Here is a 281,825-nt window from a genome sequence, read left to right as displayed (position 1 = left end):
GTCTAAATTTGAATGTAATTCTCCCAACTATTATACCTGTATTATTTCTTCTAAATTCTAATTATTTTGCTAATATTCTGTAATAAAGTTGGAGCTTTTTTCTATTTTTTTCTTTCCTTTTTTTTTTTTTGTTGTTGTTGTTGTTGTTGCAGTACTTGGGATTGAACCAGAGTCTCACACATGCTAGGCAAACTCTATATCACTGACCACTGAGCATGTCTCCCAGTCCTATTAATTTTGTTTGTTTGTTTGTTTTTTTGTTTTTTTTTTTTGGAGACATGGTCTTGCTAAATTGCCCGGGCTCCTGAGTAGCTGAGATTATAGGTGTGCACCATCAAACAAGGCTATAAACCAAGTTTTGATGTGTCTAATATACAAACTTTTCTTTAAAATTTCAGAATGAAGACAATATAGACCTAAGGCAGACCTACACTCCACTTTCTTCATCCACAGAATATGCAAGTTCTATAGAATCTTCACTTTTCTATGCACCATGGTCTACTTATGGAGATGATATTAAACAACCTTCTAATTCTCAGATGAATGTAAAGAACAGGTAAATTAATAAGTTAGATTTCTCAAGCTAAATGAGGTTTTTATGTATTTATTGTGGTTCTGGGGATTAAACCTGGGGCCTTGTGCATGCAAGGCAAGCAGCCTACCAACTGAGCTATATCCTCAACCCCTATTTTGTTTTGTTTTGTTATTACACAGGAACTAAGGTCTAATTAGCTTTCTGTTCCATACATAAGCATTTTAATGTTGTGACATTAAACTTTTATGTTTATCAAACTTTTAGAAAAGCCTAAACTCCTTGTATTTGTGTATAATTTTTAGTTTATTACTTTTAAAGTTTATTAGAACCTTTAGTAAATAAATTTTAAATTCCTCTTTCTAAAGATAGTTAAACTAGCCTCAGCAATGGTGAAGCATTAAGCAATTTAGTGAGACCCTGTCTCTAAATAAAATACAAAATAGGGCCAGGGATGTGGCTCAGTGGTTTAGTGCCCCTGAGTTAAATCCCCAGTACCAAAAAAAAAAAAGAGTTAAAATTTTTAGATTGTTTTTATCCACTTCTACGTTTTCAGTAATTATTTTCTTTCATCAATGTCCAACAAACAGGGTTTTGCCAAACAAAATTTTAAGATTATTTTGCTATTCTACAAATAATAAAGAACTACTATATGTGACAGACTCTCCTACTAGAGATACTATAATTAACATGCAAGTATTTTACCTGACTTTATAATCTTACAGTCATAATGATGATGATGATGATGTGACATACCAGGCACTGCTATAATAATGAGGGTTAAAAAAAAAAAAAAGGATGGGCTGGGGATATAGCTCAGTTGGTAAAGTGCTTGTCTCCCATGCACAGGGCCCTGGGTTCAATCCCCAGCACCAAAGAGAAAAAAAAAAATGAGGTTGTATAGGATACTGTGGGAGCCTCTTGAAAAGAGAAGCTTAAAGGAATGACATCCAACTTTAATTTAATTATAAGGCAGCTGTTGTAGTTTAAGAAAAAAAATAGTTACTTAGCCAGGTGTGGTGGTGCACACCTGTAATCCCAGTGACTCGGGAGACTGAGGCAGGAGGATCGCAATTTCAAAGCCAGCCTCAGCAATGGTGAGGCGCTAAGCAACTCAGTGAAACCCTGTTCTAAATAAAATACAAAATAGTTCTGGGGATGTGGCTCAGTGGTCAAGTGCCCCTAAGTTCAGTTCCCAGTACCAAAAAAAAAAAAAAAAAAATTGTTGAATCCTGTTAATGAAAAAAATGTTAAAAATTAAAAATTTGTGCTGGGCACAGTAGCACACACTTGTAATCCCAGCAACTTGGGAGACTGAGGCAGGAGGATATTGGTTCAAAGCCAACCTCAGCAGATTAGTGAGGCCCTTAGCAACTCAGTGAGACCTTGTCTCAAAGTAAAATATAAAAAAGGACTGGGGATGTGACTCAGTGGTTAAGTACACCTGTGTTCAATCCCTGGTACCAAAAAAAAAAAACAAATTGTGGTAAATTCTCTAAATGATTTTACTAAAAGAGTGTACATTATGTGATAATTAATTCTACCTAATATGTGTGTGTGTATAATATATACTTTTTTTTGTACTGAGGCTTTGATATGTGCTATTAAGGAATTCAAACTTAAACACAAATATATATAAGGAAAAGTGAAAGTCCACCTTAATCCTATCCTTACCCCAATAACAACTTTTAACAATTTGATATGTATTGCATGGAATATTTTCTTAGATATATACTAATACATTATTATTCAAAAAAACTTCTATGTTGTATTTTTGTGAAATAACAATTTAGTAGAAAAAAGTATTAGACTTGGTGGCAAACAGTTTGTTTAGCACGTGTATAGTTTGGCAAGTAACAGACCCTTACAAAATGCAGGTTTCTTAATATCTCCAAATGATCATCTATTCAACCAATAATAAGTAAATGATTACTAATGCCTACCCTTCTGATGAAGATCAATTAAATATTTGAGTGTAAGGTATTTTTATTTCTAAAACATCCCAACTTTGAAATGTTGGAAATAAAATATGAGGAGCAAGAAGTAACATTTTAAAACAAGAAAGTATTATTTCAAGGAAGGAATTATCCAAAAACCATAAGAAGTAAAATATACCAATTTTCTATGTGCTTATTATGGTTTTTATATTTTGAATTAGAGTATTAGTTACTAGGTGGGATTTCAAGGGACACAGGACTCCAACCAGTCACTACTTCGGCAAAGATTTAAGGATAATCCTAAAATCTGTTATATGTAAGGGACAGCTGCAAAATCACCCTGGAATCTAGGATGACCATATGTCTCACTTTTTAATCTAATATATAGTATAAAGAATCACAAAAATAGAGCAGCAGGTTCATATGATTTTTCAAATCACAAATTAAGAAACTAAGCAACTGTTGATGGAATGAGGTATAATAGGACCAGACATGCTTTCAGGAGTAGCTGTGGTACTATGTCTGCATACTATAAGTCAGAGAATTGCATGTGTTATGGAGAAATAAGAGGTAAGCATACATTGTGACTAAATATAGAATTTGAAATGAAGGAGGAATATTTATGTAGGATAGACACCATGCCTAAGTAGAATATATTCTTGAGCTCTGGTCCCCCTTTATTTGAAATGATGATGTAGAGTCAGTCCAAATATCTTATAAAAATTATGATAGAATATGTCTGGAAGGAGAAATCAATATGCTGTATTTTAACATGAATAAAACAGTTTACATATGATTTTATTTTTAGGATTCAAACTGAAAGAAATGACTATGGCAGTGAAACTGACTTATATGGACTTGTGTCTAACATTCTGGAAGAACAAGATAAGTCACAGCCATATTTTGCTGAAGGGTTAGTATGTTATATAACCTTTGTACTGCACAATAATTTTTAAAATTCACATATACGAGGTTACTCTGTTACTAACTTTAATTTTTATTTAATAATCATCTGACTGCAGACTAATTATTTGTTTCTAGAAGCCTTGATTTTGCTGGGGCTGGGGTTGTAGCTCAGTAGCGGAGTGCTTGCCTAGCACGTGCAAGGCACTGGGTTTGATCCTTAGCACCACATAAAAATAAACAAATACAATAAAGGCATGCTGTCCATCTGCAACTAACAAAAATTAAAAAAAAAAAAGAGACTTGATTTTGCTAAAGTACTTGCCATACAATTGAAAGTTCAGTTTACAGTTCAATTTGCTTAAGAACTTTCACATGAAAAATTATTTCTTTAAAATTATTTTTGTATATATTTTTAGTTATTGATGGACCTTTATTTTATTCATTTATTTATATGTGGTGCTGAGAATCGAACCCAGTGCCTCACACATGCTAGGTAAGTGCTCTACCACTGAGCCACAACCCCAGACCCTGAAAAATTATTCTTTATAATTCAGAGCTATTTCCCTTGAATTCATGAGCAAAAGTTTGACTTAAAGAATATAAATTCCAGCTAGGCATAGTGGTATATGCCTGTAATCCCAGCAGCTTGGGAGGCTTGTGAATCACAAGTTCACATCTAGCTAGCCTCAGCAACTTAGTAGGGCCCTAAGCAACTTAGTGAGACCCTCTCTCAAAATGAAATATAAAAAAGGCTGGGGATATGGCTCAGTGGTTAAGCACCCTTGGTCTCAAACCATGCCCCCAGACAAAAAAAAAAAACAAAAAGAAAAAGAATGTTTGAGTGTGTGTGTGTGTATTGCAAAGAATAAAACTCATTTCTCATTGAAGAAATACATATGGATTTTATGTATGAGGTAGATGTGGTAGAAGCCTTTTAAATATGTTATAATTGTTTTATTTGGGTGTGGAAGCCATATTACCCAATTTATTCATAAATAGGAAAGTATGCCACACACACGTAATCAACTAAAATGTTTTAATTTCAAAAATAATTATAGCAAAACACATCTTTTTTCTTTATAAAATTTGGATCAACAACACTAGATTACTATAGATAAACAGTTCATCTAAGACACTGAAGTTGTCAGCTGTAGGCCTCTTGGAAAAGTACAGTGAAGACATTAAGATTAAAATACATACAGTCACTGTTGCTTAAGGATAGGGACAGGTTCTGAGAAATACATTGCTATTTCACCTTCATGTAAATAAACATCATAGAGTGTGCCTACACACACTCTAGATGATTTGGGTTTTTCACTCAACATGGCCTTTTGATGCAATCAATAGACATGATAACCGCAAGATACAGAGAGTGCTGCTGGTGTAACACTTAAACAATAAAAGGTATAGTAGTAGAATGAACCCATAAATCAGTTAAAGACACTATCTAGTATTATATAATGTACATGATTAGATGTGCTAATCTTTTATGTGACTTGTGGTGCAGTTGGTTTGTTTCTACCAGTGCCACAAACGTGAGTAATGTGCTATGGGGATGTTATAATGACTGTGACATATAACTGAGCAACAGGAACTTTTTAGCTCCATTATAATCTTAGACATCTGACATATGTGGTCTGCTGTTGTCTGAAATACCTTTATTTGGGGCATGTCTATTTATAGAGCATATAGCACATTTCACATAATTATCTGGAGTTAATGATAACTTTTAAGGCAGGGTTGGAAAATATTTGAAAATGGTGAGGTGGGGGAAGATAAATGTTTTTGAAAGTTTTTCCTGCCTTTTCCCCTGAGAAAATAAAGTCTTTAAAACTTAAGTTGTAATTAAATATATTTACTTGTTCTAGGACCTGCTCCACCAATTTAAAGTCAGTTTGGCCAATGAACACAAGCAGATTTGTAGATCACCATGACCTCTTGACAGAAACCAAAAGGCCAATAGATACAGCTATCTCTCAGCAAGCTTTTTATAGTGGTGAATCTGTGTCAGCAGTGGAAAAGCAATACTTGCATAATAGTAATCTCACACCACAACAAAAAATAGATGAACTTTATCATGGATTTACTGGATTAGACCTTGAAGAACAATGGATATACCCCTCACGAAGTGATCATTCTAACTGTTACAATATTCAGACAAATGATACAGCTAAGGCAACATTCCAAGAATATCCATTTATCAAAAACTGTTTTACACCACAAACTGGTCTGTCTGATATCATGAAAGAATCAGGAATTGATACTTACCCTTATGGAAGAGAGAAAATATGTGCTAAAGGTCTTGAAGCACCATTACAACAAAAAAGGGCAGAGATGTTTCTTTCCCAATTTAGTAGATACAATGAAAATGCAGATTATTGTAGATACCCAGAATATGCTCATCCTAACAAGGCTAAGCTTAATAAATGTTCAAACTTTAGTGTCCAGGATGGTAAAAAATTAGCCAATGGCACACCTGAAACACCAACTGTAGAAGCAGATGCCTATACAAAGTTATTTCAGGTTAAACCAGCAAATCAGAAAAAAATGGAGGAAACATTACCTGACCAGCAGAATTTCACATTTCCAAAAACCACACCACATTTGACTGAAAAACAGTTTGCAAAGGAAGCAGCATTCACTGCTGATTTTGGCTTAAAATCAGAATATGGACTAAAACCTCACACAACTTGTCCAGCTAATAATGATTTTGCTAATGTCACAGAAAAGCAACAGTTTGCTAAACCTGATCCCCCAAATTCTGAGTATTTTAAATCAGTGAATTTATTATCAAACTCAGCAACATCTTCAGGAGGTGTCAATTTAAACAGACCAACTTGGATGAATATTCAAACAAAAAATAACACTCCTATTCCTTATAGAAATCAAGGTAACTTGATGAAATTAAATAGTCATTTAAGTGCAGCTTCAAAAGGTTCTAACCATTCTTCAGATTTCCCCCAACTATCATCCACAAATTTAACCCCAAATAGCAATTTATTTCAGAAGTATTGCCAAGAAAACCCTTCAGCATTTTCTAGTTTTGATTTCAGTTACAATGGTGCAGAAAGAATTCAATCTATCAATCACATGGAAGGACTGACAAAGACTGGAGAAGAAAATCTCTTTGAATCGGTTACAGATAAAAAAATAAAGCAGCCAAATGGATTTTGTGATAATTATTCAGCTCAGCAGTATGGGATCATTGAAAATGTAAACAAACATAATTTTCAAGCCAAGCCCCAGAGTGGACATTATGATCCTGAGGAAGGTCCAAAGCATTTAGATGGCTTATCTCAAAATACATATCAAGATCTATTGGAGTCACAGGGTCATTTTAATAGCCACCGACAAGGAAGTGGAGACAGCAATATTAATAGCCGTGTGAATCGCACACAGGCATCATGCTTTTCTAATAATTATATGATGGGAGATTTAAGGCATAATCAGGGTTTTCAACAACTTGGTTCAAATGGATTTCCCCTAAGATCTACCCACCCATTTGGCCATTCAGTTGTTCCACTGTTGGATTCCTATGATTTGTTTTCTTATGATGACTTAAGCCATTTATACCCTTATTTTAATGATATGATGTATGGTGATAATTCCTTTTCTGGTTTCGTGCCAACTTTTGGATTTCAAAGACCAATTAAAACTAGAAGTGGACCAGCCAGTGAACTTCATATTCGTCTAGAAGAGTGCTATGAACAATGGAGAGCATTAGAAAAGGAGAGAAAAAAGGTAACAGTTATCCATTTAGGAGTAATGTTCCCTCTCCCAGTTTTTACTTTGTTTACCTTACTATAGTTTAAAGAGTATTTAGCCTTGCCGGGCATGATGGCACATGCCTATAATCACAATGACTCTGGAGATTAAGACAGGAGGATCTCAAATCAAGGCCAGTCTCAGCAACTTTGGGAGAACCTGTTTCAAAATAAGAAAGGATTGGGGATGTGGCTCAGTGGTTCAGCACCCCCTGGGTTCAATCTCCAGTAATTCTTTTTTAGTTGTAGGTGGACACAATGTCTTTTTATTTTTATGTGGTACTGAGGATTGAATCTGCAGGCGCCCTACCACTGAACTGCAACCACAGCCCATTGCCTTCTTTTAAAGCTGAATTATTCTATAATGTATAGTATTTAAGTTCATAACTATAAGAATTAACTAGATTATTTAAAGACTAAAGCTTAAGTTTCAAAAATAACTTATCCATATTCTAATTTTAAAAGTTTATATCTGAAGTAGATTTGTTTTCTTGTTAGGTTAAAAGTTTCTTTGAATTTTTATTATTATTATTTTGGTATTGGGGTTGAGTCCAGGGGGGTACTTAATTATTGAGCCACATTCCTAGCCCTTTTTATTTATTTAGGACCTCACTAAGTTGCTAAGACTGGTTTTCAACTTGTGATCCTCCGGCCTCAGCCTCCCAAGTTTCTGGGATTACAGGTGTGCACTGCCACGCTTGGTATGAATTCTATTAATATTAAACTGTTGGAGTATTCAAGTATTTTGTATGTATTGGGACAGAAAAATACTTTAGTATGTGGTTTATATTTATTGCCTTTTGATACCAAATCAGAATTTTTATTTAAAGGAGTAAGTTTCTATTTATTTCTTAGGACTATGAAAAATATTCACAGTTGAATTCTACTTAGGAAATTCAGCATCTAATGATTATACAATTTTTTACAGACTGAATTAGCTCTTGCCAAGAATTATCCAGGGAAAAAAGTATCCAGTACTAACAATACTCCAATTCCAAGGCTGACCTCCAACCCATCTAGAGTTGATCGCTTAATTGTGGATGAACTTCGAGAACAAGCCAGAGTAAGCTATAAAAACTTACAATAGTCGAGTTTTAAATTGCTCAATAAAATTTTGAAATTTTCAGCAAGTAAGAGTTCTGAAGGATTTTTATTTTTTTTAAAGTTTTTTAGTTACAGATGGACACAATACCTTTATTTATTTTTATGTGGTGCTGAGGATTGAACCCAGTGCCTCACACGTGCTAGGCAAGCACTCTACCACTGAGCTACAACCTCCAGCCCCTAAAGGATTTTTAAATAACAATTGTGTTGGTTAACTCTGAAATATTCTTTTCTTGTTTGTTTCTAAAACTCTGATTAATATTTAGGAAAAGGAAAACAGTCCCATTTAAGTAATTTAAAAGTAACTTGAGTAATTTAATTACAAATCCACATTGGCAATTGAACTAACCCTCACAGAATTAAAGGTACCAGGGATTAAACTCAGAGGCACTTTACCACTGAGCTACATCCCTAGCCCTTCTTATTTTCCATTTTGAGGCAGAGTTTCACTAAGTTGTCCAGGCTGTCCTTGAACTTGCCTCACCTTCCAGAGTAGCGAGGATTATAGGCCTGTGCCCCTATAACTGGCAGAAAATATGTTTTTTAAAAGTAAAAGCCAGCCAGATGTGGTGTCGCATGCCTGTAATCCCAGCAGCTCAGAAAACTGAGGTCCATAGGACAGCCTTAGCAATTTAGGGAGGCCCTAAGCAACTCAGCAGTCTCTGTCTCAAAATGAGAAATAAAAAGGGCTGGGGGTATAGCATAGCAGTAGAGACCATGGGTTCAATTCCTGTTATCACAAAAAGAAGAAAAATTAAAATATATATTTGTTTTTTAGCTTAGTTATGATAGTAAATTGACAGGGAATTACCATATTTGATTTCATTTTCAGTTTTTAATTTTTATTCCATTTTCTTGAGTTATTCAACACACATTAAGTATATCCATTAAGGGGCTCTGGTTGTAGCTCTGTGGTAGACTGTTTGCCTAGCATGTGTGAGGCACTGGGTTTGCTCTTCAGTACCACGTAACAAATAAATAAAGGCATTGTGTCCATCTATAACTGAAAAAAATTTTTTTAAAGTTTATTCATCAGGGCTGGGGATATAGCTCAGCTGGTAGAGTGCTTGCCTCACAAGCACATAGGCCCTGGGTTCAAATCCCTGGCACCACAAAAAAAAAAAAAAAGTATATTCAGCAGGGGCTGTGGTTGTGGCTTAGTGGTAGAGCGCTCATCAAGCATGTGAGACACTGGGTTCGATTCTCAGCACCACATAGAAATAAAAATAAAGGTCCATCAACAACTAAAAAAATACTAAAAAGTATATCCATCAGTGTACTAAATACTGATAAACTAGTTAAGTAGATATAGATAATTTTACAAAATACCTTTGTTTTGGAAGAGTATTATGTCATTTCAAACAAATATAAAGAATCCTGATGTTGTCATGTTGTAATTTTTTAAAAATAATTTTTAGTTGTCAGTGGACCTTTATTTTATTCATTTATTTATATGTGGTGCTGAGAATGGAACCCAGTGCATCACACATGCTAGGCAAGCATTCTACCACTGAGCTACAACCCCAGCCCCTCATATTATAATTTAATGAGCAATCTTCCTATTATTTTTAATTTCCGAATTTTCTGAGCAACTTAAGAGTAGCTATCCATTTTTTCTTCTTTAAGTTTGCTCTTTTAAAGACAAATTGTTTTTCAAATAAAATTTGACAAAAGATACACATGCTAGGCAAACACTCTACCACTGAGCTACAACCCCAGCCCCTTAATAGATACACTTAATGTGTGTTGAATAACTCAAGAATGCAGGATCAAAAAAAAAATGCACTTCAAAAAAAAAAAAAAAAAGAAAAAAAAAGAATGCAGGATCGAAAAAATGGAATAAAACTTAAAAATTGAAAATGAAATCAAATATGGTAATTCCCTGTTAATTTACTTTCTTTTACCATGAACTCTTTTTTTAATATATATATTTTTAGTCATAGATGGACACAATACCTTTCTTTCTATTTTTATGTGATGCTGAGATTGAACCCAGTGCCTCACAAGTGCTAGGCAAGCACTCTACCACTGAGCCACAACCCCAGCCCTACCATGAACTCTTATTTAGAAATATATAATTAGTAGTTTTCTGGAGTTTGTTTTGTTTTTTGTTACTCCCTTTGGTTTTTGATACCCCCTTTTAACTCAAATTCTTTTCCTTTACATAATACCCCCTAACAATACTAACAATATTCTTATTTGCAGGCTGTTGTTTTATCTGCCAAAAACAGTATCAGATTTTATATTTACATTCTTTTTTTATTATTTTTTTAGTTGTCAATGGACCTTTATTTTATTTATTTATTTATAAGCAGTGCTGAGGATGGAACCCAGGGCCTCACACATGCCAGGCAAGCACTCTACCACTGAGCCATAACCTAAGCCCCTTATATTTGCATTCTTAATGACGTGGACATGTTTGAATATTTGACTCTCATTTTTGCTTATTCTCAGTAATCGACTATGAAGTTCTTGGAATTAACATACACAAATAATTATAAATTACTTACTTTCCATTTTTGTTTCTCCTAGCATGGTGCCAGGACACAGTTAACATTCATTTTCATTTATTTGTTTATCGAATGGTTTATTTTTGTTTTTGTTTTTTTTCTTTCTTTTTTTTTTTTTTCTCTCTATTCTGCTTCACTGAAGTTTTGTTTTTATTAAGTTTGTCGGGCCAAGGTGGTCACATGCCTTATCAAAATTGAAAATGTTTCTCTCAGGTTGTGACTTTACTAGGCAAAATGGAACGTCTTCGAAGCTCTCCACTTCATGCCAATATCTCTACTGCTCTTGATAGACACTTGGAGTCCATTCACATTGTACAGTCACGTAGAAAAGATGAAATTGTTAATGCTTCAAATCGGCAAAGGCAAGGAGTGCCTAGATGCCAAGATGAAAGAGGTACAAATATTAATGCAGATTCTTTTTACAAGGCTATGTGATAATTTCAATATTAATAAAATCAGATTCTGGGATTAAAAGGTTGGATTTCTAAAATTAATACTTATCTAAAGAACAAATTGGTGCTGGTGCTGGGCTCAGTGGCACACGCTAGTAATTCCTGCCTTTTGGGAGGCTAAGGCAGGATTGCAAGTCCCGAGGCCAGCCTGAGCAATCTTGTTAGACTGTATCTCAAAATAAGGAATGAAAAGGGTCAGGGATGTAATTCAGTGGTAGAATGCCCCTGGGTTCCAATACTGATAAAAAGGTGGGTGATAAATGACCTCCATACTTATTTATTCCAAAAGTACTTTGTTCTAGTTTAATTTCATCTATTAAATTGTAATACCTATCTTAAGATAGTCTGTTTTACCTAAAGTGTAGTCATTGTCATACAAGCCAGAAAAAAAAGTATAATTACTTTTTAAAGTATTTTAAAAACAGAGTACTTTAGTTAGCTCAATCAATAGCCATTCTTTTTATAAAAATAATGCTTGAAGACTGGTGTGGTGGCACATACCTGTTATCCCAGCAACCTGGGAGGCTGAGGCAACAGGATCCCAGGTTCGAGACCAGCCTCATCAATTTAGTGAGGGCCTGAGCAACCTAGTGAGACCCTGTCTTTAAAATATAAAAAGACTGAGGATGTATCTCAGTGATAGAGTGCCCCCCGGATTCAATTCCCAGTACCATTTTAAAAAAAAAGGAAGAGTTAAGGGATATTTAAATGGTATCTAATATGAAATGACTGTTTCTTTTACAGATGTTTTTGCCCTTGCTTCAGCAATTAAAGAGATGTGTGTGGCTACTCGGAAAGCACGCACTACTCTATGGTGTGCACTGCAGATGACCTTGCCCAAAACAGCAAGTACAGCTGGTCAAGCAGATGTGGAAAAGGCTTTCCAAGATATAGTAAACTGTGAAGAAAAAGTCCATGAAAGCATAAATAGTAGCAATCCAATGAACCAGAGAGGTGAAACAAACAAACATTAAGGAAATGCCAGCAGAAGGAAGAATTAAAAAGCTGATAAGTAAATGTATCAAGACATGCTAAAATTTTTAATGAACTTGTCAAACTTTCAGTACGTTAATTTTCTTTCAGATTTAAAGTTAATACCTTAATGAAGTCTAACTTCTATTTAAAAAACTACTTGGAATGAATGAGATACAGTTTAAGGAAAACTCAAAGGTAAAGTTGACTATTCTAGGAGTTCTGAGTAGTCAAAGATAACAAGTTTATTTAAGTAAATTATTTCCTAACAGCTAAAATATTGCTTAATCCCATTCTGCAGTGCAGGTAAATGCAAATATGAATTTCTTCTAGGAGATAAGTTTCATTTAGTTCTGTCTTAGTAAGTATAATTCCAAATAATGAATCTTTAAGTGACTGTAACCCAATTAAGGCTACAGTCTAGTAACCAAAACAAGTTTTGATTGTGATATAAAAGTGTTTTCCTTACAAAACTGGATAATACCTAGGACACAAAGGAAAACAGGGACAAACCCAATATTCATGTAAATTTAAAATAACTACCATATTTATAAATTTGAAATCTTAGTGTCTAAGTATATGGAGGGAAATGCATCTGATTCTCCTAAATTAGTGATAAAATGCCAGTGTAAAAACCATGCAAGTTACTGAATATAAAACCTGTTCAAATCATTTGTGTATATTCTTTAAAATTTAATTTTACTATCAATTATTAAATATTTCCAATTTTAAAGTATTTAAATTGAATCAAAACAAAACATTTCCTTTATCTGGATCTTTTAGACTTGATGCACAGTAACTAAAATAATGACTTGTTTTAATACCCTTAGTTTGCTGTCTTTTATGAGGGTATCACGAAGTTCTAAAATGTATTTTTTTAAGGTTAATCTTTAACTAGTTTAGTTTGCAATTGGTTAGTGTATATTTTGTGTAGTTGTGTTCTTTAGTTTGCTTCTGTATTTTTTTAAAAAAGAGCACTTGAAAGGTTGGCTTTTTCTGTTTCTCATCACTTAATATCTTTATATGGAACCCAAGTAATTTATTCATTAATATGAATTGTTGGTATTATGTGACTCAGAAGATCTTGGGTTTTAACATTTCTACATGAGTTAAACTATAATATAATGTACTGATGAAATTTAATTGAAATATCCTTGACTAGAAACACTAATGTTTAAAATGTTGGTGTTTTTCTTAGTTTTAGAAATCCTGATGTTAAAAAAAAAAAAAGAGTGTAATCACACCACATAAATTTTCTTTAGATGATGTGCGGAAGAAACTGATTGAGAATGCAGGAGTAACTGTAGGGAGAAACATTTTGATCACTGATATGCCTTAGAACTACCCAAATCAATTACATTGAAGGCAGTAAAATAAAACAGATCACCCCACCACAGTCACTGCACAGAAAGTGGTTAAGTTTGACATTAAGACACGTTGGATGTTCTGAAAACAAATATTGTACTGAATTTAGTCTCTCACGAAGAAATAAATTACTTTGTTGAAAATATTTGGTTTCTTTTTTTTACATTTGTATTAGTTTTTAACCTAAAGAGTTGCTTATGTTGTTGGGCGTAGTGGCTCATGCCTGTAATCCCAGCAGCTCAGGAGACTGAGACAGGAGAATTGCAAGTTTGAGATCAACCTCAGTGACTCAGTGAGGCCCTACGGACTTAAGACCCTGTCTCAAAATAAAACAAAAAAAGGAAAGGGCTCAGTGGTTAAGTGACCTTGGGTTCAATTCCCAGACTAAAAAAAAAATTACTCATGCCAAATTGAGCATAGTGGCACACACCTGTAATCCCAGTTACTCAGGAGGCCAAGGCAGGAGAATCACAAATTTGGCAATTTAGAGAGACTGTCTCAAAATAAAATCAGAGGGCTAGGGATGTAGCTCAGTGCCCCAGGTTTAATTAAACCACACATATACACAATTACTCATGTCGAAAAATCAACTGAATTTCATTTAACTGATAAGAACTTATGCTAAATTTTAAATTTAATTATTTAACATTTAAGTAATAATGTTGGTAGACTAATCCCATGCATATACTTGGATCTTGCCTGACCCTTCAAATATAAATTTTCTCTGCCCATTAATCCATTCAAAACAGAATAAAAATTCTCCTGGGTAAACTTTAAATGACAGTGGTCAGATAAATGTAACACCAATCCATTAACAAAACCAAACACTTCAAAAACGTTTCTTTGAAATTTTGTTAAATCATGTCACCCAAGAATAGATAATTCTTATATTGTTCCTTTCAATTGTATACCCTCTAGTGGATGGTTCTTATGCATTGCACTTCTAAATTCTGACCTATGAAGGCTTAACAAAAAATTATTATGAAATCAGAAGTGACTATAAAGCTGATATTCCCACCATTTATAATCCAAAGGAATTTGGTATGCTCATAATTTTTAAGTGTAATCTTTTTTTTAAAAACATATTGTTTAGTTGTTGATGGACCTTTACTTATTTACTTATATGTGGTGCTGAGAGCCACATCCCCAGCCCTGTGCCTATTTTTTAATGGAAAAAGTTTAAAGGAAGATGATATTATATCAGTATTCCTCCTACTTGAATAATCTGCTACTATAAAATTTTAGAGGGTTAGGAATGTTATGACTAAAACCCAAATTTGACCTAAAACTCAGTTTTACCTAGAAGATATGGTTGTTTAAAGTTTGCCCTTTGTGATATCAGTCATTTCAGATTTAGATGTAAAGGATTTATTAGCACCCAAGTTAAGTGAATAACCTTACTCAAAACCTGCTGAACTGATTTTTTTTTTTCTGTTTTAAGCATTAGAATTGTACACTTAACTGTGACATACAAAAAGAGTCCCAGAAGAAAGAACTATTAAATTAAAACAAGTACCCTTCAGGAGTCCATGGATATAATGACAGACTTCATTTCCATGGGTAGCTGGAAAGAATCAGAATAAGACAGAAGATGGTGACTTAAATAAAGTTTATTTTTTAAAAATGTGGTTATTTTTGCAATGCCATGGTTATAGGACTTTATGAAGAAGTAACATTTCCTTTCCTTTAACCATGCTTTTTTATTTTCAACCTTCTGCACAAAGATAAAAGTTTTTGTTAATCTCATAGTTAATGATACAAAATAAAGGTCAGCAAACTTTCTCCAAAGGGCTAGATAGTAAATATTTCAGGTTTTACAGGCCACAATATGGTCTTTAACATGTGTTCTTTATCTTATAACCTCTCAAAAATGTAAAAACCATTTTTAGTTTGTACCATACAAAAAAAGATGGCCAAATTTGCCCTGCAGTTGGTAGTTTGCTGACTCATGGTATAAAATATCTACTTTTTCTTATCAGAGAAAATGCTTTCTTTCGCCTTCTGGACAGTCTACTATTGCCTGAAGTCAAGTAGAGAAGAGCCTTGTTTATAACTGAATGTGGCTTATGAAAAAGGTAGAAATGGAGACTTCCTGCTCACCTTTGACTCTCCCAGGCAGTTTTCCCATTCATTCACTCATTCAATACATTTGTTAAGCACTTATATGTACACTCTTAAATATTTTTTGTGTTAGCAAGATTTCCAGTGTTTCTTTTCTTTAAAAGGGCAATTCCTCCAGTTTCTCTAAATCAGGAATTACCAGGTCTTAATACTCAGGTTTTAGGGAAAATCAGGATTAAAATTTCTACTGACACTCAAGAGAATTCATGATTACTAAAAAAAAAATGAATCTAGCTTAACAATGATTTGTTGCAGTCAATATTGATACATCCTTCTTAATGTCACAGCCTAAATGAGGAAAAATATGTAACTATCTTTACTTAAAAAGATACTTTTTTCTCCCATTGGTTGAAACTTTCTTTAAAAAAGATCTCAGATCTTTAATACATTCCAAATAATTTCTTCCCACTTTCCTAGTTTGCTGTCATGTGATATAAAATCTGGATCCAGGTAGGGTTTCTCATTAGGTTTTTTGCTTTTTGGTTTTTTTTTTTTTTTTTTTTTGGCAGCACTGGGTATTGAACCCAGTGTGTTCTACCACAGAGGTAAGTCCCTAGGCTTTTTTTTTTTTTTTTTTTTTTTTTTTTTTTGAGACTGGTCTTGCTAAGTTGCCCAAACTGGTCTCAAACTTGTGATCTTCCTGCCTCAGTCTCCCCAAGAGCTGGGATTACAGGTGTGCATCACCCCACCTGGCTTCCTTATTAGTTTTATATATCAGCCATAAAACTGTACATTTAGGAGTAAATATTGCCTCTGAAGCAATCTGTACTTGCACTTTTCATCTCAGAAGAATGGTCATGTTTCTTCTCCCAGATGAAAGCTGTTAACAGCTTTCTGAGTCCTGCTATTTATCCAAGATGAGGGAAGACATTTTATAAAAACAGGAGCCAAAAGGAGCACAGGACTTCAGTATTAAAATATAAAGATTGCCCCAATTGCAGCTCTTTGGTACAGACATCGACTATAATAATCTGATCACCCATATCACCAAAACATTTTGTAATTAGAAGTGATTGTGATTTTCCTTTTTACCATGTAAACGAAAGGGGAAATGCCTTGGGAAATCACTATGCAATGTTCTCTCGTTTCTCTTAAATACACATATGCACAACCAGTTTTCCCTTTCATCAAGTTCTGGAAGCAGAGGAAGAATTGAACAGGCCAGGGTTATCGCTTTCGCTCCCCTCTCTGTGTCCTTTTCTTTTCCTTTTCCTTGCGCTCCTGCTTGGCTAGTTTGTCTCTCTCCCTCTGTAGCTTGTCCTGTTCCTTCTTCCTTTGGGACTCATCCCGAAGTGAGTCTCTCTCCAATTTCCGAGCATTGAGAACATCTTCTACGTTGGTGTTTCGAAACAGAGCTACAGGTGAGTTAAGGGATAAAGGCACAGATCACAATTACAGCTTTCCTCATTTTTGCTGTCCTCTCTCCACATTCTTACTGAGTTCTGAATATTCTGATCTGTTCCTAGTCTTAAAAAGCCATCTTTGTGTTTATCGTTGGTCTAGTGGAAATCCTAAGGCTATCAATTACGGAAGATCTAAAATGTCCTCAGAATAAAAATCTCGTTCAGACTTAACTAAATCTGCTTTTTAAAATATGAGGGCTCAAGAACTGGGGATATGGTTCAGTGTTAGAGCGCTTGCCTCACACAATGCCCTGGGTTCAATTGCTAGCAACCAAAAAAATAATAATAATAATATATATATATATACATATATATATATACACACATATATACCAAGTGAAAGTTCATTCAGGAATAGGTACTTAATAGAATACTGCTGGACTGCTGGAATATCTAGTTTTAGTTAAGAGAGCATTAATGTAACAAAAATGTTTATGTACTTTAAAATGCTTAAAAAGAGTTAAAAGTTTTAAACTTACTAAATTTTATCAATTTGATTTTTTTCCCTAGGCCACTAAAGCTTAAGTGAAATCCATGTTCTAATAACCACAAACACTAAATTATAAGAAACATGAAATGTTTTGGTCAGAACATCACTGGCCAAAAATTCTATTGCTCATTTCTTTTAACTTTGAAAACAAAACTTGTTAGATAAGCCTCTCTCCATTCTTAAATTACGACCTTTTTTAATTTAAGTGCTTTAAAATAAATGAGTCTCAAGCTCAATAGTAGATCCCTGGGTTCAATCCCCAGCACCAAAAATTAAAAAATGGGTCTCTGAATTAACCTCCCCTTCTCTGATAATCTACACTATACTCTTCATCTTTAAAGTGAATTTTCAGCCAGGTGCGGTGGTGCACCCCTATAATCCCAGCAGCTTGGGAGGCTGAGGCAGGAGGATTTCAAGTTCAAAGCCAGCCTCAGCAATTTAGCAAAGCCCTAAGCAACAAAGGGCTGGAGATGTGGTTCAGTGGTTAAGTGTTCCTGGATTTAATCCCCGCTACAAAATAAAGTGAATTTTCTGTGTGTGTGTGTCGGGGAGGGCATTGGGAAATTGAGCTCAGTGGCATTCTACCACCAAACTATACCCCCAATTATATGCCCCACCTTTTTTTTGGGGGGGTCACATTCTTTTTTATGGCATTAGGGACTGAACCCAGGGCTTCTCACTTGCTACCTACCACTCATGTACTCTACCACCAAGTGACATTCCCAGCCTCCCACATCCCTTTTTCAAAATTTTATTTTGACACAAGGTCTCACTAAATTGTCCAGTCTAGCCTCAAACTTGTGATCCTTCTGCCTCAATCTCCAGAGTAGCTGTAATTACAGGCAAGTACCATCACACCCAGCTTAAAGTCGTTTTTTTTTTTTTTTGTGGGGGGGGGGCGGGCATTGGGGATTGAATTCAAGGGCACTTTACCTCTCAGCTACATCCCCAGTCCTTTTTTATCTTTGTTTTGGGGGGAATAGAGGTGGGGGTGCAAGAGATTGAAAATAGAAGCACCAGAGCTACATCCCCAGCTGGTTTTATGTTTTGGGATAGGCTCTCATTAAGTTGCTTAGGGCCTTGCTAAGTTGCTGAGACTGGCTTTGAACTTGTGATCCTCCTGCCTTAGCCTCCCAACTCACTGATTACAGGTGTACCCAGCCTTTTTGAGTTGCTGAGGCTGGCCTCAAACTTGTGGTCCTCCTGTCTCAGCCTCCTGAGTTGCTAAGATTACAAGTGTGCACCCACCCACCTGGCTTAAGGAATATTTCTAAACCCATCTTCTCTAGGAAGCTTCTAAGAAAGTGATTCTGTTGGTCAGGACCTTCCTCCTCACATTTCAATATGTCTATATTTTTAGCTTGAAGTATTCAGTCTATAACAGACTGACTGAAGCTATAAAGTTTTTGGGAATAAACACAAAACTTCAATATTATTTTAATTATTTCCATAGTGGTAGACAACCCAGAGTTGCACACAGAGCATATCGATGCTTATTTTTCCTTAGAAATCCTTCTTGTCGGGGTTGAAGTTCAGTGGCAGAGCACTTGCCTAGAACCTATGAGGCACTAGAGTCAATGCTCAGAACCACATAAAAATAAAAGATATTGTGTCTATCAACAACTAAAAAAAAAAAAAAAAATAAGGAATAGGACACCAATAGATGGAGAACAAATTCTAAAGTAAATTCTTTCTTCAACCTTATCCCTTGACAGTACTTATTAACTTGTTTTCTTTGGGGAACATGCTTGCTAAATTGACTATCTGTACTCCCAATGCTGGCATGAGTACCTGGAGGTAAAAGGAACTACTAGCAATGACAAAATAAAAATTGATGCCCAAAAGAATTCCGTGGAGAAACATGGGACTGGTCACAAAGAAGGATACATTTATCAGAACCAATGTTCATCGTAGTGGCACCTGAATCATCCTTCTCATCTGCTTCAGTGAGTGATGTTAAGGAAAATTGGATGGAAAACAAAGGTTACCACAACCCAATTTAGATTAAAAAACACTCTGTAGATTGGTGGGTAGGAAAAGCTGGATGAATGAAGAGAGAACTTGGTCAGGAATGTGTTAGTAGACCCAGAGATTCATCTTTGGAAATCTCAACTTAAGAAGATTGTTCTAAGCTGCTCTTACAAACTATTTGTTATCTATCTATCTATCTATCTAGTTGGACTAGGGATTTAACCCAGGGACACTTAACCACTGAGCTATATCCCAGCCCTTTTTATTTTATTGACACAGGGGCTCACCAAATTGCTGAGACTGGCCTTGGACTTAAGATCCTCCTGTCTCAGCCTCCCCAGTTGCTGGGATTACAGGCATATGGCACTGCATGCAGCAAGAGCCTTTTCTTGCAGGCTAAAAAGAAACTTAAGTTGGTCTGGATGGACTGTCACATTATCTGAAAGCCAGGTGACTGTGAGATGACCTCTAAAACAATGGCTCTCAAAGTGCTGTTTTCAGAGCCTCCTGGGAACTTATTTGAAATGCACATTCTTGGGCTCCCATCTGAACCAACTTAAACTCCAGTGGGGGTATAAAGCCCAGAAATTCGTGTTTAAACACATTCTCCAGGGGAATCAATGCTTTAAAAAGTTCCTTTTTATGTGGCAGGGGAGAGTTACTGGGGCTTTAACCCAGAGGTGCTTTTCTCTTGAGCTATATCCCCAGCCCTATTTTTGGAGGATGCGGGGGCATACTGGGGATTTAACCCAGGAGAAATTTCCCACTGAGCTACCTCCTCAGCACTTTTTATTTTTTATTTTGAGACAGGGTCTCACTAAATGCTAAGGCTGTCCTCCAACTTGCTATCCTCCTGCCTCAGCCTCCCAAATCGCTGGGAACACAGGCGTGAGCCACTGCACCCAGCTTGAGTTTTTTTTCCAATAGAAAAATAAAATAAAGTTCTATTCTAACCCAAGAACTGAGATTTTATCATTGGAACCACAGCTCTGCCAACCCTGGTAAGAAAAATCATGAGGAAAAACCACAAGAGAAACTGTCTCCAAAGCACCCAAGTACATCCTAAACTACCGATTAGCCAGCTGATATTTCTGGGATGATGTCCACTGTATAAGGAGCCACATACTTCACTCAAGTCAGCTCTGTAAGCTAAGTATTTCCTAAACAAATTTCAGTTTTACAGGGAACTAAATCCACTCCTACTTATACTACTTTTTGTACAGTTCCTACGCAGATTCAAAATTTATTTTGGTGGTGTTTAGGGATCAGCTTGACTTTTAGCTACGGTCACATTAAAAAGATTTGAGTTATTTGGCTCCTAACTTAGGACATCCTTCACACAAAGGCATCCAGGTTCTAGTTCTGATTTTGCCACTGGTTTTCTGAATGCCTACGATCACCCATTCATCTCTTAGCGTATCAGTTTCTCTGATGACTGGAAAAGAAAATAAAGAGGAGTGTGATACTACACTCCTTATACATATTTATCTCCAGTACTGACTATTCCCACATCATTTCTCAATTCATAAAAGGCCATATATCATTGCCATTTTAGAGAAGAAAATTAAACTATGGCAGCAACTGACAACTTCCTAAAAGCACTGCAAACCATCAAACATTTCTGGCATCAGCCTCAGAGAATGGTGCTGAGATTCCAGAAAGGATATTCCTCTTCATCTGTTACATCAGCATACTGGGCCAGCAGGGCAGCTTTTCTCTGTTTTTCCTCTTCTGACACCATCCTGGGCTTCACCACAATCTGTGCCTGCTTCTCAATGAGCGTGGCAATGGCCTGTACCTCATCTGGAAGGTAGTGGAAGAGAGGGAAAACAAGTTTGTATGAGAGAAAACAAGCTCATCCAACCACCAGTTCACCGAGGCAGTGCTTGTAATAAAGACACTGGCATCTGCTGACTCAGGGTCCTAGGGCTCAAAGAACATGCCTCAGGGGCATGTGAGAAAGAAAAGGAAAGACCATGCAGGCAAGGTTTTAGGTCTCATATCCATCTTCAATCACAGCAGCCCTGATTTTACTTGATTTATATACTGAAGTTCTGCTGCTTAAAAAAAAAAAAAAAAAAAAAAAAAAAGTTGAAACGCACTACATTTGAATCACAGAAAAGCTTCTTCCAAACATGCAATTTTCTCCTAATGCCAGAAAGAAACGAGAAGGAATCCAGAATCAACTAAGGCTGATTCCTTTCATGTTTATAATTACGCCAAGTACAATGCTTAGACTAAGAATATTTTGCCATATTTTAAAATCAGATCAACTACTAAGTTATCCATTCTCAAGGAAAGGAAGCTATGGTGCAAAGTAGTGGTTCTCACACCTGGCTGTACATTAGAACCTTCTAGGGGAGTTTTTAAAACACACCAATGCCTGGAGTCCCACCCAAGTATATCAAGTGATGCTATGTATAATAAAGACTGAAAACCAATGTGTAGTTTAGATTATATTCTCTCAAGTTTGATTTTTATGATTTGAGTTTTCTGCAACTAATTTACCATCCTCATGGTAAGCATATTAGCCCATTTATCTTGCAGTTTAAAGGGTAAAGGATTTAGCTGAATAAACCAAAATCCCAACCATAATTTGTGTTATGGAAAGAGAACATGAAAAAGATGGAGGTGAGAAAAACATATACCCCTATATGCTGTAGAAATAGGATAAAAGGAAGGCAAAAAACAAAAAGAAGATAACTGTGGTCAGGCTAAAATGGCAAATGCAAAAGGAAAAAGGAAATCAAGCTTCTCAGTGTTTGCCAGTGTAAATCATCTTAGGAAGAACGAGTATCCAAAGGAGAAAATGGAACACTCTTTCCCAAAAAGCTGAAGAGTAAGGCTTTTGGAAAGGACCCTTGAGGTCACACATAGAAATACCACATAGAAACACCAACTCTACCTTCTTTTTTTACTTTGGTGACAACATTCTGAGTTTCAGACCATCGTTCCACAATCTCCTTGCAGATATTAAGAAGGGAATCTTCTTCCTAGTGGGAAAAGTAGACTGATTAATTTTCTAAGACAGTTCTCAAAAACAACAGCAATCTAAAAACGACCTATGCAGAGGGCACAGCTCTGCCTACTGGAGTCAAGAAAAAATTCTGGGAAGGTTTTGGGAGCCACAGAATGTCTCTCTTTTGATGCTCTGGGCACAGGAGGAATCCTGTGTCTGTGTCCCAGAATCCACACCAGCTAGATCAAGAGCACCCACTCCATCCTGCCAAGCTCCAGGGAAAAAGATTCCCACCAGTCAGGGTAGCCCTCATTCTCTCGTTAAAAAATAAATAAATAAATTTTATTATACAATGTGATGTTTTGATATATTTTTACATTGTTGCATGATACTATGAACTAATAGGTTCATAATCTTAAATATTTGTCAGTTTCTTATAGTGAAACATTTAAAATTTACTCTCAGCAATTCTGAAACACACATTATGTTTTAGCCACCATTCTGTGCCATGGATAACTAAGGCTTACTTCTTGTCTCAGTGAAATTTTCTACCTTTAATCAGCATCTCTCCTTTTCCCTTCCCCACTCTCTCCTTATTTTTTATTATTATTATTATTATTATTTTTTTTTTTTTTTTTTTTGATACCAGGGATTGAACCCAGAGGTACTTAACTACTGAGCTACAGTCACAGCCCTTTTTATATGTTATTTAAAGACAGAATCTTGCTAAGTTGCTTAGGGCCTCACTAAGTTTTTGAGCTGGCTTTGAACTTGCGATCCTCCTGCCTCAGCCTCCCAGGCTGCTGGGATTAAGTGTACACCACCATGCCCAGTTATTCTTTATTCTTTTGGAATATAAACCTATGACCTAAGTCAAAACTTTCCTTGAAATCTTCTTGACTGATATACTTAGAACATTCTCCACGGTTTATTAGCTTTCATCCTGCAACATATCCATGAGCTTTCTGAAAAATGATAATGAGGAGACAAATGACAAATGAGTAGACATCCACCTGTCCTTTTATATCAATATTCATATTCTGCATGCCAACTAATCTTCCCCTTCAGCATGCTAGAAAAAAATAATGCTGGCTATAGGGTTAAATGTACTTAAGTTCAAATCTCATATCGATGAGAAAGTTTATTTTTGGTTCAGAAAAAGTTGAACTAAAGGGTGCTTTACCACTGAGGATCATCCCTAGACCTTTTTTTATTTTTGAGACAAGGGTTTGCTAAGTTGCTGAGGCTAGCCTGGAACCTGTGACTCATTTGCCTCGCCTCCTGAGTCTCTGGGATTAGAGGCATGTGCCAACCTGTCTGATCTATGAGCAAGTTTCTTAACTTTCTGAACTTTACATCTTCCCAGGATTTTAGTGAGGATAAATGAAAATGTGTATAAAGTGCCTACTCTACGTGGCAAAACACAAGCATTCCATGTTCATTGTATCTGCCTTCACCAGCTTCATGTTCTATTTCACAGGGCAAGGTATCAGAGTTCACATTTATTAGATGCTTACCCCATGTGCTATGCACTGTACTAAAAACTTTACATAAAAACTCTCAATTCACTAAGTGTGGTGGCCCACACCTATAATCCCAATGACTCAGGAGAGTGAGGTAAGAGGATCACAGGTTGGAGGCCAGCCTCAGCAACTTAGTGAGGCCCTAAGCAACCTAGCAAGACCCTGTTTTAAAATAGAAAATAAATGTGGCTGGGGATGTGGCTCAGTGGTTGAGTGCTCCTGGGTTCAATCCCTGGTACAAAAAAAAAAACCTCAATTCACAGCTGGGTACAGTGGTGCATGCCTGAATCCTGGTGGCTCCAGAGGCTGAAGCAGGAGGATCACAACTTCAAGACCAGTCCCAGCAATTTAGCAAGGCCCTAAGCAACTTAGTAAGATCCTGTCTCAAAATAGAAAATAAAAAGGATGTATGTAGCTCAGCGGTAAACTGCCCCTGGGTTAGATTCCCAGTACAAAAAAAAAAAAAAGAATTCTCAATTTTTAAAACAATCACATACAGTATTACTACTACTACTATTCAATTTATATATGAGGAAACCAAAGTACAGAGGTTAAGTAACTTACCCAAGGTCATACAAGTAATAATGAATTAAAGAGGACTTGAGCTGGGCACACATGCCTATAATCCTATTGGCTTGGGAGACTGAGGCAAGAGGATCACAAGTCAGCCTTAGCAACTCAGTGAGGCCCTAAGCAACTTGGCAAGATCCTGTCTCACCAATGAAATGTAAAAAAGGGATGGAGACGTGGCTCAGTGGTTTAGCACTTGTGGGTTCAATCCCTGGTACCAAAAAATAAAAATAGAGGACTTGAACCCAAGAAATCTGGCTAAGAGCCCATGTTCTTAGCCACTGTATTATGCTATCCCAAAGAAAAGTGTAAAGTTAGAACACAGACTTATTGTGCATATCCTTGTTTTGTATCAACAAAGGATTCTTTCCTATATCATTCATCATTTTACTGCATGAAACACAGACACACAGAACCTCTTTGGGCCAGAGTTCCTAGACCCTCTGGCAGGAAAAGCAAAGGAACAGGAAAAGAAAAAAGGATTAAAAAAGAAGTGGAGAGTCAAATAAAAAGTGTCCTCTTGGAGGACAAACTGGTTTATTCCCCCAGTTTCTAAACCGAAGCAGTTTATTCATCCATTCCTTCATTTATTCATTCAGAAAGTGCCTGCTTTGTTCAAGACACTAAGATGTGAGCCAGGAGATGATAGAGGTCTTTTCATTTACTGTTATTTGTTCCAGATCACACATCACTATTCTTGAATTTTACCTCAAATTATTGCTAACAAACTCCATCATTCCTAATATTGAATCCTAGCCCAATCTGGCAACTTGGTTTGGCCATGCTTTTTGTTTGTCCTAGAAAGAAAAGTGATATAAAAGTCAGGTGCCTGTGGCATTATATGCTACCAGACTGACTGACTGACAGCAGCACTCTGAATTACGTGCTTAATATAAACCATATTTCTTGGTCCTTTTTGTTCTATAAAGATGCTCCTCATGCTTCATAGACAAGAACCCTGCCTCACTTTATGATTCCTGGTCTATTCTTCCCAGAGTCAGTTTCTATACAGAGTGGGTTGGGAAAACTGTAAGAAAATTACACTGGTATATGAATTGGAGGGAGCAATGAAGTCAACCTTAAAAATGACTTTTCTGGGCTGGGTATGTAGTTTAGTGGTAGAGTGTCTGCCCAATGTGTGCAAGGCTGTGGGTTCAATAACCAGAACTGGAAAAAAAAATTTTTTTTGTTTTGTTTTCTGCAGGTTATATAACAACAGGAAGATATAAAGAACCAAATCTATTTCTAAATTACTTTGTCTTTTCTATCAAGTGTTTGTTAAAAAAAAAAAGTATGAGGCAAACACTTTTCCCTTTATCAAAAGATCCATAGCTTCAAATAATGATACCATGAGAAAGACTGGTGCAAAGAAGCACCAAAGTTTTTTTGTTTTGGGGGATTTTTTTCGTACTAGGGACTGAACCCAGGGCGCTCAACCACTGAGCCACATCTCCAGTCCTTTTTATTTTTTATTTTGAGATTGAGTCTCACGAAGTTGCTAAATTGCTGAGGCTGGCTTTGAACTTGCAATCCTCCTGCTTCAGCCTCCCGAGCTGCTGGGATTACAGGTGTGTGCCACTTCTTCTGGCCCAAGTTATTTTAACGGCTTTTTCATGGAGTCTTTAGAAACTTCTCAGTTGGAAATAACAATTAAAATTCCTTACCTCTTGTTCTTGTCTCCTATAATCTCCTATAAGCAATGTCAGGGTACAAGAAAAGAGTTTATTCAGTCAGGCATGGTCACCTATGACCCCAGTGACTCAGGAGGCTGACAGAAGAAGAGTGTAAGTTCAAGGCCAGCCTCAGCAAATTAGTGAGGCCCTCAGTGTAAAGAAAAAACCAAATGAAGGAAATAGAGGAAAAGCAGCTCAACAGCAACACAGGTTTATATAGGATAAATCTGAGGAGGGGGGCCCACTGGAGACTGAACCCAGCTTCCATTTACAGGTTGGAATAGATGTAGGGGTATGAGGCAGTGGGGGAATTCTGGGGGTTAATCTGTTGCTAGGGGGTTGTCAGGGAAGGGTCCTGTGGTCCTCAACTCTGTTCTTTGAGGTGATCACTGTTCTTGTCGAACCTAATACTTTTTCAGGATTTCAGTCCCAGATAATCATTTCCTTTCTTTGTATGATCATGAAATATTGTTTGCATGATAATGGAATATTGTCTGGTGTGACTCTTATTCTAAGAGGGAGGATATGTTTCAAAATGGCAATGCCTGTGTCAAATTCTTCCTAACAGTCGGCAACTTAGTGAGACCCTGTCTCAAAAAAAGGGTTGAGGATGTGGCTCAGTGGTAAAGCACCCCTGGGTTCAATCCCGAGTACAAAAAAAAAAAAAAAAACCGACTATCTTGTATTTCCACTGAACGATCAAGCTGCCTCACAAGTTGTGCAATGCTTTCTCCTTTATAGGCCAATCCTGCCAGAACAGGTTCTGGGACTCAAAGAGGTTCTTGCCAGAGGTATCTCTATTGTTATATTTCAACCACACGCCCAATGAAAGAACTGCACTTTCATCAAGTGTAAGTCATTTTTTTCCTTGCATGTGTCACCTCCAAAAATACTTTGGATTTGAAAAAAAAAAAAGTTTCCTGCCTTCTATACCTCTCTACAAAGTACATATACACATGTTTATATCTATATATACGTAAATTCATAGTACATCTTGATTCTGGTTTTTTTTTTTGTTTATTAATATTTTTAGTTGTAGATGGACACAATGCCTTTATTTTATTTATTTATTTTTATGTGGTGCTGAGGATTGAACCCAATGTCTCACATGTGTGAGGCAAGCGCTCTACTACTGAGCTAAAACCCCAGTCCATTTTGGGTTTTTTGGTCTTAATGTGTGGTGCTGGGGATTGAACCCAGGGACCCTCTACTACTGAGCTACACTCCTAGCCCTTTTAGTTTTTGTTTTCCAGACAGGGACTTGCCAAGTTGCTGAGGTTGGCCTCTTTCTATCTTACAATCTTCTCACCTCAGCCTCCTCAGTAGCTGGGATTACAAGCATGGGCCACTTTTATTCACTTTTTAAATGGTCCCTAAAAATTTGCTTTACGGATAACAAATGAATTCATTCTCCAAACCTGTACAAACCTGAGCCCTAACCAAGAAAAGAATAATGCCATTGATGAACTGGCAGCTTTCACAGTAGCAGTCTGGTTTCCAACATCCCTACTAAACCATGAAGATACTAGAGAAAATTCTAGTGTCTACATACAGTATTCAGTGATAATACAAACTTTATTCTTGAGACTTTTGTAGTTTAAAAGAATTGGACAGTCACAGACAGCATCTGTAGCCAATCTGCTCTATAGTCACCATCTTATAATTGGGTGCTGGAGGTGGGGGAAATGGGGATGAATGAGGCAGAAATGATCAGGTTGGAAAAGTGGACATTTTAGTCATTTGCTACAGGTAAACAGTTTAAAAGTAGACATTTCTGAATCAATTTGCTTCCAAGAGGCTAAATACCAATTTATCTTTTTTTTTTAATTTTTTAATCACTCACCCCAAACACACACCGATTACTGAATTCTAAATATTGTAAAGGCCCAAGCACAACATTTGCTTCAGTTCCACCTGCCATGAAAAGATCTTCACCATGAGCTTACCTTTTGGCCTCCTCCTCCAGAAGAACTCAGAGAGAACTTCCTGCAGGCTTTTGTCATGGGGCAGCCCTAGGAACTGCCTCCCATTGGAAATAAACATCCCAAGAACATTTTATCCCCCACTCAGAACACTAAATGGATGGAAATGGAATTGGGTTTTGGACGTTTTAGATAAAACTCTCATTTTAGACATCCCAACGCCTTCACAAGAACATTCCGCAACTTACCCAGGCATCCGAAAGGGCCTCCTTCCCAGAAATAAGAGAAAGACATTCCTCTCTAAGCACCTGCAACCTTCAAGCTTCCCAAAACCTGGTTTGGGAGCAACACCCTTCTTCCGCAGTCCCGAGCTCGAAATGTACTTCTCCCAGATGACACCACTAAGCCTTCGTGACACCGGGTAGGGGAAGAGGGATGCGGAGTACTGACTGGGATTCGCAGGTGCCGGCCTGAGGTTGAAGGATGTGTCCAGGCTACTCACCAGAAAAGCAGATAGGATACCCTGCAGAGCGTCCAACTTCTCTTCTTCCTCCTCCTCCTGCAGGACACCAAGGATGTAGGAACCGTAAACGGTTTGGTCCACTCCCAGTGCCTCCAACCGTCCCTCCAGCCAGGATCCAAATCCCCCGCCCCCGCCATCACTTTCGCCGGAGACAGCCGCGGCCACTTCGCAGGGCGCCGCCATCTTGGGGTCAGGGTCCTGCCGGCCCCCGGGGTGCCTACCGCAGTGCCTGACGGGCCGCGCCGCGGGCCCAGCGCGCATGCCCGGAGAGGAAGCCCACAACCCTGCGCGCAGGGCGTGGAGTTGGCCGACTTGTGTGACCTGCTTGGGTGTTTTGTACCTTTCTAGCAAAGCGTGTCTTCGGTTACACACTGTCACTCAGTCGCACAGGAACTCTGACCGGTGCGTATCCTTAACAGACTCTTTGCAACTGCGGACGTTCAGAGAGGTTCAGTAACTTGACCAAAATCATCCGGCTAATCACAGGACTGGACCTGAACTTCTATTCCTACGCTTCCGCCCACCTCACCGAGCTGCCCTTCCACCAGCACTCATGGGTGGGATGTTAAGTCACCCACTCTCGCACGGCTTTTAAACCCTGACCTGCTGCTTCTACAGGGAATATCCACCATCGCTGCCGACTCCTGCCACCTTCTCCATTCCAAGCCCCACTCCCTCAAAACGCAAGCTCCAGAAAAACGTCCTTAATTCCCTTCAGACCGAGTTAAGAACACTGCAGTGTGCTGCATTTGTTTCTGTGCAGCCATCGTGCTGTACTTATTGCAGTACCGGACAAATACTTAGGTGCTCAATCAATGTACAGGCACCTTCATGTTATTTCTTTCACTCACTGGTTCCATGTTTACACAGGAATATCTTTAGAGTCTACTGCCAGGCATTGTGCTAAGATGTTTTCATGCATTGTCTCTTCTAATCCTCCCTACAACCCTGTGAGAACATGCTTTTATTATCCGCACTTTGGGTCCCCCCCGCAACACACACCTTTTTTTTGTTTTTTGGAGGCCGGGTGACTGCGATTGAAACCAGGGGTGCCTAACCACTGAGCAACATCCCCAGACGTTTTTATTTTTTATTTTGACACAGGATCCCACTCAATTGCTTAGGGCCTCACTAAGTCGCTGAGGCTGGCAGACAAGCTCAGAATGTCAAATTCTGAACCCCTTAAGGTCAAGGACTTTCTTTTAGCGTTTTACCTGTGAAAGAGGAGGTCTCAGTTAACATAAAGGAGGATTATTTATGACATTTTCTTGGCGAAGGGGTGGGCACTTTATGGAAATGGAATCCACCTTCTTTTTCTTATATGAACTGGTTATGGTCTGGGTAGAAAGCAGGTCTGACCAAAATGGTGCCGACAGGTAGTAATGTGGTAGTGCATTAGAGAAGAATGGAAATGAGTTGGGTGAGAGGATGGAAACTAGTCTTGCCTGGTTCCAGTTTGTTCTGTTTTGGAACTAGGTAGGTGGATATTCAACTTGCTAATCTCTAGGACACAAAAAGCATGGTATGTATATTGTATGAGCCCATGAAAAAAGATATGGTTGAAATTCTGAAGACAAGCAACGTGGTTCTTATTTTGAGAGGAGTAGGTTCTTGGAGAGAAAGAAAAAGAGACCCTTAGGTGAGGAGCCAGATCTTCAAGCATGACTGTCATGCTTGTCCTTTTAATTAGATGAACAAAACCTTCAGCTTGTAACAGATCAACTAGAACAAAAAACATATTATCTATTTAAATGTCATCAGATTCAAAGATTTACACAATGTGCCCACAAATGATTTATGGGTAGACTGTTGACTAAAGAGGAATATTCTGAATCCCAAATATGGAAAAATTATCATGGAATTTGATTTTCAAGAAGTTTGGCTGAGGGCTGGGGAGACAGCTCAGCTGGTAGAGTGCTTACCTTGCAAGCACAAGGCCCTGAGTTCGATCCCCAGTACCGCAAAAAAGAAGTTTGGCTGAGACCCTGCACATTTCTTCCCTGAAAAATCATATGTATATTACCAGCTCCACCCTAAGCATGTAACTTGTCTTGTCTTCTCTGAGAGGAATGGAGTGCCCCCATTCTTTGTCACGGCCTTCAGAAAAATCTTTGCTCGTGGGGCACTAGAGTGTTTGCCTAGCACATGTGAGACCCTGGTTGGATCCCCAGCACCACCACCAAAAAAAAAAAAAAAAATCTTTGCTTGTGCTTCACTTTTTTTTTTTTTTCTGGTGCTGGGGATCAAACCCAGGGCTTTGTGCTTGCAAGGCAAACACTCTACCAACTGAGCTATCTCCCCAGCCCTCATGCTTCACCTTTTGATGTGTCCTGAAATTCTTCTCCAGAGACTATCAAGAACCTGTCTAGACCCAGCTGAGGTCCCCTTCCCTTTGGAGGGACTTCCTTGGACACCTGTCAGGTGAGAGTTTTACCTCAGTTGCATACGAACAGATACTAAGTGAATATCACCAATACAAGTGTTGAAATACAGGATAGTCACATTCTATAAAACTGAACACACAATAAAGTATACTGGAAAGTTAAAAGGTTTGGATAAATGAATTCACAAAGCAACTTGTGTTTGGTTGTAACATGGAATTAGTTGTATTGGAATAAATTCATTTTTTAAAATTATGTTAGAACTTGACATGAAGTTATTCAGCTGGCAATAAAGGCATAACTTTAGAGATATTTACATCTAAAAAAAAAAAGAAATACAGGACAGTGTGAACTTTAGTCCTATGGCTTCTGTGTTTCACTAAATAACAATGCAACATTAATAAGTCAGAGGACAGAAGCAACCCCCAAAGACTTGCCTCTTTGTCACATTCACAGATGTGCCTATTTATTTACTTGTTTATTTTGGTGCTGGTCATGGAACCCAAGACCTGGTGCATGCAAAGCGCATTCTCTACCACTGAGTTATATAGCCTCAACTCCAGATAGCCCAGTGGCTGTCTTGCAGGTGTTGCTTATCAGTTTACAGACTTGGGAGCCATTATGGCTCAAGGATCAGTTTAAGCTACAAAAGGCTGAGGCAGGAGAATCGAAAGTTGAAGGCCAGCATGGGCAATTTAGCAATACTCTGTCACAAAATTAAAAAAAAAAAAAAATTAAAAAGGATGAGGGTATAGCTCAGTGGTAAACCCCCTGTGTTCAATCCCCAGTACCAAAGGGAAAAAAAAAAAAAAAACACACTGAGAGATGCTCAGACTGTCTTCCTCTGAAGATGGCCCTGCACTCTTCCTTGAACATGTTTTCCTTGCCTTATCCCCAAAGCTGCTTTTCACCATCAAGATGTCCAGCATTCTCCTTTGAACGTGCCTTTCTTACTTGATCCAAAAGATTTTCTCTCTCTCTCTCTCTCTCTTTCCTCATTCTCCCTTGAATGTGTATCTCCTTTCCAAATAAATCTGTCTCTGAAAAATAAAATATGCTCAGACTGTGGAAATTAAAATTTAAATGAAATACCATTTCTGCTAAGATCAAAAGTCTGATAATAGGGCTGGGAATGTAGCTCAGTGATAGAGCACTTTCCTCCCGTGCACAAAGCCGTGACTTCGGTCCCCTGCACCACACACACAAAAAAAGCCTAATTGTACACTACATGTTGACCTGTGATAGGGTAACAGACTCTGGTAAATGTTGGAGCAGGAAGTAAATTGGTACTCTTTTTGAGGAGTTATTTTTAAAGACCCAGCATTTCTATTTTGAGTAATGTATTATAAGACATACATATGTGCAGAATGACATAAGGGTATTCATTGCAGTGAAGCTTTTTGTGGTAAAAGGATCAAAATAGTCTATGTTCTATATATAGGAGATTGGTTCAGAAGCCTGGTATGGCCATGCAAAGGGTTATGCAGCTATAAAAATAAATGAGGGTCAGACATAGAGGTGCACATCTGTAATCCCAGCAGCTCTGGAGGCTGAGGCAGGAGAACTGAAAGTTCAAAGCCAACCTCAGCAAAGGTGAGGCGCTAAGCAACTCAGTGAGACCCAGTGTCTAAGTAAAATAAAAAATAGGGCTGGGGATGTGGCTCAGTGATTGAGTGCCCCTGAGTTCAATCCCCGGTCCAAAAAAAAGAGCAGGATGGAGATGTAGCTGGGTAGTAGAGGGTGTGCTAAGTGTGTGTGAGGTCCTGAATTCAATTCCCAGCACCACAGAAAAGAAAAACAACGACAAGAAACGAGTTAATGTAGTCATGTGTAGTGGTGGGCGCCTATAGTCCCAGCACTCAGGAGGTTGCAGTCAGAGGATCATCACTTGAATCTTGGAGTTCAAGGTCAACCTAGGCAGCAACAGCAACACCTTGTCTCAAAAAACAAACAGCTTTTTATGTATTGACACGTAAGAAAATTCAAGAAATAGTGTTAGAAAAGTGAAGCGCAGGGGCTGGGGATACAGCTCAGTTGGTAGAGTGCTTGCCTAGCATGCACAAGGCCCTGGGTCCAATCCCCAGCATCACAAAAAAAAAAAAAAAAAGAAAGAAAAAAAAAGAAAAGTGAAGCTCACAACAGTGTATAATGATGCTACCACCATTTGTGTTTCAAAGAAAGGTGGAAGAGGGAATGCATTTATTTTCTTACCCTTGCAGTTGCATAGAGTATGTGTGAAAAGATACACAAGAGATACAAGGATGTCACTGAGGAGAACTAGTTTTGAGCTATTTGTTACATTTAGTTATATCTGGGTTTTTTTGTTTTTTTTTTTTTCTAGTAAAACCTATTTGAAGGGTTGTGGTTGTAGTTCAGTGGGAAAGCGTGTACTTAGCATACACAAGGTCCTGAATTTACTCCCTAGGACCAAAAACAACAAAAACACCTGTTTGAGCTGGACTCAGTGGCACAGGCTTGCAATCCCAGTGATTTGGGAGCCTGAGACAGGAAGACCATAACTTCAAGGCCAGCCTCAGCAAATTAGTGAGACCCTGTCTCAAAAAGTAAAAGGGCTGGGGATGTTGCCCAGTGGTTAAGGACCTTTGGGTTCAATGCACAGTACTAAAATAAAACACCTATTTGAAACCCTCCAATATTCCTAAATTTGCTATTTATCTTCCTCTCAAAAGTTTTTAAACATAGTACATATTACTTCATTTGTGTGTATCCATAAACAATATATCACATTGTCTTAACATTGTACTTTTCATTCAGCATTGTGCTTTCTTAAGGTTGTTTAAAATAAGCAGGCACTGTGGCCTATAATCCTCAGCCGCTCAGCTAGGGAGGCTGAGGCAGGAGAATTGAAAGTTCAAAGCTCAACCTCAGTAAGGCAGTAAACAACTCAGTGAGACCCTATCTCTAAATAAAATACAAAATAGGGCGGGGGATGTGGCTCAGTGATCGAGTAACCCTGAGTTTAATCCCCAGGAACACCCCTGCTCCCGCCAACCTGAAGCAAAGAAAAAGAAAAAGGTCGTTTAAAATATTTACCCACATTGATGCCTGTAACTCTAATCAGTCACTTAAACCACTATATTCTGTTGCTTGAATTTAACCTAGTTTATCCATTCTTTTGATAAACATTTAGGTTATTCCCAGCTTTCCAAACAGTGCTTAAATTGACATTCTTATATATGTCTCCTTGCCCATCTGTAGAGAGTTTCTTAGACAAATGAGCATCAAGCCTATTTTTGCCATATACTCTCTCCAGTAAAGATATTTTCTGCATATGCCCCTAATATATGAATATGTAGTTACTTAGGAATTATTTATATGAGTTGCTCTACCAAATTAATATGTTCATCATAAAATACACACACACACAAAAAAAAAAAAAAAAAAAAAAAAAGAACTCTAAGAGTGACTCACTGGGCATGATGGTACATGCCTGTTATCCAGCTACTTGAGGGGGGTTGAGGCAAGAGGATTGAAAGACTGAGACAAACTTGGGCAATTTTGTGAGACCCTATCTCAAAATAAACTTTTAAAATGGGAGTTAGTCAGGCATGGTAGCACACACCTGTAATCCCAGCAGTTTAGGAGGCTGAGGCAGGAGGATCACAAGTTCAAAGCCAGCCTCAGCAACTTAGCGAGACCCTAAGCATTTTAGTGAGACCCTGTCTCAAAATAAAAAAAGGGAAGGGGATGTGACTCAGTTGTTAAGTGTTCCTGGGTTCAATTCCTGGTAACAAAAATACAATTAATTAATTAAAAATGGGGTTGAATGGGCAACTGATGATGTGGCTTAGTGGTAGACCTCTTACCTAATGTGAAGATGATCCTGGGTTTAATCCCTAGCACCACAAAAAAAAAAAAGTAAGTAATAACATGTTACAAAAATTTATTTATTATTTATGGAACCAAAAAAAAAAAAAAAAATCCTTAGTAAAAAATATGTGGTGGACACCCAGATGGCACTAAAAGTGAAGAAGGAAGTTCCTGCCCTGCCCAAAGCCAAAGCAAAGGTGGTGAAGGGCAAGAATCATTGCTGAAAGGCATCCCTAGCTACAAAAAGATCTGTGCATCATCCACCTCCCAGCAGCATAAGACACTGCTGCACCTACGGAGGCAGCTCAGTCTCAGAAGAGCACCCACAGGAGAAACAAGCTTGACCAGCATGTCATCATCAAGTTCCCCCTGACCATTGAGTTGTCCACAAAGATACATGACAACTGCTGGACTCAGAAAGTATACCAGTAATCCCAGTTACTGGGGAGGCTGAGGCAGGAGGATTGCAAATTCAAGACCAGCCTCAGTAATTTAGCAAGACCCTGTCCTAAAAAATAAAAAGGTCTGGGGAGGTAACTCAGTGGTAAAGCACCCCTGGGTTCAATCCCCAATATCACACACAAAAAAGGAAAAAGAAAGAGAAGACGACATCAACATACTTGTGTTCATTGTGGATGTCAGGGTCAACAAGCACCAGATCAAACAGGCTGAGAAGAAGCTTTGTGACATCGATGTGGCCAAGGTCAACACCCTGATCAAACCTGATGGAGAGAGAAAGGCATGCTCAACTGTGTTCTGATTATGATGCATTGAATGTTGCCAACAAAATTGAGATCATCTAAACAGCCCAGCTGGCCAATTCTAAATATACTTTTTTTAACCGTAAAAAAAAAAAAATGTGGTTAAAGATGCTTCATTACTTCCTTCCTATTTATTTATATTTTTAATTTTGGTGAAAGCAAGAATTACCATTGCTAACCATTTTTGTGCAGTTCAGTAGTGTTAAATATTAATTATTTCTTAAAATTTTGGTTTAATACTTTGTATAACACTCATTCAGTCCTTGGTTTCAAGTTGTATTTACTTCGGTCATTGGGTTTCATGAGTCATGACCATCAATGGTTCAATGGACGAAGATGTGAATAGCACTGGATGATAGACACACACGGGTTTAGTATAAATATTTGTTGTTCTCCATTTTTAAAATCTACATCATTGCACTTAATAAAATTAGATAGTTATTTTTCAGTCCTATCTAGGCTTTTATTGAAATTGGTGGAATATGTGTCTTCCCTGATGTTTCTCAATTGTTGCTGCAAACTTAGCAGTACGTTTTGCATTCTATTTATCGTTTTTTTTTTTTTTTTTTTTTTTTCTTTTAGTACTGGGGATTGAACCTAGGGACACTTTCCCAGAGCTACAGTCCTGGTTTTCATTTTTGATTTTGAGGTAGGCTGTCACTAAGTTTCTGAGGGTCTTGATAAGTTACCAGGGCTGCCCTTGAATTTACAATCCTCCTGCTCCAGCCTCCCAAATCACTGGGAATACAGATATGCATGACTGGCGAATTTTATGTATTTTTCCACATTTTTTATTGGTGTATTATAGTTGTACATATTGATGGGGTTCCTCATTACATAATTATTCATGCACACACCATGACAATACAATTTGGCAACATCGCTCACTCCCCAGCACTTCCCCCCTCCCTCCCCGCCTCCACCCCAGGTTCCTTTGCTGTACTGATCTCCCTGTGATTTTGAGGAGATCCACCTCCACCTCTGTTTTCCTTTCTCCTCTGGCTTCCACATATGAGACAAAACACTGGAACCTTGACCTTCTGAGTTGACTTATTTCACTTAACATGATGGTCTCTAGTTCCATCCATTTTCCTGCAAATGCCACAATTTCATTCTCTATGGCTGAATATAACTCCATTGTGTATTTATACCACATATTCTTTATCCATTCATTGTATTTTATATTTTTGACAGAAACCCACTGAGATGCTGTTTGCATATTTTTAAATGGATTAGAAAATTCTATTTCCTTAGATTTTAAAATGTGCAGATAAGGAAATTTTGAAAGTATTTTTTTTAGTTGTAGATGGACACAGTATCCTTATGTGTTCATTTGTTGTTGCTATGTGGTGCTGAGGATCAAACCCGGTGCCTCATGTGTGAGGGGCAAGTGCTCTACCATGGAGCCACAACCCCAACCCAGAGACTTTTTTTTTTTTTTTTTTTTTTTTTCCTTTTGAGGTGCTGGGGATTGAACCCAAGGCCTTGTGCTTGCAAAGCAAACACTCTACCAACTGAGCTATATCCCCAGCCTGAGATTTATTTTTAAAGATGGAACACATATACATTAGAAACAAAGTCACTTAAGTATCAAAATATTCAAAATATTTCCAGATATCTGTCTTCAAAATGGGCTCTTTGCTGGGTGCAGTGGTGCACACCTGCAATCCCAGTTATTCAGGAGGCTGAGGCAGGAGAATTGCAAGTCTGAGGCCAACCTGGGCAACTTAGCAGGACCCTTTCTCAAAATAAAAATAAAGAGGTCTGGGGATGTAGCTCAGTGGTAGAGCCTCCCTGGGTTCCATCCCCAGTACCACACAGGCATACAAAGCTCTTGGTGGCAACAGCTTCTCTTAAAAAGTGATGATTTTTCTCATACTCTGACTAGCTAACTCCTCTACACTGAACAGATTTTCCCTGAACCAAAGAGTTTGTGCCTGGAGTGTTCACTTGTATGTGATTCATTAGGATTTTAGATATTGTAATCTGTTGCTTCTTAAGCCCCTTGTCCACTTTGGGAGAATAGGAAAATTGAAGCCAAAGAGCATAATGTATAAATCCATTTACCTACACATAATGTAAACTCCGTAGAACCCTGAAAAACAAACATACCATAAGACACTGAACAAACAACCACAATAGCAGGGCATGGTGGTGCATGTTTATAATCCCAGCAGCTTGGGAGGCTGAGGCAGGAGGATCACAAATTCCAGGCCAGCCTCAACAATTTAGCAAGATCCTAAGCAACTTGGCGAGACCCTGTCTCAAAATAAAAAATAGAAGGGGCTGAGGATGTGACTCAGTGGTTAAGTGCCCCTGGGTTCCATCTCTGATACCAAAAAAAAAAAAAAAAAAAAAAGCACAGTCCCTCCAGTTAGGAAACTCCCTTATCCCTTACCCAGACACCTCATCTGACCTGTATAACCCAGGATGAGTGTGACTTAGAGGCCCAGAGAGGGCACCAATGTCAATCTGTTTACCAAATATTAGTAAAATTTACTTATCTATTTCTCTCTCTCTCTCTCTCTCTCTTTCTCTCTCTCTCTTTCTCTCTCTTTTCTTTTTTGGTACTGGGGAGTGAATCCTGGGGCACTTAACTACTGAGCCACATCCCCAGCCCCTCCCAAACCCTTTTATTTTTTATTTTGAGAGACAGGGTCTCACAAAATTGCTTAGGGCCTTGATAAATTGCTAAAGCTGGCTTTGAATTTGCACTCCTTCTGCCTCACCCGACCCGCCCTCCACACTCCCTCCAGCCACTGGGATTACAGGCATGCACCACCCTGCCTAGCTTGTACAACTTTTTAGAGATTGTAAAATCATTTCTTGTTCTGTGATATGAACTGAAATTTAATGTCCTGTGGAATTTTTGTTTGTTCATTTGTTTGGGCAGTTTTAGGAATTTATCCAGGGCTAGTTCTGTGTGTGTATTTTTTAATCTAAGTCCTTTCCCCTAAGAAATTGAGAAAAATGGTGAGAAAAAAAATTTGGATTATCATACCAGGTGTGGTGGCCTATACACACCTATAATTCAGCTGCTTGGGAGGCTGAGGTAGAAGGATCCAAGATTGAAACTAGTCTGGGCAATTTAGTGAGATCCTGCCTCAAAATAAAAATCAAAGGGCTGGGGATTTAGCTCAGTGGTAAAGCACCCGTAGGTTCAATCCCCACTACCAAAAAATAAATAATTTTAAAAATTCCACTACCAAATTAAAAAGGGCAAAGGACATAGCTCAGTATTAGAGTGCCCCTGTGTTCAATCACCAGTACCACAAGCAAACAAAGCAACTGACTTATCTCAATATTTTATCTTTTACCAAGTAAAAAACATTATTTTTGGTCACTGATTATGTACTAAACACATATTTACTCTTAAAATCTCACTGCCTGGTAGATAATATTATCCTCATTTTACAAATGAAAACTGAAATCAGATTCATTCACCCATCAAAAATTCACGAAGCACCTATCTTCCAAGTAGGATTTTTACTTTTGGGATATAGCAGTGACTAAAACAGACTCGATCCTTCTTAAGGGCTTACATTCTAGGGTATGAAGAAATAGTTAAGTCAGTAAAACAAGATTCTTCCCGATAATGGTAAAACTAAAGAGAAAACAAAGGAAGGTAGTGTGTATGCCTAGCATCGAATGGGTGGGGTACTATTGGATTAGACGGTCTGGGAAGGCCTATCCGAAAGGGTGAGATTTGGGCTAGGGATACAGCTCAGTTGGTAGAGTGCTTGCCGCACAAGGCCCTGGGTTCAATCCCCAGCACCTCAAGAGTGAGATTTGATCCCTGAAAGAAGATCTGGAAATGAAATCATCAAAGCAAATGCCCTAAGGAGAGTGCGCTTGGCTTGTCAAGACAGAAAGAGAGAGGTATGCGGACGAAGCCACTGGGAGTTTTTGAAAAGGAGGGTGATTTGATTTGTATCAGAATATGCTAGATTAGTCAATCTTAAAGAATTTTGTTGGGGGGGGTCCTTTTACATGTTAATTAATTGAGGATTCCAGGCAAATTTTTTATGATTATTTTTCTATTGCTCTAAACAAACCACTCCCAAAGTTTAGTGGTTATGTTAGTCAGCTTTCTATCACCATAATAAATACCTGAGATAGTTTGTAAAAAGAAAACATGTATTTTGATTCACAGTTTTGAAGTTTTAGTTCATAATAATTCACCCAAGTGCTTTTAGGCCTGTGGTGAGCAGGGTTGTGGCAGGAATGGAAGGGGTCGCTGAGCTACTGGCCAGGGAGTGAAAGAGCAATGAAGAGACTGGGGTTCCATAATCCACTTCAGGGCACACCCTCAGAGACCTGAAGACCTCCCACTAAGCCCCACCTCTTAAAGGTATCACCACCTCCCAACAGTGCCAAACTGGGAACGCAGCCTCTAACACCTGGCCCTTTGGAGGGGCATCCAAGATCCAAACTATAGCAGTTAGTTAAAATAGGACTCATCATTTCTTTTCTCTGGGTTTCTGTGGGTCTAGGATTTGGAAGCAGTTTAGCTGGAATTTTCTGGCTTAGGTTCTTTCCTGAAGTTGCAGTCAGCTGAAGGCTACACCAGGACTGAAGGATCTGCTTGCAAGATGACTCAATCATGAGTGGCAAATTGGTGCTTCCTGGCTGTCAGCAGGAAGCCTCAGTTCCTCTCCACGTTAGTCTCACCACAAGCATGCTCGTGAGTCCTCGTGTCATGACTGCTGACTTCCCCAGGAGCAGGATCCAAGAAATAGCAATACAAGATGTCAAAATGTCTTTTATGACCTAGCCTCATAAGTCACACATTGTCATTCCCTCCATATTTTATTGTTTACATGGCTCTCTTTAACATGGATGTTAGCCGGCACGTGCCTATAATTCCAGTGACTTGAAAGGCTGAGGCAGGAGGATTGAAAGTCCAGCCTTAGCAACTCAGTGAGACCCTGTATCAAACTTTAAAAAGATCTGGGGATGTAGCTCAGAGGTAAAGTGCCCCTGGGTTCACTCTGTGGTAACAAAAGAAAAAAGATCTAGGAAACTTGAAAATCACCATCATGAATGGAAATTGTCTAGATATCAACCAAAATGTAAAAACCCAAGTAAATGGGCTGGGGTTGTGGCTCAGTAGTAGAGCACTTACCTAGCATGCACAAGGCACTGGGTTCAATGCCCAGTACCACATTAAAAAAATAAATAAATAAATAAAATAAAGGTACCGTGTCCATCTACAAATATTCATATATATATATATATTTTAAAGTATATTATTATATACTTTATATATATATATATATATTTTTTTTTAAAGTATATTATTTAAAAAATCCAAGTAAACCACCTTATGTAATGGAAAGACAAGAGGGTATATATGGTAAGATAGATTCTGAAGGGCTCCATCCACTGGGATATATTTGCATACAAATGGAGTGAGAATCTTCCAGATACAATGAGTTCTGCATATGTGCTTGTATATAAGTCTATGTTGAAGGCCTCTGTGAATTAGGCAGGTCAACATGTTAGTGAAAAAGAGGGAGGATATTATACTAACAAGTTGAAACCAGCTATTTGGAAACTCTCCTATGTTGCCATAAAATTACTATAACCTCTCAATTTTAGCAGGAACAATGAAACAGTAGAGATACTTAGCCATGGTAATGACTGGACAATGACCTTAATTTCTCAGTACACTTGATTCTTTAAAACTGTGGAGAATTCATCAATGAATGATCATACGCAAAATATTAGTTTGATGTTGCACATAAGAGATAAAGGATATTGAAGGGTTATGGAAAATAATATTCCTGCAAGACAGCGCCGGAAGAAAAATGGAGCGAGGTGCAGCTCAGGAGGAGGGAGGGGAAACTAGCCAAGACTTAACCTCCCAGCAAATCCTTTCCTGATAACAATGGGCCCTAAAGGAAAGGGGCAGATACTGAATGTGGGGCCCTGAAACTTGACCTTCCCCCACAGCAAATTAGTCTTACCCTATAAAACCAAAATCCCCTCTGTAACTGTTGGCCATTTTCACATCTGGAAAGTGAGCCCCGACAGTGACCAAGTCCACAAATGAATAAAGCCTTCTCTGAATCCATTGAGGTCTGCTTCTCATCCTTTCGCACTTACAGATATAAGCACTATGATTTGTTAAAATAAGGAAACTAATAGTTCGTCTGAAGATGTCAACTCTGTCAATGTGGCTGGATAATGTATGATGTTAAAAAAACAATCATAATCTGTAACACTGAGAACAAAGTCCATCTTAATCCCAGCAAGCAAAACAGTGCCCCAAGACACATGAAGAACCTCAGTTATTCAGAGTCAGGATTGTCATCAGCTACGTTTGAGTGCCAAACCTGGAGAGGGTCTCCTGTAGCTCCTCCATATCCCACTTCTTACAGGTTGATAGGATGGGCCTGCATTCCAAAATAAAAATAATAAGAAGAATGGCATTGCTTAACTTTTGCAAATATCTGTATTTTATTAAAATTTTTATATACATATATTTTAATTGTAGGTGGACACGATACCTTTATTTCATTTTTTTGTGGTGCTAAGGATCAAACTCAGGGCCTCATGCGTACTAGGTGAGTGCTCTAACACTGATCCACAACCCCAGACCCCTGCAAATCTCTTTAATACCTGGTTAAGAGAATACAATTGGATTCTCATTTCTGCTTCTGCACATTCTACCAAACATTCATCAGGAAATGAGGGTGAATATGGAAAATAATTTCTCAGTATTACTCTAAAAATTAGTTTTGACCTTTACCCGGCAAGGTAATACATAACAAATCTCAGTGACTTGGAAGGCTAAGGCAGGAGGATCACAAGTTCAAAGCTAACCTGGGTAACATAGTGAAATGTTGTCTCCAAATAAAATATAAAATAGACTGGAGGTGTAACTTCGTGGTCAATTGCTTCTGGGTTCAATCCCCAGGACAGAGAAGAAAAGTTTTGACCTGGTGGAATCCTCTTGGGGGAGAGGGACCCTGAACTACACTTTGAGAAACTTGAATTAGATTATGATATAGTAACAAATGGTCCCAAAATCTCAATAGTTGACAACAAAGGTTTATTTTTGCCCAGCGTTCTGTTCCATGTCTTCACTAAGGAACCCAAGTTTTGACATTGACATTTAGCTGGGACATTTCTAGTTATGTTGATCGGGAAAAGAGAACATGGCCAACCCTCCTGACTTTTAAAACTTTAAATCTCTACTTGGAAATAATGTGGGGTTTGTTGTTGTTGTTGTTGTTGTTGTTGTTGTTGTTGATTGTTTTTGTTTTGTTTTTTCTTTTTTCAAGAACCAAAGCAATTCACTTGGCCACACTGTTGTTTGTCAGGGCTGGAATGTGCACTCTACCTGAAGGGAGGGCCCCACTGGAAGGGATACCATGTGTATGTGCTATAAACACATCTATAAGGGGGTTTGAAAAATATCGTTCTGGTTGTCGAATGGACAATGGATTATGTTGGAGACAGTAGGAAGCTACTCAGGAGTAGAAGCAATGTTAGGAATTGACTGCAGTACTCTAGGCAAGAAATGTGACTTGAACTAGGGTGGCTGCAGTGGTTTGATTCAAAATGTACTTAGGAGGCAGGGTTAGTAGGGCTTTTTTATGGAGTAAGGATGAACTTAAGGGAAAGTACTAGAAGATAACCTCCAAGTTTTTGGTTTGACCAACTTGGTGAATGACAATGACATTTACTGAGAAGGGAAAGGCTGGGAAAAGAATAGTTGTTTTTTTATTTTGAGAAGGGGAATGAAACAAATGTTTTATTTTGAACATGTGAAGCATAAGGTACCTGTCAGACATCCAAATTTTGAAATTCCATAGACTCCTGAATATGTAAGTCTGGGTGTATTGCGGAATTAAGGGTCCAGTTTATGTTTTGAGTACAAAACGTGTTGCTTGACCTCAGGTAGCTTATTTTAAACCTGACATTTTGTCTTCTTTCTTTTTTCCCCTTCTCCCCCTCCCTGAAAGCAGGGAAACAAACTTAACATTTTTTCTGTTCCAGGTTAAGTTATGGTGTCCTTCAGTACACAGAAGAATGTCACTACCCACAAGAATAAAGAAACTCCAAATCTGGGAAATGGAGCAATAGCTTTTTCACAGACACCTAGTGGACACTAATTAATCAGATCTACTGTTAATATTTGGATCCCAGTCCTTGTATTATTCTTTTAAAAGCCCTGTGTCCCTCTGACCAGGAAGTTCTATAACAGGAGTCCTGTGGTTTTCCTTTGCTAGCAAATCAATAATTTTTTACTTTTTCTCAAAAGCTTGTCCCTGTTACTGGATTGGCAAGAGAGACAAGGATCGATCCTTCTGTATCATGGAGCTGGGGAGAGGTCAGAGCTAGAAGCATAAATTCTGGGGACATTAGCATAGACTGAATTGAAGATGTCTCAGGGAGATAAGGAAGAGGACTAAAGGATAATGCTTTGGAGCACTACAAGTATAAATGATCAGTGACTTTGAATCCAACAAAGGGAGCTTGAGGAGGAGCCTTAAGTAAGGTGAAAACCACAAGAGTGCTGAATCTCCAAAATAAAGAGAGGAAAGTGTTTCAAGGAGGGAATAGTCTATGTTCTAGAAGTTAGACACAATGAAGATAGAAGTGTGATCATAGTATTTGGGAATGTAGAATTCAGTTGACCAACTTGAACAGTTTGAGTAGCCAGGTGAGGATTAATGTGTAATTTTTAAAATGATGACTGGTGACGCACGTCTGTAATCCCAGTAACTCCAAAGGCTGAGGCAGGAGGATCACAAGTTCAAGGCCAGCCTCAAAAACTTGGGGAGATGCTCTCTCAAAAAACAAAAATAAGGGATGCAAGGTTGGTTCAACATCAGGAAATCAATAAATGTAATTCACCATATCAATAGACTTAAAGTCAAGAATCACATGATTATTTCAATAGATGCAGAAAAAGCATTTGATAAAATACAGCACCCCTTCATGCTCAAAACACTAGAAAAAATAGGGATAGTGGGAACATTCCTTAACATTGTAAAGGCCATCTATGCTAAGCCCATGGCCAATATCATTCTAAATGGTGAAAAACTGAAAGCATTCCCCCTAAAAACTGGAACAAGGCAGGGATGCCCTCTTTCACCACTTCTATTCAACATCATCCTTGAAACTCTAGCCAGAGCAATTAGACAGACCAAAGAAATTAAAGGGATACGAATAGGAAAAGAAGAACTCAAACTATCCCTATTTGCTGATGATATGATTATATTCTTAGAGGAACCAGGAAATTCCACCAGAAAACTTTTAGAACTCATAAGTTCAGTAGAGTAGCAGGATATAAGATCAATGCACATAAATCTAATGCATTTTTATACATAAGTGATGAATCTTCAGAAAGAGAAATTAGGAAAACTACCCCATTCACAATAGCATCGAAAAAAATAAAATACTTGGGAATCAATCTCGAAAGAGATGAAAGACCTCTACAATGAGAACTACAGAACACTAAAGAAAGAAATTAAAGAAAACCTTAGAAGATGGAAAGATCTCCCATGTTCTCGGATAGGAAGAATTAATATTGTCAAAATGGGCCATACTACCAAAAGTTCTATACAGATTCAGTGCAATTCCAATTAAAATCCCAATGATGTACCTTACAGAAATAGAGCAAGCAATTATGAAATTCATCTGGAAGAATAAAAAACCCAGAATAGCTAAAACGATCCTCGGCAGAAAGAGTGAAGCAGGGGGTATCGCAATACCAGATCTTCAACTCTACTACAAAGCAATAGTAACAAAAATGGCATGGTATTGGTACCAAAATAGAAAGGTGGATCAATGGTACAGAATAGAGGAAACGGACACAAACCCAAATAAATACAATTTTCTCATACTAGACAAAAGGGCCAAAAATATGCAATGGAGAAAAGATAGCCTCTTCAACAAATGGTGCTGGGAGAATTGGAAATCCATATGCAACAGAATAAAACTAAACTCATATCTCTCACCATGCACGAAACTAAACTCAAAATGGATTAAGGACCTCAGAATCAGACCAGAGACCTTGCATCTTATAGAAGAAAAAGTAGGTCCAGAGCTTCAACATGTTGGCTTAGGACCAGACTTCCTCAACAGGACTCCCATAGCACAAGAAATAAAAGCAAGAATCATAACTGGGATAGATTCAAACTAAAAAGCTTTCTCTCAGCAAAGGAAACTATCAGCAATGCAAAGAAAGAGCCTACAGAGTGGGAGAAAATCTTTGCCAATCATACTTCAGATAAAGCACTAATCTCCAGAATCTATAAAGAACTCAAAAAACTCTACACCAAGAATGCAAATAATCCAGTCGACAAATGGGCTAAGGAAATGAATAGACACTTCACAGAAGAAGATCTACAAGCAATCAACAAACATATGGAAAAATGTTCAACATCTCTAGTAATAAGAGAAATGCAAATCAAAACCACCCTAAGATTCCATCTCACCCCAATTAGAATGGCGATTATCAAGAATACAAGCAACAACAGGTGTTGGAGAGGATGTGGGGAGAAAGGTACACTCATACATTGCTGGTAGGGCTACAAATTAGTGCAGTCACTCTGGAAAGCAGTGTGGAGACTCCTTAGAAAACTTGGAATGGAACCACCATTTGACCCAGCTATCCCACTCCTTGGCCTATACCCAAAGGACTTAAAATCTGCATACTGCAGAGATACAGCCACATCAATGTTCATAGCTGCTCAGTTCATAATAGCCAGATTGTGGAACCAACCTAGATGTCCTTCAATTGATGAATGGATGGGGAAACTGTGGTATATATATATACAATGGAATATTACTCAGCCATAAATAACATTCCATTGTCTGCATATGCTACATTTTCCTTATCCATGCACACAGGTTGAAGGGCATCTAGACTGGTTCCCTGTTCTGAACTGAGCTGCTATGGGCAGTGATGTGGCTGAGTCACTGTGGTATGCTGGTTTTAAATCCTTCGTGTTTAAACCAAGGGGTGGGATAACTAGGTCAAATGGTGGTTTCATTCTGAATTTTCTGAGAAATCTCAATAAAATTTCCAGAACGGTTAAATCAAAAAAATAAAATAAAATAAAATAAAAAACAAAAATAAAAAGGGCTGAAGGGCTGGGGATATAGGTTAGTGATAGAACATCCCTGGATTGTTCAATCCCCGGTGTCCAAAAAATGAAAAGGAAAAGGAAAAAGAAAAGAAAAAGGAAAAAAGAAAAATTGGGGGTGGGGGTGGGGACTAGGTGTGTTGAACAACAAATGAGAAATGGAGATAACCTGTTTGAAAAGTTTTTATCAAGTAGGTAATGGAGAAAAGGAGGGGGACAAAGATGTGAAGATGAAAAGCTGTGTATATGAAACTTGTACGTAAACTGCAAAGAGTCTATTAATCTTAGGCTTATTTTGTTATTTATTATTCTAACTCCTAGAAATTTCAAACCAGGCAGTGTGAAGAATCAGTAGAATACTACCATTAGTTCCCAGCTGGCCGGTCAATAAGGCGCAAAGCCCTCCAGCCAATGAAACTTCGAGAAATGAAAAGCTAGCTACAGAGGGTGGGGCCGAAGGCGAAGTGGATGTAGGGGTGGAGAGGGAAGGAGAGGCCGAATTAATATTGTCCGCCCAGGGACACCATAGGACAGATTTGTGGCTTTTACACTGAAGGGCGGAGCCGGCAGGAAATTTAAACCGAAGCCGCGGCGAAGGGCGCCTGGAGAATATTGCAGTTGCACAGAAACAACCGGACTTAGAAATCTCGGAGAGCCAGAGGAGCCCGCGAATGCAAACCAGAGACCTTGAGGACGGAATACGGAGGCCGAGAAGGAGCCGAGATTTGATGAGTGAGCGGGGAAAGGGTACGGATGCCGGGAAGGGGAGAGAGGGGTAAGAAGGAAGGCGGCAGGGGTCAGAAGAGTTGAAAAGATACGGGATCGGGAAGTGGGTTTAGGAATTGAGTGGATACGTGCAGAAGCTGAGGAGGGCAGAGGCGCCCAGGAGGGGTTGCAGGAGTTGAGAGACTAAACAGGTCACTGGCGTTGAGGCGACAGACGTCTCAAAGGGGGCTGAGAGACCGCCGGGAAAGAGCCGAGAGGGAGGTACGGGAAGTGAGATGTACAAGCGATGACCGAGAGGTCCCGGGAATTGAGGGAGCGGAATCTGAAGGGCGGGGGGCGGAGGGCCTGAGGGACCAGCCTGGAAGGAGGCGTGAGAGTTGATATGGAATGTGGGTCCGAACGAGTCGTGCTGTTCCAGGAAGTCGCGATGGCGAATTGTGTGGAGTTTGGGAGGCGGAGGCGGGGGCGGGGGTGCGAGAAGGAAGGATGGAAGGTCGAGGTCAGGGGAAGATGTTTGAGCTGCTGTTCTCTCCTTTCTCAGGCAACAGTCACTTCGGGCTGGAGAGTTTCATGGCTGAGAGTGGACTCCGAGTTCCAGACCCAGGTGGGAAACCTGGTCAAAACTAAGGATGCGAGGTCCCAGTTGCCACCCCTGCCTCAGGGCCTTTTGGAAAGCAGAGAAGTTTGAACCCTGTTGGAGTCTTCTAATTGTGTGTGTGTGTGTGTGTGTGTGTGTGTGTGTGTGTGTGATGTGTGTGTTGATGGTGTCATAGGTCATTTAGGAATTTATGGTAAAATTTATGGAGTAATTTATTAAACCCATATTCATGGTTATTTTATCAGTAAACTTAAACATGGATACCCAATTAGATCAGTATTTTAACACATGATTACTCCTATATGCCTTTCCTCGCGTTTCTTTAGCATCATCTAGTTTTCGTTCTGGATTGTTACATTTTAAATAATAATACACTTCAATAAGTTACTTATTCATCCTTCTTGTATCTTGTTACTTACTTCTGGATCTCATTCTCTTTTTGTTGGAGATTTTTCTTCAAGAGTGTTTTCAAAACAGAACTCTGTGTCATAAACTTTCTGAAGCTTATATGCCTGAGAATATCTTTATGTCACCCTTGTATTAAAATGCTTAAATATGGGCTGGGGTGTCGTCCAGTGGTCGAGCACTTGCCTATCATGTGTGAGGTACTGGGTTCAATCCTCAGCACCACATAAAAATAAATAAAATAAGGTATTGTACCCATCTACAACTAAAAATATTTTTTAAAAAATAGAATGATCTTGTGATCCTCCTTCTTCAGCCTCCTGAGTTGCCAGGATTACAGGCAGCTGCACTGCTCACCTTCCCTCAGATGTATAAATTTCTTAGAGCTTTCTCTTCTGTGTGTTTTCTTTCTTATAGTGTCCTGTTGTGTTTAATGGATCCAAAGCGTTCTCTTGTCTCCCAGAATATTAATGGTATTTTTATTCCTGTTGAGTTTTCTTCTGCTTCTTGCACTATCTCTACCCCCCCCCCCATTTGTTAGCCAGATTTCTTGTTGGAAGCTTTCTTTAAATGTCTAATGATCTTTGGTTATCTTTTCATATTAAAGAGTAAGGCAATAAGATGTAAATTGAGCTGGGGTGATAGACCTGTAATTCCAGTAATCTTTGCAACTCAGGAGGCTGAGATAGGAGGATTACAAATTTGAGGCCAAGTTGGACAATTTAGAGAGACCCTGTCTCAAAGTACAGTAAAAAGGACTGGGGACATAGCTCAGTGGTAGAGCATTCCAGTGTTCAGTCCCTAATTACACACACACACACACACACACACACACACACACACACAGTGAAATGAAAGTTCCTGGCAGAAGGAGTTGTTAGCTAGTGACTTCATTATAGGTGATCAGGTTAGATCCTGGCAATCTTGAGGGGGAGGGACCTGCAGTGTCACTAATTTGTTTTTGTTTGTTTGTTTGTTTGTTTGTTTGTCATGGGACAGTTAGTTCCATAAAAAGGAATCCTCCAATCCTCTATTTAGTAATTATAAGCTTAATTGTCAGTATTTGGGATCCCATTGAGGGGAGAGATCTGCACATCTCACAGTTCAGTATAGAAATTCTTTTTAAACCCCTAGGTTTTCATGAGGTCCTTATGCCTGCTCTCACTGTTGCAGTATCCCTCCAGTCAAGGGTTTCTTCAGTCCTGATACAATGGACATTTTGGGCCAGATAATTCTTTCTTGCAGGAGTTATCCTGTGCTTTGTAAGATGTTAATCAGCATCCGTGTCTACTCACTAGATGCCAGTAGCACACCCACTTCCCAATTGTGACAACCAAAAAGTCTCCAGTCATTTTCAAATTTCCCCTAGTGGCAAAATTTCTCCCAATTAAAACCAGAGCTGTAGCCTTCTGCTGGGGCATGAGAAGATTCTGAGAAGCTAACTGTTCCTCTTAAAAGCTTTCAAATAATACTCTCTTTAGCTCACTGTTCATTTTAGCATTCTGCCGTATCTGGTCCTCCTAATTTCAGGACCTTTCATCCCTAATTAGCTGCTTTTTATTGGCTTAGTATGGGTTCTCGATGGCCTTCCTGTGTGTTGTTAATCACCCATCTACTTTCCAATTTCCAAAATTTCAGAGAATCTCCTCTTGCCTATTGTCAGCTTCTTGCCAGTGCCTTTATACTTTGTGTGTGTGTGATTTTAGGGAGATTTGGAATGAGAACAGAAGTTCTTCATTCACCCTCTACACTTATTCAGAAGTCTGGACCATTATTTCTTCAAGTATTTTCCACCCTTCATCATTTATTTCCCCTTTATAACTCCTCTGCTACTGTTGGCTCTTCTTTCCCTATCCTCTGCATTTCTTTTTGTGTGTTTGTGTTGCTGAGGGTCAAACCCAGGGCCTCAAGCATTCTAAGCCAGCTCTCTACCACTGAACTGCACCCCACCCCCTTATTCACATTTTACCAGTTGTCCCCCAATGTCCTTTTTCTAGTTTAAGATCCAATCCAAGATCATACATTGTTTTAGCTGTCATATCTCTTAGTGTCTTGAGAGGAATTTGTCCTTCTTTCTTTGTCTTTAATGACCTCAGTACCTTTGAAAAACAGAATGACCCTCAGTTTGGATTTTGTTTGACATGTCCTATGAATTCAGGTTATGCATTTTGGCATTTGATGTTGTGCCCTTCCCAGTACATGGTTCAGGAGGCACATGATGAGCATGAGTCTCATTTTTCATCACATTAACTTTAATCACATGACCAAAGTGGTATCTGTCAGATTTCTCCACTGTAGTTACTGTTAACTATTTTAAGAGATACTTTGAGACTATGAAAATATACAGGTTTAAATTTTTTCATAGTTTTATTGAGATATGGTCCACATGTCACACATTTCATCCTTTATAAAGTGTACAACTCAGCAGCTTTTAGCATATTCATAGAGTTGTGCAGCCATCTCCAAAGTCCAATTTTAGAACACTTTGTATCACCCCAAAAGGGAGCCCATATCTTCTAAAAATCACTCCCAATTTTCCCCTAATCTCCCAGACCTAGATATCTACTAATCTACTTTCTGTCCCTATAAGTTTGCTTCTGGGCTGGGAATATAGCTCAGTTGGTAGAGTGCTTGCCTTGCAAGTACAAAGCCCTGAGTTCAATCCCCAGCACTGCAAAAAAAAAAGTTTGCTTCTTCTGGGCATTTTATATAGATGAACTCACATAATATATACTCTTTTGTGACTAATTTCTTTCATATAGCATAATATTTTCACAGTTCATCCAGTTGCACCATGAATCATTTTTTCCTTTAAATTCTGGGCATCAACCAACCCAGGGCCATCTGTATATTAAGCATGTGCTCCACCACTGAGTCACACTTTCAGCCTCACATAATTCCTTTTTGTGGTTAAATAACATTCCCTTTTACAGATATAACTGCATTTTATTTATCTATTCATCTGTTGATGGGTATATTTGACTACTTTGAATAATAATGTTTATTTACAAGTTATAATGTAAAATAACATCAAAAATATACCAAGTCAGGAAGCTTTTTAAAAATTGTCGAAGCCTGGTTGTGGCGGTATGCACCTATATTCCCAACTACTCAGGAGAATGAGGCAGGAAGATCACTTGAGTTTGGGACCAGCCTAGGCAACATAATAAGACCCCCATCTCAAAAGTAGCAAATGATATTCAAGGACATGACGTGTCCTTTCAATATGTAGTTTCAGATATGCATTTTTTCCAGGTGCAGTACTGCATGCCTATGATCCCAGTGACTCAGAGGGCTGAGACAGGGCCAGGGGAGGTGGCACACCCCTGTAATCCCAGTGGCTTGGGAGGCTAAGACAAGAGGATCACAAGTTCAAGGCTAGCCTCAGCAACTGAGCAAGGCCCTAAGCAACTCAATGAGATTCTGTATCTAAATAAAATATAAAATAGGGCTAAGGAGGTGGCTCAGTGGTTGAGTGCCCTTGAGTTCAATCCCTGGTACCCGCCCTGCCCACAAAAAAAAAAAAAAAAAAAAAAAAAAAAGTGCTGGAGATACTGCTCAGTGTTAGAGGACCCGTGTGTGTGTGTGTGTGTGTGTGTGTGTGTGTGTGTGTGTTTCTTTTGGTACTGGGGATTAAACCCAGATGCAGTTAACCACTGAGCTATATCCCCAGCCCTATCTAGGTATTTAAATATATTTTGCTACTACTACTACTATCTTATTACTGAAGATTTTCCTGAGACTTGAGTGTCTAATGTAATAATTTGAGGAATTTTATTATTAGAATTTTTAATGGAATTAATAACAGTGGTGTTTAGCTATGAAGGGATAGAAATCATTGTTAATTCTAAGAATATAAAGAAATGGTTGATATTTCAGGGTAAGGAAATTGGTTTAATATGTGAGGCTTCTATAGATTAAATGCTTTATATAGTTAATGGAATGTTTTTAAAATTCTTTAAGTTTTAACTTTTTATTATGAAAATTTTCAACCTGCAACAATCTATAGAGTTTTACAAGGAACCCTTATAGACACACAGCTTAGACTTTATCATTGCCATTTTTTTTAAATTGTGTTTTAGTTGTAGATGGATACAATACTTTTTATTTATTTTCATGTGGTGCTGAGGATCAAACTCAGTGCCTCATACTTGCTAGGCAAGTGCTCTACCATTGAGCCACAACCCAGCCCCCTCATTGCCATTTTAATATACTTGTTTTATCACATAGGCATCCATCTTATCTTCCCTCTGTTCACCTTGGTGGTGGCATGCTGGGGGTGGAACCTAGGGCCTCGCACTATGCCACAAGTTAAGCCCCCAGCTCCTATCCAGTTTTTTTTTTTTTTTTTTTTTTTTTTAATGCATTTCAAGTAACTTTTAGACCTTAGTACATGTTCCTCTAAATGGCTAAGCATGCATTTAATTGATTAGAATTCCATATTTGTATATAGTTTGTTTCTTTTGATAAAAATGTATATGCAATAAAATGCACAATTCTTTTTAAAAATATTTTTAATTGTTATGGACCTTTATTTTATTCATTCATTTATATGTCGTGCTGAGAATTGAACCCAGTGCCTCACACACGGGAGGCAAGCTCTCTACCACTGAGCCACAACCCCAGCCCCAAAATGCACAATTCTTAAGGGTATTTCTCTGTTTTTTTTTTTTTTTTAACTTTGTTGAGGTATAAATCAAATTCATTTGTCTTAAGTGTATACTTTCAGTGACTTTTTGTTACTTTTCAGAGTTGTGTAGTTAGCACTAAAATTTAGTTTGAGAACATTTTCATCATCCCAAAAAGAACTTCATGCCTTTGTGCAGTCATTCCTTATTTCTACCCCCAGGCCTGAGTAATTGCTAATCTACCTGTGTCTCTATATATTTGCCTTTTATGAACATTTCATATCATTGGAATTATACAATATTTGTGTCTGTCTTCCCTCACTTAACATGTTTTTGAGGTTCATCCATGTTGTAGCATGTATCAGTACTTCATTCTTTTTTATCATTTAAAATATCATTTAAATAGTATCATTTCCACTTTTTGGCTCTCGTGAATAATATAATGCTCCTGTGAACTTTTGTGCATAAGTTTTATTGGGATATGTTCCTCTCCTGAACACATATCTAGGAGTAGAGTTACTTGGTTACATGTTAACTCTATGTTTAACATTTGGGGAAACTGTCAGACTCTCTTTCACAGTGATGCACCATTTTACATTTCCACCAGCAGAGTGTAAGTGTGTTTTTCCACATCTAAGTTTCTTGAGGAGAGGTACACTAGCTTTGAAGTTCTTTGTGTGCCCAGAGCCTAGCGCAAGACATAACACAAGAGACTGAGCTGTCACTGAGAGTTGCATGACTTCAGGACTCCTTCTTACTCCAAACTTCTTACTGTGCTCCTCTTTGTTGTTTTTCTAGGGGCTCGTCTAGGAGTTTCCAGTTGTCTGGGAAAATACCAGAAAAACTCGCGAGGTGCTAGGAAACAGCCTTTTTCCGGAAAGTCCTTTTATTTGGATCTGCCTGCTGGCAAGAATCTCCAGTTTTTGACAGGAGCCATCCAACAGCTGGGTGGGGTATGTAATTTTTCTCTCCTGTGATGCCATATTCTTTTGTGGGTTGCCAGTCAGGAGCTGGTGAGGGATTTTTATTCTTCCTTTCCCTCTTCCATAATGGCTTTATTGAGATATAATTCACATACCATAAAATTCACTCATTTAAAGTTCACAGTTTAGTCATGTGCATGCCTGTAATCCCAGTTACTTGGGAGGCTCAGACAGGAGGATCACAAATCCAAGGCCAACCTGAATAATTTAGCAAGGCCCTAAGTAACTTAGTGAAAACTTGTCTTAAAATAAAAAATAAAAAGAGCTGGGCAAGAGGCCCAGTGGTTAAGTGCCCCTGGGTTCAATTCCTAGTATCGAAAAAATAAAAATAAGGCACACAGTTAGTGGTATTTAGTATAGTCAGTCCTGCATATTCACAGGTTCCTCATCCATGGATTCAACCAACTACACATTGATATTTTTTTAAAAGTTGTGTCTACACAGACCTTTTTTTCTTGCTGTTATTCCCTAAATGATATACTAACAACTATATGGCATTTACAGAACATTAGGTTTTATGAATAACCTAGAGATAATTTGAAGTATATGGAATACGTACACAGGTTATATGCAAAATCTGTGCCATTTTATATCAGGGGTCCTGGTACCAAATCCCCATAGATACCTGGGGATACCTGTATTCACAGAAATGTTCAAATTGTGTGATCACATAGTCAATTTTAGAACATTTTCATCACTCCTTAAGAGAAGCCCCACATTCATCATCAATCAGTCTTTCTGTATTCCTGGAATACCCCTTGTCCTTGTCCCTGGGTAAATGCTCATCTACTTTCTGTCCTTATTCTGCCTTTTTTTTCTTTCAAATATTCTTTTTTAAAAAGTGTATATATTTAGGGCTGGGGATATAGCTCAGTTGGTAGAGTGTTTGCCTTGCAAGCACAAGGCCCTGGGTTCAATCCCCAGCACCGCAAAAAAAAAATATATATATATATATTTTTATTTATATATATATATATATTTTTATTTATATATATATATATTTTTTTTTTTTTTTTTTTTTTTTTAGTTGTCCTCGGATCTTTTATTTTTTATTTATTTACATATGGCACTGAATATCGAACCCGGGGCCTTGCACATGCCAGGCAAGCACTTTACCACTGAGGCAAAACTCCAGCCCTTCTGCCTTTGTTATCTTATGCTCATTTTCTATATAGCTATGATCATGATTATGTGTGTGTGTGTGTGTGTACACAGGCGTGTTTTGCAGGGGATACTGAGATTGAACCTATGGGCACTTAACCACTGAGCCACATCCCCAACCCTTTTTATTTTTAATTTTGAGACAGGGTCTTACTCAGTTGCTTAGTGCCTTCCTAAGCTGCTGAAGCTGACTTTGAACTTTCTTTTTTTTGTGGTGCTGGGGATTGAACCCAGGGCCTTGTGTATGCTAGGCAAGCACTCTACCAACTGAGCTATATCCCCAGCCCGTGACTTTGAATTTTCAATCCTCCTACCTCAGCCTCAAGTTGCTGGTTTTATAGGTGTGTGCCACCGATTATGTTTATATTTCTTATTACTAACTTAAGACATTGACATTTTCATGTCTTTATTGCCCTTCATATACATTATTTGTAATGGGAATACAGTATAATATTTTTGAGTAGATTATTGATTTACTTAATAGTTACCTAATAGACATTTAGATTATTTCTAATTTTGAGCCCTTAGAAATGACACTGGTAAACAATTTTGGTGAATCAATTAAAATATTTTTAAAATGTATGTCATATGGTAATTTTTTTTAAATTTTAATTTATTTTTATTGTAAACATATGGGATACATGTTGTTTCTGTGTGTACATGGAGTAACACCATACCATTTGCGTAATCATACATTCACATAGGGTAATAATGTTTGATTCATCCTGTTATTTTTTCCTTCCACCCCACCCCTCCCACCCCTCTTTTCCCTCTATACAGTCCCTCCTTCCTCCATTCTTGCCCCCTCCCACCCCCCATTATGTGTCATCATCCGCTTATCAGTGAGATCATTTGCCTTTTGGATTTTTGAGATTGGCTTATCTCACTTAGCATGATATTCTCCAATTTCATCCATTTGCCTGCAAATGCCATAATTTTATTATTCTTTATACCTGAGTAATATTCCATTGTATATATATACCACAGTTTCTTTATCTATTCATCAATTGAAGGGCATCTAGGTTGGTTCCACACTCTGGCTATTGTGAATTTAGCAGCTATGAACATTGATGTGGCGTATCTCTGTAGTATGCTGATTTTAAGTCCTTTGGGTATAGGCCGAGGAGTGGGATAGCTGGGTCAAATGGTGGGTCCATTCCAAGTTTTCTAAGGAGTCTCCACACTGCTTTCCAGAGTGGCTGCACTAATTTGCAGCCCCACCAGCAATGTATGACTGTACCTTTTTCCCCACATCCTCTCCAATACCTATTGTTGCTTGTATTCTTGATAATTGCCATTCTACTCAGAGTGAGATGGAATCTTAGTGTAGTTTTGATTTGGATTTCTCTTATTACTACAGATGGTGAACATTTTTTCATATGTTTCTTGATTGCTTGTAGATCCTCTTCTGTGAAGTGTCTGTTCATATCTTTAGCCCATTTGTTGATTGGGTTATTTGTATTCTTGGTGTAGAGTTTTTTGAGTTCTTTATATACTCTGGAAATTAGTGCTCTATCTGAAGTATGAGTGGCAAAGATATTCTCCCACTCTGTAGGCTCTCTCTTTGCATTGCTGATAGTTTCCTTTGCTGAGAGAAAGCTTTTTAGTTTGAATCTCTCCCAGTTATTGATTCTTGCTTTTATTTCTTGTGCTATGGGAGTCCTGTTAAGGAAGTCTGATCCTAAGCCAACAAGGTGAAGATTTGGACCTACTTTTTCTTCTATAAGATGCAGGGTCTCTGGTCTGATTTCAAGGTCCTTGATCCATTGTGAGTTGATTTTTTTGCAGGGTGAGAGATAGGGGTTTAATTTCATTCTGTTGCATATGGATTTCCAGTTTTCCCAGCACCATTTGTTGAAGAGGCTATCTTTTCTCCATTGCATATTTTTGGCACCTTTGTCTAGTATGAGAAAATTGTATTTATTTGGGTTTGTGTCTGTGTCCTCTATTCTGTACCATTGATCCACCTTTCTATTTTGGTGCCAATACCATGCTGTTTTTGTTACTATTGCTTTGTAGTATAGTTGAAGTTCTGGTATTGCGATACCCCCTGTTTCATTCTTCCTGCTAAGGATTGCTTTAGCTATTCTGGGTTTCTTATTCTTCCAGATGAATTTCATAATTGCTTGCTCTATTTCTGTAAGGTACATCATTTTGATTTTAATTGGAATTGCATTTTGGTAGTATGGCCATTTTGACAATATTAATTCTCCCTATCCAAGAACATGGGAGATCTTTCCATCTTCTAAGGTCTTCCTCAATTTCTTTCTTCAATGTTTTATAGTTTTTATTGTAGAGATCTTTTACTTCTTTGGTTAGGTTGATTCCCAAGTATTTTATTTTTTTTGAGGCTATTGCAAATGGAGTTGTTTTCCTCATTTCCCTTTCAGCTGTTTCGTCGCTTGCATATACAAATGCTTTAGATTTATGCGTGTTGATTTTATAGCCTGCTATTTTGCTGAATTCATTGATGATGTCTAGAAGTTTTCTGGAGGAGGTTTTTGGATCCTCTAAATATAGAATCATGTCATCCGCAAATAGTGACAGTTTAAGTTCCTCTTTTCCTATTCGTATCCCTTTAATTTCTTTGGTCTGCCTAATTGCTCTGGCTAGAGTTTCGAGGACAATGTTGAATAGAAGTGGTGAAAGAGAACATCCCTGTCTTGTTCCCGTTTTTAAAGGGAATGGTTTCAGTTTTTCTCCATTAAGAATGATGTTGGTCATGAGCTTAGCATAAATAACCTTTACAATGTTCAGGTATGTTCCTACTATCCCTATTTTTTCTAGTGTTTTGAGCATGAAGGGGTGTTGTATTTTGTTGAACGCTTTTTCTGCGTCAGTTGAAATAACCATATGATTCTTATCCTTAAGTCTATTGACATGATGGATTACGTTTATTGATTTACCGATGTTAAACCATCCTTGCATTCCAGGGATGAACCCCACTTCATCGTGGTGCACGATTTTCTTAATATGCTTTTGGATACAGTTTGCCAATATTTTGTTAAGGATCTTTGCATCTATATTCATCAAGGATATTGGTCTAAAATTTTCTTTCCTTGATGTGTCTTTTCCTGGTTTGGGTATGAGGGTGATATTAGCTTCATAGAATGAGTTTGGTAGGGTACCCTCCTTTTCTATTTCCTGGAATACTTTGAGAAGTATTGGAATGAGATCTTCTTTGGAGGTCTTGTAGAACTCGGCTGAGAATCCGTCTGGTCCTGGGCTTTTCTTGGATGGTAGGTTTTTAATGGCTTCTTCTATTTCATTGCTTGATATTGATCTGTTTAAATTGTGTATGTCCTCCTGGTTCAGTTTGGGAGGAGCATATGTCTCTAGAAATTTGTCAATGTCTTTGGTAGTTTCTATTTTGTTGGAATACAGATTTTCAAAGTAGCTTCTAATTATGTTCTGTATCTCAGTGGTGTCTGTCGTGATATTTCCTTTTTCATCATGAATTTTAGTAATTTGAGTTTTCTCTCTCCTTCTCTTTGTTAGTGTGGCTAAGGGTTTGTGTATTTTGTTTACTTTCTCAAAGAACCAACTTTTTGTTTTGTCAATTTTTTGAATTGTTTCTTTTGTTTCAATTTCATTGATTTGAGCTCTGATTTTAATTATTTCCTGTCTTCTATTACTTTTTGCTGTTATTCTGTTCTTCTTTTTCTAGGGATTTGAACTGTAATGTTAGGCCATTTAGTTGTTGACTTTTCATTTTTTTCTGGAATGCACTCCATGCAATGACTTTTCCTCTTAGTACCGCTTTCATAGTGTCCCAGAGATTTTGATATGTTATATCATTGTTCTCATTGACCTCTAAGAATTTTTTAATCTCCTCCCTGATGTTTTTTGTTATCCATGTTTCATTCAATAGCATATTATTTAGTCTCCAGGTGTTGGAGTAATTTCCCTTTTTTGTTTTGTCATTGATTTCTACTCTCAGTCCATTATGATCTGGTGGAACACAAGGCAGTATCTCTATTTTTTTGCATTTCCTAAGGGCTGCTTTGTGGCATAACATATGGTCTATTTTCGAGAAGGTTCCATGTGCTGCTGAGAAGAAAGTGAATCCGCTCATTGATGGATGGAATATTCTATATATGTCTATTAAGTCTAGGTTATTGATTGTGTTATTGAGTTCTATGGTTTCTTTGTTCGGTTTTTGTTTGGAAGATCTATCTAGTGGTGACAGCGGTGCATTAAAGTCACCCAGAATTATGTGTTGTGGTCTGTGTGATTCCTGAAATTGAGAAGGATTTGTTTGATGTACAGGGATGCACCATTGTTTGGGGCATAAATATTTACTATCATTATGTCTTCCTGATTTATGGTTCCCTTAAGCAGTATGAAATGTCCTTCTTTATCCCTTCTGACTAGCTTTGGCTTGAAGTCCACTTTATCTGATATAAGGATGGAAACCCCCGCTTTTTTACTGAGTCCATGTGCGTGGTACGTTTTTTCCCATCCTTTCACCTTTAGTCTGTGGATGTCTTTTTCTATGAGATGAGTCTCTTGCAGGCAGCATATTGTTGGGTCTTTCTTTTTAATCCATTCTGCCAGTCTATGTCTTTTGATTGATGAGTTTAGGCCATTAATGTTCAGGGTTATTATTGAGATATGATTTGTATTCCCAGTCATTTGGCTTATTTTTGGTTTTTAAGTGGCTTGGTTTCTCCTTTGAGTGGTTTTTCTCTAAGGTAGTTCCTCCCTTTGCTGACCTCCATTGTTGTTTTTCATTCCCTCCTCATGGAATATTTTGTTGAGAACATTCTGTAGTGCAGGCTTTCTATTTGTAAATTCTTTTAACTTTTGTTTATCATGGAAGGATTCTATTTCATCTTCAAATCTGAAGGTTAGTTTTGCTGGGTATAGGATTCTTGGTTGGCAACCATGTTCTTTCAGAGCTTGAAATATGTTGTTCCAGGTCCTTCTAGCTTTTAGAGTCTGGGTTGAGAAGTTGCTATCTGTATTGGTCTCCCCCTATATGTAATCTGATGCTTTTCTCTCACGGCCTTCAAGATCCTATCTTTATTTTGAATGTTAGGCATTTTCATTATAATGTGCCTTGGTGTGGATCTGTTGTGATTTTGTGCATTTGGTGTTCTGTAAGCCTCTTGTATTTGATTTTCCATTTCATTCTTCAGGCTTGGGAAGTTTTCTGATATTATTTCATTGAATAAGTTGTTTATTCCTTTGGTTTGTATCTCTGTGCCTTCCTTAATCCCAATAATTCTTAAATTTGGTCTTTTCATGATGTCCCATAGTTCTTGGAGATTCTGTTCATGATTTCTTACCATCTTCTCTGTTTGGGCAACTTTATTTTCAAGATTAAATATTTTGTCTTCATTGTCTGAGGTTCTGTCTTCCGAGTGGTCTAGTCTTTTGGTGATGCTTTCGATTGAGTTTTTTATTTTTTATTGTTTCCTTCATTTCAAGGATTTCCATTTGGGTTTTTTCTGAGAATCTCTATCTCTTTGTTGAAATGATCTTTTGCTTCCTGCAGGTGCTCTTTCAGCTTATTGGCATTATCATTCATTGCCTGCATTTGCTCTCTTATCTCATCCTTTGCTTCGCGAATCATCTTAATCATGTATAATCGGAAGTTCTTTTCTGACATTTCTTCTAACATACTGTCATTGGATTCTATTAATATAGAATCTAGATTTGTTTGGATCATTTTCTTCCCTTGTTTTTTCATGTTGTTCATGTATCTTCTCCTCTAGCAGTGCAGATCTGGGGTATTGCAGATTTCCCCCTATAGGCTTATAGTGGCCCTATAGGTTTCCAAAACCCTTTCTTTAAGGGGAGATCAATATTAGCAGTGCCCAATTCAGACACTATGCAATCCTAGACCAAATTGCCCCTATGAGGACAATAACAAAATTGTCATAATAAGCAGAATGAGTTAAAATATTATCTTCAATAAAACAAACAGATTTGCAATATGGTCTGCAATTTCTAATGGAGGACAAAGAGGATGCAGAGGGATGTAGAATGTGACTGTTAATGGGATAAGAAAAGATTATACATAAGTTCTAGATAATAGAAAGTGTGAGAGTGTAATCAAAAGAAATTGGATGTTAGCATGCAAAAAAGGGAGCAAGAGACTCTGAGGGAACAGGTAAACAAAAGGAAAAGAGAGCAAGAAAAGTAAAGAAATAAAAACTTAAATTTTTTTCTATAAGGAGAAGAAAGAAAATCTACAGTATAACAACCATATAGTAATGAAACCTCCCAGTGTTCAGTAGCCTGATACATGAGAGGTACCTGACAATGAGCTTCAAGCCTCCAGCAGGCGTCTCAGGTTGGGGTTTGCCCCACCTAAAGATCGGACCTAAGGCTTCCAGGATTATCCAAGATGGCCGCTCTGGCTTCGAAATGTGTTGGCAAATGGGGAGCTGCAGCTCAGGGTGTGGACGTGGTCAGCTGGAGGTCCTGGAGACGGGCTGCAGTTGGTCCGGCAGGGGTTCTGGAGGTCTGGTGTGTTTGGTGTGGTTGTGGGATCCTGGGTGCCGGGTGCAATCAATCAGTCTGAGGTCCCGGTGATAGGGCGCAGTCAGTTGGTCTGGGGGTCCTGGCAGCAGGGAGCAGTTATTCGATGTGAGGGCCCCAGAGGCAGGGAGTGATGGGTCAGGCTGAGGGATCCTGGAGACGGGGCTCAGTCAGTCCGGCCAGGGGTCCTATGGGGCCTGGCTGTTGTCTCAAAATGGCGGCAGCCACGTGTAATCAAACCTGCAGGTACTGTGACAGTGAACTTCCAGGCAACAGCAGGCAGCTGTTGCTCCACTGGCGGTCGGCGATCAGTTTGCTGACTGTTGTCGGAGGATCAGGAGGTGAATCTCCTGCGTTGGGTGATGGATAGGTGTAAGGCAGGCGATGGACAGGTGAGAGGCAGGCAAATGGCGGATGATAGGCGCCTGACAGTGAGCAATCTGCACTCAAAAAAGGCATCGATATGCTGGCAGACTGCAGGTCATCACAGCAGACAAATGGGGTAAACACCAGAGAATCGATATGCAGCAAAAACTGCCTCACCAAGAAACAGATATCCGGGCTGGGGAGATAGCTCAGTCGGCAGAGTGCTTGCCTTGCAAGCACAAGGCCCTGGGTTTGATCCCCAGCACCGCAAAAAAAAAAAAAGAAACAGATATCCTCTGCTTGAAACCGGAGTTATGGAGCGACAAGGAACGCAGCCTCCCTCTAGTCCGCCATCTTGGATCCCCCTCATATGGTAATTTTAGTAAGAGATTAACACTAGATATCTCTTATGTCTAGGAAATAGTGTGATAATGCTCAACCCAAAAGAAAATGATAACTAGGGAAAATGCATGAATATGTTTTGAATCCAGAGGTTCTTTGCTGTCAAACAAGTTAGAAACTTAGCAATTAGAAACTAAGTGCAGATGATAGAATGAGGATCATGCCCATTTGGCCCATAATTATATTTTGAACTTTTAGACCAGGTGCGGTGGTGCGCACCTGTAATCCCAGCAGTTCGGGAGGCTGAGGCAGAAGGATCTGGAGTTCAAAGCCAACCTCAGCAATTTAGCAAGGCCCTAAGCAACTCAGCGAGACCTTATCTCTAAATAAAATATAAAAAAGGACTGGAGATGTGGCTTAGTGGTTAAGTGCCCCAGGGTTCAATTCCTAGTACCTTAAAAAAAAAAAAAGCAGTGAACTTCTAGTCTCTTTGTCATTTAGCTTCTGCTGTATAAAAAAAAAAAAAAACAACTTGGGCTTAAAACAGTACTTTAGTATTTGCATTGTTGTGTGGGTGGGTGGCTGGCTGAGTAGTTTAATGGTTTCACTGGGGCTCACTCCCATAGCCGCAGTCAACTGCAGTGTCAGCTGGGCTGGAAATACCACAGTGGCCTCAATCACACATCTGGCACTTTATAGCTTCTTCTTTTTTTTTTTTGGCAGTTCTAGGAATTGAACCCAGGGCCTTGTGCTTGTGAGGCAAGCACTCTACCACCTGAGCTATATCCCCAGCCCTAGCTTCTTAAACAGTATATGAGAAGCTACTTACCTAGGTTGTACACACATATAGCATTGTGTGTATTTCTAGAAAGCTAGACCAGCTGATTTACATAGCGAATACCTGGCATCCTTCCCAGAAGGTGAAGTGGGGGGCTGCAAGGCCTTTTTGTTGGTACCTGGGATTGAACTTGGGGGCATTTAACCACTGAGTCATGTTCCCAGCCCTTTTTATATTTTATTTAGAAACAGGGTCTCACTGAGTTGCTTAGGTTCTCACTAAGTTGCCGAGGCTGGCTTTGAACTCATGATCCTCCTGCCTCAGCCTCCGGAGCCGCTGGGATTACAGGCATGTGCCACTGCGCCTGGCCTTGCAAGGCCTCTTAAGCCTATGCCCTAAAATTTTCACATATTACTTTAGCCACATTTTATTGGTCAAAATGAGCAGATTCAAGAGATTAAAAAAAGTAGACTCCAGTTGAGCGCGGTGGCACAGCTTAGGAGGCTGTCGGGAGGATCATGAGTTCAAAGTCAGTCTCAGCAATTTATGGAGACCCTGAACAACTTGGTGAGTCCTGTCTCTAAATAAAAAATTTTAAAAGGTGGTTAAGCGCCCCTGGGTTCAATCCCTGGTACCAAAAAAAAAAAGTAGTTTCCATCTCCTGATGAAAGGAACATAGTCACATTCAAGGTAGTGAGTGGGTATGCTGAAGTAGGAGGAATGCGTGGCTGTTGAGCAGTCATGGAACATTGTGCGCTCCTACCCGGTCAACACTTCTTTTGCCATATTGAAGAAGGTAGATGTACTCTTTCAAGGCATAAAAATTTTTTAAATTGTGGCAAATGTATTAACAAAATATGCCATTTTAACCTTTTTGTTTTTGTTTTTGCTTTTGCTGGGGATTGAACCCAGAAGCACTCTACCACTGACTTATGTTCCTGTCTGCCACCCCCAACCCCCACTCGCACTGCCACCTGTTTTGATTTTGAGAAAGAATCTCTTAAGTTGCCAAAATTGGCTTTGAACTTTCGATCTTGTAGCCTCCCATGTTGCTGGGATTACAGGTGTACCCTATATTCTCGGCATGTTAGCGTGTAGAGTTCATTGCATTGTTACCCTTACACTTTTTTTTTTTTTTTTTTTTTTGGGTGCTGGGGATCGAACCCAGGGCCTTGTGCTTACAAAGCAAGCACTCTACCGTCTGAGCTATCTCCCCAGCCCCCACCCTTACACTTTTATGTAACCATTGCCACTACCTGTTTCCAAACTTTATTTCTTCCCAGCTCCTCATTTGGAGGAATTTTGTTGGTAGCTTGAAATCTGCCTTAGTGATTAGCCCAGAAATCAACAACTGTGTAGAGCAGTTTTTTTATTCCCCAGAGTGTTGGTCATTTAGAATCTGCCCATTCACTGTTTGTTTCTGTCTTCTTCCCACAAAGGTGAGTTAAGTGTCATTATGCTTCAGGCACTGTGCTGGGTTCCTGGAATACAAAGATAAGTCAGAACTTCTCAGTGCCCACAAGAGGCTTATAATCTGGTTGTGAGCAGACACCTATATTGTAGCTGAGTGTTCGTCAAACCCTTTTCTGTTTCATTTTTTAGGCTCCTTTTTGTATTATGGTCAAGATCACAGATGCAATGTTTGGATGTCCCCTGTGTATCTTATACAGAAAAATCACAGCCAAATCATGCTACTCTTAATCCTTCACAGCAGCACCTCCAATGTGTGCATGCAAACTCAGTCCAGTGAAAGAACTCCAAGTCTATGGCCTGAGTCAGGAGCAGCAGTTCCTGGAGGGATATATAATATATATATATTACATTTCAGAATGATGTTTTCTTGGGGACTCAGTGCAGAGCTGCATTTAGTCTATTTAAAGACATTGATTCTGGAACTTCTGGCAGCCAAGATTTCCTTTTCCAGCTTCTCGATATTGACAATTCTACATCTGCTTTTTGGTTTTCAGCCACCTCTGTGATCTGGTTTCAGGTAATTGAGGGTTTTCTGAGCAAAGAAGTAAGTTACATTGTGTCCAGCCGCAGAGAAGCAAAGGCAGAAAGTGGTGGGACAGGCCACAGAAGCTGCCCCAGCTCCAGCGAGATCAAAGTGGAAACATTCTCTGTGGCCAATCCAAAAGGCAGCCATACCAGGCCTTCACAGAAACCTGCATACTCGGTAAGAACTTTGTGGGGTAGGAAAGATGTGTTCTGCGAACAAAGCAAGTAGGTTTTGGTAAGCCCTTTTATGTACTCTCTAGTTTGAGTTTTATCTGGTTTAATTTAATTTCATTAGAATTCAGAGACCAAGGGGCTGGGGAGATAGCTCAGTCAGTAGAGTGCTTGCCTGTAAGTACAAGGTTTCTGGGTTCGATCCCCAGAAACCCAAAAAAAAAAAAAAAAAAAAAAAAATTCAGAGACCAATAATATTTTATCACAGTTCTGAATCTAAACACTTCAGCAACGTGCCATCTTCATGTTGTCCTTTCTGTGCTCTCTGTCACTCTTTATGAGGTCTTCAGAGTCAAGTTCAGAAACCAGAGGAAAGTCCTCTGTAAAGCAGAGAGGACTTGTTGGAGTTGGCCTGGGCTTGGGCAGGAGTATACCCAGGATGTAGCTGTTCCCTTTTCCCTTGTTCTCATGTTCTTGCCAACAGTTGGGACAATATATATGCCTATGTCTTTGATTTATGCACTCTGGCTTTTTTGCTTTGGGCTTTCATTCTTATTTTTGTTTAACTTAGGCTAATATTGAAATGTCCATGAACATACACTGTTTATGATATTCATGATGAGAGACAAGTCTTCCAAGAAGCAAAGAAAAGATTTTCTAAAATGAAACACTCGTTAACCTTATCTGCTGGAGAGTGCAGAGACTCTTAAAGAGAGGTCTGAGAACATCTGTGACAGTTTGACCTTGGGTATTTTCAGAATGTCCTTCTCCATTATGGTTGAGGCTGCCAATGGTGCAGCTATCTCTGGGTGACCTGAACTTACATATGGCTTTATCTTTACTTCCTAAAGGTTCTGTGAACTCTCATTTCTTCCTATCCTCAGCTGACACTGCTCCAGACTTTCAAAGGGACATTCAAGACACCATCACTAGCCTATGTGTAAATATCTGTTTGTGTATATGTTTTGTGGTATACATAGCATACTTGATTTCTTTCTGTCAGGTGCCTATGAGCAGAGGGAAGGAGCTTCTGCAGAAGGCCATCAGAAAGCAGGTGAGCTGGACTGGGCATGGTGGCCACGCATTTAATCCCAGCAGTTTGGGAGTCTAAGGCAGGAGAATAGCAAGTTTGAGATCCACCTCAGCAACTTAGCAAGACCCTGTCTCAAATTAATAGGACTGGGGATATAGCTCCTTGGTAAAGGAACCCTGGGTTCAATTCCTAGTATCAAATAGAAAAAAGAATAGGGAAAAAAAAAAAAGATGGGTACAAGCAAGCACCGTGAAATGCCTGTAGTCCTAGAGAGAGACTGAGGTAGAAGGATTGCTTGACCCAGTTCAGTGCCAGCCAGCTTGGGCAGCATAATGAGACCCCCATCTCAAAACAAAAAAAGATGGGAACGTTGGTCAGAATGAGGGAGAGCGTGCTCCCAGTCAGAACCAGCAGAGCTTCCTGCTTGTCAGTGAGGATCCTCACTTGTATTCATCGTGGATACCTGCTATGTGAGAGAGCTTCCCTTACATAGGCCCACATGACAGACGGCTCTCTTAGAAACATATGCACCTTCATGGTCACAAGGCGGCCAGAGCAGAACACATGGCACACTGAGTTTGTGTCCTCTTGGGTTGGCCTCCTGGAGTGAAGGACTCAGTGTCTTCCTGGGGGGTGGGATGGACCTTGCAGGCACTATGCTCTCTCCCCTGCCTCCCTCTAGATCCCCGCTTGGGTGACCCAGGGTTCCCACAGTGATGTCAACTTGTCCTCAGTGTGCTCTGTCCTTGAGGCATCTCTACTCTTATCATTTCAGGGGAGCAGCAGTGGAAGAGGCAGTGGGAGCAGCAGCAGCCTCCTGATCAATGCCCGCTCCTGGGGAGTGAGGGTCCTGCATGTGGATGGTACTGCTGCCACCCTGGGCACCCTGGAGGGGAGGATCGGTGACTTTGACCGGGAATGTCAGCTTTTGGAGGGATCATGGTTGCATAAGCTTCCAGGGATTGGAAGCCAGGCACACTCAGTGCCTGTGTTGCTCCACAAGGGTGGGCTAGTGTGGGGAAGCAGGACAGCATATGCGGAGTGTGCACCTTGGCCTCGGCCTCAGTTTGATTCAGTTTGCTGTAGTTGCCCTCCAGCTAGTGTGATGATCCTGTTTTACAAATAAGGAAACAATCCTAAGATCTGTGACCACTCATCAGGTATCTGCTCTGTCCTAGGAATCACCTCACTTTAAAACCTCTCTGCAGTCCTGTCCCCTTTGTATAGATGAGGATATTGAGCCTTAGAGGGATTAGGTAAACTGTCCACAGTCTCACCAGAGTGAGCGGCATGGCCGATGTTCTGACCTAGTGTGGCCTGATGGTAAATACTATGTTCTTTCTTTTCCATATGATTGCCTCACATGATAAATGACTAATATGCTCTTGTGATAAGTTTACAAAAGAATAGTGTTCCATAATAGACTGATGGTGTCTAATCTTATACTCAGCTCCACTCTGAGTCTGGGATTTTCCCTGGTCCATCATAGGGGGGTTGATCCAGATGGAACAGTCTCCAGGTGCTGACTAGGATGCTATCCTGTCTTTTGACACCAAGATCTTTCAAGGGAATGGAAGGACTGTGCAGGGGATATTCCTAGTCTGGGTTGGGGGCAGGGGCTCCATCCCACTGCAACATCATCCTTTCCTGACTTGATCTCTTTTTCTGCCTTGCTCTGTGCTTGGGAAGCTTCTGTCTCCTTAGCCCCTGCTGGGTTTTCTACCCGAGGACATACCTATGTAGCTCAGAGGTCTGGGTTTCCCCCACAGATGCCACTCTTTACAGACTTTGGTGAGCCTAAGGCACCTCAGCCTCAGAACTGAATTGTATTCAAAGGTACAGAAAACTCAAAACCAGTTTTAGGTGGTTCCTGCAATAGAGAACCCAGCCCTTACCTCTGTTGTTAGGAGGTGCAGAGGTAACTTGTAACCAGAAGGTGGCAGACAAGGATGGCATGATCCAGCAGACTAGGCCAGGTGACCAGTTTAGTCCTCCAGCCCCAAAAGGGACCAGGTGGGATAAATAAGGAGTGGAAGCCTCTGCTATGGTCCTCTATCTTCTCTACAGAAATGACGATGCACGTGCAGCAGCTGACTCGTGGTTCTTCATGTGTAGAGAAGCAAGAACCAAAGCAGCGAGAGGTAGGTCAAAGCCATGGGCGGTTTTCAATGGACTCTGTGACAACTTGGTCAATCCCTGACCCACTTAAACCATTGTTTCCTGGCCATTATGAAAAATGTAATAGGAGTACAGTCCCTCTGTCACCTCGTTCTTTGTCCACAGCTTTACATTGCCCTTTCTTTCGCCTTGCAGATCTCCCACGTCACACTCACCCCATTGAGGCATTCACTGCAACCCCAGGCCGAGGACTGCACCTGGCCTAGATAAAATTTCCAAATGCTCATGACCTCCGAGTCAGGCTGTCATTCTAGGAACAGCTCTTGGCCTGGGAATGAGCCTGCAGATTGGATGGGTCGGGAGGGAATTGTATCATGAAATAGCTGCCATCTTCCAAATTCGTGTTTGTTTTTTCCTTTATTTATCAGGGTTAGAGCTATGTGTACCCCATCAAGAGAGCTCAGGCTCATTTAAAACTACCATGTCTTCAGCCAAACCTAAATCTAAGGATTAAACCTGCAGATCTCTCTGCATGGCCTGGCATCTAGGAGCAGAGCTAATAGTAGTAGCAAACCACATCCAAAGTGGCTGGAGCCTTCATCCTGACGCCCTTCTCTATACCCCTAACCTGGGAGTTTTGGGGTTTTCCTTTTGCTACATATATTTTTGTTCACAATTCAAAAAGATGTACAGTGAAGTCTCTCTTCCTGCTGCTGTTCCCCCACCACTGACCTCCCTCCCTGACATAAACAGTCTGAGTGGTTTTTCTGTGTCCTTCTAGGACTCTGTGCACATACAAACCAGTTTATCAAAAACCCTGCCTTTATTCAAATGCTTTGACTTGACTTTGCTTTGTCTTAATAGCCTATTTTGTAGATGTTTTGGAGTGTTTTGAAATGTTTTTCGCATAATCTGCTGATATGCAAGGAAATATGCTGGACTTTTTTGGCTTGCATTCGCCCTTTAATTGTAGCCTAAGTAGTATCTCGAACTACCCTGGGCTCAGAAGCACAGGCAGTCACAGACCGACTGGATCTCTCATCCTGGTCCCCCTTCCCAACTCTTTAGTTGATTTCTTTATTTTATTCCATTTTTTTTTAAATTTTTATATGTATTTTTAGTTGTTAATGGACCTTTATTGTATTTATTTATATGTGGTACTGAGAATCGAATCCAGTACCTCACACATGCCAGGCAAGTGCTCTTCCGCTGAGCCACAACCCCACTCTCCATTTAGTTTTTAATGTCAGCTTTATTTGACCTTGATTTAAATGTTAGTTTCGGCCCACAGAGTAAGGGTACACAAGGTGGCCCCTGGAAAGCAAATGTCCTCATTCTATAAGGTGACCTAAAATGACAGCTGTGCCTAGAAAATAAAAGCTGCCCTTTAGTGAGCATCTCCTCTGAGTTGGCACTTTCACTTGCTTTAGTTTCATCTGTGCCATATCCTGTGAGGTTGGTAGATGGCCCTCACATTACTGGTGCAGCTCCAGTTCCCACCCCAGCCTGAGGGACTCTAAAGCTCTTCTCTATACAGTCCTGCATCTTTTCTTCAAAGAGCCAGCTGCCATTGAGATTCACAGAGAGATCTCTCCATTCATCATGGCCCTGAGAGGCAGGGGGAGCCCCTGTGCCTGGTCTGCTGTAGCTCACAGCCTAGGAGTCTGGTTCTGCAGGCCTCCCAACAGCAGGAAGCAAAGTGGGACAGACTCGGTAACTCAGCGTACCAGGCCCAGTTCCTCGACCCCCGTGGCTCCCTCACATCCTTAACCTATTTTCCCTTTCCATTTAGGGAACGCGTCCAGGAGTGGAGTCAAGAACGCGGAAAGGTCAGTGTGGTAGCTTTTCCTCATCTAATTGCAATCCCTCCCTCTATAAACACTTCCCTGCGACTCCCTCTGAGGCAGCATCTGTTCACTTCTCTGTGACAGGAAGCAAGTCCAGGTTGTGTTGCCCCCTCATGTTTCCAGGGCCTGGGCCTCAGATTTCTTGGATGAGAGAGGTACACCCAGGTGCAAATGCAGAGCTGCTGGGCCAGGGCTTCTCCTTGAGAGCCGGCACCCCATGCAGGCACTTTGGCTTCTGTATCCTCTGGCTGTTCCTGGGCATCGATTGAAGTTCAGCATCCTTCTCCTGATTCAGTAGCAGTTTGGGGTGGGCAGTTTGACAGCTGCCTACCGTTTTCAGAAATGCCAAACTCCCTGAAACTGACAAACAGGCAGATTGATGGACTGTGTCTCCTGGCTCCTCTTGGACAGCAGGAGAGTTTCTCCCCCTGGATGTTTCTCCCAAAGATGCTCTTTAAGTGGCATTTATTCCTGCACAAGCAGGAGCTAAGAAAAGTCACTTGGCACCTCCTCATGCTCGAAAATCAAGGAAGTCTGTGGGGGAATTGGTTTTAATCATTGTCTGTTAATTAGAAAGATAAGAAATTGTCCCCAGAAAGTAATTAATGGGAGCTGCTGCCCAAGGAGAAAAGGCTGTTTTGCTTAGGTGCTAGGGTGGTTTCCAGTGGGGTGAGGGATTCTGAGGCACCGGCCTCCTGAGGAAATCTGTGGCTGTTAGGTCTGCCCGGGCTTCTGGCCTGCCTTGGCTACATCTTTGACAGGACTCCTAGTCACGACGGGAAGATAGAGAGGTTCTTGATGCCCAAACAGTTTTATAAATTATGCAATAATTAGCATAAAAGGGAGAGGGATGGATTGCTTGACTCCAAAATTTGTCCTTTCAGCACCCCTTTGCCCTCTTTCTTTTCAAGAACCTGAGATTCTTTGCTCTCTCCCATAAACTTCATGGAGAATGCTGCCTGGGAAATATTTTCAGGTCCCTTAGGATTCTGAGATGCCAAAAATCGAGGTCTAGGGCTAGGGAGATGGCTCAGCTGGTAGAGTGCTTGCCTCGCAAACACAAGGCCCTGAGTTCAATTCCCAGTACCACCAAAAAAAAAAAAAAAAAAAAAAACCGAGGTCTAGGAACTTTGTAGACCTTAACTCTGTATTTAGCAGAAATCAGCACGGCCTGGGTTTCCTGGGTTTCTCCCACCAGCCATGTTTCTAATGGTCATGGTACCCTTGGTGGGTTGACAGCCCCCACACAGAGGCCCTATTGAGGGAGGAGGACATGGCTAGTGCTGCAGTTACTCTGCAGCCTCTACTAGTACGACTCACTATCCCCAGGAGAGGCTGGAAGAGATGGGCGGGGTGCTCACCTCTGCCAAATGGAAAGGCACAGGCTCTTAGCTTTGGCAGAGCCTTGCCTCTTGGAGCACTTCCTGTGTGTGTGGTGTGGGCTCTGCTCTAAGACAGACAGATAGCTAATGTGTACTTCTTTCCCTTCCAGTAGCCAGACTAAAGGCACCATTCCTCAAAATCGAAGATGTGAGCAGGTAAGTAGGACCTCCTCTCTCTCCTCTTCACCCTTCCCAGGGCTATACAGAGGAGGAGGGAGAGGTACTCAGGGGACCCAAGCTGACATGTGGACCTGAAGTGTTTCCCCCTGCATCTTCATCTTCCCAAGACTCTGCTTTCTTACACTGTCGAGGAGAAGTCTCACACAGACCAAGGGGAGCCTCTGAGGGTGGCATTATGCAGTTGATACTCCTCTTAGAGATGAGTCAGAGGTTAATGATCCTGTGTGTGAATTACCTTCATTTAATACTCTCCTTTTATGAGCTCCTGGTGTCCCATCCCGACTCATTATTGTTGCTCCTTGCTGGGTGTGTGCTGACACTTAATTCATTTCTGGTCCAGTCACAGTGCTAGTACAGTTCACGACATCTTGGCTGCAGTGTGGATGCATGAGGTGGCATTGGGATTCCCTTGTCAGACCACCTGGTACAGGATAAAGGCTTTCTGTTTTGCTTTGAAAGGCCCTTTTCAGGCACATATCTCATGACAGCCCTGGGTGACAAAAAACATGAATCCTATCCTTTCCTAGTAGGAAAACTAAGGTCAGAGAAGCCAGGGATTTGTACAGGCACCTTGCTAGTAAATTGCAGCCCAAGGCTAGAAGCCAGGAGCCCCAACTGCCCTACTTAGTCCCTCTGTCCACTGTAATGTCTCCTTCTTACCTAAAGCAGGAGGGTCACCTTGATAATGTTAAACTGATGAGCTCTTTGCAGCCACCTTGGTTATCAGTGTCTTTGATAAATACTAGACCAGAAGTTCACATAAATCAACAATTATTTTAAAATTTTAAAAAAAGATTTAAAGGAAATAAGACTATTTGTACCCAACAGAGACTGCTGGGACCAGAACTTTCTGGGTTCCTTAGCCTCAAGCAGAACAGCTGAAAACCCAGCCCCAGGAGCTCCAGGCCCATCCTCTCCATGGGCCTACATTCCCTTCTTAGTGTCTCTAAACAGTAGATTTGGCTTTGGTGGTCCAAAGGCACATAGAAGGCACTTCCTCCAGTTCCAGTGGGGTGAAGCATGGGCTCTTCAGTGCCTAGCTCCTGTACAACAAGATAAACACAAGGAACTGACTGGGATGCAGTGGCTGAGACACTACCGCTGCCTTGGTATCGGCACTGCACATGGCAGGTAATATCACTGTCACCAGAGGGGTTACATAGCTTGTGTGCTCCTAGCATCACAGACCAGAGAAGAAAGTCAAGCAGAGCTAAAGTTTCTGTGATTCTTTTATGTGCTGTTCTGAAGCAGTTGCTTTTCAAAGCCTGTTAGCCTGATCAACATGAAGCCTCCTAAGTAGAAACAGTGTCCATAAGGAGAAAGAGTGGTGCTGGGGTTGTGAACCCCCGCTTCTGCTTAAGGACCCAAAAAGACATTTGTTAATTTCCTTCTGAGGCCCCGCACTCTCCCCACCACCACCACAACCAGAGCATGGGCTACTCCAACCAAGCACAGTGTGCTCGGCAGTGACCTCAGTCAGCAGGGTTTGCAGAGTACACACAAGTCGGTTCTGGCTCTGTAAGTTCCTAAATGTCTTCAACTTAAGGCACATTGCCAGAGCCACTCCATACGGGTCTGGCCATCCAGAACCTTTATTTGTGCCTCTTTTCTGTTCACAACACCAGCAAATGGTACCAAGGACCATATTAGTGCAAAAACACTTCTTTTCACAGAACAGGAAAATCACTGCTGTGATTTAAACATTCTTCCATTTGGGTTCTGCCAGGCTAAAGCCCTTGAAAGTTGTAGGGTCAAGAGGCAGAATGGGAAGAACCAGCTCAGAAATCTGGAGTGGTGGCTTCTGGTCTGGTCTTGGCCACTTACCAGTCATGAACCCTTGAGCAAGTCACAGAACCTTTTGGGTTTCCTTTCTTATGTAAAATTAGATAAGACCACTTATTCCACTCAGCCCAGAGGGTGCTTATTAGACTCAAATGAGCTTGAGTGAGTACACATTTGGAAAGTAGATTAACGCCAGGCATCGCACACGATCACAGCTACTCCCGAGGCAGAGGCAGGAGGATTATTAAGTTTGAGGTCAGCTTGGACAACTAGACAAGACACTGTGTCAAAATAAAAAGAGCTGGAGATGTAACCCAGTGGTAGAGCACTTGCCTAGCAAGTCCAAGGTCCTGATTTCAATCCTCAGTACCACAAAGAAAAGAAAAGGAAGACAGGGAGAGCATAGTTAATGGTACTAATTTTACCTACAGAGGCTGGTAAGAGTTCTGTTTTAGAACTTAGAAAATGTCAGGATTAGAATTCTGGAGGGAGGCTGGTCCCCTTCCTCATCTTCTCCCCTCCCCACTGGAGTCAAAGCAGAAGGTTTTTTTTGTGTGTGTTTCAGGAAGTTTCGTCCTTTCCACCATCAGTTTAAATCCTTTCCTGAAATTTCTTTTCTGGGACCCAAAGATGCAAGTCCCTTTGAGGCCCCGACAACTCCGGGCAGCTCACACCGTACCAGGTAGGTCTTTTTGATTCCTGAGTACCAAGGACTGGTTACAGGCCAAAGTCCTCCCCCTCAGGGTCCTGCTGGTCAGATTTGGGAATAGCCATCTGTTTGCTCCTTTGGCAAAGTCTGTTCTGGGAACTTAGCCCAAAGAAGAGAGGCACCAGGAGTATTCGTCCATTTTATTTGGTGTTCTTCATGCCTACAAAGGAATTTAACTTAAGTGTCCAGAGGGCAATAGACTCGTTTCTCAAACTCAGATCTGTAGACCACCATTATCAGAGTGCCCCTATGGTGCCACTGAAAAATGCAAGTTCTAACTGGGTGTGGTAGCATATACTTGTGGCACTCGTCAGTGACTCCAGAGGCGGAGGCAGGAGGATCCCAAGTTTGAGATCAGCCTGGGCAATTTTGTAAGACCCTGTCTCAAAATAAAAGGGGCTAGGGATGTAGCTCAGTGGTAGATGGCCCCTGGATTTAATCCCTGGTACTAAAAAAAAAAATACATATTTTTTAATATCTCTGATCATGTGTGTGTGTGTGTGTGTGTGTGTGTGTGTGTGTGTATGAGATATATATATATATATATATATATATATATATATATATATATATATATGGGTTCCTAGACTTAAACCCACAACTACAGAATCAGAATCTCTGATCATTGAGCCCTAAAAGCTGCATTCCTACAAGTTTCCAGATGATATCAATGCACATCAAAGTTAGAGGCCTTTTAGGCTAAACACAGAGAATAACTTAAAGGGATGAGACCAGAGGGACTGCATTGTGTGGCCATGGTGGCTTGTAGTCTTGCTCATGTTCATACTCTACAGATATTAGAAAGTTTGAACCTTAACTGGCCAAAGTAGAGAAAGAATTTTACTCATGTGGTGGACTAGCTGTCTTCTCAGATGCTCACTAACTTCTGAGCCACAGGGTTGGTTCATGGGCCCTCTCAGCCCAAGAGCTCCTGGGACCATGGAGAGCCTGTGAGCTCCTCAGCGGACAAAAGGCTGTGGGTCAGGAAATAGTGCATATGGGAGGGAAGAGAAAGGAATGTGGCAGTGGATGGAGGCGAGAACAAGGAGAGAAAGGGCTGAGGTTAAGTCCCAAATACCTTCATTCCTTTCCTGGAAGGTGCAAGGAATACCAGGAGAGCCAGTCAGGAGGTGGCCCAGGCAAGGCAGGGCAGCTGGGCCTGGTATGACCTGGGGATTGCAGAGCAGCTGGGAGGCCATAAAGGGAAGGCAGTGAGGCAGTGAAACTTTGGCTTCTGCCTGGGTGGGGGATTGGGTCAGTTAGGACATCAGGGTGCAGTGCCCACACATGTGCGTGCATGCGCGTGCGTGTGTGCGTGCATGTGTGTGTTTGAATATTTTTTTATTTTCATTTTCCCTACAAACTCTTCTGGCCACCGCCATCACTACTCACCCTCCCCTGTGGTTTCAGAGATGTGTGTGTGGAGAAGATAGATAAGAGAGGCTGCCCACAGGGAAGCCTCACCTTCCTTGTTGCCTCCCCTACCACCCTTGGACATGTGGCACCAAGGACAGGACAAACCTGCCCACTATGCCTGCCTGGCCCCTTGGCCATTTTGGTCCTTCCCCTGAGAAGGACCTGAGCTCTAAGCCCTAAGCAGCAGCTCCTCCTCTGGGGACCCCAGTGGTGACCACTTTCCCCCACCCTGTACCTTTCCCAGAGAACTCAAGGACCGAGAGCCAAGCCTTCAATCAGCTGCGCGCACCATGCCCAGGAGGAGGAAGGGCTACTGCGAGTGCTGCCAGGGGCCCTTTGAGGAGCTCCACGTGGTGAGCCCCTTCCCACCAGATCCCACTCCCCAGACTGTCCAGACAGAGCCCAGCCTGCAGTCCCCACCCTGACATGCCCTCCAGTTCCAGGGGCTGAATGGAAGGTCTGCTCTCCCCGCCTCTCAAACCTGCCTAATGCCCTCTGCCTCCTCTTGCCCCTGGACAGCACCTTCAGAGTGCCCAGCACCAGGGCTTTGCCCTAGAAGCCCATCCATATGCAGAAGTCGATCGGATCATTGCCCAGCTCAGCCACAGCTTTGCGGATGTCGCCTCCCAGGCCAGCCTCCCCAGGTGAGCACCGTAGCTGCAGCACACCTGCGTCTCTCTCCTCCTCTTGCCCTCACCAGCTAGGAAGGAACCCTCAGGTTGGCAGCAGCAGGGACCAGTTTGTAACATTTTTCTCACCTTCCCACCATCCTCTGTCCTATTTGTTTTAGGGGTGGCCATTGGCATGGTAGGGAGTGAGCAGTTTTGCTCAGCTAGAAGTGGACAAAGTTCCTGAGTCCCCTGGATGGGTAATGAGCAAGGTCCTTCTCCTCTGTGGTCGGAGTTACCCCCACAAAGAAGGACTACATGGGGTTTGGTGGAGATTCCTAGGCTCTCTGAGCCCAGCTTCTCCCAGCTGCCCAAGGGCAGACCCCTCCCACCTGGGCTGTGGCTTCATTTCTCATCCCAGTTCTCCACATCTGGGCTAAGCTTGGACAGCCAGCTTCTGTGCTATTTTCTGCAGCTACCAAAGGGCACAGCCTCCTCTGTGAAGTCATTCAGTGGAAGAGACTCTACCCAGCTCCTCTGTCCAGCCCCAGCCACAGGCTGCAGAGCCAAGAGGAGTACACACAGCTCTGGCTGCTCCTGCAGGGTCAGACCAGAGAGGCCTTTCCCAGAGGGGCAGCTCTCTTCACTAAAACTCAGAAGGGGTAGCAGTACCTAGGCCACTTTCCCTATCCTCAGCCCCAACCAGGAAGTTCCCATCTTGCTGCCTGTCTGGAGCTGAGCCTGCAGCTCATTGAGTATTTCTGTCCCCACAGGCAATCAGATTCCACAGCTTCTGAATGTGACCCTCTCTGTCCTGAGACTTCGTCCCCCAGCCAACCCTCCCATCCCGGGGTGGCATCTCCCTGGATGAGCAAAGAAGATGACTGCCAGGCCCCAAGTACCCCAGGGCAGGATGCAACAGTGGACAGTGCGGAAGCATCACCTGAGCCTGCAGGGACTGGCCAGGTACCTGGACCAGTAGCAAGCTGCCAGGAGCTAGGTGGACCAGTTGATGTGTTTGTGGACCCCTCAGGAACACCAGTATCCAGGAGCCCCACTTACCAGCACCTCCTGACCAGCTCTGGTTTAATGGACCTCTCCTCTGGCCCGGACTCGGCACTTGTTGGTCACAAGCGGAAGATTCAGTTCCCCAGTGGCAGTGCTGAGAAGAGACCAGGTGCCTCGTTCCTTGCACCTGGAGCCCCCAGCCCCTGTGGCACCAGGACAACTGGTAGCAGGCATCTTCTTTCCCTTCCCCATCCAGGCTGTGAGTCTAAGCCCCGAGCCTCCCTCCTGCCCTTCTGCTACACACAGGCCTGCTTCTCCCTCCCAGACCCCTTACCCTGGCAGTCCACAGACAGAGCAGTGGAGTTTACACAACCCCTCTGGCCAAGGGGAGAATGGCCACCAGGACCTGAGGATTCCGAGTGTACAGCCCCTGGTCCTATACCCTGCAGGCCGACTGACTCCCCAGCTGCCCCTCAGGCCCCAGCCAGCTGTCGGCCCACCTGCACTCCACCACGGGAGGGCCTGCAGGGAGCCAGGCCTCCTCACTCCCCCATCCTCGGCCAGCCAGCATGGGAGCCAGCTGCTCCAGATGGTTCTGGGCCCCTCCGCCTCTCCAAGTCCCTGTCTCCCTGTCTCCCAGTCTCAGGCCCCACCCAGTGCTGGCCGAGAGCTGCTTCTGTGAGTCCCTAGCTCTTCACAAGACCAGACAGCTCCAGCCTGCAGAGCCACCGATCTAGGTTATGCCTCTGCTTGGTGTTGTACACCTGGCCAGGGGCAGCCAAGACCAGGAAGAGCAGAGCCAGAACAACCCCAGGTCTGCCCTTTGAGGTGCAAGTAAGTAGCTATGCTCAGCCTGTGGAGCCCAGAAAGCCAGACCTCCCACCTGCAGGTCTTTGGGAAGGACTGAGGGAGCCTAGGCTGGGGTGCTCTCTCCTACCCCTACCTCCAGTCATGGCCAGCCGCTCACACCAGGAGGCAGAGGTGAGACTGGCATAGGGAGGGAACATGAAGAAGCTGGGGTGACAGGAGGCCGGGCCCAGTGTCTGGGCCCTCTATAGGCGCTTGCCTCTTTGCAGAGCAGAGTTAGTTGTTGGTGTTCCCCACCCCCACCCCAGCCTCCTTTCCCACAAGCATGTGGTCTCCTGCGCTCGGATGCCTGTGTGTGTGTCCCCTCCCCCAGCCCCCCACGCTCACACAGATCCTCAGGAACATATGAAGCAGAGGAGGGGCCCAGGCTGCGGCACTGCAGCACTCCCTCCCCCATGCACTTAGTTGGGCGCAGCACTGACCTTTCCCCTGAGCCCAGGATGTGGCCACGGCCCTCTCTGGGGACCCCTCAGATCTCCTCTGCAGACTCAGCTCAAGCTGCCCACCCGGAGTCCTGCTGTTCCAGGGTCAGTGTCTCACCTGCCAACTTCTGCATCGCCCTCTTCCCTCCCTCCTTCCCTAAGGACCTCCCCCCATTTCTTACTGCCAAGCCATTAATCTGGAGGCAGAAATGGGTTTGCTATCGATTCTTTGGCCACTTTTTTTTTTTTTTTTTATTACAATTTGTACTGTGGTTCTTCTCACCCTTCTGCCTTTGTGTGTTTGTCTCTTTAAATGTTGAAGCTGCCTGAAGCCTGGTGCTATTCTGTGTCTCCTTTCGGAGGAAGAAAGGGGGGCCTAGCTGTGGGTGAAGACCTGAGTTGTTAGTTTGGAAATAGAGCAACTGTGTACAGCCGTCCTTAGAGGCCCTGTTTGGCCTTTTTATGCCATTCCTGTTAAATTTCACAATTCATCCTGTTTCAGGAAATGTAAATAAATTTGTTAATAACAAATAGCAAAGAGATGGAGTGCAATGTGTCAGTCCTCAATCTGCCCTCCAGTGACCCAAGGCAGGGGAAAGGGCCCAGCAGATACCAACAAAATAGCTGGGTAGCAGAATGGGGTCCCCTGCAAGGGGAGAATGTGAGTGGCACCACCCTCCTGTGGCCTAGCCGGGTGCCGAGGGCAACAGGACCATCCATCCCTGCCAGCCTCTTTCCATTCCTAACTGGGCACCCACCTGGCTCTGCTACCCAGGGGGTGGTCACCTGCAGAGGGCATGCCTGTCACCCACCAAGAAAACTCCCCTGCCTCCGTGGGCATTCCTACTCCAAATCCTCTCCCTTTCCTGGGGACCTGATGATGGCTTGCTTCTGGCCCCTATGAGGGATAGCCATTTCCTTTTGTGACATGTTCCCCACTACCTTTCCCATGGTGGCACCTGTCTCCTCTGTCTCAGACTGCTGGTGCCCTCGTGTGCTGCTCACTCAGAGCCCGTCACACAGGTTCTGATGCGCTCATTGCCATCACTGGGACCTGTTTCTCCCACCTCGTGTCTGACCCATCTCAATGACGGTGACCTCAGACATTTCTGCCAGGCCATAACCTCCAGGCTACAATATTGCAGTCATTTGTCCAGTTCAGCTTCCAGACTGTAGACTTAGGTTAAAAAAGAGGAGCAGCAAACACCTGAGTTTTGACCCAGGACCTATGGGTGCTGCTTGACAAAAGTTAGGCCCTTTAGTGACTCCTTAACTGTTCAGACCTCTACTCTTCAAGTCCACTTTCCCCAGTCACCCCTCCTCAGCAGATGACCTTGACTCTGACTCATTAGGCACTGCCTCATCTTACTGACATCCCCCTTCAACATCATCTTGCTCTTGGTTTCTCTTTCAAAGGAGACTCTGTCCTTCCCCAAGTCACACGGGTTCTGTGCTTTCCAGCCACTCTTGTTTCTTCCAACTCGCCACTTCTCTCCTTTGCTTGAAAACTCAATGCCTTTCCATCCTGGAAGATAGGACTATAGGAGGGCTCCTCCTCCTGTTGCCTGACTACTTCCTGAAGCTGCCTCCATCGTCCACTTCCTCCCCTTCTGAACCTCCTTGGTGGCTCTGACTGAAGCATTCCCAAGGTCATCAGATAGCCTGCTAATGACAAAGTCTGGTTCCTCTTTTTGAAACCCCAGTCCCAGCAATCCCATATTAGCCTGGATCTACCCCCGCCCTGCTCCTGACCATTGCCTGCCCACTCAGCCACCTGTCCATCATTCAGCACAGGCCTGAGGTGTCGGCCTCGAGTCAGCCCCAGACCTGGAAGAGCCCTCAGCTCTAACAGCTTTCCCCACACTAGTTCAGGGACCTTCGCTCTCAACTCCTCTCACCATCCTTTCACTTCACTACGGTGTGACCTGCACGGGTAGTCCCTCCTCTAGCCCCCTTCTGAATTCCAGTCTCACAGGAGGGGGCTCTGCTGAGCAAAGGCAGGATCTCTGTGCTCCCTGAACTCACACTGGCACTTGGGGGCAAGTCCCTTTACAACTGTGGTCTCGGTTTCCTCATCTTGAAATGAGAGGCACAGATGAGATGATTTCAAAGGTCCTCTCAATAATAAAATGCCATACCCCATCAAATCACTTATATCCTTCCTTGTCCTGCTACCTTCACACGCAGCAGACCTGAGAACAACTCAAAACAAGACTCAGGGCCCGCTTTGTGCTCATTTCCCAGCATTCTCCAACAGCAACCTCTCATGTCCAGTTGGTCCCAAGTCCTTCTCCCCCCCTTCTGAATGTCCTGCCCCGCACACCCACCCTTCTCTTTCTCTCTGCCATCTCCCAGTGCCAGTCCCCCATCCACCTTGGAAATCCACAAGCAGTTCAGCCTCTTGGTCAGCTCTGCTCCTGCCCTGGAATGCCCATAGTTCAAGGCGCGAGTTCCGTGTTGCCCTAGAACCCTGTAGTATGGAGCCATGAGGGCCTAAGTTCAAAACCAGGTCCTGCTACTTAATTCGGACCTTTGGAAAACTCCTGAAACTGTTTTCTTAATCTGAAGTGGAGGTAACATTGCTTCCTACTCACTAGGAAGTCAAAGGATTAAATTGCATCTGCGTGAGGTGCTAGGCACAGAGCTTGGCACGGCAGCAATCCCGCTTACCACCCCACATGCGCCAGTGCACTCTCCCGTCTAGACACTTAAATTCAGCTTACTTCCACTAATCATCCATCTCGCAATGTCCCTCTGTGACCTCTGTCCTCATCTCTGGCGTAAATTTGTGGATGAAGGAACACCATAAGACACCCTGTCCCCAGGCCCCCTATCCAGGGGCTGGCTCCCCAGAGCTTGGAGGATCCATTGTGTGAGCAAGAAGGGGCATTTGTGCTCCACAAGCCTTTCAAAGGACAGGTGTGCCTGGGACCTGGTGCCCCAGGTGCCTCCAGCACCTTCCTGCGTGAGGCCTGAGAGCTCCGGAGATTCCAGGAGAGGGAGGAAGAATACGAGGTATCCCCATGAGGGAGATGAGAGGCGCAGTCCTCTGCCCTAAACTGATGGCACTGTGGCACCCCCTGTGCTCCCCTCTCCTCACCATGATCACATCAGGGCACAGAGAGGGTCCTGAGGTTCCCAAGTCATAACGGGACCTGTGTCCTGGACAAGGGCCAGGGAGCTAGTTCCTAGGCACCTTTGACACCAGATGAGGTTGACTGCGTCTTCTGTGTGCCAGGCCCTGCTTGAGCTCGTGAGGCTTAGCTGCTTATCCTCCCTCTGGGTAGCACTGTGAGGAACCAGGCCGGGGGACCTGCTCAAGGTCACACATTTAGTAGGTAGGGAAGCTGAGTCCCCAACCAGGAACCCAAGGCCAGCCATTGCCCATAGGACCACACACACTCCACTTCCAGGAATCCCTGTCATCCCGCTGCGGGGAACTGCCTTACCTGGCAGTTGCTGAGACAAGGTCTGAGTCCCACATCAGCCCAGCTTGGCCCTTGTGCAGGAAAATGTGAGGGAAGACTTGGCCAGAGGGCGAAAGAGCTGCAGGGCGGAGGCCCAGGCCTCCCGATGGTGGGCATTCTGAGGGAAGAATGGAGGTGAAGGCCACAGCCCTCAAGCCCTGACAGCCATGCAACAAAGGTGACCACAAGGGTGCCATCAGGACAGCAGAAACAGAGGTCATCAGTCTCAAGTGGTGGGCAGGGGGAATCAAAGGAGCCAGTCATAGCTGTGGAATTGGGGTGGGGACATGCCCCTCACTGGAATCCTCTGAGGGGGAAACAGGCCTACCCCAACTTAAGGAGCAAACAGCACTTTTTGTCAGGTCTGTGAGGAACACAATCCCCACTCTTGTGAAGTCCCCGTCTGATGGAGGGCCACTAGTTAGAAGGACAGCTCCTGACCTTAGGAGGGAAAGTGGGGAAAGGAAATTGAAGCAAGCTTCCTGTTTGGCCAGGTGCCTTGTTGCAGAACTGAAAGGGCACAAGATGAGGGAGGCGGGACTCGGGGACTGGACAGTGGGGTGTGGTCAGGGAAGAACCAAGATGCTCACGGTTGCTCGGCACCAAGAACTCAGGAAGACAAGTGGCTGTTGGGGACCAATAAACCATATGATTGAGCTCCCGCTAAGCTGGTTTATGGTGCTACCAGGAAAATGTCAGCCTAGAGGCTGGGAAGTTCACCCCAACAGAAAGCCAAAGGCACCAGGACCACAGATGTGGTAGGTGGCAGGAGCTGCCTCAGCTGAAAAGAGCCGGGCCCCAGGTTCAGGCTTGCTGTGTGACTTTGAATGAATACAAGACCTGCACTCCCAGCCCAGGGCACTCCACCAGGAAGCAAGCCTCACCCAGCTTCTGGAGAGTCAGGGCTTCCTGATGTGGCCCTGGGCATGGCACGGTGGGGGCAGGACAGTCACCTTGATATCTGGAGTGCCAAATGGGCTGGAGGGTGAGGAACCAAATGTACCAGTTCCCTCTAGTCCTAAGGAGAGGTGGAAGTGGGATAGGACTGACCAGAGAGGCCTGGGGCCCCAGCGTTTTGAACATAACTCTCACTGAGTGGCTTTGTGATTTGGAGAAGCTCATGTAGTCTCTCAGCCTCAGTTTCCCCATCTATACAATGGAGAGGACCATCTCTCCACCCTGGGTGAATTTCCAGAGAATACCACATAGTAGGTCATCGTTCCCAGAACCTCCTTTCCCCTACATCCTGAAGGAGGTTTTTGAAATATCTCCAGAATGAAGGAAGAATTTGCTCAGTCTTGCTGAGCATCTGGGGCTGGAGTGGCAGGTGGTTGATGGGGGGGTAGTCACCTCGTTCCAAGCATTGATGTCAGCGCCTCCTGGGAAATTGCCTTCTCACCTCTCCCTGGGCCTAAAATAGAGCTGGGGGAGAGGGGAGGCTGTCACAAGCCAGAGGCACCTCCCAGGTCCCCATCAGAGGCCCTAGGGAAGCAGAACAACCAGGAAGGACTTCCCTGCCTCCACCCTTGTTCCTCAGGGACCTGTGATCCCCCCAGTGTGTGTATAAAGACGCTCTGGCCTTGGAAAGGCGACGGTGGGGTCTCATCAGTCGCTTACCTACCCCTGCCATGCCCTACCACACCCAGGCCAACTCAGGCATTGGGCTCTTGGGATTCCTAGCAGAGGTTAGGGATGCCAGCCTCTAGTTCTGGGACCCATCTCACCCAGGAGCCCTGTAACTGGGTTGAGGGGTGCAGCTGGGAAGGTGGATTGGGAGGTCAAGTTCAAGGCAACCTATTTTGACCAGAGGGGAGGTGGTAGTCTGCAGAGGTATCGTCTGCTCCTTAAAGATTTGGACAACCACAGGAGGGGCAGAAATGGGGCATGCTAACCGCATGGGATCCACCAGAGTGGTTTATATTTTACTTAGGGGTAAGGACTGGAGTTCCCTATGCCCAGGACTTAGGAGCCCAGAAGGGAAAGCCGGCCCTTCCTGGTGGTGGGGTGACAGCGATCCTTGATACCCTCCTGGAGGCAGGAGAGTCTTTGACCAGAAGTAGCCTGCCAGATGGGAAGGGGTCCCAACCGCACGTGTGGGAGGACTGCAGTGACCCGCTCTGCTGCAGATGGACAAGGATCCCGAAAGCATGGAGCAGGGTGCTCGCCGAAAAAACAACAACACCGAAACCTCTGTCCACCCCTCCACCTTCCGGGCTCCCGCGGCCTCAGGTCAGCCCGGACGCTGGGACTGAGGCCAGGGCAGTCCGCTCCTGTTCACCCGCAGCAGCTGGTGAACCTGGGTCCAGCCACCACGCCCCCGCACCCGGTCCCCAGACCGGCTGTCTTTGGCCATCGAGTCAGAGAACCTGGGGCCCCTCTGCCTCCTTCCCCCTAGGAATCTACGGGTCCTCTCGGATCCTCGGGCAACGGGTGGCCGAGGTGAGGACCGCGGGACGGAGACCGAGTGCGCTCCAGCCCTGCACCTGCCAAGGGGGCAGAGGCGGCGTCGGCAGCGACCCCGGGGCGGCGCCTCTTTTGTCCTCCCGCCGCGGCGGCCCGGGCCGACCGGGCTGGGGGCGGGGGGCGGGGGGCGGGCCCTGGGCTCACGTGCTCGCCGCGCCGCTCTTAACCCGGCCCCGCCGCCCCGCCGGGATGGCCGCGGCCGGAGCGCGCTGAGCCGGCGCCTCCCTGCCGCCCCCGCCCTGCGGACCCCCGCCGCCCGCTCGCGCCCCCGCCCGCCGGCCGCCGGCACCTCCCGCCCCCGGCCCGCCTCCCGCCCTCCGCCGCGCCGCTGGCAGCCGCAGCCCCCGGAGCCCGAGGATTATGAGCGAACCATGAGGCGGCTGCGGCGCCGGGCGATCGCGGCTCTGCTGCTGCTGCTGCCGCTGCTCCCCGCGCCGGGTAAGTGACCCCAACCCTGCCGGGTACCCCCGCCCGGCCCCCGCCCCCGACTTTGCAGTGGTTTCTGCTGCAGCCACATCTCCTGCAGTGCTCCGGGTGACAGCCGATCCAGAGCGCGGGAGGGTGGGGAGCGGGAGAGGAGGGAAGGTGCGTCCACCCACCTGTCCCGATCTGGCCGGCCTCACCGCGGCCATTCCCCTGCCGCTGGCCGGCCGACTCTGCAGGTCTCTGCAGGTTTGGGGGGGGGGGCAGTCGTGACGGTTGGTCAGGATGGAGCTCCTGGTCCCCTCCCCTTGGGGCTCTTCCCCTGCAGAGTAGCCAGATCCTCCCACCCGATCTCACCAGGGCTTTAAGGGCCACACCAGATTGGGGGCAAGGGTGTACCCACCCCGTTCCCAAGTCTCCTGCCCCGTGGAGGGCATCTGCCTGCAGCTATGGCCTTGTCTCTTCAGGTCTTGGGGCCCAGGATCCTGTAGGAGCTCTGCGCTGGAGGGGCTCACCCCAGGGAGCTGTAGAAGCACCCGAGGTCACAGAGCCCAGCCGTCTGGTAGGGGAGAGCTCCGGGGGAGAGGTCCGAAAGCAGCAACTGGATACCAGGGTCCGCCAGGAGCCCCCTGGGGGCCCGGTGAGTGGGGCTGGTGGTGAGGGAAGGGGGCTGAAGCAGGCCTCAGAACCCAAGGGAGGCAGCTGGGTAGCCTGGTCTTGAGCGCCACCTCAGCAGCTGACCCCTGCAGCTTCCCCTTCTGTACAATGGGCTGTCGCTGTGCTGGAACCTACCAGTGGGGAGCACTGGGCCTGCCCAGCTCCTGGTCCCCTTCTAACATTGTGGAGACCCCCTGCCATCAGCGCTCAGGGACACTGGCTCACCCAGGCCTCAGTTCTGCCGTGGGCCAGCCTTCCGCCAGCACCCCCTCCCTGCCCCATCTAGCGGTTCTGCTTAAAATGGGGCAGAGCAGTGGGGCCAGGGAGAAGCTGCTCAGTGCCCAGCTGGGGACTCTGACTCCCAGGTGCTTGCTGGGCTTTCTTAGAACAACTTAGTATTTGCTCCTGCCTCAGTTTCCCGCTGTGCACAGACAAGCTTGTTCTGCTTTCCTGTCCTGGCTGAAGGTGGGGCTTTGGAAAATGGTTGGAGGACCTAAGCTCAGCCACCAATACCAGCTCTACCTGCCCCCTGTCCCTTTCAGCTGCCAGGCCCTTCCTGCCTCCCAGAGGAAGGTTAGGAATGAAAGAGATTAATTGCAATTAATAATTAATTAATATCATGTGAATAATAATCATCCAGATGGAATATTCATTCGGCATGCCTCAGCTCTCCAGGACCTTGCTGCTGAAAGTTAGCCAGGCCAGTGGGGGTGCAGAGGGCTGGATGGTGAAGGCCCAGCAGAAACGGGGGTGACCGGGAGAGACTCAGAGGAAGGGCACAACAAAGTCTGGGAAGTTTTGGCAGCTGCGAGTGGTGGGAGGTAAACTGGGCTGGGCAGAGGGAGGAAGGAGGGAAACGGAGGCTAACATTACAGACATCTGTCAGACTGGCATCTGGCCCTGCCTAATGTACTTGGTTAAAAGCCCTTAAGGGGGAGGGGGTGTGGGGTGGTGCAGGGTGGGGAGTACTGCGAAATGGAGTGGAGCAGGAAGGGAACATGCATAATAGATGCACCACCACTCAGGGCAGTGGTGGGGACCGGGAGAGGAGGGGGCTGATGGTCCTGAGCTGGCGGCTGAGCCAGGGGAGAGACCAGCTTCGGCGGCGCCGGCCCAGGCTCCCCGGGAGCAGGTGGAGTGGCATAAGGATGGTCCTCACAACCAGGATGCGGTGTCCCGGCTGCAGTTTGGTCTAGTCTGGCTTTTCTGCGAACTGCGCACCCCACGGCTGTCTTGGTAGGGCCTTGGTGACCCTGCCTGATGGCAGGGACTCTGGTTTGTACAGGTTGGGGAAAAAGTGATGCCACCTGGGGTCAGGGGGCAGAGATGAGGGGAGTCACAGAGCCTGGTAGGAATGAAAGTGGGGAATCCACGTGGGAGGCGGCTTCTTCAGCCTGGTCCTTTTTGGAGATGGGAAGAGGTGTGGGCAGAGGCGCCTGTGGCCATGAGGGAGATCAGGATGGTGCAGAGGCACTGGATGGGTGGGGTGTCTCCTTGGGTGTTGTTCTGCTGGGTGAGTGGGTGGCATGTGTGCCTGGGTGGCAGATACATGAGTGACCAAGTCTGAATACACCTCAGAGGTGTCTGAGGGGCAGGGTGGAAGTGGAGAGTCCTGTGGGTCGGTGGGCAGTAGTGTCTCCAGCAGGGGTCTCTCTGGAACTGAGACTTCCCTGGTGTCGCCTCCACAGGACTTACTTAGGGCCCTGCCTTATCCCTGCCTCATTTCCCTTCAAGAGGGCTGCCAAGGCTGTGGCTTCTCTGGGCCAGGCCTTCTGCTGAGCTTCGTATGCACATCATTTAAGTCTGCAGCTCTCGGAGCCAGGTAACTTCTGTCTGCTCCATTTTGCAGATGAACAGACTCAGGCTCAGAGAGGTTAAGTAACTTACCCCAAGTCAACCAGATCTTAGGTAGTGGAGCTGGGGTCATTTTCTCTAAGACTAGGGCTCCTACACTGCCTCCGGGGCTCTCTGGATTTGGGTCAAGGAGCACTTCCCCAACCCCACTGAGAGCAAGAAGGATGGAAGAAGGTCAGAGGAGACAAAATGACCTGTCTAGGTTTTCCCCTGACCTTCAACCTCCCATCTGGCCATCTGTCCTCAGGGTTGAGGCGCTTCTGACCCCCGAACTTCAGGGACTCAGGGTGGAGTCAGGACAGCCTTGAGCCCAAGCCCAGCAGGAAGCTCCTACGTCTACGCTACTTGGTTTTTGTCCCGAGTTGTTACCCTGGTGTGGACTTCCAGTTGAGCAGTGTTGAGTCAGCAGCGAGATCTCTGGCCATGTGGGCAGCTGGGGGCACGTGCTGCCTGGCCGGCTGGGTGGGGAACCTTGGGCACTGACCTGCCCTGGTGTTGGGCTGGTCAGCTCACCTTTCTGAGCCCCAGATGGATGAAGAGATCATAAGTCTCGGCTTCTCTTACCACCAGGAGGCGGCTATGGGAAAGGACTTGGTTGCTGGGGATCCCTGGCTTGGCAGGGTTGGGCATGGGACTGGCACAGGGGAAAGGGAAGGTGACCAGGAAAGAATTAGATGGTAGAGAGATCACAATTTGCCAGTCCCTTAGGGCAGGTACACTTGTGCCTTTACACGTATGACTTTATTTAATTCTCATGCCAATTCCAGGAGGTGGGACCATATTCCCATTTCACAGATGGGGAAAACAGGCAAAGAGAGGGGATGTAACTCTCAGGTCACATCAGTAGCTGAGTCAAGATTGATATCCACCCAGCAGCTCGGGAGACTGAGGCAAGAGGATTGTGAGTTCAAAGCCAGCCTCATCAAAAGCAAGGTGCTAAGCAACTCAGTGAGACCCTAAATAAAATATAAAATAGGGCTGGGGATGTGGCTCAGTGAACAAGTGTCCCTGAGCTCAATTCTCCGGTATCCCCACTCAAAAAAATAAATTAATTAATGAAAGATTGATATTCAGCTGGGTGCAGTGACCCATGCCTATAATCCCAGGGACTTTGGAGGCCCAGGCAGGAGGAAGGCAAGTTTGAGACCAGCCTGGGCAACTTAGTGAGAACCTATTTCAAGATAAAAAGTAAAAAGGGTGCTGGGCCCTGTGGCGCACACCTGTAATCCCAGTGACGCGTGAAGCTGAGGCAGGAGGATTGCAAGTCCAGGACCAACCTCAGCAAATTAGCAAGGTCCTAAGAACTTAGCAAAATAAAATAGAAACATAAAAAAGAGCCGGGGATGTGGTTCAGTGGGGATGTGGCTCAGTGTGACCCTGGGTTCAATCCCGGGACCAAAGAAATTAAATAAATAGATAAATAAAAACAGACTGGGGCTGTAGCTGAGTGGTAGAGCACCCTTGGGTTCAATCCCCAGTATTAAAGAGAGAAAGGGAAAGTGGACCTCAGCCAGTGCCCTGCCCACCTCACTCAGGGCTGTAGAGAAGAGGGACATGAGGGACCCCTTGCCTTCCCTTTGCCCTCAACGCCTCACTTCTGTCCAGTTTGTATGCAGGTTGGACCTGCAACCCAGAGAAGTGGGGGAGCTTCAGAGATGTCTGGTCACAAGCAGGGCGCAGCTAAGGGGTGAGGCAGGAGGATAAGAGGTCCACAGTGTACAGTCAGACTGGTTGTTGACTGCACAAGTCACCCAAGCAAGGGGTAAGAGAGCTGAATGAAGTCCTTGGGCCCAAGAGGCTGCATGTGTCCTGAGGGTCACCTTTCTCTGATTCACACGAAGCTGCTATGAGGGTTATGCCTGGCCATGGGGAAACCCAGAATCCCCTGGAGGGAAGCGAACAGGGTCCTGAGTGGAGGGTCCCAGGCCTGGGAGACAGTGCTCGTGTGAGTCAGCTCAGGCGGGGCCTCATCACTGAGCTGAGCCTGGTGAGAGCTGCCCAGAGCGGCAGTTTACCGGAAATGCTGCCCCAGCAGCCCTGCGCAGGAAGCCTCTCGCTTTCTCGCTGCATAGAGGTGGGGGCAACGGAGTGAGGCGCAGCCCCCACCCAGATGGGTGTCCCAGGCAGCAACCCAGAGTGCCACCCGCTGGTGCCAAGGCTAGGCTGTGGTCTGTGTGGCCAGCGTTGCAGATCTGTCCTGGAGCTTGGGGGCAGGAGGGGACTCCTGGCCAGGGGCTGGTGACTGAAAGCCAGGGCCAGGACCCATTGGACCCAGCTTGTGTCCAGGGGCCACACACTGAGGCCCGCGGGAGGGACTGTGGTCTGAAGGCTGCTCACTGTGGCTTTGGAGCGAGAGAGCCTTAGTGCAGGTCCTGCGCCACCATTTCCAACTGTGTTCTGAGAGGCCGCACGACATTCAGGACCCGCCTTCCTCCTCCGTAAAATGGGGAGGACGACCGTCTCACTCCTAGGGCTGCTGCGGGAACTAGAGATGATGTGAGTCAGGTGTCCAGCCTGGGATCCGGCCAGGGCCATGGCCCACGTCCCCAACATCCCTGAGTGGGCAGGCTTCTGGGTACTGGGTCCTGACCTGAGGGATGGGCGTCAGGAACAGGAGCCGGGGCATTTGGGGGTCAGGTACCGGGTGGGGCTCCGGAGGAGCATCTCAGGTCCTCCCCAGCCAGACTCCAGCCTGTGGGGCTTGACCTCACCCAAGCACCCCTCCTGGCTGCCTAGAGGAACCCAGCTGTCCAGCACCTTTCCCTAGAGGGACTGACCTTGTGAGGAGGTGACTCTGTCTTCCAAAATTTAGGTCGAATCTCATCATCAGAGATGTGTCCGACTGGACTGCTCTCATTGTCTGGGGATCCCCTGGCCCTGTCGATAATAAATAGCTCATGAGCACCTGGGTGGGGACCCTGAGGGGAGTCCCCTGGGCTGTGCATAAGGGCGTCTTCCAGCCGGACACGCCCCCAGGTGGGGCCCCTGCCTCTCTGGCCCCTCCCCCACGTGCAGCCACCCAGCCCATGAGGTGGTGGTGTCTCCAAGCCCAGCTGGCTGCAGGGGATTCCAGAAAGATGTCCTCAGGTGGGGGACACCTCACAGATGCATCCGTTGCCCGGATCTGGAGCCTGACCCTGCCTAAGGGGATCTTTGATTCAGGCACCCAGAGCCCCTTTCAGCTGGAATACTTTATACATCCTCTCTGGTGTATCATTGCTCATCTTCACGATGACAGCACATTGAGCAGGACTGCCACTTCCTCCTCCTGGCAGCCCCCTTTTATGGATGGGGAAACTGAGGCTGAGGATCAAGCATCTCACCCAGGCCTCCTGCTGCTCCCATTCCCTGGGAGTGCTGAGCCCTTGCTCTGAGGGATTAAAGGTGACCCACACGAAACGGTGAATTAGTTAATGAAACAAAGCGAAAACACACCGAGAACTGCATGCAGCTGGCATGGTGTCGTGAACCTATGGTCCCAGCATTCTGGAGGCGAAGGCAGGTGACTCGCTTGAGCCCAGGAGGAGTTCAAGGCCAGCCTGGACAACCTAGTGAGATCCTGGAAAAAAAAAAAAAAGTGTGTATATATATAAACTGTTTGCTTAAAGGCGCAGAGGGCAAGGGCAAGGGGGTGCCGGGGTGCCGAGTCTGGTATAGGTTGAGGGCACAGACTCTGCAGATGAGGGTGGGGAGGCTGTGGGGAAGGAGAGGTGTGTTGGGGGTTCTAGGGGCTGCTGAAGGGCAGAGCCTGCCTGCAGGTTCTAGGGAGCAGGGTCTGCACGCACAAATTCTCTAGGGCGCTTGGGAATCCTAAAGACCTCTGGGCTCCCCTTTCCCAAGGACAGGATTCTGGAGGTCTGAGGCTGAGGCCAGTGTCTGTGGTTCGGGGACAGGGAACTCCAGCAGAATCTCGCCTCTTTCTCTCTACACCCCGAATGTGGTTGGGCCCCACACGCAGCTCAGAGAGAATGAGGTATAGACCCCCTGAAGCAGCTGCCTGGGAAGTGGGGGACCAGTAAAAGGGAGGCCCTGGGAGCAGGTGGATAGTCAGCCCACCAGGTGTCCGTCCTGCCAGCTGCAATCGCTGAGGCAACCTCCAGTCCAAGGGTGAGACTTGGCCCAACACCTCCCCAGACATGACCCTGGGCCTGTCACCTCCAAGTGTCCCTCGCTGAACTTCAGTCCAGCATTTGTAAAATGAGGTCCAGACGGCCTGGGTGGGTGGAGATCTAATGAGCTGGAGCACATGAGGGCGCAGTGGCCAGGGAAGCAAGGGGCAAGTGCAGGGCACAGAGCTGGGCCCTGCCGTGCTGAGTAGCGCTGAGCTGGTTACTGAGGTGGGGGTGTCTGGATGACTGGTGGGACCTCGAGACTGGAAAGCCTCCAGGGACTGGGGGACGATGGAATGAGGCCAGGGACAGGTCAGGGGCATGAGACAGGCCCAGGCCAGGAGACAGTTGGACTTTGATAGAACATGGGCCTGAAAAGCTTGGCTGGTGGGTCAAGGGGCTCTGGCGTCTGAGACGCAGAGGTCCCGGGTCTGAGGGGGCCCTGCCTGATCTAGCTCTTCCTTCAGACACAGGGCAGAACCACGTCCTCCAAACATGCCTGGATGTCTGGTCTCTCTCCTCTTTCTTCCACCACTTTTGGCAGCTCCGTAACCTGCCTCCGACCTGCCTCGGGTCAGGACCAGCCTCCGAGCTGCCTGCACTGTCCCCTGGTCTTCTCTGACCTGAGTCCTGTGGCCTGCTGAGGAAGGGGCACCTACTCCCACAGTTCAGCCTCACAGGCTACAAGAGGTCGGGGCAGAAGGGACTCTGCAGTCTCTGGCACCACACCCCCGTCAGCCTTGGGCGTGCCCCAGAATGGGGACCAGCCCTGGCCTCCAAAGAGAGAGCGGGCCAGCTAGGTTAGTCTGCTGACTTGCCAAGTAAGGAAGGTTCTGTAAGTGCCAGAATCCTCCAGGCCCAGGATGACCTCCCACAACAATGTCAACCTCTCAGCCGCTAAAGTGGCCACATCCTTAACCATTCTTAGTGGGAAAATCTGAAATTCAGAGAAGTTGCTAGATCCCTGCTGCACATCCTGAGAGAATCAAGAAGCCAGGGCCAGCTGCTTCTCTGGGCTGGTGTGGGGAGTCAGTGGGGGACAGGCAGAACAAGCGGGCTCAGTCCTGAGGGGAGGGGAGGGCGGAGATGGTCCAGGAAGGGCTGGGAAGGGGCAGGGAAAGAGCCAGGCCGGGCCCAGAGGGAGGGGAGAGCAAGGAGGCCCCGGGCAGGGCTGGGGAGAAAAGCGGCGACTCCGTGTCCTTGACTTTCTATTTCAAGTCTGATCGATGTTCTAGGGGCACAGAATGGGACTTGGAGCCTTGGTCAGTCTGGGATGGGCAGAGTCAGTGTCCTTGGGGCTCCAAGGTCTGCCTGCCCAGGCTCAGGCCCTTCACCCCACCTTGCTGTCTCTCCCAGGGTTTCCCGCGGACCCTGGTCAACTTCCACCTTTCTTCACCTTCGGGGTGGGTAGGCCCTGGATACCGACTCCCTAGGTTTGACTCCTAGCTCCACCACTTCTTAGCTGTGTGACCGCCGGCAAGTTCACCTGTGCCTCAGTTTCCCCATCAGTCCGGTGGGAATGACAGTAGCATCTGTCCTATAGGGTAGTTGTGAAGATGGAATGATGGTCATGCTTAGAAAAGACTTGGACCCCGCCTGGTGCGTAAGAAGCGCTCGGGGAGGATTAGTCATGGTCAGGTGGTTGAGGCAGCGGGACGAGGCAGCGGGACCAGGCAGCGGGCTATGGAATTTCATGACATCGATGTCAGGGATCCCGTTTTTCCTGCAACCTGCTCCCCTACCATGAGAGCCAGGCAGGAAACAAAAGCTGCCCATCCTCAGGGCAGAGTGCTGTGACCCTCACCTTGGTATCTGGAGCTCGGTTTTCTTCAACAGACAGGCAGAAAGGAGGCTCCGGCTCCTGAATCCTCCAGCCTTTCCTCTGCCTCCAGATCTTTCCTAGGACCTGAGGCCATACACTCCAGTTTGGGCTGGGGCAGGAGCCTCCAGACACATCCCTAGGGTGACTGTGACTCAGGGCCCACGAAGGCTGACACCCCTGGGCTTAGGCTCTCCTGCTCTTCTTCTCTTGGAGTGACTTTCCCTCCAGGATCTGAAGCCTCCTAACCCTCACAGCAGCCGGTGCCCAGGCCCGGGAGGGCAGCCATCTTGCTCAGGCCTGGTACGTTGCCATGGCAACCTGGAGCCTCCCAGCCCCACAGCCTAGGCCCCTCTGAAAAATTTATCAGGAAAACTTCCGTGTTTAAAAATTAACCATGGGATTGAAATATTAAAGATGAGCTGCTTTGGGCAAGGCAGAGGGCAATGGATTTGGGGATAGAGGAGCCAAGTCCTCACCTCCTGCCAGAATGGCACCTGCTCCTTGCCCAGCATCCGGGCACAGTGATCAGCTCCTAGCACTCCGCCCAGGTCTGCACAGTCCAAACCTTCCCGTGTGAACTGGGGCTGGGGCAGGACGCAAAGGGCCTGCTTCCCTCTTCCCTTTTCCTGCTTGTCCCTCCACGAGGACTCTTCTCCCTTTCCATGTTGCTTCTGGGGACCTTCCCTCTATTCCACCTGAGGTTGGGGTGGCCCTACCAACAGCAGGGAGCACCCCGGATGAGGCCATGGGCAGGCTGAGTGACTCCTACCCGCCGTCCCTGCTGCTCCAGGAGACTGACCCCAGGAGTTCAGCCCAGAGGTGAGGGTGGGGCTGGCCATGCCCAGGGACGAGCACGCTGCCCCCCAGGAAGGCATCAGGGTCTTGGAGGAAGAGGAGTTTGAGCAAAGCATCTTCCCAAAGAGGGGTCCCCTCAGATGCCGGGGCCAGGCCGCCCCCCAGGCTCCCTCCCCGGGCTCCTGACTCCTGCCTCCCGGCCTCCTCGGGCTGACTCTTCTTTGCCCTTCCCCACACCAGCCTGTCCATCTGGCCCAGGTGAGTTTCGTCATCCCAGCCTTCAACTCCAACTTCACCCTGGACCTGGAGCTGAACCAGTGAGTGTGGCCTTGATCCCAGGAGGACGGGCAGCGGGCGGGTGGGCAGCACGTGCCTGGGCGGGGATGCTTGTGCCAGGCGGAGGGCGGCGCGGGATCCTGAGCTGGGCTAGGCCCCAAGCCTGACCCCACCTCACCAACGACCTCCTCCTTCCTTCTGCCATCTGTCTGCTGTTTCAGTCACCTCCTCTCCTCGCAATACGTAGAGCGCCACTTCAGCAGGGAGGGGACAACCCAGCACAGCACTGTGAGTGCCTTTGGGAGGTAACGGGGAGGTGGGGTAACTGTTTCCGAGGGCAAAGGTGCAGGACAGGGCTTGTGGCGTAGCTCCGTGGTAAAGTGCTTGCCTGGTGTGCACGAGGCCCTGGGTTCAGTCCCCAGCACTGGAAAAGAGAAAGATGGAGGGACAGGTGGCTGGTGGAAGGGAGGTCAGGGGATACTCAGGAGGCCCGACCCCTCGAGATCCCTACCTTGTGTGGGGTATACAGGGGCCCTCATTGGGCCCTGCTAGCTACGTCCCTAGACTCTCCTGGGAGCAGGCAGTGGAGGAACGCCCCCTCTTGCCCTGGGATTCCCAGCTGCCTGCCACACCAGGGTCCCAGCCCTGGAGGCCCTGGAGCCTGAACAAAGATGAATGAGGATCTAAAAATAGCCTGCCCCCACCCCCCAGCCTTTTCAGTAACTGGAGCACAAGTAATTCTGCAGGAAGCGGAGTTGGGGGAGGGGGGTGCTGCTGGTCCCCTGACCCATGAGCCTGGCCAGGAGAACCCATGCTGCTTACAGTTCCTCAGCCACAGACCACACATCCAGGTGTGGGCCATAGAGTCAGTGTGCAAGGAGTGTGTGGGTTGGGGTGAGTCCATAGCAGTCATCCGATTAAATGAGATAATATATGGTTAGTGCTTAGAAGAGGGTCTCACACACAGCAGGTGCTATATAAATATTAGATATTATTCTCAAAGGAGTCTGTGATCAACAAATGGCTAAGAACCACTGCTGTGGTCTAACGTCCTCATTTTATAGGGGAGGTGAACTTGGCACAGAGAGGGTTAGGAATTAGCCAGTTAGGACCACCAGCAGCATAGAACCAGACTCCAGAGCCCCAGGTATACCTGGGACTCCAGTCACCTGCACACAGGGCAGCTTTCTGTGCTCCCCCACCATCCTGCTGCCCCAGTGCCAGGGTGGGGTATGCATTCTGCTGACTGTCCTGTTTCTCCCCCAGGGGGCTGGAGACCACTGCTACTACCAGGGAAAACTGCGGGGCAACCCACAATCCTTTGCGGCCATCTCCACCTGCCGGGGGCTGCAGTGAGTACTGGGAGGGCTGGTAGCAGGGAGCGCCTCCTGCCCAGCTGGGATGGTGGGCATCTGTGCCTCTCTCTCCACAGTGGGGTCTTCTCTGATGGGAACTTGACTTACATCGTGGAACCCCAAGAGATGGCCGGGCCTTGGGGAGCCCCCCAGGTAAGCCCTGCACAGACCCTCACCACCCCTTCTGATGGCCATGCCGTGATCGTCCCCACAGCTGTCTCGGCTTCCTCCTCCTCCCTCAGTAACCTCAGACTCACTGCCCTCCTCAGTGACCTCAGCTCTGGTTCCCTTGCCCTGTGTCCCCAGCTCCAATGTCCCCTCTGTCCCCCAAGTGACCTCCAGTTGGGCTCCAGTGTCCTTTGCCCCATGTCTCTCAGGGCATCCCCAGGTCTTGACCCTGGAATCTGAGCATCTGGGAGATCAGATCCGATAGGGGAGCTCTGGCCAGTTCTGGGTCACTCTAGGTTGGCATGAGGGGAAGGGCTGGAGCTGTCCCCCCAACTGGGCCCAGAGCATACCTGGTTGGCTCCCCAAGAACTAATCCCCCCTCATTGCAGGGACCCCTTCCCCACCTCATTTACCGGACCCCTCTCCTCCCAGCCCCCCTCGGATGCAGGGAACCAGGTAAGGGAGGGAAAGTGGGGCTGGGGGGCGGGCGGGCCGTGCCCCCCTCACCTGCCCCTCCCCACAGGCTGCCTGTTTGCTGCCCCTGCCCATTCTGCTCCTCCCAACCGGTCAAGGCTAAGAAGGAAAAGGCAGGTACGGGGCCCGCTCAGACCTCGGGCTGCAGAGATATCAGGCTGTGGTCCAGGGCAGGAACTCCCACCTATGGCCAGGGAGCTGTCTCTGGGAAGAGTCCCCAGCTCCTCCCTAACCCTGATGTCCACACAGGTCCCCATCTCGGGCAAGCAAAGGCTGTGGGCCCTCTGTCCCCATTCCCAGGCTGGGGAGGGATGGGATGCTCTACAGTGGAGGCTGGTACTGTCCCTAGCTGCAGCCCAGACACCCCACATACAGAGTCTGCCATGGCTTGGCCAGGAGGCCAGATGTGGAGGGACTGATTCCAAGTGCCCACCCACCCCCAGGTCCGCAGGGGCCACCCCACAGTGCACAGTGAGACCAAGTACGTGGAGCTGATTGTGATCAATGACCACCAGCTGGTAAGTTCCCAAACCAGGGATGACACCCGGAGGAGGGGCCGGGAAGGAGCCTCACTCCCTCTTCCCTCCTCTTTTGCAGTTCGAGCAGATGCGACAGTCGGTGGTCCTCACCAGCAACTTTGCCAAGTCCGTGGTGAACCTGGCGGATGTGGTGAGCCCTTCCTCTGTCTTCTCCACACTCCTCCCCCCATCCAGGGGACGTTCAGCCTCTGACCCCGGCTTCCTGGAGGGACAGATTGAGGCCCTCCTCCGGCCCTGTCCCCCCACTACCACTCCCACCGTTCAGCCCCCCTCATCTTCTTCCCTCTGGGACCAGATATACAAGGAGCAGCTCAACACCCGAATTGTGCTGGTTGCCATGGAAACATGGGCAGATGGGGACAAGATCCAGGTGCAGGATGACCTCCTGGAAACCCTGGCCCGGCTCATGGTCTACCGGCGGGAGGGTTTGCCTGAGCCCAGTGATGCCACCCACCTCTTCTCGTGAGTCCCTCACCCCGTGCACCCGACCTGGGCTGGTTCTGTGGTGCTTAGGGTTCTTAACACCTGCCTGTGTGGGTGCTGTCCTCGGAGTCTGGGGAGTCTGAGGGCCAGGCTCACCTTGCCCTCGCCACCTGCCCAGCCACATGCAACTGGCTGGGTATCCCCTGCATCTAAGGCTGGGCCTTAGATAGTCCTGGGGGGTCTTCATATGCCTCTACCTCCCCATAGTCCTCTGTCCCTTTCAGACAGTCCCATTATCCCTTCTTCAGAGACCCAGTACCCTGATGGGGGGAAGCTAATTACAGGACCTTGCAACTAGAGGTGATCTAATAGGAGACTCTTACTTGACTTTCAGGCAAATGAGACCAAAGAGGAGAGGGGCTTGCCTGCCTCCCCAAGGAAGGACTGTAGTGTCAGGGTCCCCCAGGCCGCCTCACACCCCAGGGAGCCACATAGGGAAGCCAGGACATCACCCTGACAACCCTTTCCTTCCAGGGGCAGGACCTTCCAGAGCACCAGCAGTGGTGCAGCCTACGTGGGGGGCATCTGCTCCCTGTCCCGGGGTGGGGGTGTGAACGAGGTGAGCAGGGAGGGGCCTGGTGGGTGGGGCTGTGGGAGAGGGGGTGCGAAGGCGCAGGGTGCCTGTTGGGAGGATGGAGATATCTTTGTGCTCCATCTTCCCCCCCCCCCTAGTATGGCAACATGGGGGCCATGGCGGTGACCCTGGCCCAGACGCTGGGGCAGAACCTGGGCATGATGTGGAACAAACACAGGAGCTCAGCAGGTATCAACTCTTAACACCAAGTGATCCCACAGCCAGCTTCGCCCCACTCCCAGCATTTCTAGAAGTAAAGAGGGTGTAAGTGGGAGGGGGTGGTCTTCCGCCCTCCCTCATATCCTCCCGGCTCACCTCTCAGGGGACTGCAAGTGTCCAGACATCTGGCTGGGCTGCATCATGGAGGATACTGGGTGAGTTCTTGGGGATGAACTGGGAGAGGGTCTTAAGGGGAATCCTGGAGTAAGCACTGGATATAATCTGGACCCCAAAAGCCCAGCTCACGGAACCACTTGGGATTCCAAGACGCCCAGTTCACTGCGAACACTACTCGGAAGACGCAGATTCCCCCCGCTGGGACACCAAAATTAGCCAGACTGTAGTGCACGCGTTCGCCACTGGGCGCCGCCCGAGTGTCGTGTGGAAGCTCTGTCCCTCCTGAGCCTTCCAACCTTGCGCTCGCAGAATCCTGAGATTTCGCAGAGCTGGCGCGAGCCAAGTCCTCCACTCATTCCTTGATGGGCAGGCGGGAGGACTGTAGTGCATTCCAGGGCAGATCCTTAACCGCTCCTCGATGGTGACCGAGACCTCGGTGTGCCGGCTCCTCAGATTTGACAAGGGAGAGAAGGCAGGCTGGGGGGATCATTCAGCCGCACGGTCCCCTCACCCTCGCCCAGGTTCTACCTGCCCCGCAAGTTCTCGCGCTGCAGCATCGATGAGTACAACCAGTTTCTGCAGGAGGGCGGCGGGAGCTGCCTCTTCAACAAGCCCCTCAAGGTACCAGCCCCGGGGCGGGGAACGGGGGAGTCTGGCTTGGGCAAGTTCCCGGCCAGACTCCCGACACCCCCTCCCGGTCCAGCTTCTGGACCCCCCCGAGTGCGGAAACGGCTTCGTGGAGGCGGGGGAGGAATGTGACTGCGGCTCGGTGCAGGTGAGTGGCCCATGCGTGCGCCAGATGGGACCAGGGAGACGGGGTGGGCGCGAGGAGGAGTCGAAGTGGGGAGGATAAGGGCTTGCCCGCTTCCCTCCGCTACTCTTCGCGACCCGCAGGAATGCAACCGAGCGGGTGGCAACTGCTGCAAGAAATGCACCCTGACTCACGATGCTATGTGCAGCGACGGGCTCTGCTGTCGCCGCTGCAAGGTGAGGAGGACCAATCGGGGTGGGGCCGGGACGGTGGAGGGACCATTGGACGCCTTCAGCTAAGAGGCGGCAGGGACTGGGGGTGTGGTTCCGTATGTAGTTCAGTGGTCATGAGGTCTGGGACACACACACACGCGCGCGCGAGTTAGGGGGCGGAGCTGTTGAGGGCGGGGTCCAAATATGGGCGGGACTAGGCGCGAAAGAAGCGCCAATGAACGATTGGGGGCGGGGCGTTTGGCCACCGCGGACTTAAAAGCCTGGCTCTGAGGTGTGGGATGGAGTGAGGGGTGAGGGCAGGGAAATAGGGACCCGCGGGGAAGAGGGTGCGGCCCCCGGAGAGGACGGCGCGGAGGTGTCTATAGCTCGGATATGCATCCCTTCCCTAGTACGAGCCGCGAGGTGTCTCCTGCCGAGAGGCGGTGAACGAATGCGACATCGCAGAGACCTGCACTGGGGACTCAAGCCAGGTCTGCCCAGCCAAGTCGTCCTGCAGAGTCCGGGGCAAGACAACCCCTGCCCCTATCGGTTTGGCTCAGTGACAGTTCTCCGCGCCCCTTCGCTTCGCAGCTGGCGACACTAGCCGCTCATCAGCTCATTTCCTTATCAGAGAAAGGGGTTCTTCATGCCTCCTGGCTTTGTTCCTTCAATCAGTAAACCAGCATTTACAGTCTGGCTGGTATTTCCAGCGCCTGGCACAGAACCTAGTGTATGCTAGGGATCAGAGTGGATAATAATATTGGTTAACATCTATTAAGTGGTAATTATGTGCTAAGCATTTTTTTCTCCCAGTCCTCAGAGATGGGTGGGTGTAGGAGACTGAGGGAGACTGGAGAAGCCAGGGGACTTTTGAATCCACATGGTTAAATCCAGAGCCAGACAGAGCCCTTGTCCTTAAGGTGCAAGAACCCTGTAACATGAGCCCCACCCCCAGTGGGGGGCATCTGGCAAGCCTATATTCCTCCCTGGGGTGTCTGCTCAGTCAGCCCTCTCTCCACAGTGTCCCCCTAACTTGCACAAGCTGGATGGTTACTACTGTGATCATGAGCAGGTATGAGGGGAGGGGGCTCCTTCTGTTCTTGGCTCAATGCAATCTCTTGTCTCCACCTGATTCCCCCAGTGTCTCCATCCCTTGTCTTGTTTGCTGCTCCCTCAGGGTCGCTGCTATGGAGGTCGCTGCAAAACTCGGGACCGACAGTGCCAGGCCCTTTGGGGCCATGGTAAGTCTGGCTGAGTGTGGAAGAGGGGACTCTGGAGGACCCAGAACTGAGAGGCTCCCCAGGATCTCAGGGAGCCAACTGGCCTGGAAATCAGACCAGAGCGTGGGAGGTACAGGCCTGAGGTCCTGGGGTAGATGGGGTGACACCTGGCATCATCTTCCTCCAGTGGCTGCTGATCGCTTCTGCTATGAGAAACTGAATGTGGAGGGGACAGAGCGTGGGAACTGTGGGCGCAAGGGGTCAGGCTGGGTCCAGTGCAATAAGCAGTGAGTAGTCAAGGCACCTACTGAGCCTCCCCCGCTCTGGGAGGGAGGCAATATTCAGGTTCTCCAAGGAGGAGCCTGAGGCCCAGCGAAAAGGGCAGAACAGAGTTCAGTAGTTGCTCTGGAACCAAACTTGGGCTCACTGTCTCCACCTGCCCCAACAGGGATGTGCTCTGTGGCTTCCTCCTCTGCGTCAACATCTCTGGAGCACCTCGGCTAGGGGACCTAGGGGGAGACATCAGCAGTGTTACCTTCTACCACCAGGGCAAGGAGCTGGACTGCAGGTGCTGGTTGGGCCCATGGCTGGGGAAGGGGAGGTGGCGGCTCTGATGGGGGATAGGGCACAGGGACTGAAGCTAGCTGTATCATCTCCCAGGGGAGGTCATGTGCAGCTGGCTGATGGCTCAGACCTGAGCTATGTGGAGGATGGCACGGCCTGTGGGCCCAACATGTTGTGCCTGGACCACCGCTGCCTGCCAGCCTCTGCCTTCAACTTCAGCACCTGCCCAGGCAGTGGGGAGCGCCGGATCTGTTCCCATCACGGGGTGGGTGCCCTGAGGTCGGGGATGGTGGGAGATGCTTACACGAGGGGACACATCTGCTCACCTCTGCCGGCCCCACCCCACCTCTAGGTCTGCAGTAACGAAGGGAAGTGCATCTGTCAGCCCGACTGGACAGGCAAAGACTGCAGTATCCACAACCCCCTGCCCACATCCCCACCCACCGGGGAGACAGAGAGATACAAAGGTGAGGCTGGAGCTGGCCAGGGAGGGTCTGTCTTTCCCATTCTCCATGCCTGTCCCTGCCAACCGAGCCCTGCCCTCCTCCCCAGGTCCCAGCGGCACCAACATCATCATTGGCTCCATCGCCGGGGCTGTCCTGGTTGCAGCCATCGTCCTGGGCGGCACGGGCTGGGGATTTAAGTAAGACACACACACACACACACACACACACACACACACACACACACACACACCCTCCACCCCTGGTGTCCTCAGGGTCAGAACCCAGACTGTTGGAGCGGAGGGACTTCCCTGAGAGGTTACATAAACCAGAGCTCACCCGTCACCAGTTCAAGTCAGCCCACAGGGTCTTGTTCTACCATTTAAAACAATTGCTCACATTTAAAAACCAAGAGATTTCACACTTAACAATCCCAACTGCCAGCCTCTCGGAAAAATGTGAAGGTTGGCTGGGAATGGTGGTGCATGTTTGTAATCCCAGTGACTCAGGAGGCTAAGACAGGAGGATCTCAAGTTTGAGGCCAGCCTCAGCCACTGAGCAAGACCCTGTCTCAAAATTTAAAAAAAAAAAAAATGGGAGTGGTGGTACTAGAGATGTAGCTCAGTGGTAGGACACCCCTGGCTCACTCCCCAATACTATAATACATATATTATATATATACTACATATATTATATATATGTGTATATATATATACTACATATATTATATATATGTGTATATATATGTATGTGTAGTATATATATAACATATAATAATATATGTATGTATGTATGTTGGGCCGCAGTGTGCCTCAGCACAGCCAGGGTGGAGCCTTGCAAGGCCTGCCTGTGCCAGGATGTGTATCCCCTTGTCCCTAGTCCCCACTCAAACTAACAGCTCCTTGGGCATCTAAGTTTGGGGTCCCCTCAATATACCCTGAAGCCTAGGGTCAAATGGTGAGTTCAGGTACCCATCTTTGGTAGATCTCGGTATTGCTCCCTGGCCCTGGCCCTAGTTGCCCAGGTCTTGGAGACCCAGGCCCCTCTCTGGGTCAGGGAGCCTCACAGGAGCTGGAAGGCCCCTCCCTGCAGACGAGGGGAAGGTCAGACTCTTCTTTTCCTCTCTCTCTCTGTCTTGCCTTGGCTCCTGAAGAAACATCCGCAGAGGAAGGTACGACCCGACCCAGCAGGGGGCAGTGTGACGCCGGCCACGTCATCCCTCCCGCTGTCCTTGTCTCCTCCATCTCATTCGTGCCCTGGCATTCTGTTGACGGGGAGCTGGGGGCCGATTCCCCCAGCCCTGCTGCGGCCTGGGATGAAAGTTCTCAGCCTGCCCCGCCCCTTCCTCTCGCCCACCCGTCCTCTGGTCCATCTTCTGCTGCCCTTCCTATGGGCCCACCACCTGGCCAGGTGGGCCCTGGAGCTGCGCCCCCAGAAACCCTAGTTCCCTGGGAAGGGGTCCTCCTTTTGCGTCCCATCTGTTTTGTCTTCCATGTCACCGCTGTCTGACCTCCCACCAGACCCCCTCCTGGCCAGCCTGTGACTTGCTGCCTCCAGGGCCCAGCACTGACTCCCCAGGCCCCAGCTGGAGGGCTCTCCCTCTGGGCCCTGCCTCATACCCTCCCCTGATGCCCCCTCTCCGTTCCAGGTCCGGAGGGGCCTAAGCGCCACCCGCCTCCCTCCGAGCCTGGCACCCACCGTCTCGGCCCTGAACCACGAGGCTGCCCCCACCCAGCCACAGAGGGAGGCACCGTGCAAATGTCTTCCAGGTCCAAACCCTTCAACTCCTGGCTCCCCAGGGGCTTGGAGGGGGGGCTGTGGCCCTGCCCTTCGTACCACCAGGGTGGACCAGGCCTGGAGGGCATTTCCTTCACGGTCCCACCCCACCTCATGCGGCTTTGGCCTTGCACACCAACTCTCCCTGTGAATGTAGCTCCCATCATCACAGATCGCCACGGCTCAAGTGGGGGCCTGGGGTGGTGCCCCAGCGGGGGCAGGCAGCCACCAGCGGACACGGCCTGGGATGGCCCCTCTTCAAAACTAGACAGCTGGTACCAGGGACTTAGCTCTCTAGGACCCAGGGGGAGGAGGCTGACAGCCACATTGGTTATTTATTTATTTTTTTTAATTGAATCTTAACTAATGAATGTAAACTTGGGGGTGCTGGGGCCAGGGCAGTTGTAGGGATATTTTGACATTTACAGGAGGGTCTGGAGGAACCGAGGTATGGTCATCCCCAGGCCCTCCCCTGGGATGCTCACACCTGGAATCCTGTCACTGAACCCAGTGGTTGGACATCCCAGCTTGCCCTGCCCCCAACCCCAGCCTTGAGGAGCTCAGAAGTATGCGTGCTGATCTCAAACCAAAGCTGCCTGTCCCGTGCCCAAGGCTAGGTTGTGGGTACGGTGACCACATGTCCCAGATTGTCTTCAATTCCAAAACAACCATCTGGTTCCTGCCTGGACACATGTACTTGTGGGGGCAGGGAATCCAGAAAATATAGTCCCTGAAATAAAATGGCACCTTTCCCTTTCAATAAGGGTGATTCTGGGGCTGACTCAGGGTTTAGGTGCCCCCTGATGGGGCCTGGCAGTCCCAGGCCAGGCCATCTTCCCAGGGAGGGCTCTCTAGGTAGGCAGGGCCAGCGGTGTCCCGGGGCCTGGAGGGGTAGTGCCTATGAGGGATAAGAGAAGATTAGGAAAGGGCAGGTCTCGTGGACGATCCTAGGTTTCTAGAAAAGTTCTCAAGGCCCCATCAAACCCTTTCTACCCCCCTACCCCTTCCAAGGCTGAGTAGTAAGTTTACAGATGTGTCCCCATCTGTTCTCCTCTGACTCCTGCTGTGGCCATGCCTGAGAGCAAGACTAAGGCCTGCAGCTCTCCTCAGCCTCCCTACAAACGGCCTCCCTCATGGCCTCACTTGAGGTGCAGGAGCTCTGGCTCCATGACCCTAAAAGTGATGAGGACAGGCCCACCTTACGGATGAAAGCCACAATAGATGGAGCCTCCCCACCCCAGGATGCCCCACCTAGACTCAGAAGGGGTCTCTGGACACCCCAGGGTCTCTGAGCTGCCTGCTGGTGTCCCTCTTTCTGGGACGTCTTTGAAGAGGAATCAAGGAGGAAATGTCTCCCTATTTATCCAAACCAGCCTCAGGCAAATCCATCTGGGACCCATTGACAGCCTTTTGGGTGACTGGGTGACATCAGCTACAGTGAGGTCCTCAGTACTGCACCCCAGCTGTCTCTGCCCAAGTGAGGGGACCGAGCAGGCTGCCCCTTTGGCTGGTTCCGCTCCACAACCTGAGGCAGGGCAAGGACTGGGCTTTGCACTCTTGCCACGATACCTTGAGGCCTCCATTCCTGGGTGGCACGTGGGCACACGGGTGGCAATGCATCTGGGCACAAGCATGTGGACCCACATCTCTGCACAAGTGTGAATGCCTCCGCACACATGGGCATGTCTGTGTGCTCGGGTGCCTGTGGGGACGGGGACATGGAGAACACAAGGCTTCCTGTGACCAGTCTATCCTGGCTCCCAGCTGTCTGCATCCTCCTGTCCCGCCCTGACGGTGCAGCCTGGAAGTGCCCCCAGGGAAGCGGGGGCTTCTCTGGCCTGGCCTGGACCTGGCTCCCTACGCATTCTGTACATAGGTCATCTGGGGCTGGGGGTGGGGAGGCAGGGCCAGGAATATCAATTAAAGATCACATCCTGGGGCTTCCACGGAGCTCACACCAACCTGTGTTTCTCCTTTCTGTAAATGGCCTTAATGTGTGACATAGGTCCCCTCCGTCCCCTGGGCTCTGCAGGGAGCTTGACTACCAGGGTGCTGAGGGTGGGAAGGGAACCCCCAGGACCACGAGGGGAGGAAGGGGCAAGACTTCCCATTCTCTCCCGTTCTGGTGAGGAAACAGGCCCAGGGTGGAGTCTCGGCCCTCCCTTCCTTGACTGCCCAACAAAGGCACTGCCCTGGCTCTGGCTTCTGCCAAGCAGGGAGTGAAGCAAGTGGGACACAACCTCCCGGTTAAGGCCAACACCAGAGAAGTCTCCCCTGACCTCCAGAGACTCCAGAAAGCTGGACAAGCCCAGTGACCTGTGCCCTAAGGGCGCAGTGCTCTGTTCCCACCTCTACTCTCTCTGCTGAGCTGGGCCTGAGCCCCTCCCCTGGTTAGTGGCCCCAGTATGAGCCCAGAACCTGCTCCCCACCCTACTCTGGCATGGTAGGCTCCTCTGGACCAGGAGGTGCTCTGTCTGGGGAGGAGGGAGGGAAGGACCTACCATGGGAGGGTCCATCTGGCACTGGAAGTCTGGTGCAGTCAGGGAAGAGAAGGGGGCGCAGGCAAAGGAGGGACGGAAGAATAGAGAGGAGATAATGTGGAGAGAGAAAGAAGACAATGCAGCACCAGGCAGGAGCCTGGGGAAGGCAGCTAGGAGGGCCAGGTTCAGGCCTTATTCCCAAACGCAGAACTCCCAGGAGCACCTGAATTCGTATGCAGAGACAGGACATAGGGTCATGTTCAACTTAGACTCCCAGTCCCCACCTACTCCAGCATCTGTCCCCCCTGGACGCAGGGGAACACCTGAGGCATCCCCAGCAGTCTTTCCCATTCCGTGTGCGGGGTGAAGGGACGAGAGTCATTCTCAAACCCAGCAGTCAAGGACCCAGGTCTGGGTGTGCCCTGCTTCCTTGCTCTGGACTGGATTCCCTATTTTTAACTTTTTCCATCGCTCCTGCCTCTCAATGGCTCCATCTCTACGCTTAACCCCTTCTCAGTTCCCAGTCTGCTGTGTCCACTGCTGGCCCCTGAAGGACTGAAAATTATAGCTGCTGGCAGATAGTTGGCAGAGCGGGCACAGGGGTGGTTCAGCAGTCCTGAAAGTTCAGGCAGGGTCACCTGCCACCTCCCAGTCTTGGTGCTGTGTTACCTGCGGGCGCCCACACCTTCTGCCCCTGTCCTGCCTGCCTCGATGCCAGCGCCTCTCCACAACTTGCCAGGAGTAAAGAAATGCCCGTGAGCTGGAATGGAACTTCAGGTCTGTCCCAAACAGATCACCTGAGAGGAGTGACTTTTTTTTGGGACATGTGGTTCCTAAACAATGGGGAATGGGACCAGGAATTTGAAATTTGCCAGGAAGGCCGCTTATTGCAAGAAATACTCGTGTGTTTTTTCCAAAGTAGAAAGTCCTTCTGTTCGATCACAATGCCCAGCTGCCTCTGAGTCCCCCCTGCGCCCACGAATGAGTTAGCACACACCCTTTAGGTATGGATTCCAGTTCCCAGTTGTCTGCTCAGGTTGACACAGGCGCTCACTGCCTTCCCTCTCCCGTTGAAGGTGGCCCGGATGGACAGCGGGGTCAGGAAGCCCTCTCTGCACCTTGCATGTGCTCAGAAAGTCTACCTGTTAAGTGAAAGGGACAATGATACATCCATCATGACTCACGCCTGTGTCTAGCCAGCGCTGTCCCGTAGGATAGAATGTGGCCTCACAGCAAGCTACATGTGAGTTTTAAAATTGTCTAGCAACCTAGTTAAAAAAAAAAAAAAAAAGATAATGCATTTTATTAAATCTAATATATCCACACCATTCTCACTTCAAAATGTAGTCAACCAAGAAGAATTATTGAGACGTTAGGTTGTTTTCTTCTTTCTTTTTTTGCACTAAGTCTGAAATCTGGGATGCATTCACACATTTCAAGTGTTCAGTGGCTACAAGTGGCTATAACTGGTGCTATGGAGTAGCAATACTGAAACCCAGAAGCTTCAAATAAGGACGTAAGAGGAAGCAGACAGGCACAGTGGGACCTGGATCAGGCATAACTGAGGCTGCCTCATCAGAGGTCAGCAGAACCTGAACATACAGTCCTTTCTGGAAGGCAAGAGAGGAGGCAGGATGGGGAATTATAACTAGAGTGAGAGACCTACATTTGCTTTGCCCTGAAAGGGGCTCTGTGCCCTGGGACTTGCTGGAGGTAATATGAGATTTCTACCAACCTTTCCAGAAGGTCAGCGGGAGAGAGAAGCAGCCAACCCTGAGGTTGGGTGCCAAGGAAGACTCCTGAAGACTTCCAGCCAAACCCTCAGAACTCCTGCCTGTGGGCCTGGCTCTCCAAGCCATCTGCTGTCGAAAATAAAACAAGGAGGGTCAGTGCTGGGGCTCGAGCCACTGCTATCATGTCCTCTGAAGGCCTGCCGAGTTCTTACGACCTGGGGACCAGTCCTGGTGACAGTTCCTGAAGAGGGCCTTGGGAGCACTGGAGTTCTTAGAGTGCCTGTCATCATCCCCGAACCTCTGTCCTAGCCCTGGTGAGTCCATGGCACTATGAAGTCATGGACAGTGCCTTCTGCGCAGAGCAGGGACGGTGGCCTTCCACCGGGCCACATGCTGCATTCCAAGTCAGCTCTTAGGACTAAGTGCCACCTGGCTCTGTGGAATGCTGACGGAACACCTCTGATGAGGGAGTTTTAACTGCAAGGAGTCCCTGACAGACTCCTGATTGTCCTCTGTTCCTGTACAGAGCCTGTCACACGATCCATCTGACCACTGATCGAGACCACACTCGACACGCCTCCGGTGAGGGAACAAGGATAGTTCTCATAGGCACTCCTCAGGGGGCTGCTGGCCTCCGGGTCTCAGCCTCCCGACCCCACTGCCTCCCTTAGCAGTGCTGGAGCTGGACTCCGAGGTGCTAACTCTGCTCCTCTCACCCCCTCCAACCCCTCCCGCATGGCTCTGGCCTTCAGCCACCTGAACCCCTGCCCGCTGGGCAGCCTCCAGGTTTCCTGACAAGTGTCTGACCGTCTGCCAATCTCCATTCTCCCCAGGAGCCGTCTGCTTCTTGCTGGCAGCTCTAGTGCCCACTTGGGTTTAAAAATAAACTTGCTATCTGCCTTTCCTCCAGCCTGACCCCTGCAGCCTCTTCCATGTCCAGCCTGATCCTGGTTTATCTGAAAATAAGGTGTCACCCTCATCTCAGAGATCACTGTGAAGACGTGCCAGCCTCTCCACCAAAGGCAGGCCAAAGGATGTTCATCCAGGGGAGCTCTGGTCATGGGGCGACTGTCACTTCTCCAATCAGAGGGTCGCTCCTGGGTGGAGCACTAGCGCACAGGAGTGGAGTGGTGGAGATGGGGCTTTTCCTAGGGGGAAAGAGACCCCCAGGAAGGCTTAGACTGATGTCACTGCAAAACCAGTCCCCAGCCTCAGCTGGGCACACAAGCTGCGGCCCCTGGCTTTGCCCTGGGTGGCTGTCCTCCCTCTTGCCCAGCATTTCATCTCAGCCCCGCTGCTGTCTTCAAACTCCCTCGACCCACTCCTTCTCACCCAGATAACACACACCGTCTCCTCTCCTCTCTCCACTCCCCCCGGTCTGAGGGTCCTCCCCGCTTTATTTTTTATTGTTTTGCCACGCTACAATGGAACCGGGGCCTTGCACTCTAGGCTGGGAGCCCCAGCCCCACCTGCATTCATGCCAGCACTTCCAGGACCTTCCGCCAGGGCCAACCCCTCCCCCTTTACATCGCCCTACCATCTTAGGACATCGCTCTGCCACTCCCCAGTCCTCTCCCCCAGCATCTTCTCCTCCTTTCCATGACCCAAGGTCTTTCCACCCTTAAAAAAAACAAACGAGTCACCAAAGCCAACTGGCCCTGGTGCTTTTAAGCCTCTCCTCGGACTCGCCTGCCCCCACAGCCAGCTGCTTGCTCCCCACCCCTCCAGTCCTGGAAGCAAACGTGGGGGGCGGTCAACTCCAAACCCTCCTGACCCTCTGGCTCTCTGGCTCAAGGCCACAGCCAGCTCCACTTCCAGCCACCGCCCCTCCCGCTCCTGCAGCCTGGCTCTGGCTTACGGCACCCCACTCACCTCTGCCGCTCATTTCCACCTGTCTTTCCTTCTAGGGTGGGACCTGGGGAATTTCTTTGAGTTCCTTGAAAGTTCTCACCCTCGGGCTCTCCTCCCATTTATGACTTCACCCCTCGCCCTTTGACTCCTGCTCATCCATTAGGCCTTAATTACCTGTCACTTGCTCTAGAAAGCCAGCCTGGGACAGGTGCCTTTGCCCTGTGCTCTTGGAGTACTTTCCGTCAGCGCCCTGAGCCTGGGGGGCCCACCTACTCCCCCCACAAGGGGGCACCAGGCCTGCCTCCTGAGGGTCATTGCAGCATGGAATCTGGTACCTGCAGCTCTGGGCTTAATCAGTGTTTGCAGAAAGAGTCAATCAGTGCCACACAAAAACTAAAGCAGGCCGGACGGTGGTGTGTGGGGCTAGAACCACGGGGAAGCACACAGAGGACCTGAAAATCTAGACTGGCGCACAGTGGTTACTCTTTAACTGGGGTTTGATCTGGAATTTGAGTGACTTTGGATGTAGTCACAACACAACCTGAGACATACTCCCTGGTAGGCGCTTAGTGTGGAAACTTCTTTTTCATTACACAATAGAAATGAAAGAATAACCTACCTGTTGCTGCAAATAAAACACTGGAATTATATTCCCAACCTCCACCCCACCATTAGCTCCCCTGTCGGCTTTTTGGATCTGTCAGTGGGCACCTCACGCTTCCAGCACCCCTCCAGGAAACCTTAGAACTCACCACCCCTAGCTGTGGAGCACTGGCTGTGAGCCAACCCAAAAGGCATCTCAGGTGTTACTTGCAAACACCAGATGGGGGGCTCTTGGTGTCCCCACTCCACAGGCAATAAGAGGACGCACCACCTCCAGCTCACCCCTCATGCAGCCGGTACCATTCGCCCGGCGCTGCTGCTTTTATGTAAAGCTCCATGAAGCCACCAAGGGAGTCTGGCTCAAGGGCCGTGTCCTCCCCAGAGCGTCTACACAGGCCCACCTGCCACACTTGTTGGGGAGGATGCTGACATGGCCCAGAGTGGAAAAACAGCTCTGAGATGGAAAAGCACTGCCGCCCCCAAACACTGGCCAGCCACCCCTTCCGAGGACTTTTACGGGTTCATTCCTTTCCCCAGCCATTCGTAACCGTCAAAGCTTTATAGTGTTTACTTACTAAAATTACCTGCCCTGCGTCTCCCCCACTTAAGGGGAAAGAATAAAAGACGTAAAGAAAAAACCCTAATCACGTCGTGAAGGGGATGGAGACGAAACCCTGCTTGTTCCACAGAAACACGGTATCTGGAGATGAAAGGAACCGGAGAAGGCATCTGCCAACCCCTCCTCCATTCCTTCTGCACACTTGGCCTTTGTGTGGATTCTTCTAAAAGTGAAGGATTCTTTATTGGGAAACTCAAATTTTCTACCCTCTGGCTCCGCTTCCTTCACATAAACGCCACGACATCCCCCACGTAAGTCTTCTCTTTCAGGCTAAAAACCCTTTCAGATTCCTTAAGAACTCCTGGTAGGCCACGGGCCCCAAGCCTTGCCCTGCTCTGTCACTCTGCTCTGGACACGTCCCAACCCACCCACATTCCTCCTTTAGCATGTCACACAGAAACAGAGCAAACCCCAGCAGGCTGTCACCTTCCTTGGTGAGGGCACTTTATTTCTAGGGAAGCAGTCCCTGTGCTCTGGTTGGACCACATCAGGAGTGGGTACTTACTGACCTCCATCTTCCCATGAGCTGGCCTAAATCTGGAGATTCTCAATCTGAGAAATTTATTTGGGCTAAATTTAATATGGCTTCTAGTTTTCAGGACGGTGCTTAAAACAGCCCATCGCTCAGTAGCAGTGGCACACGCCTGTAATCCCAGCAACTCGAGAGGCTGAGACAGGAAGGCTGTGAGTTTGAGGCCAGCCTCAGCAATTTAGGAAGGCCTCAAGCAACTTAGTGGAGACCCTATCTCATAATAAAAAAATAAAAAGGGCTGGGGAAGTGGCTAAGCACCCCGGGTTCGATCCCTGGTACAAAAAAATACAAACAAAAAACCAAAACATTTTATCAATCCTTATTCAGGGAATTTATTAATGAAGATACTAGAAATTACCACTTAGAGAGTGAGCTGCGAAGGATCCTCTCTCGTTCTAAAGAATCCTGAACGCTGTTGTGGCAAAGACACTACGCTGCAGCAGCCAGGCGTCCAACTTGTGCCAACAGGGGAGTGATCCCCAGCAGGAGGCAGGGTGACAGAGCTGTAAAAAGCACTCTGAGGTGTAGGAAGTGAAACAATGAGATTTCTAGGATGATGCCTTGCTGACAGGCTGATACATGTGGGGAAACCTGTGGCGGAATTCACCAGAATGGGCGCTTCAACAGAGACACTGTTGGGAAAAGGATATTTTAAATCCATTTTATACACTTTTGTACTTTCAATTCTTAAGATATGTACATATATATTACTTTTTTTTGGGGGGGGGCAGTACTGGAGATTGAACTCAGGGTCGCTTTACCACTGAGTTACATCCCCAGTCCTAATCTTTTTCTTTTGAGACAGAGTCTTGCTAAGGTGCTTAGGGCCTTTGCTAAGTTGCTGAGGCTGGCTTTGAACTTGCAGTCTTTTTGCTTCAGCATCTCAAATAGCCGAGTACCACCTGGCACAGGTGTAAATTGTTGACTGGGGATTGAATCCAGGGGTGCTTTACCAGTGAGTCTCATCCCCATCCCTTTTTACTTTTAATTTTGTGTGAATCTTCCTAAATTGCTAAGGTGGGCCTCAAACTTGAGATTCTCCTGCCACAGCCTCCTGAGTTGCTGGGATTTCAGGCATAAACTACTGCACCAGGCTAGCTGTAAATTTTTAAAAGAAGCATGTAATAATTTCATAACTGGAAAAAATGTCAATAAAACTGAGAATTGTCCCCCCAAAAGGAGGCAGTGGATCAATTGCAGCGGTGCACATCTGTAATTCCAGTACTCAGGAGGCTGAAGCAGGAGGATCTCAAGTTCAAGTTCAAGGACGGCCTCAGCAACTTAGTGGGACCCTGTCACACAAACAAAACAAAACAAAACAAAACAAATTTAAAAGGGCTGGGGATGTAGCTCACTGTTAAATGCCCCTGGGTTCAAGTCTCAGTCAAAAAAAAAAAGGATGGGGTAGGAGGGGGTGGGGGACAGAAAGACAGTAGAATGAAACAGTATTACCCCATGTATAAGTATGATTACATGAAAGGTGTGAATCTACATTGTGTGCAACCACAGAAATGAAAAGTTGTACGCCATTTGTGTACAATGAATCAAAATGCAATCTGTAAAAATAAAAAAGATTTTAATTAAAAAAAAAAATCACAGCACCTCAAGGGAACGCAAATAGTCAAAACAGTCTTGAAAAAGGTCAGAGCTTGAGGACACACTCATTCTAATTTCAAAACATCACCCAAAAAAAAAAAAAAATCCCAGTAATAAACAATACGGTAGTGGCATTTAGACAGACACATGTATCAGTGGAACAGATAGCTTCCACTCCCGGAAAACCCTTGCATATATGATCAAACAAGTTTTCACAGGGGTGCCAAGTCCTTTTAATGGGGGAAAGGGTAGTCTTTTCAACAAACCGTACTGGGAAAACTGGATATCCACAGGCAAAAGAGACTGAAGTTGAACCCTTATCTAATGCCACATACAAATGCTGATTCAGTGTATCAAAACCTAAATGTAACACCTGAAAAAAAGGAGGCAATGGTGTTTGAACTAGTCATTGTTCTATATACAGTCTATAGACGATGAAAACAGGTCCATTTATTGTCAGTAAATTATGCCCCCAAAAGGTAATGTTAAGAAGCTTAAAAAGGCCAGGCACGGTGGCACATGCCTGTCATCCCAGCAATTCAGGAAACTGAGGCAGAAGGCTCACAAGTTCAAAGCCAGCCTCAGCAACTTAGCAAGACTCTGTCTCAAAATAAAAATCATAAAAAGGGCTGGGGATGGGACTCAGTGGTTGAGCGTCCCTGGATTCAATCCCTGATCTCCCCTCACCCAACAGAAGCAGCTTAGATCTCTTCCATTTCACTTTAAAGTCTGTACCACAGTGCATGGTTATAATCTCTATGGATAGTTAACTCATATACACTAGTAGTAGATGTTCTGCTGAATTTCTAAGTGTTCCCTTTCAAGAGAGTTAAAGTTCTCTAATTTTGGTGCCAACAGTTTTGGATTTGGGATCCTGTAGTCTGCTATTACTAAAGATAGCAATTGTGATTCCATTGGATATGTGGCTCGCTAAGAGTGGACATATGCATATGCTTGCATGTGCATAAATATTTTTGGAAAGAAATGGCAGACTAAACAGCGGGAAGAGTGGGAACAGAAGGGAGCATGGTGGCTTTTTCCTTTTTTATATCCTTAGTTTTGATTTTGCTTTAATAAGTTTTTTTTTTTTTAATTGAATTGTAGTTGGCCAAAAAGTGTATACCTGTAAACTCAGTGACTTGAAGGGCTGAGGTAGGAGGGTCACATATTCAAGGTCGGCAGGGCTGGGGTTGTGGCTCAGGGGTAGAGCACTTGTCTAAAACGTGTGAGGCACTGGGTTCCATCCTCAGCACCACATAAAAATAAATAAATAAAATGAAGGTATTGTCCATCTACAACTTTTTTTTTTTTTTTTAATTCAAGGCCAGTCTGGGTAATGTAGCAAGAACCTGTCTCAAAATGAAAAATAAAAAGGACTGATGGTGTAGTTCAGTGGTAAAGCAACTCTGGCTTCAGTTTCCAGCTTTAAAACGATAATTGTAGTAAAATATCACATAGAATGTATCCTCTGACTTTATATATAAATTAAACCAGAGGGAACTTTTTGTTTGTTTTGCTTTTCTTTTTGGTGCTGGAGATTAAACCCAGTGGTCTTTTACCACTGAGGCACATTCTCAATCCTTTTTTTCATTTTGAAACCATGTCTTGCTAAGTTGCTGAGGTCTCACTAAATTGCTGAGGTGCCTCAATTTTGAGATCCTCTTCCTCAGTCTAAGTCACTGGATACAGGTGTGTGCCACCATGCTCGACCCATTTTATGATTTCTAAGTGGACAATTCAGTAGTGTTAATTATATTCACATTATTATGTAACAGAGCTCTATTATCAACACCCTAAACTCAAACTCTTGGTTGGGTAGGGCACAGTGGCACAGGCTGGTAATTCCAGAAACCTGGGAGGCTGAGGCAGGAGGATTGCAAGTTTGAGGACAGCCTCAGAAACTTAATGGAACCCTGTTCTCAATATTTTCAAAAAAGAGCTAGGGCTATAATCCCAGTGCCTTGGGAGGCTGAGACAGAAGAATCTCAAGTTCGAGACCAGACTCAGCAATTTAGCAAGACCCTGTCTATAAAAAATAAAAAGGGTTGGGGATATAGCTCAGTGGCTGAGTGCCCCTGGGTTCAATCCTCAGTATCAAAACAAACTCTACCCATCAATCAACTAATTTCTCCCTCCCTTTAGTCCCTGGCAACTACTATCCTATGTTCTGTTCCTGTGATTCTGACTGTTCTAATCACCTCAAGTAAGTGGATCCATACTCACACAGATGTCTTTTTGTGACTGGGTTTATTTCACTCAGCATAATGTCCTCAAATCTCATCCACGTTGTAAGCATAAAAGGATTTTCTTCTTTTAAGGCTGAATAATATTCTGTTCTATGGATATTCTATATTTTTAAATCCATTTGTCTATGGACATTTGGGCTGTCTGTACCTCTTGGGTATTATGAAGTATGCCGCAATATGGGTATGCAAATCTCTCTTTGAATCCTGATTTCAGTTACTGTGGATATATAGTCAGAACTGGACTTTTATTTATTTATTTTTGCAGTATTGGGGACTGAACCCAGGGCATGTGCTAGGAAAGTGGACAACCTCTGTACTATACCCCCAGCCCTGGACTGTTTTTTACAGAAGCAGGTTGCTGACAGTCTGAGTTTGGGTTGACGAGGTATTATATTGTTACTTACTGAGAAAACTGCAGAACCAAAAAATGGTCTACATCACAGGAGAGTTGCCATAAACAGGAGAGACCAATATTCTTCACTGGCAACATGACTACCTTTCTGTGTGAAGCAGCTCAGACTCAAGTCAATTTATGCTCATAGGTTTTTTTTTTTTTTTTTTTTTCCGGTACTGGGGATCGAACTCAGGGCCTTGTGCTTGCGAGGCAAGCACTCTACCAGCTGAGCTGTCTTCCCAGCCCTCGTAGTTTTCTTAATATTTGATTTAAATCTTTCCCATCCTGTTACCAGGTTTTAGAATTCATGTCAAATTAAAATTTGCCAATTTATTAAAAACAATTTGCAAATTAAAACAGGACAAACAGGTAAACCTGAATTTTAGATAAACAACAATTTTAGGGAGGGTGCTGGGGACTGAAAACCAGGGAGTCATGTGCTCTACCAATGAGCTATATACCCCAAGCCCAAAGGAACTTTTTGATGTATGTCCCATGATACATAAAAACCAGTTATTCATTGGTGATCTGCAATTCAAATAAAACCAGGCATCTTGTATTTTAGCTGGTAATGCTAAATCAAGGGTCAGGGGCTCCACCTACTTCAGGCCAACCTATGCTGAACTACTTGCACCCTTCCCAGGCAGACCCTGGCTGATTAGGGTTCCACATTTCTCATCTCACAACAATCCTCCTTGAGGTTGAGGAGGAAAGATCCCAAGTTCAAGGTGAGCTTCAGCAATTAAGTGGGACCCTGAGCAACTTCGTGAGATCCAGTCTCAAAAAATAAAAAAGGCTGGGGATATAGCTCAGTGGTAAAATGCCTCTGGGTTTGATTCAGTACCAGAAGGAGAAAAAAAAAAAAAAAAATCACCTCCCCAACATCTTTATCCTGCATTTCTGCCAAATGCTGTACTCTGCCTTCTAGTTATTTCCCAGGACTATGGCTTGCTACTCAGAAGAACTGGTATGAATGGCTACTCACTGCTTAAGGGCTGTGAGCTAAATAAAAGTGCCTACCCACACCATTTCTCCCAGTCACCGCCCAAAAAACCCCACCCCACCACAGTAAAGCAGACCTCTGGAACCAAAAAGCATAATTACAAAATGGTCTATAATCTGACTGGTCCAGACCCTGCAGAAATTTGTTAATGTTTCCAAAGTCTTGATCACTTTCCAATCTATGAAGTAAACAGTTCTGACAACTTGCATTTACTGTGTCCAGGGCTTTTATGGTTCAAAGTGTCTTATGGTGCCCCAGCCCTCCTGCAGACTCCTCTGCAGTCAGAGGGTGAAACCTGTCACTGCTCTGAACAGCACCTGGGTACGGATCTAACGTGCATCTGCCTGCTGGGCTGAGGCCACAGCTGCAATGTGCCTTCAGAAAAATGGGCCAGGCCAAAACAGCTCCCTGTCAGTGTTTTTCAATGTTCTGGCTCAAAGATAACATTTCACTTTCACAGGACTACACATACTAAAAATAAAAATGTTAAAAGCTATCTAGTTCTGTATCGTTTTCCCCCACGGTCAGGTCCCATTCAGGTCACTGGCCATGTGCTGAAATCAGTTATGAACAGTTGCTTGGTTCTGCCTTGCCTGGAGTTCAAGGCTGCCAGCCTCCCTGGGCCTTCTGGGATGGCCTCAGGAGAGCAGAGAAGATAAGGATACTTGTTTGTGGGAGATTCAGCCAAAGGATAAAAGAGGGAGTTCAGTCAGTTTTTCCTTGACACCAGCAACGGGCTTCCTTAGGTCTTGGTTCATGACTCCCCAGCCTAGTAGGCACGGCTGTGAAGGGCAAGGCAGTGTGTGCCATTTTCCTCAGGATCAAGGGGGCAGAGAGCAGAGGAAGTTAACTGACAGTGAACACTTGTCTTCATGTCACCATCTTTTCCCTTGTGGTTTTTTAACCACAAGTCACTTCCTATGTCTAATTTCTTCCAAGATGTCATCTAATACAGGCTGGAGAAATTTCTAAGCAATGACACTCATGAGTGTGCAAGGTGGGATGGGTCTTTTCTCACAGGTCTGGTTACAGTTACAAAGCAGGAAGTCCTGAATCCTATTTCATGTTTTGAAAATTTATACTTAAAACACTAGTTAGGGCCTGGATTACACCTGTAATCCCAGCAACTTGAAAGGCTGACACAAGAGGATCTCAAGTTCAAAGCCAGCCTTAGCAATTAGCAAGGCCCTGTCTCAAAAGAAAAATAAAAAAGGGCTGGGGATGTGGCACCTGGGTTCAATCTCCAGTACCAAAAAATAAAAATAAAAAAAATGGATGGCATGCTATTCCCAGTATCCCCTGCTATTTCCAAAATCACTTAGGGGTAATTTGGCTGAACCTTGTACAAAGTCCTACCCTCCAGCCAGCCATCAATCATTCTGAGCTGGCAGAAGAGATCAAACTCATGTGTTTTGCCAGGGCTAAACCTCCCTGAACAGAGGAGATAATTTAAAACAATTTCTTTCTTCCTTTTTATTCTGGCTCACATCCCAAAATTTTTTTCTAAGACGAGTCATTTGCAAAGTATAATGCATGTAACAATCACCTACAAAGAATTTTGGGGTGATGCAACTACTCTGTGTCTTTCAGTGATTATTCAACTGTAATTTTTTGGAACTATACATTTTAAAAGGGTGAATTTTGGGGCTCGGTGAATTTTACTGCATGTGAATTATCTTAATAAAGTTTTGTGAGTAAGGTGTGGTCACTTGCAATCCCAGTGACTCAGGAGACAGCAGGAAGATCGAGGCCAGCCTCAGCAACTTGGTGAGATTGTCTTGAAATAAAATATAAAATAAGGGCTGGAGATGTAGTTCAGTGTTAGAGCATTTGTCTACCACGCACAAGTCCTTGGGTAATATACCCAAACGCGTGTGCACCACTATGTCCAACAAAACCTTAAGAAGATTTTAAGCTCTGTGTAGCAAAAGAACACAGATTAAAAAAAAAAAAAAAAAAAAAAAAAAAAAAGCTTTATATGTTGATGGACCTTTATTTTATTCATTTATTTATATGTGGTGCTGAGAATCGAACCCAGTGCCTCACACATGCCAGGCAAGTGCTCTACCACTGAGCCATAACCCCAGCCAGTCTCTCTTCTAATGGCAAATCTATCAAATAATCCACTTTCAAAACTAACAGAATCAGGAGTGATTTAACTGCCCCAAGAGCTTCAAATGGCTCACAAATTTATTACCAAATATGGTTGGCTGACCAGTTTACAATTCTGTTGCTGAGGGTGGGCTGTGTGTGACCTTCCAGTAAGCTATCCTGTATCTGAGAACAGAGAGCTTTGTTTTGGGTTAGGATAATCATTCCCCTCGCCCACACCCTCCCCTCAGAGGTGGATTAGGCTGTGCCTTGGTGGGAAAGGCCTCAGAACCAAAGGGAGTCAGAGACAAGGGTGTTCCCAGCTCCTAAGCTTAGACTCCACCTCCCCCTCCTCCAACAGGAGACCACCAGTACTTCCCAGATTGTGAAACTAAACATTTCGCCAATTCACTTAGTCCCAGAGGAGAACCAGCCCTGATATGTGAAAGGGCCTCTTTTGAGGCCATACTAAGATCAACTTACAGGTAAATGTACAAGAAGAGATTTTCATATCAGGTTTTCTGTGTAAACCATTTTAAGCTCTTGGGAACAATTTTATACAAAGAATGGGAAAAATGCCACAAGTGAAACTTCCTGACAGCTTTGTTTTCAAAGGGTTTCGAGTTTTTGAGAAAGGATGCACAGACCACAAGTGAATCTTCTAAACTGTATTTGGAACTGAAAAACATTTGGAACTGACAAAATCTTCCCAGAGACAAGGCCCTGAACACAGAACCTGTCTCTACCATGAAAGTTTTACATAAACTGTACAGAACAAAATCAATAACAAATCATCTTTGGCACTAAAACAGGTTCCTTAGCTGTTCATGCAATATCCAAACTGCACATCACACGACATTTGATTCCTGGTTAACAGTTGAATTTTACATTTAAATTTTCTTAAAAAGTTGGATGGAAGTCCTAGCTAAATGTTTCTGGTATCAATATGCTAATCATATCACAATACTTAATGACTGAGGTAGAGACTTCTGTAGGAGATTTGCTAAAGAAAACATAATTGAGAGAACAGTTAAATTTTTTTCAATGCTGGAAGCACAAAGCCAACTGTCTGTCTGGTTCAACAAGTCAACCTAAAAGGCAGCACTTACTTTTTATCTCTGTATTGATTTTGCACTGCAGTGGAACTCCTAGATTTTAGAATACTGAGGATTTCTTCTTTAATGTGGAATGTGCATGAACCAAATCCACGTAATAGTGTTATTATAAACAGCAAAGCAACAGGATTACATTAGGGATAACAGTAAAGGAAAATCTTAAAAGTCTCCATGATGTGAGGCTAGAAAGAGTAGTATGTATGTAATTCAACCTAAGGATCCTAACATTTGATGGTAACTGACTTATTACAGATTTATGACATGTGAGTTGAAATTTTATTTCCCAACTGCACTGTATAGCTAAAGGGGTTTTATTGCCAAAGGGTGGTAAGATTCTTCAAGAGATTACATGATTTTATACATAAAATTAATCTAATACCTGGAACCTTCCAATCAACATGACCAGCAGCTGTGTATCTTTGACTTCAGGTATCTTCTTCATAGCTGGGAAAGACCTTTGATTTATAAATAAAAAAGGTATTTATTAAAGTCAACTCAAGTATAACACAGTTGTCTTTACCAAATGCTGGCTGGCCAAAAATTTATCATCATGCAGAGGTGTTATTTTTAGAAGTGGAACGCCTCTTAAATGAGAAAGCAAGCCCAGAGCATGGACATCTAAACGCTGAATGGGTAAATCATATGACTAATAGGAAGAATATTTTAAAGTCTGTTCTTGGTATAAATTGCTTGAATCAAGTGTTTCAAACCATCACTGAGGCCCACAACAAAGGGCACAACAGCATGCCTTACCACCATCACACAGCTAACTATTGTTCTGAAGCTCCAAGCTCAGTCAAGTGACCAACAGTGAGAAGGCTTTTTGTTTTTCATGGTGCCAGGGACTGAACCCAGGACCTGGTGCATGCTAAGTGAGTGCTCTACCTCTTGAGCTACGCCCCAGTCCCGATAGTTGATTCTTCAAATACCTTTTACCACAGGTTACTACTTGCTAACACTCAGAGGCAAGGGATTCCTTAACTTGGAAACTCAAACTGCCTGATTTCACACTGTGAAGAAATGACAGGTAAGTTTACTAATACTGATTTTTTTTCCCCTTTAAAGATATAGGTAGCCCTCTAAAAGACAGAGAGATGCAAAAAACCTGAACTATGAGTACCATTTTAGATGGCAAATTCATTGTTATCAAGAACAAATAATTCTACAAATATTGGTCAAGGAAAATTACCAGAAAAACTGACTTCAACTGAAATAATACACTTGTGGTTTTAAATGAACAAATATGGAAACAGGCAAAATGAAGTCATAAGCAAAGACAAAGCCACAACATGAACATTAATATTCCTTCAGGGGAAAATGTTATCTAATTCTCCCTTCAAATTTGAACTTTTGCAAATCTCTTCTGAATAAAAGATTTTAACAAAACGTCAGGTGTGGACACACAACATCTGAATAAATGTACCGGTACATTAAGGAACATAACCATGTTATTGTTCCTATCGATTCTAGCATGTGAAGGACTGAGTACTCAACTTCCACTGAGAGGAGAAATATGACATAGCATGTCCTATGTGGTAATTTAAAACAATACAATTTTGATAGAAAAAAAACAAAACTATTGGCAGACTTTTGATACAAATACCTGTACATTCCAGAACAATATTTTCACAGATTCAATGTACAATCAATTAATGTATTAATAAACTAGACAAAGGGTCACTCTTAACGTAGGTAAATAACATATAATAAGGGGAAAACAGTTTTAGCAAACTTATATTCAAAAGAAAGAAATGTACTAAGGAGGCAGTGAGTAGGGAAATTCTTGTCACAATTAAAACTTCAGCAGCTCAGGAGGCTGAGGCAGGAGGATCTTGAATTCAAAGCTAACCTCAGCAACTCAGTGAAGCCCTAAGCGATTCATCAAGGCCCTGTCTCTAAACAAAATACAAAAAAGGGCTGGGGATGTGGCTCAGTGGTTAAGCACCCCTAGATTCAATCCCTGGTACTAAAAAACAAAACAAAAAAAATCCCAAAACTTTAGCAAGAGAATAAAAATAGATTTTAAAGTGTATGCACACGAGGTGACTTAGAATATCTTTCTGTATAACTTAAGAAGTTGAAGAATTAGCTAAAAACAAAAGATAACATTCTCAGCAGCACAGGCCAAAATGAAACACCAGGGGCTGTTGTAGAAACTATGTGGCTGCTTCTGGCACCAAATGCCTTTGCCTGGTTCTTCCTGGCATTTCTGCTCGACTCCTACCCTCTCTGCCACTCAAATTCCCAACCTTTCTGCTGGCAAAGCCACTCTCTTTTCCTCTGAGCTCTGAATAAATGGCAATGAGTGTATGTGAACTTTCTGTCAATTAAGAAATCTGGGGCTGGGGAGATAGCTCAGTTGGTAGAGTGCTTGCCTTGCAAGCACAAGGCCCTGGGTTCGATCCCCAGCACCGCAAAAAAAAAAAAAAAAAAAAAAAAAGAAAGGAAGAAAGAAATCTGCTGGAAGCTCCAGCAACACAAGAATTGGTAGTTCTGTATCTCAATGAGGCTTAGGTAATGAAAATCCTGCCTTTTTTCTAACAATTACATGAATTTCCTTAATAACCGTTTGGTTGGAGGGAAACTGACAATGTCCATTAATTATTCATGATATACATGTATGTCATTTTCTAAAATTTCCCCTTCAGTCTCACCTGAGTTTATTTTCTGCTTAAAATTTTGAGAGATCCTGAGGAGCTTCTCCAAGCTAAAATTTAAAGATTAGAAAATATATATACATATATAAGTCAATGAACCTTACAAGATAAGGTTAAATTTTCTAAGTTTTTTTGGGCAGGGCAGGGGCAGGAAGAAGGAATGCAAATGAAGAACCAACAAAGAAAAACAACTGCACCAAAGGTGCTATTCTCATATTCTTCTAAATAGTCGGGAAATGGAATTTTAAAATGCAGACACAAAGCATAATACCTTTGGAATTTCAAAGTCAGAGATGGCTTTGTTAAAAGAGCAAGACACCCAAGTGAGATGCTCCCTGGTGGAGCAAAGACCCCCAACCCCTTTACCAAGTTTGTGCTCAGAGGCTCTCCACTAATTCAAACCTGAGAATGGGACAGAACAAAGCTCTCTGACAAAATTTAAAGATGGGGGCTGGGGACATAGCTCAGTTGGTAGAGTGCTTGCCTCTCAAGCACAAAGCCCTGGGTTCAATCTCCAGCACCACAAAAAAAAAAAAAAAAAAAAAAAAAAAAAAAAATTAAAGATGGTACTGGGAGTGGTGATATGCATCTGTAATCCCAGCTATTAGGGAGGCTGAGGCAGGGGGATGGCAAGTTCAAGACCAGCATGGGCAACTCAGGGAGACTCTTTAAAAAATAAAATGAACAGGGTTAGGGATGTAGCTCAGTGGTAGAGCACTTACCTAGCATGTGTGAGGCCCTGGGTTCAATACCCAGTTTAAAAAAAAAAAAAAAAAAAAAAAAAGAGGGCTGGGGGTATAGCTCAGTTGGTAGAGTGCTTGCCTGTCAAGCACGAGGCCCTGGGTTTGGTCCCCAGCACCGCAAAAAAAAAAAAAAAAAAAAAAAAGATGGCAATAACCACTGCTAATAAACACTGGTTTTATAAACAATAACGCTTGTCATTAACAAATGCATATACCAACAGGGAATAAATACTGAATACCTCTTTTGGTCTATTTACAGACGAAATCCCAAATGAGATCAATGGCCATTTAGGCAGACACCTACATTGGTGGCAGTCAGTCATAAATTCCATTATAAAAAAAATTCTAAAAATCTGAATTTAGGCCTTCTGCCATCTGCAGTACAGGAAGTTTTGAATGTTCTTAGTCTAGAAGTGAATTTTTATATTTCTAATGGTAACAAATATGGAAAATATCCATTATTGGCTTAAGAAACCAGAGAGAGATGGGCAGGTTTCTCGATAGGGGCTTAAGGCTAATCAAAAGGGTTCACAATTGAACTTCTATTAGGCTTCATTTCCCAGGTGCAACTAAGCTCTCTGAGACAAGTGGCTTAGCATCAACTCTAGTGAGATGCTTCATACTGCTACTGGACGGGAGACACCACTGCATATCAGACTTCTGAAAGAATTTATGTATACACCATCAAAGCACATACTGGCAATGCTCGGTATTTGAAGAAATCCTGCAGTGAATCATTTACATCCTTTGGAAACATATTTTCAAAGAATGGCTACAGCTCTGGTCATAAAAGTGAGATTCCCAGATTTCTCAGGTAGAAGAGACAAGATCTCAATCTCTTTATAATGCAGTCTTTCTAAGACAGAAAACTGGTATCTCCTCCTCAGTCTCCTTAAAATGTTCCCTGCAACATGAGAGGCACTTGTATTGAGCGTAGCATCTACTAAAACTCTAAATCCAGGGTAGATTTTGCTAAACAAATAACACTAGCCTAATAGGCATTACTTACAAGGATTTTTTTCCTTTAATATAAAAAAGTGTAACTACAGCAGTTCAATGTACAAATACAAAAAAGTTCTCATACTAAAAAAAAAGGAAAAAGAAAAAAAAATGTACCATAATACTGTACATACAAAAACTGTTCAACAAGAATGATTTAAATATATCTGTTCTTCTCTGGATCTGGAAGACACAAATGTAAAGTTCTGCAACTGTATTATTGCTGAGAACATGTGCCCTGGAACACTGTGTTTTCCTTTCCCCACTTATCCCAGCCCCACCTTCAGAGTCCCCTGAGTTTGGATCATGAGCCAACAGCATCCCTGAAGATAACCAGAGCCAAATGTTTACTCAATGGAAGTCATTATTCAGTGAGCCGTTGCTTACCATAAACTATGAAAAGCCCAAGTTTTAAGCCCAGCAAAGATTAAATCCAGACGGAGGTCTTCCCATCCCCTGATTTGCTACTAGCACTGCTTTTGTTGGACCCAGTTTTGGACCCCACTTTGGCCTTTTTTTCACGAGGACCATGGGGGTTATTTTGGTGATTGTAGGCCTGGATTGCTAGATCCAAGCGTTCCTGAGCCATTCTGATCTCCCGCTGCAGAGTCTCCAGGTCAGCTGGGAGGTGCTCCTCATGGCTGCCATACTGCTGCTCCTGGGCGATGTTGGCTTTGTTTTGCTTATAGGCGATCTTAGCATTGGACAATTCCGTGTACTGGATTTGATCTGGTTTGACAGCAATGTTATAGCCAGGGGGAGCAGATGGTGTATTCCAAGTGAAAGGATAATTATAAGCACCCGGATCTTCAAGTTCCCTCCTTTTACTGTTTAGTGAGTCTCGAATAGTTCCAAACCCTAAATGAAGCATCTCCCAAATGTTAAGCAATAGGCAGAGGCCTGTAACACCATACATTATCAGAAGGAAGATGGTCTTTTCAGTGGGTCTAGAAATAAAGCAGTCTATTTTATGAGGGCAAGGAAGTCTGCTGCACACATAAAATGGATGGACTTGGAAGCCATATAGGAAGTATTGCCCTATTAGAAAACCCACCTCAAACACGGTCCTTGCCAGCAACTGCAGTACATAGATTTTCATGAGCCCATCCTCCCGAATCCGACGTCGGCCATCATGCTTGGGTTTCGGTTGGCTCTGCTCCTTATTTTCTTTTTCACTTTCTAATTCCATTTCTGGATACATCATAGGATCCTCTTCATGGTCCTCTTCTGTTTCTTCCAGAGCCCGGTGCTGTTTCCAACGCATCGCATAGGGTTTGCTCCGAGCTGCCTTCTTGTCCGCCTCACCATGCTCCATTTTGGCAATCTTATGAATGGCGTAGCCCAGGTACATCACAGAGGGAGTTGCCACCAGAATGATCTGGAACACCCAGAATCGCACATGGGAGAGTGGTGCAAAGGCATCATAGCAAACATTCTCACAGCCTGGCTGTTCTGTGTTGCACACGAATTTGCTTTGCTCATCATAGTAGATGGATTCTCCTCCTACAGCTGTTAGAACAATCCGAAACACAATCAATACAGTGAGCCAGATCTTCCCTACAAATGTGGAATGGTTGTGGATCTCCTCTAGCAGGCGAGTCAGGAAGCTCCAACTCATGGTGATCAACTTGCTTTGCCCTGATAAAGTGGAAAATATTGTGGAAAAAACCAACAAATATTAAAGTCTTTTTATTCTCCCTTTTGGTGCTGGGGATTTAACCCAGGGTTATGCACATACTAAGCTCATTCTACCACTCTAGCACTGCATTACATTCCAAGCCCCAACAGCTGTTAAAATATTTAAAATGTAAATTTTAATTCATGATATTTCCAGAAACCACTTCTGTAAATACATGACATCTAACTGCAAAGCTAATACTAGAACAAATGTTACAGTAAATAACATTACATCCAATCAACAGGCAAATCCATTTAAATTAACATCTCACTCTTACGACCCTTAGAACAATTCATTCACCTCAGTCCAAAAGGATTTGTTTGGACTTACAGGGTCCTAGGAAGTCTGGTTTACTTTCATGTCTTCCTCTGTTTATGAAGTAAAATTGTGGGGCTGGGGTACAGTTAAGCAGTGGAACACTTGCCTTGCATGCAAAAAGCTCTGGGTTTGGTCCACAGCACAAACAATAATAATAACAATAATACAAAAAGTCCACATATAATAACATCATTATCATCATCATTATTATTATTATTATTATTATTATAGATCTCATTTACTGAGATGTCTTTCTCAGATGCAGTCCACTTTTTTTTTTTTTTTTTTTGGTACTGGGGATTGAACTCAGGGGCACTTGGTCCCTAAGCCACATCCCCAGTCCTATTTTGTATTTTATTTAGAGACAGAGTCTCACTGAGTTGCTTAGTGCCTTGCTGTTGCTGAGGCTGGCTTTGAACTTGCACTTCTCCTGCCTCAGCCTCCAGAGTCACTGGGATTACAGGCAAGTGCCACTGCACACAGCTGGTACACTGGGTTTTTGACATGTACTCTTATTTAATGAGACCTTCAGAACTTTTTGAGATATAGATAAGAAAATAATACAAAGAAATGAGAGATGGAGAGAAAGGGGGAAACATGCTAGGGAGTGATACTGGCCAAATTATATTGTTATAGTATGTGCATGTACAAATATGTAATATGTCCCATCGTTATGTACAAATATAATGCACCAATAAAAAGTGTGAAAAAAATTAAAAAATAAAGATGAAAGAAAAAGAAAAGAATACAGCCAGATGCAGTGGTGCATACCTGTAATCCCAGCAGCTCAGGACAACTCGTGAGTTCAAAGCCAATCTCAGAAACTTAGCAAGGCGCTAAGTAATTCAGCAAGACCCTGTCTCTACATAAGATACAAAAAAGGGCTGGCGGGCTAGGGAGATAGCTCAGCTGGTAGAGTGCTTGCCTTGCAAGCACAAGGCCCTGAGTTCGATCCCCAGTACTGCAAAAAAAAAAAAAAAAAAAAAAAAAGGGCTGGGGATGTGGCACAGTGAGTGGTTATGTGCCCCTGGGTTCACTCCTTGTACCAAAAATAATAATAATAGTAATAATAATAATAAAGGGCTGGAGATGTAGCTCAGTGGTACAGCACCCCTGGGTTCAATCCCCAGCACGAAAAAAAAAAAAAGAATGCATAGGTGTAGCTGTTCCAATCCAGTCACAAAGAGAATATCCCTGAGAACATAAAGGAGACCTTTGGGCTGAACTTCATTGTTACAGATAGCTTATAGGAAGCTTAAATTTTGCACCAGCTGACAAAGTGTTGAAAGGAATTAAGGAGATGGTACAGCTGCAAACAACTGGCAATGATCAAGGACTAAAACAACAGAAAGGAACTAGGAAGACACTCCCTAACTGGACTGAACAGCAGAGCAGATTCTGAGAATACCACAATGAATGCTCTTACAACAAGTATTATAACCCCTTTATTATATCTGTATTTGTGTATGGAAGATAGAAAAAAATGTTTTCTGCTGGGCATGGTGATGTACACCTGTAATCCCAGTCACTTAAGAGGCTGAGGCAGGAGGATCACAATTTTGAGGTCAGCCTCAACAAGTCAGCAAGACTCTGTCTCAAAACAAAACAAAACAAAACAAAACAAAAGGGGGGGGGGGGGCTAAGGATTTGGCTCAGTGGTAAAGTATCCCAGGTAAAAAAAAAAAAAAAAAAAAGGCTTGCCAAAGTGAATTGTGAGGATAAGAAATCCAATCAATGGATAAATCAATCAATTTAAAACACATTTTAAAGGACAGTTTTATTCTAAGATTCTTTCTCTTTTTAGTGCCTGGGATTAAACCCAGGGAAGCTTAACAACTGAGCCACTCCCCCTGTCCTTTTTTGTATTTTATTTAGAGACAGGGTCTCAGTGAGTTGCTTAGGGCCTCACTAAGTTCCTGAGGCTGGCAGTGAATTTGTGATCCTCCTGTCTCAGCCCCCAGAGACGCTGGGATTATAGGCACGCCCAGCTCTAAAATTCTTAATATATGCCAAGAATCCAGGTTAAGCCAGGTGCAGTGGCATCTGTCTGTAATCCCAGTGGTATGGGAGGCTAAGGCAGGAGAATTGCAAGTTCAAAGCCAGACTCAGCAACTTAGTAAGGTCCTAAGCAATTTAGTAAAGTCTCAAAATAAAAAATAAAAAGGGGTTAGGGATGTGACTCAGTGGTTAAATACCCCTGGGTTCAATCCCCAGAACCAAGGGGGGGTGGAAAAATCCAAGTTAAAAACATTTACGTGTTGTATAACCCATTAGAAGATAGAAAACAAAAACAAACAAAACAAAAAAATGCGGAATACATGTAATAAGTCCCTAACAACTCCTGACACAAAGTAGATTTAACTTTTAAACTTTCTCTCCCTGATCTTTCACTTTACTTCTGCCGATTATAGGTAATTTGTCAGCACCACCAACAAAGTTTAAATGCACTTTACCTGTTATCCAGAACTTCTGTTACCCAAAATTTTCTTTGAGAAATGATGTTTTGCTTGCAACTTTCCCCAATTCCCTCTGAAAGGGAAAAAAAAAAAAGAGTAGGTCATAAACTTCCTCCCACAGAAACAGTGAATCACTAAAACACCATTTTCCAGGAAGCAACAAAGTTTTCTATGTACCACAGGAATCACTCAGAATAAGATAGGAACAGGCCTGACTGTCAATATGGCTACTTTATCCCCAAACAACACATGTGGTAGAAGAAACTGTAACAGTGACCCAAAGATTCTTGAAACACTGCAGTCTAAGAAAATCTGAGAGGAAGATGAGTCATTTGTGAAAACACAAAGCCAGTGAACTCTGGCACCTATAGCAAAAAGTCAAAGAACCCCAGCAAATTGAAACTGGGTCGCTAAAGGCCTTGCAAAAGTCTTCACCCCTGTGTGCCCTAATCCTGGAGCAGCCAAGTAGGAGCAAGCTATTCTGCTACAACACCCAACAGCTGGATCAGTCCCTGGGACACTAGTCTCCACAAGAGATGATTTACAGATTCAACTGCTCAAAGTCAGAGAAAGAAAACACCTGCATTGTACAGCGATTAAGAAACAAACTCCAGGATGAACTACTGCTCATTATCAAGTTCTGCCAATTCTTAACAGCTATGATCAAATCATCCATAAGGCATCAACTCTGTTTACTACTGTGGCTTAATTTAACAGATTAAAAACAACCCTTGAATGTCATATATAGGAATAGAAGTTGCTTTTTTCTTATTCGTTTTTATGTTTTTTGTTTTGCCTTCCCCCCCCCCCCCTTTTTTCTGGCTGGGAATCAAACCCAGGGGCTTCACACAAGCCAGCAAGTGCTCTACCACTGAGCCACATCCCCAGCCAAGTTATTCTTTTTTAAAATACAGGAAACAAACAAACAAAAAAAAAAAAAAAAAAAAAAAAAAAAAAAACCACCAAAAAAATCCTAGAACAATTTCCAAAACATCAATAAAAAAGAAAAAGTGAAGGCATCTACATAGAATGCATAGTCAAGATGTAAATATAAAGAATTTGCTAGCACCAAAAGTTCAAGGTCAGTCCAGGCAACTTAGGGAGACCTGACTCAAAGTAAAAATGGCTGGGGATGTAGCTCAGTGGTAAAGCACTCCTGAATTCAATATCCAGTACCAAATAAATTAATAAATAATTTAAAAAAATACAATCCAACATACAATGATCTTAGCATGGAACTCAAGTATAGCTCCCATCTCTAGCCCTGATCTTCAACTAAGCCTACTTATCCTCTTAATACATAAGTTATAGAACCACAAAACAAGAATGATGTGTAATCTTTAAATGGTGATGTAAACCAGGTTTATAACATAGAACACCGTAATGATTCACATCCACAAACTCCCTGCAAGTACAATTTTCCCCCAATACCATGCATAAAGTAATTTTCTCCTAAAGCCTGAAATCCAATTTCTTAGCAATAAACCCAAGAAATACAATAGTAAAAAACTCATCCTTTATACCTGCAACCACACAGACAAATTGTGTGTGTGGTGTGTGTGTGTGTGTGTGTGGTGTGTGTTAGGGATTAAAACCAGGGCCTTATGTATGCTAGGCAAGCAAGCACTCTGCCACTAAGCCACATCTCCAGGCCAATGAGGACCTTTTCCAATAAATATTGCTATGAAAAATTTTCTTAGTAGTTTAGCATCTCATACAATAACCCAACTTTTGTTGAGATGAATTGGTACAAAATTTTTAAAGGTTATATAAATTTTAAAGCAGACATTTTAATATACCTAGAGGTACTTCTCTTGTACTGGTTAAACAGGAAGATTAGAAAAATACCAAGAACCTTTGGAGCCTGGTTTTTCATGGGCTTTCCTAAGAGGTACAACATTCTATATGCACACCTGAAATGTCTGTGAAGTAGGTATTCCCACAGTTTATGTTTTTTTTTTTGTTTTTTTTGCGGTACTGGGGATCGAACTCAGGACCTTGTGCTTGCAAGGCAAGCACTCTACCAACTGAGCTATCTCCCCAGCCCTCCACAGTTTATGTTGTTGGCCACAAAATGTCCCAGGGAAGAGGGTAATCTTATATTAGTTCCTCTAATATATGGGATATAAAAGGATAATTTTTTTTTCACTTTTTTTTTATTGTAAACAAATGGGATACATGTTGTTTCTCTGTTTGTACATGGCGTAAAGGCATACCATTTGTGTAATCATAAATTTACATAGGGTAATGTTTGATTCATTCTGTTATTTTTTCCCTTCCCCCCAAAAGGATAATTTTTTAAAGGTTAATTTCATTTTCTTTTTCTTAGAATAATTCTTGGGGGGGGGCAATAACATTAAAAGAAACCAATATAAACCACAATCACAGGGCTGGGGCTGTAGCTCAGTGGCAGAGCGCTTGCCTAGCATGTCTGAGGTATTGGGTTCAACCTCAGCACCACCTAAAAATAAACAAATAAAATAAAGGCATGCTGTCCATCTATAACTACACACAAAAAAAATTTTTTTGAAAGATAAGAAGCCAAGGCAGGCACAGTGGCACATGCCTATAGTCCCAGCTGAGGCTGAGGCAGGAGGATCGAAAGTTCAAAGTCAGGGGCTGGGGAGATAGCTCAGTTGGCAGAGTGCTTGTCTTAAAAGCACAAGACCTTGGGTTCGATCCCCAGCACCGCAAAAAAAAAAAAAATAAAAAAAAAAAATAAAAGAAAGTTCAAAGCCAGGCTCAGCAAAAGCAATGCCCTTGTAACCCAGTGAGACGCTGTCTCTAAATAAAATACAAAATAGGGCTGGGGATGTGATTCAGTGGTTTAGTGCCTGAAATCAATCCGTGGTATCCCCTGCCCCCACAAAAAAAACCCCAAGAGATAAGGAAGTAAGGTCCTGGAAGTTTATATAATTTGCCTAGATCATTCAGTTATTTGAAGTCTGACTATATTGTCATGAAATTTGGGGAGAAAGAAGTCTCCTAAAATTATATAGAAAACAAAAGGCGGAGTTATAAACAACTGTTACAATACTAGCTCTTATAATTGCCCATGTTCCTACCTTTATTGTAATGGTTACTTCTTTATATAGCTTCACATTATTGTTTAGTGTCATTTCATTTCACCTTCCAAAACTCCCTTGAGCATTTCAAGCAGGACAGACCCAGAACTAACAAACTCCTTCAACTTGTACATCTGGGAATGCCTTAATTTCTCCTCACCTTTACTTCTTTATTTTGGTGGTGTGGTGTGGGTGTTCAACTGGGGATTGAACCCAGGGGCTCTTTACTACTGAGCTTCACCCCTGGCCCTTTTTATTTTTTATTTTGAGACAGGGTCTTGCTAAGTTGATGAGACTGGTTTTGGACTTGTGCTCCTCTTGACTCAGCCTCCCAAATTGCTGGGATTACAGGCATGCACCACCATGGTTGGCCAAGGTGCTTTTCTGATCAATGGGCTACTGCAGGTTTTGCCCAGGCTACTTTAAGAATATTTGCACATGCAGCCAGCCACAATGGCTAAAGATGAGTAGCTACTAGCATAATAAGAGTTTAAATTCATGAAAATTAACTCCCAAACCTTCCCTGGAAGACAAAAGCTTTCAACAGACAGAAAGCCTTAGGATATGAAACAGTGGCAGAGTACTTGCCTAGCATGCACCAAGGCTGTGGGTTTAATTCTCAGTAACACATGTGTTCACCTGTCCGCACAGGCGCGCACACACACGCAGGAAGTCACCAGAGTTCTAAAACAGTTACATCAGACAGGTTCTGCAAGAGCAACTGTTGGATTCCTGGTGCTTCCGATTCTGCCATATTTTCAGAACCTCTTGTGAAGTTTTAATGTTCACTAAACTATAAAAATCAGGAAATAAAAGAGTTTAAAATAGGGCTGGAGATGTAGCTCAGTTGTAGAGCACTTGTCTAGTGTGTATTTAGTCCTAAGTTCAATCCCCAGCACCACCCCCTGCTCAGGTTTAAAATAAGTAGCGGTATTCTAAATGTTTTGTAAGTATAACAACCAAATGTGAGTGGATGAGAGCCAAATTTAAATCTCATAATTAAAAAATTAAAAACCCTGGCTGGGGTGTAGCTCAGTGACAGAGTGCTTGCCTACCAGTACATGTGAGGCACTGGGTTTGATCCTCAGCACCACATTTAAATAAATGAATGAATGAACAAACAAATAAATAAATAAATAAAATAAAGGTATTGGGCCCATCTACAACTAAAAAATAAAAAAACCCAAACCCCAGGATAGGCAGTCACATTTTTAAATCCTAATTTATTTTCTAAACAAAAACAAAATCCAGGATGAACTCAAATGAACTTTCTATTACAGTATTTCTTAACCTTAAATTTTATAAAACTGAGAGCAAGTCTAGAATAAAAGACAACTTTAATTCTGGAATGTGATTCAGGTGCTGTAGGAATAAATTCTTCCTTTCCATATTTTCATCTGTGAAATGGAGACATCAAATTAGATGATTTCGCTGGGCACAGTGGCGCATGCCTTGTAATTCCAGCAGCTCAGGAGCCGAGGCAGGAGGATCACAAGTTCAAAGTCAGCCTCAGCATAAGGAAGGCACTAAACAACCCAGTGAGACCCTGTCTTCAAAAAAAATACAAAATAGGGTTGGAGATGTGGCTCAGTGATCAAGTGCCCCTGAGTTCAATCCCTGGTACCACCACCAAAAAAAAAAAAATTTTTTTTTCAAAGGTTCCTTGTGTTAAAATTTGATGAAATTATTTCCAGCACAATAAAATTCATAAAACTGAAATATTATGTGGAATTCTGCTCTTTAGGGGCAGGAAGAAAGCAAAATAAAGGTATTGAATTAAAAAATAATAAGAAATCAAATTTTCTTTCTTCTTTTTTTTGGGTACCAGAGATTGAATCCAGGGGCACTCAACCACTGAGCCACATTCCTTGCCTTTTTTGTTTTTGAGACAAGGTCTTGCTAAGTTGCTCAGAGTCTCGCTAAATTGCTGAGGCTGGCTTTGAACTTGCAATCTTCCTATCTCAGTCTCCCAAGCTACTGATGATAAGGCATGTTCCACTGCGCCCAGCAAAATGTCAAATTTTCCAAAAAGTCATATTCTAAACAGTCATCCCAAAAATCTGTAATGGAACTAAACTAAAAATTTCAATATGGACTCACCATGATTCCAAAGTTAAGTAATAACTGGGTATCTCAGATCATGAGCTGAGCAATCCATTAAGAATCACACTAGTGACTCACATCCCTGAATGAGTCTGCTTTATGTGCAGAAATGAAATCAATTAAAGGTTTACAATGAAGTTTTGTTTAACTGGAACATTTTAAGTACAAGTTAATTCCACATGAGTGATAATAGATGTTTAACAACTAGCTGGTGACAATTTCTATGCAAAAGCATTATGGCAGCTAACCAGCAAACAGTAATCTATGTATTATAAACATGAAAACAACTTGTTTTCAAAAGCGCTTCTGGCTATGGAGGATATCTGAGAGAAACAAAATATAATTTACAGTGAATCAAATTATAAAACCTCCTAGAGTAGTTTAAAATCTTGGCTATATCAACCAACAAGGAAATAAAACACCATTGTGGGATGAAGTACCAATCTGCCCTGGCAAAGAGCCATTCTACTTGAATTTAAGAACATTCAGGAACCAGCTGGATAAGTATGGGGAACCTGGAATAATGTATTCATTCACAATGTCTCAAAAGTGGAACTGTCTTCATGTGAAAAGGACAGTATTGGTGCACATGTCCAAAATAGCCTAAGCTTAAGTCTAACCAAGTGATGTGAATAATGCTCAGTCTAGGAAACTACACATGTCTAAGAGAAGAACAAATGTATATTTCTAATATGACTAGGTTTACAAAACAAAAGTTCTAAACAACAACAACAACAACAACAAAAACACACCATCATATAGCAAAGTTGAGTGCAACCTAGTCCAACCTTTCTGGAAGGTATCTTGACAATATTGATTATCAATAATGTTAAGCCAGGCATGGAGGACACTTCTGTAATCCTAGAGGTTGAGGCAGGAAGATGGCCAACTCAAGACCAGCTTATGCAACTTAGTGAGACCCTGTCCCAAATAAAAAATAAAAAGGGCTTGGGGGCTGGAGCTGTGGCTCAGTGGTAGAGCACTTGCCTAGCATTTGTGAGGCACTGGGTTCAATTCTCAGCACCACATGTAAATAAATGAATAAAATAAAGGCCTATCAACATCTTAAAAATATGTAATTAAAAAAAAAAGGGCTGGGAATGTGGCTCAGGGATAGAGTGCCTTGGGTTCAATCCCCTCTACCCAGTGTGGGGCAGGGGAACTTAAAATGTATATACTCTGCCAGGCGCAGTGGTGCACACCTGCAATCCCAGCAGCTCCGGAGGCTCAGGTAGGAGGATTGCAAGTTCAAAGTCAGTCTCAGCAACTTGGTGAAGTCCTAAGCAATTTAGTGAGATCGTGTCTCTAAAATACAAAAAAGAGCTGGGGATGTGGCTCAGTAGCTGAGCACCCCTAGATTCAATCCTTGGTACCAAAACCAAAAACAAAATAAAACAAAAAAAGACATTCTTTAATCAGGAATGTCACATCTAGTAATTTAACCTAAATAAACACAGTATATTTATTTTAAGATTTATGGCATAACATCTATAATGAAATAATCATTAAACATTTTTTAGAACAGAGGACAGAAAATTCAAATGTGTATGACTACAGACAGAAAGTAGATTAGTGGTTGCCTACAACTGGGCAGAATGAAGAATGGGAAGTGACTGCTAATGAGTATGAAGTTTCTTTTTGGAGGAACCAAAATAGTCTAAAATTTATTATGGTAATGACTATATAACTTTGTGAACATATTTAAAAACACTGAATTGTGCTATTTGTTTTTGTTTGTTTTTTGTACTGGGGATTGAAACCGGGGTGCTTTACCACTAAACTACATCCCCAGTTTTTTTAAATTTATTTAGAAACAGGTTCTCATTATGTTGCAGATGGTCTCAACAAGGTTGCTGAGGTTTTGGATTGTGAAATTTAAATCACTGAGACACATGGAGTCTGAATTATATATCAATAAAGTTAATTTCTTTTAAAAATGTTAATGTCTCCATACCAGGTAAAGCAATACAAATAATTATCTGAAAAGGGCTGTTTATTAGTTCCAGCTGAGAGGGTTTATCAGCTTGACATTATCTTTCAAAAGAATTCTTTAATTCACAAGGCTCTGGGTTCAATCCCCAGCACCACCAAAAGAAAAAAAAAAAAAAAATTCTTTAAACTGGAAGCATTGTAGCACACCTGTAATCCCAGGGGCTCAGGAGACTGAGGCAGGAGGATCAAGCCCAAGGCCACTTAATGAGACGCTATATCAAAATAAAATAAAAATTAAAGAAAGTCCTAGGAATGGAAGAGTACTTGCTAACCTGTGCAAAGCCCTGGGATCAAACCTTAGTACTTAAAAACAAAAAAAAAAAACAAGAACAAGAACTCTTCAACCTGGATTTCTAGGTGCAGTCTCATTTTTTGATGCTTTCAATTGAATAAAACAAAGAAAGATGCACAAATATGAATACTGCTCAATGAATTTTTAAAAACTGAACATACCCCTGTAACCAGCAAGGAAATAAAGAACATTAGGAGCTACCCACAGTCACCATATGTCCCTTACTATCCAAGGCAAACCACCAACCTGACTTCTAACAACATAGATTAGTTTAATCCACAGCCAGTCCTGACACTGACATTATGGATAATTAGGATGTTGTAGCATCCCTGGCCTCTTCCACTTATGAAAACCAAAAAAGTCTCCAGAAATTGCCAAATGCCTCTTAGAAGGAAAGACTATCTTCCATGTGAACTTTATATAAAAGGCATCACAAATAGACTCTCTTGCGTTGATAACATAAAGAACATTTAGCTCTATCTGTTCATTCTCCTTGCTTTATCATATTGCCACTGTGTAAACATATCAAGTTATTAATTCTGTTGATGGGCAGTTTGGGGTTAGTACAAATAATACTGCTATGAACACTGTACACATGTCTTCTGGTGAACATATGCATGCATTTCTACTGAATATCCAGAAGTAGAATTGCAATCGTAGGTATAGGTGTGTCAGCTTTAGATCAGTCACTTTCCAAAAGGGTTACATCAACTTAAGACTCCTACCTGCTGTTTCTTTCAATCTCTCTAGGCCCTCCCTCCCTCTCTCTCCCTCTTTTGACAACTAATCTAATGTCTGAATAGAAATACATCAACATTAACAGCAGCCTATGGATTATCTACTTTCTTTGTCTTTATGCTTTTTAGTATTTTCTACAATAAACATGCAATAATGAAATCCGCAAAGCTTTTACTTCATAACCAAAGTCCTTCGAGAAATTTTAAAAGTAGGTTAAGGTACAAATTTCATAATATTTGCATACATTCATAAAGATTTAATTAAGTAATAAATCACAGAAGAATATAGATATAATACCCAAGCCTTGCTGGAGATCACATCTTGGTATTTATATTGGGCCAACTTCATCACAGAATCTTTGGTGCAATTACTAAACCCCTGAAGGTATAGAGATCCAAGACAAAAGTTATATAAAATTCCACTCTGGAGTAAAAGATAGTACGGCGAGTCCAGAGGGTAATTTTTAATTTGGAAGTATATGTGAAAGATGATAGTAATCTGACATAATCTAATAGCAGCTTAGTATCCTGCTGCTCTTATTACTTTACCTACCCAATATAAAATGTGCAGAACCAACAAAGAAAATTAACAAATGCAACATTCCCTTGGAACACACAGCTTTTACCATTATTCCCTGCTCATTATCATCTGGCATGGAAGGAGTCAGCCTTATTTTGAGAAATTGTTTATTAAAACAGTCATCAAAGCTGGATGCAGTGGCACACGCCTGTAATCCCAGGGACTAAGGAGGCTGAGAGGAGGATTGCAAGTTCAAGGCCAGCCTTGGCAATTTACTGAGGCCGTAAGCAATTTAGCAAGATCCTGTATCAAAATAAAAAACAAAAAGGGCTGGGGATGTGGCTCAGTAGTTAAGTGCTTCTGGGTTCAATCCTCAGTACCAAAACAACCCCCATCCCCTGGGGAAAAAACACATACAAAACAGTCATCAAAAACTTTCCAGGGGCTGGGGTTGTGGCTCAGTGGTAGAGCGCCTGCCTAGCACATGTGAGGCACTGGGTTTGATCCTCAGCACCACACAAAAATAAATAAAGGTACTGTGTCCATCTAAAACTAAAAATGCATTAAAAAAAAAAAAAAAAAAAAAAAACCTTTCCAGTCTCCATTACAAGTGAGTTCTAAAAAATGTTTACTTGACTTGAATATGTTACAAAATAATTTCTCCTATCCTAATCACTCTGTTTCCTGTCCTCTCCCTGGTATCAATGAATTATTCTGTTGGGATATAACACTTATCCATGTGATTCAGTACAAACTCAACAGACCTAGAGCAATACTAAATATTGATAGCCCAAAAGGGCTTCTTTTTTAATCCAAAATAATCTGTTACCTAAGGTTTTGAAGATAGCTAAATTAAAATCCAAGACCACATGCACAATTCCATTTCTTAAAAATTGAGACCCCCAATCCTAATAATGTTTCTCAACACAAAAGCAAGCAGGTCAGGTAGTATAGCTAAATGGTAGGGTACTTGTGTAGCATACATAAGGGCCTGGGTTTGATCTCTAGCAGAAGGAAGCAAGTAAGATAGTTAGCTAGCTTTCTCTTCTGTGAATGTGGAAAATACACACCTGCTTGAACTGCTCAACCTATAATAAATACAAAGTTTTCACTCTAAATAACATCACCTAGAACTGAACTGGAATGTGGGGCTAAAGCAAGCTATTCAAATTAGACACATCAATAATAAATACCCTTTCAGATCTCACTAAAGCATTTTCAATACAAATCTAGACAGACAGTCAATCATGTTTTTTAATTTTTTTTTTTTTTTTTTTTTTGGGTGCTGGGGATCGAACCCAGGGCCTTGTGCTTACAAGGCAAGCACTCTACCAAATGAGCTACCTCCCCAGCCCCTTAATTTTTTATTTATTTTATTTTTTGGTAGAATCCAAAGGTTGAACCCAGGGGCACTTAACCACTGAGCCACACATCCTCAGTCAAATATATATATTTCTTTTTTTGTTGTTTTGTTTTGTTTTTGTTTTTGTTTTCTGAGACACAGTCTCATTAAGTTGTTCAGGGCCTATTAGTTGTTGAGGCTGACCTTGATCTTGTGATTCTCCTGCCTCAGCCTCCAGAACCACTGGGATTACAGACATGCTTCACCACACCATGTTCAATCAGGTCTTTTAAAAACATCCTATCAGCGGGGCACAGTGGCACATGCCTGTGATCCCAGTGGCTCAGGAGGCTGAGACAGGAGGATCCTGAGTTCCAAGCCAGTCTCAGCAAAAAGTGAAGCACTAAGCAACTCAGTGAGACCCTGTCTCTAAACAAAATACAAAATAGGGCTAGGGTGTAGCTCAGTGGTAGAGAATTTACCTAGCACATGTGAAGCCTTAGGTTCAATTCTCAGCACCACAAAAACAAAACAAAAGAAGAACAAAAACTTTACCAGAAGTACTTCAGGGAAAAAAAAAAAGAAGCACTTCAGTACACCCAGCAACTATCAATAAAATATTAGTAGGCATTGAAGTAATTTTTTTTTTTTTTTTTTTTTTTTTTTTTTTTTTTTTTTTTTTTTTTTTTTTTTTTTGGTACAGGGGATTGAACCCAGGGAGCTCAACCACTAAGCCACATCCCCAGTCCTGTTTTATATTTTTATTTAGAGACAGGGTCTCACTAAATTACTGGGGTTGGCTTAGAACCTACAATCCTCCTGCCTCGGCCTCTCAACCTGCTGGGATTGCAGGTGTGTGCCAGTGAAATAACTACTGAATACATGAACTGGATGCTTAGGGACACTCGGCTATCAGACACATTACTCTTGACTTTACAGAATATAATGACAGTCAAAATGGTGAAATAGACATTATACGAATAATTTAAATTTTTTGGCAAGGGATATACTGGGATTGAGCTCTACCACTGAGCTACATCCCAGCCTTTTTTATTTTTTCTTTTGAGACAGGATCTAAGTTGCCCAAGCTGGCCTCAAACTTACCATCCTCTTGCCTCAGCCTCCTGAGTAGCTGGGATTACAGGTGTGAAGCACTGTGCCTGGCAATTAAATTTAAATTGTGATAAATTCTACAAAAAATAAGTAAAGGTTACTAGAAGAGTTTTAGGGATCTCTAAATTACTCTAGGAAGAGGAAAAAGGTTTTGCAGCAGAAGTGATATTTAGGAGGTTCTGAAGAATAAAGAGCTGTCTCCCAGGCAGAGAAATTAACTACAGTGTTTGCAAAGGCCCTTGGGTTCAGTTCTGAACTTTTGAGGAGCAGGAATTAAAAAAAAAAAAAAAAAAAAAAAAAATCAGTATGGCTAGATCATACAGAGTAAGAGAAAATATAAAAATAAATGATGCTGGAAAAATAGGCAAGGTAGAACTACACCTCATTAAATAAAGATTCAAGATTTAAAGGAAAAAGCAATATAAATCTTCTGATAAACTGATTGATTAGATTTACCTTAAAACAACAATTCTAGCTGGGAACAGTGGCACATGCCTATAAACCCAGTGACAGGGAGGCTGAAGCAGGATTGCATATTCAAGGCCGGCCTAGGCAACTCAGTGAGATCTATCTCAAAAGAGCAGGGTGGGGGGGATACAGCTCACTGGAAGAGCATCCCTGGGTTCAACTTCAGTACCAAAAAAACAAATTAAAAAAAAAAAGGAAGTAGCTCAGTGGTTGAGTGTTCTGAAAAAGAAAAAAATATATATGAAGAAATGCAAAGGAATACTAAATCGAGTTGGTGATTACCTCCAGGAAGGAGGTCTATAATGGGGTATGGGAGAGAAGACCCTGTCAGGTAGAAAAACAGGACTTCAACTGTAATGATAACATCTTTCTTGAATAAGGTGGACACACAAGTATTTACTCATCATAGTATTATTCATTACTTTTTCTGCCTCAAATATCTGATATTACTTAAAAAAAAAAAGTGAGGGGCTGGAGTTATGGCTCAGTGGTAGAGTGCTTGCTTAGCATGTGTGAGGCTCTGAATTCAATACTCAGCACCACACATAACTACATAAAAGAGCCATGACAACTAAAAAAAAATTAAAAAAAAAAAAAGAAAGAAATAGTAGTGGGAGTAACCTGTAACTCCAGAGGCTGAGGCAGGAGGATCATAAATTTAAGGCCAGCCTCAGCAACTTAGCAAGACACTGTCTCAAAATGAAAAATAAAAAGGGTTGGAGGGTGTAGTTCAGTGGTAAAGCACAGCTGGGTTCAACCCCCAGCATAAAAAAAAAGAGAGAGAGGGAGAGAGGGAGAGAGAGAATATGCGAATGTGAATGAATAAGGAGCCAGTCTGGGTACTGCATGCCTGTAATCCCAGAGATGGGAGGCTGAGACACTAGGATCCTGGAACTTTTTTTTTTTTTTTTTTTTTTTTTTAAATCCTGGCTACCTGTTCAGTGTCTCCACTGAGATATTCGGAAGTAATGTGAGTTTTCCAAACTGAACTCTATCTTGGCTCCAAACCTAAAACTTCAGTGTATCATTTCTACAATTTACCAGGGTCAGACTCTTATCCTCACCTCTAGTCTCCCTGGCCTAATTGAAGTCACCCTTCCTAACCATAATGATCATTTCTAAATGGTTTGCCTCATTCAATTTTTTCTTGGGGGGAGGTCAATACTGGAGATTTAACACATGGGCTCTCTTCCATTGAGCTGGAATTTGGACCCTCACTGTGATTACTGGTGAGCACCAACACAACCAGCTGTAAGTTTTCTAAATGAGGAGCATGCAATATTTTCAAAACCAGAAAAAGTCAATAGAACTGAGAATTGCCCCCCCAAAAGAATAAATTGGGCTGGGCACAGTGTCACATGCCTAGCTGAGGCAGGAGAATCATAAATTCAAGTCTAGCCACAGTGATTTTAGCAAGACCCTGCCACAAAATAAAAAATAAATAAGGCTGGGGATATAGGTCAGTGGTAGCATCCTCCTGCGTTCAAATCACAGTATCACAAAAAGAAAAAGGAAATGAGAACTTCAAATAAAGCAACTTTTTTTTTTTTTAAACACATCACTCTGCACTGAATTAGGCAAGAAACAAACACTAGGTATTTATTAAGAGAATGATGCTCTGGATTTTAAATACATATTTTATATTCTAAGATCCTAACTACTGATTTGATGTGTGAGCCTGGAAATGGGAGACAAGGGGATAATGATAATCAAAGACAGAACCTTGCATTCCTTCCCTTTGGTCAATTTATACAAATATAAAATTAACAAAGGATAACAGCACTTATTATTGTGCTGGAGACATGTTAACTTATGAAATCCTATGTATTAAAGGCTAAAATCAATTCTATCTCCATGAACTGAAAAAAGAATCATGGAGGTGAGCTAAACAAGTAGAAAACCAATTCTCAAATTACACAACCTAAAGTTAAAAGTGCTGATTTTTTGAAAGGCTGTTTGAAATGCTTTGGGAAAATGCACGACAGTTTAAGACAAGTAGTAAATAAGATCAAGCCACTACAAATCAGGACACACATTACAAAACATCCATATAATTTCTATATATTCTCTTTACAAAGTGCTTTGCATAGAACACTATGAGCACAAAGAATTGGTGAAAATTAAGACACAAGATTTGTTTACCAGAGCTTTTTACCTTTTGCACAGAGGAGTTAGTTAGTTGTTCCTTTCATTCTGCCACTACACAGCACTTAAGAAATTCAAAGCAAGTGCAATACAAATTCCCGCTCCCAAAAAGAAATCGGCACTTAACCACACAATTCACGATATTTTTAGTCAGGAGCTCTGAAATTAGGTGTTTTTGGTTTTGCATTCTTATTTTGAATAAAATCTACACTCTCTTTAGAGGAAAAAGGATTTGACTCCAAAATTACATTATGAAGTCTTTTATTCTACAGGTAAAGTACTCGAGATGTGATTTCTGCTTATCAGAGAATTAAAACCCCTTTCATTAACAGTTTTTGGTTTTTAAAGCGCTTTCACATATATTCACATGAACGTGTTACACAACATAAACAATACTTTCAGACCTAATAGGCATACAGGATAACTTTCCCAGAACTTATTCTAACTTGTTAATTTCACCTAGATGTGATGCTAACAAAATGAAGCATGACCACAATGAAATCAGTACCACTGCCAGTTCTCAATGAACGAAAGCGCCTCCACATTTCGCAAAGGTAAAGCAATCCCAATCAAACAACACCCTCCCCACGAAAGAGGTGAATAAAACAAATTCTAACCCACACAGCCACGTAAATCTTTTCGACTCAAAGCTCCAGGCGCAGCCACCAACCCACAATCACAGCGATAGCGCCCTGTCTCAATTCTGAATCTGGAGACTCAAGAGAAAAAAAAAAAAAAAAAAAAAAACAACGAAAAGCAGTGCAAGCAGTGCTCCAAAGTTTCATCAACTGGGGGAAAAGTCCTTTTAAGTAAAGAAAACGCGTCCATCAAGAGACGAGTAGACCAGTCCTCCCGCCCGCCCCTCTCCCGCTTCCAGCCCTCGAACTAACCCTCCTCTAAACCCTCCGAGGGCGGCGGAGTCCGTGCGGGGAGATGTTAGACAAGGAGCCAGACGAACCGGCACGCCGCAGCCGCGATGGCAGGGGCCGCGGTCCGGCAGACAAAGAGCAGCCCGCGAAGCGCCGGGCGGCGGGGGGCGGCCCCGGCGCCGCCCTGCGCCCCTAACCGCCCGGAGGAGTTGGGAGCACCGCCCGGGCGCCGCGCAAGTGCGCGCCAACGCCGCCCCGGTTCAGAGCCGGCCCCCGAGCCGTTTCCCTCCCAATTTGGGAACCTCGCGCCTGGGGACAAAGAGGGAGGGCGCGCCCGGGGCAGCGGCGGGACGCGGGCGGCGACGCCCCTCCAGGCTCGGCGGGAACCCCTCGGCGACGCCCCTCTCCCGCCCCCCGTTGCCGGCCGCGCTCCTCCCGGGGTCCCCGCTCTCCTCGGCTCCTCTCCGAGCTCCCCACGAGTTCTCCCACCTCCCCCCGGGCCCCGCCCCGGCCCGCTTCCCCTCAGCCGGCCCTGCGGCCGCCCCTCACCCGGCGGCGGGTTCCCCCGGAGCCGCCTCCTCCGCCGGGCCTCGGCCCGTCCCGCCGGCCGCCGCCTCATGTGCCCCGCGTCGCCATCGCCTTCGCCGCCACCCTCGCCTCTCCTCCTCCGCTGTCGCCGCCGCCTTCGCCTCAGTCTCCAGCCGAGGCTGAAGCCGCTCCCGCCGCCGCCGCCTCCCGCTCCCGCCGCCGGGACCCGCGGGGAAGCGCCTGCGCACTACGCGCCGCGGTGGGGGCGGGGGCGTCCCGCAGCGGCCTGGGAGCGGGGGGCGCGCGGCACGTGGCACTGGGGTCGCAGAGGGCGCCCCAGAGTTCACGGGGTGCGGCGCGAGCGCCAACTTTCCGCTCTCGGGTCCGCGCACGCTCCGGGGCAGTCCGGGACGCACCGGGGGCGCGGCGCGGGTAGGACCCACCCGGGTGGAGTCTAGACTTGTCGTGGGCGCTCACTTCTTTCCGCGATAGTTCAGTCTTCTAGCTGGATTATCCGGACTGGGGTCCCCCAACCGGCAGTGCCACCAGTGTGAGAGGGCCACCAACGGCGCCGTGAAGACGCCTCACCTGGGTATCCCGGGTTGGTTCTAGGAGCTCCAGAGTTGTCTGGTGTGCGCCCTGCCAGGGCCTTGGTCCAGCGTACCTTGGGATGCTGATGGCTGTTCCAAGTTCTGCCCTACAGTTACTGGAGGGTCCTACAGGCCCTCAGTCGGTCAGTCATCCTTGCTTCTTTGAATCGTGGCTTTTGGAGGCGTTCTAGATACTTTTGAGGTCCTGGACTTCTTGGATTAGCAAGACCCTAATAGGCCATTTCCTCTTAACTCCTTACATCCCAGCAGGGATCTTATTCGAAGTACTTTTAAAAAATTTTGCATGCATAGGAATTCTCCAGTATTTAAGCTGCCTATTAAGAAACTGAGAATTCCCCAAATGCTTTAAGTAGAGTGAGACTATGTGACAAAGGAAGGACTAAATAGGTGGGGGATGACTTTATACAGCGCAGTGTCTCACAATTCCTGTGCTGTGGAATTAGTTCATTTGAGCATCACAGAACAAATGGATAGGCTTTTCATTTTGCCCTTTTGACTAGATAAGAAATTAAACTCTAAATAGCGAGGTGATGTGCTGCAGGTCCAACTCTTCCACCGGAAACTAAGCCCTAAGGGCTAGTTCAGGAGTTGATAACTTGAGGGCTGGGCATCTGGCCATCTGACAAGTTTTTTGTTTTTTTGTTTTTTTTTGTGGTGCTGGGGATTGAACCCAGGGCCTCGTGCTTGCAAGGCAAGCACTCTACCAACTGAGCTATATCCCCAGCCCCTGACAAGTTTTATTTGGCCAGTATAGTGTTTTCCAAAACTATTAATTGCCAAATTTTTAAGATCCGAATTTGACTTCTTTCTAAAAAGTCAAAAAGATTTGCTCACTTTTAGCCTTTCATGTGGCACCTACTTCTTAGACACTGCCCCAAATCAGGTGCTTTAATCGTTTTCATTACCTGCTTGCCCTCCGAGTGTTGAACTTCTCCCTGTACTTGGCATGCCCCAGTCTGCCCCCTCACGACATTTCCTCTCTACAGAGATATTTGAAATGACAAATGCGATGAGATACGTGAAAACGTTAATAAAGAAAACGGTGCTAAGGTTTTGTTCAGCGGTAGAGCTCTTGCCTAGTGTTGGTGAGGCCCTGGGTTCCATCTCCAACACTGCCACAACAAAAATAAAAAGTTGACTCAACACAAAACACAACATTAGACATCTGAGTTTAAAATATTAAAACTCTTAAATCTGCTAGTGTATGTATAAATTGGTTCAAATCACTCTGGAAAGCTGACAATACCTACTAAAGCCGAACCTAGGAGTACACTACCACTGCAATTTCATGAAAAGTTCACAGAATTGTGTACCAAAATACTTGTCCTAGAGTACTATTTACAATAGCCAAAAAACTAGGAACTACTCAAAATGCCCATGAACCACAGAATGGGTAGATAAATTGTGTTATAATCACATAATGGTATATTGTGCAGCAATGAGAATGAACAATCTGTAATTACACACCAGAAAAATGAATCTCACAAAAGTTTCCAATTATATAAATTTCAAAAAGCCGGGTGCAGTGGCGCACGCCTGTAATCTCAGCTTGGGAGACTGAGGCAGGAGGACTGCAAGTTCAAAGCCACCCTTGGCAATTTATTGGGCCCTAACCAACTTAGACCCTGTCTCAAAAAAAAAAAAAAAAAGGTGGGGGGCTGGGGATGTAGCTCAATGATTAAGCATCCCTGAGTTCAATTCCCAGTATCAAAAACACAAAACAAACATTTACCCCTCACCCCCATTAAAAAAAAAAAAAAAAAACAGGCAAAACTTTTATCTGTACTGCTAAGTAGTTACCTAGTTGGCAGGATAGTTGCTGGAGGGGAGGGGGAGGAGGCTTTTGGGAGGCTGGAACTGTTTTGTGCTTGATCTGGATGTTGAATACACAGGTGTACTGAGTTGGTACATTGTACTGGAGACTATGTGTTTTTGTTTTGTTTTGTTTTATTTGAGATGCTAGAGCTGAAACCCAGGGCCTTGCTAGCCACATGCTCTACCCCTGGGTATTCCCTAGCCCTGATGTATACTTTTGATAACACAATTTTGTGTAGCTTTTTTGTTCCTGGTAATGGGGATTGAACCCAGAGGGGTTCTACCCATTGCCAGTCCTTTTTATTTTGAGATAAGGGTCTTGACAAATCACTGAGCCTCCCAAATTGCCAGGATTACAGGCTTGTGCCACCGCACTTGACTCTGAGCACACTAATACTTCCATAAAAACATTTAAATTGGGTGTGGTGGCGCACGCCTGTGAGCCTACCAACTCTGGAGGCTGAGGCAGGAGGATCACAAGTTCAAAGCCAGCTTCAGTAACTTAGTGAGGTCCTAAGCAACTTAGCAAGATCCTATCTCAAAAAATCAAAAGGGCTGGGGATGTGGCTCAGTGATGAAGCACCCCTGGGTTCAATTCCTGGTACAAAAAAAAAAAAAAAAAAAAAAAAGAGCTTAGACTGGAAGCTCGTAGGCCCAGGTATTCCTCAGGGTCTGGAGTACATCAAGTATCTGCTAGTATGTGAGCTCCCTGGGTAGAAGTGCTGAGTCCCAGATTCTAGAATAGAGCTTGGCACATAGTAGGTACTTAGGAAGTATGAGCTGAGTGAATGAATGAAGACTTGCCATTCCTAGAACAAAAAGGTTACTGGAGGGAAGTGAGGGAAAGCCCCAAGTTTCAAAATGGGAAATGGGTCTGGTTTCCAGCCTCTGGCAGGGAGTGGCTGAGCCTAGTGCTGTGAGAACCACATCACCTTTTATTCACATGGGGCCCAGGGAGGGAAGGATCAAAACTCAATTTGAGAACTTGAGAGTCACCCTGGGGCTCTGTGGTTTGGGAACAGTAAGGTCAACTTGAAGGCTGCAGCGTGTCACTATTTCCATTACACATTTTCCAGGGTCCCTACTTGGCTAGTAAACTCAGACTAGATTCCTCTGTCTTGGAGGATGGGCGCCAAGGCCCAGAGAGGTAGAATTTGGGAATGCTGCCTGTTGGCAATGGGGAGTCCTGCCTGTCTGGATAGCAAGGAAGAATTGTGAGGAAGTTTTTGAATTTTTTCTGCTCTTGGGAGCGGGTATTAATAGCACAAACCTCCCTCCCTCTCCACTAATCCCTAGCAGTTTCGGTTAACCTGTGGGACACATACTCTTTCTTCCTGCCTTTGCTGGAAGTTAGCTGAAGCAGATTTTTTTGTTGTCACAAAAAATTTTATGAAACACGTGCAGTGGCTCGTGCCTGTAATTCCAGTTGCTTGGTGTGCTGAGGCAGGAGGATTGTGAGTTCAAAGCCAGCCTCAGCAACTTACTGAGGCCCTAAGCACCTCAGCAAGACCCTGTCACCAATAAAATACAAAAAGGGGCTGGGGATGTGGCTCAGTAGTTAAATGTCTTTGGGTTCAATTCCCAGAACCCCTCCCCCGAAAAAAAAAAAACCAGATTCTACTTTATAACCTAACATTTTCTCCCCTATGTCTCCCCAGCCTTTCAACCCTGTTCCTCCCATTCCAATCCCAACAGGGAGCATCCTCTGTTCCTTGTCGACTTCATTCTCCATCATTCCCTCATTCAGGGCTCTCATTAGCTCAAGGCAAAAGCTACATGTCCCTCCCCTCCCCCATCTGGCCACTCAGCTCCCTTGGGCTATATATAGCACAGCTGTGCCTTAGGTTGTGTCAGAACTTCCAGACTTAGTCCCACCTCCCCCATCCTTGCCCCTTCAACACTACAGGGAAGAACATGTCTGAAGCTGCCAATAATGTGAGGCAGGGCAGGACGAAAAAGGGTGTGCTGAATTTGAGATCACACAGAATGTGGTAAACTTCACAATCCACTGTCAGGGTGTTCCAACCTGCTGCCCATTCCCTGCCACTTGTTTGTTCTGGAGGAAAAGGAACAGTGAACAGGGGACCAACCATCCTATTTTACCATTGCAGTAATCCATTTCACAGGCAGGTACATAGACTCAGGTCCAGTGGCATGACTAAATAATTACCCTTATGGGGTAATTGATTCCACATCTGACTCTGGATTATCTACCAAATCTGTCTGCATCAATTTTGATTCCTCCAAATCAAAATTTCTATTAATGTCCCCTGATTTAGAAGGAAAAGAGGTTTACTAAGCAAATCACTAATGTAGGGATGACTAAACGGAAACAATTATTAAAGCCTTGGCATGTTAACAAGAATCATGTTATCATGGTTTTATCTGTTTACTAAAACAGGACTGTACAGAAATTTGTTCCTTGAAGTTTTAGTTACTGTATGTTCTCAAAAGTTTTTTGAAATAAAAAATAACTTGTATATTTGATATTAAAAAGCAAAACAAAACTGGTGGGTCAAAACTGGTGATGCCCATAATCCCAGCAACTCAGGAGGCAAGACAGGAGGATCACAAATTCAAGGCCAGTCTTGGGGCACAGGGATGTATTTCACTGATAGAAGCTCCCTCATTGGTTCAACCCCCAGCACCTGTTGTAGGGAGTGGGAGGTGGGGATTATCTACAAAAAGCAATTAGCACACCACTTGGTTCATAGAAGGTGCTCATTAAATCCAGTGAATCACAGCAACCATTCCCTTTTTTTTTTTTGCGGTGCAGGGGATTGAACCCAGGGCCTTGTGCATGCAAGGCAAGCACTCTACCAACTGAACTATATCCCCAATCCTGTTCTCATTTTCTCAGCTCTAGAAATTATGCTGTAGACGCATCACTATAAAGTCAATAGGGGGAAGCAGAACTTGGTTCTCCATAGGTTGGCCCCTGTTCTTCAATGGATTTGAAATTACTCCTGATTCCTGTCTTGTCTCATCCAGACATTTTTATCCCTCACATCTGGTTAGATGATCAAGGACATATACCATCCATATCTTGAAAGTTCAAGCCACTGTGGCGACCTAGAGAGGCAGTATAGGGTGTGTTGTGTGAAAGGCAGGGAGGAGAGTTCCCATGGATGCTCGGGATCCGTGAAGGCTCTGGGGAGTTGCTGTGACCCTGAGTCTCTTCAAAGAGCAGTGAGTGTTAGAGAAAAGAGGGATATCAGCTGCTTGACAAATTTCCAGTGCTGAAAAGGCCCCTTTAGGACACACACACGGTTAAAAGTAATCTAGAGAAAGAACAAAGGCGTGGGATGGACTGAGACCCTCCAAGGTGCACCCTCATCTTTCCCGTTAGCATAGCAAGTGCTTTTTCCTCTCTAGTCAAGGATACTGCAATTGATTAGCCTGCCTAAACCTCAATATCAGTCCAGAGCGTTTCAGTTTGACTGATCCTCTGCTGGTAAGTATTGCAGTTAGGGCTGGGAAATTTGGAGCCAGCCAGACCTGGGCTCAGATTATAACACCAATATTAGTTGAGCATCCTTGGATAAATCATTTAGTATCTATGAAGCTCAGTTTCTTCATCTGTGAGAAGTCTGAAACATAAGTATCTAATATGTAATAGCACTAATACCAGTCATTGTCATCTTTGAACCTGAGTATTACCCCACCAAGGCAACTTAAAGCGCTCTAAAGATGGGGAAAGTCCCAGTTGTTTCAAACCCCCAGACAAATCTCCTTGGTCCAGAAAGCATCCCTGAAAGGACCAAGACCAGAGAGTCTGTTTCTCACAACTAGGTATTTTACTTATATTCCATATAATCCATAGTGTATTGGAGGCAGCTGGGCATGGTGGTATATACCAGTTATAATTCCAGTCTTGGGAGGCTTTACAGGAGAATCACAAATATGAGGCTAGCCTCATCAATTTGAGACCCTTATCTCAAAAAATAAAAAGGACTTGGGGTATGGCTCAATTGTAAAGCACCTGTGAATTCGAATCCCAGTACATTGATGGAAAACCTACTCTGCCCAGCCTTGCTTCTCTATCTTCATTTGAGTTCTCCACATTAAGCTCAGGTCTCATCCCACCATGTACATCTATGGGAACCAGAAGATCCAATCAGTTAAAGGTTCCCCTGTATCTGGTCCAACATGATTTTCCACTGCCTAAAGCTCAGCAGATGGGGGGTTAAGACTAATGCCCTGTTCTATCCCCTCCCCTCTCTTCCCCGACTTCAAAGTCTCCATAAAACTGGAGTCACTGCTTCCCTGACCCCATAGTGACAGCTCCAACATCAGCTCTTGGTCAGTTCAAACCAGCAGATGCTGAGCCGTGGCCCTGATGCTCATGCTCCACTTTCTACCATCTCCTAGGGTAAGCACCAGAATGCTGAGGACCTGTGGGGCCACTGGTCATTTCTCCTCCAGGAGGGACAACTAGGAAGAGAAATTGACTCAAGCAGGGAGAATTTGTCTCATGGTTGGACCTAAGAAGGCATCCCATTAGCAGAAATCTTGCTGTGAGGACCAGGACATCTAGTTTGTGATCAGAGCAGACGTTTACAGGGGTTGGCAAGTTAGAACAAGAGGGGTTTTCACTGTAGAGATGGAGGTCGTGGGTTGGAGACAGCTTGGGGACTAGAATTTTTCTTTAGTATTAATGTGCAAAATATATGCTAAATTGTACATAAATTAATGTCCCATCATTTGAATCTCTGCCTCTGGTGATTTAGTATTTAGTGCTGTAACTGGGATGGGTAGCTCCCTAGGGCCAGATCCTACTCTGTAGCTCCCTCAGGAGTAACTGTCACAAACTCAGGACCAGTGGAAGCCCCCAAGATTCAAGGACTATTCCTCCCAGTCTCTGTGGATTTTTACAGTTGTTTTTCTTGGCCCAAGGATCTTACCCAGTGATGCAAATGGAGGGGAGTGAGGGGCGGGTGAACAGAAAACAGTGGTCAGAATGAGTTAGGGAAGCAGATGTTAGGAAGAGGCAGAAGATAGAAAGGACATGGAGGAAGTGGGTATGAGTGGCCCAAACACCTGAGATAGGATACCCAGGAGGGACAGCTTTTCAAGAGGAGACTCTGCTTAGCATGGTAAGAGGATCCTAGCAGGTAACTGACTCTTTCCACTCCAGATTGAGAAGAACCAGAATTCTTACTGTGAGGTGCCTCCTTCTAGGACTGGGCTGAAGTCTAAGACTCCCACCTGTTAACATCTGGGTCCAGAATCATGTCTGCTAAGAAAGGCTGGTGGGTGCCTCCTGAGGGCGAGGACAGTGTGTCTGACAAGTTCCTAAGGAAGACCAGGGAATCTCCGTTGGTACCCATAGGTGAGTAGGGAAAGGAAAGGGGACATGAAGGGAACTTTTTTCAGAGAGGTAATGACTTCTGGTCTTTCCAAAAATGAGGCAGAGGTCAGAGAAATTAAGTGGTCCTATGTACTGCCCAAGGGACAAACCCTCACAAGCAATCAGGGAGTCTGGATGGGTGGAGGTGGACACGACCCAAATGCAAAGGGGTACTTGGGGCACCAACACCAGCCTTACGATGGGGTCAGAATTACAATTTGGGATCCCTCAGGGATTCCTTTAAGTCCCTGGGAGAGTAGGAAAACAGCAGTACCAAGATGTGGGAGCCAGCTGTGGTTGGAGAAGGGACCCAGAGCTAAGGTGGAGGTGTGGCCGTGGGGGTAGGTTATTCATATATGGGGGACCCAGCCACAAAATGCCATGAAGGGGAAGCCACTCAATCTAATGCTACCCTTCCCCTCTCAACCTGCACAAAAGCAGCCACTTACCCAGCCTTCCATCCTGTCTAGAAGGCTGTCGCATCAGGGGAAAACTGGGCTTGGCAGCTAAGGCCCAGAGGCCGGTCACATTCTCTGCCCACAGGCTTGGGAGCCTGCCTGGTGGTGGCAGCATACAGAATTTATCGGTTGAAGGCTCGTGGTTCCACGAAGATGTCCATACATCTGATTCACACCCGAGTGGCAGCACAGGCCTGTGCTGTGGGTGCAATCATGCTAGGTAAGCAGCTTGTGTGTGTGTGTTGGGGGGGCAGGTGACAGGAGGTGGGCAAAACACGCAAAGGTCTGTGAGTCCTTATGATGAAAGGGTCCATGACTTCCTATAGGATACACATCAAATCCTTGATGAGGCTTCTATACTGGGACATTTTCAGTCTCCTGCCTCTGGCCTATGGGATGATGTGCAGCCTGCCCTACGAGTTTGCCCTAGAGATGAGAAATGTCATATAGCAGAACATGCTGGATCTCTCCCTTTCTTGATCAAGAAGTAGGAGGCTACTTGCTAGCTGTAACAGAGGACCAATCCCCTCTCACTGAACCTGTTTCCCATGAATAACATGGCAAGTCAGGGGTGACTTCACAGGTTGCTGAGGTGTCTCAGATACAGAAAACATGAAAGTGCTTTGTGAACTGTTGGATGGGCTCTTTCCACAAGCTATATGGTTGGATGCCTGGAACAGCTGTTGATACTGATAAGCAGGGACCCTGGACTCTCAAAGGAATGGCTAGAGGAACCCTTGGGACACCAGGGGGAGCCAGAGAATGGGTGAAGGGACCAGATGCCAAGGAGCATTTCTCCTTCTTCCTCACACAGGTGCTGTGTACACCATGTACAGAGATTATAGCAAGAGGATGGCACAGGACCCTAGGGACAAGTAGTGCTCCTGAGGGGGCTGGGCAGCCTCACCCCCCTCCCCAGCCTCTGTATGTGCCTAATAAACCAGTGCTGAAGAATGTCAAGTGTCTTCTTCACCAGCAGAGAGCAGAGGAAGGGACCCAGAAGAAAGGCTGGATACCAAAGGGCTCTGGTCCCCAACTCCAGGGATAGATATAAGGGGCAGTGGTCTCCTAAGGCAGGTGAACCTTAAATCCCAGAATCCCATCAATTCCCATACCACCTCAGGTCCACCCAGAGGCAGCAGGGAGTGGGATGGTGGGGGCAGTGAAAGGGCCTTGAGGCTCATGGGAACACTGAGTTAAGAGCAGGCATTCCTTCACAGGCTGCTTCCCTGGGGATCCAGGCAGGAAGGGGCAGCAGCTGGGAGCAGAGGCAATGATGCCTCATGGGAAATGACATATATCCAGAATGTAAGCACTAGGACTAGACAGGGTGGGGGTGAGGGTGTGGGGCGGATGAAAGAAGCAGGCCAAGGCAGAGGTCAGAATTTTCTGTTCACTTACAAAACACAACTAAGTTGAACTTGTAAAAAATAAAATTCCATGTAAATCCTGAAGACAGTGCCTCTTTGGGTTAAAAACTTTCATCCTCTTCTCTTTCCCTGGGCCCAAGCTCTTCTCTGTTTCTGGGGAATGAAGCCAGGCAGAGGCTACAGAGAGAATCAGGAGGCCAAATGCCCCTTTCTTACTGGGACTCTGGATTGGAGGCTTGTGGGTTGTCATGATGGCCACAGCAATTCTCAGACACTCTTTGATAACACGAAGACTGAGTCACACTGGTCTCAGCTTCAAGTCCAGGAGCTGCCAGGAACACCTGCACTCACATGGGATAATTAAGCACAACATCTTGTTTGGCGAGCTCCAGCAACATAGGATCGTCGAAGAACTTGCTGATGCTCACATCTTCACTCAGGCCCTGAAGATTCAGAATGGGGCAAATGCAAGAGTGAGTTCCATATGGGGACTGGCTGAGCTGGGGGCTGTCTAAGACTTGTGCTGGAGGGGGAGGCTGGTGGGATTTGGAATGTAGATGACTATTCAGAAGCTGTGCCTTTAGGGTACTGTCACAGCTGAGAAGACCCTCCTTTCCTAGTCCCCTTTTCCCTAAAGGTCCCAGTTCTGGTTGCCTAAGGAATGTTCAGGTCACTTCCTTCCACACTGCCGCAAACTATTCTCAGTCTACAGGCCCTCAGGAAAAGGGTCCAGGAAGAAGAAAGGAACCCAACTCCTGCTGAGGCTCCTGGGGGTTGAGGGATTGCAATGGGCCTGTGGGACATGTACCTTCCTACGACGGGTTTTGATCATGAATTCCCGGGCCAGGTGAGGAGCTGGCTGAGGCTCCAAGGGGCGGATGACAATGCTCTTGTCCAGAGGATCACCAGGTACAATCTGAAAGGCAAAGGGGTTTCTGATGTTCTAGGCAGACTTTCCAGAGGCTTCGGGTCCAAAGCAGGATTCTCCAGGACGCTGAATATCTCGCTTGGGATTTGAAAGGGAAACAGGTTGGATAGGGATCAGCTTGTAAAGCGGGGAGGGCAAGCTGGCTGGATTGCCCCATTTCTCACCTGCCAATGGTGGAAGACAGACAGGGAAAAGGCCTGTCCCTGGGTATGAGTCCGGAGATCAGTCTCAAAGCCAAAAGAGTCAATGGCCGGAATGAAAGCTTTGATGGTGTAGAGGGGGGAGCCTGGGATGGGTGCATCCTGAGTCACATGCCCCCTGAGACAGAAAGACAAAGGTTGAATCCCTACATATATAGAGGTCAAAAGCCCAGGAACAATCTGGCTTTTGCTACTCTCAGGTACAAACTAGCCCAGAGTTACCAGCGAAGAAAAAATAACCAAGAATGCTATAGAGAGCAGAAAAAGCAGATAGGAGAGGGTCTTAGCAACATTCCCACAGTTGACTTGCTGCTTTAGTACTCACTCCCCCCCAAGAGCTCACTAAGTAGGGGCCCAAGAAATTTCACTTGTGATTTGTAATAAAGCCAGGGATTGTCTCATTCTTCTCCTACTTCCTTCTGGAAAATAAGCTCACTGGGTCTGGAGTGGACAGGTGTGAGGCTGAGCTCCACCCCACCTCCTCAGCAGCTGAGGTGGTTCCTGCTCTGCTCTTGCTCCCAGTGCTCTCCCTGACACACTGGGGCTGCTCACCTGCGCCTGGCCAGGACAGTGTAAACGGCAGAGACACAGTCTGCAGGGGCCTGGACCTCTACAAAGTAGTAAGGCTCCATCAGACGAGGAGTGGCCTGCAACAGAGCAGGGACAGAGGGCTCGGCAGCAAGATCCTGGATAAAATGTCTCCAGGTACAAGCTTTGTCCTCTTCTTATGTTCCTGTCCAGGGAAGCAGGATGGTTCCCTACAGCAAAACTCTCTTACCATGAGGAAGGCAGAATAGACGACTCTTCTGGCTGTGGGGATGATCTGGCCTCCGCCCCGGTGCAGAGGCTCCTGGGCAACCACTGCATCCAGGATCTTAAACTTGACATTCCGAATCACTAAAGGAGAAGAGCACAACTCGGTGAGGTTTGGTTCTGGGGCTAGTCACAGGGTCACAGCAGAGCAGCACAGAATCTTGCTACATTGCAATTATCTTGCAGCCACATAAGATGTGGTACAAAAAGCACACTGGAGCTGGGCACGGTGGTACCACCTGTTAATCCCAGCAACTCAGGAGGTTGAGGCAGGAGGATCACCAAGTTTGAGATCAACCTGGGCAACTTAGCAGGAGTCTGTCTCAAAACAAAAATTAAAAAAAGGGCTGGAGGGGCTGGGGAGATAGCTCAGCTGGTAGAGTGCCTGCCTCGCAAGCACAAGGCCCTGAGTTCGATCCCCAGTACCGCAAAAAAAAAAAAAAAAAAAAAAAGGGCTGGAGTTGTAGCCAATGGTAGAGCACCCTGGATTAAATCCTCAGTACCTTACACACACACTATCTGGAGGTGGGTGTTCTAATCAGATCAACAAGGGATGTGGTAAAGAGGTCAGCAGTTAAGCATATGTTTGCTTCAGGGCACATTCGGACATACGGAGCTTGCCTACAAGTTAGTGTTTGTTCTGCAGATATTAAATTTTTTTTTGGATGCACAATCAAGTTCTAGCAATTTTGCATTTGGTCCCATGAAGTCCAATCTGGGTCAATAAGCCACTCCAATCTCAGTCCTCACTGTATCTCTTATCACACAACCCAAAGACAGCTCTTTCTCAGGAACAAGAAACAATGTTGGTCTAGAAGTGACTTCATTTCTAGAACATGTCAAATGATGGCAATAGGATAGGGAAAAGGGAGGAAGCTGGCCCAGGACATGGGATGGACTCTGTACATTCCCAGCTGCTTCTCTGGCTGGGTCCCATAGACAGGGGAGGTGCTATGGACTTACATTCATCACAGAGGGGCCCCTCTCTGGTTCCCCACTGGAAACCTTGAACAATGCTGTCCTTCACTGAGCCAAGAAGAGCCTTGTCCACCTGCACAGAAACAAGAAGGCTCCTTAGGAGTCTTCCTAGCAACCAAAGAGCTTAGAGGGGGAGAAGAGAGGTACAGCTAGGAGAAGACCCTCTCCTTCACCAGAGGACTCAAAATATTTTTTGGGAAAAGAAGAACACTCTGCAGCTTCTTCTACTCAGAAAGTACGAAGAGTGCCACGTGGTTCTCATCAGTTCTGCAGTACCTCAGAGGGCAAGGTATCATCCACCAGGATGTTGGGGCCTGTGGCATCAGGGCCAAAAGCCCAGATGGACCGGGCAGCCAGCAGATCCCAATCATACTTAGTCTGGAAGAACTCTCCTAGCTTCTTCCTGGGGAAAGGAGAAAATGGAGGTATCAGATAGCTCTGTGTTGCAGGCTTTGGGACCACAGACCTTCCCTTTCTGGAGGATAGTCACCTCATTCTACCCATAATGCGCTCAGGACATTAGCAAAGGTGGGACACACAACTACTTCCCAGAATGATGTGTGGCAGGTAAACTGTGGCATCAGCTCTAGAGGCACAGCCCTGCACCCACCTGTTCCACGTGATCTGAACCACCTCGTTCTCTATGTCTTCGGCGAGGCCCTTCTCAAGAGGCTCAGCAATCATGGTGATCTTGTTCCTGGTCAAAAAGACAAGGGAAGTGAGGAGGGCTCACGGGACTAGCGGGGCATTCCTAAGGAAAGGGCAACAAAGTGGACAGCTGAGGCAGTGAAGAAAGCCTCAGGGGCAGGGTAGAACAAAGGACTTGTCTTTTTTGATTTCAGCCTACAAGTTTTTTTTTTGAAGTAGGACTAGGGCTGGGAATGTAGCTTAGTGGTAGAGCACATGCTTAGCCTGTGCAAGGCCCTGGGTTCTATCTCCAGGAGCAACAAAATGAAAAATAGAAATTTAAAAAAACAACAATTAGATTTTGGGGCAAATTTTTATTTGGCCATATGACAGAGGAGAAGTAGTAATTGTGGAACTCTTCCTGATAATACCTAAGATAAAGGATTCCACAGCATCTTGTCCAAAAGCATAAGGGACAAGGAGCTGGGGTAAACACAAGTATCCTAAGTGCCTGCTCTCCCATCTTGGGTGTCTCCACTTCCACAGTGCGGGGCTGGGGGTGGAACTGGGGTGAGTGTGGGGAACAGTGTCCTTGAGTCTGCCAGTCCCAGGGACACTGTGCTTCCAGCTTACCCCTTTTTTTTTTTTTTTTTTTTTTGCGGTGCTGGGAATTGAACCCAGGGCTTTGTGCTTGCAAGGCAAGCACTCTACTGACTGAGCTATGTCCCCAGCCCTCCAGCTTACTTTTTATTGGGTGTTTCAGCAAAGCACTTGAGGGAGGATGTTTCCACCACCGTCTCACAAAACGTGACCACTGGGTCAGCCACCTGGGAATCAAAATAAAATGTTGAGGCAAAGTCTACTTTTGTTGGAAGGACAAAGTTCTACCTAAGGGAACTCTGAAGCGCCTGTGGCTCTCTCTGTGAGAACCCCTCTGCCTTCACCAGCATGAGTAACAGGCACGGCACAGACTGCAGCACTGTCCATGCCATCACTAAAAAACCTGAGAAAACAGTGCAGTAAAGACATTTTACTCCTGAGCCAAGAGTAAGCAGGGGATCAAAATGAGGGCTTTAACTATAGTCTTCCAAGATAGCTTCCAACATGCGCTCAGCCCCCACTGCCATTCATTGAACAATTCCTGGGGGTGCGACAGTCAATACTAGAGACCCTGGGGAGCAACTGCTCCCTGATGCTCACTCATGCACATCAGCAGATGAGCTTATCTAGTTTAAGAGGGGCACTGAGGGTACCTGCCCGAGCAGCTCAGGGCTCTGAAGAAAGTGTCCCTCAACTGGGAGATGGAAGCCAAGGGATGCATGGTTCAAAGTGCCACATCAGGAGTTGATGATGAATCTGGGAGAGCCACCCTCTACTCACCTGGAAACCATCCACTTCAAGCCCTCCACCACTACAACTGCACAATAATTTTTCTAACAAAGGACAAAGAATACTGGCTTGGGAACCCTGACACTGAGAATAATCCAGTGAGGGGACAAAAAATTTCTCTAAAGCCTTCACAAGAAGCAACAGAAGTGCTTTCCACAAGCAGATATCTTCCAGTTCATCCCCTCTTCTCCTGGACATCCAGGAGAAATCCAGGTTTTGGCTACTAGTGAAATCTGCCTGGATCAAGGAATCAGGCTGCTGGACAGGCAGGGATCAAAGAAAGGAGCACTATTTTACCTTGATGTCTATCTCTGAGTACATCTTCCGCAGATCATGCATTACACAGTCCAGGTAGAGCTCCCCGGTACCTAGGATCACATGCTCGCCAGACTCTTCCACCTGAAACACAACAGCCCTGGGGGTCACTGCATGGACTCTCTTGTGTGAGCAACTGCAGAAACAAATAGAATCCAGGCCAAGACTGGAGATGGGGTGCCTCAGCCTACAGTCACAAACTGACTGTTGCAGCCTCTTCAAAAAACCTCAGTGGGGCATACCTCCCTACCAGTTGGTCCTTGAGAAAGTGGGACCAGTTAGCATAGTGCCACTGGGTGTGAAGTCACCGACTTCATTCCTATCTTAGCCATTTAGGAGAAACCCTTCTCTATTTTCATGGACAACAAACTACCCTTTAGCCTGGCTAGTTACCCAGAAAGGTATGCTGACCTGATTAGGAGTGTTCAAGGACCAGAGTAACTTTTCTGGAAGAATCAATGCAAAGTGTACTTTTTTTTTTTTTTTTTTTTTTTTTTTTTTTTTTGGGTGCTGGGGATCGAACCCAGGGCCTGGTGCTTACAAGGCAAGCACTCTACCACCTGAGCTATCTCCCCAGCCCCTGCAAAGTGTACTCTATGAAGAATATATTCTTTTTACCTAAAGACAATTGGGGAAATGTACACACACAGGATAACACACAGGTTTTATCCTGCCCTCAGGTAATAATAACAGGCATGACAGCTTCTGTAATCATTTGATTACAGCATCAGTTCAGAACACCTGAGAATGTGAAGCTGCCGGTGGAGCAGAGGAGGCAGCCAGGGCAAATGGTGCTTGGCAGCAGCAGCAGGTCCCACACATACCTTGGTGGTGAGGGACGGGTAGCTCTTGTTGACCTTGCGCAGGCCGTCGAGCATCTTGGGCAGCTCTGAGGGGTTGACTGGCTCCACAGCAATCTTGATAACAGATGTGGTATTGAACTTCAAGGGTCGGAAAATCTGAGCCTGAGATTCAAAATGCAGAGGAGTCAAGGCATCTGGTCTGAGAAGGCACAGAAGGTGCAGGGGGCTGGGTGCAATGTGCCTAGTGTGTATGAGGTCCAGGTCCTACCCCGAGCAGAGCACCACAGTTGCGGGGGGAGGGGGTGTGTGGAGAAGACGCAGGTAGGCATATGAGAGAGCTGAGGACTTGCTTAGAGTCAGATATTCCCTAACCAGGAGCCTTAGTGCTGCTTGGGGACAACCCAAAAGGCCAATCATTCCTACATATTTTGGCAGAACAAAAAGAAGTGGAAAAGAACAAAATATTCCTAGCATCTGAGTTTCAGTACAGGGCAAATCCAGCAGGGTCAGAACTAGAAGGCTGAGTCCATGCTGGGGCCTGTAACCAGGAAGCGGCAATGACTCTGGGTTAGACCCTGTGGAGTCCAACTGTTTGTTGTTCAATGTGCCCTGGTTCCTCATGACCTTCTAGTTTAAGCCATTCCAGCTGGCCTCTTCAGAAATACTACCTCCTCATTGCCTCGGGGTTCGGTTATGGTTGCTGTCTTCACGATTGGTTGATCGACACCTTCGATCAGAACCCAATTGCCTGCAGGAACACGGTTCACTTCAATGTGGTACCTGAAACAATATCCAATAAGCAGTGATGGAACTCAGGCAGAGCATTCACTGCATAAAAATGCACTGAGCCAGGAGCAGAGACCAGCAGACCAGATACTTCTAGCAGGGGAGAGAGGCAACCATATCATATAATCCATGTATACAATGAGTACTGTGAAAGAAAAGTATAAGAAATTAGAAGCGGACAAAACAGGAGAATCTAATTTCAATCAGGTGTTTATGGTAAAAAGCCACTGCCTGAGGTGTCAGATGTAAGGGGACAACAAAAGATGAAAGATACTTCAATTTTCCTAGTTCTTTGATTTTTCTCTTGCCTTCTAGAGAACTTGGCAGATTTGGAGGAGGCAAAAGGGACCATGGTTAAAGCAGAGCAGACACAGTAGGGAGCAGGATTGCCTTGGTTCTCCTTGCCAACTGAGATGCCTACATCATAAACTGATAGGCAGCCAGAGGCTGAGGTAAACTTGACTGAAGATGCTGTAAGGGATCCAATGAAGTCTTCTACCTTGGTCAAAGAATAGGTAGTGAAGGTTGGGAAACAACTTCTTTTGAGAAGAAACAGGAAGGTTACAACTTGAAGGATCACAGAAGAAATGAAGAGGATTAAGATGAAGAAAAATGGAAATCTTCCTATGAAAGTTCAAAATACAGAGTAAGCTGGGTGGTAATGTATGCCTTTAATCCCAGCAACTCAAGAGGATGAGGCAGGAGGATCCTAAGTTCAAGGTCAGCCTCAGCAACTTGGTGAGACCCTCAACAACTTAGCAAAATTCTGTCTCAAAAAATAAAAAATAAAAAGGGGTGGGAATGTAGCTTAGTAGTAGACTGCCCTGACTTTAATCCTAGAAATGAAAAAAACAACAGAGTCAAGGCTTTTGGCATTATTCCAACATTAGCCACCCTTTGACCCCAGAAACCCTGAGCAGTAAGAACTAGAAGGTGATAGCTGTGCTGAGTGAGGGCCATCCTATCTGCCCCTGTACAGGCCAGATAGCCGCTGTGCTTCCACGGAGGACCACTCCACCCAGTGTTTTGGGGCAGCCCCAGGACAGGCCAAGACATGGCCCTGGAGGCTCTGGTTGGCAGTACCTGGCCACAGAGATCCAAAGGCGGCCCACGGTACATATCTGGGAGTCTTCCTCATCCTCTAGAGTATAGTTCTCCCCCAGCACCTTCACAGGCTGCCCAGCATGGATAGTGCCACTCAGTACCCGGCCAAATGCGTGAAACTGAACTCCATCATCTGTGCTGTACATTTTAGTAGTGTGACACATCAGGGGACCCTGGAGAAAGAGACAGGGCAACTTTAACCACACACATCCTGTAGCTAAGTACGGCTGTTTCCACCTCCCTTGGCAGTAACGACATGAGCTCTGTAATGAGAACCCAGACATAAGGAAGATGTGGTGATCACCCAAGAAAGTTCCAAACCATGCTCTAACCCTTCCTCTCTGGAGGTTAACAGGAGACACAGGCTAAGACCAAGCAGGTTTGGGATGGCAAATTGGCAATACTGACAAAATTACTTGGTCTAAATTTCCTCTGAATATGTAAGTTACAATTCTCAACCCACCATATGCTTAATGATGAAACTCTAGATTGCCTAAGAAATGGCTGGAGATTTTTTTTTTTGGTAGTTGCTGTTTTTTGGTGCCTGGGGATTGAACCCAGGGCTTTACCCACGCTAAGCATGTACTCTAGCATGGAGCTACACTCTAGCCCTGGAAAGGTGTTTTAAAACCCCACAATTGAGAAGATGAGATACCAATGGTTGAATCTTTACCATCTGCTGGGCACCATGCTAAATACAACTGTAACACTTCTTTAATCTTCTTTAATTCTCATTACCACTCACGTATTATCCTTATGTTACAGACTAAGAACTCGAGAGTCAGAAAGTATAAGTAGTGTTCCTAAGGTCACGCCACTAGTATTGGCAACAACAGGCAGTGAATTCAGACCTGACTCTACTCATGGGGGTGGGAAGGAAGCAAAGACGGAAAGAGAGCATTAGTCCTGCAACCCAAAATCAGTATGCCTATGCAGGAGGGAAACTGGGGGTCACGTTCACTTACATCAGGGTCACAGTCGCTCATGGCTTCACCAAGGTCGGAGTCCACACCACCAGTGTAGGTGTGCTCAATCTTGGGCTTGGCACCCACCTTTGGAGAAGGGATGTGTTGTACACACATGTCCACAAAGCCTGTGGAGGGAGAAGGGACAGTCATGACTACACACTCTCACAGAGGGAAACAAGCAGGAGTTATAGACCTCCTCATGACATTGAGGAAGCTAACAGGAGTCTGATTTTGCACTAAAAACTATGGAACTACGATTTTAGGGAAGAATTTTGCTGAAAAGATTTGTCATACCGATTCAGGGAAGTATAAGAAGCAGGTCTCAGTTATATATATATTTCTTGGAACTCAGATGACAAAACAGTTTAAAATTTCTACAGCAATCCAAAGGCAGGGGATTCATACTTTTATTGAATATAAGCATTTACTGAGTGCTTGTACTGAGCTAGAGAAGCACCCCATCTCTTCTTTCTAAAATAATTTCTGAACTGAGAAATGCTCCATTTCTATTCAATAAATTACCCTGTTTTTCTAACGGAACAATAAGCCATATAAGAGTGAGTCAACCAGGCTTGTTGGCACACTCTTGTAATCTCAGCTACTTGGGAGGCTGAGGCAGGAGAATCACAGGTTCAAAGCCAGTCCCAGCAACTTACTGAGGCCATAAGCAACTTAGCAAGACCCTATCTCAAAATAAAATATAAAAAAGGGCTGGAGATGTGGCTCAGTGGTTGAGCACCCCTGGGTTCAATCCCCAGCATCAAACAAACTCAGGTCTATTTTCAACTAGCCTATTGTTCTTCCTATTATACTGCCTGCCTTCTATGTCACTAAGACATAGGAGGGGCACTCGGGGGAAACGGAAACCTGGGTTTGTAACTCAACTCTCCCAGCTCCTAACCTATGCTTTCCCTATGCTACTACTTCACACCCCCAGCTGTTTGCTTTCCTGACTGTTCCCTGGCAAATACGACAGAACCCAGAGTTTGTCTCCTGATCTCTGTCACTTGGAAGCTTGCCCTGTTGGGGAGATCTAATTCCTTTAAGTTCCCAAGTTAGGAGTTTTGTTATCATCCAACTAAGGATAGCAGTTGTAGGGGTGGGAGGGGTGGGGGGAAGGGAAAAAAATAACAGAATGAATCAAACATTACCCTATGTAAATTTATGATTACACAAATGGTATGCCTTTACGCCATGTACAAATAGAGAAACAACATGTATCCCATTTGTGTACAATAATAAAAAAATAAATAAGTTTAAAAAAAAAAAAAAAAAAGGATAGCAGTTGGGAAAAAATACAGGATTCTGTATACCAAACTATGGTTTGTTTAAAAGAGCCTCACACTAGGGGCTGGGGATATAGCACAGTTGGCAGAGTGCTTGCCTCCCAAGCACAATGCCCTGGGTTTGATCCCCACCGTAAACAAAACAAAAAGAGCCTCAGCACTTTGACCCCTACTACAGGGTAAAGAAGAGTTCTGGTGACACCTGTGACAGGACATAAGAAGGATAATGTTAAGGGTCATAAGCTCTCTATTACCTGTGAACTCGCCGAAGAACTTTTTGCAAACCAGTCTGAGCAGGGGGCGAATGTTCAACTTCAGTTCCTCCTTGGTCAGGTGGATGCCAAGCTCGTCCAGGGTCCTGGGCAGGCTGGTGTCCACATCACCCACCACCTGTGGGAGTACCAGGTACCAGGTCACTGTAGTAAGAGCCCCAGCATGGTGCTATCGAGGGGGAGGGCAAAGGGTAATCTGAAAAGCTGCTGCACTGATTCAGCACAACAGGAGAGCTCCACAGGGAGAGGTCTTTAAGGACACTAGTTTGGTTTCAAGAAGCCTCTTGTACCTATCCTTCAAACCAAACTGGGGCAAAGCCAACTTGGTGAAATACCCACAACTGCCAATAAACCAAGTCCTCAGCTTGATTTCTATTGGTGCTGCCCCCTGGTGTCTGAAGAGCAGCATCACTCCCATTCAGGAAATCCCTTACCCCTCCTACTCAAGACACTGTTCAGACTTAGACGATCATGGCACTGGAAGAAACCAAAAAAGGCCACCTAGCAGTTCATCCTGGCAGGACAGGGCCACACTAAATTATCCTCAGCAGACTCAAGGTCTCCACTGAGGCAGATTCTATAAATTTCTTTTATTAATTCATTCCAGTCTGACAAAAGATACTAAGTGTTTTTCAGTACTGATAAATTTTAATGGTTATTTCATCTTATTGCTGTTTTGCTCTTTTATCAGCTGGAATGGCCACACACATTCTGTGTGTGCCTGAGCATGTGCATGTGCGTGTGTGTGTGTGTGTATGTGTCTTATGCAAAGATCTTATTAAGCATATTTCATAACTAAGAAAGATCTGTATGAAAATTCCTATATAACATTTTTACCCTTTTAGTCCTGCACCTCCAGTAGCATAAATTCATATAAACAAAATGTTACATTATAGTCTCCCCCCAACACTAGGTTACATTCCCAGCCCTTTTTATTTTTAGAAGCAGGGTCTCACTAAATTGGTAGGCTAGCCTCCAACTTGTCATCCTTCTTCCTCAGCCTCCTATGTAGGTGGGATTACAGGAATGAACCATCATGGCTGGTTAACATAAACATCCTTAACACATAAACAACCAGGAGGTCACAATTATACCTGTAAATTAAAATTCCCACAACCAAAACTATTCTTCTAAAGAGTAAGGATATATAATTCCAGCAACTTGGGAGGCTGAGACAGGAAGATCACAAGTTCAAAGCCAGCCTCAGCAACTTAGGTGAGGCCCTAAGCAACTTAGCAAGACCCTGTCTCAAAATGAAAAAAAAAAAAAAAAAAAAAAAGGGCTGGGGATGTGGCTCAGTGGGTAAGCACCTGTGGGCTTAATCCCTGGTCCCCAAAAACAAAAATTGTTGACAGCTACCCCTCATGCTCAGTAAAACAAAACTGAGCTGGTGAGGGTGAGCAGGTTTAGAGCAGAGGGGAATACGATTTCACCAGTTTTTCCACCTGTGCTTACAAGAGCAGACCTGAAGCAGGTGGCCTGACACTCACCTGAGCAAGAATCTTATAAAGGGGCTCCAAGATAAACTCCACGAAGCTCCTCTGGGAGCTGCTAGTTGGGGCCTTTTTTGTAAACTTTCGCCTAAAGAGAAAAAGAAGAGTCCTGAGTGACCCAGAAAGGAGAAGGCAGTGTCACTGACCCCAAGGCTGCACTGCCTAAGTTCTGATTCTGAGCAGGAGCCAAGGGAGGAATGTGTTGTGATTATAGTTTCCAAAGAGATATTCTTGAGAGGACACATGATTATGACCCTCCTGCATGCCTAAGCAGAGCCTGAGGACCTCAGTAGAAATACATCTCATACAATTAGAGACACCAACCCAGAAGCAAGGACTTCCCTGGTAGTAGTCTAAGGTAGTCTAAGAAACAAGTAAGTTTTCTCCTAGGAATTCTTTCTTTATCTGTCCTTGCTTATGGGGGGAGAATGAATTAACCCATCACCCTTCCAGAGAGTCAGGACCCACACTCTACTTACGTCTTAGGGTTGAAGTAGATGTCACCCCAGAGTCTTTTAGCAAATTCCTGGTAATTAATGTCACCTACAGAAAAGCCACACAATTATAATCTACCTAGCGCAGTGTTGCTGAAGTCTGTTTCAGGTGCTACAAGTGGTTGAGGAATTCTAGCACTTCCTTTCCAGGGTCCAGATACATCTCTCTAGTCAGGTGGTCAGGCAAAGTTACTGTGGCACAAAGGACGGGACTAGCCTAAAGTTGACAAGGTTATGCTGAAGCCAAAATGAGAACTCAAGTATTTTCTTCCTTTTCAGCAAGTGCTAGAACTGAGCTATGGACAAGGCATGAAGAAAACAGTTCAACTGTCTGTACACATCTTTTGTCTGTAGCTAAACTCTGGTTTTTCTGAAAGCACTGTAATGGTTCCTTCTTTTTTCCCTTCTTTTTGCAGTGCTGGGGGTTGAACTCAAGGCCTCATGTGCATGCTAGGCAAGCACTCTGCCACTGAGCTACATCCCCAGTCCTTCAATCTTATTTTATTCACCTAGAAGCTCTATTCTGCTGCCAGTATGGGTCCCCTTACAACTGCAGCATCAGCATAAGGCTCTGATGAGCCCTAAGACTAATAAGCAATCACCCAGCCCTCCAGAGAGAAAACATCAAAGATAACCTTTGTCTCATCTTTTATCAATTAATAGTTTTAGGTTGGCTACAACTGTTAAACCTAATCAGACTGAACCAAGCAACTGTGACTTGAAATTCAAGTGTCAAGAGCTCCTGAAAAGCCAGGTGCAAAGGCAAATGCCTGTGATCCCAGTTACTTAGGAGGATGAGGAAGGAATATTGCAAGTTCAAGGGCAGCCTGGGTAATTCAGTGAGACACTTTCTCAAAATAAAATTTAAAAGGGGCTGGGGATGGGCTGGGGTTGTGGCTCAGTGGTAGAGTGCTTGCCTCACATGTGTGAGGCACTGGGTTCAAGTCCCAGCACCACATATAAATAAATGAATAAAATAAAGGTCCATTAACAACTAAAAAAAAAAATTTTTTTTTTTTGCAGTGCTGGGGATCGAACCCAGGGCCTTGTGCTTACGAGGCAAGCACTCTACCAACTGAGCTATCTCCCCAGCCCAAAAAATTTTTTTAATAATTAAAAAAAAAAAAAAAAAAAAAAAGGTAGTGGGGCTGAGGGTGCCAGGTGTAATGGCACATGCCTGTAATTCCAGCAGCTCGGGAGACTGAAGCAAGAGAATCACAAGTTCAAAACCAGCCTCAGCAACTCAGCAAGACCCTGACTCAAAATAAAAAATTTTAAAAAGGGGCTGGGATATGGTTCAGTGATTAAGCACCCTTGGGTTGAATCCCTAGTATGTATATATGTATGTATGTATGTATGAATGAAAGAAAGAATGAATAAATAAATAAGTAAATAAATAGGGCTGGAGGTATTGTAGTTCAGTGATAAAGCACTTGCGTATCATGTGAGACTCTGGGTTCAATCTCTAGTGCCATAAAAACAACAACAATAAAAACCTCCCGAAACATTCAAACAGATCATTGACGACAACTACCACCTCTTGGATGTTTCTATGTAGATGTCAGGCTGTTTCTTCTCACCTGCGATGGCACAGAGGAAAGTCACATTCCCCTTAAGACCTTTCAATCTCTTTGTGAGGCTAACACAACATTTCAAACAAGTTCCAATTCTCTTTCTTCCCCATTGTTAATTACCAAATCTTCCATGCTTTCCCACTTCAGTAGTTACCAAAATGTTCCTTCCTCTGAGATTTGCAATGCCTTTTAAACTCTTATTGTTGCTCTTACTGTATTGTATTACTGAACTGAACTACATCTTCCCTTTTTTATGCAGTGCTAGAGATGGAACGCAGGGCCTCTTGCATGCTAGGCAAGTGCTTTACTACTGAGCTGTACCCCCAGTCTTGCACTATACTTTTTCTTTTTCCCAGTGTTGGGGATGGAATCCAGGGGCACTCTACTGCTAAGCTACATCCCTAGCCATTTTTAAATTCTGAGATAGGGTCTGGCTAAGTGGCCTATGTGTGGTCTTGAGCTTGCAAACTTCCTGCTTCAACCTCTGGAGTAGCTGGGATTACAAGCATGTGCACTGTGCTAGGCTGTACTGAACTTCCTGAATACCTGCAAGAAGGGGCCCAAAACTTAACAAGCACAAGGCCCTGAGTTCGATCCCCAGCACCGCAAAAAAAAAAAAAAAACAAAAAAAAAAACAGAAGTTTCATAAATGTTCACTGAAAGAATGAGTGAACACCTCCCTAATCCATTTCTTAGTTCTCAAATCATGCAGGTAATGCTAATTCAATAACCATAATCCTGTATCTGAACACTAGTAAAATATCTAAGAGGATGGACCTTCTTGCATTCCATCCTCCTCCTGGTCTATAATTCATCAGATTTGCAGACACCACTCCAATCTGATAGCTCCTCATTTCCTACAGGATAAAGTACCTGGAATCCAAATCCTCCTCTTTGTGGTCCCAAACAAGTCACTAGCAGTTTTGATTTGAACTTTCTCCTTGGCAAAATAGTCCACCATTTTATGCACAGGCCATTACCAACAATGCCTGCCTCTACACTCCCTCTCCCAATTCTGTGAGCCTGGAATGCCTGGGTCCCTACTCTCTACTTGCTTAAGCCCTGTCTTCTTCCTGCAGCCTGCCCTGCTGTTAGGCTACTGGAGCCGACCTTCTCTGCCATTCCCCAAGCTCTGCCTACCCCAGGTAGTGGGCACTCAGCTCCTACAACCACTTAACACTGCCTTTCCTCACTCTGAGATTTTTGACTACCCATTGGAAGAAATTCCTAGAAATCAGAGATTATTTATCATGCACTGTTATACTGTATCCCTAGCAAGAGTATTGATTTGGCAGTATGGTTCAAATGATTTAGAGAACCAACTTCACGAAGTTCTATGACCTGGTGTAAAGTGAGTATATAAAATAAAATGCAGTATGTACTGCATATGATAAATGAAGGGCGGTGGCTGCAGTTATGGCTCAGTGTCAGAGCACTTGCCTACAATGTGTGAGGCACTGGGTTTGATCCTCAGCACTACATAAAAATAAATAAATTAAATAAAAGGTATTAAAAAAAAAAAAAAAAAAACGAAGGGGAAGGACCATTATCTCCTTTTTCCTTCAGTGTTGACTTTCTAGAAGTCCATGTATGGCTTTTCATGATGATCATACTGAAGCCCACAAGTGGTCCAAAGGATGACTAACAGTTTTTCCTACAGTTCAGGGCCATTTTCAAAAAGAAATTGAAGCATTTGCACATTATAATTACAGAAAGGGTCTTTGATTTTGCTTCCACGCTGCTATGAAGGACACTGAGAAGAACAAGTTGATACAAAGGACAAACTTGTACTGGAACCTTGCCAAATGAATTTCATTCACTGTCCATCTACCCATTTTTTTAAATAGTACTGTCTGGAAACAAAATATTCATTTAATGTTGAATGATCCAATACGGAGTGAAAACCCAGGAAATAGGTATACATATGATCTCATTCACATAAAATAATAAACAGGAAAAGAGGGAATCATGGCAAAATGTTAATAGTGATTATAGTAAAGAAGTCATGGTTATATTTTAATTTCTTGACTAGAATTTACTGTATTTTCCACTTTTCTATAATAAACATGTATTAAATATAAATGTGTTTTGAAAACAACAGGCTGGGGGTCTAGCTCAGTGATAGGGCAATGTCTTGCATGCAGGATGCCCTGGGTTCTATCCCCATTGCCACAACCATAAAAAACAAAAACAAAAACAAAAACACCAACTTAAAATTTTTTTTGTTTTGTTTTGTTTTTTTGTACCAGGGAATGAACTCAGGGGCACTTAACTACTGAGTCACATTCCAGCCCTTTTTCGTATTTTATTAGAGACAGGGTCTCACTGAGTTGCTTAGGGTCTCACTAAGTTGCTGAGGCTGTCTTTGAACTTACGATCCTCCTGCCTTAGACTCCCGAGCCACTGGGGTTACAGATGTACGCCACCACGTGAGGCTCAACTTAAAGTTTTGTTTGTTTTTTCACAAGAACAAAGGCATCCAACCTGAGAGTAAGGTGGTGTGACTGGTGAGAAGAGAAATGGTGGTGCCCCACTACCTCTCTGTTATGAAACCTCTCAGAGGGCCTGTCTCTTCAGCCCTGAAATGGGGTAACAACTCTCCATGAAATAATTACTTCAATGACACACACAAGACTATCAATACATGGTTCCTAATGGAACTGGAGATAACTGGTGAGGTACAGAGATAGAAGCCAGGGAGCCCCTTGGGTAGGGAAGCTGGTCTCAGAGATCTGGTGTCAAGGTTCTGGACACCCATGAATTCATGCAACTGGGTCTGCCAACAGAGGCTTGTACATGCTGAGTGCAAGTCTAATTCGTGTTCTCGATTAGACCTATCAAATTTGTAGGTGCCTAGACACAGCTGGAAAAACAGAAGCACTAACAGAGAGATTCCACCATTAAGAAGGAAGTCTGAAATTGCTCTGTGGGCATGGGTAATTCCTATTTTATAAACTCTGCCTCACTTAAGGAGAGCTATTTATTTCTAAAATGAACCCCCTCTTCCATTTCTTCCCAGTCGCTTTTATTTTTCTATTGTTTAGAACCTACTAAACCTGAAGAAAAGGTTTAGGTCAAAAAGAGCCCCAAATATAATAATAACAGGTGATGAAAGGTTCCCCCACCAACAGGGTACTGTGACACGAAGCCAATTTCTGAGTCATTCAGCAGGAAATGCACGCATGACTCTGGGGAAGTTGGCTAGACAAAGTGCCAGTCAGAGCTTACCAAAGGTGTCAGCATAGATCTTGGCAAAGGAGCCCAACGTGAAGCAGATGCTGTACTGGGAGCTGGAGAAGCAGACGTTGCCCAGGAGTGGGGAAAGGATCAGGTTCTCATCGGTGGAATACATGCTGAAAAAGAGACTGTGGTGAGCCAGTGCCAGGCTAGGCAGCAGCCAGATGCACTGCCAAGGGGGAAGGGCAGGAACTCCTGGTCACAGCTACTCTCCAGCCCTCAGGAGGGGCTTGCATAAGACTCTTAGTTTTGCCAACAGCCTGGTCCAAGAAAGTGACATGATGGAGTTGTTCCCTAACTCCTAGTAACAAGCTGACTTCCCCGAGCTGAGAACATTCTGTGTAATCTTAGAAAAGCTAACCACATAGGACAGACAAGGGGAAACCTGGAGGACAGAGACAAAGACCTTGGAACACAAGAAATGAATCTAATGTGATCAGAGAGGAACACATCTGAGTGCATTCTCAATTTTACAAAAGCAAACAGACTTATGTATAAGCACTGCTCGTGAAAAGGAAGAAAAAGATCAACTTTGCTCCCCAAGTTCACTGCCTTGTTCTTTGCTTGGCTTTGTTTTAAAAGTTTATGATAACATTTTATATTTTATTTATTCATTCTTATTTTGCTGTGCTGAAGACCGAACCCAGGGAATTATGTATGTCAGGCAAGTACTCTATTGCTGAGCTACATCCCCTCCACCTTATTTTAAACTGAAGATCTAACCTATGATACACCTTACCACTGAGCTACATCCCCAGGCCTTTTTTATTTTGAGACAGTATCTCACTAAGTTGCTGAGGCAGGCCTCAAATTTGCAATTCTACTGTCTCAGCTTCCCAAGTTTCTGGGATTTCAAGCATGCACTACTGTCCCTGCAAAACTTTTAATCTTAAAAGTCAGGCTGAAGCCACAACCATCTCAAACTCACTTACATGTATAAGAAAACTAGTTGTATACATGAATCAAATCCACAACTTTAGCCTTACTGGTATACTATCTTCTAGAATTTGCTAATTTAGAAATAAAAATATCAGCTTATAAATAGCAGTTCCCTACCTGCTTCCACCTACCCTGAAGTTATACTCCCCAGAAGCAACTGCTTTTGACTTTTTAAAACTTGCTCATAAACTGAGCATAGTGGCACATACCTGTAACCTCAGTGGCTTGGAAGGCTGAGGCAGGAGGATCACAGAGTTCAAAGCCAGCCTCAGCAAAAGTGAGGTGCTAAGCAACTCAGTGAGACTCTGCCTCTAAATAAAATACAACATAGGGTTGGGGATGTGGCTCAGTGATGGAGTACCCAAGTTCAATCCTCAGTACCAGCCCCACCAAACAAACAAACAAACAAAAAACTCATAGGGTTGGCATATAGTTCAGTGGTACAGCATTTGCCTAGCATTCAATGTCTTGAGTTTGATCCTCAGCACAGCAAGGGAGGGGAAAAAAACCAAAAAACCCTGCTGCTTTTGGAGTATTTTCCTTGATATTTTAAAGTATGTAAGTAACATATTTTATTACTTTTCTTATTTAGAGATTTGAAGCATAACTTTTTTTTTAATTAAAATTTTTTTTTATTTTTACAGACTGTATTTTGATTAGTACCACAAATGGGGTACAACTTTTCATTTTTATTGTTCATGTAATCATATATATACATAGGGTAATACTGTCTGTTTCATTTTACTATAAGCATAACTCTTGACTTTCTATTTTGGTAGATCAGGATTTAGCCCAACCTCATTTCCTACTTAAAAAAAAAAAAAAAAAGTTTATTGGGCTGTGGTTGTGGCTCAGTGGTACACCGCTTGCCTAGCATGTGTAAGGTGTTGGGTTCAATTCTCAACACCACATATAACTAAATAAATAAAAAATAAAGATCTATCAACATCTAAAAAATGTTAAAAAAAAAAAAAGAGTTTATTAATTTTTCTCAGCCTCTCCAGAGACAGGGAGAAGACATTCCTGTTGGGAATCAGAGCTACCAACTGGGGAGGCTCCTAAAGGTAACTCAGTCTCTGGATACAGAAGAGGGACTACCTCCAATCCTCAACTGGAAAGGCATTCTTTCAGTAGGATAGTCTCCTCCCAGGCCTATTTTAGGGCCCTTAAGAAGTCCTCCAGAACATCCTTCAGCCTGCAGATAAGAATGCCTTTTAGATAGATATATCGTGGGGCTGGGGAGATAGCTCAGTCGGTAGAGTGTTTGCCTTGTAAGCACAAGGCCCTGAGTTCGATCCCCAGCACCCAAAAAAAAAAAAAAAAAAAAATAGATATATCGAGAGCCAGGAATAGTGGCACATGCTGGTAATCCCAGCGACTTAGGAGGCTAAGGCTTGCAGGAGGATTGCAGTTCGAGGTCGGCCTCATCACCTTTGTGAGATGCTATCTTAAAACAAAAAATAAAAAGGGCTAGGTATGTAGTTCAGTGGAAAAGGTCCCTGGTTTGAATTCCCAGGACCAAAAAAAGAAGAAAGAAAGAAAGAAAGAAAAAAAAAAAGAGAGTACCAAAATGCTACTTAGATATTATATTCTATCCCATTACTCACATTTATTAAAGTGAAAATCCACATTGTTGAGAAGCAGGTATATCCACAGAAACACAGTAAACAGTTCCTTATTTTACTTAGTCTGTGTTAATCAGACAATAGCAGCCAACATTATTCAGCATTCGGTTGCCCTATGGTAAGTACTGTGCTTAGAATACTACACCAAATATCTATTTAATTTCTTGTTACATTTCGATAGGCAAATATTATTACTTTTTTTTTTACAGAAGCAAAAACTGAGCTTAAGTAATTTGCCAGATTTACATGGTATCTGGTGAAGATGAGACTGATTCTAGAGCCCAAGGTACTGACCCTAATACTACTTGTGTTTAAGTTGAACAACTAGTTAGGACACAGGGCTACTGAGGCCAAGGATATGGAGTAGATCCCTGTAGAGAACTGAAATATGCCTTGAATTCTGCCCAACAAGTTCATCAACACATGCCAAGAAATAAATCACAAATTACTTCCAGAGATATTCACGGGTAAAATAAAGATTTGTAAAAGAACCAGAGTCTTTAAGGACAGGAAATCCATTTCCAGGGGTCTTATACCTTATTAATCCATTGACTTCATCCACAATGTGGCGCAGCTTATAATAAGCATCAGTTGGAGGCAGCTTTAGCTCCAGGATCAGTCGGTCAATCTTATTGATACACACAGTGACTGCCAGTCTCTCCTGTACCGCATGCTTGATCAGCCGCTCAGTGTTCAGCATCACCTGAGAAACACAGGGTTCAGAAGGTGGTGATAAGAACAAAGAGGGCAGAAAAGCCTAGAGCAGAGCCAGAAAGGGCACTAAACTTTCAAAGTAAGAAGTACAAGGGAAAAAGGGCAGAGGAAAGATTGCCAGGAAAGAAAAAGTGAGTACCTTTCCAAAGGCAGATATAAGAACTTTAAGAGCGCACCCTATAGATCTGAGAAATGCATGAAAAAAAAAACTGAGGATGCTGGGAACCAGGTTTCTCAGCACTAAAGGAGGAACCAGGAAGGACAGGAAGACCTGTGGTGCTAGAATGGAAAGCAGGGTATTAGGATGAATGATTTTCAATACACATGTATAGAAACAGTTGTAGAAACATATTGGTGGTTTATGTTTTCTAGCTGTGCTCAGTGAAAGGGATGGGAAGTGATGTATCCCAAGAGCAATGAGCACACTTGGAACTTTCCTTCTAAATACCATTTCCTACTCTAAGAAGTCAGAGTTCATCTGGCATGGGGGTAGGGTGGAGGGCATACCTATAATCCCAGTTGCTTGGGAGGCTTAGCAAGAAGTATCAAAAATATGAGGCCACCCTGGGCAACTTAGTGGAACTATTTTTCAAAATAAAATAAAAAGGGCTGGGGGTGTAGCACACTGGTAGAGTACTTGGCTAGCAAGCAAGAGGCCCTGGGTTCAAACCCAAGCACTATACACACAAAAAAGAAGCCTGAGTTCCTTGATGAACTGGCTGATTCCAGGATCACAGGAAAAATACAAGATGAGTCTAGAAAATCTTTATGTGCCAGAGAGTAAGGAAGTGCTCAAAAATGGATGCATGGATCATAAGTACAAAATAGGCAGCTTGAAGAAGCTCCTACTTGCCAAATTTTGCTGGGACAACTAGAGCATCAATATATACAACAATAATAATAATGAATTATAACACACTGAATAAAATAAAAAGCCACATATTCATACTGATAATAAATAAGCAAATTTGGGGGAGGGTTCTTCCTTACAACACAATTCCAACCAACAAATACGGAAGAAATAAAAGTGAAAAAAAATAGCCATTTGCAACAATTATAGAAATAAAAGCCAAGAACTATTAATGGATGATAAAATGATCAGAGAAAGGTTGATAACAAATAGAATACATAAAGTACCTCCCCCAAAATTATTTATTACAAAGGGGGAAATAGTAACTTTACACTAGACAAACCTGGCTAACCTACTTAAACAACTAATCAAAGTTAACATCATCAGTTATGGATAAGGTAACATCATGTACCTTCTGATGGGATAGACTCATAAGAACACAACTATGCAGTATTCGTGCCAAAAGTAACTGGAAATTAACCATGAAGAAACATTAGATAAGTCCAAACTGAGAGACAATTCTACAAAGTAAAGGCTCTATACTCTTCAAAAAATGCCAATGTCATAAGAGACCAAGAAAAAGTGAAGAACAGTTTCAATTAAAAGAAACTAAACACAAAAATGAGATGCACCATTCTGGATTAGGGGGTAAAATTCAATAAAGGACATTACGGAGCCAATAAGTGAAACTGAATAAGGTCTACAAAAAAGATCAGTTATGATGGTATTTTATCAATGTCAAATTTCCCGATTCTGGTTACTGTAAGTGAATGTCCTTATCCTTAGAAAATAAATTCTAACTACTTGGGAGGCTGAGGCAGGAAAATCTTGAGTCCAAGGTCAGCCTGAGCAACTTAGTAAGGTTGTACTTCAAAATAAAATAAAAAGCTCTGAGGTTGTAGCTCAGTGGTAAGGTGCTTGCCTAGCATCCATGAGGCCCTAGATTCAATCCCGGCCCCACAAAAAAATAAGAACCAAGAAACAAAAACACCTATATGACAAAGAAAAGAGAAATTATGAAATATTTTACTTTTATTTATTTTTTGGTACCAGAGATTGAATCCAGGAGTTATTTACCACTGTGCGACAGGTTCTCACTAAGTTGCTGAGACCAGACTTGAACTCATAATCCTCCTGTCTCAGCCTCTGGAGTTGCTGGGATTACAGGTTTGCACCACAACGCCCAGTTAATATTTTACTTTTAATGGTTCAAGGGGGCTGGGAGTATAGCTCAAATGGTAGAGGACTTGCCTAGGAACCAAGAGATCCTGGGTTTGGCACCTAGCACCACACACTAGAAAATTAAAAATAAATAAATGGTTTAAGAGGAAAATGAAGGTGAATTTCTTATACTATTCGTGTAACTTCTTGCTAACTTTATTTCACAGTCAAAAAGTCAACTTAAAAAACTGACTCACAAAAAGAATGGTCAAGACTTCTTCCTCTGCTGGCTATCTCACCACTGACAATACAAATGCAGGTTAGTCAAGTTACCCAATCTTTCAATTTAGAAATATAAAAGACACCCTGGCCTTTTAACTCCAATTGCAGAAAAAACCTATTAACTTTTAAAATCCATTTATTTGAATATGCTCTCTTCCCTTCCTTTAATTTACATTTGTCATTTTATCTTCGTGTTTCTTGAATGACAATAGGTCTTATCACTTTGAGCTTCACTGGGCAGGAAGCAAAGAGACCCATGTTGAGAATTAATTTTGAACTTCATTTGCTGCCCTAACTTTAGAGCAAATCTAAGCCTTAATCTCAGACTTTCATGTTTGCTGGCTCCCAGCACACCTAGTGCTTTGGGCACTGTGTGGGGGCAAACAGGAGAGCAGAACCCAACTCACCCCCTCAGCAGCGTCGATGAAAAGAACCACTCCGTCTGAGATGCGCAAGCCAGCTGTGACCTCATCAGAAAAATTCACATGTCCTGAAAAGCAAATATCAAGTAAGTCACCAACTGGTGAGTGATGAGACACAATTAACTTGTATTGTGATCAGAGGAGCACTTCAAAGCTTATAAACCTCCCAATATCAGTTTTCCCTTCTTCCCACAACTCCGTGGGTAGTGTATAAATTTCTTCCATTAGAGTCACATCCTTGGATTCATCTTTAATTAATTTATTTTGTAGTACTGGGGGTTGAACCCAGGTCACTCTACCACCAAACTATAATGCAGTCCTTTTTACTTTTTATTTTGAGTAGGGTTTAAGTGTCTGAGGCTGTTCTCAGACACGCAATCACCCTACCTCAGCAGCCCCCACCACCAGATGCTGGGATTATATAGTTGTGCACCACTGTGCTCAGGTGAAATACTTTTTTTTTTTTTTTTTTTTAATTTTTTTGTAATTGTAGATGGACAGCATGCCTTTATTTTCTTTCTCTTTCTCTCTCTCTCTCTCTCTTGATATTTTTTATGTGGTGCTGAGGATCAGACCTGGTGCCTCACACATGCTAGGCAAGCGCTCTGCCACAGAGCTACGGCCCCAGCCCCTGGAGTAATCTTTATTCACGAGGCCCTCATATATAAGAGACAGACAGACAGACGGTTTTCCCTGGGAGGGCACAGTGAGTTCACCCTAACACAGCTTATTCTGATCAGCAGTAAGTAGAGTTCTGTGGGACCTAAGAAAATCTGGAGGAGGGAGAAAGGGCTTGTGGGGTGCTGCTCAAGGAGACAGTATCCTGGCAAGGCACTCCTGAGGGTATCAGGGTTCTGGGTACCTGATGGTACAATGACAGCAAATCTATCAAATCCCAAAATGTAAAGTTTTAATTTTTGTCCCCTTTTTTGCAGTACTGAGGATTGAACTCAGGGTCCTGCATGTTAGGTAAGTGCTCTACCTCTGAGCTCTATCTCCAGTCCCCAAATGTACAGTTTTGAAATCCTCTGCCCCAAGTCAGTCCTTTTTTCCTGTCTTCTTTTTTGGCAATACCAGGGATGGAAACAAGTCAGTCCTTTCCACAAGAGAGCCAGCCGCAGGACAAGCTGCACTGCTCCCACTGTAATCTCCATGTCCACTGTCTCCTTCAAAAGACGGGGAGTGCCAGAGGCCAGGGACAAGGTCCAACTCACCTTTATTTCTCCAGTGGCAAGCTGGGGCCAGACATAGGCTGAAGTGAATAAATGCATAAGGTTCCCTAAAATTTAAATATTCTAAAGGAAAGTAAAGACGAGCATAAAGCAGTGTTTGCTAATCAGTAAGAAGCAAAGGAGATCCTTTAAAATGAAAACTATCTCAATAAAGAATGAAAGTGAAGGGAAGATAAAAACAAAAATATGCTACTTCACATTGCTCTGGAAAACAGGAGCACAGAACTCAAACCAGGATAGCTTCAACCACACAGTGGAGAAATATTTCACCTGGAGTGTCCATGATATTGAAGAGGTAAGATTTTCCTTTTGTATCTGGCAGGACCACGGTCACAGGAGTGCTCTTAATGCCAACACCTCTCTGAAAGTCACAAAGAGAGAGTGGTCAAGACTTCTTGTTATTTTGGAGGGATGCAGTCTGCTCTTAGGCTTTCCCACTGCTAGCAAATTACACTGATGTCTCTCCCTACAGTGGGTGTAATTTTTATCTCAGTCTCTAATTGGCATGACCTTGAAAATGAAATATCTTTTTATCTTTGGTACTGGGGATCTAACCCAGTAGATCTAACCCAGTTTTACCACTGAGACACATTCCCCAGCCCTTTTTATTTTTTATTTTGAGACAGGGTCTCACTAAGTTGCTGAGGGTCTTGCCAAGTAGTTGAGGCTGGCCTTGAACTTGCAATCCTCCTGTCTCAGCCTCCTGAGTTGCCTGGGATTATAGATAGGCATGTGCCACCATGCCTAGAGAATCTTATCTCTTTAATACACTAGAAACAAAGATAATAGTGGAGTATTTCAAAACTAAAAAGAAGACAGACATGGTGACACACACCTATAACCCCAGTTTCTTGGGAGGTTGAGGCAGAAAGATCACAAGTTTGAGGCTAGCCTTAGCAACTTAGCAAAATTAAAAATAAAAAGGGCTAGGGATGTAGCTCAGTGGCAGTACCCTGGGTTCAATCTGCAGCACAAAAAAAAGGATAAAGAAATAATCTGGGAACCCAGTGCAGTAGCATGTGCCTGTAATCCTGGCTACTCAGGAAATTAAGGCAGTAGGATTGCAAGTTTGAGGACACTCTGGCAACTTAGCAAGACCCTGTCTCAAAATAAAATTAACGAAGGCTGGTAATGTAACTCAGAGTAGAATGCTCTGGGGTTCAATCCCCAGTCCCACAAAAAGCAGGAAAGAAAAAAGAAATAGTTTGGGGCATATTAGTTTCTTTTTTGTTTAAAAACAAACAAATACAGATACAGTTTTTATAAAAGCTGTAATAGGAAATATTTTAGAAAACACCTCAAATTTATAAATATATCTGAAACACAAAAAACTAACATTCACTGATTACTTATCACATGCAGCACTGCTCCAGGTTCCTTTAGTTAACTGTATTTATGACCATGAGTCTTTCATGTGGTCATTTAGGAAAAAAGGAACAGAAACAGAGGTGAAAGGAAACAGAAGAGGTCAGAGGGGAGGAATAAAGACCCAGAGACAAAAAGACAAAAAGAAGCACAAAGACACATGAACCCGTTCAGAGAGAAGCTACTCTTCAGAAAAGATCGGCCTATGGACGGAGTCATCATGTGGATGTCATTTTAAAAACCATGTTGAGGTTCACAAATGCAGACTCACCTCTTAATATTTGCTTTATTAGGCCAAATTAAATCCAGTCAAGGATAGGAAGGCCCCATCCTGCCCTCCAGTTTGTCTCCTCAGTTCTCATCACGGAAGAACAGGGAGAGAAGAGGTGTGAGACAGGGCTAAGTGGCAGGTGGGCTATGGATCAACGTGCCATCATAAAGCCCTCTCTACATTTTCAACAAAACTGTTACTGGTGGGTCTGCTGTGGGCAACCATCTGATTTCCCAAGGTATACTTACCTCTTGCTCTGTGAAGAGGATGTCAGTATAGCATAGCTGAAAAAAATTAAGTGTCATTACCACCTGAATTCAGACTCCTCTCCCACATACCAACCATCAATCACTTTCCCTCGCCACCTCCCAGCTAGGGCTTCTACCTCAGGAGAACAGATGAAAACAGCAGGGTGTCCCCACAGCAATTCAGACAATGAGACCAGTGCCCACCCAGCTGGAAAACATTCCTTGATGTGTGGAATGGGTTTTTTTTTTTTTTTTTTTTTTTTCCTTTTGGGAGGGAGTCACTGAGGACTACTATGGCTGGAGAGCCAAATTGTATCAAATACACTTCTATCTTAACAGTGGTAAAGGGAGACACATGCCAGCCTTCAAGGAACCCCACATGTCAAAACAGTCAATCTGGCAGACTGAACATTTATTGCACTGAGACTTGCTGCCACAGTTGGCCTCATTCACAGGCATTTAAATTTACCATGAAAACAACAAGGTCCAATTGTATGATATTTATAGAGCAGGCTATTAATACTATGACAGGAAAGAACAGACTATAAAAGTCAGGATATATCATAACTGAGGAGGGATCCCAAGTGCAGAACAGATCATCTAAAAATACTGCAGGTTAATATTCCCTTTGCTCCTGAGAAAATTGAAATCATTTTCTTGCAGCCTATTAATAGGGATTACAATTATAAAGCAGTACTCCATAGGTGTCACTATTTATAAAGAGTGGGAAGGGTGAGGAAGGGGAAGGAGAGACATCTTTCTGTATTTTGAATGATTCATCTTAAACCCTCAATAGAAGTTCTACTTACATCCTGGTCGTAACGCTTTCTGATTTCCGGGTGTGTCTGCTCTATTAAACAATCTACAAAACATGTCTAAAAGGGAAGAGAAGTTTATGAATTGCCAAGTGCACAGGAAAATCTACTGTGACCTCCCCCCCAGAGCTCCTAACATATCATGTAATTCAGGGATGAGGAGAGGAAGAGGGGAACAAGGAGTATCACAGGACAGTAAAGGATTAACACGGAAGCCACAGGATTATTTTAAAATGAAAGATGAAATCTTTCTTGGACAGGCATCCCCCAGGAAATGAAAACATAAAAACCAAAGAAAGGCTCAATTTCCCTTTTTCTGTCCAGATGTAGACACAAGGCTCAGGCATGCAAGTAGCTTAGGAACAGGTTCTGCCGAACATTCAGGAAAAGCTAGAATTTCATAGCAGCTTCATAAGAGGCACAGATTGGCCCCATCCCCTGCCCCCATTCTGGTCCCCAAGTCAGGATGTCCAGACTTAAGAACTCAAATCTCCACCTCTGTGACTCTGAAGGCTCAAAAATGAGCAGACACAAAAAGAAATCCTGTTCTAAGCCAAAATTCTCCCACCTTGCCATGATGGAGATGGCCACAAAGGGTCACATTTCTGATGAGCTCCGAGTTATCCATAAGATCTGCCAAGAAACTGAAAGGAGAAAGGAAACAAGAAAATGGACACTGGCAAAAGTTTTCAAGTGGGGAATGGTACTAAGGTGTTTGGGGTATTTTTGTCTAGGAACAGCTTTCAGACCAACTGGAGAATGCTCAGACGGAAGGACTACATCTACATAGTTCTGCCTCTGCAAATGAAACAGATTTATCCATGGGATGACACAATCTGGGAATGAAATATCATGGGAATTTCAACAGTCAAATAATGAGATTAAAAAAGAGGAGGGGCGCTGGGGTTGTGGCTCAGTGGTAGCGTGCTTGTCTCACATGTGTGAGGCACTGGGTTCAATCCTTAGCACCACACAAAAATAAGTAAAATAAAGGTATTTATTGTGTCCATCTATAGCTAAAAATATTTTTTTTAAAAAAGAGGAAAAGTAAAACCAAATATCTGAACTAACACAGCTCCATGAGAACTGTGCCTTTAAAAAGCTTTAGGCTACACTGATAGCCCATTGATGCCAAGGGAACTTAAAATCATTTTGGAAGCTTCTTTTGGAATTGCTGTCGGAGCAGTTAACAGAACATTCAAGAAAACCCATGTCATTACTGATGTTGAGCCCAGAGGACTTCCATCCTGGTCAAAACCAGCACTGTCTTTCATGTTTATCACCCATATTATTTATGGCAAGTAGCCTTTGGATGACTTTGGCTCTTCAAAACATGAAGTATGCTCTCAAAGAGCATACTTTTTTAAAAAATCACCACTGAGAATGCAAAGCAATATGAAGCAAGTTCTTTAAAAAAAAAAAATTTAAAAACACTTTTAATTGTTGACAGACATAATAACTATTTTATTTATTTTTATGTGGTGCTGAGGATCAAACACAGTGCCTCACATGTGCTAGGCAAGTGCTTTATCACTGAGCCACAACCTTAAAGCTTCTGAAAGGTAGTTTTAAAATGTCTAAATGGTGGCAGGTGATCTGATTGTTTCAGAAGGTTCCCCACCTTTTTAGAAGTACAAGAGGTTCCCCCATTTTTTGTGCTGGGGCTGAGGTTCTATTTTAAAAACAAATTAAAAAAAATAGTTTCGTTACCTAATCATGAGGCACAAGCACCTCCATGTGTGAGGACCTTAGAAGTGCATTTTGTCAGTGAAAATGTTTCCAAATACAGCGTGCAGCAAAGCACAAAGAGCTAAACCTTTCTACACACATATCTGTTGGCCTGTGCCCTCCCTTTCAAAATAAAAAGAGTTTAATTGATCCCAAAATACTTAGCAGTCTTACTGAGTCAATATTAGCTCTGTTGGCCATGACACTGATTATTATGATACCCATCTCTGTCTTAAAGGCTGGCTTCCAAGACCAAACTAAAGGTGTGGAGGAAGAGGGAAGCAAAGATTTGGATGTAGGCCAAGAAAAAAGTTAAAATGAGCTTACATATCCCAGTAGCCAAATAAGCCAAGGGAAACTGTGGTAAATTATGGAGAAATACTGCCACAATCCATTAGCTACTTCAACCAAATACCACCTTCTTTCTTTCTCCATGAAAAAACAAACCCACATTGTTTCTACAGAGTTCAAAGATCTTAGAACTTACTCCATTTCATATACCGTGACAGGTAATGTCTGCTCCATCAGAGTGAATTTCTTGGTTTTCACTGGCTTAATAATTGGTTCTAGGGGAAAAAAGAAAGTAAAAGGTTGTGATGTGCAAGTAGGCATAAACCATAAAAATACAGACCCTCTATTCCATCAGACTGAGCTTTCAGAATGTATGATATATAACATCAATTTATTTTATTCTCAAGGATCACTCATATTAAGAATGTTCTGGGAATGTTGTTTGGCATGTGACAATGAAGGATCTCAAATTGTGAACTGAAGAGTTTGGACTATTTGGTGGAAGGATGGGTGAGAAAAAGGTACAGGTTAAGGTTAATGTCTGTTCAAAATCTCTCCTTACCGTTATAAATGCAATTACTTTCCAAGAGACTTATAAGAGGTAGATAATAAGGGTTGTAAAGATTGGTAACGGGTTGGGATTACTTGGATGCAAGAACTTATCAGACTACAGGGAGAACTTAATAATGGCCTTAAACATCTGATCAGGAATTAGATAAAGAAATAAAGCTTACATGCTTAGTAACCAGTCAAGAGTTTTAATGAATATTCAAACAGTATTAAATGAATCTTAATCCAGAAACAGTACTTGAAAGTAGTGAAGAAAAACAATCAATTCATTCACTGAACTTTAAGATCTACTGAAAGTTACAAAATGAAATGTTCACATTTGGATGTACCCCTCACATCCAGAGCCCTGTGCTGCACCTGTGAGAGGCTGGGTGTCCTCTTCCTGAACGATGGTCTCCACCTCAGGACCATACACCTCCTCGGCAGTGGGGTAATACTTCTTGTCCTCATGCAGCACCACCTCCATCCCAGGGTGATCGTCATCATGCTCTCCTATGTCATCATCGTCCTCATCATCATCCATCTGAAAGAGAGGAAAGGAGGATATACTGAACAGGCACATCTTTCCCTGCTCAACAACTGACAGCAGGGGGGATGTAACTCAGTAGTAGAGCCTTGCCTAGCATGTGTGAGGCCTTGGATTTGATGTACAGCACTACAAAACAAAACAAAAACTGTATCACATGAATAAAAGCACTGACTTAACATGCTGTCATCTTTTTATTTCAAGTTCTTTGCAGGGTTCCAGTCCTGCAAGATCCTTCACAAAGAGAACACTATAAGCCAAGGGTATGACCAGTTTGCAATGCTTCTGCCTCAGCCTCCTGAGACAGAATTGTTTCTGAAAAATAAGTTGATGCCAGGTGCAGTGGTACACAACTGTAATTCCAGCAACTCAGGAGGCTGAGGTAGGAGGATTGCAAGTTCAAGGCTGGCCTCAGCAAATTATTTAGCAAGGCCCTCAGCAACCTAGTGAGACCCTGTCTCAAAATGAGGACTGGGGACGTAGTTCAGTGGTAAAGTACCCCTGGATTCAATCCCCAGTACCAAAAAGAAATAAGCTGGTGACAGGTAATAACAAGTGTATGAAAACCTTCATATATTACTAGTGAAAATGGTATAGCTGCTTTGGAAAACAGCTTGGTAGTTTCTCAAAATGTTAAACATGAGTTATCTATGACCCAGTATATTTGAATCTTAAGTACATACCCAAGACAAATAAAACTTATGGATACACAAAAATTTCTATATGAATATTCACAGCAGCAAACAGCCATAAAGTAGAAACAACCCAAATGTTGATCAACTGATGAATGGATAAAAGAAATCTGCTGCTTTCATATAATAGATTTTTCCCCCCAATACTAGGGGTTGAAACTGGAATACTCTACCACTGAGCTACAATCCCAATCCTTTTTATTTTGAGACAGGGTCTTGCTAAGTTGCTGAGGCTGGCCTCAAACTTGCTGATCCTCCTGCCTCAGCCTCCTAAGTAGCTGGAATTATAGGCATGTACTACCATGCCTGGCTATAATAAACTGTTATTTGGTAATAAAAGGAAATAAAATACTCATATATGCTATAAATATGTATATGCTATAATATAAATGAAACTTGAAAACATGATGTAAGTAAAAGAACCCAGCACAAAAGGTTGCGTTATCATATGAGTCCATTTATATGAAATATACAGACTACACAAATAACAAGAGACAAAATAGGGCTGTGATGTGGGGGTTATTGGGAGGTCAACAGTCAATAAATGGGTGTAAGGTTTCATTCTGGGATGATGAAAATGTTCTAACATTGATTGTGATGTTGGCTGCATGACTGTGAATATACAAAAAGCCACTAAATTGAATACTTTCCAATTAAGTGACTCCCAAACTACTTTCTCACAAATTAACTCATGATCATAAGCAACACGGATCAAAGCCATTCCCTCTTCTGCTAAAAAGTCCTTCAAATAAAATAAGTTGGTTACATCACTCTCTTGTGTTCCCAAACGCCCTGGCTTATTCATGCATTCAATACTAAGCACACATTATGTGCCAGGCACTGATCTAGGCAGTATGGCAATGAAAAAAAGCAGAAATCTGAAGGAAGACAGTACATTCTACAAGTACCAGGGGAAAGAGCACTCTAGTTGGCTGAAACAGCAAATGCAAAGGACCTCAGTCAAGAGTAGGTGGCAACTTTTGAAGATGTAGCCAGTAAGCCAACATGGTAAGAATATAGTAAATGAAGGGAGAATAGTAAGCTGAGATCACACAAGAGGTGATCATATAAGATCTTCTGGATCATTCCTTTTTTTTTTTTTTCCCCCACAGAACTAGGAGTTGAACCCAGGGGACTTGCACATGCTAGGCAAGTGCTCCACGTTGGCACTTTTTTATTTTGCCGAGATTACAGGCATGTACCACTATGCCTGTCTTCTCTTCTGAATCATTCATTTTTTTTTTTTTTAAAGTACTAGGGATTGAAGCCAGAGCCTTGTATATGCAAGGTAAGTGCTCTACCATTAAGCTACAACCCCAACCCATTTCTTCCTTTTTTTTTTTTTTTTTTTTAAAACATGAACTCAAAACTCAAACTTGGATCCTCCTTTCAGCCTCCTGAGTAACTAGATACAGTTGTGTGTCACTATGTGTGGCCATTCTAACTTTACCTTTTTCTTGGGCAGCAGTTCTCAACAAAGGTGATACTCCACCATCTTTGGAACATTTAACAACGTCTGAAGCCATTTTCGGTTGGTATAACTGGGTGTATGTGTGGTATCTGGAGGGGAGAGGCCAAGGATGCTGCTAAACAGCCCACAATGTACTGAAGTTCCCACACAAAGAATTATCCAGCTTCAAGGCCCAATGTCAACGGTGCTGAGGTTTAAAATCCCTGCCCCAGGGGTTTTGAGCAGAGGAGTGTTATGCTCTGATTTTTGCTTCAGAAGAAACAATCTGGGAGCTGGGGCATGCAGTTCAGTGTAGCACACAAAGGGTACTGAATTGAATCCTCAGCAAAGTAAAAAATAAAAGAACCACTCTGGCCCCTATCCTGAGAATATATTAGAAGGAAGGTGATTAGTTAGAAGGTTACTGAAGTAATTTAGGACAGATGACTGTAGTAGTGGCTTTGACCACAACAGCTGTGAAATTTGTTGGTTTGTTTTTTCAGTGCTGGGCATTGAACCTTAGGATGCTCTACTACAGACCTACATCCCCAGCCCATTTTATTTATTTGAGAAAGGGTCTCACTAAGTTGCCCAGGCCAGCCTCAAACTGAAAAATGTTTTCTAATGAATTAAAAGTAGATGTGGGGGGCTGGGGATATAGTTCCGTTGGTAGAGTGCTTGCCTTGCAAGCACAAGGCCCTGAGTTCAAATCCCCAGCACCGCAAAAAAAAAAAAAAAGTAGATGTGGGAAAAAAGAGGAAAGGAGAGGCCAGGTTTCTGACCTGAGTAACTAGAGAATTGTATTATATACACTAAGCTGAGGAAGACTCTAAGAGCAGATTGGGGGCAGGTGCTCAGAAGTTAAGTTCTAGATATGCTAAGTTTGAGATTCTTTTAGACTTCAAGTTGAGATGCCAAATTGGAAATTAAATATATAAACTTAAGGTTCAAGAGAAAGATGCAGGTTGGAGATATAAATCTGAAGAGTTCTCAGTGCACAGCAGTTACATGACAAGACTTGATGAGATCACCAAGGCAGCGAGCGTATGCAGAGAAGAGAAAACATCCTGCTGATGTGTGGAGGTCAAGGAGATGAGGAGGAACAAGAAGCAAAGACCGAAGAAATAGCTAGTGAGGAACAAACCTAAGGGCTTCTCTGGAAGTCAATGAAACAGAGTATTTAAGGAGGAGGGAAGGATTGGCTGGATCAGATGCTGCAGGCTGGTCAAATAAGATGAAGACTAGAAACTGACCTTTGGATCTGGCAGGGTAGAGATGACTGGTAACCCTAACAAGAGCAGTCTCTGAGGAGTGGTGGAAGCAAAAGGATGGAAGTGGGCTTGAGAAAAAAATGGGAGAGAGAGGAGTCAATTTGGAGACAGCCAGCATCAAGAACTCTTCTGAGGGTTGGGGCTGTAGCTCAGTGGTAGAGTGCATGCTTAGCTTGTGTAAGCACTGGGTTCAATCCTTCATACCGCATAAAATAAACAAATAGGGTTAGGGATATAGCTCAGCTGGTAGAGTGCTTGCCTCACATATACAAGGCCCTGGGTTCAAACACCAGCACCACAAAAAGGAAAAAATAAATAAATAAATAAATAAAGACATGCTGATGCTGTCCATACATCAAAAAAAAAAAAAAAAAAAAAAAAGCAAAAAAAACTCTTTTGAGATATGCAGATATGCTATATTGGAAGGCACTGAAATGGGGAGGTAACTGAAGGGGACTATAGAGTCAAGAGAGGAGTTTAGGATAAAATAACATGGTTGTATGCTGAAAGGAATGATCCAGTAGAGAGGAAACTGATGATGCTGGAGAGGCAGGGGAGAATTGCTGGGTGAAGGTCTTAAGTGATGAGAAGGGACAGGATCTAGTTTCTAGTACATAGAAACATAAATGAATCATCCACAGGAAGGAAGGAAGACATTGTATATGGGTCCAGACCAGGGAGGTGGGTAGATGTAATGGTGGGTTCTTGTTTTCCTTCACACAAATTCTACATGCCAACCTCTTTCTTAAAAAGAACACAAAACCCTCCAGTGGTGAGCTGATTGGCTACCTCCTACCATCTGCATGCTCTACTTCCATTAAAGTGGCCTGAGATTACCTTAGCTCTTTTGGCAGTCAAACATATCCTACTGATGGTTGCTCCAAAATAGCTATAAAGCTAGTTTTCTCCTGTTCCATTCTGCTGAATATATTACAAATCTAACTGCAGGATTTTATGTAATAACTTCTGACTGCCTGTAATCATCTCTACCTGAGCATCTTGACAGCAGCTCAAACTTAACAAGTCTAAAATAAAACTAAACAAGCATCCTTTTATCATTTCCTTTTGTCTGTTAATAACCAGTTTTCCTCTAGACATTCAGTTTCCCATTATTGTCTCTCATTGCATGCAAACAATGGCCCAACTGCACAACTTCACATGCTTGCTGAGACATCGGTGATGAATTCCTGGCTAGTCTCCAGGTCTCCCAACCCTCCTAATAAAGGAAGGTGTTTTAGTAGCCTTGTCATTGCTGTGATCAAAAAGATCTGGCAAAAACAATAATAGGAGAAAAAGTTTATCCTGGGGCTCATGGTTTCAGAGGTTTCAGTCCATAGATGGCCAATTTCATTCTTCAGGGCCTGAGATGAAGCAGAGTATCAGGATGGAAGGGTATGGCACAGGAAAGCAGCTGAGGGCATGGCACCAGGAACTGAGAGCTCTGCTCAACAAGACCCCAAAGGTAAGCCCCTAGGGACCTACCTCCTCCAGCCACACCCTATCTGCCTACAGTTATCATCCAGTTAATCCCTATCAGGGGATTAATGTACTAATTGGGTTAAGATTCTCAAAACCCAATCATTTCACCTCTAAACTCTCATGTATTGTCTCAAATGCATGAACCGCTGGGGAGCACTTAATATCTGAATCATAATAGGGGCTCCAGCATTTTGCTTGGACCATGTCACCCCTCACTTTCAGTTACCCATTCAAGTCCTTGGTCCATATCCTCTGCTTTACACTCGCAGCTGTCCTTCAGGGACATGGTAATGTGGAGAAACTGTCATGCTTTTATATACTACCTAGCCCCGGGCCCCTGTTCCCTATTCTACTCTCTAGAAAGGGCACCCTCTTTCCTATTTACATTAAAATTTTACATATCTCTTTATTATTCTATACCACAATAAAATTTTAAAAATAATTATATGCATCTCATGTGGATTAGGCTACAGAACCTTAATTCTGCTAGAAGACGTACAGACTTGCTCAGTCATTCTGACGGTATTTAGTATCAAAATATTACCTAAGTAGAAACACTTTTTTGTTGTTGTTGTGATACTGGGGGTTGAATTCAGGACCTTATGAATACTAGGCAAGCACTCTACCACTAAGCTACATCCCCAGCTCTAGAAACACATTTAAATTATATAATTCCATAATCAGCAACTCTGTTCAAAGAAATGTAGCATCTCCCAAAATTTTCACATCACGCATTAAGGTACACAACTAAGAAAGTTCACTGCAGTGTTATCTGTAGTGAGGAAAGTCTGGGGCCAGGTAACCTGGGTGTCCATCACTGAGAGAATGATGCACACAAGGAAGAACTGAGCAGGTGCCATAGACTAGATGTATGCACACAAACAGATGGATCCTAAAATGCACAATTGTGCATTGTGCATTTGTGCGTGGAAAAGGAACAGCATGATGCAGATCACACAGTGCCATTTACATAAATTTAAAATACATGCATGTGCTGGGCACGAGCATGGTGGCACACACTTGTAATCTCAGTGGCTCAGGAGGTTGAGGCAGGAGGATCACAGGTTCAAAGCCAGCCTCAGGAACTGAGTGTGGCCCTAAGCAATTTAGCAAGACCCTGTCTTTAAATAAAATATAAAGGTGAGGGTGGCGGCGCTGGATATGCCGCTCAGTGGTTAAGCCCCTCTGGGTTCAATCCCTGATAGAAAGAAAGAAAAGAAAAGAAAAGAAAGAAAGAAAATACACTCATGCAATGCAATTCTACATATTTTGCAACTCAAAAAGAAACATACATGAGACTGATTGCTAGATGGCAGGTATGGAAATGAGATAAAAGGGAATTTAACTTAACAACAGCGCAGCATGATACTAAGGAGAACAAACAAAAGAGCAGGATTAATTCAACTCTCTCAGGTGAAAACATTCATACTCTGCTATACTTTTTTTTTTCTTTTGAAAGATCTTTATTTTTATCTATTTATTTACATGCGGGGCTGAAAATCGAACTGTGCCTCACACATACTAGGCAAGCAATTTACCACTGAGTCACATCCCAGCCCTACACTTTTTTTCTATATATTTTTATTAATAGCTTTGGTGAAATAAAACACACATTCTACATGCAATTAACTCCTTTTTTTTTTTCCCTTAATATGCTGGAGATCTAACCTAGGGCCTTGTGCATGTGAGGCAGACGCTATACCACTACCTCATATCTTCACCGCACAATTCAACCATTGTAAGTACATAATTCAATGGGTTTTAGTATCTTTATGGAATTGTGCAACCATCTCTACAATCAATTTTAGATCATTTTAATTATCCCAAAAAAAGGAGTTTGGTATTCTTAAGCTATCACCTTCCAATTCCACCCTCAACCCAGACAACCAGCAAATGTTCACTTTCTGTCTTTACAGACAACTATCCACTTTTTTTTTTTTTTTGGCAGGGGGTGGGGGCGGTTTACTGGGGATTGAACTCAGGGGCATCCAACCACTGAGTCACATCCCCAGCCCTTTTATGTATTTTATTTAGAGACAGGTCTCATTGAGTTGCTTAGTGCTCACTGTTGCTGAGGCTGGCTTTGAACTTATGATCCTTCTGCCTCAGTCTCCCAGGCCGCTCGGATTACAGGCATGCACCACTGTGCCCAGCTTACCTGTCCATTCCTTGGTCCAGTTTGAATATTATTTCCTTAAATACCCTTTTTGGTCATCCCAGTCAGGAATGATTTCCTGCATACTATTACTATGGCATGAAGTTAATATAACTTAAAAAGCACACTTGTCTTCCCCTGCCTTTGTACTACAAATAATTTTGTATTTTATCTCCCCCAATAAGTAGTAATTTCCTAGTGGGCAGTGGCAGTATCTCCACTCTCTCTGCATCATGATTCCTTGAACATAGTAAAGAGCACTATAAATATTTTTTTTTGCCATAAATATCTAATGAATGAATTTATTGAGCTTTATTTAGTCTGTAATTCAGGTCTGTTGGGATCACTTTGAATTATATTGTTATTAAGTATATTAGCTTTATGTCCTGTGCAAGTTTTATGAATCTTCATTCTGTATCTTCACCCAAGTCACTGATAAAGTTGAAAAAAACTGAATCAAGCACAGATGGCTTAGGACATGTCATAAGAGCTCTGGTGGCAACACTTTTTGTGTTCCATTGTTCAATCAGTTGCAGCCTTCCCTAATTGTACTCCGACACAGCCATATTCTATTCACAAGGATGGCATGAGTCACAGTGGATAATTTGGAAAAGGGGGTAAAATGGAATGAGGACAGAAGACTTTTCTATCTGTAGGGCTTGAATGAGAATGTATTCATGAATTACTTATTATTGTGGATGCACTTCACACTTACTAATCTGAAATGTAGCACCTTATCTCCATCTTTGAAAATCAGGATGAGTTGCCTAATTTACTTTTTGGTACCTCAGTCACTCCCTACAGTTTAAAGATGACCACAGTGGCTCTGAGCTTATCTCTGCAAGGTCTTCCCCACACCTCAGCCAAAGTATAATTCATCCAGCCCTGCAGACCTGAACACACCCAAAGCAGCAAAATGCTCTTCTTTCACCTCACCTCACCTCACCTATATGGCTTCAACGTTTTTTTTCCAGTTTATTCTGTTCTTTTCTAGTTTGAAGAATATTTTCCCCAATTGAAAAGACAGATGGAGTCAGGATTTCTGTTCCGTTTTTCTGCTGTCCCATGACTATTACACCTAAGCATTGCTAATCCAGACTAATTCACTGCTAAGCAACAGTCCTATCTACCTCGAGAACATGTTCTGAATAATTCTAAAACAAAAAAAGTCACCTTAGGTGTCTTTTGCAAGCCTCTGATCATCCTAGACTTCATTTTCCATAGCTCTCTTAAAGGGGAGTCAAAGGAATCTGTATTCTCTCTTTTCTTGTTTTTGTGTATCTTTAAAAATATAAGCTTGTAAATTATATTGTTATATTGTGTGCATGTGCAAATATGTAACAACAAATTCCACCATTATATACAACTATAAGGCATCAATAAAAAAATATTGGGAAGGCCAGGTGTGGTGGTGCACATCTATAATCGCAGTGGTTGGGTAGAATGAGATGGAAGAATTGCAAGTTCAAAGCCAGCCTCAGCAACTTGGAGAGGCCCTAAGCAACTCAGTGAGACCCTGTCTTTGAAAAGATACAAAAATGGGCTGGGGGTGTGGCTCAGTGGTTGAGTGCCCCTGGATTCAATCCCCAGTATCAAAAAAATATATATAAAATATAAAATATGCGGGGGGCAAGGGGGAATGGGGTTGTGGCTCAGTGGTGGAGTGCTCGCCTACCATGCGTGAGGCCATGGGTTCGATCCTCAGCATCACATTAAAAAAATAAATAAATAAAGGTATTGTGTCCACCTACAATTAAAAAACAAAATTTTTTTTTAAATTAAAAAAAATATGGGGGGTGGGGAGACCTGAACTTGTGAGGGAGGTCCCAGTGCAGATATTCTTAGAAAAGCTGATTACCTTTTCTATGTTGGAATTATTCATGATTGTCAACAGACACTTCAGGCAAATGGAAGAAGAGCTACTTTCAGACAAACCAGAGCTCAGATTATAAAACCACCTTATCAGTGAAAATATCTTATATTCTCTTTTGGATCTTTAGTAGCTGAGCTTTTGTGGGGCAGTATAAGACCCCAATAAGTCATGCTGTAAAAAAGGCAAAGTTAAGAGATGTACACAAGGTATTATGGGAATACAGAGGATTCAGTACTTCATTATCTTTTTAAAAGAGAGATGATAAAAGCAATGTTTGTTTTACCTCATCAAGATCTTTGGTCTCTCTGCCCAATTCATCATCATCTTCATCAGAATCAAGTTCTGGTCCAATATAATTTCCAAATTCATCATACAAGTCAGTATCCATGATGCTAAAATTAAAAGAGAGGAGGAAAGTGAGATTCTGGAAAGGTAATCAAAGACTCCATTGCAAGCCTTCACATTTCTACTTTTAAAGTTGGCCATGTCCCCTCACATACCTCTTTTCCAGAAGTGACTAACAACTGATCAACCTACGGACTGATTCCCTCCAAATCCCAGTACTTTCCCCACCTCACTGTCCTACTTCCATACTCTCTCCCCCGCTTCTTTTTTAAATACTAACATTATCCTACATAATCACAATACAACCACAATTGAAAAATGTACACTGGCACAGAATTACCACCTAATGCACAAATTCCATTCAAGTTTTACAAATTGTTCCAATAATGTCCTGCACAACCAAGGATCCCATCCAGGATTACAGTCTGCATTTAACTGATGTGTTTTTATTCTCTTTCGATCTAGAAAAAGTTTCTTAGTCTTCCTTGACTTACATGACTTTTGAAGATTACAAACGAGTGATTTTTTAGAATATCCCTTGCCTGATATTTCCTCACCATTGTATTCAGGTTATGCACTTTGGGCAAGAAAATAAGAGAAGTGATGCTGAGTTCTTAATGCCCTTCTTGTCAACTGGGACATGGTTTTAATTTGTCCTACTGATGATGATGTTAACTTTAATCACTTGATTAAGGTGATTAAAGTCTGTTAGACCAGTTATTGAAATTATATTCAAAGAAACAATTTTAATATCACCTCTTCAAGTTTTTGTAGATCCTCATTTTCTCATTTCCCTATGCTGCTATAACCTTTTACCAGTATTTAATTCTGTTCTGAATGATAAGTAACTGTACTAATTACTCCCATCAACAACTCTACAGTTTATAAGCAATAAAAAACAGACTAGAGCATGAATTAAACATCAGGTCTCTAGAGTCAGGAGATCTGGATTCAAATCCTAACTTCACCATTAACAACATAACTTCAGTTAAGTTGCTTCACCTCTCCGTATGCTTTCTTTACTGGCAAATGGAGTAACTAAACCTCACTGTATAAAAAAGTTAACACAAATTAAATAAAATACCCTGTACAAAGAATATGGCACACTACCAGACTCAAAAAATGATAGCTAGAATCATTTGTTTATTTAATTTGTTTATTTTTTGGTACCAGGGATTAAACCCAGGGGGGTTTAGCCACTGAGCAACCAGGCCTTTTATGTTTGATTTTGAGACAGGGTCTTGCTAAGTTGCTGTGACCGACTTTGAACTTGTGATCCTCCAGCCTCAGTATCCTGAGCTGCTGGGATTACATGTGTGCACTCCTGGCTTGCAATTATTTTTTTACAGAAACACTGTGTTTCTTGTGCCCACCTGCCAATGCCCAAGACAGAACCTTGCATTGAAGAGGAACAGAAAAATGTCAACTGAATGGAAACATTTAATTCTGAAATGCTGATATTTCTTGCACTAGGCTAATATCTCCAATTTCTTCACTGCCATCTGCTGAGTACTTACAGTAGATAAAAAAGAAAATCAGAGCTGCATGAGGTAACTGAATGTAAATAATCATGAAAACTTTCAAATGCATAGAGATTCTACCTTCAAAGAGTCATTACATCTGTGCTCATTTCATTCTCCCAAGACACCCATTCACTGACTGCAGAAACTTTTCTAGAAGGCTGTTCATGGAACAAGTCAAGTTAATTTCTGTGTCAGAACCACTGCACTTGCCATTCTCTTTTGCCCCTTGGATATTTATACCTTCTTATTTTATTGAAACTTCATCTTCTCTGTCACTCTATGAAATCCTCCATACACGCTTTCCAACCTCCACTCTCACTGCCTTGTTAACATTTACCAGTAGCCGATATATATGTTCATTTGTTTACTAGTTTTCCATTTCTCCAACTGCAATTTAAGCAAGCACTTTGTTTTGTTTAGGTAGAACAGAGCCTGGCATAAAACAGGCCCTCAATAAGTACTTGCTGAGTGAATTAATGGCTCCAACACTGCACATAAACACTTTTCCACAGGTACACAAAACCAGTATCTCTTGGAACCAAACCTGCACTTTTCCGCTATAATTCAGGCTCTCAAAGAAGGAGAGAGCTTGGCAAAGAAGGGATGAAGCTGGCTTAGATGGAGGAAGAAAGGGGACTGGACAGGTAGAGCCTAGCCTCTGCCCAGGGACAGGATGTTATCCACTGAGGATAAGGAGGAAACCCCGGAATCAGCGTGCATGTGTTGGAGGCACGGAGGTCTTCCATTCTCTTTCCCGCTTCAGGCCTCAATTTACCCACTTGCGAAGAGAAAGGGACAGAGAGTATATGACAACTCTTCCAGATATGACGTTCTTTAATTTCCCATCCCTACCCGGCGATAGCTCACCTCCCGCCTGCTCAGCCAAGGGATCCAAGCCCGCCGCTAGACACCGCTCTTCCGTCCCACGCCGCGACAACGTCTGCGCCCGGCGCCAGGAAGGACCCCGCAGACGCTACGGTCGCGTTTCTCGGAGGACTGACCTCTGCCTGCAAACCGGCTCCAAGGAAGGCTGGCCGCGGAGACAGAAACTGGCAAAGTGGAGTTGTGGGTCCCCAAACCAAGGCCCACGCTGCTCCAAAGAACGTGAAGTCTGAGGACGCAAAATCTGATCAGGCGCCTCGGAGCCACCCTGATAGCGGGGCCTTCGGACTGATCATGTGGGTAGGAGGTTGGTGTAGTTGCCGGGCAACCACAGCGATTGGGCGAAGAATGCATTGGGCTACCTTCCGGTTCTAGCATATTAGGGATCCCCAAAGAAAACAAGGGTACCAACGCCAGGGCCGCTAGGGTGAGGGACTGGGGGCTGAGTAAGGGGAAAGGAAGAGCTGTTCTATTCATTCGATGATAGGGGAGGCCTCAACTGGACAGAAAGCCAGACGCGTGTCGGGCTTATAGTCTCAGCTATTTAGGAGGCTAAGCCAGGAGGATAAAAAACAAACAAAAACCTGAACAGGAACGAGATACCTGAATTCGGTTGACCAAACCAGCCCCCTTCTCAGCATTCAGCTTCTCCACGTTGAGGTGGGGGTTCGGGGTAGCCGTGGGGTGGTTATAGACCTCCTGCTTTCCTGTGCTCGGGCTGTTCCTGGGTGAACCCCAAAATCTAGCTCAATTCATCAGGAGTCTGAAGTTCAACAAGTTCTCACAAGTAAATGCCACAGCCCAGACTAGAACTCATATGGAAGATTCTCTTGTAGAAAGGGCTCGTTAGACTCTGCCCTGAGACTGCAGAAGTACAAAGGCAGAACTAAAGTACACGTTCCCTGTGTACTTAGGCATCTGTGCCTCCAGCTCTGGGTTGGACAGAGAGATTTGGTGATGGAGATTATTGAGGTTCTTTTTTCCACTTCCTTATTTCCTGCTCATTCATTGCCTCTGGTTTGGGTGAAAGTATCTTTTCCCATTACATTTCAGAAAGGATGAAATACTATCCCACGACTCCAGTAACTAACAAGTCTCCTACTTCTGTGTGAGATTCTCTGTGCTATAGAGTGACCTATGTGGAAGAATGAATGGCATGAATTCTGAGATCTAAATGCCTCTTCAGCTAAAGCACTAAAATTAATATTTTGCAGAGCTGGGGATCAAATCCAGAGCCTTGCATATGCTAGGAAAGTGCTCTACTACTGAGCTATAAATATTTTTAGAGTCAGAGAACAAAGTTATGACAGGGCTCCAAACTGAAAGTCAGAATTTTGGATTTTCAGTGACAAGTCTGTATAAGCCCTCGGTGTGCAACTCAACTTGTGTAAAGCAGAAAGTCAGGTTTTTGTAATGTTTGCCAAGATAAGTGTCAGAATGTTTTGTGATTTGGCCAAAGAATCCAGAGGCATCCTCCTTCCCTGATATTGACCCTCTATTAATGTTCACCCCCTATGCTTTCCCAGGAACAGGCCATGGAAAGGAATGATGTTATTGACTTCAAAGCTTTGGAGAAAGAGCTGCAGGATGCACTTGCTGCTGATGAGAAGTACAAACGAGAGAATGCTGCCCAAGCTACGGGCAGTGGAACAGAGGGTGTCTTCCTATGAGGAGGTTCAGGTTGGCTCACTGCCATTTTCCTCAGATCCTCCTCCTGTTATGATTGGCTATAGTGGTTAACATCAAGCACTCTGGAATCAGACCATTCTGAGCTCCTGTCCTGGCCTCATCCCCTCTACTAGTGGGATCTTCTGAAAGTTCCTTAACCTCTCTCAGCATTGATTTTTCATCTGTAAAGAGAATAAGTTTTGTTATAATTAAATAAACTATTGCATGTAAGAGTCTGAACACAGCATCTGGCTCATGTGCAGAGCTGAAAGCTTTTAGCTATATACTACTATCAAAGCATTGTCATGTTGTCCTGTCAACAGGTTCAACCTACATCAGGCAAAGTCTGACTGCCTCACACCCAGGTCACAGCATTAAATTCACCACCCATTCTCTGTGCTTTGCCCACAGGGTATTGTCCTTGCATCACATCTGAAGCCTTTGGAGCGTAAGGACAAAATGGGAGGAAAGAGAAATGTACCCTGGAATTGTCACACTACTCAAGGGCAACCTTCCCAGGATGTGGCCACTGAAATCTCCAGGTAGGTAAGGTCCAGCCTCTGTAATCTAGCAGAGTGCTCTGTCCTAAAGCTCCAACCCTGTCTTCTTATAAAACATACTTCTTCCTTATATCTCATAGAAGACAACAGAGATAGGATTTTGCCTCCAATCACAGAAAGAAAAACAACCAGCAGATGGTGGGGCTGAGTGAACTGAGCAGAATGAGTCAGAAAGAAAGGGTAGGGAAGTCCCCTTTTAGCAGTCCTTTGACTTTCATTCCCAGATCAGAATTGGATAGCTCAGTTTCTGGGTTAGATCATAGATAGTTCAACAATTCTGTGGCAGTTTTGGTAAAGAGACCCAGCCCGTCAGATCCTTGGCACTCACTTTGAGTTTCTTTCTCTCTTCCTGAGATTTCCTGTTAACTCCTCCACCCTTCTCAGAGCAAATACTGATTTACTATTGAAAACCAGAGCTAGCTGGGTGTGGTGGCACATGCCTATAATCCCAGCAGTTTGGGAGGCTAAGGCAAGAGGATCCCGAGTTCAAAACCAGCCTCAGCAAAAGTGAGGTGCTGAGCAACTCTCTGAGACCCTGTTTCTAAATAAAATACAAAACAGGACTGGGGATGTGGCTCAGTGGTTGAGTGGGCCCTGAGTTCAATCCCTGGTACCCCTGCCCCTGCAAAAAAAAAAAAAAAAAAAGAAAGAAAGAAAGAAAGAAAGAAAGAAAGAAGAAAACCACCTATGTCCCTTTCAGTAGGAAACCCCAGTATAAGTGAGAATCTCAAATCATGACCCTGTATTCCTTGGGCCCTCCTTCTCTGTCCCATCCCCAGTTTCCTCATCTGAAAATGAGACTCAGAGGGACTAACCTACCCAGTGCTCAGAGAGCAATCCGAGTTAAGAGGAAAACCCACAGGCTCCCCTTAAGCACGCTGTCAAAGAGCAGCCAGAAGAGTTTGACCCCCCTTTTCTTCCCTCGTAACTCAGGAGAAAGTCCCCTTCCAGCCTGAGGACCTCAGCAGAGTTCTACCGAGATTGGCGACGACACTTTGCGGAGTGGACCAGAGCGCTACCAGGCCCTGCGCAGCTTGGGGTCCCAAACTGGGTCACCTCTTCCAGACTGATGTGGGTTTGGACTTCTAGGGGAGCTGCTGGTGACCCTGGCTGATCATGTGAGGCTAGCTGACAGGCTGACAGTGCTGGGGGTCCTACGCAGCCTGGCCAGCACTGGGCGCTTCACCCTGAACCTGAGCCTTCTGAGCCATGCTGAGAAAGAGAGTTGCCGAGAGTTGTTTCAGAAGCTGCAGGCCATGGCTACCTCCAGGCCCGTGAACGAGGGGCTCTGTCGAGACAAGCAGGCTGTGGCAGAGCAAGATGGTGGGCTCCAGGAGGAGGAGGGGCTTCTGCAGGAGCTATTAGGGCTGTACCAGATGCACTGATAGGACTGGCTACCCTCAGAGTCCCTCTCAGAAGACCCCCTGCCCTGATTTCCTGATGTTTGACAGTGCTGTCTACCTGACTGACAAGGAGCTTCGATGGACACTGGAGGCATTTTTTGGTGGTTGTCTTGGGGTTTCTGCACGACTGTAATAAGAAACCCACATCTACTTCTCTTTTCAGCTTGGAATTTTCAGAGAAAAAGCTTAAATCAAGTCTCCCCCACTTTTCCAGTTAGTGTGTCCATCTTTTGAACTATATGAATCCACAGGACAGAAAAGGATCCAGGAGGTTGAAATCAGTTTTGCTTCCTACCCTTTTAGAGTCTGCCAAGCCTCTAACTCACTGGCCCTGAGAAATTGATGTGTTTCCAACCAAACGCTGGTGACACCAGGTGTAGCCTCCATTCAGAAAAAGAAAAAAGTAAACTTGTTCATCTTTTATGTCAAATAAACACTGATGTCCATAATTCTTTAATCAGAATATTTGTAGCTCGAAGTCAGTGAATGAACATTTCCTCAACAGTGGTCAAATGCTACTTCATTTGAAGTGCAAAATTTTTCTCTAAGGACTGTTTTTGTGTAGGTTGGAAAGTCCCAAGCTATTAGCTTAGATCTAGTCAACATCCCAGATGGCCAGGTGTGTTTGGAGGGAAGGCTTCCAGACTGATGGAAGGGAAGATATTTTATACTGGGCAGGCAGGGCAGAGCCTGGATCAGTGAGGCAGAAGGCCCTTATGGCTCAATCTGTTTTTCCTTGATCCATTCTTGGAGCAGGGGAATGCCAGTGTTCTAGAAAGGTGACTAAAGGCTGAGTTCTAGAATAATGTTCCCTTGAGATCAGGCCTGGAACATTCCAAGGGCATCTTGTACATCAGCAGGGAATAAATTACCTTGCATTTGGCTGCTTCCTGTGAAGACTGTTGCTTATTTTCCTGGCTGCTTAGTCCTTTCCTCATATAGAGGCCTCTTCTCAGTGGTGATTTCTAGAAACCCCATAGGCATTCAGTGCCTTGTCTTTTTTTTTTTTTTTCCCTGCCCCTCTGGCCCCTCCCTCCTGAAGATATGAGCCTGGCCCACACCGCTGTGCTCCTATGGGCCTGGGGAAGTCTCCAGGCCTTTGAAATAGTGGAGAAGGAGAACATTTTTCAGAAGACCCCCTGCCCTGCTTTCCTTATGTTTGACAATGCTGCCTACTTGGCAGACATGAGCTTTGAGCTTCCCTGCCACTGTAAGCCCGAGGAAGTGCTGGCTGTAGTCTGGTACTATCAGAAGCATGTGGGTAGCAGCCACACCAAAGTCCTGACAGACTTTGATGGGCGTGTGCTGACAGAGGCAGCCCAGGTGCGTGTGGGCAGTGACATGCTGGTCCGCTTCAGCATCCGCATGTTCAGTTTGTTGGTTTTCCGGGCCCAGCCAGAGGACTCTGGCCTGTACTTCTGTGGTACCCGCAAAGGGGAATACTTTTATGCCTATGATGTGGACATCCAGAGCAGTGAGAGAATGGTGGCTACCTTCAAGGACATGGGCCAGGAGCCCTTTGCTGATGAGTACTATGGAAACCTCCATGTCTTCACCACCTTCTGGGAATGGACACCCTGTGACCGCGGCGGGGTGCGTGGGGAGCAATGGCGCATTGGCCTCTGCTACCTGCAGAGCCCTGACCTGTCTCCACGGTACCGTAGGACACTGTCTGATGTAGTGTCCTGTGGCTCGCGGGCTGTGCCTAGGAGACTGCGCACTACAATCAGATACCACATGCCTGAGTTGCTGGTTCAGAGCTGCTTGGTGCCCTGCAAAGAGAAGAACAAGGTCCAGGAGAGTTTGCTGGCCATCTACAAACTATGTGTTCAAAGTGGGCAGTAGGCCCTGGGTGCCCCAGGTGCCCATTCAGTACCACCAGCAGAGACTGGGCCATGGACTCATCATCTCCTGTCCTGGGGCCCGGCCAGAGCATGCTGTAGCTTGGGACAAGGACCACCAGTACCTCTACCGCACCCAGTACCTAAAAGGTGTCAACAGATCCATGAGGGTGTTCATCGACCATGGCAACCATCTCCACATTCGCTTCACCCAGCTGAGTGACCGGGGCATTTACTATTGCTGGCGGCAGGGGGTGCGGATCGCTGGGTTTCGACTTGGTGTAACATCTCGAGGGCGCTACCCAGTCTCACTGTCAGACCCTGAGACTCGTGCAGCTGTGGAGCTCACCCTGATAAGCTATCTGCTCATCACGGCAGTTTTTGTCACCGTTCACCTCTGTCGTTGCTGCCGTTACTCGTTTCGCTTTTGTCCCAACTTTTCCCCCTAGGCTTTCTCTTCCTAAGCACTGAAGACCAGTTATGCTTTGATGTGTTTGTTAAACACCAGAAACTTCTGGGTGGAGTACCCTGGGCTGGGACATGTGGCAAGAAGTTGCAGACAAACCTTAGTTAAAACCTGCTTCCCAATTTTATGAGCAGGTATGGGGCCTGATCTGGGAAGTGGGAAAATCTGAGCTAGGTGGGAGCTTGGGGACCGAGGAGAGGAGGGAAGTAGCCAGGGGCACATGTTTTCTGACTTCTCTCTAGGAACAGAGGAGGAAGTGAACTCAAACCCACCAAATCATCTCTCAGTGCTGGACAGCATTTGGGGTGCCCTTGAGGATTGCTGGTTGAACTGGGGGTAATGGGGGAGAAAGGAAGAAAAGAGTGGAGGGAGCTAGCATATGTCCTCCTTGGCTTTCTCCCCAGCATCATTCTGGGAATGGCAGGTAGGAATAGCAGGTGTGGGATTAAAGATGAAGACTAGGATGGGGAATGGTGAGAATGGAGATCAAATTCTGGGCTTTCCTGAGCCATGCTGCACTTGGGCTGGGAGTGAGAAGATGGAGTGGGGAGCAGAGGCCAGGGGACCAGGCCTGTTGTGGCAGAGCAGGTCAGAGTTGGGATATGGTATGTGGACCTGCTGCACCATGGGACTGGACAATAGGTGATAAGGAGCAAGTTGGGTCTTGTCCAGAGCTATATCTTGGCTCCAGCTTTTCCCCACCCCTGCCATGAAGAGATGAGAGTACAGTTTGGGGAATGCCATGGTATGTATCTTTATTTCTCCTTAGTAAAGATGGCAGCACTTCCCTGAAGGTTAGCAGCAGCAGCAGCAGCAGCAGCAGCAGCAGCAGCAGCAACAGCAGGTGGTGGCAAGGAGTGAAGGAAGGGCACCAAGTCTTGGGAAGAGGGAGGGACCCCCACCCTCCCTTCTTGGCTTCAGAGGGGAGTAGGACCATGGAGTGGGCCCTTCTAGCCCCATTTTTGGGCACAAATATCCACCACCAGTCCACCAGCCTGCCCAGGGAGAGTAGAACAGGTGTTCTGGGGTGGTGGAAGAATCTGCACTGAGTGTCCCTGTTCCAGGCTGCAGGAGAATGAGCCAGTGTCTTCGCTCTGCTCATGCCTCAGTTTCCCAAACTATAAAATAGGGTGCTGCCTAAAATACAGGTGGAGTACATTCTACATGCGGATAACAGGGGACACAGGGGCCCTTAATGTAGGGAAAAGCAGCTAGTCATTACAGGTGGGGAGGGTCAGGTGGATGGCAGTGGCCTCACTGTTGTCAGGAGGCAGCAGTCGCAGGGCTCTGAGGCCAGGGTGGTCAGGGATTATGCAGCACAGAAGAGGCCTTCAGAACTGAGACATAGTTGTACCTTGCCCCCATGGAAGGCAGCCCCTCTCTCCCCTGTTTCAGCATCTTTAAGAAGATGAGTCACTTTCTTGATTCCCATGACCCAGAGGCCAAGTGTAACTCATTACCCACAACCCCCACTCCAAAATCTGGCACCATCCCCACTGCCTCCTCACTACCAAAGTCCCTTCCACCTCAGATGGGGGGAGTCGTCCTGGGCTCGACCTCTCTGTACCCACACCTAGGGGCCAGGAAGCCCCCCTCAATGCCCTTCTAACACTCCTTCCCTCTCCACTTAACCGTAGATTCCCTAAGAGTTGAGAACCAAGCTCCTACCTGCCTATAGACTGATTTCCTGGATGGCAGCTCGATGGGGTTAAGACCCTTCAATTATCACTCAGGAGGTCCCTGGGACCTTTCTGGGTAGTCTAGGTAGCAGGACTTCTCCTACACTGGTCAAGGTCATTCTAGAAGAACAAGCCTCTGCCCCGGGCTACATTGCCTGTGGGAACTTCCCCTTCCAGCAGCCTGAGAAAACTCAAAGTCCAGTTCCCAGAGACTCCAGAGACCTCCAGCTTTGGCAACAGTTGCCATAACAACAGGGATGGAGGATGTGATTTGGTAGGTTCCCCTGCCCTGCCCAACTTATCCCTTCCCTCCCAATTTTAACTCAAGCTGCTGGCCACACTTCCAGACTGCCCCTTTGGGGTGAGTGCTCTGTTAGTTGAAGTTGCTGGATGCTGGGTGGGTGCCATCTGGCAGGCCTAATGCTGACTGAGCCTAGGGCAGCAAACTGGTGTAGATATGGAGGAGCGGGGGAGGGGGGGAGCTGGGAAGGGTGGGAATCAGGTCTGGAGAAGTGAGCTATCCAAGGAGAAGTAACTATACTGCTCCCACTACAGGCCCCTCACGCTGTGGGGCCACCTGGTGGCCCACCTCACATCACATCCTTGTGTTCCTGCTTGGACTCCTTAATGACCTGCAGGGGACAGGGAAGGTGCACAGTGCAGTGGTTAGGAGCTCACCAACTCTGGTCTCCCATGCTAGGCTATGCAACTTAAGGCAAGTAACCAAATGTTCTAGAACTTTCTTTTCTTAATGACTCCCATTACATTGTGCAGTGGTCAGAGGGAAGTGAAATTGAACTTGTACAGTGCTTAGTACCATGCCTGGCACATGAGGAGCTGATAGTATAAGAGTAACTGTTACTACTATCCCAACTGGGAATGCCAAGGGGCAGCATGCCATATCTTTCCTCCTGTCCCTCTGGCAGATTCCTCTGAATAAAATTTGAAAGTCCTCCCTCTTCCCAATTGTCTCAGTTGGGAATAAAAGCTACTAGCTTTGCTTCCTCTCTCCTCCAGGCCTGTTACCAGAAACACCAGGAGGGTAAAAAAGGGAGAGAGTTTGAGTTAGGACCCCATTGAGTGGCCTAGAGCCTTTCACTGCCCATGGAGACTGGGAGAAGGGAATGACATTCAGGCTCCTTCCCAAAGTCATAGTGCCCTAGGAGCTCCTGGGAGTCACCAAGGACCTCCTGAGTGCCTGGCCTAGGCTTTCTTCCATAGTCTGGCCAAGCATCCCTGGACACAGCCAGAATCCCTCCTCACCTCTCCATCCCGCATCTCCACAGTCTTCACCACAATGTTCCTCTTGAGGTGGCCTTCTGACACGGACTTGGTGTCCAGGCTGGTTTCTACAGGTGTGGGGAGAAGAGGCCTCCTGTGGGCCCTCAGGACACTAGACATCCTCTCCTGCACCCAACTTCCCCATTACACACCCGAATCACCAGCACAAGCACCTATCCAGCCAGGAAGGGAGAGCCTCAACTCTTTCAAAGGGGCTGGAGACCTCCCAAGTCCCCAAGGTGCCGGGCACATCCCACTGCAAACCAGTGCCCTGTCGTCTTCTGACCTGCTGTAATTTAAATCCCTATCTGGCTTTCTGGCAACTCAGTACTGCATCAGAGAAGAAGCGCATGGGCTTTGAAATCTTATAGACTAGAGCTTGAGCCCCAGCTCAGCCACTAACTGGCCACGTGCACAAATTAATTGACATCAGCCCCATTGCAAAACAATGTATGTAAAACATCTGGCACACACTAGTGGTCAATACATATAGGGTCCTTCCCCTTTCTTTGTGAACTTATGTGGACTGTCTACCACTCAGCAGTATTTCTACCACCTGGTCAGCATGGTTAACTTTCTGATGCTGAATTAAGCACTGGGAATACATGCAGTGTTCCTAAATATCCTAGCCCAGAAGAAGAGGAATTTTTTTTCCCTATCTACAAATCATTTGAGGGCCATGTATCAGTAAAAAGTAATTTAGTGCCCCCCTTAGAGAGAAAAAATATAACATGTCACACTAATATTTAAAATTAAGAGCAGAGAACATAAAACTTCATTCACTACAAGAGTAGTACTCCTGAGGGAAATAATCCTCTGGGCTGCATTGCACTGAGCAGAGCAACAGAGCCTTGGGGACAGATGGATCAAGCAGAGAGCCTGGCCACCAGGCACAGCAAGACCCAAGGGGACTTCCCAATGACAAAGGAGATGAGGCAAAGGCTGGCATCTGTTTGAGAGCATCTCATCTGAGTACCCAGGGACATGCTACCTTTAACACTGGCCAAATCTGCTAGTTTAACCTACAGTTACCCTATGCCTGAGTATGGAGGCTGTGCACTGAGGTTCCTGGGGAAATGACACAGTCTTGGTCCTTTAGGATTCCTGGGAGGAGTGAGCCCAAGAGGACCAGGAAAATGGGTTTGCTGAGACTTGCTCCCTGTCAAGCTGAGAAAAACACTCATTTGAGAGGCAGGCAGCTAACCGAGAGCCGACGGGGCTCCATTTACAATCTGGTGAGCCTGTATTGGTATAACTTGTATTGTGAGCCTTTTGAGATGTCTTGTGACCTTGTGACCTTCCCCTTCTTTGGTGCTTTTGCCCCCTGTAGTGACAAGCAGTTGGGAAAAAACAAAAACAAAAACATGAAACACTCAAAAGGGTAGACCTTGCCCAAGGCATGCAGAGCAGGCAGAGGCAGAGACCTCATCCAGTTCTGCTGTGGAATGGGGTGTAGGGAGGGGAGAAGGGGACACAGGGACACAGGGCAGAGCAGGACAGGAGCAGCTTGCAAGCCCCATCTCAGTTCCCTGGGATGCTGTGCTCTGGCTAGGAGCTCTGCAGTGAATCATGAAGACCCTCAGGGAGAGCCCAGACCCCTTTGCCCTGGTCTCCAGCCCCAGGTCTGAACAGCCCATGATCCTGGGGGAGGGGGTGGGCATCCAGTACCCCTCCCGAAAGGCCCATGCTACTGACCTCGGATCTGCAGGTTGGAGAAGGTCTGCACAGGAATGGTGATGCTGAAAGACAGCAAAGGGATGGGGTGATGAGGCTGCCCTAGGACATCCCAGGTCAAGTTCTGATCCAGGGTTGGCATAAAAACCTAAAGGGCCATTTTCCAGGCCAGGAGAGTCTCCCAAGTTTTCTACAGCAGCCAGTGCTCTCTGCACAGCTCCAAAAGTGTGCAGGGGTTTTGAGTGTTAGCTGCCAAAGGAGCATGTCCACCAAAGGAGAGTGGAGGCTTGTGTGGCAGTGGGGAGGGAGGAGAAAATGATGAAGAGTTCCAAGGATTGGAAGAGATCAGTCGAGTAAACAGAAGTCCAATCTTTGTTGGAAGACTGAGGAGTGATACCCTTAGTTTGGAGGGTGACCCAATACTCCACCCTGGGACCTAATCAATATTGGTTGGATCTATTCATCATACATCTATTGAATAGCTACTGTGTATTGGGCAGGCAGTGTGCTGGGCACTGGGTGGGAGGGGGCTGGCCCAAGGCTGAATCACTCTCTCAGGCCCTAAAGGGGGCAGGGCAGACTAGAGGAAGGCAGCAAGGACAATTTCCGAGGGCTGTGGTCTGGGCTCACCGGTTCTCCTCGCCCTCCAGTAGCTTCCTGTAGGTGGCGATCTCGATGTCCAGGGCCAGCTTGACGTTTAGCAGGTCCTGGTACTCCTGCAGGTGGCGGGCCATCTCGTCCTTGAGGCTCTGTCCCTCTTCCTCCAGACGGGCCAGCGTCTCCTGGTAACTCGCCGCCTCCCGCGCGTGGCGCTCCTCCTGCTCACGCATCTGTCTCTCCAGGGACTCGTTCTGTGGGATGGAGCGGGCCAGTCCCTTGGGGCCCGGGCACGCTGTGGAGCGCTGGGACCTCTGTGCGACCCGGAGAGGCTTCGAGGTCCGGGCCTCCTGCCCCGAGTAACTTTTCGGAGCCTCGCCCTCAGCCGGGTCCCTACCCTGGCCCTTCTCTTTAAGCATCTCCTAACGTGGCAGATCGCGTGCTCGGCGCTGCCAGCCTCAGTGGACTGACCCCGGGACGCAACGTCCGGCCCTGCAGGTGCTCACCGTGCCGCGCAAGGACTCCAGGTCGCAGGTCAAGGCCTGCAGCTGGCGCCGGTAGTCATTGGCCTCGTGCTTGGCCTGGCGGAGCAGCTCTGCGTTGCGGGCGGCAGCGTCATTGAGGTCAGCAAACTAGATGGGGAGAGGGCCTTAGATTGAGGGTGGGTCCCCGGACACATATATCCGGGGAGTCTGCATGGGCCTGTGGAGACCTCAGGGAAATCAGGGAGATGGGCATGACCCAGGTCACCCCCAGGACATTGACCCTGGCAGGGATTATTCCCAGGACAGTGACCACTGGACAGGAGGCACAGTAGCCACTGCTGTGCCTCAGCATCTAGCACAGCACCTGACCAACTGGTGAATGACCAAGGTCAGATAATCCTGAACCTCTGTGCTGGCCACCGTATCTGTGGGCCTGAAACCATCCCTACCTTGGATAGTGGGTCTTGGCAAGCAAAGCCCTGGGTTTGTCCCCCAGCTTGCAGGGAGGCCCTCGCCACTCCATCAGGCCCTGACCCTACTCAGACTCTCACTGGCTTATGCGGCTCACACCCCTCAGCCTTGGCACCCTGGACCAGCACCTCCACGTTCTTGCTCTCTGTCTCCTATCTCCAGACAGGTTCTGCCTCTAGCAAGGCTCTGCTCTCCGCTGGGAAGGCCTGTCCCTCTCCTCTTTATATAGGTAGCCTACCCGTTCTTCCTAGTCCAAGTGTCCCTCACCAGGACTTCCCTAGTTCCAACGCTGCGTATAAACTGCCCCGTGGTGTTTATCTATGCCTCCCTATTTGGTTCCATATTACATCTCTCTGCTCAGATGCCTCTCTGTATCGCAGTAAGTACCTGGCATACAGTAAATGCTCCATAACCCAGGACCCAGACCGACAGAGCCATCAAGAATGCAGGCTCCCAAGTGAAACGGACTAGGGTTGGAAATCCTGCTTTACCACATGGAGCTTTGTGGCTTTGGGCAAGTTGGTTAACCTCTCTGAGTTTTCAGTTCTCCCATCTATTGAAGAGTGGTACTTTATGGTAAGATAATGCACTCAGAGCACAGGGCCTGGCACTCAACAGTGTTGGTAGTACAATAGTAGTAATAGCAGGAATAATACTAAGGAGTACTTTCGGAAGTAGTGCCTGTGCGACCCTGGACAGGTTATCTTACTTCTTGGGGGAAGGTCAGTCACCAAGAGGGTATTCTTCTAGCTTCCTGCTCCCTCCTCCCCCTGTCCTCTTGTGTGGAGCAAGGAGGACTGACAGAGGAGCCCCACAGGCTGGGCTACCTTGGACCGGTACCACTCCTCTGCCTCCTGCATGTTGCTGGACGCCACTGCCTCGTACTGCGTGCGGATCTCTCTCAGGGCTGCTGTGAGGTCTGGCTTGGCCACATCCATCTCCACGTGGACCTGCTGTCGGGCCAGCTGTTCCTGGAGTTCCCGCACCTCCTGGCCAGGTTGAGAGAAGGAGTGCCAGGGCTCAGGGCTCCAGGCCCAGGCTTCAGCTGGGGTTCCCGCAGCATCACACCCTTTTCTACCTGCCCCTCAGCCATGAGCATTGGCTAAAGGAGATGGGACAGCCCTCGCTGGAGGAAGGAGCACGGCCCAGGCCAAGAGAAGCAGGAGGGGGAATTTGGTATCGTCCTCCCAGGGTTGGATAGGTAGGAGGCAGGTGCTGAGCATGTGCCTGTGTTTTCATGAGAGAGACTGTGTCCCTGTGGTCCCCAGGTTCCAGAATTGGAGGTTAGAGCTCAGTGGGTGTTTTGCTTGTTTGTTTGTTGTTTGTTTTTAAAGAATGACTCTTTTTGACCTGGGGACATAGCTCAGTGGTAAGGCATTTACCTGGCATGTGCAAAAAAAAAAAAAAAAAAAAAAGAGAGAGAGAGAGAGAGAGGAGAGAATGGCTCTCATTTTAATGGAGACAGAGGGCAGTAGGGGTGGAATCACACTGTGTGACCTTAGGACTTTAAGTTTTTTTTTTTTTAATTTTGAGGCAGGATCTCACTTAGTTGCCCAAGTTCCCTCAGGCTTAGGACATTCTCTAACCTCTCTGGGCCTCAGTGTCTTCCTTTGTTAAAAGGAACTAGCTGGAAGGAGGATGTTGTGAAGAAAATTCCCAGGCAGCAAGCCCTTGCCATTCTCAGTACAGGGGTGTGTGTCTGTGTATCTTTCACTAGGCAGTGGGCATTTTCTCTGCTCTCTGTCTTCACTCTCTGCCTCTGTCTCTCAGTTTCTTTCTGCTGCCAATGTTTCTTTACCTCTGTCTCAGAGTATCTCTGTCTCTGTCTCTCTCAGTGTCTGTCTCTCTCTGTTGTACTCTGTGCATTGGGCTGCCCTCCCTCTGCCCTGGTCATACCTCCTCATGGATCTTCCTCAAGAACCGGATCTCTTCCTCCAGTGACTCAACCTTCCTTTCCAGATCCAGACGGGCTAGGGCGGCTTCATCTGCCTCCTGGAGTGGAGAGGGGGCATTGGACCACTCTGACTTCAGGCTCCTCCTCCCAATTCCCCAGCCTTGTCTTACCCCTCCTTCTGGGGTGTTGGGAAATAGCACACTATTCTGAAGGACTAGGTTTGGGGGCTGTGTTTGGATGGGCTGTGTTTGTCATCAACTTCCCCCCTCCCTGGTCCTCCCCTCCACCTTTCTGACCTGTCTATAGGCAGCCAGGTTGTTCTCAGCCTCCAGCCTCAGGTTGGTTTCATCCTGGAGCCTGGGATGGGGGAACATATTCCTGGATCCAAGATCTTCTAGGATTCTTGGATCTTGCCCCTGTCTCCCTGGAGGTGGCTATCACAGAGACCTCCCACCTCCCAGGGACCAGTGGAGTGGCAGGAGGAGTGAGGGTCAGAGAGGGGTCCTAGACAGAAGCCTTGGCTGGGAATATGAGCAGATAAGGGCTTTTGCCTTAATTCATCAATTCATCACTAAGGCACCTGGTCAGAGTTGGTGCACCCGATTCTGCTCACACAGGTGCATCCACCAATGTGCACTTGCGACTGCATGCACAACACATATCCTCCCGAATTTGAGGGTGCACATACATGCCCATTGCTAAGCAAAGCACCATGCCCCTGGGGTTTCCTCTGACACCAGGTACTACCTTTTGAGATGGATTTTACTATGATCTCTGCTTCATAGCCATGCAAGTCCCAGGGACTTGAATAGGATCAGAGGCTGGTGACAGGCAGTCATCTTTGTTCTGCACCCAGACCTGTCTGCTCTTTTCCCCATTTCCTTTACTTTGGAGCCCAAGTCTCCTTTTGGACACCCATCTTCTCCTCTTGTATAGAACCAGGCCCAGAATAGGTGACAACCCCCACCTACATCATACACACATGCACACTCACATACACACAAACACACATGTGTCAGTGCCCAGTGAATGAAATGCAAAGCATCTGCCTAGTGGGGCCTCTGACTGCCCAGCATAACCTCCCCTGGTGGGGAGATACGTAGAGATCCCTGAGGCCTTAGGCTGCTACCCGTTCCCTCCCAGTAGGATAACCCCTACTTTCCGGGGAGAAAAGAAACTAAGCTCTTGTCCAAGAATGCAGCCCTGCGGGCACTCCCTCTCAGGGGCTCCATCCTCTTTGCTCACCAGCCCCCTTTCCCTGCCCCTGCTCCTCACTTCTGCCTCAGGGTGCCCAGGTCCTGTGCCAGATTGTCCCTCTCGACCTCAAGCCGGGCACTGTTGGCAGTGAGCTGATCAAGCCGCAGCCTCAGCTCCCGCAGCTCAGCTTGGTAGACATCAGCCAGCTTCGTGGGCTCCTTGGCCCGCAGCTGGTTTAGCTCAGCAGCCAGTGCCTTGTTTTGCTGTTCCAGGAAGCGGACCTTCTCGATGTAGCTGGCAAAGCGGTCATTGAGCTCCATCATCTCTGCCCGCTCACTGGCCCGGGTCTCCTTGAAGCCGGCATTGAGGGCCCCGGCCAAAGAGAAGTCCACCCGGGCAGGGATTGGAGGGTGCATTCGAGCCAGGGAGAAGCGGGAGCCAGGACCTAGGTGGTGGCCGGGACCCAGGCCCCGAATCAACATCTCGGAGGAGGTGTAGGAGCGGCGAGCAGAAGTGATGCGTCTCCGCTCCATCCTGCTCTGCCTCTGCGGACTCCTGGGATGTGAGGGCTTTATGGGAGAGTGGGCCAGCCTAGCACTGCCCAGGCTGCCCTGGCAACGCCCCCTGGCATAGCCTGAGGGGGTGGGACTGGGCTGCAGTCCAGCCATGGGAGAGCTCCTCTCACCCCACTAAGGTCACTGTACCCAGAGGCTGGGCTTCCTGGGCACACTAGCCCAGGCCTGAGACTGGTGGTGCCTAGGGGCTGGATGCTGGGGCTGGAGTCCTGATCACTGAGCAAGGAGACCCTGTCTCTAGGAAGGTGGGTCAAGAAAGGACTGGGCCTGGGCTGGGGAGGAGTTCAGTGGGAGAGAACTTGCCTAGCCTGCAGGAGGCCATGGGTTCAATCCTTAGGATCATATGCAAGCATGCAAACACCCACACACACAAGAGCTAGGCCAGATGACCTCTGACCTGCTTCTAGGCCTTCCCTTACTCCACATTCCCTCTTCCTGTGCCTGCTAAATCAGGGAATTGGTGAAGAATGAACCTTGAACGTAGGCTTCAAGGAACAGCCTATGTTTCAGTTTTCTGCTGAGCCCCATTCCCAACAGGTACCCAGAGTCATGCCCTCTGAACACGGGTGTCCTGCTTTTCTGTTTTCTTCCCATTCCCTGGAATGTGTGGAGGGGCAAACAAGGTTTCTGTCTTGCTGTGGGAGAGTGTGTGGAGATCCTGATAGGGCAAGGGGTACAGGCCTTCTCCCTGAGCCCCTCTTTAGTCCCCGTGTCTACCCTGCCAGCTCCCCTCTGCTTGCCTGGCCTCCCTTCATGGGCTCCCAGAGCCTGGTCCCTGACAGCTCCACAAAGCAGTTACGAATGAGCTGGCAGTGCTGGCTCAAATCTTTGTTCCTGCAGCACCCTGTTTCCCTGGTCACCCCTCATTGTCCCCTTGAAGATTTATGTCTTTTGAGTTCCCACACATCAGGCTGAGATGGGAAAAACCTCTGGGAATGGGCAGGGGGAACTCAGGAACCATTGGGTTTAACTGGGTGCGTAGTGCCTGGGTCCTATTGCCCCTTGAGACTAGGTCCATCCATCCCCTCCAGTCTGGTCTCACCCAGGCGCCTCAGCTGCCTGTGCCCAGATAGTGCTGCTCCCCCGACTACCCTGCCCTCACTGCCCAGGCTTGGGCTTCTGATCTCTACTCCAGGGCACTTGCTGAATAGAGCTTTGTTCTCCACCGCCAGCGTGGGCGCCATACAGCATGGGCAGCCCCTGGGGGGTCATGTGGCTTTTATCCCAATATTCCAGGATGTCAGGCTGGGGTACAGAGCAAGCCCCCTTGCTCAATGGGCTTCTCGGAAAGCATCTGAAGAGGCCCGGGGTGCAGCGGGAAGCAGGCTGTGTGCCCACCCTGACCATTGTGTCTGTGCCAAGGTGAGTCACTCAGCAGGCAGAAGGAGGAGACTCTGGGGGCAGTCAGCCCAGCTCCACCAGGTTTCCCGCTTGCAGACAAGGCCTGGCTGCTTGCCCCAGCCCCAACTCTCAAGCCAGCTCAGGCCCCCAAGCTCCCGTAAAAGCAGCACCCCCGACTCTACACCAGGGGACACGTTTTTCACTTGGGCATGTGATGATCTGGCTACTGAGTTTCCCTCTCTGCATCCCTGTGCAGAGAGGTGGGCAAGAGTCCTTGGGCTCCAACCACATCTTCCCTGGGCCTGAGCAGTGACATGATGAAGGAAATCCTGAGGAGGGACTCCAGTGACCTTCCATCCTGATGTGGGTTGGGAGGCTGGGGAAGGACAGGGTACTTTTAAGGAAGAGCAAGACCAGGCAGGAGACTTGGTCCCCAGCCTCATCTCTGTGGTGAGAAGTGTCCTACCCTTCCTAGTTGCCTGACAAGAAATAGTGTGTGGTCTTGCCTTTTTAAAGTAAATCGAGGTGAAATATGGGCAAAGAGGCCCTGGAGGGAAAAGATATAAGAACAGAAGGAGCTTGTCACTGAAGCTCAGAGACTTGCTCCTATGTAGGCAGATGTGAGTTTGTTTTAGCACCAGCACATGCAATCACCCAACCTCCGCCCCCTCAGCCTGGTGCCCCTGTCATAGCCCAGATCCATCCTCAACCCCCAGAGGATCCTGAGACCCCTCCCACACTCAGCCCCAAACTCTCCCAGGAGTGTGCACCAGAACCAAAAGACAGTCACAGTTGTTTTGCAAACTTTCATCATCCTTATTTTGTGTTATATATTTATCGTAGAAAAATCGGAAAATACAGATAAGCAATACAAAAGAATTTAATTAGCCATAATTTTACCACATGGAGATAGATAGTAGCTTTTTTCTACACATATAAACTCGATTTTCCAAAACAGGCTCATGCTGCACAAATTATTTTGTAATTTGCTTTTCTCACTCAACAATATGTTGTGAACATCTTTCCATATCAATAAATACTTATCTACATCATCATTTTAACAGCTGCATGGTTTTCTACTATCTGCACTCATCTAACCAAGTCCTATTATTAGACAGTTATGTCTGCCTTTCCCTCTCTCCTAAAACCCTCCTCATGCTCATCTGCCCCAGGCAGACACAACCACCGGAGCAAAGGCAGCCCTTAACCCTCCCATCCTCTGATGGGAGCCCCATCCTCCCAGCCTGGCTTGAGGCCCATTCTCTGAGGTACCTTCTCTCCTGCTTCCCCAACAGGAAGTTCCCAACATCCAAAGCCTTAGGCCAAAGCCTAAGCTGACTTCTAGATAGATGCTTTGTGTGTGTGTGTGTGTGTGTGTGTGTGTGTGTTGGTACTGAGGATTGAGCCCAGGGGTGCTTAACCACTGGGCCACATCCCCAGACCTTTTTTGCTTGTGCTCCTGCCCCTTACCTAATGCCTGCACTTCGTGTGGCGAACATGCTGGGTGGGATGGAAAAAGAGTCTTAAGTCCCTCTGGCTGACCCCTCCGTTCCCACCCGAGGACGGGAACTGAGCCTCAGGGCCACTAGATGGCAGTGCTCAGCTGCCCACGTCTGGTCACAGCAGTGCAGAGGAGGGGAAAAGTCGGTCTCCCAACCTGAGGTGGGTTTTCTAAAACCCACATTTGTATCACCTTGTGATACAAATGCCTCTTGCCTCTGACTGCTATGACTGTCCCCTCTATAGTGCAAAGCCTCTGCTCTTTGACAGCTGCAAGGACTTGGATGACGAGGAAATTTTCTGAGTCTCCATTTCCACATCTGTAAAATGGAGATTTGCCATACCAGTTTCCAAGGTAATTGTGAGGATAAAATCAGTGAAAGCTGGACAGGGCACGTGCCTTTGACAAATCATAGCTTCTGTTTAATAACACCTACCGATGCTCTACCTGTCTACATGCTAGCGCATCTGGGATGGGATTGGCTGGGAGAGGTGGAGCAGAGTGGGGGTTGCCATGTCCTATTAGCTCCATTGGGATTATGTGGGCACCACCCCAAAGAAGTTACCTGGCAGTGTGGACAGCTGAGGGCAGCTGCTAGTGAAAGGGGATCAGGGGAGTCAGCACCATTTGTCCCCAGACCGCTAGTCATTGGTGGCTTCAGGTTTCCCAGGGACCACATGCAAGTGCTTTCTTACTCAAAATTGGAGCAAACTTGGAGCAGAGTCTATTTCCTAACCTGCGTTCTCACCTCCCTGACTCCATCCAGTTCCAGAAGAAGCTCTTGGTATGTTGACACTTCTCATGGGTGTGGTCTGTTTGTACTTCAGCCTGAGGACTCCCAAGGACAGGTTCCATGTCTCCCCCAAAAGATGGGGGCTTCCTGATGTTAGAGCCTACGTCTTCCCCTCAGATCCAGGTCTCCTTAAGAATAGAATCTTCCTCTGCCCAGACTAAGGCATCTTGGACCAGAGCTCCCTACTGCTAGATCCCATGGTTCAATGACAAATAGGGCTCTGGAGGCAGGGTTGGTCTCCCCCTTCGTTTGGAAGGGGGCTGCCTCAGAGCAGAGACCGTTCCTTCTCCCACTGCTCAGCCCATGCCCAGCCAGGCTTTTCTTGTTAGAAATGACCTCTGAAGCTACAGGACAGTTCCAGGCTGGACCCTTTAGCTGTCTCTCTCAGCATGTTCTTGGAGCCATCAGCTCACTCACCTTCACAGACCCCAGGGTTAATAAGATGGGGCCCTATTTCCCTGCTTCTCCTCCCCCTAGCCAGGACTGGCTCCAGCCTGCCCCCCACTCCCAGCCTCTAACCCTGAGATAGGCTTTTTAATTGCTTTCTTGGATCTGCTCTGCTCTCCACTCCCCTCCCCTCCTGTCCCTGCCTGATTGGGTCCCTCTGGGAGAACAAGACGCAGGGGACCAGATATGACCCTGGTGGGAAGGGAGGGCTGGTAGGCAGCTTCCATTTCCAAACCAGCAGTGGACTGTATGAACAGAGCAGGAGGGATGCCCCTGGCTGAGCGGAGTACTTTGCGTGTGTATGTGTGTGGGTGGGAGGGGGTGCTGGAAAGCACAATCATAGTCCCCAGGCCCCCTGGGGTGACTCTGGTCCCTTTTTCCCCCCATGACCTCTGCGTCTAGCTCTCCTCGGCCCCTCTTCACAAAAGAAGTATACAGGAGGGGAAGACAACTACAAACTAGATTCTGGTTGGGAACCAGAATCTACACACAGCCAAGAGGGAGAGGCTCATTCCTGGGGGAACCTGGGGACAGACAAGTGGGGCTCTAAGAGAGGTGTCAATTAAGTGTCCTGTTGGAGCCAAGCTGAAGCTGGATGGAGGCAGGACTCAAAGAGACAGCCCTGCTACCTCCCCTCGACAGGTACCAACACCCACAGAAAATTTGGCTTACACTCAGGTGTCAGGGACAGGTGCTATCCTGACTCCCTGTGTGAAGGGATCATGTCTTATTCTGCATTGGCAGCTCTTGGCACTGAGCTTGGTTCTATGAACTGGGCAAAATTTGTACCCCAGGAAGGGTTCAGTTTCAGGATGAGCAAGGAGAGTGTAGGGGCCTGGGGAGAGGGAATTCTAAACCCACAGAAGTGGAGTGAGGGCTAGGATGAGGCAGAGGTGAGGGGGTGTTAGGCCAAGCTGGGTCCGCAGGGAATGGGAAGCCATCCATTGCCATGCCTCATGGCCCACTGAGGTCAGCTGAGGGCTGGCTGTCAGCTTGCTGCCCCCCCTCAGTCCCTGCCTGCTCCCTGTGAAGCCAGGCTGCCTCTGGCATGTGGGACACCGTGGCAAGCACTCAGCCGACCTCTCGTGATTGAGGGCAGGAGCCTCACCAGTGCTTAACTCCATCAGCACAGTCTTTGTGCATTTAATGGGTCACCCGAGAGCATATTTTGCACCACAGAGCCACAAATGTTTGCCAAGCAGATGGCTGGCTGCCGAACATCCTTGTCTAGAGTGACCTCTCCTACTCTAGGACTGCCCCCAGCCCAGGCAAACTGCCTCGTGCAAGGACCCTATTGTTTGGAGGTCGCCCTCCTGGCCCTAGTCACCAGCCGCCTTGCCCTGTGCCTGCTGCCTCTGCCCTTCCAGGGTGACGGTGATGATCAAATGAGATAATATATGTGAGAGCCCCAGGAAATGGGGGAAGTTATTCAGTTTGAATCCAACCAACATTCAGCAGAGGCCTCCTGAGGTCAAGGCACCATACCAGGCTGCCAGGGGCGACAGATGTGAAACTGTGACTGATTCCAAGGGAATCACGGTACACAGTGGGGAAAACTCATTAAGGCTAATTGGAGAGGCGGGAACCCCAGGCATGTGAAATGTCTGTTCACTTCCAAAGGGAAGCAGCCCAGCGTCAAGTAAAGAACTAGACCCCCAGGTTGGATCGGGAGCACTTGCAGTCTAACTATGGGCAGGTTGGTAGACCCTTTTGTGAGTGTTTCCTCATTATCCACCCGTACAGCTGTGAAGCTCTGTGAAGCTCAGCAGCTGCAGGAGCACTCTTCCCTGCTCCTCCAAAGGGACTGGGACTGAGCGGGAGGGGCCCACCAAGTAGAGGGGGAGGCTGGTCCCGCAGAACAACTAGGACTGCCTTGAACTTAGCAGTGTTATTTACACACTACTCGCAATGTGCTAAATACCCCTAACATGTTTGTTTTCAGAAGCAAGTTAAACACAGATTCCTGTAATTTTATTTACACTATTAATTCATTCAGCCAACCATGTCTTCCTGGAGAGGAGAGAGATAACTGTGTTCCACTGTCACACAATCCACTGAATGGAGAGGAAGGCCCCCGACCGCTTGTACTGGGTTCCAGCAGTGGGATCTGGGACCACTGAAAAAGCTCTCTCTAGCTAGGCATAGTGGCATAAGTGCCTGAAATCCCAATGATTCCGGAAGCTGAGGCAGATTTGCAAATTTGAGGCCAGTCTGGACAACTCAGTGGAACACTGTCTCAAAAATAAAAAGGGCTGGGGATATGGCTCAGTGGATTCAACTCCTAGTACCAAAAAAACAAAGACAAAACAACTCTCCCTGACTGTAGGACTCCAGGCCTGAGGTAGAAGCATGGACTAGACCCACCCCCAAGGTAGAAGCATGGACCAGACCTCCAGATGAGGTTGCTTCTTGACCCACTCAGGGAATAAAGGCCCTTTAGGGAAGAAGATTGGGCACTGGAGTGAGGAGCGGGGCTCAGTCCTAGGCCCAGACTTCCTGCAGCAGGAGGCTGGGTGGGTGTTGTTTTCTATACTCAGAAGTTTCTTTAGGTTTTGAAGAACTGGAAGGCGAGAAAGGGAAGGTGTGCCATCCTATGTAGTTGTGCAGAGAAAAACACACCAAGGATGGAGATGGTTTATTAATCATTACAGTTAAAAAAATACATCTATATATATGTGTGTGTATACATATATATACATCTATATGCATAAATCAAGAAGCAGAAGGGTGTAAACCCTGGAATCACTAGCATGATCACCTAAATGGTAGCATTAAGGTTACAGTCCCCTTTCTTATACTTGTGTGTGTCTATGTATAAAGATAATAAACCAGGCTTCTTCTGGAAATCAAGGCACCATCATAAGCTGCATCATCACCAGGACAGGGGCCAGGATGGGGCTGAAGATTCGCCTCTCAGAAACCACGAAGAGCCAAGATGTGACTTCCCAGAACACCCCCACCAGCCTCATCCGTCCAAGAGGCAGCAGCCATCACTGTACACGGCCCTGGGTTAGACATGGGATAGGAAAAGAGCCCAAAAGAGCCCCTGGCCTGATGGTGGGCTTTGGAATTGAGGGGGGAACATGCAGCACCCTTTAAAATAGCCGCACATTAATACTCACAACTGAATATGTACATGCTGAGAAGCTGAGTGTAATAGATTTACAAAGAGGGTGGGAGCGGGCATGTGGTGCCCAGGTGATTACACCTGTAATCCCAGCTGCCCAGGGGCTGAGGCAGAAGGAGGATTGCGAGTTTTAGGCCAGCCTGGATAACATAGTGAGACAACAAAAACAAAATAAAGAGGGTGAGTAGCAGAATGAATTGCTGGGGAGGGTGTTAATGAAGAAAGGGTGTGTTGGCATGAATTGCTCCAGGGTGAGGAAAGAAGGTCAGGGATCCTGATGTTGGAAGCTCTGGGCACCAAGTGAAGGCAGAGAGCCTAGAGGGGCTGGAGGAGCTGGATAGCTTGGAGGTCAGGACACCTGGGCACTGCAGTTTCCAGCTGACAGCAATCCCCCAGCCCCAGTCAGTTCCTTCTGGATCCTTTGGTCACTGAGGCAGCGGGGACTCAAGGGTAGCTCTGCAGGTGGGTACAGGAGGAAGGTGAGGCTCTATTCCATTGGTCCACTGCCTCTCATTCCATCTTCTACCTCCCTTTTCATGGTCCCTGAGATGCTGGGAAGTATTCCAAGCCCTCCTCTCACCTGGGTCCAAACCCCCTCTGTCCCCTCTTGCATCCTATCTTCAACTGTCAATGTGGACAAGTCGCTCTTGTCCCCAGTGGCAGTCACCTGGGATTGCAAGGGGTCCAGCTGGCCTCTTCAAGGTGCTGCTGGGGAGGCGGGCGATGCGACTGCGGCTGCGGCCCCGGGAGACTGAGGAACTGTGAGAGGGAAGGCAGGTGGGAAGGTTAAGTCATGCCCCGACTGATGTGTGGAGGGAGGCAGCACTAGCTGCTAAGCCTCGAGGGCAGGGAGCTGAGAACAAGCGAGAGTTTCCAAGGTCAGATGTGAGAGCTGGAGAGGCTTGTGGGGTTTGGGACATGGAGCGTAAGAAAGGGGATAGTCCAATCACTGGATCAACCAATAAATGCTGAACGTCTCCCTTGTGGATAGGGGACCTGGATCAGCGCCTCTGAGATGATCCTGTGATAGCAAGCAAAAGGCCAAAGAAACTCCAGTCAGAGAATTAGATGCTTGCTCTGCTCACTAGACTTCGGCTGCTTGCTCCAAGGAGTCCAGAGACACACCAGGAAAGGGTCTGTGGCAGCCCAGGGGCCTAATGCCCCAGTGAGGGTTCTTTCTCCACGCCCTCACCCCAACAGCTTCTAGACCTTACCTCATGGTGTGCTTTTTCTTGCAGGCTGAGGTTCCAGGGAAGGAAGATGTTGGCTTGGGGCCCTTCATGGTAAACAGGAGCATAGGTCCACTGGGGAGCAGCAGAGGAATGGAAGCAGATCAGGAGGGAACCAGAAATGACACTGGCTACTCTTATTCCTTCTAACTCCCAGCTTGCTAGGAGAGGGAGGTGGACAAGATAACCTGAGGTTTCCTCCTGCTAAGAGGTGGATTCTCTCCCTGCCTTGCTAGGTCTGGGCTGACAGCTGAGTGACAGCCCTGCTCTGGGAGAACATCCAGATGTCAGTTTCTGGTGCGTTTAGGGAACCGGAGTTCAAACAATTTCACCCTTCCACCTGCCCAGCTCTGAGCTTGTTACTGAGAATAGGTTCAGGGGCCATGGAAGGAGCAGGAGTGCAGGTGGGCAGCCTGTGGCCTCTGCTTCACAGGTCCCGGTCAGCCTGCCACTTGTTATTGGCCTTGGACTGTCCTGAGCTGGTTGCTATTCCTCTCTCTGGCCCTGTGGGTAGAGGGCAAGGGTAACAGCTGCACCTTCTCACTGGAAAATACTGAAGAAAGTTTTCTTTATTTCTCTATTTCCAGATGCTGGCCCGGAGGGAAAAATCTGGGGGCAAAAGTGGCAGAAAAACGTATTTCCCTGTGGGACACAAAACTCAGATTGGGACATAGTGCCCAAGCAAAGCAGAGGAACAAATAGGGCTAGGATCATTAATTCCTGGTTCCCTGCTGACTCTTCCCAAATGGGGGTTCTGTTAGCTACTCATACACAAGCTACAAACCAGCATGAAGCTGGTGGATCTGAGGCATGAAGAGGGTCCCTGATGAAGTCATGTCCCTGACAGCTGTGCACTCTGCTCTCCTGGGACTGGGTGGCAAAGCTGACCATGACCAAAGGGAAACAGATGGCAAATATCCTGGCTCCTAAAGCAGGTGCCTTCTACTCTTCGTGGCACCCTTGTCCCTTGCTGACCTCTGACCTCTGCTGGGAGGCTGAGAGACTCACCTGGGGACGAAGGGCTGGTCTAGCCTATTCAGTTCCTGGGGGACATTCTCCCAGCTGACAAATTCGTGGAAATTGAGTTTTGAGGAGGGCTCCTCAGAGAGGTCAAAAGTGGCGTTCAGGTCACGAGCAGGGAGGGCCAGAGGGGTAGAGCAGTTCTGTACAGCAGAAGGGCCCAGGGGCACCCGGCTCTTGATGACAGTAGCTGGGCAGAAGCGAGGGGAATGGCTGGGGGAGGAGGGCCTCGTCCCTTTGGGGGTGCTGGGCCCACATGAAGGCTGGGCCTTAGGCAGAGACCCTCTCCTCAGGCAGGGTAGGAAGGACTGGCGCTGGCGCTTAGTCTCCAGCTTTGGGGCCGGGGGACTGTCTGGCTCTGTGGGGCTTGGTCTCCTTTTGTTCTTCTTCTCTGTGGGCCGTTGGGATGCTGAGGCTGGGGTGCAATCAGGTTCAGGTGGGATCCCCAGAGTGTGCTTGAGGCCACTCAATCTTCTTGCCATTGTTCGGGTCACAGGGCCACAGTACCCTGGAGATTCTGGGCAGAGAGGGGAGAGTGCTGAGGAGAGACCAGGGACTGGCCAGGAGCAGAGAATGTACAGAGCCAGACACTGGATTCATGAAGGAGCCCTTAACTCTTCAGGTTTCCTGGGGCCTCTTTGTTTGCAGAAGTGCATGAGCCCTGGGGTCCAACCTCCTAACCACAGCATAATCCAGTATAACCAGCTGGGCAGGGTGACACTCACTGGATTCTGAACACAGCTCCGGGGTCACAGGGGCCCTCCTGGCCAGGTCAGGAGTCCTGGAGGTCTTGTCCCCAGGCTCAGTTTTTCCCTCTTGTACCAGCTGCCGCAGGGTCTCAAACTCTGTAATCATGTCAGGGGTCAGGAGGTTGGCTGCCTGGAGCAGGGAATACTGCTTCTGGGCCAGGCACAGCACCTGGAGGGCCAACCTGGAACAGAGGGAAAGGGATTTCTATTCAGACCCAGTCACACCAGGGTCCTTTATGCCATGCACTGTCCCCATCATTCCGGCTGTAGTCGAGGAGCACACCTGGGGTGGTCTGCTAGTTCTCTCCTGCCTTGTCCCAGACTGGCTGGCTGGTCTCCCAGATAGGGCTCCCACTCTGCCATCCCCTTGAAAAAGCCCAAGATGGTCATAGGCAAGGTAGGAGGTGTCACCCATTATAAATACTCCATGACAAAGACGGTGACATGGAAAGTAGGGAAAGGTGCTAAGTGACCTTGGACTTGGAAGGTCTGAGTTTCCTCTTAGCCCTTCCATTTATTGGCACTGTGATCAAGAGCTCATTTACCCCGAGGGCAATGTAAGGTAGCAGTTAGGAACCCTGCTCAAGTCAGACTGCTAGATACCTGCTCAAATCCAGCTCAACCTTTCCAAGCTGTGATCTTGGGTGCATTGGTCCACAACCTTAAGACAGGGATAACAAATGCACCCACTTCATAGGATTGTTGGAAAGACTGTTTGAGTTATTTTAGCCAGGTATGGTGGTGCATGCCTATAATCTCAGTAACTCGGGTGGCTAAGGCAGGAGGATTCCAAGTTTGAGGTCAGTCTCAACAACTTAAAGAGGACCTAAGCAACTTAGCAAGACTGTCTCAACATAAAATTCAAAAAAGGAAAAAAGAACCACGGATGTAGCTTAATAGTAAAGTACCCCTTAGTTAAATCCCCAGTACAAAAAAAAAAAAAAAAAAAACTTATTTTGTATACAGAATGTTTAAAGAATACCTCATACATATTAAACACTGTGAGTTTAGTGAACTATTATTTATGCAAAGTGATAATAATACCATCTACCTCATTAGGTTAAGAGGAGATAAACTAAGATAGGTTAAGTTGACCTTGGCTCTGAGAAGACCCTCAAAAAGGCATATTGGTCTGTATCTTCTATTTAGTGTTTGGGATCCTGAAAAAAATATGTGTGATTCAACATATTTCACATGCTAGGGGAACTATTTAAAGGAAATTCTGAAGGTAATGAGATTATTGATGTTGTAAATTTGTATTCTCATAAAGTAAATTTTCTTTCTGTAAGGAACACCTATGATACAAGAATAAACAAAGTTACCTTGGTGGGGATTATTCATAGCAAATGATTTACCTTCAGGGAGTTCTACCTGTCTGGACACCTCCGAACCCCACCCACTGCCGTCAGTCATGTGTGTTCAGGGAATTTACACTCATTTTTGTAAAGCAGGCTTGAGGTCTTTGTGAAAGAAGGCAGGACACAAATTTAAAAGGACACAGTAGAAATTCATTCTGTACCTTCCTGAGCCGCATGTTATAAGGAAGACTAGACTATTGAGAAGAGTGGGTGTTGGAAAGAAATGAACGGGCCTGGAAGTCGGATGACCCAGGTCTGGCCCTGCACAGAAGCCTCAGCCCCCCAGCCAACGAATGAGAAATTGCTCTAAATCATGAATTTTCAAATTAAGTTTCAAACGCCTATCAGACAGCAACTCTGTTCTGTTCGTCCTATCTATTAGACCTCAGCATGAGATTCCATGTAAAGAGAGGACTGTGCAGCTGGAAAAAAAATCCTGAAAAACCACTGAACTAGAAAATCTCAGCTCTGTTCAATGTCCTGATGGTTCAAGATTCTAAATTCCAAAGCCAAATAGAAATGATTTTCGATTATCTGCTTGTCAGAGTGTTTCCAAACCTGGAAATGATCCGGAATGTTCTGCCACTCCTGAATCTAGGGGTCTTCTATCATATTGTATTAGCACTTCATTAATATTGTATTAATATTCCCCAAGAATCAGGGAGAATAAAGATTATGATACCCAAATCATAGCCAAGATTGAAGGAACTTATTGGAAACCACAAAACCAGAGGCAGAGCAGAAATGAGGACATGGGTCCTCTCTCCTCAAAACAGGGGACACCAAGCAGAGAGACCATGAGTCATCTGTGGGAGCCTGAGATTGTTCCCTGGGAGGCCAACGGGACATCCCACCAGTGCATCCCTGCCTCTTCAGGCCCCAGGGAGTTGGCAGCAGGAGACAGATAATGAGCCGCTGATTATTCAGGCCACAGCATTTTTTGCTGAGTCGGGAACAGACACTCCCCAACAAGAAATAAAATTAAACAGGCCCTTCTGTCCGGAAGCTTTAAATACACTGCCTAGTGTGAAGCATGCTGGGGAGGGGAGAGCGGGGCTGGCAGTAGCACCACTAAGCAGCAGGGGATTTATGGCCCTGGGGCCAAGGGAAAAACAAAGCAGTGCCCCTGAGTGAAGCACAGAAGGAATGTCCCCAAACCCTTTCTTTCTGGCTTCACTTGGAAGTTTGTATTTACTTCTGAGAAAAAAATAGCCACATTCAATCTGTTGATGAAGACGCAGGAGAAGCAACTGACTCAGGGAGGTTGACCCCTCCTCCGCCTGACGCCCAGCTCCTCCCAGCTGCACCCTCCTCGCTCTGACAGCAGCTCTGCCCTCAGACTGCAAGGCCAAGTGCTAGCCCCAGCAGCCCAACCTAGCTCAGTGCTTGCTGGCTGTCTGGATGGAATCTGGTGCTTTGCTTCTCCCGCCTGCTGGCTGCCAACGATGTGGAGGAATAAATAGAGATGATGCTAAGTAAATAGAGTAGGTGATTGTGTCTAGGAGTTGAAAGCAGATAAGGGAAAATGTTGATGAAAAGAGACTCAACTCTTAACTACGATCAGGTCCCACCACCAGGAGGCTAAGCCCATCACCTCCTACCTTGGAGGCCAGAGTAGAAGCAAAAGACACTCACCGCTTAGAATGGTCCCTGTCCAGGTTCTGGGGTGAGAGGTGGCTGGCCACTGGCTCAGGCTGCAGGGTGAGACCAGCAGACTCTGGCAGTGGGGGTCTGAGGTTCTGCTCCAGTGTCTGGGCTGGAACCTAAAGAAAGTTGGTAGAGGAGCCAGGATGACCTCCTAAAATTCTAAAATCCGTCCCTCCCCCAGGAACAGGATAACAGCTCCTGCTAGAATGGCCAGGCCCTGGGAGAGGCTTGCTTTCTCCCAGTCACTTCCAAACACACAAGGTCTGACAGAGATAAGAAATCCAGGAGGAGAACCGGGACTAAAGGGACTCTGAGTTAAAGAGAGACATTTATTCTAATCTTCTACCAGCCCCAAGACTTCCTGGGGCCCAGGCCTCCTGCCCCCAGCCCTACCTCAGCAGGGTCTTTGTCCTCATCCTTTGGGGTCTCCTCCTGGTCTGAAGAGCTTCCTTCTATGACCCTCTGTCCCTGGGCCTCTGTTCTCAGGCTCCCCTCTTGATCTCCAGACCCCATGTGGAGTTCTGGGGTCCAGGGCTGGCTGCGGGGGCAGAGCAGTAAAGGGGAGCCAGGAAGGCTAAGGGGGAAATAAGAGTTTGAAAGGCATGATATGGGGCAGGAAGGGTGAGCAGGGAGGGGGGATCTCTGTGGCACCAGGTGGCAGAGCCCATAAATAATGCTTGACTGACAAATGGGCAGTAGCTAAGGGTAGAAGAAGGTGTCAGGGATTTTCTGCTTTAAGAAACGACAACACCAAACCCCTAAGTTCACTTTCTCTCGATGAGTAGATTCCGCTTGCTATATGCTCATTTGACACCGGGCACTCCAGGAGACAATCAGTTGCTGGTCCTTGGTGTGAACCCCAACCCTAGGTGTGAATATCTGAAAGATGGAGAAGGGACCCAGCTCCCTGTCCCAGCTGAGCTTAAGGGTGGGACAATGGGCAGTAGAACTCACTGTTGCTGTGGAAGGCTCAACTTGGGGGACTGTGAACAGCCCTGCTGTGGGGCCTGGGCTCCTGCCTCATATGCTTGGAGCTTCTTCCTCAGGTTGGCCACCTGGAATGACAGCAGCCCAGGTGAGCCCAGGAGGTGAGGGATGGCATAGAGCCCTGCTGCACCCCAGCTCCTCTCTGTCACTCCTTGCCCCAAACCCATTCCCCAGGTAGGCTCCTCACCTCAGCTTGGAGCTGTTGGCAGATGGTGGCATACTGGCTGATGTGACAGTCCAGACTGACCACGTTGCTCTTCAGCTGAGATGGGGGCACAGGGGAAAGATTTGTTTGTTCATTCAAAGCAGCTGTTATCAACCACCTCTGATGACCAGGCATCACATGAGAGCCTTACTCATAGTACAAAAGACTCCCTCTTACAGGTAGGACAATAGACCAGAGGTCAGTAACATGCCTGGGACCACAGCAAGGGACAGAGGAGTGCCTGCCTGTGAACCTGATGCCTGACTCCCTGAAGTAGATGTTCTTACTAGACAGGGGTTGATCTGCAGCAGGTCCAGGTGGGCCAGGGCTCCTGAAGAGGCAGGGAGCGGAGGTTCATGAGGGGAGGCCTGGAAGGTATGGGTGGAGGCCAGAACATGTCTGCTTTTGTCTGGGTTAACATATGTGGGTGTTTATGTCGTTTTGCTGAAATTGTGGTCCTGTTGCTTAAAACAAGTCAGAACCAGGCCATTGGCCCACTGGGCCACCTGTTCCATGTCTCCCTTGGAGTAGACTGTCCAGCTGGAGTCTTCCCAAAGGCAGGGACAGTGTCGCCCCTATCACAAAGACTCTCCCTGAAGACAGAGCCCAGGGAACTTCTTTCCTCTGGTTAGGGACATTGGACAGGGATCTGAGGAAGCTCTTGGTCCTGTCCCATCCTCCTCCTCCCAGGCTAGGGGTTCCCTCCATACTCAGGTTGGCCATCCCTAGCTGGCACGCACCGTGAGTCTGATCTCTTTGGCCCGGTCAGCATATTTGAGGGTGTTGTAAGTGTCCTCGTAGGCCAGGTTAGAGGGGCTGATGGCAGCAATCATCACTGTGCGGCAGTTGCCCCCAATGGAGTCCTTGAGCAGGCGGGTCAGTTTGCTGTCCCGGTAGGGCACGTGAGACTTGCGGCCCTGGGGGTGGTCAGTGAGTTGGGGGAAACAGCTGTATTAGACTAACCTGGTCAGGCTCCAGTGGCCCATGGCCCAGGGCTGGGTTCAGGCCTCAGTCGCTGTCCTGGGTGCTGGGCCTGTACTGCTTTACCTTTGCATCCGCCAGGGCATTGAGGACATTGATGAGGGCCAGCAGAGAACGGTTGATGTTGGCACCCTCCCGCAGCCGCTCCCCCTTGGCACGGGTGCTGGATGCCCGCTCCGAGCCAGCCAGGTCAATCAGGCTCATCTTGGCCACCTGCAGGGCCTGGGTCAGTCCTGGGACACGGTCCTGCTGCTTCACAAAGATCTGGAGGTGGAAGGCAGGAGTGAGGGGGACGTGGGCACCAGGAGCCCAGGTTTCATGCTCAGTCCATGATCCTGCTCACCTGGAAGATGGCATGGGAGCGGGAGGAAGTAGCGTTGGCATCAGTGGGGTGCTGGGTGCGGTTGCGGTTCCCCCTGGTCAGCATCTCCAGCAGCTGCTCTGCTGAGGCTGGCTGCAGAGGAGACACCAAGGAGGGGGTGTGGTCTCCCCACCAGGGATTTTCCCCTAACAGGAAGGGCTGCTCTTCAGAGCCAATGTCACCCCTCTCTTGCTACTGCCACTACCCCAACATCCAGGACATCCCCAAATTGCCTTGTGAGGAAACCCTGGAGGACCAATAGGGCAGCTGGTTCCACCTGAGCCCAATCCCATACCTGGTGGAAAGAAAGTCCTTGCACTATCACCCCCTTGTCAGGGTCCTCACGGATGGCAAGGGGCCCCTTGGGCTCCAGGAGGTCATGAATCTGTTCATTGTACACCTGAGGAGAAAGGACAAGAGGGAGAAGACTGAGGAAGAGGACTCCAACCAAATGCAGGCTAGAATGGGCAGAGTTGCTGGACAGGAAAGCCAGAAACTGGTGTGTATTTGAGACACCAGACATGAGTGGCACTCTGCAGGGTGATGTTAAATGACAAGAGCAGATTTGGGGGCTTCCCCAGGGTCCACTACCCACTTCCTGCCACCCCCTTCCCCACCACTCTCTCTGCTCCATCCTCTCTTCAGGTAGTCATGAGAATGAGGGACAGTGCCCTGGGCGGGGGAGGAAGGCCAGAGGAAGCAGCCCTACCTCCAGGTAGCTGATGAGCACCTCGAACTGCTTCTCCTCCTGGCAGGCCTCAAAACGCCTGTATAGTTCCATGGTGGTCAGGTACATGATGCCGGGGTCCTCCTCCCTTCCCAGCATGGTGTGCGTCTTCCCGGCCCCAGTAGCCCCATAGGCAAACACTACAGAGGACAGGATGGGGTGGGGAGGAGGGTGGGGAGGAGGGTGGCAGCAAGACCAGGTTCGCCTTCCCCAGGGTTGCCACCAGCACATTCCACCCAGCTCAGCCCTGCCTTCCTCGCAAGCCCCTTCCTTTTTCATCCACGTACACCAGTCTGCCATTCCACTGCTCCTACCACTCCCACCCTACCCAGCGCTCATGCTCAGCCTCTTGGTCCTCCACGTGTCTGTCCTGCCTCCCATAAGCCTGTGGAATCCAGGGCAAAGGGATCTGCATTTTGGGCAGGTCCTGTCCGTGCCTTCTCCAGGCTAGGGAGCATCCCCCAGTGAAGGCCCACCACTGTTTCCCTCACTAGCACTCACTGGGTTTATAAACACACTGCAAGCATCGGGAGTCCAGAAGCCACACCTGTCTGACTGGCTACTGTATGCTAGGGTCTAGTACAGTGAGTGAATGAGGTCCCCTACCGCAGAGGATGAAAGGGCCAGAGTTTCCCTCAATAAGCCACGCCCACCGAGGGACAGGCCAGCATGTCAGAAGACGTGGAAACCCCTCCTTCAAAGGGAGCAGGGAGGCAAGGCTGCTACCAGGCAGGATTCAGGTTCTCACCTGAGCAGTTGTAGCCCTGGAGGAAGCTGTCCAGAATGCTGTGGGTGGTGTGCTGGAACACATCCTGTTGGGTGGCCTTCTCACCAAAGACCCGGTCAAAGACAAATGTCAGGTCTTTACCCTTCTTCTTGGGGCCGTCATGGGTACCACCCCATTTTAGGCCAGGGAATCCCCCATCGGGTTCCTCAGGGTCAAACACCAGCACCCGCTCGTCCACCACTTGAACCACAGGCCACCGCTGACTCTCCAACTCCCGAGGGGTGGGGGGCCGCACCCGCACCACCACCTGCACCATGCTGTCCTCCACTGCCATCACCATGGCAACACCTGAGCAGAGACATGATGGAGATGAGGACCAAACCAACCCAGACCTGGCCGGGTGCTCTTCAACACTCAGGGGCTTCACCTCCTGCCCTCCCAAGCTGACCTCCATTTTATACCCCAAGAGAGTAAGAATATTGGCACCAGTATCAATCATTTATACCTATCTCTTTCTCACTTGAAATACGCCTTTGTCATATTCAAATGACTTGGTTTTCATAGGTGTATTAACTTTCTATTTTGTTCCACTGAGCTATTTATCTACTCCCATGCCAACACTATACTCTTCCTTCTGTTCCTTTACTGGGATTTTATCTAGTGAGGCAAGAGCTCCTCACAAGACTTTTTCATAATTGTCTTGGCTCTTCCCAGGCATTTATTGTCTTTAAGAAAATTTGACCGCTGGGAGTGATGGTGCACGCCTGTAATCCTAGGAATTCAGGAGACTGAGGCAGGAAGACCACAAGTTCAAGGCCAGCCTCAGCAACTTAGCAAGACCTGGTCTCAAAAAAAAAAAAAAAGGGGGGGGGGCGGGTTTGGGATTTAGCTCAGTGGTAGAGGGTAGAGTACCCCTGGGTTCAATCCCTAGTGTCCAAAAAAAAAGAGAAAAAGAAAGAAAAAGATCTTATCAATTCTGCTCACAACCCAGATCCCCTTCTCCCCTTCAGTAACAAAAAACCTATTGGAATTGCTTTACATTTACATATTTATTTTGTTATCCTTTGAATATAATTCCTAAGTGTTTTATAATTTTAATTGCTTTCATGAATGGAAAGCCTTCTCCCAATTCCAGCCTGGTAATTGCAAAAATGGAGAAACAATTGATCTTTAGATATTCACCTTATATCTACCACCCTCAAATTCTCTTACTTAATTCCAATTTGTTTTTTAGGATTTTTTTGATTCTCCAAGTATACAATTATGTGTCAGTAAATAAAATACATTTTGAGCTGGGGTTGTGGCTCAGCGGCAGAGTACTTGCCTCCCATATGTAAGGCACTGGGTTTGATTCTTAGCACCATATATAAATAAAAAAATAAATAAATAAAGATCCATCAACAACTGAATAAATATTTTAAAAAATACATTTTACCTTTTCTTCTCTGTATTTATTCCTATTTTTTTATTTTATTTTTTTATTGTAAACAAATGGGATACATGTTGTTTCTCTGTTTATGCCTATTTAATTTCTTATGAATCAGTCTCTAGAACTTATAAAATGATTTTTAATAACAATGAAGATAATGGGCCTGCTTGTTTTGCTTCTGATCTTATAGGAAATGGCTTTAGTGCCTCATCATTTAGAAATGACTTTGGGACAAATAGTTTTTACCGTATTAATAATTTCTCTTATTCTTATTTTACATAAGGTTGTTATTAGGAAAGTCTAGAATTTTTATTTAACACCCTTTCAGCATCTACTGATACATTACATGTCCTTGCTCCCGTGGTATATTATTGGATATTATTGCTGGTATCAAACCAACCGTACATTCTGGAAAAAAACCCTACCCCAGGCAGTAGTGATGTTTTCAATATTTAAATGATCAAAGAAGTCAATCTTTTCTTTTATGGCTTCTATGTCATATTTAAGAAGATTCCTTTCTCTAAGGTGATAAATACTTTTCTTATATTTCTAATGTTTTTTATTTTCTTACATTTAGATTTTTACAGAGATAGAATTTAGGGCCACTCTACCACTGAACTACAACCCTAGTCCTTTTTAATTTTGATATAGAGTCTTAATCTGTATCTAAGCAACCTAGTCTTACTAAGTTGCCCAGGCTGGCCTCAAACTTGGGATCTTCCTGCCTGGACCTCCAGAGTAGATAGGGTTGCAAGCCCGTGTCACTGCACTTGGTGGTTATGAAATTCTACAAAAACTCCTGCTAAGATTTTAATTTGGATTATTTTGAATTTGTAGATTAATATGAGATAACTTCTTTATGATAGCAAGTCTTCCCATCTAGGACCTGGTATCTCTTCCTATTTATTTACAACTTTATAATCTTCAGTAAAATTTTATAATTTTCCCCACACGAGTATCATATATTTCTTGATAGGTTTATTACTAGTTATTACACAGTCTTTGTTATATTGTGAATAGGCTCCTTTTAAAATTACATTTTCAAATTCATTTTTTACCAGAATATGGCAAAGCTTCAGATCAGTATGCAGATCAGGTATCTGGTCACAATGCCAGACTCCCTTATTAGTTCTAATAGATTGCCATTGATTCTCTTAGGCCTTTCAATTAAATGATAATATAGTTTGCAAATAATGACAGCTATTTTCTATTTTTAGCTCTTCTTTATTTAGTTGCCCACCCTCCACTGCCCATTAGGGGTGCAGAACTGGGTGTTGAATTTTATCAAATGCTTTTTGGGGCTTGCTGAAATGATCATACAATATTTCTCCTTTAATCTGCTTATGTCGGGGGTGACACACAGATTCCCCAGTGTGGACCTGGTAATCATGCCAAACACTTATGGCCTCTTCCTTCTCATGGCTCCCCCAGGCCTTTCTCCTGGATTATTATTATTTTTTCTTTGGAGGGAGGGTAGGGGGAACCAGGGGTTGAACCAAAGGGTGTTTAATCCCAGAGTCACATCCTTGGCCCTTTTTATTTTTTATTTTGAGTCAGAGTCTAGGCCACATTAAATTGCTGAGGCTGGCCTTGAACTTGCAATCCTCCTGCCTCAGCCTACAGAGTTGCTGGGATTACAGGTGTGTCCCACCACACCTACTCCCCTGAAGGTTTTTCATTTCTTCTTTGAGCCAGCTTACCAAGGGTGGGGATGGAATGCAGAACTCAAGGATATCCTGGAAAAGTTTAGCCCAATTCTAGGGATATATTAACAGGAGTAAGAAATGGGGTAGGGGACCATTACCAAGGGATATGAACAAAAGAATGCTTTCCCAGTAAAGACTAGGTATGGCTGATGGGTCACAATTACTGAGCTCACTCAGCAAAGAAAAGTGAGGTATCTACCTAGTAAACAGCTCAGGTTTTCTTTGGGGAATGAGCCAAATTGAGCTGATTTAGAATTCTTGTCCCCTCACCCCTAAAATTCTTCCCCACACCAGACAAGGGAAAGATATCAACCAACAATAATGTGTATAATTCGATTTCTAGTCCAGCAGTCAGATTGTCATAATAAACATATTAGCTAAGTTATCACTGTATCAGGGACTATTCAAAGCACCTTACACATATCATCTACTTTTATCTCCATTGCAATCCCACAAGACAGATAGTATTATTATACTAATTTTTCAATGAGGAAATTGAGACAGAGAGGGTTAAGCCATTTGCCCAAGGTCCCAATGCTAGTGAGTGATGAAGTCCTATTCTAACCCAGGCAGTTTGACCACAGAGCCGGTTATCCTGCCTGATAATGATATTATATATTATGCTTTGATGATCATTGTTGTAATAGCCCCTTATGTTAGTATAATAATCATAATCCCTTTTATGGGATTAGCATTATATTTTCAGTAAATACTTGTAGATATGTGAACTGTACCTAATATTTGGCACTGAGTTTCTTGCCCTTGAATTCTCACCCCCCAAGGAAACCACTTTTCTACTGGGGGAAATAAAGTCAGAGGATGCCTGAGTCTCTTCTGGCTGCCTTGCTGGCATCCCAGCATCCCACTGGGAGGGTTTTGGCTGAGGAGGAGCCACAGAGCAGCCTAACATTCCAAGCAGGAAATTAAAAAGGGCACTGGCAAAGGAGTGTGCATAACCTTTACAGTTCTCTCCTCCCCGCCTCCTGAGGACCAGGGAGGCCGAGTCTGTTTGCCTAATGAGATGTTTTTCCTCTTCCTGAGACAGTGCTGGGGGCACAGGGTATGGGATGTAGGTGACACCATGGGAGCTCCTAAGATGCCTGGGTCCTGGTCTCTGTTCTGTATCTGTCTTAGGGGGAGGTCTTTCCAAGAGCCACCCAGCATCAATGTCACATCGGCTTCCTCCTTTGAGAGCCAGGGAGAAAGCTACCGATCTGCTCCCACCCCAGGGGGATGGGGAGATTAATGAGAGAACGTTTGTCAAGTTTGCTTTGATCCTTGGTTGGAAAGAGCATTTCAGCCCAAAGTACAAGGGAGATGATTCTTTAATAAGATCTTCAGGGTTCTCAGCCAGCCACAGTCACATCCTATTTCTAACCCAGGGCAGCTCATTAAAACCCAGAGGCTAGTGCGCTACTGAGCTGGGGTGGGAAGCCAAGATTCCGTTGTTTCCGGGGTGGCCTCTTCTTCCCCGCTCTTAGGGATAGACCCAAGGAGAATTTCTGAGGACTTGAGTTGAGGGGACCCCCCCTGCAGACAGTTGGGAGTTAGAGGGAAGGAGGCCCCCCTTAGATATTCTACTGTCATAGGGGTTTCTGTGCCCCCTTCATTGTTCCTTCAGAATATTTTATACTTGTTTCTTGTCCATAAGTTCTAAGAGAGGACCCTCTTGACTGACCATAGTCTATGCACACCAGGTGCCCACGCAGAGATGCAGAATATTTGTCATATCAAAGAATAAGAGCCAGAAAAGAACAGTCTGAATCCAAAAGTCTAAAAATAATTATCATTCTAGCTAACATTTACTGAGTGTTTTACAGAGTGTATCAGACACTACGCTAAATACTCTATGCTAGGTGCTTTACAACAATCTCATTATGTGAGTATGATACAATTGTTACATCCTTATTCTACAAAGGAAACTGGAAGTACCGGAAGGAACTTAACACATCAAGCAGGTAGGGAAGTAAGCAAGACCAGAACCTGACCTCTTTCTGTCACCAGAGGCACTACTCCATCCTTAGGCTGTTCTGCCCTGTCGTGGGGCTTCGGCAGCTCCTACTTCTCCTCACCTTGGTACCCACAAGAACAGTGTCTCAGAACCACTGGATCTTCTTGTGCAGGGTGTATACAGGAAGGAGCTGCGTTTTATTATTTTTATTTTATTTTACTTTTGGTACCAGGGATTTAACCCCAGAGGCACTTAACCACTGAGCCACATCCCCGGTCCTTTTTATTTTTTTTATTTTGTGACAGGGTCTCTTCACTAAATTACTTAAGGCCTCACTTTGTTGCTGAGACTGTCTGGCTTTGAACTTGTGATCCTCCTGGCTCAGTTTCACAAGCTGTTGGAATTACAGGTGAACACCACTGCACCCAGCTCTAATCTTATTTTATTTTTCTTGTCTTATGGTTCTGACTAGGAACTCCAGTACAATATTGAATAGAAGCAGTAAGAGTGAGCATTCTTTTTTCTTCCCTGGTTTTATATGAATGTTCCTATTATTTTATACTTTGTTGGTTTAAGGAAATTTATCTCCATTTCTACTTTACTGATATATATTATACATATTTTTAAAAATCATGAATAGGTATCAAATTTTATTGAATACTCTTTCTGTGCCTAATTGCAATATGTTTTCTCCTTTAATCTGTAAGTATGTAAATTGTATTAACAGAGTTTCTTTTTCTTTTTTTGGTGCTGTGGGGATCAAGTTCAGGGCCTCAAGCATGCTAGGAATACAAGCTAGCACTAAGCTACATCACCAGTCCTGTATTAATAGATTTTCTAATGTTAAATCATTCTTGCACTCCTGAATAAATTTAACATGGTCATATTTTTTTAATTTATTGTTGGCTTCTGATTGCTAATATTTTAATTATTTTTTTTTGGGGGGGGGGGGTACTGCAGATTTAACCCAGGGATATTTTACCACTGAGCTACATCCCCCAGTCCTTTCTATTTTTTAATTTTGAGACAGGATCTCACTAATTTGCTGAGGGTCTTGCTAAACCCCTGAGGCTGGCCTCAAACGTGTAATCCCTCTTGTTGCAGGGATTACAGGAGCTGCCACTGTGCCCGGCTTGTTTAAGACTTTCTACAACTATATTTATAAAAGAGATTGACTTGTAATTTTCTTTATCTCATTTGTAGAATCATAAAATAGTCTGAAAATGTTATAGGGAGAGTTTGTGTAAGAGTAGAATCATTTTTCCTAATGGCCTTAAAATTTCTGATGGAGTTTGGTGAGGTTTTTTTTTAATGTGTGTGAAGGAATATTTTAAATGAATTCAGTTTCCTCACTGGTTTTAGGTCTATTAAAAATTTCCAGGCTGGGGCTATAGCTCAGTGGCAGAGCACTTGCTTAGCACCTGTGAGGCACTGGGTTCAAGCCTTAGCACCACATAAAAATAAATAAATAAAATAAAGGCATGCTACAACTACCAAAAAAAATTTCCATAACTTCTTGAGTCAGCTTTTTCCTAGAAACTTTCCAAAAGCTTTGGGGATCGAACCCAAGGCCTTCTGCTTGCAAGGCAAGCACTCTACCGACTGAGCTATCTCCTCAGCCCCCGAAAGTATTTTTAAAAAGGGTGTTCCACTGAAGACTTTCTTTTAATCTCTGTAACTGAAGTTTTGTCCCCTATTTTTTGTTCTTAAGATTTTTGTTTCTTTTATTTTTCATCAATATTGTGAGAAGTTTGGTTTTTTGTTAGTCTCCTCAGAGATACAACTTTTGGCTAAGTTAATCCTATTATATTGTAAAATTCTATCTCATTAATTTCTGCTTTTAACTTTTATCTTTTTCCTTTGTGTTTATGTGTCTTACTGGGAATTGAACCCAGGGTGGTCTACCACTGACCTACAAACACAGACTTTTTTTTTTTTAATATATTTTTTAGTTGCAGATGGACACAATACCTTTATTTTATTTATTTATTTTTATGTGGTGCTGAGAATTGAACCCAGTGCCTCACACATGGTAGGCAAGTGCTCCACCTCTGAGCCACACCCCAGCCCCGCCACCTTTTGTTTTTTTTTAAGACAGGGACTAAGTTGCTTAGAGTCTTGCTAAATTGCTGAAGCTGGCCTTGAACTTCAGATCCTTCTGCCTCAGCCTCCCTAATTGTTGGGATTACAGGTGGACACCACTCACTGCACCTGATGGTAATGTGCAGTCTTAATGCCCTGATTATGACTTTCATTATCATTTCCAATTCAGAGGAAAGGAGGGCTTCTCAGAAGAAATTCCAGTTCTAAGGCAGGAAACAAACATCCTAAACCCGAAACATTTTGTTGCACCAAAACCAAGAAAACTATCTGTTGGTTCTGGCCCTTTTTATTTTTGAGACAGGATCTCATTAAGTTGTCTAGTCTGGCCTTGAACTTGAGATCCTCCTACCTCAGCCTCTCCAGTAGCTGGGATTACAGTTACACAACACTGTGCCTGGCTATCTTCTTCCTTTCATGTTTTACATATGTGTTCTGTTGTTCTGTTCTGTTTGAAACAAATATCAAACTTAGTTTTTTTAAAAAATGAACCAAATGTAAACATTTAGGACTATATTATCCTCTAAGTATTGCTTTAATGCATCCCACAAGTTTTATAAATAGTATTTTTCATTGTTCCATGAAAAGTATCTTTTAATTATATCATCATACCCTATTTGAGTTAAATGTATTTTTTAATTTCCAAATGAGGATTTGTTTTAATTTTCTTTTTCATTGGTATTTATAATTGAATTGCTTGTGGAAAGAGAAAATGGTTTATACAATAGTCTAATAATTGCTTAAATTCACTTTGTGGCCAGGTAGAGAAAAATGTTATAAATATTTCTAAAAGTTTGCTACATTTTTACTTTTTAAAAAAGGTATAAATGGAACTGGATTGGATAACACAAAAACCAATAAATTGAGACACTTTAAAATCTGTCTGAGCCATGGGGAAATTAAATACTGAAACCAGGCCAAGAAGAACTGAATACATTGAGTTGTTCAGAATGGGATGCAGTGATGGGAAAAGAAATAAAATGGGGAGATTGAAGAAATCAGTGTAACATTTAGGAGAAGCTCATTCTGAAAAATGTTGTAGATGTTCTCCTCTGAGCTAGGCTTAACTGCTCTGTGCCTCAGTTTCCAAACCTGTAAATAGTATCTACCCATACGTTTTTTTTAAGGATTGAGTTCATTCGAACCTGATAAGTGCTCAAGGAAGTGTAGCCATTATTACTAGAATTCTATGACATGCCATTTCTCCATGATGCAGAAAAGAACCAATGTTTTCAATAAAATCCCCTAAGTTCCTTGACTTTATCTTTTCCATACCACTTCAGTTCCCTAAAAGCGCAAAGCTAAGAGGAAAATCCTAGGAGGAGTAACACAAGCCTGTTTTTCTGTCTACAGATGTTCTTTCATTCCTTCCTTCCTTCAATCTAATATTTATTGAATGTTCCAGTAACTAAGTTACAGACCACTGCACATACGACTCCGCAATCAGTTCTGTAGAGATATGCGGACAATGGTTTAGGGGGTCCCAGGTCTCCAGTTCTAGTGTGATTGAGAGCCCAATCCTTGCTCACAAGTGAGCGAGAGGACTTTTCACAGAGCGGGCGTACAGAGAGCCAGGTGCAGAGGTACGGACCCAGCCCACGTCCGGTACAGAAGAGCAAGAGGGATAGTGATCTCCAGTACGCAAGGTGTAAGGAAGCTCCCCGCTCCCCGCCTTGTTCAAGGGGTCCACCCGGGACCTGCAGGCGCGGTAGCAGAGTTCGATGATCGCGTGTACTTCAACGTTCTGCACCAGAGGGCTGGCTCAGGCTCCAGCCCCGGAGCAGCTGGGTCCACGTGTCGGAGACCCAGCGCAAGACCCCACAAGGCCTACTCCACCGTGGGACAAAGCTTACCTTTGTGGGCTCCCCGCCACTGGTGTCGCCGCTCGCTCGGAGATCCCTCCGCTACAGACCAAAGCGCTGTGATCAAGAGATCGCTCCCCACACCCTTCCCTACCGGGTCCAACTTTCACCCCGCGCCACGCGTTCAAACTAGCCCGTGGGCTCGTCCGCGCTTCTCATTGGTCAACTCTCGGACCGTTGATTGGCTGTTTCCTAAGTAACAAAGACAGTCCGAGGTGCGCTTGCGCACTTCCTTTCTGCTTGCTGGAGGTTCGGAGGCAGTTTCTCAGACCCGACCAACCAGAGTGGCGAATAGAAACCAATACCTGGTTGCGATGCGCAGAGTGGGACATGCTCAGTTTCTGTTTTCCTGGGGGCTTGGGTCATCATCAATTACAGCAACTAGACAATAAACAGGTTTAAAAACCCGCTTTTTCTGTGGCCAGAGTTGGCATCGTCTTATCCAAGTTACTCTCCAGCGTCCTTTCCCGCTCCAGGACCATCCCAAAAGTGAACTTCTAGGATAAGGTTGAGCAGGGCGCGGTGGCACACACCTGTAATCCCAGCTACCTGGGAGGCTGAGACTAGAGGATCGCAAATTCCAAGCTAGCTTCAGCAGTTTAGGGAGACCCTGTCTCAAAATGAAACATAAAAAGGGCTGGGGATGTGGTTCGGTGGTTAAGCGCCCCTGGGTTCTATCCCTGTGTGTGTGTGTGTGTGTGTGTGTGTGTGTGTGTGTGTGTGTGTGTGTTTTGTTTTGCTGGCGCGGGGGTGGGGGTGGGGGTGGGGGGGCGGATTCCTGGCTTTAAAGAGAGAGAGATAAAGAAAGAAAATTCTGTCCTTCCTATTCACCTCGAGGAACATGGCTCTGAAAGTCCTCTAAAGCCCCAGAATATGTAAGGGGATAACTTTCTATGAATCTGATTAGGACCAAACTGGTGAAAGCTGCGAGGAGTTAGTTGCTCTTCACTTTCAGCAAACCTGGTCTGCCGCGACACTGGGATTGTGAGCAGGTCTGGGGCTTATAAAACAAGGGAGGAAAAATTTCCTCCATAGAACCTACCATCAAGGCTAATAAGGTTGTCATTTAATATGTGGTTGACTTGACTCAAACTCTTCATTCACTTCCCTAGATCTCAATTGCCATCTATATAGTGGAATAGCTCTGCTGGTTTGATGAAGACAAAACAAGAAAACTATGCAAAGATATCGTCATTGTAAAGAAACAAGAAAAACAGGGTACTCTTGACATGTTCACTACCAAGGGAAATAAAACTGTTAAAGGATAGCTGTCCATATAAGGGTCCCCTCTCTTCTTACATGAATTTATTTGTATTTTAACAGAGGTTTGGGGTGGAGTGGAGAGCTTAGGGCCCCAGGAGCCACTAAGGGAACAGGTGCCACTTGTGTCCTGTAAGTTGAATCTTGCCCTGGTCCTACTCTGAATCAGAAAATTAAATAGAGGTGAAATAAGACAAGGGGCAGAGGCAGGCCCTGCTGAGGGCAGTGAGAAGGAACTTTCTGGATAATCATGGGGGGTCAACCTCTCAGAGCCTCGAATTCTGACTTATAAAATAGGGAATAAAATAATACTTTGTTGCAAGGATAGGCAAAGCATCTTGCAGATATTTAATGGCATGGTAATAGGTCCCAGTTTGGGTGTTCTGTCCAGCAGACTGTCTATTTTTGCTATCAGGAATTGAACCCAGGGGTTTGAACCACGGAGATATTCCCCAGCCCTTTTTAATTTTTGTTTTAAATTTTGAGACAGGATTTGTAAGTTGCTCAAGACTAAGTTGCTGGCTTTGAACTTGTGATCCTCCTGCCTTGGCCTCCGGAGTTGCTGGGATTCCAGGTCTGGCTAGACCAAACAGGCTCTAGAAGGGAATCAGTACACAGGAAGATTTTTGGAGGAGTGCTGTGGAAGAGAAGCTGGATGGGACATAGGAGAAAGTTGAGCTGAGAGCTCTGAATCTGGGAGCTTGGAAGCCACGCAGGGGACCAGGCCTTTAAACTTCTATGCCAATCAGTCATGGGGACAGGCTACTCTGAGAAGAGGGCAGGACATTGAGCAAGGCAGCTCACATCAGCACAGGCAATCCCCAAAGGGGACTGGTAGCTAAGAGCCATCTGCTGGCAGCACTCCCAGCAGCTGTGGAATAGATCCTTCAGTCCCAAAGGAGACCTGCGCAGTGCCTCACAGTGCCCATCACAGCAGGAAAAGGTGGAAGTTTAAGGAGGGTGAGAAATAGCTGCTATTAGGATAGAATGGTTATTATGCAACAGGCACAGTGCTATATACTGAGTGAGACATTGTCCTCTTTGGAAGATCCTCTCAGTCCAGCCTTGTAGACAGGCAGCTAACTGTTGAGGGAGTCCAGGAAGTCTTCATGGAAAAACAGGCAGTGGACCTGGGCTTTGAATAATAAGCAGGTTTTCTGCAGGCAGTTAGAGTCAAGAGACCCATTCTGATCTCTGGTCAGGGGCAGGAGGAAGGTCTGTAACCCTCTTGGCCTGGACAGTTCCTAGTCCAGGCTAGAGCTCCTCATTTAGGAAGCAAAGGAGCCAGAGCCTCGGGGTGTTGAGGAGGAGCACTGGAATTTACCTTTTACCAGCAGGGAAGAGATAGGAGCCTCATTCCCTGCACAGACTGTCCTGGTAGCAAGCTTGGAGGGAAAGGGTGCCAGGCGTCTCAGGGAGGGAAGACTGCTCCTGCTGGATGGAGGAAGAATCAACCCTTCCCCTCCTTGAGGAAGCATAGGGACAGTTAAGAGAGTTGTAACCAGAAAGGATAAGCCATGTGACCTTGGGCAAGCTAATTCATCTCCCAGTGCCTCAGTTTTCTCACCTCAAAACTGGAGTTGATGATATTAACTTCCTTGTGGAATTACTATGCAGCTTAAATGAATGAATACATGCAAAATACATTCATTCTTTTTTTTTTCTGGTACTGGGGATTGAATTTATGCGTACTTACCCCTGAGCTACATGCCCAGTCCGTCCGTCCGTTCTTTCTTTCTTTCTTTCTTTAAAAATATTTTGGTAGTTGTAGATGGACAGCATGCCTTTATTGTATTTGTTTATTTTTATGTGGTACTAAGGATTGAATCCAGTGCTTCACATGTGCTAGGTAAGCACTCTGCCACTGAGCTACTTACTGCCCTAGTCCCAAGCCCTTTTTATTTTTTATTTTGAGACAGGGTCTCCCTAAATTGCTCAGGCTGGTAATTTAGGATCAAACTTGCGAATCTCCTCCTGCTTCAGCCTCCAGAGTGGGTGGACTACAGATGTGTACCACTACACCCCACTACATTCATGAATGAATATATGTACAATAAGTAGAGCAGCTCATGATACATATGCTAACATTATTGCTTAGCTGTTGATACAGAGATGAGTGTATGTGTTGATCCTCCAGCTTCAATATTCCTACAGCATTTAGATAAGAGAAACCCCTCAGCATCCTGTTCTCTCAAAGGTTAGCTTCAGCAACAACTCCAAGCAGTGGGTCAGATTTTGGAGGAATATACACTTGTCATAAAACCTTTCCAAACATTACATAAGTAAAAAATGTAAACCCCACTTAATCCAGCTCACTCAGAGGTACTTCTTGTTCCCAGTAGATGAAACTCCCCTGCCCTTGAATGCCATTGTATTTTAGATGTGTCTGTACAATCCCTGTGTGTATCTTGAATCTTTGGTGGTTTTTCATCCATCTCTGGATCCTTGACACCAAGCTAGGACCTTGCCTGTAGGAATTATTCAGTAATGTTTGTTGAAACAAGCAGAGCACATTGAGACAGGACAGGTGGGTTGGCCAGGGCTTCAGGTGTATCCCTCTGCTCTCACCCCATATCAGAGCCCATGATGCAAAAGAGTGTGGGAACCCACTCTGGAGATTGGGGAACCCAGGGCACTCCATTCTCAATACTTGGCTCTACCTTCTGGGTACCCCATATGAAGCCCTTTCCTAGAATCCCATAATTACTTTGGGTAGGGGAACAATCCAAAGGTGGGTAGGGAAACAACCCAGGAATCTTCATCTTCTTCCATGATCATCATCTCTGTTCCAGGCATTGAAATACAAATCAAGAACTTTAAATCATAGGACTCAGAAGACTTGGGTTACATAATAATAATAATGCATTTGAATTTTCCTTCACAACTTATAAAACAGGCTCTCATTCACTGCCTCATAACAACCGTTCAGTTAGGTATTCTGGTTTTCTCCCCCATTTTGTAGATGGAGAAACTGAGGCTCAGAGAAATGAAGTATCTTTTCCGGAAACCAAACTTGACTTGGTCAGGTCCTGATAGTCAGGATTGAACCCAGTTCTTCTGTCCCCTCTTCCTGCAGGTGGACTGGGTCCTGCTATCTCTGGTTCTAGCTCTGCCTTGAACCAACCTTAGCGACCTTGGGTTCTTTCCTTGGCCTTAGTTTTTCCAGCTGTGTAATGGTAGTTGCCCATCCTATGACTCTGATTCTCAATTTTGGCAGATGCGGCGAATGGGTAGTATATGGAAAACATGGGGGGTGTAGCCCTCACTCCCTTTCGTTCCAAACATGTATAGATTTTTCACTTCCACTTTATTATCACCTCATTTGTAGGATTTTAAGGTTTGTTACCTGGAAAGGAGCGAGGAACTCACACCTCCAATTCCGCTTTTCAAATATACCTTCACCACTTGTGAAAATAACCTTATTAACAACATCTAACCTGTTACAGTTTTAGCGGGGACACCTAGATAAATAAGTATAGAAGAAATGGGGGCAGGGGAAACAACACAGCTAGGTGGGATAACAAAGTCTCTGTGGGGTTTTCTCCCAGTCCTCAGGAGTCCTGGATCAGCCAGGGTCAGCAGAACTCTGAAGAGGCCCAGAGTAGCCTTGAACAATTGGCTCTGGGTTTTCGCCTCCTGCCTCCTCCTCTGGGGCTCAGAACTCCTCCTGGAAACAGCTCTTGTGCCTGCCTAGATCCCCTGTCTCCTGGATGCTTGTCCAGGATTGATTCTCTGGGCAGCTCCCCTCCGAGCAGTAAATGAAATATCGGTTACCAGGAGTGAGGTGGGAGCCAATTAACCCCTAGACCTTGCCATGGCAGATGTGTTGGTAGGAAGCTGAAGCAGAGTGCTGAGCACACCTGCCTGGTCTTCCTGCAAAGTCATCCAATTAGGGCAACCCCCAGTGGTGGGCCCCACTGCCCCCTCTGGTCCCCATAACCTCAGAAACCAGGGCAGCACCAGCCCCTAGGGCTGACAGCAGCCTGGGCACAGGCTGGCCTGCCATTCCTCGTGTGGGTGAGCTCCAGGGGCACCTCTGTCCTTGCACCCCTCCTGGAAGGGACATTATTCATCAATTAATCAGTCGTCTTTCTAAATCAGAAGCAGCCTGGAGAAGCTTCTTGTTTCCTTCCTCCTTTGTGGACCTGCTATTCTGTCTACCCACCCAGCTCTGTCCCCTGGAATATTCCTGTGCCAGAAAAGTCCCTTACTGAGGAGGCTGAGGGCGTGGGGGGTTGGGGGGCACAGCTTCTGCTCTCAAAGAATCTCCAGTTGGATAAGGAAACAGTCTTTCCTTCAGAGAACCTGAGGGCCTGAGGGTGGAGATTGTCCCCTTATCTCAGAAAGTCCTCTTTAATAGAGGAGCCATTAGTAGACTTCTCTGCACTGCTGGTCGCAGAGGAGACACACATCCCGCCCTCAAGGAGCTGACAATATGAGGAGAAAACAGTCTTTGTCTTTCAGGCCCCTACTCTGATGGAGTTGACACAAGTCTGGCCTTCTGAAAACTTCCCAGTCTGATGGTGGAGACAGTCCCTGCCCTCAGGCATTTCAAGTCTGAAAAAAACACACTTTGCTCTTAGGGAGTTGCAATTTGATGGGGGAGACTCATCCCCAGAAGATTCTCCTGCAGCTGGAATGTTGCCCAAGTGACAAGCAGCTGGCAGCTGGCATTGCAGGACCCTTCTAGAGTCCTGTAGAAAGGACTTTTCCTTGGCTTCAGTCCAGTTTCAGCTGTGCCACAAACTTTCTGCCTGAACATGGGCAAGTCACAAATTTTCTTCAGACTGATTTCCTCATCTGCAAAATGGAGATTTTAGTCCTACCTCTCAAAATGACAAGATTGTCAAGTCACCAGAAAGAAAAGCAAGTCAGCCAGCCAGATAGGCAGGCACGCACTACAGAAATGATTAACTTGCTTTTTATTGTATAACAGAGGTCTTGGATCAGTCCCTGAGGCCTCTGGGGCTAGGGTGGGGAGCCCCCAGGTGTGATGGCTGGCTCCCAGGTGAGAGCTGGGTAATTCCAGGCCAATGAGGCTACTAAAGAATCACAGGGAGCTGTGGGCAGCACTGGGGGCAGGAGGAGTGCCTTCTAATCTAATCACTCTTCCCACAGAGACTCTAGTTTCAGCCAGACCTGCCAGGGGTTTTATTGGGTTTGAGGGGACCCGCAGATTTCAATCTCCAGACCCCACAGGGAAGGAACAAGCATTAAGCTAATTTTATTAAATGGCCACAGCTGGCAGTGGGGGGAAGTAGAGGAGAAAAGAGAGGATAAAGAAAGTCATTCAAGTCTGCCAGCCATGACAAGGGTCCAATACATGGGCCTGGCCAGGAGGAAGGCCACCCCTCCTTCCTGTTTCTCCAGCTGAGCCAGACTGGGAAGCCAGATGGGACCTTTCCTCAATGTAGTGCCTTGGGATTCTCTAAGAGCCTCACCCCCTGGCTGCTGTCCAGGGCAGATGCTTAGAAATGCATCAGGTCTCTGCAGGGCTGGGGTGGGAATGGAAGGGTAGGGCTGGGGTTATCCAATGCCAGCCTCAGTTCTGCTTTGGAGATGCAAACGTTTTATGAAATATGGGGTCCTGGGTAAGAGCACGGTCTGTGGTTCAAATATTGGCATTTGCTTGCTTGTAGCTCTGTGATCTTGGCAAGTTACATAACCTCTCTGAGCCTCAGTTTCCTCATCTAAAATGGACAAAATAGGGGTTGGGGATATAGCTCAGTTGGTAGAGTGCCTGCCTCCGCAAGCACAAGGCCTTGAGTTCAATCCCCAGCACCGCGGGGGGAAAAAAAAAAAAAAAAAAAAAAAAGGATAAAACAGCCAGGTGCAGTGAGATGTGCTATGAGGGAGGATCATTTGAGCCCAAGAATTTGAGACCAGCTTGGGTAAGAAAGCAAACCTCTTGCATCAAAATAAATGCATAAAGGGGCACTCAATACAGAAGTGAGTTGTGGTTCAGTGCTGGAGCACTCACCTAGCATGGGTGAGGCACTTGGTTTGATCCTCAGCACCACATAAACGTAAATAAATAAAATAAAGGTATTGTGTCCATCTACAACTAAAAAAAGAAACAAATGCATATAGAAATTCTTAAAATGAATAAAATAATAGCATCATGGTTAAGGGCATAAAAACATTTCCCTTGGGCTGGGGAGATAGCTCAGTTGGTAGAGTGCTTGCCTCGAAAGCACAAGGCCCTGGGTTCAATCTCCAGCACTACAAACAACAACAACAACAAAAATTTCCCATAAATCTCCATAAATCTGCTCCCCCCACCCGCTACATATCTATGGAGAAAAAAAATACAAAGTGCTTTCATAGTGTCTGACACGTAGTGGGTGCTCTGTAAATAGTAAACCTAATTATTTAGGAATGCCCTAATCATGTGACTGTCATGAGCCCCTAGTTACAAAAGGTGAGGGAGGCAGTGGTAGGACATGGAGATTTAACGAGTCTTGGATTCAGGTCCATTACAGAACTTAGCAACTATATCGCATTAAGCAAGTGCTTTAACTTCCGTGGAAGAAAAACTACCCATTCAACCTTCTGGCCATTTGGGAAACTTGAGTGAAATGACATACATAAAAGCATTTTGCAAATGTTAAAGTGATGTATAAATAATAAGAGTTGTTTATTAAGCACATAAATTATACCTCTTCAATCCTCAATTAGGTGAAATAGGTCTCCTTACCTACACTTTACTGATGAGAAAACTGAGGCCCAAGGTCAACCAGTCTTTAGTGTGAAGCTTGTTCCTTAACCATGGCTGTCACTAACCCAGAACTGAGTCTGAGAAGAGTGACTGGACCAGGATCATACAGTGTCACAGGAAACAGAACCTAGGTCTCCCAGTTTAAGGATTGCCTGTGTCTTGGGAATGCTGGTGCTACTATCAGAAAGGCAAAATGGAACTCATCCGACATGGAAGAAGATGATGTATGGGCAGCTTCCCATTTCAGCCACCCAGGCGCACATGGGCTGCAGTGGGCCTCAGGCCCTTTGACCCCTCTCCTCCTGAAGCAGCTCTGACTCTGGCATCTGGTTGCCCCCCCCACAAGCTTCCAACAGACCAGGGTCCATGGTGCTTTCCTGCAGCCCTCCCCAGGGTACAGACTGAAACCCCCATGGGGTGGAAATGTTTTTATTATAGCTTTGGTCAGACTGGGTGCAGACAGGCTGGGGCTTTAGGGGTGCTGGGAAGCCATCCAGCCCCCAACCTGCCCCTCCCCCAGGCAGGGTCAACCCAGAGTTGGAGGGAAGCTCATCCCAGCACAGGAAGCAACTCTGCCAACTTCCTCTCTCAGGCTGAGACTGGCTGGCAGGCCAGGGAAGGCAGTAAACAGTCCTACTGTGCAAATGTATATTGCAGGCTGAGGCCCTGCAGTCAATCTGCCTCCTGCGGACAGAACTGAGCACTCTGTGGCTCTGCTGTGGGAGGGCCTAACTATGACCTGGGCGGTGGTGAGGGCGGGCTGGGGTGTCACAGCCGGGGAGGGTAGGCAGCCTGGGTCAGGCAGCTAAGGGTAGGTAGGGAATGGGTTTTGTCTGCCCCTTCCAGGAGAGAAGCTCAAGGAATGAGCAGAGATGGAGAGGGACTCTGGGGGCTCAATCAGAATAGATGATGAAGCCGGAGAAAGTGCTGTATTTGTTGCTGTTGCCGCCATGCGCTTTGCCTCCATCGAGCTTGATGAAGACCTCATCGCCCGCGTCCAGGTGCAGGATCACACTGTTGCTGGCGTAGTCATAGTTCTGGTCTGCATCCTGGGCAATGGCGCTGGCCCGCACCTGTGGGGATGGGAGCGGGGCAGTGGGAGAGGGTAGGGAAGTGAGGCAGCCACGTGGCGAGGATCTGGAGGTCCTAAAGCTGGGCTTTGTAGTTCAGTCTGCTTCTCCCTGTCACCCCATTCTGCCCCCTTCTATTCATATATAATGTTTGCAAGATGGAAATAAAGGAGCCCTGGATTCTAGGGCAGGTCTCATCTGAACCTCAACTTGGAGCCTTCCTCCTTAACTTCTCTAGATCTTACCATCTGGCCTGCCTAGAGCCTCAGTGCTTCCAGTATGTTCCAGCCTGGGAATTCTTTCTTGCAGAGAAGGCAGTTCTGGACCTATAGGGAACAGGGGGCCTTCCCTTTCTCCTATTATTCCTTCCACTCTGGTTTACTAATGGTGGTGCCTTACATTTCAATCACACCCACCTCTCTTATATCAGTGGATGGACAAAAGGATGCATTTTGGCCCTATAAGTCATGAGACTGGACCAATATGGGCTGCTGATAAGCAACCATTCCAGAACCAGAATCAGGTCTTTGGACTCCTTGTCTGAAGTTCATTTCAGTTTTCCACACTGAAGCAGTAAAATGGAAGGGCTGGCAATTCTTTGCCCTCTGAAGGCTTCAATTCGGCCTAGGCACCTTCAAGGAGGTGCAACTATATTTATTTGACAATTACCTTGGCCAAAGAGAACTTCTAGTTCCTCCTATCTCACCCCAGAGAAAAAGCTGAAAGAAGGGATTTCAGACCTTACATCCCTCTGCATCCCTCAGTTTGATCCGATATCCTTGCTGGTACTTGTCTTAGAGGGGTATGGGGAGGGACAGATAGGACAAGGGGTCAGGAAAGTACCTGCATTTGGGCTTGAAGTCTGCTGCCATTTTTGGCAGTTCTGACTATAATCATAAGATATTGGGGGCATATGCTGGTGGCTGAATAACCTCCAGAAATACTTCTCCAACAGCTGAGGCAACAGGAAGCCTGAGTCCTGGGATCTGGGGGTCTTCCCAGGATATCCTGGGTAGTGAACAAGAAGAGAAGAGCCATCTCCTGGATTGACTGTGGTAGGGGAGGCTGCATAGAGTGGGCCATTCTATACCCTGCCCCTTCCCAGAGGCAGCTCCCCCTCCTGCCTACGTGGACAGATGTTTTGGCGGAAACAAGCCAAATTAGGGGAGAGGCTTACCATCTTTCCTGGGGTGCAGACGGAACTGCAGGTCAGACTTGCCAGAGCTGCTGACTCAGCAGTAATGTACAAAGAGGGCCCCACATACTAGCAAGCAACCCTCCATTTAAAGCCCAGATCCCTCCAGCTTCTTCTCTGCCCTCAACCCCTTCTCCAATCTGGAAAGGAACTATTTGGAGAACGTAGCTGGGAAAACTCCTGGGCTGGTTAAAGGTGGGAGGTTGGTTAAAATGAGTGTAGATGCTGTTTGTCAAGGAGCTCAGTTTTTCTGTTTGGAAAAATGGACAAGAAGATCTTGTCTCACCACTTCCACCTTTATAAATCCTTCTGATGGTGAAGAAAGAAAAAATAAAATCTTGATGGGGTTTTGAGCTACTAGGGAAGAGCTGAAAGCAAGCAGCCAACTTCTATATTGTTCCCTGGGCCCTAATCCTGGTAGTATTTATTATTACACATGCATTTCATTATCTTTACTAATAAATTACTACTAATAACAATTATTTTTATTACCCGGATTAATTTAGCCTTAACTCATTAAAACAGTGTGCTCCTTAATAGCAAAATCCATTAGAATACAGTCATCTGTCATCAGGAATCTCCTGGTGATGTGACAGGCATCAGAACTGTTTTGCTTATGTTTATTATTTATTCATCACCATGATTGTTGCTGTAATTGTCCTAATTATCCATGGAGGCAGTGAGAATTTATGCCCTTCCATCCTTAGACCGTGGGGGATCCCGGACTGGAGGGGTCCTGATTCCCTGCCCAAGACTGAAAACAGCTGAGGCATCCAGTTCCTCCTGGGGGCCAAAAGGAAGTATGGGGAACTGAAATTGCCCTGGAAGCAGGAAAGCAAGTCTGTGCCTTGTAACAAGGGGACACTGTAGAATCACTACCTCAGAGACTACCAGGAGGGGAAACTGAGGCAGTGGTCTGATCAGGGCACCCAGGGTAGGAGGGGCAATCCAGGAAATGTTTCCCTGCCCCCAGATCAATGCTGGGGTATTAGATGTGCAGGTGTGGCTCCCACAGGCAGCCATGCTGGCCACAGGGGACACCTGTGCTTTCACACATTTCACATTGGGTTCCTTCTGTGCCAGGCACTGTGCTCTGTGCTATGACATGTAGTAGGACTGGAGAGGATGGTTGGGGACCCTTTCCTGCCACCTGGTAAGAGGCCGATCTCCAGTTAGGTCTTTATCCTGCAGTCCTCAGTATATATATGCCACCTCTTTCCACCTCAGTAGACTCTGCTGGCCAAGCCCTGGCCCAATTGTAATACTCACCTCCTCATGGCCCTGGATGAGTATCATCCTGACCACAGGCCTGGCAGGTACCATACAGTCCCCGACTCCTAGCCCAATTTGTCAATTTTGTGTCCTCCCTGGTCCATCTGACCTGTGGAGCTAGGAGGCAGCTGCAGACAGCTCCATTCACACAGGAAGCCACTCCCCACCTAGAATTCTTTCCTCAGGCTTCTTAAGGTGTAATGACCATTGGGTCAAGGGGTGTTGACTCAAAGTTACCCCTAGGGGAGGGCCAGTGGATCAGAAAAGGGCACAAAGGTGGCAACCTCACTCCTAGCCCCAAATCATCTTGCCTAGGGAAGGGCCAGAGTTCAGATTTGGCTCGGCTTTCCCAAAGAAGTTCTGGAGGCTTCTCTTTAGGCAGGAAGCCAGGAAGGAAAAGCACAGAGCTCAGGCTAGCCCCTGGTCCTGAAGGCAGAGAGGGCGGTCCAAGCTGCTTTCTTCTGTTCCCATCCATTACCTAGCCCTGTCATTCTTTTTTTCTCCTGTTACTTAAATGTTCCCAGCTACCACTGACTCAGCCTTTCCTTACATCTGACCTTTTATTTTATCCCTACTTGTGTCTCCTTATCTGGAGGACCCAGGTTCACCATCCTCTCTCCCTACCAGGTTGGTCTGAGCCAGGGTAGGCATCACAGAATCACTCCCCTCAACTGACACATCTGGGAACAGGAGTCACCAGTTGGGTTCCCAGTCCAGCTTGAACACAGAGATCATTAGGGTATGCTATTTTATGATTACTACTGCCCCCTGTATAGCCATGAGGTCCTAGAGAGCAAGTGGATCAGATCCCTGGCACCCAGCCCCAAACCTGGATCCTAGTAAAGGCTCAAAACCAACATGTGGAACAGACTGGTGAGATTAAATGAGCTTCTGGGGCAATCTGGAAGAAGTCACAAAGGACATGGGAGAGGGGGCTGTAGATCCCACTATTTCTCTTGCTTTGCAGAAGGGTGTCTGATAACTGTTGAAATAATGGGTGTTTGAAACCTCTAGTGAAAGTCGCCTTTTTTCTAGTAGCCTGTGGTTCCCCCAACTGTGAGCTCCCTTCATTAGACTCTGCCAACATCCTACCCCTGCTGGAGGGGAAAGAAGAGGTTTTGGGGACAGTTTCACCTCCAAGTGACTGAAGTAAGTGGTCCCACTCCAAGCACACACCACCTTTCAGGCCTCCTCTTGCCTCATTTCTGGGGCCCTGCTACTGATTCTTGAGGTGGTGTAGGGTTTATGGCCCAGCAGTGGCCTAGGGACTACATCCCTCTCCAGGCAAGCCCCCAGCCTCCTGAAACCTCAGCTTCCTGACAGCCCAAACTTTCTTTGGGAGAAATTCCATCAATGAAGGTGACATTGCTGCATCCCTTATTGGTGATTAATAAGGGGAATTGTAGGGATGTCTGCAGATTGAGCCTTTGCTGGATACCAGGGCCTCCCATTTGGTCAGGAACCAAGGACAAAGAGGAGAGACGCAAGAAAGCCTGATAGACACAAATGGGAGAGAGAGACACAAGCAATAGACAAGAGGAGGGTTAGACCCAGGGGAGAGAGGCCAGAGAAAGAGGAATGGCAGACACAGGGAAAAAGACAGGAGATAGGAGACAGAGAGAGAGGAAGAAGAAGAAGGAGGAGGAGGAGGAGGAGGAGGAAGAGAAAGAGGAGGAGGAAGAGATGGGGAAGAAGCAGAAACTAGAGAAAGGAGGGGGCAGGCAGGGGAAAAAGAAAGGGGACAGCCTTCTAAGCACCAGATAGGCTTTAGGCGGACTCCCTCCGCTTCCCAGATCCTCAAGCCTTGCAGATGCCAAGGCCAGCAGAGCCTCAGAGTAGTGCTGCAGTGAGAGCAGACCCAAAAAGGTCTTGAGTCTCAATCACAGGAAATACCTCCTAATTCCTACTAGTTTAGCTTTAGTTCTGACCAGGGGTCCCCTTCTTCCTGGAGAATGCTCATTCTGACCACGCCCCCCCAGAGCCCCAAGCCACCAAGAGCAAGGAGCACTAGGAAGGGAGGTGGTATTTGAGGATCTGGGTAAGGTTGTGTTCCTGGGGCAGGATTGGGTCCAGGCTGATGCCTGGATGGGTGGCTCCAAGAAGAGGGCTGGGCACACAAGGTCCCCATACCAGAGTCCCCGCGCATTCCAGGGAACCAAATGGATCCCTCCACGTATTAGGGGCCAAGAGGAGTTGGACCTGAGAGACCAAGAGGGGAGTTTCCATCTCTTCACCCCGCCTCGGGAGGAAAAACTTTTCCCAGAGGCCGCCTTCTTGCGCTGGGTAACTCTGGCACAGTGGGAAGGAACCGCGCAATCCAGGATTTTGCGAAGGGTGTCAGGTTGGCCCAATGGTCCCTTCCCGAGGGCGGGGATGTACTGCAGCTGAGGCTCTGAGTGCCGGACTCCTGCCTTTGTGCCCAGAACATTTCCGGCAGCCCCCTTTCTCCGCCTGTGCGCATAGCAGCGCGCCGAAGCGCCGGCGGGAGTGGAGGTTGCTTCTCTCTACCCCGGTGCCCCAGAGCCCATCCTTGCTCTTCCCTTATCTCCTGTTGGTGTCAGCTTGAGTCTCAATTCTCAGATGATATCAGTCTGAATCCGCCTCCCAAAGGCCAAGCTGCGCGCCCAGAGCCTAGTGCTCTGACTAGTTAGGTTTATCTCCCGCATTTCCATGCTGCGGGTGCCCAGCAGCGTCTGACTTAGGAACTGAAGCCCAGGAACTGAGGAGTCAGGGTTGCCCCGGTTCCGACCATTCCCTCAAGTAATGTCTTAAGTAATGCCTAAGAGGGCCACTTTGGGGTCTCCACATGCACCTGCCTGGGGCGCCCAACGACTTTGATCAGGTACGGATTTGCCCCGGGGCTCCCTGGATGCCCTGCCCCCAGGCCAGCCCCATGCTCCCTCCTGGCCCACCTGACCATTCTTGCAGAGGTCCGCCCACATACTGGTACCGTCGCCGCCGCGCATGAGGACGTGGTAGGTGAAAAAGTAGGTGCCGGGAATGTTGCACGTAAACTTGCCGCTGGCCGCATCGTAGTTGTTGCCTAGGTTGGTGACCACGTCGTCAAACTTGAGCACCTCGTAACCCTCGTGAGGGTTCTTGAGGCCGGCGTAGAAGGCCACTCGTGGCACTGTGGTGTAGGTGGCCGTGCTGATGGCGCCGCTGCCCCCTGCGCCCGGCAGCCCAGGAGGACCCGGCTTGCCTGGCTCACCCTTTTCCCCCGGCGGCCCCACCGGACCCGGAGGACCCGGGTCCCCGGGAGGCCCGGGGGGACCCGGCTTGCCTGTGCGGCCCGGCTTCCCCTGGGGGCCCTGCACCAGCGTGGAGGGCGGAGGAGCGCCGCTCTGCTCACTCAGGGCGTCGCTGCCGTCGGGCCGCGCGCCGGCGCCGGGGCCCCGCGCGGGGTAGGGGTCGCACACCATGCGGCAGGTGCCCAGCATCTCATAGTGGCCGTCCGGGCCTCCCGAGCTCACCAGCACGGGGATGAGCACCACCAGCACCAGCAGCATCACCACGCCCGCGGCGGCCGCCAGCAGCGTCTTCCGGCCCGCGCGGAGCCTGGGTAGAGCCGGGCCGCCCGGCCGCGCCGTCGGGGCAATGGTGCCGGCGGGCTGGGGGCGCGGGCTGAACGCCCGCGCTCAAGGGCGGTCCGGCGGGGCTGCGGGCATGGGGCCAGGCCCCGGGCGCCGCGCTGCGCTGCCTGCGCTGCGGAGCCCAGCCGCCGGCTCCTGCCTCGCGCCTCCCACCCGCTGCGCGGTCGGACTGAGCCCGGCGGCCGCCGCCTCCCGCCTTGCGCCCAGCTCCTCCCGCCTGCTTGCATTCGGGCCACCGCCCCCTCGGTTGGGCCCCGCCCCTCCCGCTCCGCGCGGCTCAGAGAGCGCGAGGGGTGGGGCTGAGGGCGGGACCTACGCCTAATTGGGCCGCGGGCTGTTCGAGGTGGGAGGGGCAGAAGGGGCGGGGCTTTTGAGACGGGGGCGGGCTCCCGCAGAGAAATGGGGAGACTGAGAGAGCCAGAGACTCAAATGGGGAGAGGGCTAGAGTGTGATAAACACGAGTGAATCCCACAGGGAAGGGGAAGTAGGCACCAAAGAGCAAACGCCAAGAGAGGACAACAGGGAGAGTTAGAGCGCCAAGGAGGACCTGGAGAGGACAGGCCTCGAGGGTTGGTCACGAGGGTTGGACCCAGGGACAGGGAAGGCGAGGGACCGCGACCTGCAATGGGGGCGGCAGCGACGGGCTAGCGCCCGGGTCTTCAGGGGACAAAGAACGATTAAGGGGAGGACCAGAAAGAAGGTTAGGAGGGGGAAGAAGAGGGTGAGGCAAAGGAATGAAAGAGGGGGCATTCCGCAATCAGGCCTCTCCTCCAGGGCTGGGAGATGGGAGGATTGTATGCTGTCAGAGTGTCCAACGGAACCCGAGTTCTTAGAGCAAACGCCTCCTCCTTTTTTTCTGGCTCTGACTACTCCCGGGACCCGCCTTCTCCCAGGAGGGGCAAGATCTTCAATCCCCTCCTTGCCTGTGCCGCGTCCTCACTGATCTACCTGCCAGACTGCTTTTACCTGGGGTCTCCTTCCTCGCTTTTTTTCTGAACAATCCCCTTATCCTTGCTTCTAGTCAAGGAAAAACGGGAATTCTGAGGTGAGCACCTCACGGTATTTCTTCATGCTGACCGTACAAAGTACGTCCCTAGGTGGTGGCCCCCTCTTCCGAGCGCCTGCAGTGGTTGATCCCCTAACTACTCTTCCCCTCAGGTGGTATGAAGCTCTCCTCTTCCTCGAGTGCACTAAAGTGTTTAGGTTACATAAAATGAAATGTGTCTGCTTCCATCAAAATATTTGTCACATTGTTTGAGGCCCAGCTCGTGCTGCTTCACTGCTCCTCCTTCACCCTCCTTTATCCAGTCCACCAGGGGCTCTGCCATTCGGAGGCCTCTGGCCAGCTGCTAAAGAATGACTCTCCAATCTCTTTCTCTCCTAAGAGACCCCTTCCAGATCACACTCTCCCGCTGACTTACCACGTTTCATATGATTCTCTGGCCTTCCGAGCCCAAGGTTGAGTGTGCACACTCTGGCCCAGGGCTGGGAGGAAAAGGACAAGAGGATAGTTAACGGGGTCGGGGGTACTCCAAGTACTGAGTACAGAGAATGACCCCTCATTATCAATAAATAGTATCTAATCAGGGCAATCGTGTGCCAGGCCGTATGTAAAATGCTTTACATATGTGATCATACTCGATCTTCACATGGATCCAAAGAGGTAAAACCCATCATTACTCTCATTCTGCACACGGAGAACTGAGACTGCGAAGTTAAGAGATGTGCCCCAAGTCACAAAGGTAATAAGTGGCAGAGACTGGATTCAAACCCTCAGCCTGGCTCCCAGCTCCCCAACCTCAATACGTTGGAGTCTCTAGGTACTGTTTATCGTTCCAAGTGCAGGGGGAGGAGGCTCAGGGCAGCCAGACCTCATCCAGGCTCAGGCAGGGTGGTCCTCAGTTTTCGGCTGTCAGCCTCCTGGTCTCCAGAGGCAGCCTCCTCAGTGTGACTCCCCGAAGAGCGACAAGGCTGATGACCCGAGGGACACGTGCGCGGTCATTGGAGTATAATTTGTAGGAACCCGCTCGCCCCCGCGGGACGAACACGCGAGTCCTTCCTCCGCTACACTGCTGACTGGTCCAGCACCCGCAGCCCTCGCGGACAGAGCTGGGGAAACCTGCTGGCTGCGGGGGCGGCGGAGGGGGCGGGAGCGGCCGCCTCCGCGCTCGCCAGGGCGTCCGAGAGGCGCGCTCGCCGCTGCACGGCGCCCCGCCCCCCGCTCCGAAAGCGCGCCCGCTCCCCTGGCGCGGTGTGGCGTCTCTGTCAGCCCAGCCGGATTCTCCCCGCTTCGCTGGAGTGGAAAATAACGGCTTCAAACTTTGCAGAGAGGAGCTGGTGCCAGCACTTTAATTAACAGCCATCTTGGCCTGCGAGCCCGGGCCACCGGCTCGCCCCTCCCCTGGGCTCGCCGGGCCCCGCCCGGCCCCGCCCCCGCCCCGGCCCGAAGGAGGCCCCTCCATCCCCAGCGCTCAGCCCCCTTTTCCCCGGAGATCCGGCCTGACTGGAGGGCGTGTGCTGCATTGAGGGGCGTCTCCCAGCTTAATACCCGAAGACTCCCCCAGGCTCTCCCCTCCATTCTTAAAAGCCTGACTGTCGAAGATTCTGGAATTAAAGACATGCATGCCATTCCAACCTGGTGATTTTAGGTAAACGGTCTAACCTGCAGCGTCTTAAGTGTCTTCCCCTGGGAAAAGGGTGGTTGTGAGGATTAAGTGAGATATAATGTATGTAAAATGGCGGGCTCCGTATCTGACCCTTATTATGCACCCAGCTAGCAAGCTGTAGTTAATATAATTATTTTACCTCAAGGTTAAGAAGACCCTCTAATCACTCCAGTCCTTGGGGGCTCTTCTTCCCTGCCATTTTTCAGCAAATTGCTGTGCTTGGCACTATGAGAGGGAAGACAGTGGGCCTACACTTCCAGGTTCAGAGAGGGAACTAGATGAGGGAAGAAGGAAGCCTGACAAAGCCTGAGCCCAGGTATTTAGGAAGGGAGAGGGGTGAGCCACTGCACGGAGGTGGCACTATTGGCAGCTGAGATGCTATCAAGACTGGGGCTGAAGGTCTGGCTTTGCTTTCCCTCTGTGGGTGTGAAGATCCCTCCTACGGCTCTCTCATTCCAGTGGCAGGACTGGGTGCTTGGTGCTGGGTGTTGGGGTGTTTTGGAGAGGGTATAGGGAAAGGGGTAGGTAAGGCTCTTAACCTATGCATGGCAGAATTTAGGAAACTGGATGTCTGTTTTTGGTATTTTGAGATTCTTTGAATGAATGTGAGTGGGTGTGAATGTGTAAGAAACTGTGTATCTGGGTTTGTGAGTGAAGTGCGGTGCTAGGCCCTAAGTCACCAGTTAGCAAATCTGCATTCTTTTTTTGCTTTTACTAGGCACTATGGGATGCTTGCTAGTACTGATGTGTCCAAAAGGTCAGACCTGTGAAGTGCCCCTGAGGAGCTCATTGTTTGACAGGGGTCACAGGCAGAAAGAAATCATAAATGCTATAATAATTATTGTAGCCAACTTTTTTTTTGAGTACTTACTAAGTGCAAGGTTCCATTCTAAGCACTTAATGTGGATTATCTTGTTTAAACTTAACGATCTATTATGAATTTTAAACTATTACATGACTTATGCCATTTAAAAGTAAAGATCCCGAGAGGCAGGTACTATTATTTTCCCCATTTTACAGCTGAGGAACCTAAGACTTGGGTGGAGGTTGTACCAGTTGTTGCAAAACTCAGATGAAGAATGGCCTATCCGGAGGAGTCCAGGAAGACCTTCAGATGATGTGTCATTTTTTACTTGTGTCTGCCCATCCATCCATCCATCCATCCATCCTCCATTCATTCTATAAACCCAGTTTTAATTGACTGCTCACCCACATCTTTGTTGTCACGGGACATAATGATGAACAAGAAAAGGTTTCTGGCTTCATGTAGTTTACAGTGTATTGCTGGAACCCAGACAATTAAATAGGCCATTGCTATCAAACCTGACAAATGTGTTACTTGGGAGTTCATGGAATGCTATGGGAACACAGAGCATTGTCACTTGAATTCATCTGGAGGCTGGAATCAAGGGAAGCTTCCTGGAGGAGGTGATTTTTAGATTAAGCCCTGATTGAAGGAGTCAGTAAGGTGCAGATGACTGCTAGAGGCCAGGAGGGAGATAGGAGTGTTCCAGGTGGAGGGAACAGCATGTGCTAAGGACCCAGTTTGTAAGTCTTTGTGGGCTATGACAAGGAGTTTATAATTTATCCTAAGGTCAGTTAGAAACTACTGAAGGATGTTGAGTGAGAGATACAATCAGATTTTTCAGGTTGGAATGATCACTCTGTCCACTGTAGGGAGGAAAGATTAAAATAGTGTAAGAGCATTGATTGGTAGACTAAGTAAGAGGGAGCTGCTGTGCTCCAGGTGAGAACTGATAGTGGCCTGGCTTGGGAAGGAAGGCATCAGAATTGGCTGACTTGGTGACAGATTGGAGAGGATGGGGATGGGAGGGGCAGGAGAATTCCAGGTTTGTGGAAGGATCTTAAAATGTTCTTTAAAGGAAAAAAGGATAGATGGATGTTGTTGCTGTTATCTGAGTGCCACCAATATGTACCAGGTGCTTTGCATACTCTATTGAATTCTCACTATAAGTCTAAAGAATAAGCAGTACCATCTCCACATTGGAAGTGAGGATGCTGAGGCTCAGGGACAGTAAGTAACTTACTTGGGATCACAGAGCTGATAGGAGGAGGCAGAATTAGAACTCAGGCCTGTTTGACTTCAGGAGGGGCTGCTCACTCCACCAAGCCCTGTAGGCACTTACCTGATGGGGAAGACAAGGAGGTCACTTTAGAATCAAAATCCCGGAATATGAAGGGTATATTTTGCTTGCTGATCTCTACGACTCTGGCTTGGGCACGATGCAGAGCTGGGCACGAGGAGGCAGAAACTGGCCCTCGAGGCCACCAACCCGCCATGTGTATTTGGGGAAAGTCTCCTCAAGTTTTAGGGCTTCCATTTCTTTCTCTGGGTTGGACCATTGTACAGGCAGCTCTGAGAGTCTATGATTCTCACGTGAAAGACATCTCCCCAGTGGCATCCTTTAAAAGATTTTAAATTCCACCGTGACATTTTAATTCAGACACATCCAGATCTTTCATGAGAAGGCCTTCCATAATTCCAGCCCCCCTTTGGAGAAGGGGCATTTGATCATAAAGTATGGGAGAGTGGAAGTTGAATTGTGATTTGGGTTTGGGAGCCAGAGCATACCTCAATGGGCTGAACCAGGCTGAGTCTCGAAACTCAATCCTGACCCAGTCTCAGAGGTTGGTGAGAGGACTTCCTTCAGGAGCCCCTTCCCTCTGCCCCATCTTCTGAGGAGGAGAGAGGGATGGGGACTGAGGTAGGGAGTCAACGTTCCTAAGTCATTGGTAGGTTTTCTTATGCCTTTTTCACTAGGGAACTCTGGGCCTTATGCCTGGAGATTCCAGCAACCTGCCCAGCTCTGGGCATCCACCCCACTCACTCCAATGAGCAGCCACTCACTGATCATCCCAGATCCTGTTTCAGGGAGGCAGCTCTGAAAAGGCCCCAGCTGAGGGCCAGGGAGACCTAAGGGGAGGGGCTGTCTCCCTCAGCCCAGCCTGCCTCTCCCAGCTGCATGTATAAGTGATGAGTCTCCACAGCCCCAACAGGAACCAATATAATGGCGGGTGCGCGGGGTCAGCTGGAGAGACAGATAGCAGGACGCAGGAGTGACAGGCAGAGCAATTACGCTGAGCCTCCTGCAAAGACGCCAGAGAAGGCCTGCCTGGCCAGCCCAGCCCTTGGGCTCCCCACCCCCTCCTACAGGCCTGGACTCTTCCAGACCTACCAACTCCCTGTCCCTAGCTCCAGGCAAGGTGGAGGAAGACAGGGTAGAGGAGAACCTGGGGCCAGGGTCTGAGGATGGGAGCTTTGGGGGAAAAGCCTCCGTGTCCCCAGAATGACTCAGGAAGACTGTGTTCCAAAGCATTGTCCCTTCTGGGAAAAACCTGCCCACTCATTCTCACCGCAGGAGACTAGACCTTAGGGTCTGGAGAGGTCTTAGAGACTCCTCCATTGACAGATAGGGAAACAGAGGCCCAGAGAGGGGAAACAGCTTGCACTGAGTCAGAGGGCCAATGTGAAGCAAAGCCAGGATGGGAATCCCTGGGGCTCTTCCCTGGACACCACCTGGTGAGAGATCAGAGTCCAGGGAAGGAGAGGCTGATCACTTGCCTCTGGACCAGGTGGTCCCCATGGACCCTGAGAAAGTTGCAGTGGAGTGTGGGGCTCTGAGAGGCCCAACAACTGAGAGTAGGGGCTGGCACCATGGCCACAGCAGTGCCCTTGGATAGTCTAAATCAGCCAGGGTTGGGGGTGACCCAGCCCTCTACATGTTCTTTGCTTACCTCACTTCCATAGATTTGAGGAGAGGGGATCACTGACTTAGGGTGGGGTGTCTCTAAGATGGTAGAGGCAGTGGAATAGTAGAGTGGAGCTTAGAGAGCTTAGTAAATATTAATTAAACAGAACCCTGAACAGGGTTGCCTTCATGAACTTGCAGCCTGTGCAGTGGCAATGGCCCTGCTTTCTGAAGGGACTTGATCTTGGTTTAATGCTCTGTTCTCACTGCCTTGAATTTCTTACCAATTTTTGAGCAACAAACTCCACATTTTCATTTCATTCTAGGCCCTGCAGATTATGTAGCTGGTCCTGTCCCTGAAATGGAAATGTGGTTTATTCTTGGAGGGGCACCCCTGACCCCTGCCTGCCCTAATATCACCTCAAGATACTCCAAGTGGAGGGTGACACAGATCTAGGAGAATCTGGCATTTGATGAGCTTCCTGGGATCCCCCACCCTACAATGATTTATTATGCATGTTGGGAGAACCTGGTGCTCTGTCCTGTCATCCCCATCTCCTCCACAAGGCCTGCACTGTGCCTGCCAGTCCATCTGTTTGTGCCAGGCCAGGGGAGTGTCAGGCCACTGGACTCCTGGTCCAGCAAGAACTCCTTGTCTTTTGGCCCCTCTGCTTACTCCCACCCCTTCCCTGCTAGGGCAGGAGGGGTTGGTAGGGAGCCTTAATTAACAGCCATGCCAAGCAGCAGGCAGTGGGGTGCAGAGCAGCCTGGCTTTTCCCCGCTATAGATCCACGCTCTCAGGGAGAGGCACTGGCTGGCTGGCTTAGGCTCTGGCTCAGCTATTTTAGGAATATTTTTAACCCTTCTCATGCCACTGCCATCACCAGACCTCTCTTCCAAAGCACATGCAGCTCCAGATTGTCCCTTTCTTTGCTCCCTTCTCCCCAGCTTCTGCTCTTCCCTGGCAGCTGAGAAGGTCACAGTTCTCTCAGTGGTGGGGCCAGTTGACTTTTGCCAAGGAAAACTCTAGGCCCCAGGCTGCCTTCTTTGCTCTGTCCTGTGCCTTCTCCTGCTCCACATCATGACATCTCTGGACTGAGAAAGTGGCCCATTTGAGCCAGGTGCCGTGGTGCACACCTGTAATCCCAGTGACTCAGGAGACTGAGGCAGGAGGATCGCAAGTTCACAGCCAGTCTCAGCAACTTAATGAGACCCTAAGCAACTTAGCAAGACCTGTCTCAAAATAATAAATAAAAAGGGCTGGACTGGGGATGTTGCTCAGGGATTAAACACCCCTGGGTTCAATCCCTGGTACCAAAAAAAAAAGAAGAAAAAAGAAAATAGGCCAATTTGAGCAAACCTCCCACCCTCACTGATCCTTTTTCTTATCTTTTAAACTTGGAAGGGTTGGACCCTCCAGGGGAGTGAAAACAGCTGACCTGGATGCCAGAAAGTAAGATGAGGAGCCACTGCGTCGGCTTCTGTATTCTGGCAGAGCAGCAGCCCCTGCCTATTTGTCTTTGATGCCCCATTTAGGCCTCGTTTCCAGTTGTGTGTCCACACAGTGGCCAGAGCCCCTCAGTGTCATAGGGCCCTTCTGCCTACTTTTTATTTTTCTTCTTCCACTACAGTGTCGGACTTCCTGGAGAAACCTAGACCAGGATATAGGAATTACCTGGACAAGGCCTAGGGCAGTCCCACCGGAGGCCAGGAGGGCTCAGCAGTAATTAATCTGAATTATAGCCAAGACAGGGGAAGAGACTCCACTCACTCAGTGTTGGGGCTTCTGGGTATCTGCTGGGCTTGCTTTAACTACGAGGCCCAGGACATTCAGGCTGTGAGGCATCATCCCACAGTTACATGCCTTCTGCCACTGGGAGCAAGAGTTTGCCACCAAGTGCCACTGGGAAAACTTGACTTGGAGATCTAGGCTTGAGGTCAGAGACTCCACACAGTGCCACAGGTCCTGTGGTGTGCTGGGCAAAGGTAGAGAAGATCAAGAATCTATAATCAAACCCCACCTGGGAAGGGGAGCTCCCTTGGCCTGGTTCACGAGAATGTCCAATCACCAACTTGGGCCACAGTATGAATGGCTTGGGGCCGGGAGTTATCCCCACAGGTCCCTTCTCAATCCTCCTTGTCCAGGTTCTCACAACCACCCCTGCTCCAAAAGTGACAGGGCTGGCTGGGGCAGAGGTGACTCCAGCTGAAAATGACTTAGCCACTGTCAGGGGCTACAAAGGGGAGGTGTCTTAAGTTGGGGGTCCATGTGCACCAGCCTCCAATCTAGGAAGAACCCGGGGGATTTATCAGGATGCCCTGGGAAAGATTTTGAGTTCAGAAAGATAGTATCCTCCAGGGACTCTGGAAGAATTTTCTGTGCTTTTTAAAAGCAGGAAGACCCTTTCCTGTAGCCCTAATTGGGAGACACGAATAAAAGGCAGAAGATTGACTGTAAAGGGGGGACCCTCTCTTTATCAAGTAGTGTGGGGCAGGTTTCCTGAGGCTGAGGAGTGGGGGATATTTTTGGCTCCACATTTCTTGCTGAGGACAGACTGGGGCACATAGGCTAAGCTTTGCAAAACTGGGAATTGAACTCAGGACACCCACCTCTCTAGTGCAGCCCCACCTTCTTGCTGCCGTGGTCCTTACTGGCTAGTTCCCTCCCTGCCAGCTTGCAGGCTGGGAGCCCCAGCTGGTGGAGGATGTCTTGCCTCCTCAGCAGCTGGGATTTGTAAATATTTATAGGAACATGAACAGATCAGTGGCTGACAGGCCCAAGGAGTGAGCAGGGGCTCTGCCCGGAGCTCAGCAGCTTCACTCCCCTTCCCCACTCCCTGGCCTGATTTGAGGGAGCCCAGGATAACAAAGAGGGGATGGTCAAGCAGGGTGTGCGCCTGACAGCCTCCACATCCTCACTGATGTGCATGCTCATGCTCATAGACTCACGCCTTTGCACACACACTAGCTTGCAGTTGCAAACTCATTAGGAGTCCAGATCCCAGTCGCTTGATACAGGTCCTGGGAAGAAAGCTTGTTTCCTGTCTGAGATGGTGTGTGTGTGTGTGTGTAAGGAGCAGGAGGGGATAGGCCCTGAGGTTGGGCTGAGGAAGAAGAAGGCCGAGGAGATGGAAGGAGTTGTGGACCAAGGGCCATTCAGAGCTGATGATCGCCTGGAGTGGAAGAGAGAGACAAAGGCAGGCCAAAGAAATGGAGTCTGACAAGGGTCGAGGCAGAGGGGGCAGGAACTGGGGACAGAGGACCCCCAAGATGAGAAACTGTCACATTGCTGCTCCAGTGACCTGTAAGACCAGCACCACCCCCAGCTGGAGTCTCTCTCCTCTGAATCTTGTCACTGTGACTTTGCTTTGCTGCTTGGGCAGCCGGCAGTGGTGACAAGCAGGAAAGACAGTGCCCAGGGCAGCTGGCCGTGCCACTCCAGCCTGGCTGCCAGCTCACCCATCAGTGCCCATCTCATCACCCACAAGGACCCAGATGAGACCAATGATAGGCCAACTGCCCTTACATTGCAGGGTCACAGCTGAGGGGGACAACTGGGCCCCCTCCCCAAAAGGTGGACAATGCTAACCAGTCATTGCCCAGGGATCTGGACCCAAAGTGGGCCTTCAGCATCATGGGTTGGCTCTCGGCTCCCAGGCACCCAGAACCCACCAGACTTACACAAGAACTGGGACACCAGATAGGAGCATGAGGCGGGGGCTGGGGAAGAAGGCCTCCATGAGGAGCCAAGTGTGTTTTTGGCGTAAACTTTTTATTTCATCTGCTTTTCACTGCACAAGAATGATGTTCCCATACCCTGTGCCCCTGGGTGCTGTGTTAAATAATCGTCCTTTCCGCCTCGGGTCTGTCTCAGGGTATTAGTTCTGGGGCATCAATCAGTCAGTTTGTGCTCTGCAATCTGAGAACAACCATTTCTATAAAATCAGAAAGGCAAAAAAAAGAATAATAATAAAAAGCAGGGAATGTTGCGTTGACTGCTGTTTTCCTGAGTTTTAATCGTCAGTGCAGCTTTCCACCCAGGTTTTGACGTCCTGATTGATTCATGCTTTCACGGGTTCATTCATGTATTTACTCAGCCACCATTACTCATCCAGGTGCCAGGCCCGGTGCTGCTCTGCGTCCTGGGAGCCAGGGAAAAAATCAGGTAAGGTTCTTTTTTATTCCTTTTCTTTGTAGTGCTGAGGCTGGAACCTGAGGCCTGGTGCATACTAGGCAAGTGCTCTACCCCTGAGCTATATCCTAGCCCCTAGACAAAGTTCTTGTTTGCCTGGTGTTTAGAGTTAGTCAAAGATGAAAAAGTGCTCAGCAAAATGTGATTCCCCAGGGTTTAGGGAGTAGTGTCACAATGCCCAGCCTGGGGATCCAGTCATCCTGGTCTTCCAGCTGAATGCTCGAAAAGGACCCCAAATCCTTCTCTCATCCTAGGATCACCACTCCCCACACCTGTTTAGGTGCACTCTCTCACAGTCAGGCCATATAGGAATGGGAGAGATAGGAAACTGAATCTCACCTTGGACACTCACTGGCCAGGTGACCTCAGGCAAATCACTTCCTCTCTCTGAGTTTCCTTCCCTGTAAAATGCAGTAGCCAATACCTATCACCGGGTTACCATCAGCATCAAAGGAGATTAAGTATACAAAGTACCAGGTGCAGTGCCTGGCACCTACGAGGGCCTCCACTAATGCTAGCCCCCTTCTTCACCCCTTTACCAGTGTGTCCACTGCATGTTTTCTTGCTGGAAGGGGGAAGACGTTTAGGAGGAGTTGGGGTTGCAGGGGAACCTAGCATTCCATACACACCATGGATCTAGGCTTCATGCTGACCTCCCAGACAGTCTGACTGAGGGGATCCTCTTTTTTGGGGGGAAGGAGGGTGGACCATCTGAACACTCCACAGCATCCCACTGTTTCCTCACTGTCTGGCTCTTATGTTTACAAAAGCATATTATAGCTGGGTGCTGGGGTGCACGCCTGTAATCCCAGCAGCGTAGGAGGCTGAGGCAGGAAGATCGTGAGTTCCAAGCCCACCTCAGCAACTTAGCGAGGCCCTAAGCAACTCAGTGAGACCCTGTCTCTAAATAAAATACAAGAAAGGCTGGGGATGTGGCTCAGTGGTTAAATGCCCCTAGATTCAATCCCTGGTACCCCCCAAAAAATAATAAAATTAAGCATATCGTATGTGTGGTAGTTGTGGTGATGGAGGTGATGGTATTGGTGGTGATGGCGGCAAAGCAGTGGTGCTGCTGCTGGTATTGACGGAGGTGATGGCAGAGGTGGAGATGGAGGTGGTTAGTGGTGAGAGCTCCTTTCAGAATGCTATGTTGAGATTTTGAGAACTAGAAGAGAGCTTGGTTTCAGTGAATCCCTGAGGACCTACTGTGTGCCAGGCCCTGTGGTACTCATTGTGCTTTCACAGCAGTGCCCCGAGCATGCTGTGTTCTTTTGCAGATAAGCTATCAGGTGACTTGCTAGAGAGATGGAGAGATATTTAAACCCAGGTCCTTTGACTCCTAACCCACGTATGTTCCTTCTCTGTGCCATCATGAAGCCACCCTCATTTCACAGTACGGGAAAAGGAGATCTGGGGCATGTCAGTGATTTGTCCAAGCTCATGCTGTCGTTAGACGCAGGGCCTGGCCATTTTGGCTGTACTTCTAGGTCTCAGCAGCCTTCTGTCACCAGAGGCTTGGGGTCCCACTGAGAAGAATGGAAGGACCACCAGCACATTAACTCTCGCAGCCCTGACAGCTCAACCTCCTCAGGCCCCTTGGGGCAGGCTCTGTATCTGCTTCCTCCGAATCCTGTACACTGTCAACTCCAATCTCCCCTCCAGCCTCAGAATGAGAGTGACAGGCAGCCCCGTTGCTGCCTGACCCATTAAACTTGACACCTCCTCTCCCAGATGGGACCGTGAGCCTCCCTTGGCCTGAACACCACGCCGAAGCAGCTCTGAGTGGCACAGAGGTGGAGGAGCAGGCTGGCACCCCTGTACCCTCATCCCTGTTTGAGGTCTGAAGTGGCGAGCTTGGGGATCCAGCCATCTTGCTCCCTGGTCCTTTTCTGGTCTCAAACCTGTTTCTTGCGGGGAAAAAAAAAAAAAAACAAAAACAAACAAACAAACAAAAAAACACAAATACAAAACCCTACCTCTTCCCACCAGCAGAAGAGAAGAAAGTATTGTGTCCCAGCTGCACGTTGTCCACAGACTTTCTTCCCCAGGAAGCCCTCTGGGACTCATCCCACCTGTTCCACCCTCTGACTCCCTTCTACCTCTGAGTTATGTGTCTGACTCTACATCTGAGTCCTGGTGATAGTGATGATGTTGGTGACAGTGAAGCTGGTAATGGTAGTGGCGATGGAGGTGGTGGCATTGATTATGGGGATGTGATGGTGCTAGCAGAGGTGATGGTAGCTCTTGAATGGTCAGAGTAGAGTCAAGCCTCCTGGAGGGAGGGGGAATAAACAGTTACTGCCTTTCTCTACATCATCCCCCCACTGTCTTAATAATAGCTAACATGTATTATTGAGCATTATTCATAAAATAGGTAACATGTATTCAGAAAACAGTATTTATATGTAGCATTTCATTTAACACAACGACCTTATGAAGTAGTTACTCATATTTTAGAGATGAGATAATTGAAGCACAGAGAGATTCAGTAACTTGCCCAAGGTTGAACAGCTAGCTGACAGCAGAGCCCAGACAAAGCCATAGTCCCACACACCAGTCTCAACTCCTGTATTTTACTTCTGCTTCCTGAGCAGAACTGTATCCATCAGGGGAGGGCTGGCACGTAAGTGTGTGTGGGACTTCAGGGGGCTTCATTATCTGGTTTCCAGGGGCCCGGAGTACCATTCTTTCTTCCTGCTTCCATACAGGCCTTCATTTCTCAGCTCTGATCAGGGAGGTGGGATGGTGGATGTGGGGAGGGGCTGGCTTATACCTGGTGGTGAATGGTAATGTCGGATGGGCAGGGCTCTGCCAGTCCCACGTGGGGCAACTCACCCCAGTGAGCTGACTGGGGCTCCCGCCCTTGGGAGCTCCATCCTGCCGGCCTCCCTCCCTCCCAGGATCTCATTATATCCCTAAGAGAAACTGACAGCCTCAATATCTTACTTTGCAAATATAGTTTATTCCTTCAATAAAGCCGCCTGCGCAGGGGAATGTTTAAGCCCCGCTCTCCCCCGAGAGCCTCATTTGAATTTCTAAAGTCTTTAGTCTGCTCCGCCAATGGGGCAGCTGGGTAATGAAAACGCAGCAGCCGCTTAGAGGGGATTCATTTCCTGTCTGGGTCTCTATATCGCTGCCGCTGGAGGAGCTGAACTGACCAAAGGGGAAACTACAGTTTACCTGGATGCTGGGGGAAAGAGGCGGGCAGGCAGTGGCAGGGTCCTGAGCACTCAGGACCAGTGGGGGCCCTGGCTCGAGCCCACATGAATGGGTCTATGCACTCCATTTGGGGCCTTCTGCCTCCAAACTTTCTAGCCCAGGTCCTTCCAGGAGGGCTCGGCTCAGAAGCCCCTTCCAGGGGGCCTGTCAGCCCAGGACCCTCCGTGGGTCTCCCTGCTGGAGGAAGCCTCCATGGAGGCTGCACAGAGACCCCTCCACAGGGTCTGTATTTCCAGGGTGCTTCCCCAGAGGCTCAACCCACCGTTCCCTGGAGACATGGTCTCCTCTCTGGCTGCACCCCTCACTTCCAGGCAGCCCCATCCCAGGACCCCGTGGGAGTCTCTAATTAAAGGGCCGGCACGCCCCTCTGGGACTCATTAGGCCCGCTGTGCAGAGAGCATTTAATCATTGCTCAGAGCATCGATTGGAAAATCAATTTCTTTGTCTCTCCGCACGCGGCGCTGGAGAAGCGGGGAGCGCTGACCTCCTTCTGCTGCCATGTAAAGTGCTGCACATTTAATCAGGGAACAGAAATCAATTAGCCACTTACGAGGTTGGCTTTAGTTACCGAGTCGGCAGGGCCCGCGCCACAGCTCAGCCGCTGACAAGAGTGACGCTCCTCACCCGCCCTGCTGCCCAGCTCCTGTCCCTCCATCTCTCCAGATCCCTTCCTCACACTCTGGGCACCTGTCATCTAGAGAGTCTCTCTTGGAACCTCGAGAAACCCTGGGAAGGCTCCCCATGCTCCAGGTCTCCCCCCGCCCACCTCCCTGTGCTCAGTTGTACCAGCCCCGAGAAGGCACTGTGGAGACTCACATTTCGGCTTTGATCTCTGGCTTTTGTCACGTCAGGGACGCTCTCGCTCTCCACCTGAGTCTCAGATCCTACCTCGGGCCCACTTCCCTCATAAAGTGGGAATAATAACAGTACCTATCTTGCCAGAGTGTGCGGGAAATTCAGCAAGATTGTTTCTGTGAAGTGCCTACCAAGTAGCTGGAGCTCCTTTAGGAGAATTTCACACTCACATCAGTGAGATGGTGACCTCCTGACCTGAGTCAGCCCGGGCAGACAAGGGGACAGGGTGGGTGTGAACCTCTGGCTACTGCCTCCTTCCCTTCAGGACAATGACAGGTGGGTCCAGTGCCCCCTTCACCTTCTCTGTTTCCCCAGTGCCTTCTGGGGGTTGCCTCCGAATCACCTCTGCACCCACTGTCCCCCTTGCCCAGCCACCGCCATGCACAGTGGCTGCTCCCTCACCTGTGATTATGTCCCCCCCAGCTACGGGGGTACAAGCTTGCCAGTGATGCCTCACGCATCCACAGTTACACACACCCAATTACACAGTTGTACACAGTCTGCATGCCCCATTACACACAGTTTCGCAGAGTTGTTCCCAGCTACAGTCCCAGGCTCCCGGTGCCCAATGCAGCTGCACACGCCGCCTTCATCTCCACGCCGTCACCGTCACCGCGCTGCACACGCAAGCACCCTGGCCCGGTACCACACACACGGGCCCCCCACCCCGCAGAGTTGCACCCTCATGGCACGTGCTCATGCACACATGCATACACGCTCGTTCACGCACACCAGTTCCATAATAATATTAGACATGCCATTTCTTTGCATGACAGTTCCAGTGGAGACGCTCAGAGCTGTCACTTGGATGAAAAATAATGCATAATCCTCGTCTTCCTTCCTTCCCTTTCCTTTCTTTCTTCCCTGTTTAATGAGCTCCTAAAAATATTCCTTGCTGTCTCGCCAAGGATGTGGGCTAAGTGTGAGTCAGGTCTCCCTTCCCCCTTCCTGTCCCCCCTTGCCTCCCTCGGCCCCCCGAGTGGCATGGAGGATGAAGGTCACAGTGAGCTCCCGAGCTTGGCCAAGCTGAGGTCAGGCGAAAGGACTGTCAGCCTAAGCCTCCCAAAGATCTCCAGCTCCCGCTCCTGCCCTCCCTTGACTGACCCACCTGAGCTGGGGGTGAGAGCAGCAGGCCAGAGGCAGACAGCAAGAAGAAAGGCGCCGCGCCCTGCTCCCTGACCGTCCTCACCAGTATCCCAGCACCAGCTCCTTCCATGCCGGTCCACCTCAGGAGGGAAAGGCCTGCGGGGAGCCCAAGTCCCTTGCCACCCCCAGCAACCTGCTTCCTCCTCTCTCCCAGAACTCAGAGGAGAGAAGAGGAGGGGGAGGAATGTCAGAGCCTCTCTGAACCCCTAGCCTCTCCCAGCACCTTATCCTGACTTTGCTGGCAAACCTGCAGTGACCACAGCTTCTCCACTTCATCCTTTAAGTCCCAGATCAGTGTCACCTCCTCCCGAAGCCTTCCTGATTCACACAGGAGATACTTGTTCATTGTATGTTTGGACACATGTTAGTAACCAATGGAGGAGAAGCAATCTCTTGTCTCTGTAGGACTCTTCACCCTTTTGTTTCTTTATTTAATGGGTCACTTGTGCCAGATCAGAGTCCCTGCAGGCTGGGAACCTGACTCGCCCACCCAACCCTGGATGAGTGAGCGCTCATGTCCCTGGCTAGGTAGACAGGGGAGTGGAGGGATGGATGAACAGACGGATGGATGCATGGATGAGGTGGGTGGATGGGAGGTGATGTAGAAGGAAGAGCTCAGGGTCACTAGTCAGGGCCTGAGTGTTCCTCCAGTTTCTACCAACATTCACTGTGACTTTGGGAAGGGCAAAGTCCTCTCTGGACCTCAGTTTCTCCATCCATAAAATGGGAGCACTGGGCCAGGTGGTGTCTGAGCTCCCTCAGCTCTGACAATCTTCATTCTGTGGTTCTGCAGTTCTGCATTGTGTCAGATGGAGTAAACCTGTCTATAGCTTCTTCTCCTCCTCTGCCTCCTCCTCCTTCTCCTCCTTCTCCTCCTTCTTCTCCTCCTTCTCCTTCTCCTCCTTCTCCTCCTTCTTCTCCTTCTCCTTCTTCTTCTTCATTTGGTGCCACAGATTGAACCCAGGGGCACTTAACAACTGAGCCACATCCCCAGCCCTTTTATGTGTGTGTGTGTGTGTGTGTATGTACACTTTTCTTTTTTTTTTAATTTAGGGACAGGATCTTGCTGAGTTGCTTAGGGCCTTGCTAAGTTGCTGAGGCTGGCTTTGACCTCTCGATCCTTCTGCCTCAGCCTCCCGAGCTGCTGGGATTACAGGTGTTTACCACTGCTTTAGCTTTTAACGTGCCATCATGCGTGCAAGGGGGCAGGGGTTCTATGATGCACAGGGCAAAGGGCTCTCTGCGGGGCTCTCTGGGCCTTTCTTTTCCCAGCCTTTTCGCTTCCCTACCTCTCTATCCCACTCTCCCTACTTCCACTTCCATGCCTTCCCTTCTTTCTGTCCCTTTGCTTGCCTTTTCTGGGCCTGCATCCTGCCCATTAGTCCCTCAGAGTCATGGCCCTTCCACCTGCCTTCCTTGCCTCCCTCCCCTGGCCCACCTGCTGCAGCCCCTCCCCGTGCGCCTGCCCATCTCCTCTCAGCAGCTCCAGTCCCGAAAGGTTAAGCTAATAGCAACTCCTTTCTCATCAGCTGTTCTTGTTTGCTCTACATAATTGCAGGAGAGGGGGGCTTGAAGAGGGGGTCCCTCAGAGTGGTGGCAGCACATAGGGAGGGGGCTATGCAGGCTTGTCCCTGGGAAGGGGGTGTTTGCAGAAATGGAGTGGAAGGCGAGAAGAAGCTGGTCACATGGGACAAGCATTGGGCAACTCAGGCATGGTGGGTCACACTTGTAATCCCAGAGGCTGGGGAGGCTGAGGCAGGAGGATCATGAGTTCAAGTCCAGCCTGGGTAACCTAGTGAGAGCCTGTCTCAAAATAAAAAATAAAAGGACTATCAATGTACAGAGGAGTGGCCCTGGGCTCTCTAGTACAGTTTTAAAAAAAGAAAGAAAGAAAGAAAGAAAGAGAGAGAGAGAGAGAGAGAGAGAGAGAGAGAGAGAGAGAAAGAAAGAAAGAAAGAAAGAAAGAAAGAAAGAAAGAAAGAAAGAAAGAAAGAAAGAAAGAAAGAAAGAAAAGCAGCCTTAGCATAGTGGAAGAGACAGTGGGGCTGTCCAAGACCTTATAAGTAGCCTTCATGGAGCATGCACTGTGTGCCAGGCACTGTAGTGAGCACTTTACTGGCTTTATCTCATTGACTCTGCAGCAATCACAGGAGGCAGTCTCAGCCCTTGTGCCCATTTTTTTTTCCTGCACCTGTTTTACAAGGGAACTGAGGCTCCAAGGTCATAGATGCTAAATGGTAAAGCCATCAGCACAGACTGCTCTTCGTCGTGCCTTCTGTTCAGAGCTGGCTGGGTCTTCAGGGACCCGGGAAGAACTTAGGTCCAACCCACTTAATGTTCAGAGGGACTGAGGGAAAGGGACTTGTCCAAAGTCACAACTTTGCTGAGCTCCACCTCTGACACTGAGGAGGTTGCTCATCTTGAGCCTAGGTCCCCTTAGAAATTTCCTATGGGAGGGGTTCTTGGGTGAGGGGTTGTCCCTGGGAGGACAATAGGAAGCCAGAGCATGCCTGGTGTGTGCTCACAGAGGAAGCACATCTGGAGAACTCGACCTCTCTGCCCCGGGCTCCTGCTGATTTGAGTATCCTCAAATCATTCATCAGGGGCAGAGCAGAGTCCGGAGCAGCACACAGAGGCATGGAGGAGAGTATCAGCCAGTGGGGCTGAATTTAGGCCAGCACTGGCAAGTCGGAGGCAGGAAGTTGGTATGCCTGGGTTCATCTCAGCTGGAGATTCCTGCCTCCCATCTCAGCTCTGGTCTCCCAGCACATTTGCTCCAATCAGGACAACTGGCTTCTTGCTTTCCTCCCAAGCCATGGCTACTCTTGGGGCAAGCACTGCCTCCCCCTTTACACTTGGGGGCTCCTAAAGGCCAGGACTATGTCTCTCTTTTCACACTGCAGCAGGGATTGAGCCTCCCTCATCAGACTGGACAACCAAGGCAGAAATGGTGCCTCCCAATAAACTGTCACCTCCAGTGTGGTCTCTGTGATCTGATGGTCTCAGCAGCATCAGCATTAGTTCCATCCTGAGGAGCCGGGCTGGCGGCCCATGCCTATAATCCCAGCAGCTCGGGAGGTTGAGACAAGAGGACCTCGAGTTCAAAGCCAGCCTCAGCAATGGTGAGGCGCTAAGCAACTCAGTGAGACCCTGTCTCTAAATAAAATACAAAATAGGGCTGGGGGTGTGGCTCAGTGGTTGAGTGTCCCTGAGTTCAATCCCCAGTATCAAAAAAAAAAAAAAAAAAAAAAAAAAAAAAAAAAAAAAACCAAAACAAACAAACCAAAAAAAACCCTTGATACTCTGCAAGTTTGCAGTTTGCCCAGTGTTGGGGCACTACTTTCAAGAACTGCAGCTCACTGACTACCACAGGACCTCCAACCCCTACATTTGGAGCTCAGTGCATGCCCCCACCTCCTGCCAGCCCTGCAAGGGGCAGCTATGAGGGGCCAGGGAAGTGGAGGATCTCATTGGTATTCTGAGTGGCGAGGTGTGTCATGGCTTTCTCTGAGAGAACCCCATCCTTTCCTTCAGCTACATCTTTCAAAATTTGTCCAGGGAACATCAATAATGGGAATCGATTCATCAATAAGCATCTTGGTTTTACGGCCCCCATCCCCCTGTGGAGCTTTGCTGCATCCCTAAGCACTTCAGTTTCTGCCCACTCTATCTTCCATGCCCCATGCACCACCTCTGGGGACCTGGCCCTGCCTTTCCAACTACCAGATCCCAGGAGACCATGGCCCCACTCCCACACTGGACAGCTTTGCTTTGGCTAAGCAAAGAGCATGGCCTGGGAAGCATTGCTTTATCCTTGTCAGGTACCACACAATGAGAGAAGGTGTACCCTGCCTCAGGGACATTGACCCCTTATCCCAATCTCCCAGTACTGGCTATTTAACATCTACCTCTTAACTGCCTAGTCAAGACTTAACCATTCCCCGGAGTACTGATCACCCATTGACCCACCCCTACCTGCCAACAATGGTGTCAGCCAACTATCCAATGTCTGCCCAACCATTCATCACTGATCAGCTCCCCTGCCCAACTTCGAAAGGCTAATAAAACCTCTTATTTATTTATTTATTTTTGTACTAGAGATTGAACCTAGGGGCACTTAATCACTGAGCCACATCCCCAGCCCTTTTAAAATTTTTTTAAAATTTTGAGACAGGGCCTCACTAAATTGCTGAGGCTGGCTTTGAACTTGTGATCCTCCTGCTTCAGCTTCCCAAGCCACTGGGATTACAGGCATATGCCACTGCACCTGGCTAATAAAGCCTCTTAACACTGGCCCCACAACATGACCACCCATCACCAACATTTATATAGTCAGCATCCAATAATGGCCTTCACTAAGACCTCCCCAAACTGACCACCCCAAATTATCCCTAACCACTCTCCACTGGCCATCTGTCCAACAAAGACTTGCCCAATCAGTGACCATCACCTGTCACTTTCTACTGGATCCTTCAAATGGCTTCTGGTCACAACTGGACTTCCCTGTCCCTGACTAGGACAAATGTGAATTTCCTCCAGCTCTAGGACTTGTCCAGTTGACTGGCAGTGAAACTGTTGGGCTGCTAGTTCTGTCCCTGTTCATCTGACCAGGCACTAATGACCCCCACCAGCCAACACTGAGCAGCTGCACTAGAGTTGGAGTGGAAATCTCTCCTCCTTGCCCTGGAAAGTCCTCAGAAAAGTCCCACTACTGCCCACTGGACACCCCACCATCCACCATTTCCAAGCATGGTGTTAGTTGCTAAGAGTGACAATCCATGGAGGGTTATGACCCTGGGCTGGACTGATCATTGTCCTAATGTGAAAGGAGGCACCTCCCTGCCCCTTCCCCTGCTGGAGCCAGGCTAGGAGTGGGGGTGCAGGGTTCAAGGAGAAGGCTTCAAGAAGTGGGCAGAAGAGGGGTCGGGCTGGAAGAGTCCTGTAAGGGCAGGGAGGAGACAGTGGACAGGGGGAAGGGGAGGAGGGAACAGGAGCTAAGAAATGGCCAGGGCAGAGAGGAGGGTGAGAAGTGGGATGGGGTACAGCTATCAGCATGTCGGCCCTGTGTGCTGCCCCGGCTCCTCGGACCCCCACTGGCTGCCCCTGCTTAATGGAAAGCTCCACGGAGACTTGGGCAAAGCAACGGCTCATGATCCCCCTTCATCATGGACTCAGAACCAGGGCCATTAATTAGATGAGGGAGCAGCTGCTCTGGGCCCAGGGGCCGGGTGACAGGAAATCACTCTGTCCCTGGAAGCTCTGGCCTGGCCCCAGCCTCAGGCTTGGGAGGCTGTTGTTTGCCCTCCTCAGCTGTGGGGCCTGTCCAGGGATCTGCATGTGCCCTGCCTACCACCAGTCTGGGATCAGACCCAGGAGAGCCTGTATGCCAGGAGGCCACTGGCTCTTGGATTTGACTCACATGCTGTGATCATTCCCTGCCCCAGGCCTCAGTTTCCCCATAATTCCAGCAAGGAGGCTCGGTTCCTCCTTCGAGGAAGGGTGCTGCCCCCAGCTGCCCTGAGGGACAATCTCTAGGCTCCCCCTTCCTCTCATGGGCACTGCCACAGATCCTCTGTAACTTGTCCAGAGCTGCAATAAGGCTGAGCCTGGTGGCAATGACTTCTCCTGAATTCTGGACCCTTTTCTGCTCTCTAGTCCCCTCTCAGGGATAAGGGAGAGTCACCATCTGTCCTATAGGAAAAGGACAGGGGACACTCACACCTCAGCATGAAGCAGGGTGGGCTAAGGAGCTGGAAATCTGCCCAGGGACCCTTCTACCTGCTACCTCTAGATGATGGGGCAGAAACTCAGAGTGATAGAAGGCCTGTTCTCCATTGTGAGAACTTTCTGGACTGGTGGGAGGGAGATAAGGTTCCTTGTGGTAGGAGTCTCCAAGGCTGTGAGTCTAAGGCTGACCAGGCCACAAGCACTATCTGCTGCAGGGGGAGGGGGAGGAAGGGGGAGGGGAAGGGTTAAGATGTGGCTCCTGGCGGCCAGTGGAAGAAATGGGAAACCACTTGAGTGCATTCCCTGAGCCTCTGCATGTGGACATCTATACACACTCCAAGGAGAAGGCAGGAGTGCAGTTGCCTGAGACTGACCCCAGGAGTTCAAGAAGCCAGGAGGCACCTGGCAGCTAGGAAGACTTCAGCAGGAGACAGGAGTTGGTCTTGGTCTTCAGGATTGCACCGACCATGGATTCAAAGAAAGGAGGTAGAGGAAGCATTTCAGGAAGAGGGAACAACCCTCAGAGGGGTCCTGGCAGTGGGGCACGGGGGACATGTAACCAACTCCAAGATGCTGAGAGTGCTGGTAGAACATGGAGGATGCTGAAAGGAGAGGTGTTTAGGGGACCCTCCCATACCCTTCCAGGGCATGAGGGTATTTCCTGATCCCCAAATCTGATTGGTTGTGTGTGCACAAGGGCCCAGTGAGGCAGACTGTTTGAAATGGGGGCCATCTTGGAAAAGCAGACTTTTCTGGTGGTGGAAGCTTTACCTCTTGTATTTGCCCACTCCTCCACTTACAGGTCCTACCAGCTTGAATCTGGGCCACCTCCCAAGCACCTGCATCCCCAGGGGTGGATGGAGGAGGGGTATATCTTCAGGACCATGGCTCAGGGGCTCTGGGTGGCCACCTCCTGACTTCACCTGCCCTAGGCTGAGCCAACCTTTCCATTTCTCTAGCTCAAATCCAGTCCTGCTCCTCCTGGTCCCAGGACTCCCCTCAACAGCACTGAAATCAGTGAACAATTTGCTACTATTTGTAGATGTCATCTCCCTGAGATCACCCCTGCCCACCTTCCTCAGGCTAATAGGCTGGCACTGTGTCCAGCAATAGGGTACCCAGTGGCCCCTGTAGGGACAGGGCTTATCCTCTACCTGGCAAACACCTGAGAGGAAATAAGAACAAATCAAAGACCCAGGAATTTGTATTTATTTATTTTGGTACTGGGATTGAACCCAGGGGCCCTTTACTACTTATACATCCCCAGCCCCTTTTATACTTTGTTTTGAGGCAAGGTCTTGCTAAGTTGCTGAGGGTCTCGCTAAAGTGCTGAGGCTGACCTTGAGCTTGTGATCCTCCTGCCTCAGCCTCCCCAGTTGCTGGGATTACAGGCCTGTGCTACTGCGCCTCGTAGGAATTTGTATTTTTTTAAAAACCCTCCATGGGATTCAAACCGAGCTGGTCTGGGGATTGCTTGGAAATTCACAGTTCTGGCTGCTGTCAGCCTTCCCTCCACCTGCCAGCCGTGTGACCCTGCATCCCTTCTCTGTGCCTTAGCATCCTCATCTGTGAAACGAGGGCGACAATAGCTCTGTTCCCATAGGGCGTCTGTCTGGAGGATTAACAGGAAATGCAGGCAGAGGGCTTAACTCAAAGCCTACTACTTAACAGGCATTCAATAATGACTGGTAATAACAGTGAGTGTGACAAGGCGCTGGAGTGACCACACACCCTGGGCTCCGTCTGGCTATCCAGCTCCTCCTGCACCCTCAGGGCCACTTGGCAGTGGGGCACAGGGGACATGTAACCAACTCCAAGATGCTGAGAGTGCTGGTAGAACATGGAGGATGCTGAAAGGAGAGGCGTTTAGGGGACCCTCCCATAACCTTCCAGGGCATGAAGGTTATTTCCTGATCCCCAAATCCGATTGGTTGTGTGTGCACAAGGGCCTGATGAGGCAGACTGTTTGAAATGGGGGCCATTTCAAACATGGTAGGTAAGTCTGGTGCTTGCCCGGAAACAGTACACCCACACGGTCTCCCATGGCGTGGGAGACCCACCAGCATGCTCCTGGGTGGTGGGTGGGAGAGGCCTCTCGGGATGAGGGGTGCACTGCTCAGTGCCTTAACACTGAGTCATAGAGAGAAACGAAACTTTGACTCTCTGTCAGTTCCTGACCTGCCATTTAGGATGTTGTGGAGGAAGCTGCGGGGTGCCTCCTACTGGAGGGTGCGGGAAGGGGCCCCAGAAGGAGGCTGCACACCCTGAGGGGTGGTCAGTTCCTCAGGTTAAACGGAAATCCACAGAGAGCTTGGGATAGTGGAGGCCTCAGGGCAGGGGAAAGATGGATGCTTCCTTCCTGGCAGGGACAGGAAATCAATTCTAAAGAACCACAGAAACTTCCTCAAAGGGGCCTGAGGTGCCCACCGCTCACTTTCTGCTACCTCAAGAGGTACAGGGTACAACAGTTAGAGGTGTGGGTTTCAGCTCAGTTTTGCCTGGGTTTCTGTTTTTTTCTTTTTCTTTTTTTTTTCTTTATTGAAATATAATTTACATACAATAAAATGCATACATTTTAAGAGTTCATCCTGAAGAGTTTTGAAAAATTTATATACACATATAACCACCTCTATAATCAAGATATAGAACATTTTCATCATCCCCAAAAGCTCCCTTGTGCCCCTTCCCAGTCAATCCCTACCCTGCCCCCAGCCCCAGGCAACCACTGATCTGCTTTCTGTCACTATAGATTAGATTTCTCTTTTCTAGAGTTTCATATAAATGGAATTATGTAATATGTACTCTTGGTGTCTGGCTGCTTTCACTGAGCATAATGTTTATGAGATTCATCTATGTTGTTATGTCAGGAGTTTACACCTTTTATTGCTGAGTAACATCCCCTTGTATATGACAGTCAGATCACCTGTGGGTGGATATTTGTCTTGGTTGTAGGTTTCTACTGATGTGAATAAAGCTACTATGAACATATGTGTACAAGACTTTGTGAATGTATGCCTTTATTTTACTTAGGTACACACCAAAGAGTTAAATGACTGGGTCCTATGATAATTGTGTGTTTAAATTTTAAAGAAACTGATGAGCTATTTTCTACAGAGGTTGTGCCACTGTTCCTTTCTAATATCAGTGTGCGAGAGTTCCAGTTGCTTCCAACACAGCACAGTCAATCTTCCAGTGGGTGTGTGTAGTGCTATCTCACTGTGGTTTTGTTTGTTGTGCTGTGTTGTGGTGCAGAGGATTGAATTCATGCATACGAGGCAAATGCTCTGACCCTAAGCTACATTCCCAGTCTTTCACTGTGGCTTTAGTATGAGTTTCCCTTATTGATAACAAGCGATATTGAATATCTTCTCGTGTGCATGAAGATATTGGTCATCTATATTTTCTTTTGGCCCTTTAAAAAGTTTTTTTTTTCCCCCCAGGGGCAGGGGCTCATACCTGTAATCCCAGCCACTTGGGAGGCTGAGGCAGGAGGATCACCAAAGTTTGAGACCAGCCTTAGCAATTTAGTGAGGTCCTGTCTCAAAATAGAAAGGGCTAAGGAGTGTGGCTCAGTGGTAGAGCACCTCTGGGTTCAACCTCCAGTACCACAAAATAAATAAATAGATATTTAAACAATAAAATCAAATTGCCTTTTTATTAAGTTGTCAGAGTTTGCTGAGTACAAGTCCTTTGTTAGATGTATGTATTGCAAAAATTTTCTCCCAGTCTGTGGCTTGCCTTTTTATTTCCTTAACTGTTTAAATCTTGATTCTGTTAGTTCCATATTGTACAGTCTTGAGCAATTTACTTGGTCTTTCTGACCCTTAGTTTCCTCATCACTCAAGTAGGATGATAGCTTCCACCATATGGAAGGGTTTTGACCTTTAACACAGTTAACATATGTAAAGTGCCTGACCTAGAGGAGCACTCAACTTGTGGTGGCCATGGCTGTCATTTGCAGGCAGTTAATGGCCTCTCCTTCCTTCCCCTGGGGTTGTCCCTGTAGGGTGATGACTCTTTTCTGTCCATCTGGCCCCTGAAGTTCCCAGAGTTAGCCAAGGCAGGAGGAGTTAGCAGTTCCCATATTGTTATCCTGCTTCTATCCTGCCCCCAAACACAGATTTGGGTGTTGTGTCCAGGGGTCCACCATCTTGGAGCCTCAGAGAGAAGGAAGTGTCTCTGGGATCCCATGACTCCTGTCGGTGGGCCCATAATCATTCATGCACAGTCACAACCCCTCAGTCACAAAAGCCACACAGGCACAGATGTGCCACTCTATCACACTCCGCTTGGTGCCTGCACAAACTCAGATACCTGAAAGTGAAACACCCTGGTGACAACTTGAATCCCTCCTGCCACTGGTCAGCAGTGCTGGACTCACTGGCTAGATGATGCATAATTCAGAGATTTGACCCAAAATAGTCCTAGGCAGACTCAGCCTCTTGGATGGGGGAGGAGGAGCAGGGACAGCAAAGGGAGTGGGGCAGACATTGCAGCCTGATGCAGAGCCTCCCACTTGCTTGGTGCCTGGACAGAACCTGGGGGCACCTCCAGAACTTGTTCCCCAATTCCTCATACCACATCCCCAAGTCCTTCCTTCCTGGGGAGACACAGCCACCTGAGGGCAGCTAGGACCACAGGACTGCCCACCTGGCCATGCACACCTGCTGCAGCCTACAGTCCCCAGTGTGTGCCTCCAGCTCCCTGACCCTTCCTCAGGGTGCAGGCTGAGAGGGACACGGATCAGCTCTTGGGCATTCTTATCCTTGGTCTCCTGTCTTCACCTCAGCAATCAATCGGTTGATAACTCCACAAATATTTACTGAGCACTTTCTGGGGCAAGGATGGGTCCTAGGACATTGGAGGGCACCTGGCTGTGCATGGGGAGGCTCACAACTTTCTGAGGAGGCAGGACAGACACAGAAAGGACAAGGACCAGGCTAAGGAGGGATAGTCCGTGGTGAGTCAGGCATAGGGTAGGGGAAGGCATCCCGCTGAAGGCCTGGCCTGAGTCAGGCCTGCCTGGATGAAGGGTTGGTCTGGAGAGATGAAAAGACAGGCAGTAGTTCCAGATGAGTGGGGTGAGTGGACTGGACACTAGGTGGCCATCTGGATGTTAGTAAGAAGACTGGCTGAAGCTGGGGGCAGTGGTGCATGCCTGCAATCCCAGTGATTTGGGAGGCTGAAGCAGGAGGACTCCAAGTTCAAGGACAGCCTCAGCAACTTGGTGAGACCCTGTGTCAAAAAATAAAAAAGGCTGGGGATGTGGCTCAGTGTTAGAGTGCCCCTGAGTTCAATCCCCAGGACACCACACACACAGATGCACAAGAAAATTGGCTAGATAAACTGTGGTCACTTGATGCAGTTGTGGGACTGGCCCGAACCTTTGGTAGTTCAACAAAAACAGGGACTCCACCATATACAACCCCCTAGGGTGTCCTCCAAGATCCTGTGAGACGGTATTAAGCACTTTGCTTTGGAATCATCCTGCTCAGGTACAAATCCCAATACTATGCCATTGACCTGAGCCAGAGACCTCCTGGCAGAGGAGGACTCTGAGCCGTGATTTGAGACATAGCACCTGGCTCCGGAACACCCATGGACAAAGTGGACTGTGGTAGGAAGGCTGTTACCCATAGAACACCTCATTCCCATGACACCTTGGAGTTCCATGGTGTTTGGTTTTGTTTACTGTTTTCTCCCTGCAGAAGTCAGCAGGAAGCCTGCTTTGACTCTAGGCTCTGGAGGGCCCCTCCCTCCTCTCCTGCTCTGTCTCCATCCATGTCTTTGGGCCTCTGGCTCAATCTCTCCATCACTGCCTCCACCACTCTTGGCCTCACTAATTTTGTCTTCCCTGGGTCTGTCCCTCCCTCCCTTCCCCCTTCCAGTCTCTCCCAGTTTCTGATTTCATCTCCCCCACCTCTCCTTTGCTCTTTTTGTCTTCTGCTGTTTAGCTCTCTGTCTCTTCAGGGACCTCCCTAAGACTCTGCACTCTTTCTGGGAGTGGAGGCAGTTGGGGCGCAGGGAGGGGTCCCTGCTTCTGGAGGGCCCACAGCCTAGGCCCAGCTCTATCGATTGGGTGGGGAGCAGAAGACATCAGCGACTCCTCTCCAAGCCTTGCCAGCGCTGCTAATATTAGCCCAAGAAGGCAGCTCACTGATGGATTAGGAGAAATTAAGAATTCAAATTCTGTAATTTGAATTGGAGGACCGCTGCTTGCTGACAGCTAATACTTCCCCAGAAATTAATGAGTGAAGGAGGGATGGCAGTACTGGTTTTCTTCTTTGACAATATAATTTTCCCCCGTGATCCACATCTTTGAAACCCCCATCACTAGGCAGGCACTTGCCTGGAGGGCTAGGGTCTTGTTTGTCACAGATCTTATTCCCAGATCCTCATGGATACCAGAAATTTCTGGAAACTGGGCTCCTAATCCCAGCCAAGCCCTCCTCTGTCTGCTGGTGCCCTCAGCGTGAGGCTGACAGGCTCTGAGAGGCGAAACTGGGGAAGAACAAGGTTTAAGGTACAGGTGGGTCTTGCTTGTAGCCCCTTTTGGCTGTGTGTGACCCTGACAGGCATATAATTCCCTACATTAGGGGATGTTATGAAGCACAAAGATGCCAACATATGGTAGCCATCTTCTTTCCTATCTCCCTCCTTCCCTGCTCTCCTGTGCATGCCTGCTGCCTGGCCCTGCCAAATGCCCACCTCTCAGCCCAACCACACCCACACCTCCTGGAAACTGGCTCCTCCAACAAGTCTGCCCAGATTCATCCTATTGAGTCTAGTTAGACTGGCTCCCAAGTGCTCAGGGCCTCATTTCCGAGTCATCTTTTCTGTCAAGTCTTGGAGTTCAGGTTATTCCTGCGAAGAGGGTGTCCTGTCTCCCACACCAGATTGATGGATTCCATGAGGTGGCACTGGCCCCATGCCTGGCTCCCAGTAGGTGCTCCATAACTGGTAGATGAATGTAACCAGCACCTTCTCTGCTCTTTGTGCCTGCCTTAACGTCCCTCTTCCCATGTTCTCTAAGTGCCCAGGAAATGCTTGCTGATGGCTGGCAGACACTGAGGCCTGGCAGAGTGTGGCCAGTCCTCCTGCAGTCCCAGGTGGAACTGGCGTCTTGGCTGGGGTGGGAAGCTGTGAGCAGCTCCCTAGAGTACCTTCTCCAAAATGGCACCTTCTAAGCAATATTTTTTTTAAGGATTCAGAGAGCACCCAAGGAGAGTCAAGCCTCCAGATGATGAAGATGGGGTCAAAGGTGAGGCCTTTCATGTGTCCTTCCTCCTGACCGCTCAACCTCTAGGGCACCCATTCTCCTGCCCCAAGCCCAGGCCCATTCCCTCTGCCTGGCAGCTGGCTGAGCTTTAGCCCAGGGGTAGGAAGAAACATTCTTAGTTGCTGGAGCAGATGGGCTCTCCATGACTCAAGTCCGTGGCTCAGTCCCCGTGGAACTGACCATTCAAGAGTTGGCATTGGAGTTCTCCAGCCTCTTGAAGAATAGGACTATGGAGGATTGGCTAAAATGGCTTCCTTCATCATTGAGAGAGGCCTTGGGGGTCGCCTAGGGTCAACCTTGTCTTTGACAGATCGGGAAACTGAGACTCAGAAAGGTTTACCTGTGGTTCAACTCCAGTTATCTGTCTAGTAGGGAGAAGCTGGCAGGGTGATCCCTGGAGCAGATAATCCTAAATCCTTTTCGAAGGCTCTGCTGAATTCTAGAAAATCAGATGTTCTTTACA

General features: G+C 46.0%; 12 protein-coding genes and 1 pseudogene across 34 annotated transcripts in view; 6 read left to right on the top strand and 7 right to left on the bottom strand.

Moving 5' to 3' along the window:
* Positions 1 to 12,179, top strand: part of Meioc (meiosis specific with coiled-coil domain) — a 17,430-nt gene extending 5,251 nt beyond the window's left edge. The window contains exons 3-8 of the mRNA XM_047546712.1: positions 399 to 556; positions 3,278 to 3,382; positions 5,244 to 7,116; positions 8,068 to 8,202; positions 10,967 to 11,147; positions 11,950 to 12,179. Coding sequence (XP_047402668.1) covers positions 399 to 556; positions 3,278 to 3,382; positions 5,244 to 7,116; positions 8,068 to 8,202; positions 10,967 to 11,147; positions 11,950 to 12,179 — 2,682 coding nt within the window. The remainder of the gene's footprint in view (positions 1 to 398; positions 557 to 3,277; positions 3,383 to 5,243; positions 7,117 to 8,067; positions 8,203 to 10,966; positions 11,148 to 11,949) is intronic.
* Positions 12,180 to 15,136: 2,957 nt separating this feature from the next.
* Positions 15,137 to 28,903, bottom strand: Ccdc43 (coiled-coil domain containing 43). 2 transcript variants are annotated; one of them, XM_047547517.1, is made up of 5 exons: positions 28,677 to 28,903; positions 22,433 to 22,520; positions 21,195 to 21,330; positions 19,444 to 19,502; positions 15,137 to 17,018 (listed from the first exon to the last, which is right to left on the bottom strand). In XM_047547517.1, the coding sequence occupies exons 1-5, from the start codon at positions 28,878 to 28,880 to the stop codon at positions 16,831 to 16,833; spliced, it is 675 nt and encodes a 224-aa protein (XP_047403473.1). In that variant the 5' UTR covers positions 28,881 to 28,903; the 3' UTR covers positions 15,137 to 16,830. The 2 variants fall into 2 exon arrangements, with proteins under 2 accessions (XP_047403473.1, XP_047403475.1); XM_047547519.1 differs by lacking the exon at positions 19,444 to 19,502.
* Positions 28,904 to 40,685: 11,782 nt separating this feature from the next.
* LOC124979248 (lathosterol oxidase-like) lies at positions 40,686 to 41,913 on the bottom strand (annotated as a pseudogene).
* Positions 41,914 to 47,378: 5,465 nt separating this feature from the next.
* Positions 47,379 to 79,234, top strand: Dbf4b (DBF4 zinc finger B). Of its 3 annotated transcripts, none has more exons than XM_047545851.1 (13): positions 47,379 to 47,522; positions 48,043 to 48,105; positions 53,931 to 54,085; positions 65,242 to 65,427; positions 66,424 to 66,474; positions 67,229 to 67,316; positions 68,521 to 68,594; positions 70,364 to 70,400; positions 71,911 to 71,956; positions 74,328 to 74,444; positions 76,132 to 76,240; positions 76,407 to 76,531; positions 77,269 to 79,234. In XM_047545851.1, exons 1-13 carry the CDS (start codon positions 47,447 to 47,449, stop codon positions 78,191 to 78,193), a joined length of 2,052 nt encoding a protein of 683 aa, XP_047401807.1. In that variant the 5' UTR covers positions 47,379 to 47,446; the 3' UTR covers positions 78,194 to 79,234. The 3 variants fall into 3 exon arrangements, with proteins under 3 accessions (XP_047401807.1, XP_047401808.1, XP_047401809.1); XM_047545852.1 differs by having other exon boundaries at positions 47,414 to 47,507; XM_047545853.1 differs by lacking the exon at positions 47,379 to 47,522 and adding an exon at positions 47,630 to 47,762.
* Positions 79,235 to 84,953: 5,719 nt separating this feature from the next.
* Adam11 (ADAM metallopeptidase domain 11) lies at positions 84,954 to 105,505 on the top strand. Of its 6 annotated transcripts, XM_047546425.1 has the most exons (27): positions 84,954 to 85,160; positions 85,613 to 85,785; positions 94,623 to 94,699; positions 94,880 to 94,946; positions 95,925 to 96,010; positions 96,091 to 96,166; positions 96,571 to 96,637; positions 96,705 to 96,772; positions 97,099 to 97,173; positions 97,253 to 97,324; positions 97,490 to 97,656; positions 98,152 to 98,236; positions 98,350 to 98,440; positions 98,574 to 98,625; positions 99,109 to 99,208; positions 99,291 to 99,362; positions 99,482 to 99,574; positions 99,961 to 100,041; positions 100,572 to 100,622; positions 100,728 to 100,791; positions 100,958 to 101,057; positions 101,219 to 101,338; positions 101,431 to 101,599; positions 101,687 to 101,801; positions 101,887 to 101,977; positions 102,931 to 102,948; positions 103,426 to 103,582. In XM_047546425.1, exons 1-27 carry the CDS (start codon positions 85,094 to 85,096, stop codon positions 103,439 to 103,441), a joined length of 2,313 nt encoding a protein of 770 aa, XP_047402381.1. In that variant the 5' UTR covers positions 84,954 to 85,093; the 3' UTR covers positions 103,442 to 103,582. The 6 variants fall into 6 exon arrangements, with proteins under 6 accessions (XP_047402381.1, XP_047402379.1, XP_047402378.1 ...); XM_047546423.1 differs by lacking the exon at positions 101,887 to 101,977 and having other exon boundaries at positions 103,426 to 105,505; XM_047546422.1 differs by lacking the exon at positions 101,887 to 101,977 and having other exon boundaries at positions 102,931 to 103,187; positions 103,426 to 103,845.
* Positions 105,506 to 119,360: 13,855 nt separating this feature from the next.
* Gjc1 (gap junction protein gamma 1) lies at positions 119,361 to 144,485 on the bottom strand. 7 transcript variants are annotated; one of them, XR_007107727.1, is made up of 5 exons: positions 143,335 to 143,464; positions 128,665 to 128,740; positions 124,603 to 125,853; positions 122,471 to 122,523; positions 119,361 to 120,271 (listed from the first exon to the last, which is right to left on the bottom strand). XR_007107727.1 is itself a non-coding variant. In XM_047545191.1 (4 exons), the coding sequence occupies exon 3, from the start codon at positions 125,831 to 125,833 to the stop codon at positions 124,643 to 124,645; it is 1,191 nt and encodes a 396-aa protein (XP_047401147.1). In that variant the 5' UTR covers positions 125,834 to 125,853; positions 128,665 to 128,740; positions 143,335 to 143,464; the 3' UTR covers positions 119,361 to 120,271; positions 124,603 to 124,642. The 7 variants fall into 7 exon arrangements, 6 of the variants coding, with proteins under 6 accessions (XP_047401147.1, XP_047401149.1, XP_047401148.1 ...); XM_047545191.1 differs by lacking the exon at positions 122,471 to 122,523; XM_047545193.1 differs by lacking the exon at positions 122,471 to 122,523 and having other exon boundaries at positions 125,270 to 125,853.
* A 6,061-nt stretch (positions 144,486 to 150,546) lies between these two features.
* Higd1b (HIG1 hypoxia inducible domain family member 1B) lies at positions 150,547 to 153,822 on the top strand. Of its 3 annotated transcripts, none has more exons than XM_047543278.1 (4): positions 150,547 to 150,639; positions 151,405 to 151,599; positions 152,161 to 152,295; positions 152,890 to 153,821. In XM_047543278.1, the coding sequence occupies exons 2-4, from the start codon at positions 151,500 to 151,502 to the stop codon at positions 152,952 to 152,954; spliced, it is 300 nt and encodes a 99-aa protein (XP_047399234.1). In that variant the 5' UTR covers positions 150,547 to 150,639; positions 151,405 to 151,499; the 3' UTR covers positions 152,955 to 153,821. The 3 variants fall into 3 exon arrangements, with proteins under 3 accessions (XP_047399234.1, XP_047399236.1, XP_047399235.1); XM_047543280.1 differs by having other exon boundaries at positions 150,549 to 150,639; positions 151,449 to 151,599; positions 152,890 to 153,822; XM_047543279.1 differs by lacking the exon at positions 150,547 to 150,639 and adding an exon at positions 151,076 to 151,363 and having other exon boundaries at positions 151,449 to 151,599; positions 152,890 to 153,820.
* Eftud2 (elongation factor Tu GTP binding domain containing 2) lies at positions 153,449 to 195,811 on the bottom strand. The gene is made up of 28 exons (XM_047543273.1): positions 195,407 to 195,811; positions 192,955 to 193,063; positions 183,583 to 183,748; positions 182,852 to 182,930; positions 181,205 to 181,280; positions 180,631 to 180,696; positions 179,822 to 179,857; positions 178,208 to 178,298; positions 176,691 to 176,773; positions 173,813 to 173,979; positions 170,704 to 170,828; positions 165,887 to 165,950; positions 165,405 to 165,495; positions 163,897 to 164,032; positions 162,354 to 162,481; positions 161,368 to 161,561; positions 160,167 to 160,278; positions 159,520 to 159,660; positions 158,678 to 158,779; positions 157,736 to 157,818; positions 156,975 to 157,061; positions 156,641 to 156,767; positions 156,350 to 156,437; positions 155,352 to 155,470; positions 155,126 to 155,220; positions 154,538 to 154,691; positions 154,254 to 154,361; positions 153,449 to 153,888 (listed from the first exon to the last, which is right to left on the bottom strand). The coding sequence occupies exons 2-28, from the start codon at positions 193,057 to 193,059 to the stop codon at positions 153,793 to 153,795; spliced, it is 2,919 nt and encodes a 972-aa protein (XP_047399229.1). The 5' UTR covers positions 193,060 to 193,063; positions 195,407 to 195,811; the 3' UTR covers positions 153,449 to 153,792.
* On the top strand, positions 195,705 to 201,949 carry Fam187a (family with sequence similarity 187 member A). The gene is given in 5 exon segments (XM_047543277.1): positions 195,705 to 195,825; positions 196,948 to 197,101; positions 197,501 to 197,631; positions 200,095 to 200,867; positions 200,869 to 201,949. Coding segments are annotated over 3 exon segments (1,314 nt in total). The 5' UTR covers positions 195,705 to 195,825; positions 196,948 to 197,101; positions 197,501 to 197,564; the 3' UTR covers positions 201,343 to 201,949.
* On the top strand, positions 198,384 to 200,016 carry Ccdc103 (coiled-coil domain containing 103). Its single transcript, XM_053743365.1, is given in 3 exon segments — positions 198,384 to 198,391; positions 198,583 to 198,643; positions 198,645 to 200,016. Coding segments are annotated over 3 exon segments (459 nt in total). The 3' UTR covers positions 199,035 to 200,016.
* Positions 201,950 to 202,094: 145 nt separating the features above from the next.
* Positions 202,095 to 211,194, bottom strand: Gfap (glial fibrillary acidic protein). 2 transcript variants are annotated; one of them, XM_047543275.1, is made up of 10 exons: positions 210,716 to 211,194; positions 209,737 to 209,797; positions 209,443 to 209,538; positions 208,374 to 208,535; positions 207,097 to 207,222; positions 206,624 to 206,844; positions 206,015 to 206,058; positions 205,524 to 205,643; positions 204,302 to 204,387; positions 202,095 to 203,670 (listed from the first exon to the last, which is right to left on the bottom strand). In XM_047543275.1, exons 1-10 carry the CDS (start codon positions 211,168 to 211,170, stop codon positions 203,629 to 203,631), a joined length of 1,413 nt encoding a protein of 470 aa, XP_047399231.1. In that variant the 5' UTR covers positions 211,171 to 211,194; the 3' UTR covers positions 202,095 to 203,628. The 2 variants fall into 2 exon arrangements, with proteins under 2 accessions (XP_047399231.1, XP_047399232.1); XM_047543276.1 differs by lacking the exon at positions 205,524 to 205,643 and having other exon boundaries at positions 210,716 to 211,193.
* A 6,728-nt stretch (positions 211,195 to 217,922) lies between these two features.
* Kif18b (kinesin family member 18B) lies at positions 217,923 to 237,556 on the bottom strand. Of its 6 annotated transcripts, none has more exons than XM_047545935.1 (17): positions 237,452 to 237,556; positions 228,434 to 228,760; positions 227,668 to 227,825; positions 227,254 to 227,358; positions 226,941 to 227,051; positions 226,664 to 226,861; positions 226,357 to 226,533; positions 225,904 to 225,984; positions 225,599 to 225,673; positions 225,379 to 225,479; positions 224,818 to 224,998; positions 224,413 to 224,540; positions 221,396 to 221,601; positions 220,659 to 221,187; positions 219,636 to 219,725; positions 219,002 to 219,180; positions 217,923 to 218,877 (listed from the first exon to the last, which is right to left on the bottom strand). In XM_047545935.1, the coding sequence occupies exons 2-16, from the start codon at positions 228,750 to 228,752 to the stop codon at positions 219,042 to 219,044; spliced, it is 2,598 nt and encodes an 865-aa protein (XP_047401891.1). In that variant the 5' UTR covers positions 228,753 to 228,760; positions 237,452 to 237,556; the 3' UTR covers positions 217,923 to 218,877; positions 219,002 to 219,041. The 6 variants fall into 6 exon arrangements, with proteins under 6 accessions (XP_047401891.1, XP_047401889.1, XP_047401890.1 ...); XM_047545933.1 differs by having other exon boundaries at positions 219,089 to 219,180; XM_047545934.1 differs by having other exon boundaries at positions 219,089 to 219,180; positions 224,818 to 224,962.
* A 6,995-nt stretch (positions 237,557 to 244,551) lies between these two features.
* On the bottom strand, positions 244,552 to 252,776 carry C1ql1 (complement C1q like 1). The gene is made up of 2 exons (XM_047542812.1): positions 251,888 to 252,776; positions 244,552 to 246,511 (listed from the first exon to the last, which is right to left on the bottom strand). The coding sequence occupies exons 1-2, from the start codon at positions 252,482 to 252,484 to the stop codon at positions 246,332 to 246,334; spliced, it is 777 nt and encodes a 258-aa protein (XP_047398768.1). The 5' UTR covers positions 252,485 to 252,776; the 3' UTR covers positions 244,552 to 246,331.
* Between the last annotated feature and the right edge of the window lie 29,049 nt (positions 252,777 to 281,825).

Source organism: Sciurus carolinensis, chromosome 3, assembly GCF_902686445.1.
Source record: "Sciurus carolinensis chromosome 3, mSciCar1.2, whole genome shotgun sequence".
Taxonomy (NCBI): Eukaryota; Metazoa; Chordata; class Mammalia; order Rodentia; family Sciuridae; genus Sciurus; species Sciurus carolinensis.
Note: the sequence above shows the minus strand (reverse complement) of the source record. Positions and strands in the feature narration are given on the sequence as shown.

Coding starts and splice junctions, on each gene's coding strand:
- Higd1b (XM_047543280.1), top strand. CDS start 151,500: ATGTCTGCTAAGAAAGGCTGGTGGGTGCCTCCTGAGGGCGAGGACAGT. Junction 151,600..152,160: donor ATCTCCGTTGGTACCCATAG/GTGAGTAGGGAA, acceptor CTCTGCCCACAG/GCTTGGGAGCCTGCCTGGTG. Junction 152,296..152,889: donor TGTGGGTGCAATCATGCTAG/GTAAGCAGCTTG, acceptor TTCCTCACACAG/GTGCTGTGTACACCATGTAC.
- Gjc1 (XM_047545196.1), bottom strand. CDS start 125,833: ATGAGTTGGAGCTTCCTGACTCGCCTGCTAGAGGAGATCCACAACCAT.
- Eftud2 (XM_047543273.1), bottom strand. CDS start 193,059: ATGGATACTGACTTGTATGATGAATTTGGAAATTATATTGGACCAGAA. Junction 182,931..183,582: donor GGACACCCAGCCTCTCACAG/GTGCAGCACAGG, acceptor TTTTTCCCCTAG/AACCAATTATTAAGCCAGTG. Junction 160,279..161,367: donor CTTTGGATCTCTGTGGCCAG/GTACTGCCAACC, acceptor ATATTGTTTCAG/GTACCACATTGAAGTGAACC.
- C1ql1 (XM_047542812.1), bottom strand. CDS start 252,484: ATGCTGCTGGTGCTGGTGGTGCTCATCCCCGTGCTGGTGAGCTCGGGA. Junction 246,512..251,887: donor ACCTCTGCAAGAATGGTCAG/GTGGGCCAGGAG, acceptor CCATCCCCACAG/GTGCGGGCCAGCGCCATTGC.
- Gfap (XM_047543275.1), bottom strand. CDS start 211,170: ATGGAGCGGAGACGCATCACTTCTGCTCGCCGCTCCTACACCTCCTCC. Junction 205,644..206,014: donor CTCCAACCTGCAGATCCGAG/GTCAGTAGCATG, acceptor TTGTCACTACAG/GGGGCAAAAGCACCAAAGAA. Junction 203,671..204,301: donor TGGAGATGCGGGATGGAGAG/GTGAGGAGGGAT, acceptor TGTCCCCTGCAG/GTCATTAAGGAGTCCAAGCA.
- Adam11 (XM_047546422.1), top strand. CDS start 85,094: ATGAGGCGGCTGCGGCGCCGGGCGATCGCGGCTCTGCTGCTGCTGCTG. Junction 98,626..99,108: donor TGCATCATGGAGGATACTGG/GTGAGTTCTTGG, acceptor ACCCTCGCCCAG/GTTCTACCTGCCCCGCAAGT. Junction 99,363..99,481: donor GTGACTGCGGCTCGGTGCAG/GTGAGTGGCCCA, acceptor CGCGACCCGCAG/GAATGCAACCGAGCGGGTGG.
- Dbf4b (XM_047545851.1), top strand. CDS start 47,447: ATGCAAACCAGAGACCTTGAGGACGGAATACGGAGGCCGAGAAGGAGC. Junction 48,106..53,930: donor ACTCCGAGTTCCAGACCCAG/GTGGGAAACCTG, acceptor TTGTTTTTCTAG/GGGCTCGTCTAGGAGTTTCC. Junction 65,428..66,423: donor CACAGAAACCTGCATACTCG/GTAAGAACTTTG, acceptor TCTTTCTGTCAG/GTGCCTATGAGCAGAGGGAA.
- Ccdc43 (XM_047547517.1), bottom strand. CDS start 28,880: ATGGCGGCGCCCTGCGAAGTGGCCGCGGCTGTCTCCGGCGAAAGTGAT. Junction 22,521..28,676: donor GTATCCTATCTGCTTTTCTG/GTGAGTAGCCTG, acceptor TTTTCCCACTAG/GAAGAAGATTCCCTTCTTAA. Junction 17,019..19,443: donor GAACATTGGTTCTGATAAAT/GTATCCTTCTTT, acceptor ACTCACCTGTAG/CTCTGTTTCGAAACACCAAC.
- Kif18b (XM_047545933.1), bottom strand. CDS start 228,752: ATGGTGATGGCAGTGGAGGACAGCATGGTGCAGGTGGTGGTGCGGGTG. Junction 221,602..224,412: donor GACAGGGACCATTCTAAGCG/GTGAGTGTCTTT, acceptor CCTCTGTTCCAG/GTTGGCCCTCCAGGTGCTGT. Junction 218,878..219,088: donor TGGACCCCTTGCAATCCCAG/GTGACTGCCACT, acceptor ACCCACCTGCAG/AGCTACCCTTGAGTCCCCGC.